Source organism: Hippichthys cyanospilos, chromosome 13 (assembly GCF_059441005.1).
Source record: "Hippichthys cyanospilos isolate Australia breed blue-spotted pipefish chromosome 13, RoL_Hcya_1.0, whole genome shotgun sequence".
Classification (NCBI taxonomy): domain Eukaryota; kingdom Metazoa; phylum Chordata; class Actinopteri; order Syngnathiformes; family Syngnathidae; genus Hippichthys; species Hippichthys cyanospilos.
The window spans coordinates 5,172,906-5,394,591 of record NC_142381.1 but is presented as its reverse complement, the minus strand read 5'-3'; the positions used below and the strand labels follow the sequence as shown (position 1 = coordinate 5,394,591).

The 221,686-nt window shown below is 41.1% G+C and overlaps 10 protein-coding genes across 19 annotated transcripts; 7 read left to right on the top strand and 3 right to left on the bottom strand.

The window, feature by feature from the left end:
- Positions 1 to 7,114: 7,114 nt before the first annotated feature.
- On the top strand, positions 7,115 to 17,498 carry snx25 (sorting nexin 25). The gene is made up of 23 exons (XM_088432233.1): positions 7,115 to 7,235; positions 7,557 to 8,260; positions 9,140 to 9,224; positions 10,745 to 10,961; positions 11,343 to 11,515; positions 11,700 to 11,886; positions 12,261 to 12,331; positions 12,795 to 12,985; positions 13,119 to 13,250; positions 13,349 to 13,498; positions 13,595 to 13,720; positions 13,852 to 14,016; positions 14,207 to 14,338; positions 14,518 to 14,658; positions 14,779 to 14,892; positions 15,035 to 15,112; positions 15,268 to 15,351; positions 15,426 to 15,543; positions 15,661 to 15,727; positions 15,832 to 16,013; positions 16,085 to 16,185; positions 16,262 to 16,331; positions 16,414 to 17,498. The coding sequence occupies exons 2-22, from the start codon at positions 7,916 to 7,918 to the stop codon at positions 16,325 to 16,327; spliced, it is 2,925 nt and encodes a 974-aa protein (XP_088288359.1). The 5' UTR covers positions 7,115 to 7,235; positions 7,557 to 7,915; the 3' UTR covers positions 16,328 to 16,331; positions 16,414 to 17,498.
- A 1,111-nt stretch (positions 17,499 to 18,609) lies between these two features.
- Positions 18,610 to 33,977, top strand: LOC148413574 (centrosome and spindle pole-associated protein 1-like). 5 transcript variants are annotated; one of them, XM_088432292.1, is made up of 30 exons: positions 18,610 to 18,667; positions 19,346 to 19,471; positions 19,651 to 19,723; positions 19,916 to 20,019; positions 21,144 to 21,397; positions 21,480 to 21,580; positions 22,200 to 22,296; positions 22,599 to 22,656; positions 23,648 to 23,904; positions 24,022 to 24,140; positions 24,200 to 24,332; positions 25,382 to 25,493; positions 26,820 to 26,876; positions 27,685 to 27,832; positions 27,934 to 28,059; positions 28,831 to 28,908; positions 29,421 to 29,527; positions 29,607 to 29,756; positions 29,839 to 29,967; positions 30,132 to 30,221; positions 30,379 to 30,445; positions 31,057 to 31,183; positions 31,482 to 31,618; positions 31,703 to 31,828; positions 32,284 to 32,394; positions 32,878 to 32,915; positions 33,001 to 33,061; positions 33,214 to 33,323; positions 33,423 to 33,534; positions 33,613 to 33,977. In XM_088432292.1, exons 2-30 carry the CDS (start codon positions 19,373 to 19,375, stop codon positions 33,780 to 33,782), a joined length of 3,351 nt encoding a protein of 1,116 aa, XP_088288418.1. In that variant the 5' UTR covers positions 18,610 to 18,667; positions 19,346 to 19,372; the 3' UTR covers positions 33,783 to 33,977. The 5 variants fall into 5 exon arrangements, with proteins under 5 accessions (XP_088288418.1, XP_088288417.1, XP_088288419.1 ...); XM_088432291.1 differs by having other exon boundaries at positions 33,610 to 33,977; XM_088432293.1 differs by lacking the exon at positions 26,820 to 26,876 and having other exon boundaries at positions 33,610 to 33,977.
- A 698-nt stretch (positions 33,978 to 34,675) lies between these two features.
- On the top strand, positions 34,676 to 45,254 carry acsl4a (acyl-CoA synthetase long chain family member 4a). 2 transcript variants are annotated; one of them, XM_088431218.1, is made up of 16 exons: positions 34,676 to 34,803; positions 37,526 to 37,690; positions 37,813 to 38,046; positions 38,141 to 38,318; positions 38,408 to 38,517; positions 39,200 to 39,338; positions 40,002 to 40,152; positions 40,764 to 40,887; positions 40,991 to 41,062; positions 41,149 to 41,288; positions 41,427 to 41,599; positions 41,969 to 42,043; positions 42,153 to 42,341; positions 42,422 to 42,536; positions 44,040 to 44,197; positions 44,289 to 45,254. In XM_088431218.1, exons 1-16 carry the CDS (start codon positions 34,693 to 34,695, stop codon positions 44,444 to 44,446), a joined length of 2,292 nt encoding a protein of 763 aa, XP_088287344.1. In that variant the 5' UTR covers positions 34,676 to 34,692; the 3' UTR covers positions 44,447 to 45,254. The 2 variants fall into 2 exon arrangements, with proteins under 2 accessions (XP_088287344.1, XP_088287343.1); XM_088431217.1 differs by having other exon boundaries at positions 37,810 to 38,046.
- nxt2 (nuclear transport factor 2-like export factor 2) lies at positions 43,747 to 46,914 on the bottom strand. The gene is made up of 4 exons (XM_088431222.1): positions 46,748 to 46,914; positions 46,534 to 46,620; positions 46,180 to 46,324; positions 43,747 to 45,504 (listed from the first exon to the last, which is right to left on the bottom strand). The coding sequence occupies exons 1-4, from the start codon at positions 46,760 to 46,762 to the stop codon at positions 45,320 to 45,322; spliced, it is 432 nt and encodes a 143-aa protein (XP_088287348.1). The 5' UTR covers positions 46,763 to 46,914; the 3' UTR covers positions 43,747 to 45,319.
- Positions 46,195 to 49,270, top strand: psmd10 (proteasome 26S subunit, non-ATPase 10). 2 transcript variants are annotated; one of them, XM_088431220.1, is made up of 5 exons: positions 46,195 to 46,499; positions 47,439 to 47,537; positions 48,084 to 48,230; positions 48,592 to 48,758; positions 48,869 to 49,270. In XM_088431220.1, the coding sequence occupies exons 1-5, from the start codon at positions 46,464 to 46,466 to the stop codon at positions 49,020 to 49,022; spliced, it is 603 nt and encodes a 200-aa protein (XP_088287346.1). In that variant the 5' UTR covers positions 46,195 to 46,463; the 3' UTR covers positions 49,023 to 49,270. The 2 variants fall into 2 exon arrangements, with proteins under 2 accessions (XP_088287346.1, XP_088287345.1); XM_088431219.1 differs by lacking the exon at positions 46,195 to 46,499 and adding an exon at positions 47,115 to 47,338.
- Positions 49,271 to 50,752: 1,482 nt separating this feature from the next.
- Positions 50,753 to 55,558, top strand: xiap (X-linked inhibitor of apoptosis). 3 transcript variants are annotated; one of them, XM_088430583.1, is made up of 8 exons: positions 50,797 to 50,866; positions 51,991 to 52,117; positions 52,189 to 52,249; positions 52,322 to 52,847; positions 54,039 to 54,138; positions 54,227 to 54,305; positions 54,605 to 54,644; positions 55,015 to 55,558. In XM_088430583.1, exons 3-8 carry the CDS (start codon positions 52,196 to 52,198, stop codon positions 55,206 to 55,208), a joined length of 993 nt encoding a protein of 330 aa, XP_088286709.1. In that variant the 5' UTR covers positions 50,797 to 50,866; positions 51,991 to 52,117; positions 52,189 to 52,195; the 3' UTR covers positions 55,209 to 55,558. The 3 variants fall into 3 exon arrangements, with proteins under 3 accessions (XP_088286707.1, XP_088286708.1, XP_088286709.1); XM_088430581.1 differs by having other exon boundaries at positions 50,753 to 50,866; positions 51,991 to 52,249; positions 55,015 to 55,557; XM_088430582.1 differs by having other exon boundaries at positions 50,765 to 50,866; positions 52,069 to 52,249.
- A 378-nt stretch (positions 55,559 to 55,936) lies between these two features.
- LOC148413569 (cohesin subunit SA-2-like) lies at positions 55,937 to 75,198 on the top strand. Its single transcript, XM_088431497.1, has 34 exons — positions 55,937 to 56,107; positions 57,823 to 57,951; positions 58,044 to 58,125; positions 58,813 to 58,956; positions 59,048 to 59,144; positions 59,473 to 59,549; positions 59,713 to 59,917; positions 60,013 to 60,164; positions 60,848 to 60,921; positions 61,018 to 61,141; positions 61,404 to 61,502; positions 61,668 to 61,747; positions 61,950 to 62,057; positions 63,037 to 63,148; positions 63,229 to 63,346; positions 63,438 to 63,541; positions 64,037 to 64,129; positions 64,206 to 64,295; positions 64,912 to 65,115; positions 65,477 to 65,547; positions 65,656 to 65,743; positions 65,856 to 65,936; positions 66,010 to 66,102; positions 66,237 to 66,411; positions 68,111 to 68,250; positions 68,435 to 68,536; positions 68,643 to 68,791; positions 69,013 to 69,141; positions 69,312 to 69,538; positions 70,067 to 70,289; positions 70,601 to 70,708; positions 70,803 to 70,929; positions 72,678 to 72,755; positions 73,430 to 75,198. The coding sequence occupies exons 2-34, from the start codon at positions 57,908 to 57,910 to the stop codon at positions 73,451 to 73,453; spliced, it is 3,822 nt and encodes a 1,273-aa protein (XP_088287623.1). The 5' UTR covers positions 55,937 to 56,107; positions 57,823 to 57,907; the 3' UTR covers positions 73,454 to 75,198.
- Positions 75,199 to 91,061: 15,863 nt separating this feature from the next.
- Positions 91,062 to 156,292, top strand: efnb1 (ephrin-B1). The gene is made up of 5 exons (XM_088431714.1): positions 91,062 to 92,000; positions 118,418 to 118,695; positions 144,551 to 144,643; positions 149,940 to 150,056; positions 152,891 to 156,292. Exons 1-5 carry the CDS (start codon positions 91,885 to 91,887, stop codon positions 153,283 to 153,285), a joined length of 999 nt encoding a protein of 332 aa, XP_088287840.1. The 5' UTR covers positions 91,062 to 91,884; the 3' UTR covers positions 153,286 to 156,292.
- Positions 156,293 to 193,563: 37,271 nt separating this feature from the next.
- LOC148413567 (progesterone receptor-like) lies at positions 193,564 to 201,480 on the bottom strand. The gene is made up of 9 exons (XM_088431071.1): positions 200,346 to 201,480; positions 199,571 to 199,707; positions 199,270 to 199,386; positions 198,803 to 198,922; positions 198,492 to 198,698; positions 197,664 to 197,808; positions 196,707 to 196,837; positions 196,428 to 196,579; positions 193,564 to 194,494 (listed from the first exon to the last, which is right to left on the bottom strand). Exons 1-9 carry the CDS (start codon positions 201,161 to 201,163, stop codon positions 194,330 to 194,332), a joined length of 1,992 nt encoding a protein of 663 aa, XP_088287197.1. The 5' UTR covers positions 201,164 to 201,480; the 3' UTR covers positions 193,564 to 194,329.
- A 7,371-nt stretch (positions 201,481 to 208,851) lies between these two features.
- Positions 208,852 to 220,662, bottom strand: LOC148413566 (moesin a-like). 2 transcript variants are annotated; one of them, XM_088431904.1, is made up of 16 exons: positions 220,494 to 220,662; positions 220,052 to 220,357; positions 219,451 to 219,498; positions 219,160 to 219,243; positions 218,994 to 219,089; positions 218,702 to 218,824; positions 218,093 to 218,244; positions 217,923 to 218,006; positions 217,711 to 217,857; positions 215,385 to 215,481; positions 214,641 to 214,804; positions 214,387 to 214,517; positions 214,081 to 214,241; positions 212,329 to 212,421; positions 211,161 to 211,394; positions 208,852 to 210,287 (listed from the first exon to the last, which is right to left on the bottom strand). In XM_088431904.1, the coding sequence occupies exons 2-16, from the start codon at positions 220,058 to 220,060 to the stop codon at positions 210,123 to 210,125; spliced, it is 1,788 nt and encodes a 595-aa protein (XP_088288030.1). In that variant the 5' UTR covers positions 220,061 to 220,357; positions 220,494 to 220,662; the 3' UTR covers positions 208,852 to 210,122. The 2 variants fall into 2 exon arrangements, with proteins under 2 accessions (XP_088288030.1, XP_088288031.1); XM_088431905.1 differs by lacking the exon at positions 219,451 to 219,498.
- Positions 220,663 to 221,686: the final 1,024 nt, after the last annotated feature.

Below are 221,686 nucleotides of genomic sequence, written 5' to 3'. Positions count from 1 at the left end.
CACACCTACCGTTATAGAGCGCTATGCTTGTATGTTGCTCCAACATCAATAATGTATGAGCAAATATATGAATTAATGAACAAATGAATACAGCGTGAACAATCTAAATCACTGCTTGCACCTTCTAAAGTATGACATTGTCTTTACAGGGTAAAACCTGCCTGAGGATTTCATCTCTTGGGCCACATGCAGGTGGAAGTAAACATGCATAGATGCACAGTATAGAGATAAGCGCTTCTCTTTGAGGTTTTATCACTCACACATGGCTTGGGGTAGCTTGGCTGGGCCAAACCTCAGCACCTCGCGAAGATCTTATATTAATCTCAGGCCCGCACAACCATCAAAAAGATCATTAAAATGGGCCCTCTAGATTTGAAAATATTATGCTTTGCAGATAAACAAACACAATTTCATGCATTTATAAAAAATGCATTTGAAAAAAATTACTGCAGATACTCTTAACAGCAGACCTTCAAGAGAATTGAAGAATTATTTAATTAATCTATAATTGATTAACAATATAATAAATAAATGAATGACCGTCCGGGTTTTCTCTTGTATTCCAAAAATATGCATAGCTATGTGTGCTAATGAGCTTGAACGGTTTGTGTTTGCGTGTTCAGCAATTGGCTCAGGGAGTACACCGCCTACTGCCCAAAGACAACTGAGTTAGGCGCCAACATGATAATCAATGGGTAAATGCAGAAACAAATTCATTGTGATCTAATTTTAAATGTATGAATGCATGCGATTGTACATTCTATGGTACAATTAAATCACAAAGAGGACTCTGAAACAGAGTGAACAATAAGTATTCAATTTGAACAAAGTTTCATAACATAAAGTGCACAAAATTGAAAGTGCGAAAATTGAAAAGTGCTGGTACGTCCGTACCACTCCGAACCATCCAGCTTAAAGCACTGGTTGAAACCCTAATTGTATAAACCAGTTGTCTATGACTAAAAAAAAATCAATTGAAAGCTTTTTCTAACTGTCTTCCACTTCTAAAATACTAAATGAATAATGTATGGAATTTCTCTTAATGCTCAATTTCTTTCATGCACCATTGCTTTTTTCTTTTACAGCCTGCACCTCAAGCCAACACAGATCATTGCCACGCAGTATATGAATTGTTGGTTTTTGTGGACCTACATATATATATATATATATATATATATATATATATATATATATATATATATATATATATATATATATATATATATATATATATTTATCAGGGGCCGATATATCTCTTGTTTTCAGACTAGATTACCTCACTGAAATTCTCATGGTTGCTCAGTGCAATTATCTTAGCTATTGCTGTCGTTTTTGTGCATGCATGTAAGCGTGTGTGGTACTGCCGTGCACATGATTTATGTACTTGTCGCGTTTGGCCGAGAGGCTGCACTTCAAAAACCTCTTAACTGAAGATTGACACTGTTTCTGTCCAGACCCCAATGTTTTATTTTTACAGTTCCTTGCGAAGTGGTATTTGGGCTTGGGTTACCTTTTGTTATGGGTTTGACCATGACGATACCAGTCAGAAAAGGAAAAGTGTCACTCTGGAGGGCACTCCCTCTTTCTCTATCACACACACGCACAAGCATGCACACACCTGATAGACAGATCCATCCTTTAAGAATGCGACTTGAACCTTAGGCGTGTCTTTTTTGTTTTGATTCCCTCTGCATTACTGTTGGTATCGTTCCAGCTAAAGTTCAAAAGTGAAATGTTGCAAAACACATAACAGACATGTCTTCAGGCCTGCGGTTGGGCTTTCCCCCCTGTGTTCTAATTACAAGCGCATGAGGATCTTTTCATAGGATGAGATGGCAACAGCGAGGCGGATTCAAGAGTTGTTCCGTAATTAGCTGTAGGATTATGTTGTAAATCTCCTTCTCTGGTGTAAAGCAACAAGGCACAGAGGTGTTTTTTTATCAGCTCTCTCACATCCTCCCGCAATTCAGAAACATGTAAAAACTGAAAATTACATACTGATAAACATTTTGAGTTATAAAATACATTTTAGTTCTACATTATACTTAAGATGATTTGCTGAGGTTGCTATTGGAAAGATTTTATCAGGTGATGTTCCTGTGATCATTTATTGCACATTTAAAAGAAATAGACTGTTGTATGTCAGCAATGTGTAGTGATAGAACTTCATCACCCACCGAGAAAGCACCAGCACCCGTGTGAAGTGTGCCAATAATAACCATTTTGGAATCCCGGTGCAGGACTATGTCATTATTTATGACCACCATCAAAGTATCTACACCCAGCTGCGTTAAAACTTTGGAGGCCAAAAGCAGATGGGCGGGACTTGATAGCCAGTGTTCAGCTAATGAACTAGAACTGATACCAAAACAATCAGATCTGGGCTTTAGTTACAGAGCCAACCTTGTATGAATTGCCTGTCGGGTCTTCACCCTGCATGCTGCACCCTGTGCATGTGATTCATTGGTTCAATGTCCTCTCAAGAGACCACATGCATGGGTGCAGCCAGTTTCATGTCAGACATGATGGGCCTCTCAGATAGAGCACAGTACATCATGCCTGCCATATTCCTTCTCGGCTTGTCTGAACATATCGTGGAAATTTAAATTCAAACGCAGTCAGTCCCGGGAAAAACATTTTTTTTTTTTTTTTTACATTTTCTTCATTAGCGAGCAGCTTCCTCGTTCATGTAGGTTGGTGAATTGATGTGATGTTCATTATGATTCTTGGTGGTGAATGATTCCACAAATGTGCCTCGAATAGTTACCAAATGTGGAGAATATTTTGGCTTCTCAGAGCCAACATTCATTGCCTTGCAGGTCTTCAAAAAGAGAGAACCAGCATGCGGAAGCCCGGATCATGTGGGATGGCGTCAGTTATGGCCTGCGTTTGATCTCACCAAGGTAGCTACGCCTTGTTTATTTATTTGCCTGTATGGAAATTCAATACACTGTTTAACCTTCTGTTTGGTTCCCCTGCTTCCGGTTTTTATGTAGTGAAAAGAAAACATACTTTTATTAATTAAACATACATTTGCCATGCCTCCTATGACTAGAACAACATTGCAAACACACCAGTAGCATGCGGAAGGGTTGTGTTGCGCAGCTTCTATTTGTACTGTGCAGGATTCAACACCCCCTGTTCAGTTGCTGGCACAGTGAGACATTAAACATTAACTTTGGGTAATTATTCAATAGCTGGATCTTTGTACAGCTATTAACTAACATCGTTACAGCTTTGGGCTTTGTTAAGTAAATGCTAGTGTTAATATTTACCTGGCAGGCAGACGCAATACAATCCAGATGATATTTTTATGTTTTCATTCATCAGTTGTGTTTTAAGAAAGGTGTATGATGTTTTTCCTGGGGTAAATATGGTTTCATATATTAATATCCCTTCAATGAGCTCCATGCAATGAATCTTTTGTGGTTTGCTAGTGACGTGGGTAAGTGTTGCTTTGTACATGCAACAGTGGTGGTGGCATTTCCTGTCAACAGCCTGCCTTTCTCACCCAAGTTCATGGATGAATTGCAGACAGAACTACTTCTCCTTGACTCCAAACACATGCCTACTACCAGTGAAGCAACATTGTTCTTGTCACTGGTGGCTATACACCAATGTATGTGATGTCAGCTTTTTTTTATATGTGATGTCAAAAAAAATTTCTGTAGAGTGGCCACAGTGACACACCACCTCTTAACAAGGAGAGGCCATGTGTGGGCAAGTGCATCTTTTTTTTTCATGCCATGGTCATGAAATAACTAATAAATTGCTTTATAAAAAAAAATATATATATATGCACAGCTCAGAATAAAATCCATGTAAGTGTTTTTGTAAATGTAAATGTTTTTTTTATGCCGTTAACATAAACATTGTCAGTTATAATCAAGAAATGAGTGCTCAGTGTGATTAACACATCCGCCTGACAGCCCCGCTTCGGCCTTTCTGTGTGGGGTTTGCATGTTCTCCCCAAGCCTACATGGGTTCCCTCCGGCCACTCCAGATTCCTCCCACATTCCAAAACCATGCATGGAAGGTGTGTTGGACACTCTAAATGGTCACACTCTAAATCAGGGATGTCAAACTCGTTTTAGCTTGCAGGCCGCATAGAGGAAAATCTTGGTAGAAGATAAAACCAATGAAAATGTAGACTTTTGTCCAAAAACGTAAGCTATTGACATTTTCAAGCCATTATCTTTATCACCCTAGCTATCTAACGTTAGCTACATTGCGAACGTATTCAAGCTGGCAAGGCCTTATAAAGGTGGTGGCGTTGTCTTAGCTAACTTACCTCGACGTGCTTTCTGAGATTCGATGGCGAGTTCTTGCCACGACTTGTGCTTTTCCCAAACGAACATGAAGAAATCGTTCAAGTATGGCCATGGGTGAGGGTGAGGGACTGAAGGCTTAGCCTGTTGAGACTGTCTGCGTCTAGCTTCCAGCGTAGGCTACCTAGTGCTATCTTCTCTGCCCTCCAAGTTATGTGGTGCTGACATTTGCGTGACGTCCCTGTGTTTTTTTTTTTTAAATTTTGTCCCTTAAGTATAGTAACAAAGTATTTGTACATCCGTTACTTCCCATCACTGGTCAGAATGGAAGAGATTGGATGGCATCTTCATCGCAACTTTACCAAAAAAAAGACACCAATAGGCCCTCAGCGGCCTCGAATAGCATGTTGCTTGATCTCCATTAATAATCAAGTGGGCCTCATCATTAGGCTAAGAGATATTTTATGGCCCACACCTTGTTAAAACAGCAAACCATCACAGTGAAGTCATTATTCCGTTTGTTAAGCTGTGTGTGTTACCTATTTGGAGGGGCCCTGAGTGAGAGAAGGAACTAGTCCCATGGGATGCTTGAGTGGAGATCAATAGGCCCAATGTTTGAGTCATCAGCCAAGCCTGAGATGTTTGGGGATTCATCACTTTTGTTTTTGTTTATTTAAGTATCAGGTTAATCTGCTTTAGAAAAGTCTGCAAGAGGCCTGACCTCTCCCCAAAAGCTACATCTGACCCCCTTCTCCACTGTTGACAGCTCAGCGTGTCCATACCGCACGGGGAAAATCCAGCGATGTATGCTTTATCTCTTTGGATGTGTTATCTACCTGATGGCTTCAAGGTCCCATTCACACTAAAGGAATCGCCTTGGGGATGAAAAGGAGATTATGTTTTGTGTGAACTGGAGAGCTGGCCTTTGTTGACACTTGCAGCTGTCTGCTTTATGTGGCTCTTATAATTTGACGATTTTAATTTCACAATGCTAAAGTTTATCTCTTTGAAGACTTCAGTTCTTAACAATTTCAAGACAAGTGGGTGGACTGTGCCACCGCCAATTGTTACATCTGGGTCAAAAACTGCCTGAGATCTTATCTTCTTAAACGGCAGATACAATACATGTATAATCTTGTTTTGCGAGGCTGCGGGAATAATATTCAAATTGGTCTTGGATTAGCTGTAATTAGAATCACTACATCTGCAAAGCAATTAGACCTTGCATGTGACACTCATTTGCCCAAACGACCTTCAATAAGGACAGAGGAACACCTCCTTGCCTACCTGTCTGGTGGGGGCTTAGAGATGTTCACAGATGCTGATGGGAAAGATACAGCATTGTCATAGATGAGGCATCTCATCGGTCAGGGCTTGTACATGCAGAGTTGTTAAAAGGAGTGAAACTGTGACTCGTACACAGCACAAGGACACAGGACTACGATTAGAAAATTCTATTACATAAATAGAGTTCTGATTTTTTTCCTGCAAACAAAAAAAAACGCACATTACAGGAAAGAAACAAAATAAAATTATCTTCAAACAATAAAACAAAACGCATTACGAAAGACAGACAACTGAAAATCAGGAGTCGCAAACAAAAAAGTAAACACACAAAAATGAATGACAAAGAAAAGCACATTACAAAACACAACACAATCCCCCAAAACACAAACGAAAATGATCTGCAAAACAACAACAACAACTCATTACAAGAGACGAAACAACTGGAAATCAGGAATCGCAGGCAAAAACACACACACTCGGACTCACGAAACCACCACCATGATTTAGTGCGCAGATTCCCTGTCGATGAGCCTTAACTGTGGCTGTTTACACCAATACAATAGCGCCTCCTCCTGTCCAATCAACCTACGCCCCAGAGCAAAATATTTACGTGCTTCTCTTTTGTAACGTGTGTAATTTTTCGTTAGAATTGTTATGTTTCGTCTTTAGTAATGCGTTTTTCTTCTTTGATGCGAATAATTTTATTTTTTCACTTTTTTAATGTTAATTTGAAGTTGTGTTTTTCTATTCTACGCTTGTGTTTGTTTTTTGTTTGCAACTTATTTCTTTCGGCTGACTGTGATTTTTGATTTTGTCTTTTGTAATGCGTGTGAGGTTTATAAATTGCCTTTACCTTTTTTACTTGCCTACTTATTTGTTTTTGTGATTTGCAGTCAAGGGCCACCTTACTTTGCAAGTACGTTATTGATTAATCGATAGAATATGATGGTGAAGGGGATCATTCGAAATTACAAATTGTTTTGTTTACCCCTTGAATATAATTTTAAAATGCATCAGACTAAACTGACCTAAATCTCCACAATCCCCAACAAACAAAGTTTTATTTGTAACTCACTTTGTTGCATATCTATTAGTGCAGTGGTTATCAAATCGGGGTACGTGAAGCCACTTCGTGGAGTATTGGAGATTTTAAGAGGGTTTCTGCAGTTATCAACAATTAAATTTGAATTTCATGATTTAGAATGCCGTGAAACGAACAATGCATTTTTCTTTAGTTACATTTTACGTACATTGTCATTCGTGACACAACTTCACAGCGGGTGAACCAGAAAAAAAGCAATTTTGCACAATCTAGATTCTAGAGTTGCTGAATAAAAAACGCTAAGAGATGCCGCTTCGTGTGTAGTTTTAAATTTAATGTAGATTTGTTTTCGATCCAGAAACGCTTTGCGCTTATATAGACATTTAATTACTATGGTACACTCCTGGGTGCGCTCGATTATAATATTACTGCAAGCTGCCCCGTCTGCTTGGAGTGAGTCGATAGTTAAACCAAACACACCATCAGGCGCTAACACCAATGTTGATTGGCTGACACTCTCCAGTTCAGACAGATTGTCGTTCAGCTTCTGAGGCTGGATGAAAAATAACAGATTGTTTTTACCAATTGTCGCGGGCGTGTTTTCCTCTGGATCAAAGCTCATTTTTAACAGTTAAAATGTAATTACTTTCGCTCTATTATTTCTTATTTGATGACGAACATGGAGATGCAATGTTGTCGACCACTCATTTGAAAGGATATCGAAGTCGCTAATGTTAGCTGGTGTTGAATTGCTTTTTAGAAGCGGATGCTAGTTGGCTAGTCTTGTAGTATGTTGCCGCTAGCTTCATGATCACCTCTTAAATTTCCAATAATTCCATGGATATTTGTGACACGTCGATCATAGTTAGAACAACTTCAACTAACATCGTGTCTTAGTTAGCCTCTCGCTGTCCAGGTTAGCACAACCACTAAGCTACCTCTATTCATTTGTCTCCAAGGTGACGGTGCTTGTGGTTCCAGTCATCTCATTCCGCCTGCTATCTTTCTGCAAGACGTGTGCCGCTGTCGATCTTTCAAGGTCACCCGTGGTGCCGTCTGCTGGAGCATACTGTGGATGACTGAAGTGTGGGGTGATGCGTGGCAGTGGCCGCCGGGCGAGCCGATGGTAGGAGCGGGGCACACGGCGGAGTAGGTCGGTCAGGATATGCCGCAGCGGGGATGCCGCTACCTCAACACGATGTTGTAGTTGAGGGTATACCGGAGTGTATACCTACCTCGCTGACTCCACACTTGGACAAGGCAATCAACTTTTCTGCCCAAACAGCAGTGGCATATATATGGATGGTGGGGTCGCAGTATGCCCACCCCCTCATCTACCACAACAACACAGACTGGTGGGAGCAGCAGTGCAGAAGAGGGGCCCATGTTTTCCAGCTCTTCCTCTTCTCTTAGCTCCTCTTTCCGGCTTGTCCCAGCTTTTTTTCTCGGTGTGGTGGCAGCAGTGGTGTTCCAGCTGTCATGGGGAGGCCTGTCCCTTACCTCTTTGTTCCTGAAGCTCTTCATTTATGTGTCGTTCGCTTTACTGTGTTTCCTGGCTGGGAGCTTTGTTCTGCTTGTCAGGAAGAGTCCTCTGAAAGTAAGCTGCTTTGACAGACACAGGAAACATTCGGTCCAACAGCTGGAATTCTTCAACAAGCTCATGGTAAGATGCTACTGACTTTTGAGACACACATTCAGTCCTGTCCGCAGCCACACCATCCCTTGCACTTGATTAATCAAATGCAGTTATTCCCAACCAGGCTGCATAGTGACACTAGTGTGTTGAGAGTGATCAAATTTACTGTGGGAAATATATCCAAAACAATTATTCATGAATAACAAATAAATCTGTCTTCATCGATCTCTGTCAGCAACATATATTGGTGGACATAACAAATGTCCTTCTGTTGGCTGGCAAAATCATTCGCGACTTCTTTGCCATAATTTCAATATTTGTACTTTTGGGACAATTTTTTCGTGATAGATTTCTGTTAGAAATTTATGAACATGAAATTAAGGACAAGGTTGGGAAAACGATATGAGTTCGCATAAGCTTATGCTATAATGCAGTCTATCCCTGTTGCAGTTCAGCTTAAAACTGACCAGTATTATTGCAAAGCTGCCCCTTCCATTTTTATACAAGTATTATAAAATTGTACCTAATCTATATGGCTTTTGATGTTAGACATCGTCATAAGGCGCTGAACAAAACTAATGCATTGGTTTCAGTGAGATGAGTGTACATTCGTTGCAGCTTTCAATTAAATTGATTTGTGAAGAGGGACCATGTGCATTCATCAACAACAACAGGCTTGTTGAATAAGGCTGATTCATTCAAATGAAAGTGATAATGTCTTTGCTGTCTGGCTTTTATAGAAAAAGCAATGGCTATGTTTGTTCACCCTGGTGCTTAATGACTTATTCATGTTGCTACTGTAGGGGAAAAATAAATGGACGCTACAAATTCTATCCTCCATTTTCCCCAACTTAAAATTTGGTCTTTTGGACTGAGGGACATAAACTGATGTTGACTGTTTTCCAGACTCGTTTTTTTGCTCCTGTACAAGAATCGAGCCAGAGTCGGAGGGTGGTGGTATCACACAATTTGGACAAAGCCCTAAAGGAAGGTAAACTAAAACCACTATTTTACTTTAGTTTTTAGAGACAGTGTGCAAGATAAAATTGAAGTTTGGCGATCCTGAGCTTCCAAACACTATTCGACGCCAGTATTTAATTAAAGAAACCATGCTAATGTAACGAAATAGCAAAATGAAAAATAACCCCTCACTATGCCTTTTTCTTGTGTCTGTAAGTTACTAGTGTATTATAAATGTGTAGTAAATCAATTCTGCCAATGCATTTTTCTGTGTTTCTGTAATTTAAGGAGTGTCATAACTACTGTGTATTTGCACTTCATCAAAGTAATTGCTGGCAGTCTTTTTTTTTTTGGGCTATAAACTATCTTATATCCACAGTTATCAATCTGTTGTCAAGACCAGTTTTCATGTGATGGTATTTTTTCCCCACACACTTTTTGATGGCTGGATTACTATGAACAATACTGAATAATCAATTCCATCTGGGGTAGAGGCTGGCATATTGTCATGAATCCTGCAGGATGTGAGTCAACTTTACCTTTAATCGCAGGATTGGGACAGTACAGGATTCAAAGTTTATTGGAGCAGATCAGGGTGGATTTCAGCTATAGGAAAAAAAAACTACTAGTGTTTTTTTTTTTTTTTTTTAAATTTAAATATAGCTGACCTTCAAAATGGGAGCAGTGCAGAATGGGCCATCATTATGAATGGGAGCAGGACCAAAGTGGCACAGGACAGGAGTTTTTTTCCCCCTGTAATTGTCCAGGATAGGCCTGAAGCTTTTCCATGGGAAGGGAAAGGTCATCTCTCGTGTCACCCTCTAGTTCAGGGGTATCCAAACTCAATCCTCAAGGGCCCTTATCCTGCATGTTTTCAAGGTTTCTTTCCCCAACACACCTGATTCCAGTGATCGGCTCATCAGCAAGTTCAGAAGAAGCCTGCTAATGATCCTAACCATTTGAGTCGGGTGTTTTCGGAAAGAAAACGAGAAAACATTTAGGATAACAGCCCTCGAGGACCGAAGTTGGACAAGTCTAGTGTTCCTACTTTTTGCTGAGCAAATGCCAAATGTGTTACACTGACTCTGCTAAATGTCAACAACCTCAACTTTTACGAAACTGCTGACTGATGGATCTTTGTTCCTCTATGTCATCACAGCAAGACACTGATATTTTTGGGGGGTCTGTGAAACATGCCTGCACAATGAGTTGCAAAACTCAAAAACAATTTGATTCCTTATTCACACAGCGGTTGTTTATTTGAATCTTCTGCTTGCATTAAAAAAAATGCTTTTCGGAATACAGTATATGTCATTAATTATTTGTTGAACAATATGGGGTTATTTTTGTTACTGTCTACAATGTATACTGTAGTTGGGAGCTAGGAGATACCGTTGATAGTATATCAGGACGGAGACATAATTTATTACCATTTGTTTTTGTTTGCCTCCTGAATAAAAAGTCTGGACACTCATACATAGTAATGTATGTTCTATTCACAGCTGTGCTTACGTTAAACATAACTGATTAAGACATCTGTTCTCTCCACAGTGTTGGATTATGCCTACAGAGATTACATCCTGTCCTGGTACATTCCTTTGAGCCATGATGAGGGCCAATTGTACGCCATGCTGTCCGAGGACTGGTGGCAGATGATTGGGCAGTTGAGATGTCGACTCGCCGATATAGATCTTGTTAATGTGGTGTGTTATGACACCATCCGAATTTTACATACACACTTCACAGGCCTCAAGGCTGCTTCTGCAAGGTACACATTTCTAAGTATTTATTTTACTGAAAACAAACAAAAAGTAAGAAATATACCAATTGTGAAAGGTGGTTTAGCTACTTGGAGATTTTAAGGAACTATTGTTAAATGATGGCATGTGGGGTTGTAATGATGCATTGTCAACTAAAATACAACATGGTCATGAATTTGTGCTTTTGCACACATGGCCAGCTAGACAAAAATTCACTCCTCAACTCGTTTCATTACGGAAAACATTCATTTTTGACTTCCCTTTTGTGTAACCGTATTCTTCTGAACACAGTGCAGGGCTTGAAAAGAATACAAGTAGCAATAGGAGTTTCAGAAATTCATGAGAAGCTGTTCCTTAATAAGTGTGTGTTATTTGTCATGTGTGGACAGACCGGATGAAGGAGCTCGGCCATTTCCTCTTCATCCATGTTTGGTTAGTCCGGAGTCAGAGCTGGCCTTCCTCCGCTGTGTAGCCAGAATACTGCTGCTATGTTTGCTGCCACAAAAAGATGCAAAGTCACACACACTACGCTGCTGCCTCACAGAAGTTATCACTACTAAAGGTATTTGAACTTGTACATCAGTCGTTGTGTCAACGAGATAAGATGTTTTTTTTTTCCTTAAATGAAAAAATAAACCACTTTCTGAAAAAAAAGGAACTTCAAACCTAAAAATCAAATAATTTAGCTTCAAATTAGATTTTTACAAGTATTTAGCTTATCTATTATGTGCTTGTGTGTACTGCAGTGTTGAAGCCTTTGGTGGAAGTTCTTAGCGACCCCGACTCCATAAACAGGATGTTACTGTCTCAAATGGAGCAGCGGGAGCAGCAGGCTGAGCAGCAGAAGAAAGCTTACACCTACGCTGCCTCTTATGAAGACTTCATTAAATTGATATCAACTTCCACGGATGTCATTTTCCTCAAACAACTCAGGCATGACACAGAAATAATACCCCATACAAAGTGGATCCAACACGTTGGCTGACTGAGTGTCGCGCACACAATCATGTTTAGCAAACAATGTTAACTGCTCATCTTTTTATTGCTGTGAGCTGATGTTACCATGGGAGCAGATCATGCTTCTGAGGTGTTATGAGACATCTCAACACAGGAAAAATGTCATATTGCTATTAGATCTGTGCAAACTTAAGCCGTATTAGCCATACTCCAATTGCTTTCTAACTATGTTATGTTCCATAGCTACAGAATAATCATGCTTGTAATACTCATTTATATGCAATGCTATATTAATCCCGACATCCAAAGACAGCACTTAATTTACTGAACAACATCTCTCCTCTCTGCAGGTATCAGATAGTCGTAGAAATTATTCATGCCACCACCATCGGCAGCCTGCCTCAGCTCAAGAAACAGAAGGGTACCTTGAGATTCTTTTTCACTTTCCAATTTAAGTTGCGTTTTTACCAACTTCTCATTTTCTGTTGTTACATTGCAGTGCCAGCTTTACTAAATTTGATACTGACTAGTTAAGTCATTAGCCTCGTCTGCTTTTATTGGTATGTTTACATGAAGCGTCCCTTAAAATATAAGGCATCTGTCAAGTAGAAAAAAACACCAGTGCGTTTTTTCCCAAAGGTCTCGATGCTAACCCTAATGTTTCTTTATTTTAAGTTGAATCCATTCATTTTATTAAATAATCTAGTCTAAAGTCTAATAATCCTCATTTTAGATTTATATCTACAGTAATCAGTGCCTCATTGAAGTTCTTGTAGCAATTGAGTTTTGACCTTGGTGTGATCTTTTGCGTTCACTCTTTTGAGTACTGAGTGACGGCGATGCCACACTAATTTTGGTGTTTCTCTATTTCTTTTCTTTCCCAGATCGTAAAGGCAAAGAATCAGCAGCCATGAAAGCAGACCTGCTAAGGGCCAGAGATATGAAACGTTACATCAATCAGCTGACTGTTGCTAAGAAACAATGTGAGAAACGAATTCGTCTACTTGGTGGACCAAATTATGAAAACAATGAAGATGGAGGAAATGATGACAGTGATGAGCCTCTAAGCCAGAGAGTATGTTTTTTTTTAATCATTATTATTTGGACTAATTATTGTAGGGTGAAGCCTGAATTCTTCTTCTTATTGTTTCAGTGAATAATGTGATTACATCAAACCCCATGTGTCTCATCTCTTTGCTCATATTCAGATTCTCCTGTTCGATGACATCATGTGCAATCCAGGTTACAGGGAACATTTCAGAGATTACATGGAGAGAGTTGATAAGAGATCTCTGATAAACTTCTGGGAATTAGTAGAAACACTGAAAACTGCCAACAAGGTGACACACTTGCCAAAATATTCACCACACAAACTCAATGAAAGTTTGAATACAGTACGTTATTTGAGGGTGTGTCATCATTTATTCATGTTTAACAGAACGAAGTGCCCCAAATTGTTGGGGAAATCTACCAGAAGTTCTTTGTAGAAAGCAGAGAGATTCCTGTGGAGAAGTTTTTGTTGAAAGAGATCCAACAAAGTTTAGTGGGAAACAGAGGAACTCAAGTCTTTGTGAGACTTCAGGAGCAGGTCAAATTCCCATTCATGAAACTAGCGGCCAAAATGCCAAGCAATTCAATGTTTGTTGTACTGTACGGTGTGAGTTCAGTCCTTGTCATTTTCTAGGTGGCTGAGACGATGAGGGAGCGATACTACCCTTCCTTCCTGGTTTCAGATCTCTATGAAAGGCTCATCAAACGAGACGAGCAGCACAGCCAATCGCAGTGTAGCACTGGGGAGAAGGATGAAGGGGTCAGACATGCACTGATTTCTAACATGAATTCATAGTATCTCCTCATTCCTCTGTTCACTTTCCTCTTGGGTGTCATTGTGTACATCTCAAGTTGTATGTCTTATAGAAATTGTTCTGTCTTGTGGTGTAGTGTCGGGGTTTAGATGCTGAAGAGGAAGTGTGTGATGAGGGCAGCAAAGGAATCAATGAACAGGCCAGCTATGCTGCCACCAAACTCCGCCAGCTGTATGACAAATTGGAGTACAAGAGGCAAGCCCTGGGCTCTATTCAGAATGCACCCAAACCGGACAAAAGGGTATGAAAATATTAATTGATGATTTCAGTTATAACTAATGATCAGCTTCTTGCACTTTGTGTGTGTGCGGATCAAGTGTGTGCACTATATACACTCCTAATTTAAATCTAGGCCTCTTCAAAATATGACCGCTTGCACTTGACAATTCTTATTGCTTAGCGTGCTGGCTAATCTGTTTCTGTGCTTCTAGATTGTGAGCAAACTAAAAGAAGAAATAGGAGCGATGGAGAGAGAGCACAGTGAACTTCAGCAGCATATCATCAGGACTGACTGGTGGTGTGAAAACCTGAGTCACTGGAGGGCTACAATTACTACTGCTGAAGTAATGTCATTTTGATACAATTTATGGTGAATCATATTATGCCGATTTCCCACATCATTCTTTTGATAGGAAGAAGCATAAAAAATAAATGTGATGATTAGGTTATGGATGTGTTCTGTGGTCATTTAGATTCAACTATAAAAAATATTTTTGACCTAATGGGGGTATATGTGTTTCAGGCTGCAGAAGAAGGCGGGGAAACGGTAGCTTGTTACAGTGTGTGTGTCGACCTGTTGGAAGGCGAGGAGACTGTAAACAGCTGCTGGAGCGTCCAAAGAAAACTTATTGAATTTCATATGTTGCACCGGAAGTTGACTGAGGTAATACAACATTAAATATGCTGATTCCAGTAACTGCATGGAGATGTAATGCAAATGACTTGTGGCTGTAATGTGATGTGCAATATCAGCGCACTAGTAATTTCAGTCTTACTCCCGCAGTGTTTTCCATCTTTGAAGAAACTCCAGTTACCATCCCTCAGCAAACTTCCCTTCAAATCCATTGACCAAAAATTCTTGGACAAGAGCAAAACTCAGCTCAATACATTTTTACAGGTAAAAACGAAAACCCTACTTTATCAACACTTAGACAAAATTTGAGTGGTATGCTGAATCTCTTTCTTGAAATAGTTGCTAAGTGACCACACTGTAATTGACCATATCAGCAATTTACATAATTTGGCGTGTGTGTTTGCAGCGTCTGCTGACAGATGAGCGAATGTGTCAATCAGAGGCACTTTATGCCTTCCTCAGTCCCTCTCCGGAACACCTAAAGGTAATCTTTTTTTTGTTTTGTTTTTTACTCTTTCACTACAATGAAATTGTTACTTTGCTGTTCACGCAAAAGTCGTTGTAAAAAAGAATGAGTATCATAGAATTGATTGTCATTGGGATACGCTTTAATGTTTTGCGATTTTCTGATGTTTGAAGGTGATGTCCATACAGAAGAAGTCTTCTTTCTCTCTTGCCTCCTTCTTGGAGAAACTACCTGGAGATTTTTTTTCTCATACAGAGGTAGCAATTCATACCGGGCGTCTCACTATAATTTGGACTCTGAGTGACGCATGTGCTGTCATTCCTGCTTACAGGAGGACGCAGACGACGACAGCGACTTGTCTGATTACGGAGATGAGACCGACGGGAGGAGAGACGCCCTGGCTGAACCTTGCTTTATGCTCATTGGCGAAATATTTGAACTCAGAGGAAGTGAGTGAATCACTTCCTGCATTGCTCTGTGACAATATCAAATGAAAAATTAATTCTCTTTTTCTGATGATCTTTTTTCTTTTATTTAAATACATGTATTTTTCTTTATCTGCTCAGTGTTTAAATGGGTGAGGAAAACTCTTATTGCACTAGTCCAGGTAACATTTGGGCGAACCATCAACAAGTGAGTAAAAATAAAGAACGATATGATTAGCAATGCATAGTTCTTTACCTTGAAAATAGGATTGCGCATATGCATCTCCAACTTTTTGTTCTGCCCAACTCCAGACAGATTAGGGATACAGTAAACTGGATCTTCTCTGAACAAATGTTGGTTTGCTACATCAACATCTTCAAGGACACTTTCTGGCCCAATGGGATTCTGGCACCACATGTCAATGTCCGAAGTGATGCTGAACGCACTGAAACCAAGGAACGAGCTCAACAAAAACTACTTGATAATATTCCAGGTAGCGAATATATATTCCCTTCCCATATACTCCCTTCCCATCCTTATCCCATGTTACTCTTTGTATGTCAGATGCATTAGCAAATCTAGTGGGCCAACAGAATGCCCGTTATGGAGTCATCAAGGTCTTCAATGCTCTACAGGAAGCTAGTGCCAACAAACATCTTCTCTATGTAAGAATGCTAGCTTTCTTAGTAATGGTAGGCATTTGTTTTGTATGTGCAAGTGTAACAGTTTTGCCTTTTTTAGGTCTTGATGGAAATGTTACTAAAGGAACTGTGTTCTGAACTCAGAGCTGAAGTTGACAACATGTGAACAAGTACATGTTTACACTCAATCGTTTTCTACTGGTTTATCATTTGTTTGGCTTTTTTTCACATCAAATGTGTCTTTTCTTGCAGAACTGCTGCCAGGATTGGTTTGAAGGGTCACAAAGTTGGAAAATGCAAGGCTTGGATTTTGTTTCTGACAACCATCACGCCATCGCCACTTTATTTGACAGTTTATTTTCTCCTAGATCATAAATGGCAACTTCAAGATGCCCCTTGTTATCTGGGATGAAGATGTTGCAATTCTTTGTCAACATCAACAAGGACAATGTCGGAGTCCAATTCTTGTACTTTTACAGGTCTTTGCACTTGTGGTAGCATCTCCAGAGCACATAACAAGCCTCGATTAGCCGAATGTGTGATGGAGACATGATCAAAATTGTTATGTTTGTTGCTAATGTCAGTCAACAAAAACATTTTAATGAAGTTTTGAGTCATTTTCTATATCATTTTTGATTAATTGCATTAAAAATGGTCAAATGTGTGGACAAAAATGTGCTATTGTGGCACAGATTTTGCCTTTCTGAAGTTAACGGATCATCTCCTCCCTAGATAGACTGACGCAAAGCAGTTGTGTTTGCCCTTGTGCTGATTCCACTTGTAAAACTTGACTGTGAAATGACAACATGTCGGACTGGCAAGCACTTGAAAGGTACTCGTCCGTTTTAGTACCGATTGAAACTACACGGATGTGGATTATTTTCACACAAACGAGACTACACAGTTCACATTTTTTCTAGAATAATTAACATTTTGAATCTGTGAGACCCTCTTCTCTTTTATCATTAGCACTGAACATAAGATCTGTATTACCATCAGCTAAGATCGTTCCTTTATCTCAAACTCAGAAGGTTGAAACAAGTTGTGAAAAGTAAACAACTTCATGATGTCATGATGTTCAAATTGATATGTAGAACTTGATTAAATACAGCAAAACAAATGAGGTTCAGGTCCAGATGTGTGAATGCAACCTCTCAACATTCCTGCTACACAAAATCTGAGCAACACGTGTTCTGTGATTGTTGTTAAGGCTTATAATTGTGCAATATAATGCCATGTAAAAGTCATTGTGATTATTTTATTTATGATAATTATTGATAGATTTTATTTTTACCAAAAATTGTTTAGAGAGCGTTTATATAAGCAATAAATAAATAAAAAAAACTCCCCTGTGGTATTTTGTTTCTCAAAAACATCCTTTATTAAAGTATATCTACGACTTCATTCACTTTACCACTGTATATACATACACATAATTAATTGTTCTATTTTAAATGATCACACCATTGTACAAAGATGAATAGTAGTAACATGGAGCTTTAATCCTTATGTACTTTAAATTATTTTTCTATCACTTGCTGGTGCCTACCCCACCTTCTTCGGGCATTAGGCAAGGGACACCCTGGACTGGTTGCCAGCCAATCGCAGCACACGGATACAATCAACCATTCCCACAGCCACAAATAAGGGCAATTTGGAGTGTCGAGTATACCTACCGTGAATGTTTTTTTGGAATGTTGGAGTAGACGGCAGTGCCTGGAGAAGACCCATGCGAGCATGGGGAGAGCATGCAAACTCCACACAAGAAGCCCGATTTGAACCTGCAAATTATTTTTGTAGTGTTTGAATACTTCCTACAGAATGTACCGTGTACTGATAGCAGTTGGTGCACCTCTTTGATGAAAATGTTAGCCCAGATTATAGATAAAATCTAATGTATTTTATTGCAAATAGCGTTTACAAGTAGAGAAACATTTTTTTTTTAACTAGGGTGCTATTGTGCAGTATAATCACTTAATTTTAAAATGGTTATCCTGGCGTCCATCGTCATGCTGAGCGACATTGTTTTTAGAGTGTATTATTTCTTAAACACATTTTAATCGTTATTAAAAATGCTCAAAGTCATACATTGTGGATGAAAGGAGCGGAAGAAGAAATAGTTGCTCCTCCCAGGGGACATTAGCGGTATCCCAGCGACTGCCGTTTCCACCGCCACCCTGTGATGTTTGATTTAAGTCAAGATGAGAATGTCAAACTACAAGAACAGCAGCAATGTGATTTCAACGTAAAAGTGATTAACACTGACGCGGTGGTGTCCGCTCAGGCGGAGTGGGTTTTAAACCTGCATATTCCTAAATAGTTTCCGTTTTAATCGCGAAATAGAGCATTTTATTTTAAACGCAAAAATCAATTTCACACGTGTTTAAAACAGCTCAAATCGCGCAATTAATCTTTTATTTTGACATGTAACGCCGGAACTGCAATAACATTCTCGTCTACTCAGTCAAGAGAGGCGCCAGTAAATACGAACCATTCTACCTGAAAGGTAACGTCGCATATTACGAACTTTTGCGCAAGTTTTGTAGCTAGTGTGACACGTCAACATCCCGGCATTTGATTCAATGTGAAGTATTGGTAACTTTATTAGTTTAAATACTAGCCTGGACTATTTTCTTCAAAGAGGCTAGCTATATTGGGTGTATTAGCTTACACAACAAGCGCTTAACCACAGCCTTCATTCATCATTAGCAACGCTAAAACCTAATTTGCTCCCTACTATTTCTATAGCAATTAATCGCAATTAGAAGCTCGCCATTGCTTACAGCTTGTGGCTGCTGTGTGGTTGCCGGACAACGGAAATTAAAGACGCAGTAACCGTATTTATTTGGCTGGGATCGTTTGGACACAACCAAAACAGGTTTTCCAAGACCGCTATATTTCTACTGCACGTTTCTGTGTTTGAACGTATGGCTGTTTTTCGGAATAACTTAGGTGTCTCTATTAAAGTTTTTCCAAAATCACATCTTTGGATTTGGTTACCAAGTTTAAAGTCTTTTTTGTAATTGTTTTTAAGATTGTGTGCCACCACATTGGGAACTGCATATTTACTCCACATTTTGTAATAATTTCAACAATTGTGTCTATTCATTTACTTTGGTAATATATTGTTAATTTGAAGAGATACTTTCTAGACCATTATGCCGTGGTGTTTTTGCAATTTCAGGTGTCATGATAATACCTTTTGACAGAGATGGAAGATGAGCTGGAGCACTTCATTAGGGAACGTAAGGAAAGAGTGGCGCAGGATAGAGCTAGTTTGGAGCAAGATCCGCCTTACATGGAAATCCAGGTGAGATGGCATAGGCTTTAGAACTGGCTGACACTCTTCAAACTTTGACGATGATACAATAACACACTGTGATCAAAAGATTCAAGGATTCAAATGTTTAGGCTCAACCCAATATTGTACTATCATGATATGAACCAATTTTGTATGTCAATGAATACATTTATATTATCTTCTGACAGGCAAAACCTCATAGAAGCTATGGGTCCCTGCTCAAGGAGAACATCCCTCCCAAGTTAACTGTACTGGAGAAAGGTACATGACTACCCATTACTGTCATCCAAAATGTTGGTTTCAGCTTTCTGTGAGAAAAAAAAAGCCTCTGCCACACTTATACACAGCGACTATTGGAGCAAAGATAGTCACCTCTAAGATGGTTAAATTGTATTAGTCATGCTTTGAAATCCCCTTATGCAAAACAAATATTGATTGGTGTCTTTCTGTTAGAGGAGATCAGCAGTGTGGGTCTTCCCCTTGGTGTGGAGTATGAAAAAAAGAAAAAGAGGCTTCAGCATGAGCTTCGTACGGACTACAGACGTTACATTGCACAGGTGATAAATTTGTAGTGGTTTCAAAGTCATGATTCCTTTAGGTGACAATTTCCAAGTGCAAATAATGACATGCAATTTTTGTCATGTTCAACTTCCTGTGGAGAGTATATGTCCTTTGGGGTATGCCACGAGATCTACTTGAATGTAAAAAAATAAAAATAAAAAAACTCTCAGAAACTTAGTAAGGAGCTATTATTTATATCCCAATTACCAGTGATGCAAATACATTAAAATAATGACCCTCTTTGGCAGTTATATCACCAAACAATGTATCATGATATTACAGTTTCGTTAAACACCACGAATGAAAATACACATTTGTGCTATGTCACTCATATGTTCAGATGTGTCCAACTGCAGCGAGAGAGTCAGAGTCAAACTAATTCAGCTTATCTAGGCTTGCAGTACTCATCGCTATTTTTTTCAGGTGGCGAAGAGAAAATGACCCAGGCAGTTTAGATACATTTACCGGGTAGTAACTATGGGATGAGATATTTATGTATTTATTTTAAAGCTTGTTGGCCCACAAGTGCAATGAGACTTGCAGAGAAGCCAATGCCTGTAAAACTACTTGTATTTTCGTCAAACAGCCAAACGTTGTGAGAAAGCCAGACAATGCTTTAAAATACAGTGTGGGATACCAAGTAATGTGTAAAACAAATGTCCTTCAAATGCTTTTATTTTGAAGTGCCTCCAGGAAGCAAGGTTGTGACAACGATCTGCTACTTGATCATCTTTACCTCCTAGTGTGAGCAGCTTTAGACATAAACAAGGCTGTTTTAATTTTTTTTTCTCGATTTAAGTTCTTTTTGTTGGCTGAGGTTTTTTTTTTTTTTTCTCCATGCAGTGTGATGTCATGCGGGCAACTAACAATAGGCTAGGCGGGCCACAGGTCAACCGCAATCGACACAATGGTCTCTCATGTGTTAAAGCATTTATCTTCAAGTAGAAGGTAGTTTAAACATAAGTCTGGATTTGATTTTTTTTTTTTTTTTAAACATAAGTCCTTGCAAACAAAGACGGCACTTAAGGATTAAAAAAGCATGGGCAAGAATTTCCATCGTTAATGTTGTGTCATTATTAAAAAAAAATATTGTAACTTAAAATCCTATCCTTCTCTCTAGCAAAATGGTGTCCTCAGACAGCGCCCCCCTTCACGAAGGGAAGTGGGGACTCTGACAGAATCTTTTAAGGGTTCTCACAGAGCACTTTCCCCTCCTGAGAGTCCCAGGCACCGGGTCAGGCGAAACACACCTCTGTACCAGGAGTTGGAGCAGGAACCATACACAGATGAGACGTTAACAGAAGTCAGAAATAGCAGACGAACAGGGTTGGCATGCAGTTACGAGATGACACAACCCAAAATAAATGATGACAGGTAGACCGAAAGTGTAGCTTTTCTGCTTTTTCTGATTTAAATTCTGTGTGGATCTTTTAATTAAGTTTTGGATTTTTCCCAGGGATGAGAGAGATACGTCCTCAGGTTTTGTCTGCCAAGGCAGACGCTCAAGAGCACTGAACACAGCTGATGAAGCTGAATTTTCTACTGGACTTTTAATCGGTAAAAAAGACTTGCAGAATCCAGTTAACTTAAGCCTGTTCCACCAAGCTGCCTTGTGTCCTCCACTAGACCAATCTAAATAAACATAGACCCATATAAGATTGACGGTATGATAACTTTGAGGGAAAATATCATGGGCTTTTTCCATTGAACACACTCTATTTATTTTTTAAACAAAATATTAAATATTTGGTACATAAAGAAATATGTTCCATGTTTAGTACAAATAAATGAATTGACATTCTTCTTGTTTTAATTGTTCTTAGCAAGTCAGTGCCCCTTCACTGATAAGCTATTATAAGAAAAAAACTTCCTCCTTCTCATCTCTGTATGCCAAGGTGGAGAGAAAAACAAAACAAAAAAACAGCAATTGCCATCTAATTATTTTTAGAGGCGGCTTGTTCGGTCAACGGCAAGCAGCCAATCATATTCTGCTCTGTTTAAACGCCGCCTTTGGTAGATTAAACAAAAAAGAAAAGCCCTCATGACGAGTAAGAGGTAGTATTAGCGGTTATTGAACGCTTGACTTTTTATCACCACGGTAAACCGTCAATCCAGTTAGCGGCCTATGCCTGATTGTGAATAAAGTTTTCAGAACAAACTTTTTTTTTTTCTTTAGGAGAAATTGACACTGCTGAAACCTTACAGAGGAGAAAAGAGCGATACAGGGAGGAACTGCAAGAACAGATAGCCGAGCATCACAGAAACAAAAAGAGGCAAGTCTTCTTCTTATGTAAACCTGCGATGGTCACGTGGGGTCTTCAAACATGGTTGGTCATCCGGGATGTTTGCACACCCCAAATACCAAACGGTTTGTCATGCAACTGGTTCAATGAGTGAGGAAAAGTCAGGAAAGTAAGGAGGGAGAAACTAAATTTGTAATATGAAAATTAAAAAAAATTAAAATAAATTGGGGTCTCCAAACACGCCACAGAACCAACTAGGGTTAGATAGCCACTTGTTGAATATGAAGCAATGTATCATGTTTTAATCATCGTATTCTGTGTCATTTGTATAGGGAGAAAGATTTGGAGCTAAAAGTTGCTGCAACGGGGGCAAATGATCCAGAGAAACAGGTCAGCTTATAGCTGATAAGGCCCTGCGGGGCTGTGACGTGTATTATTTAAGCATTATCATTGGGGTTTACACGTGTGCAATAGCAAAATTACAGATCCTATGTGGTAAGGGGCAAATTGTAACGCATTAACTAAATTCCAGGGCTGCCTGTAAAAGTCATTTTTTGTTCTGTAGATGACAACACAAAAACTCTTGGATTTCTCAGAAATTATGACTTTGGCATCTTATACTCCCGCGATGTGCGTTGATAGGCATCATAAGTGACATTTATTCTTAAGTCATCATCTTAATGTCACAAAGCTTTTTATGGCATTTACTTTCAGTTAATCATCTGCATGTCACAAAGCCTTGTTAGCAAACTTCTGTCAAGTTGATTCACGGAGAACTAAAGTGTGATGTGTCAGGGAGACTAAGACTTTGAAAAGAGGGGCTTCGTGACATAAAGCAGGGAAAGACAACATACATGACAGACCAAAGCTACAAGGAAAAAACAGCTGATCTGTCTCCAATCTTAAATAAGCAACCTTGGCAAGCAGAATGAGGTAATTTCTCTTGGTGCCTATAAATAGTGTTGGCTTCGACTAATCAATTTCTTATTAATTTGTACTTTATTTCCAAAGTGTTTGAGTGCACACAATTTCCTACGATACCAAGATGCAAAACTAAAGTGAAGCTCCCCTTAAAAAAATCTTACCAGTTAATTAAGCCGAAGGACAACTCAAATTTCGCAAACACACCTAGACTGTATCAATTTGATATTCACAACAGAGTTTTGGTTTGTTCAAACATGTTAACTTAACCCAATCTAAACCTGGAATGTTTGTTCTTGACAATTTATCAAATTTGATTGACTACATCCTTTACATATCAAAACTGTTAACCAATAGTGAGCAGTCCTCATTATCTTATGCCTTAAGGGAGCCATCTAAGCCAATCTGGCGATATTGTCATTCATAGCAAAATTGTTCATTTGTCTCCACACATTAATAGCCCAACCGAATCAGGCAATTTGGACTGAGCAAGAGAAAAGAATCTCGGCAATTTGGGCATTCCATGTTTGGACAAAGCGACCCATCAACCAGCTTACCCAATCATGGCAAGACTAACGTTGGAAGCAGTCTGATGCCACCACCGGATCAACCTCATGTCGCTTTCCAGTCCCCGCAGTTTGACTGCAATGGAGATGGGTTGTCTCCCGATGGACAGCCTGTTGGACTCTCTTTCCCCAGACCTCTGGACACTTCCAGGTAAAAATGGTCAATAACTTTTACTTTTTCTATGTCTGGTTGTTGATGACTGATATCTGCGGACTGAAAGCCTTAGAACATGACAAAAATATGAGTCTTCTTTGTGTTATTCTTCAGAATTCCTTTGCTTCCCCCTCATCCTGCTCACATGGTCACAGACACCTGCAGTGGTCCCTATCAGGACCCCCATTACTACTACGGCACCAGAAACCTACCTGACCCAAAACTTACATACTGTGAGTGCGCAACTCCTCTATTGAATAGGCCACCGTTTTAATATTTTTCTCTTTTTTAGATGGTCATTTGCCTTACCCTTCTGTGGGACTTCCTCTGTCTTACTATAACATACCACCGGGAGGCACTGTACCAAGTCAGCTTGGTGACACCAGTCCACAAAGTGGAAGCAGTTTCCCTGAGTCTTCACCACAGTAAATATTCTCGCTTCTCTGTTTGTCAGTTGTTGGATTTCACTTCTCTCATAAGCTTGTTCGTTGCCTCTTTTATAATGCTCAGAATCTTAAAAGTGTACCTCCGGAGATCCCAAATTAGCCCCTTTCACACCAAACAGTCTAAGACCTTTTGAGTTCCTGGTCGCAGGCTGGTCCGGGTCCACAGTTTCTTGTCTGCAGCCCACAAGTTTGCATTCATACCAAAGGACAACGGACGGGTTATCTTATTCAAATTGGACTGATGACGTGAGGCAGGGAGGAGAAACTCCACTCTCCCTGCCGCTGAAGCATATCAGATTTTCTGTTGGCTGATTTTCTGAACCATGTATATCTTTCCCTCCGAGCTCCGGAGGTACACTTTAACATTTTCTCCCTTTTCAAGTATGGTAGGAAACATACAAAAACTAAGATCTTTTAATAGTGAATGTAGAATGAAACCATTTACTCAAGTTGTCATAAACACTGCTAAAATTGTTCAAAAACTACACCTATTTCTTAAATACGTACAGTCATTCTTCTCCTTTCGGCTTTTCCCTTCAGGGGTTCACCACACTGAATCAACTACCTCCATCTAAGCCTGACTTAATACAGTCGTACAGTCCTGCACACCATTATTGGCGCCTCTTCATTTTTTTCATAAGCGCTAAAAAAAACTTTGAATACAGTACATAAAAATGTACCACATTTATATCATCAGGTTCTTTTATTGGGTGTTCAAGGTAGTTTAACAAAGAAATTTGTTCTTAACTATCATTTTGTCCATTGTCAAAACACAGCATGTGCAGCAATAATGGCACACCTCTTTAATATTTGATTGTACATCCTTTGGTAGCGATGACGACTTGCAAACATTTCTTAATAGTTAATAGTTGTGTATCACCAAGACTGCATTTTAATTAAGCCTACATCCAAGTACTTTATTAACTCACTTGGAATTCCTCAATTCTGTAGGCAAATAGGTTAAATGTTAGAGTAGCAAAATAATGAAATGATTTTCGCAGTGACATTTTTTTTCTTCTTTCTGGTAGGCCCAATCCTGAGATTTTTACCACAGGCCCCCACAATGGGCTTTTTCTTCCAGAAAGGCAGAGATCAACCAGGGAACGGACTTTGAACTATGGAGAAGCACTCAAAAAACAGGTAAGTTGGACTTGTCAAATAGACAATTCTACTCTCAGATTCTTTTCATTTTACAGTATACTGTCGCTATTTCTTAATGTAATCGTGACTACTGCTGCTGTGACAGTTGGGATGACCAAAGTTGTCACCGTATACTAAATTGGTTTGGCTCATAGAATTCCCCCGAAAGAAACTGGCAATTATTGTCAAATGTGCCCACTCTTTCATATATATGTAATGCATGCCAGCTAGGACTGGGTGAGAGTATGTTGTTGAACCTCACTCACCTTAGAAGCAACTGGTGTATTTGGGGCCTGGCCGGGCTGAACTCCAGTTTGTTTTTCTTCTTTGAAAGGATGAATTCCTAAAAACACAGGCTGGGATTAGATTATAATAACTTGTGATGTGCTAACAAGAACTCGTATTACACTAACTTGTGATGTGCTAACAAGAACTCGTGCTGCTGTTGAAGTGAATGATTCAATTCAAAAGGTATGATCACTCTAGGCTCTCTGGAGCAAACGTGTCAGATGTGTGTCTTCTGGACCGAAACTCCGTGAGATATATATATATTTTTAGATGCCATACATTTCTGTCGGCACAGAAAGACCCCTATCATTAGAGTGTCTGATTGTATGCACGCCTGCAAGTCGTGAAATGTTCTCTGTGTGCATCTTGTGATGACATACATGGTCTGGAATGTATTCAGACCCCTTACATTTTTTTCACTCTGTGTCATTGTATCTATTTGCCAAAATAAAAATAAAAAGTCATTTTTATTTCTCATTAATAAAAAAAGTTCTACAAAGTCAACAATCACTGCATCCCTCCATGTCGGGGCTTTTATAGCAGAGTGGTTCGACAGAAGCCTGTCCTCAGTGCAAAGCCTATATAGAGTTTGGCAAAAATAAATAAATAAATAAATAAATAAATAAATAAAGGACTCTCAGACTATGAGAAATAAGATTGTCTAGTCTGATGAGATCAAGATTGAACTTTTTGACGTAACACGTACAGCAATATCCTGGAAGAAATGCAGGCTGCATTTCAAATTTTTGTTTGTAAATGTTTTTTTTTTTCTTTTCGTTTATTTATCACTGTGTTTCTCAATGTTTTATTGAGCCAAAGCACTTTGTAATTTACAAAAATCTCATTTTATGCCACAAGACCAAAATACTAAAATAATCTTTTTTCCATTTACTCTCAAATTGACATAGTGTTCCGTTTGAATGAAAACCCATTTAATCGAACACAAAGATGATACACTTACAGGAAGCTATGACTTACTCTGCTATATGAATTGCAACTACATATTTTTACTACATCTATTCATTCATTGCATCTTAGTTTGCGATATGTTGGCCGAATGATGCCAGGGAAAGGAGCTGCGAGCTAATGAACAAGGTAAAAAAGATTTAATATCGGCCCCATGTTATCCTTGGATCCCCACTTATAAAGACATGTCTTTATTAGATGTGTTTGTTACACTTTCAGATGTTTAAATGCTCCTGCCCCAAACAAATACTGTTACAATCCTCCTTTGTCTTTACTGTAGTCCGTCTCACTTGTGTTGTAGGACCCTCTTTTCCCCTGAGAGTGTGTTTTATATTTTAAATACAATACCCCACATACATATAGTATCTCATAAAAGTGAGTAAACCCCTGACATTTCTGCAAATATTTCATTCTACCTTTTCATGGGACAGCACTGAATAAATGACTTTGACACAATGAAAAGTAGTCAGTGTGCAGCTTATATAACAGTGTTAATATTGTTCCTCAAAAGAACTCAAAATACAGCCATTAATCTCTAAACCACTGGCAGCAAAAAGGAGAACACCTCTCGGGTGAAAAATACCCAAATTGACCTCTGTTAGCCAACTGAGATGATTAAATAATTCAATATCTGCTGAAATGTCACGGCTGCACTCACTTTTATGAGATACTGTACAATAAACTTGAGGATCATTTCAAAACGGTAGCTTTCTGTTCTTTGAGAAGAGAACAGTATCTTAATATTATATTGGTTCATTCATTATACAGTATAGTTCAGTTCCGAATAAGTTAGTACATTTGATGTGTTGTTTGGCCTGCTGGACTATGAAAAAAAAAAAAAATAATAATCTTGCCGCAAATCAATGAAGTATCACGGGTTTGAGGATAACTAGCATTGCAGGACCTTCATTTGACTAAAACACTGTTTCTTTATAAGATTCAGGAGCAACAAGAACGAAAACGTTTGGAGAGGGAGGAGCAGGAGCGTTACGAGGCCAAGCTGGAGGCCGACATGAAGAGGCATCAACCTTGGGGTCGAGGTGGAGGTGGCGCTCCACTCAAAGACAGTACAGGAAATCTAATTGGTGTGTCCAACTCATACTCTCCTAGCTTTGCCTAATAATATGTGATTTTAGAACTACACTTTGTGTGCATAGGAGTCAACCTTTTGTTTTCTTGTGGCCAGCTGACCTCAAACAGATGCACAAGTTGAATGAAGAAACGCACCGTAACCTCGAGCGGCAACAGAGATCCTCAGCTGTGATGGGCACCTGCCCATCTGAGCACCCTGACCCCAAAGACAGGATCTCTGGTACTGTAGCAATGAAGTATCCATGACTTGTAGTGCTGGGGCAAGTAGAGTTAACGTTAAAGGCTGTTCGATACCACTAATCAGTAAAGATATCACTAACACTTGTGCCCCGCCCCCCAAAAAACATTTTGAACAAAGACCTATATGGTCCAATACTAACATTTTTTGTTCACAAATACAGATAACTTGAAATATAGTCAGGTATCAGGACTCACCTATCCTTGTTAATAATTCTGAAGTGTAAGCATCTCTAATCTAGATTATTTTTTCTGTACAAATCTGCTCCTGTCTACATGATACTGATTTTTTTGGGGGTGGTGGCATCTTGACCTCTACTTTTTGACATCAGAAATCCAGACTGCCACTAAATCATCGAATTTTCCCAGTTTAGACAGTGCAAGTTATCTCAACTAGGATTCACAGTCTGTAAATTTCCTGATATTTATTTTAATCCTTATTCATACAAAACATTGATTGCTCGATAAAAACACTTAACACCTCAGCCCATTAACCGTATGGAAGTGTGTGTATTTTCTTCAAGTCAGTTTACGACATACACTTTTAAAAAGTTATTCTGGAACTGCTGTTTAACGCTGAACTGCTTAAGTGACTTGTAAAGAAGGCTACTGTTGTTTTAGATACAATATAGAAACGCAGCAGTAGAAATGATCTTGTCCTTTGTTTTAACTGCACACCGTGAATTCGAATTGATTTTTGAAATAGAAACAAATGAACACATTACCAATTTTTTAAGGTAACTTCATTTTTCAGGCCACTCAGAGCAACAGCAGAGCACATCAGCTGTGAATCCATCCTGCCAAGCTGAGGATCCCAATGAAAGAATTTCTGGTATGGTAGCAGAGAGAATTATCTACGAAAAATTGACAAACCCATGTTGGTAATACTTTTATGACACCTTTGCCGACTTCTCCCAAGTGAGGAGAAAATGACAGTATGGTCATGCTTGAAATATGAGGGCTATAGAACAGTAGTTTGCAACCCTTTTTTTTTGGACTGGAACCCATTCATAGTAGAACAAAGAGTACTGTGCTGACTTATGTACCCGATACATACGACGTACTTTCAATCTTTTAAGTGTTCCTGAAAATGACTTCCACCAAATTCTACCGAGCAAGTTTAGCATAAAGCAATAAGTCATCAGTTTACGACAACATTGTAAACAAATCTGTGGGTTTATCACTACTAACTTCATGTATTCCAACGTTGACATGGAGTGCACCTCTGAAGCCCCCCCAAATTGCATTCTTTGATTTGAAAATTGCATTCCACTACATTGTGATGTTGATGAAATGTTCAACTATGTAAATGAAATTTCAGCTTGATGTTTTTATTAATTTTAGGATTCACCCAAGTTCAAACACCCCAGTTTGCCAGGGGAAACGCGTTTACCAACCAACCGAGACCACAGCAACCTGATGAGCAATACAAAGCTGACCTGAAAAAGCAGGTATCTCATGAAAGCGACTTCACATGCGTTCTCTTGACAAGCTTCTTTTTTTTAATGTTAAAAATGCCTTTGCCTTCAGATTGAGGAGAAGCTTGCTAAACAGGCAGAGGAGAGGGAACGGAACAGACTGGAGGAGGAGAATCTGGAGAGGAAGGTGGCAGAGGACATGGCACGCATGAAAAGGGAATATGAAGAAGAACAGGAGAAGAAAAAACAGAAGGAGATAGAAGTGAGGTTTTTTGTTTGTTTTTTTTGTATAAAGGCACAAAACCCCACCAAAAAATTTCGAATCATTTTGAAATCTCCATCAGCAAAAGGCCAAGGAACGGGAACGGCTTAACCTGGCAGAGCAGAAGAAGCTGGAAGCAGAAAGGAGGTGGGCTGAAGAGAGAGAGAAAGCAGCACAAAAGAAGCAACTTGAGCAAGAGAAACAAACTCAGGTATGTTGAATCCAGTTTCTGCTTGTCACAGCTTGCCTGCAAATAATTTGTAGTAAATGAGAAAATCTTTTTTTTTGAATGGCGTTACAATGGAATTCACAAAAAAGATTTGACTAATAGTATTTTCTCTTGTGTGTCACATATCTTTCATCCCGTGACTTCAGGTCCACCGGGAGTCGTCAGCTCCTGTTCCCTCTCTGCAGAGGACCCCCAGGTCCCCCATTGAGAGCCGTCACTCTACTGCTCCGCATTCTGTGAGTCGCACATACTAACTTTGGTGCCCAGTGTCTGGATAGAAGCAAGAATATGTTTCCGATCTTGTTAGCTTAGAAAACTGAAATCCCTTTCTCAATTTTTTGTTCTTTCCGGTTGGAAATGTGACCCTGCCACTTTTTCTATTTATATCTTCAGGAGCAATCTTTGTCTGGTCAACAGTCTCCCCCTGTTCCTGCCTGTAGGAATCAACAACGAGCTGCAGGTGCTTATATACAGAGAGCATTTGTATTATTCGTAACAAATCTAAACTGCTTTGTATCCGTCAAGTGGTTAAGTTCAACTTCCTTTAGGGTACAATTTGGAATGGTATTAAAGGCCCTCCTGTTTAAAAATTGGAATTTCCTGTGATGCTTTCATTCACATAAATGCACATTTACACAAAGAGACCTACAGTATGTGATGTGCATTAATGGCCATTACAAAGTGATTTGGCCATGTACGTTGTGATATCTGGCCTCAAGTAGTTAGTGGTTTGGTGCGTTGGTTAAGAGCACGTCTGCATTGCTCCATGAAAATAAGTTCGGTCTCTATTAGCAAGACATTTTTACTTACTTTGTGGTATGCGGAATAGTTATCTACTTAGAATCAATCTTAAGTTATCTTAGTTGATTTTTGAGGTTTACAAAATCTGTGTAGAGTGTGACATGCTAGTGAGGCACCAGATTTTCAACTAATTTAACAAAGAATGATACCACATAACTATCCTATATCATCACACATTAAAAGCATAGCAAGATTAGGAAAATATGCATATTGTATTCCCATTCTACTGTGGTTTTTCCAAAATTAAGTCAGTGTATCCTCTCTTTTCAGTGAGTAAACTGGACGTGTACAATGAACTGTCAGCATTGCGACGGCAGCTTCGCGCTGAACAAAAGCGACTTGAAAGTGATCTGCAGCGGGGAAGTGGTGATGAAACGGACTCCCTAATGACTGGAAGGTCAGGACCCATTTCCACTGAAAAGGAGTTAAAATGATTTGAACTAGCAATGTTCTTTTTAGATAGACCGCAATATCAAAATATTGTACTCAAAAACACTACTTGGCACTGTGCTCACAGCTATCTTTAAAATAAATGTTGAGGTCATTAGTTGAAATGTATAAGGAATCACGACAAAATAATATAAAGCAATGCTAATGCAATGCTTTTCAGTGTAATATGTGCAGTGGTGAAAGATGTGTGTAGCTGTGTAAATTTCGTTCTAAACTGATAATGTAAAATGTTTTTTCCTTAACAGACAAGCACGTCCACAGGTGGATGTTTTTAATATGGCGATGCTGCGACTTCAAGCTCCAGTTCGAAAGCCCCGCTCCAGAAACATAGACCAAAGTACTCTGCTACAAATTCATGACTCACTTCAACTGAATTGCACAGGTTGGTAGAAATAGCTATGAATTGCATGCTTTCCAGAATTGTTCAATGGCAGCAAATTTATCATTGAATGTATGTGCATGGCAGATCGTGAATCCAGGCTCAGCTCCAGCGAGGTTGAGAGGTTGGAGAGAATGGGTATTGCCAGCAGAAGGCGGGTCTACAATGATCCACTTCAGAAACTCAGTAGTCAGAGATCCGCATACATGAATGGTTAGAGAACAGTTCTTCTTTTTATTCTTTCATTGATGTTTTGGTTTTTTTTTTCTCCCCCTGAACGACTTATTCTCACTAGGGTTCATGGTTGTGCTGGAGCCTATCCTAGCTGTCATGGGCTAGGTTCACACTGCTGGGCTTAACATTCAATCCCAATTTTTGGGGGGAGGGATCTGATTTGTTTTTATTTTTTTTTTATTTAATAAGGTCATTCATATTTCCAAATACAATGCTACTTGTATTTGACCTGTGAACACTAAACAGCTACAAACTGTAACCGCATTAAGACGTCACAGGCGGCAGGAGTGCTTCATGTGTTTACAGAAGTGCCCTGCGATGTTGAAAAGGCTGCTATAGCAAAGCCAGAACATTTTCAATTTGTTAAATTTAAGGAGTAAATTAAGAAGGGGACTGGGGAATGGGTGACTTTTTTGCCATGGCATTTTTTGCAGTGCCAGCAACGTCTCTCTTGCTTACTCCAAGTGAGCGGCTCACTCGCTGTGAGCTAGCGGGCAAGAAAGAGAGAGAAAGAGACAGACAAAATACACCTCGCTCTCCCTTTGGTGAGATGTCTTTGCTTCATCCACTATTGTTGTTTTGGTTTTTCCAACCTTCTGCCTTTTTGAGTGCAGAATTGTGATGTTTGTCACTTGTTTTTTACGTGCTAGTTGGATGAAAGGGCTGGCTGTTCAGACTGATGTCGCATGTCAAAAGATTGCTTACATATCCGATTTAGTACTACATACCCAAGTGGCCTGGGTTACATTTAAAAATATGTAATTGTCAGGTTCAAGCAACTTTGAACATTTAATAAACAACAAACCAGAAGGAAGACAAATAGATCTTACTCGTGAGGATACCGGACAAAGACCTGCACCTTCTTGAATCTCCTTTTGGTCTAAATGCACAATTCGACTGCCCCTGTGCTTAAAATTGCTCACCGGTGAAACGACATTGTGATTTTCGTGGAATGCCAATTTTTCTACCATTAGTTGTAAATGTTTGTTCTTGCCATTTGAAAGTCCTAAAATTAATTTGTTTTTCAGATTATTTTGACTCATACCCTACTTATCAAAACGATCCGGTGAGTAACGAATAATGGTGGCTTTGTCATTCAGTATTTCTCGTGAAGTGACGTGATGTTGTGAATGAGGTTTTCTGTGTTTTAGAAGAGCTTGACGGGGCGACATGCGAGAGGATCTCTCCTTGAATCAGATAGCGCTTTTCTTGGTAAGACCGCTCCGCTTGCACTGATCATCTCAAAGGAACTTAACACATCCTGCTTTTATGAGCTAAAGTCATACATTCAAATGCAATATTCTCCACGGAGCGGCATGTCCTGTGGTTAGGATAAACTAATTTTTAGTTTTGGCTGTATTCAGCTCCTTTGGGTGATGCTTTACCTGTGCCGAGCTCCCCAGAGGCTGAGGAGACACCCCAGCTCTCAGCCCGGGAAAGGAGGAGGCTGACCAAACAGTCCCAGCATTCACTGGTGCTCAACTTTTAGAGCCTTCATCTATTTCTATAATGCTTCACTGAGGAGCTTTACTCATTGCTAATCCATTGTTTGATGTCCTTTGATGATGGTTAGGAACTAGACAACCCCACACGCTCAGGTTGCAGGAAGCAGAGAGAAGCGGCGTCCAGGACTGGGGAAAAAAGCCAGGAAAAGATGTTCGCCAGTCATTGTGGCACCACAGCGGGTATAAATTCTGTCACATTGAAAAAAATCTAAACAATTTGTGAAATTACACTGACTACTCCTCCCTGATCTCCAGAAGCAGTGGACCTGTCTGATGATGACTTGCTACCGCCCCAAATTTCTCACCTCACGCACAACCGTCAAAGTTCAATTGAATCCTTCTCAACTGATCCCTGGATGCGACCAGGTACTTCAGACACTCTCAAATGTTTAGAAGAGCCAGTGAAGAGGGGCCGCTTGACAACGTAGGAGCCTTTCCTCGGTCATGTGACTTACCAAGTTATAGCCACATACAATCTGATTTAAGTATAGGTCAGTGGGAACGAACGTTTGTTCTGATTAATAGTTTGTCAATGTTCAGTGATTTTACAGGGTGACATTATTTAATAATTTATTTTACATTGTATTGATGCAATAGTTTTGAATAAAAATTTCTTACCTATATTTTTTTGGCTGATTTTTTTTTTTCCCCACACACAAATCACCTTTCTTGGGGCCCATCATGCATTTGTTGTAAAAAATTGTAAATTACTTTCGATCTGAATAAGTGTCATAGCAAGTCCCAGAGGAAAGCGGAAGCAAAATGTTTTAATCCAAATGATATATTTTATATGACTGTATATCTTTGTCATACATCTCATGAGAAACTGACTCCTTTATGCCTTGCTCAAAAGTAGCTCAACAATTACCACCGTACGCAAACACGCCATTGTGACAGTGATTTGAAAGCTCATTTTTTGGAGCCATTAATTTGAATTCAAAGACGAGTTGACAAAATATTTGAAGTTTTCTATTTTAAGTAAACCAAGTTCCGTTTTATAGAAGTGCCCTGTTGCCATTTGATCGCAAAGCTAGCTGCTCATTTGAAAATCGCGTGCATTTATCACGGCGTAATAATGTCACATCAGAAGTCTGGCAAAATAAAAAATCACCGCCAATGTATACTGATTTAATGTAGAAATACATGAGACTTTAAGCTCGGATGTGATTTTATTCATTAATTCATTTTACGTCATCTACTTCAGATCGGTTGCGGACAAGCTACGTAACACTTTGCACATGCTCACATTATTCAAGGGGTGTGGAAACCGGGAGGACTTGCGTGTGGTTTTTTTGAGGGGGGGTCAAGGTGATTTCTTCTCCTCATTGGTCGAGAGAAATGGAATCAGATGACGTAGGAGTTCCGGGTTCTGAGTCCTTAGAGGAGGTAACTGTCGGTCATTCGAAAAGGAGGCACGAGTCACGACTAGCCGGCTTCACGCTGTCCAAGGTAAGCACGGCACCAGCCTGTCAATTAGGCTGGGTATCACTCGCTCGCCGGCCGCTGTAATCTTATTACTCACTTTATCCTTTTGTAGACTGAAATGGCGGTTAATTCGAGTTGGAAGCGCACAATGGGTTTTAGATCAAACTGTTCCAGATCTCCGTTGTTTGGCGGGCATCGACGGTTGCTCAAAGCCGAGCTGACACACTGGCACGAGCGCCGGCTTTTGTCCTCTTTTCTTCCTAATTCTTTTTTTGACACTAAATACAGAACCGATTGAGCCGGTTTGTTGATGATATTATGCAACGAATGTGCTTGGTGGATGTGTTTAATGTTGCAAGGGAACGGGAAATGTGGAAAGCGTCTGCGTGATCATGAAGTCACACAAAGATAGCCTCGCATCATTGGCGAAAAAACTATATTGTGTGATTCATCTCACAGTCATGAGTCAGCCAATGTTCCATATCCTGCGTCATTTGACGCAGATAGTTTTTTTAAAGATCTTTCATCTCTGTCTTTAATGGTCTCGTCCATCCGAGACAGTGGATTTTTTCTTTTAAGTTGAGGCCACGCGCCACGTGAATGAATTGTAACAATTCTGACACATTTTAATTCGCAAGTTGTTGCACGAAAACGTTTTTAAGTAGGGTAACAAAGTCATTAGCAAGTTCACCTGTAAGGTCAGGATGGAACGGATGAGAGCTTGACCTAAACAGGGTGGCGTGAGTTCTGCGCCCTGTGATTGGTTGAAAGACGCTCATCCTCGAGTCCTTGGCTGTGCATCCCCCTGATCATATACAGCAGTTACTTTAATTGGGCTTTTAAGGCTGATTTGAACGCTTGATTATTTAAGCACGTATTATTTTGTGTGCAATATTTTGAAATCATAAATACTATTGTCATCTAGCTATCATTTTTTCGTGTCGCAAACTAATCGACTTCAGTATACATATTGAATCCAAAAGTAGAGTATCTGTAATTCTAGATTATATGAGAGGTTTCCTGGACCCTTTAGAACTATGCCCGAAAGATTTACTAAACATTGAAAACGATGAACATTTTTAAAATATCAAGAATGGAGAATAAATATATTTTCATTTGTATTTCTAACAGTATTTGCATTTTGTTTTGCCTTCTCTGTCATGAGTTATCTGTGAATCTAAAATCAAGGCCATAATTGAAATTAAAATGGCAAATCAACCTTTTAGAAGTTAATAGAAGTTTAAAAAAATCTGAATGTCATTTCAAATTACACACACACACACATACGTGTACACACCAATGTATTATATAATGTTTCTATGACACAAACACACGAACGATTAGCTTAGGTGTGGTTCCTGCTGTAAAAGTTTGGATGTGGCAATATTCAGAATTTAGCTTTTCAAATATGAAATAATCACAGTTTAAAACATGTTTGGATTTATTCAAATCCATGGTTCAGGTTTGGTTTATTCAAAATACGTTCATTCTCAGTTTTTGTCATTTGCATAATGGAAGAGTAGGGATACCTGTATTGTTTTACAGCAGAATGTGCAAGATGGAACACAACTTTTTCTTTGGGAGGGGGATTCCTGGAGCACTTCAAGTTGTTTAATTGTTGCATTTAGGAAAGAATGTATCCAAAATAATCCACCACAGGGTCAAATGAATACCCTCTCTAAACAATGTAACATCTTAACATTTCACATTTAGTATCGTGTTAACTGTCATTCAAGCATAATTCACTGTTACAATATATTAAGGGTGCTTGATACTAGCTTTTTTTTTCAAACTAATTATAATACGAGTATTCACTCTTTGAGTATGCACAAAACTTGTAGTACTTTTGATTCACAAAAGCATTCAATTTAACACATTGACAAAAATTCTGAACACAAACCTTTGTTTCTGTCACAGATAATTTGCCGATGTCCCAAACTGCCTCAATGTAGCATCAACTTAATCTGTAATCCGAGAATTTAATACTGTATTAGGAGAATTTAATGTCACATTGCTTATTCATTTTCAATGTTTAGTAAAATATGCATATATTTCCGAGGTCATTAAACTGACATATACGTACTATATAATCAATTTTTAATGCAAATTATTTTTTGTAATGCAGTTTTAGTGGTCTCATGATGTCAAACTTTGCACCCTGACCTTTTAACTCGTTTCTTACCGGCCATTTTTAGACCTTCCTTAAGCTTGACACTTAAATTGCTGGGATTGAATTTCTGAACACTTCAAATATGTATTTGGGATTGAAGGAGTTAAGTATTGGTGGCTGGTATCAGCGGCATCTATGATTATCAATACTCAGCCGTCACTACCATGCACAAATCAAACAAACAGCAGCAAGACACATGCCTTACACTCTACCTGCTTAATATTTTTGGCATGGTTTATGCTTACTTTACTGTAACTGTTTTGGCACCTCTCCAGAATTCCTCATAAAGAAAAAATATTCCTTAGTTCCTGGTGCAAAAAAAAAAAAAATAATAAATCCAGTGTCATAATTGGTTTGAATCCAGACAGCAGCCAAACTTTTCAGAAGTCACGCAAATCAGGTCGGTAGTTGTAAATGCTCGTGAAGAATAGATAAAAGGAAACTTCCCAACTTAAAAAAAAAATAAAATAAATCTACCGTAAGTTCCCGCGTCACGAAAGGGTTTTGAGATTTTCATTCTTGATCAAATGTACATATTGTCAACATGCTTTGTGACAGTATTCGTGTTTGTTTCAGTTCAATACACCGGAATCTGCAGGACTGTGGACGTCGAGTCATTTCTGTGCGTCAAAAGTCGCATTGTTCTTCCCTGCTCTTTCCAAGAGCAGCTCCCCATCTGAAGCAGGGCTCACCACTGCCACTCCGCCCTCGTCCCCCCCTCTCCCCACACATACTCTTACGGTATGAGTTTTCAGTCAGATCCTGTCCAATCTGTCCTCCTTTTTCCAGTCCACCTTGTGGTGTGGCTCTACTCTGTCCTCTCCTTCCTACCATGGTATTACATCACCGGTGCTGGCCAGAAGAACACTATGTCCAAACGAGTCAAGGCCCGCTCCACCTCCGGCTGTCCGGAGGGACCTTATCGTTCTGTGGACCACTTCGACTCGCTGGCCAAGGAAGACCTGCCCGGCAAAGACACTCTAGATAAGTTGTTCGCATTCGGAGTGGAGCGCTTTGGAGATCTGCCGTGTCTCGGCACCAGAGAGGTGCTGAGTGAGGAAAACGAGAAACAGCCCAATGGGAAAGTTTTCAAAAAGGTTGATCCGAACGTTTATTCACTTGAAGCTGAATTTCAAATTTTCCGGTGTATTTTTATGACTAATGACCCCGGTTTTGCATTTGTCCCCCCAGCTAATCCTCGGTGATTATAAATGGCTCTCGTACAAGCAAGTCGACACGCTCGTCAGTCAGTTCGGAAGCGGATTGGCGGCTCTCGGCCAGCAACCCAAAAGCACCATTGCGATCTTCTGCGAGACCAGAGCAGAGTGGATGATAACTGCTCAGACGTGCTTCAGACACAATTTCCCATGTGCGTATTATTTACGGCGTCTCGTTGCTGAAAAGTGTCAAAAACACATCAAACAAGTTGTGACTCAATGTTTTGTGTTTTCTCAACAGTGGTGACGTTCTATGCGACATTGGGAGAGGATGCGATTGCATTTGGACTAAATGAAACTGGAGTTTCACACCTTGTTACCAGTGCCGAATTGCTTCAGACTAAACTAAAAGTGAGTTTATTCCTTGTAACACATCTTTGCCGTTACCTTTGCTATTTATCAACTTGCTCTTAAAAACTCAAATAATGGTTTCTTCCGAATTTGTCCAAAATTAATCGCAACTAAAAGAATTTCAGTTCGGAAGAAATTAATAGCCCACCATTCAATTATAGACTCCAATTGTGGTACAACAATGCCAAACAAATAATCCTATCTTCAATAAAGCAATCAAATCAACCAGTTGAATATATTTTAAAAAATGTAGTAATATTGTTATTTGTCCAGTAGACCTACATAACGCACTTCATTGGATTAAATGACAGTTTGTTATGAGGGGGCGTGCAATTTGCAATTTTTATTTTTAAATAAGAAACAAAACATTGTACTACTTTTTACATTTTATGTGGGAATTTATATTCATTAAGTTGTCATGACATTTTATCTGCATTTTTTAAGTTGATAACCACATTTCTTACCGTTTGTGTGTGCGTGCGGGCGTGTCGTGTCTTTTGAAATTTTCTGTTACAAAAGCCTGTTGATATATTTCATGTATATTTTTACTGTACCCAAGCCATAAAGTCAAGATCATGGAATGCTGCCATCCCTAACACAGAGAGAGCTATTGGCGTTACAAGGAAAAAAAAGCCTTCTGTGACAACATTTTGACATCCCATTTGTTTTCTCGTTTGTCTAGAATGTGCTTCCAAATATCCCCAAACTGAAACATATAATCTACGTTGACCAGAAGAAAGTGACCACAGAGGGCTACCCAGCAGGCCTCTCCATCCACAGCATGCAAGAAGTGCAAGATCTGGGCACGCTGCCTGAAAATAGTGCGTGTTCTCTCGCACCTTCAGCATGTTGAACGTGTACAGTCCCTAGTGAGATTAGCAGACCCAATTTGACATATTTTATTTCTTACTCAGCCATATCAAATTCTACTGTTACAGTGTCTTTAAATGTACCTTGCAACAGAGGCTTTTTATTTATTATTTATTTTAGGTGGCACATAGATAAAAAAGCTGTTTTTTATATTCGCAGAACACAAATGATTGTCCACTCAAGCGTCTTTATTTTCCTAATGGTGAAACATTTGTTTTGTCTCTTTATATGCTCGTCTGGAGTCGGTGTTACTTAATTTAGGTTGTCTGGCCAGAATTTGAATTCTTGGCTGAAGACATTTTCCGATGAGTTGCCCTCATGAGGATCAGTGCACTCCTAACCTAATGTTGGCAGCGCCAATGCTTCTCGACGGCTCTAGTTTGTTTTGTGTTGTGCGCGATGTTTAGAATTTCAACAATAGTACTCGAGGTTCATTCCGAGGGTCAGATTTGGACCCACCTGACCGTTGCGTTTTTCAGTGGTCTTCATTCATTTCTTTGCGTTTTTATCATATTTTTTTTGTCATTAAGTGTAGGTACTTTGCAGAAAGAAACAGTGAGAAAGATTGTATTATAATTGCAACTGTTTAAAAAGGATCTGTGTGTGTTTTGCAGTGGGGAAGGAACTTGTGAAGCCGCAGCCGTCCGACTTGGCTGTGGTCATGTACACCAGCGGCTCCACTGGGCGTCCCAAAGGAGTCATGATTATCCACAGTAATTTGATTGCAGGAATGACAGGTCAATGTGAACGCATCCCAGGACTCGGGTACGTTTCAATATTTTGGAAACACATAAGACGTCAAGTCGAGCTGACCAAAAGTATACTGTAAACTGTCAACAAGAATTCCATACTGGTTTCACCTCCAATATGTTGTGCTGTTTTCGGTTGCTTTATCATATTTCATCTATATTATGGGTTTCACTTTCTAAATTGGATCACAAAAGTAAATCGTGATTTTATTTTCTTTATTGATGCAACTTGTGTGCTCAAGGGACTGAATTTCATGCCAGCTGAATTGAAATTGCAGATGAAGTGGTTTGCGCAAATATGACAACCGTCAATTGCGACGATATAACAGAAGAAAGAAACAAACAAACAAATAAAAAACACTGTGGCAAAACTTAGTCTTTCATCACCTGTTTCACAAATTGGTTTTCTGTCAACAACCGAATTGCTCGGTCGCAGGATTTCCCAACTCGTGGACCTGCGGCTGTCAAAAAACATGCCTGACTAAAATGAGTAGTGTTATTTACAGTAGTTGTTTATTTACAGAAACTGTAATCAACCGTGCTTTGAAAGTATCCAAAGATGACACAAGATGTGGCTACACATGGTGCAGGCTCTCACCTTCTCGTTTCACCTTTGTGCTTCTACAGCACTAAGGATATTTACATTGGCTACCTGCCACTTGCTCATGTGCTGGAGATGACTGCAGAGATCAGTTGTGTCACATATGGATGTCCGATAGGATACTCCTCTCCACACACACTCTCTGATCAGGTAAATGTTCTGCAGGGTCTTGCAGTGACATTTTGTGTCCTATACATTTTAGATTCTAATCAATAGAGGCTTCAATGAGTGTGATGTGTTCCTTTTTTTCTAGTCCTCAAAAATAAAGAAAGGAAGCAAGGGAGATACTAGTGTGCTCAAACCCACTCTGATGGCAGCTGTGCCGGTAAGAATGTTTTTTTTTTTTTTTTGCTAAATTCCTGATTTCAGTAAATACCTGATTTTTTTTTGTTTTTTTTCTTGACCAAATAGGAAATTTTAGATCGCATAAACAAGAATGTGATGAGCAAAGTGCAGGAGATGAGCTATGCTCAGAAGATGCTGTTCAACCTGGGCTACCAATACAAACTAAAGCAGATCAAGCGAGGCTACGACGCACCGCTCTGCAATGCGTGAGAACTTACTCTCTCTTTTTTTTTTGGCTTGCATCAGAACAAATTTTCTCATGTTGCTACTCGTAACGTAAAAGCAGTGTAGCAGGTTGAACGTCTCTATAAATGATAAGGTGTGGCATGTATGTCTTTGTGTAGCCTGTTGTTTGCCAAAGTGAAGAAGCTGCTGGGTGGGCGGGTGCGGCTGATGCTGTCGGGAGGAGCGCCGTTGTCCCCGGCGACGCAGAGGTTCATGAATGTGTGCTTCTGCTGCCCTGTGGGCCAAGGATATGGCCTCACTGAAACCTGTGGAGCAGGCACCATCACTGAGGGTAAGCCCTTGTCTACACAAGCACTCATCGCAAATAATGTGTTTCAGCTTTAGCACTGCACAGTTACTGCTAGAGATGAAACCTTACAGTTTATTAGCATTTGCATTTAGAAAGCATGCATTTGTCTCTTGCCAGGCAGCACAGACAAATTGGTGTTAACAGAACGCCTACGACGAACATGCATTCAAGATAATGACTGTAAAAGATTGGAGGTCTTTTATATTTGCATATGCATATGCTAATCTATTACTGTATAGCACAGTTCAAATCATGCTTCATGGGCAAAAAAAAAAAGTTTCCATGTGGACAGATTTTGCGAAATCATTATCGGAGTAATTTTTTATTATTTTATTTTGACCTGTCACACAGTTGCTGACAATACCACCGGCCGTGTCGGAGCGCCACTTATTTGCTGTGAGTTCAGACTGCGGGATTGGGCAGAAGGTATGTCTGTTTAACAGACTTGTCGACTCTTGTTACGCATTCCAGCAAAACAAACCATCCGGTGCGGAGTTCTGTTTGATTGTACGTGTTCATTGGCTTCTTTAATCAGGTGGCTACACCAGCAAGGATAAACCTAACCCCAGAGGCGAAATACTGATTGGCGGTCCGAATGTGACCATGGGTTACTTCAAGTACGAGAGTAAAGACGAGGACTTTTTTGTGGACGAAAAGGGTCAAAGATGGTTTTGCACTGGGGATGTTGGGCAGGTTCACCCAGACGGCTGTCTTCAAATAGTAGGTGAGTGTCGTCACAAAAATGACAGGCGTCCCGTTTGAGATCGGTTCACCTGTGACAGCCGTCTGTTCACTATGGTTCAGACCGAAAGAAAGACCTGGTCAAGCTGCAGGCGGGGGAGTACGTGTCTCTCGGTAAAGTGGAGTCTGCCCTGAAGAACAGCGGCCTCATAGACAACATTTGTGTTTATGCAAACAGGTGAGTCACATGAACCCGGTGCTAAGCAGAAATGTCCGGAAAGTAGAAACGCTGCCACAGTTTGGCTTGAGTCCCAGGCGCTTCCATGTAACTGGTAGATTAACATGCTCATTTGACTGCAGGTTGAGTAAAACCACCTGTGGATACCGCCAAACTCTGGCAGGATTCTTACTTTGTGGAGCTGGAATTCCCATCTGACGCTAACTCTTGCAAACGTGTCCGCAAAAAGCCTCGGGGTTGAGTGGTGTTTTTTAAAAGGTCAAAATGTTAGATTTGTCAGAAAAGCTAAAACGAGGCGGTTGTCGTAACACAAATTTTATGTTCAGTAGGTGATTCAATGTCTTTTTTTTTTTTTTTTTTTTAAACAGATTCTCTCCCATACTAGAATGGTTTGACCCAACTTGTGCCACCTCTCGTTAGCTGTCAAATGAATGACTTATTTTTGTGAACAGATCTCGACTGTTATCCCAAAGAGGACTCTATTTCATATTTTTCTGTGGACAATATTTATTTATAATTTGTTTTTGAGAGCAGGGTGTTCATTATTTTTTATAGACAAATATTTATTAATAATTTAATTATTTTTGTGAACAGATCTCTCCTTTAATCCCAAAATAGAACACTTTGTTTAACTTTTTTCAGTGGACAAATATTTATAATTACTGTACTTCTTTTTGAGAACAGGTCTGACACTCACTGTTTCATATTTTTTCTGGACAAATGTTTAATAATTAAGTTAATTACATTTTATGAACAGGTCCCTCCTATGATCCCAAAACAGGGTGCTTTATGTTTCATACATTTCCGTAGACAAATATTTATTTATAATTATTTATTTTTGAGAACTTGTCAGACACTGATGACATGTTTTAAGTCTTTTTTTTTTTTTACCCCCCAAAAAAAGATGCTTTCCACTACTTAAGGGGTACTTGGCCAAAGATATATTTCACAGGGGGTACATCACTGAAAAAAGGTTGAGACCCACTGGCATAGGAAATAAAATCAATGTTCTTTCAGTAAGAGCAAGTAACCAGAAGGTGGCAGTAGTCTGACATCAGGTCTTTAGTTTAACCCTTTCGCTACCATGTTTTTTTTTTTTCTTAGAAAAAAATAACATTTATGGAATACGTTACTTGTTTATAAGTGTAGTATCCTTGGAAAATGTGTTAAAAAATTCCACCTTGCATAAATTAGGATACAGGCCCTGAGATCGTTTGTCCCATCGATATTTTATGATAATAATATAAACGTGCCAGAGTAGTGAAAATGATCACCCAACGCCTACAATACATAGTAATCAGTGTAATCTATAGTACAACACATAATACCAATACATTTCCGCAGTACTAGATGGTTAATACACCAGAAATTGTACAATGCAAACTACCTTGTTGACAGTTTTAACAACAGTGGTAAAAGTTGGTAAAAGCCACTTAAAATGTAGTATTTAAAATCCACTGTGCTCGCAACTCATTTTCCTGACTTCATGATGTCCCCCTTCAGCGACCAGAACTACGTGATCAGCTTTGTGGTTCCCAACCAGAAGCGTCTGATACAACTTGCCAAGCAGAGGGGACTGGTCGCACCTTGGGAGGAAATCTGCAGCCATTCAGAAATGGAGCAGGATGTTCTGAAGGAGATCAAGGAGGTCGCTGCTAAAAGTAGGTTCTCATTGTCATGAGACAAGTTCGTATTTAGCTTTTTGTTTACACCCCACCAACATGTAATTTGACTATTTTCTCATCCTCTTAGTAAAACTCCAGCGCTTTGAGATTCCCGCGAAGGTCCATCTGAGCCCGGAGCCGTGGACACCTGAGACGGGCCTTGTCACAGATGCGTTCAAGCTGAAGCGGAAAGAGCTTAAGAACCACTACCGGCATCACATAGAGAGAATGTATGGGGGCAAATAATGGCATTCTTTCCCAAGAAGCTTTATTCAGCTTGACCACTTTTTTGCCTGTAGTTTTCCTGTGAATTGTTTGGGTTTATTAGCTGTCGGTTCCAGAGGCACGCAAATGAAAATGGGCAAAACAGGGAACATTTGCAGCCTCCTGTGCCACTGGCATGTAAAAGTGAAATGTTTTAAGATGGCCAGCGGTAGTTGCTGCTTTTGAAGGAATTTCGTCAAAACTATCACTCCTACACATGTTGCTAATACTGTGCTATGTTACGTTCATGGTAATTAATGATATTGCCATGCTCCTTTTCTTTGTAGTCAGAGTACTGATGTTACCGTGCCTTCAGTCCGCAGCACGTCTCTAGTGGAATTGTGTGTCATTTTGATAACAAGTAGTCCATGCAAAAAAAAAAAAAAAAAAACGTTTACATGAAGCAGTAGGTCACTAACACCTCTATCCAGAGATATGCTTGACAACCATGACTTAATTTATTCTGGCTAACTTTATTCATGCTATTTATGTCATGCGATGCTGAAAAAGACCAAATGTCCAACCATAAATGACTCAGGAACACCAGGAGCAGCGTTGTTTTTGGGGACACTGCCAAAAATGGGTTGCTTGCACTTGCTGACTAAAGAACATGCTAGGTGGCAGCAGCGCACACTGCCTTTGTAAAGGGGAAACTGATCATGTCAGTATCATGTGATTTTTGTATGTATTTTCATGAACTTGTTTGAATACTGTACACAAGCCACTCTGTTCTGATCACAGGCCTTATTGTTCAAGCTTTTCCTGAAAATAAAAACGTTTTCATATTAAACCCTTAATCTCCTAATGTTTTTCCTAATGATTAAAGAATATCTCAAAAGGTTTAGCTGAGGAAACTCAGCCATTCCAGTCTTGAAAACGAAAACAGTCACTAGCGATCTTCCACACTGGCTGGTCGTTGTTAGGTGACGCCTGAGCCGTCAAAAGAAAGTTCTGGTTGTAAAAACGCTGCTTGTTCCCCTCAAACTTGACTGTTCCGCCGGTCACCACGAGTAGAGTCATCTGACCTTGGGTTGCTTGATCTGTAAGCCAATGAGACATAGGTTATGTTAGGACTTGGAATTGCTAATAGGGTTTACCAAGTCTTGCCTGTGGGATGTAGCTAAGGACATCATCTGCAACTTGTGTTCATTTTAAATGCAGTCACGTTTTACAATTTTTACCACATTAATTTGATTTAAGAATTTTATGCCACAAAATTTGCCATTTGACTACCCAAACACATGAGGCATCATAGGAAAGACCAGGCTGTCCTCTACAGAGTTGACTAACGATGCGGTACACCTAACTAGGAAGGAAAACATCGTTTACTCAAGTCATACCTCTCATTGCTACAGTATAATGTTGTAACTGATAAATGAAATGTTTCTGTTTACTTGGCCAAATCGGTGCAAAATCTCTCCTCTGCAATTCCAGAACCAAAATAAAACTATAAGATGTGGATAAGGTTGGTGTGTATTTACTCTGGCACAGGTGCAAGCCTCTCAAATCTCTTGCAATACATTTTTCTCAAGTTACGTTTATCTGTTCTTGTGTCCATTTATGTGAAACTTTATTCACCAACAAACGGCTCGACCCGTTCACGTAAGGCTTCGTATCCTCCAGTTTTACTGAATGCTGCCCTCTGAAGTAATGTTTTGGACAGGCTTCCCTGTTCCACACTATATTCGCGTTTGACCTTTGGGGGCGCTACTAACCGTGAACCGGTTGACAATCCAGTGTCTGGACTTGGAACTCGCTAGAAGGAAGCGCCTCAAAGAACTCTCCCAGGGCATCTAATCCGGACACGGAGTTTCCATTCCACACCAGGGTTGCCTTATCCAAGTAGAGTCTTGTGAGGTTCTGAAACACAAGTCGTGAGACATCAGACAGTCTCGTGATGTTCTGCACATTATGAATTGAAATCTCAAAGATCTTGCTCGATCGAGAGCCACCACTTCAAGTTGAAAAGGAGGTCAAGTTCGTTGAGTGGTTCCGCTAGATGTGCTTTGAACTCTTGCACAGTAATGGCTTGCTCGTAAGTACAATCAAGAAGTTCAACAGTCACCCACCCTTCTTTTCTTATCCATGCAGTCGTAGTAAATGTTGACGAACTCCTCCGAATATCTACAGGACTGGTCCACATGGGTCCTGAAATCCTACAGGATGGCAAAAGTTTGTACATACACCGGTGTTATTGTGCCTATTCCTAGCACGTGCACGTCAAATACTACTACCATAAAGCTAACTATATTGCGCATAAGGAAAGTGTTAATTGTGGCTTACCAACGTTGCCGCCATGCTGTAATGTTTCAGGATGACGCTGAGAAGCCGGTAAGCAAAATATAATACAGTATAATATTTCTGATCGTATTAATTCAAATTGCTTGATTTCGACCAACGCTCGCTTCGTGGCGGCACCTACTTGTTTTACTTCCTGCAATAGTAGCCTGAACTACCACAATAAAAGTAATTATGGCTTACGTGAAATGTGGTTGTTAATTCTAGACCATGTATTATATTCTCGCGTTGAAATAAATGTAACTATTAAAATTTTGATCTAAAAGTACAGCATTTCCGTGCCACACCTTGGAGTGTTTTCGCAATATATTTTATTTTGACGACTTCATTAATTCTACGCGGAAGTTGAAGTCATAATATCCTGAGTCATTCCCCCGTGTTTCAAACGCGCCAGTGCTTGCATATGCACACATGTTTTCTCATTCAGAATACATCTCGGTACATGTTTAGGTATATTTCGGAATGGAGGGGTCTGTATCAAACGTTGACGTGTGTAATTTGGCATATTTGGGTCAGTTTGAGAAATTAAAAGCGTGCATTTTATCAGATAAAAGCCTTGCTTGCAAAACGGACCAGGTAAGAATGCACGACCCAGCAATTTGTTTTGTTTACGTGATAATCGCACGTTTAAACCAAATTTTCCACGCTGCCGTTTTGCGCTGCTCTCTTATTTCAGGATCACAGAACGGCCCTGCACTGGGCTTGTTCGGCTGGCCATACCAACATTGTTTCTTTTCTACTTGACCTGGGAGTTGAAGTGAACCTGCAAGATGATGTAAGGATTAAAACACTGTACTGTACATTCAGATACAAATACCACGCTTCCTATCGTTTGCCAGCTCGGAGCATCGTAACAATATTAAGAGAAACAATATACAGTTGTAGATGTTTGTTGGAGGGCCAATTATTTAGGTTGAGTGCATATAACGAAAAAAATTCAGTAAACAGTTCCTATTTTCTGACAAAGTGCTGTATATAGAAGTATTTTGACTATTGGCTTGTCAAATGAGATCACAATCAAATAAAAATAATCCCAAAGCATCACTACAGTCATGATACAATTGTGCTGCACAAAATGTAATATATTAAAAAAATATATCCCAAAGCATCACTACGTTTATGATACACTTGTGGTTTGTTTCACTTTGAAAAATTGTTGTGTTTGAAAATAAATATTAGAAAGCTGCAAGACAAAGGTATTTGAGTGCTGGCCCCATCTGTAGTCACTAATGTGGTGTACACATATAAACTGTTTTTAATTTAAGTAATGGTTCTGATTTAAAATGAGATCCATTTTTTAAATGCAACATGTTATTTTCAGGCCGCATGGACCCCTCTTCACATTGCATCGTCTGCCGGTAGAGAAGACATTGTCAGAGAACTAATTTCCAAAGGTGCTCAGCTAAACTCTGTAAATCAAAATGGATGCACTCCTCTTCATTATGCTGCATCCAAGGACAGATATGAGGTAAGCATCTAATGTTCTAAATGCAGTGACTGTTCTCATTGCAATAACCATTAATGTGCATGCTACAAAATTGTTAATAGGTTGATTTTATTGTTGGTCTATTTCGGTGACTTTTCGTTGCTGGGTGACAGAGTGACACGTCATCTTCTGCAGTGCGTACTGATCCTCTGAAGGGGAAGTGATGAAAGTCATCTACATCTGGGAAATCTACAGCTCTTTGTTTATTAACAGTAACACAATGACAATTGATATAACTCAAAACTAGTTAGTCAGTCTTTAAAGGGCCACACACAAAGTGAACGAACCTGAAAAACAAAGAGGCATACTACTGTCAGTTACTGTATGCTTCTCTTTCCTTTAGATTGCTTTGCTGTTGCTTGAAAATGGAGCAGACCCTAATGCCACGGACAAACTTGATTCCACTCCACTTCATAGAGCGTCCGCCAAAGGCAACTATCGCCTGATCGAGCTCCTTCTCAAGCAGAGTGCCTCGACAAACATCCAGGACTCGCAGGGCAACACGGCACTGTAAGAACATCATCTAAACTATTCGATATTTAAAACGGACAATGCTGTAATGTTCAGTGACAAAAGACGTGTTTGTAATTGCGCCTATTTTTTTCATTTTGTTGAACCAGCCACCTGGCGTGTGACGAGGAGCGTGTTGAAGCAGCAAAGTTGTTGGTTGAACACGGAGCCAGCATTTACATCGAAAACAAGGAGGAAAAAACCCCTCTCCAGATGGCTAAGGGTAGTCTGGGCAACATACTTCGTCAAATTGTGGAAGGATGATGCTTTTCCAAACTGAAGATGCAGCTGTAAACTACACGCACCATTTTCACCCCCCTCCATACTCATTGAGCAGCTTTTTGTGAAGGGTCACCTAACTGGGGAGAGTGTTTGGCTTCCCCATCAGCAGCATAAATGTTAACATGTTTGACCATACCAAATACATTCAAATGCACTGGCCAAAACCGTAGCCCACCTTTTGTGAAATTTCAACTCGTGCAAATTGCTTAATAAAATCAGTGTTAAGCTTCTTTTTCATGTTTCTATTCATTTATTTATTTTAGCACATCCATGACCATCATGATGTATGGACCAATAGTTGAGCTACAAATAGTGATGTGACGTTATGCTTCACTGACTCGCTTAACTTGCGGACTAGTGTCAGCAATTAAGTCACCACCTCGTGTGTCTTCACACTTCTTGGAATAATGGTGGGTGTTTATTGAAGCCAACACATTATTCAGCCTGTGATTGACACATTTGTCATTTGAGTGCATACCAAAGTGAGGTAATGTGTTGGATAAGTAAGATGTGAGTGGCCCTGTTTTCCTCACATGAATTGGACAAACCCACATCGTCCGACAGCTGAAATGTCACTAATTTTCATAATTTGGGGATTTCATTTAAGTTCCAGTACTTTTTTTATTCATTGCAATTTAGCAAGTTTGTTAACAAAATTCAAATTTATAAAACATTTTCTTGTCACTAGACAAGGACTTTAAAACTGAACAAGGTGCTAAACTTGTCTCTTGAGCACAAATGTTGCCAATTCCATATCAGATCTCAATCCTTCTAGTTCCTTGTGTAGCCCCATGACTAAAATCTGGTCATATCCTTGAGTAAAATATTACTATTTTTTGGTGTGTCATGCATTACATTACCGCACACAGGAAAAAGTAATGCATTACAGTAATTGCATTATTTTTGTAATGCTTTACTATCAACACTGATTATTATACATACAAAAATTATAAAACTATACCTAACACTGTATCATTGTTAACATTAACAAAAAAATAACAACTTTCAACCCTCACACCTGCCCCACTATTCAAGAAGTACTGTAAGCAGCAAGAAAAAATGGATGTAGTAAGTCAATATTAAATTAAAATACACAATCCTCTTCCAGGCAAAGGCATGGTCACTACCAAAAGTTTTTATTATTATTACTACTATAAAAAATAATTTATATTTTGTACCATAGCGCTAAATTTAAATCAATAATAAACAGATTACATAAATGACTTCCAAAATACGTATTCCAATTGTTTCTTTTAAGATGAAACTGTTCGTCGGACTAGAAAAAAGATTTCAAAGAGTACAAAAGAGTTCAAGTGATAATCAAGATTTTGGCCACTTTGGTGCTTACGTGCAAACGCAGCCTCATGAGCAGAACATTTTTGTGAAGCAATTGGATGCAATGCTTGAAGTTTTCAGAAGGCTTCATCTGCCCATCACGATTTTGTAGTATGAGAGAAAGAGACTGAATATTTGTTGCAATTTGCAAACCTTTATTTCGGCTCCCTACTGTTTTTTCAAAACATATGCCATCTACTGGGCATTTGACGAAGAAAAAAAACGAAAATAGGATTACCATAAACGAATTAAAAAAATATATATTTGTTTTTTAAACCGTCTTGATTGAGCGTTTACTTGCTCAAACGTTTCTCTTACGTAATTCGTAATGTATTCCATCAGGGTCACGTGGGATGCGCAAAAAATGTTGCGCACTAGTCCACCTTTGATCTAGTACTTCCTCAAAAGGTCGCGTCATACGTTACACCTCTTTAACGACACTCCTGTGAAGTTGTGGAAGGATTTAAGCGTGAGGACCCGGACAAGTAAAGGTAAAACTTACATTTTACACTCAAACAAACAAAATTGAAACTCGAACACATGTAAATTTAAATGTTATCGAAGCTAGCTACATGTTAACAGCTTGTACGAGGACATTTCGATGTTCATGATATTCCCTGGTACATTACTACTGCGATTAATCCTTTTTTTAGTTTTAAGTGGAACCACCGAGCGATTGTTGTGTTTGTATCGTTGGTTGAAGCAGAAGTTACCTTTTCACCACGCCACAGAAAGCCTGACTGCTAGCTCGCTAAAACCCGCGTGAGTCCTTTCAGAGGTTGCGGTTGGAATGTTTTTTGTTTTTTTTTCCAAGTTGTGTTTGGATGAGTCGGTCGCCACTGCACGGACAGCAAACACTTATCTATGGAAGCAAATATCGACCATGCTCTTTTTTTCGCACAGCTGCATTTATTGATGAGTTTAGTTAGGAATATGGAGATCAACGGGGGCACTAGCTGTCTTTGATCCTGTCAGTTACAGTTCGAATGACGGTTGCAATAATCAATCCAAACATGATGCTCTACAAGCACTTAGTGTTCCGTTAAATTGGTTTTCACACATGCAAACACCAATGTTTACTGCCTTTATAAAATATTCAATCGTGCAGTGCAGTTGTACATCACAATGCTTTTCCAGTACAACGTTAGTATGCACGTAAAACTGATTATAACAGATATTTTCCCAGTAGAACGTTCATAGATATGCATAAAAAATTAATAATAACTTAATACTTTTGGTTTGTGTTGACAAGATTTGTGTTGCTAGGTAGCGATGGTACACCCAGTTTTGTTATGTGTACCGAGCCTGAAGACATACCGAGATCCCGGTCGTGCCCATCCCACACACACACACGCACACACACACACACACGTTTATATGTCACGTTACAACACTTTTGCGCAAACGTGGCTGCATGTCCACTCATTTCTTGAACTGCCCTCGACATAGGCCAATATTAGATTATGGCAGTATGATGAACCTGAGCAGATTTAAAATGTATTCTTTTGAAATGTTAGGATTTTTTTTTTTTAACAAGAACAGAGGGTTTCGTTAGTACAGTTGACTTTGAGTCATACAGCAGATCTAACTGGCTACTTTTTTCCCCCTTTGATAGCAATTGCCATTCCACTGCCATCATGTCAGACCTCAGAGAAGACGGTGACCTAGACAATTGTTTGGTTGACTTCTCCAGAATGAACAACCGTCTCCACTCATTCAACGGCTCCAGTCTGGCTGAACAGGTGCCTGCCGAACGACTTGCCCGGGCCGGATTCTACTACACAGGTCATGCCGATTGCGTCCGCTGTTTCAGCTGCGAGATGATGGTGGAAAACTGGTGCAGAGGAGACATACCCATAGAGAGGCATAAGGAGGTGAGTTGGTATGGAAATGGGACACACGGCTTTCTTCTTACCTGCTTCCAACATATTTTATCTGAATTTTAGGTTTCCCCATCTTGCAAGTTCCTCAGCTGCACACATCGCACCAATTTTCAGCAGAGATACAATGAAGAAGCTGAAGACATGGAATATCGATTGAGAACAGGGGAGGTGGTTGATGAGTCCACCTACCCAATGGTACCCCATATGAGGAGAGAGGATGCCAGACGTCAGACCTTCACTTCTTGGCCATCCACTGTTCCTGTGATTCCCAGAGATCTGGCACAAGCTGGCCTCTACTACCTGGGACGGAGTGACCAGGTTCAGTGTTTTTGCTGCGGCGGCATGCTAGGCGGCTGGGAAGAAGGAGACACGGCCTGGGGCGAACACGGCAAACATTTTCCCCACTGCTTCTTCATTCTTGGCCATGATGTGGGCAATGTCCCATCTGAGGAAAGTTCTGTAGAGGAGAATTGGAACAGTCCACCTCAAGTACCCATGGGGAGTTTTGAAGAGAGGCTGCGCAGCTTTGCGGGGATCCAGCATCCTGTAGATCATGCTCTACTTGCAAGGGCTGGCTTCTACAGCATAGGTATGCACAATGTTCCGTTTATGATAATGGGTGGCCAAATATGACTAAAAAGCCAATTTCAATATGGGCGAAATATGTGCATATACTCAAAATGCATGCTTTTAATATGCTTCTTTTTCTCTGTGTATTTCTCATCGCATGTTTATAAAAATCCACTACCCTAGCCACAAAAAAGGATTTGAAACACATAATAACCACATTCAGTGATACTTTTTCCTCCCACTGCAAAGGTCTCTCTTGCAAAAAAAAAAATCCATTCAAGTGTGACACAAAATTGGTGAACAAGAGACCAAAATTAAGTGCAAAAATTCAATGAGTGCATTAAAAAAACGGTCAATATTTGATAATAACTGAGATACTGTGACTCGCAAATTCCATTCCAAATCTGCTACAAATTCGGCTCATCTGTTGAGGCGTAGCAAGTAAGCTTTGTCTGCCATCTAGTGGTAAATGGTGATACTTAACAGTTGATGCATATTAGTACTGTACTCTACTGTACTGTATTGCAGTAAAGCACCTGTGCCGCTCAACCGCACTTTGTGCATGTGGGGGTGAAATCAAAGGAGGAGCGATGGACTAGTTAAGTTTTGTGTTAACCAAAAATGCATTTTTTTTTTAAATGTTCAAGGAAAGTGAAGTGACGTGAGATGCTAGCTACTCCCTCACTGTGCTATCCTCCAATTTCCCTACAAAGTCCCCATTTCAATTACTACAGTGAATCGAATTGCCTCCAGCATTCCTGTGAGGAAAGTTTGCAGAGTAGTTCATAACTGTCAAAGTAAATAATAAAGCAAAATTTAGATCCTTTAATTTAGATCCTTTAATTTAGATCCTTTGAAGTCACTTGAGTGCACTATATTTATCCTAGCAGCTTATATAATTGATTTTTTAAAATGGGTTTTCTAGTTATTACGCTGTTTTTACACACACTGGTGCCCTTCTGCAGTAGTATCAGAAATAAGGTGTAAAAAAAGGTGGTCTTAATCCTTGCTGGAGAGCTAAAGACTGATGGTTTGAAGTTCTAGTTAGATTTCATAGGGTTTTTTGGACACAATTTTGATTAAACTCCCAAATTTCTCCTCTTGGGGATCTTTTTATTTGGGGGGAGGTTCCAATTCATTAACAATTATTGTCATGATATGAATTTACTCTTGTCTGAAATCATATATGTGCGTGTGTTTGTGTGTGCAGGGAATGGAGACAGAGTGTCGTGTTTTCGTTGCGGTGGAGGCCTGAAAGGCTGGCGGCCAGATGAAGACCCTTGGGAAGAGCATGCCAAAAGTTATCCTGGGTAACAACAACATTCATTTCAACGTGCATGCATTTCACTTAGTGTTGGTTTTTAAACGTGGCTTATGTCATCCCAAATTCTCAACTAGATGCAGCTTCTTGTTGGCAGAAAAAGGACAGGAATTTGTCAACTCCATCCAGTTACAAGATCCACAACGAAACAGTGCTGTAAGGCTACCATATATTTTTGGCACATATTTTGTAAAGCTCATGCTGTAAATATAATGTCTCCTAAGTGACAATAGAAAAACCTAACTTCTTTTTAAACCTGGGTGACATTTAAGATTTTTATGTTTTTATTTTTTTTAAAGAGCTAAAGTATTGTAAGAATATATCCTGGTCAGTAAATGTTTTTTTGTTTGACTATGAAATTAGTATTTTATTTGATTTTTTTAAAATTGTGAATCAGTGTCTCTGGATAAGGATTACAATATTGTTTGACTAACTATGCACATGTTTGTTTTCAGACCTCAAGTCATCAAAATGGATTTACAGCAGACAGACATGGTAAATACATTTACAGCGCCCTACACTGAAATTCCCACTGGTAGCACTATTGCGACCAAGCACAAAATTTGGTCATGCAGTATTTGTAGATATACCATGGCCATATTTGTTGATGTGTTGTTGTCTTAAAAGACATACCATTGTTTAAGTAAAGCTTGAGTGTAACTCAAAATACAAATCTTTGATCATTGGGGTATTTTGACCCAAGTGTATTGCAGACAACTGAAAATGTTTTTATAGAAAAACAATATCGCCATAAAAATTTCAAGACACCGGTTAAGACATAATGGAACATTGTTTTGCCTGTCTCCCTGTTATGTGTACCAATATTCTGATGGGGACTAACTTTTTTTTGTCTTTATTCTTTCAGACGAGGACCCACTGGAAACCCTACGGAAACTGCAGAGAGAAAAGCAGTGCAAAGTGTGTATGGACAGAGATACTTGCGTCGTCTTCATTCCGTGTGGTCACCTGGCCACCTGTGAGGAATGCTCACAGACGCTTATCAAGTGTCCAATTTGTTGCGGGGCCATTATGCAGAAGGTCAAGACCTACATCGCTTAAGAAAGATTGATTTACCAATCAAACTTTGTGTGCTGCTGTTCCGCACTCCCTGACTTGCATTTTAATGTTAAGTGTACATAGCCTGCAATATTGCAAATGACTGTTTATATGACAACAAATGGGCGGCTATTGAAAAGTTAATCAGTATATTATACCTTTTTAATGGGATAATAGGTAGTGCAAAAACACTAAATTATTTTATCATATTTTTTCATTCCAGAAGTGCCTTTGACTTAAGTTTGCTGTTTATTAGAACATCACAATGATGTGTGGGATATACTGTATTTGATTTAATGTTTGCTTTTACTTTAGTTAATAAATACTTTGACGTTTTCAAGATTAAACTTCTACTCCGTGGCTTTTTGTGTTTAAATAGATGATGTTGATGATGATGAAAATGACTGATCCACAAAAATTATACCATGTGTTTCTATCACTTAACTGTCTCTTAAAAAAACACTAATTGGTCATAAAACATTGGAATGCTCATGAATACACAAGCCTAGCAAAAATTTACCAAGTAAAAACATGCATATATTTAAGGTTTTGCATTTTATTTCTCTTTAACTTGGGTCGATAATGTGAGTTAAAAAAATATATATAGTTATAGAATGAACATGCTCTCCTGGCGTGCAGTACTGAAAACGGCCACTGGGTGTCGGATCGTCGAGCAGCGGTCTTGCGGCCACTAGGTGGTAGCTGTGTACTAGGATTTCCTCCTCCCAGGTCGTCGAAACAACAAATTGAACTACGGAGCAAGCGGGTGAGAGAACGTCCGAAACCGCCTCTGACCGCGACTTTTAAACTCTTTATTTACAGAATTAAAAGCGCGATCCGGCCTGGGGCTGGTCGAAGTAGTTCAAGTTGGGAATCTGCTGCCACTATTATTCCCCAGCAAGGTAAGTTAGCTGTAAAATGGCGGAAAGCTATGTGGAACTTAGTTGATTTGTATTTTGCTAGCCGCTTGCTAGCCAGGCTAGTTGAGCCTAGAGCGCGGATGTCTGCCTCCTCAGCCAAGTCGCCTCGCTAGCTTCGCCGTGAGAAGCTAGCGTTACTCTTGGATTTAGCGAGCTAACGCTGTAGATTCTTAGCACAACGAGGCAAAATACATCGATCGAAACGTAACAAAATGTTTTGCTGTTTCGATTGGACTAAGTTTTACTTCACGATCATTGTAAACAGTGTTGCTTATGCAATACGGTACTGAAACTCCCGAGGCAAGATGGAGGACGCAAGGACGTGATGTTTTTTTTTTTAAGGGAACGTTAGCACTTATTAGCATGGTTGAACAATTTGGCGTTTATCGTGTTCGCGAAACTATTCTATCACTATTGATGGTAACTGAAATGAAGCTGAACCGGGATAAGAGCCGTTTGCAGAAAATACGGTCATTGGATGCGTTTGGTTCTAACGCCAGCCTCTCGCTAATATTAGCTTGTGATTGCACCGTCGAGCTTGCGTTGTTGTTTTATTATGGTCGTCCTACAATAGCGGCAGCAATCGCTGACCCCTTGTCGAAATAGCTTGGGTGAAAATCCAAATCGGACTTTTACTTTTAAGCACCGTTCTCTCGCTTGTGTATTTTTACTTTTGAGCCCTGAGATATTCGCCGCTGCTAGCTCCGCTAGCACCACCCGCGCACCGGTGTCAATTTTGACAGGAACCGACGAAGAGCGTTTTCACGTCGGCTTGGTTGGATGGGACGCGGGCGTTTGTGTGTTGCTGCGTTTGCTTGTAAAATCGGCAATATTGTGCTTTACGCTTCGTTTCTATAAAAGATAATTGCCCCCTGTTCCATGGTGGCAAGTTTACGAGATTCACTGGACGATTTGGCGCCACTTTTTTTTAGTCAACACCCATTGAATCCCGTCATCTTGTCAACATATAATATTTAAGCCTTAACTCGCGAAACAGACCCATTGATGATGTCTTCGCATGCCAATCAGAATCGTCTTAAATAAGCACCGCCGTTGTACATTGCAAACAAAACACCTGTATTCAGGCGTGATTTGCATCGTTGTCGTTTCTGGTAGATGTTTTAATTGTTTTTTCTTGCAACACGCCCACGTCGTGGCAAATACTGTCAATTGCAGGCAGTAACAGACCTCTTGTATTATGCCTCCAATTACTATTATTTTTGCAATTCCCTTATACTCCAGTGACGAATCGTTGTTGTACAGTATGTTGTAGGAGGATGCACGATGTGGTACAATCAGTCTGATCGCTGTTTAATGCTCGTTTAAGGAGCAAGTAGATTATTGCACTTCAAAAGTTTTTTTCCCCTTCTATACCCTTGCGTGTATGTATGGACACTTTTCCCTACTGTACAGCAGTAGTTGTGGCCTGCAGTGTCTTGTTGATGTTGGTAACGTGTTTTGATTGGTCGAAGTGTGTGTGGGGCGGACAGAGCACGTCCATATATGGCGAGTGAGGAAGACACTACAATGATTGTAAGGCAAGGGGACTAGAAAGAGAGAACCAATCTCAGAGAGTTTAGCGCTTCAAGAGAATATGTACCGCCCACTGTTACCATGTGAATCAAGAAAAATCTGTTTTCTGGTTTTTATTTTATTTTTTTTCACCGTTACTTCTCCAATTTGATATCTCAATTTAGGTTTCAGGCAAGCTTCAGTGTCTTGTATTTTCTGAATATTACAAGCCAGTCATACATTGGAAGTTATCCAGAAGATGTTAGAGAAATGATAGCAGCACCAGAAATACCAGCGGACTTCCCCTATGCTCAGTAAGTTCTGCTTGGAATTTTGGATCTGTTAGTTTGCTTCGGTTTAATCTAAACATTCATTTTAACATGGTTTTTTTTCCCTCATTCACCAGGGATACAGACACACAATTTTCTTCAGACACAGACTTTTCTGAAGATCCTGATGGAAGGAGTTCAAATTCAGCTAAAGGAAAGGTATGTAGTCACGTATTGACTTTCATCTTTATTCAGGGTTCGTACGTAGTTATGGAAAGTCTGGAAATGGATTTGATCAATTTGCAGGTGTTAGAATGTATGGATAATGATTCAACTATGGAAAACTATTTTTTGGTATTCGGTTCATATTCAGTTTGCAAAACTGATTTAATTAATCTATATCAAATTTCACTGTCTCAAGCACTGAACTCTTGACTAACGTTTTTCATGTGGTTAAAGTTGCTTGTTTTTAATACGCTTATCAAGAAAGATATTAAGAATAATTAAAGCAAATGTTTTATTTATGATACACAAATATATTTACTCAGAAGATGTAGCATGCCGTGTATCCGATATCATGTATTTTTTGAGGGACAATTAAAATCAGAGACGTGGAAATCAGGGTATGGAAAAATGTGAAGTTTTGAAATTCCAAACGTGTAGACACCCCGTTTGTTGGAATAAATGCTTAATTGTTAAATTAGATGTCAAAATAATAGACAATGTATAGGCAAGGTAATAGGTAATAGGCAAGAAATAGATATAGCTGCAAAAACAGTATAACCAAATACCCTTATTTTAGTTAAATATTGTACTGTCTCAGGACCTGACATGCTTTAAGGGTCGTAGAGCGATAAATGAAGGAAAATGGTTTCAGTTTCCCTGATGGCTTTGATTTTCATTCAGGGTGGAAAGAAGGGGAAGAAAGCAGCGGGAGACAAAACCAAGATGGCGAAGGTGGCAGGTCGGATAAATGGCCACCATCAAGAGAACGGCATGGAAAACATGATGCTTTTTGAGGTGGTTAAGCTCGGGCGGAGTGCAATGCAGGTGGGATATGTTGCAAGACAAACACTGATGTTGCATATTAAAAAAAGTCTTCATGTTTCTTTAATCATGTTTTTTTTTTTGTCCTCGTCAGTCAGTTGTTGATGAGTGGATTGAGTCTTACAAACATGACAGAGATGTTGCGCTGCTTGATCTCATCAACTTCTTCATCCAGTGCTCAGGGTGTAAAGGTATGTCCATTATTACATGTTATTTTAGTCGATTAAGAATCTTAAATAAGAAAATACCCATGACTGGTTCTATTTTATTATTAATCACTAGTAGTGTTACATATTGTATCCTACTTAGATTTATTCAGTGCAGTGGCAGACTTTTTGTGAATGCAGGCCACAGTTTTATTTGGACAATGTTACCATTTGCGTGCCTTTTAAAAGCAGCTGCGGTTTCAACAAAATAAGGGAAAGCGATGTACATTGCGTTCATCCACTGCTCACATGTATATCATTTGAATGTTGCTGTGGATTTGATATATTTGTTTGTTTGTTTTTACTTGATTAGGTGTTGTTAGTGGAGAGATGTTCCGCAACATGCAGAACTCAGAAATTATCAGACGAATGACAGAGGAATTTGATGAGGTAATTTATTTTGTGTCTTTATGGTGTAATGTTGATTTTATTAATGTTTGATAATTTTCAAGAATCACTGCTATTTACACATGATGAATAATGGGATTAGACTCTGACAGAGGAGCACTTTTTGCTAATAACTCTTCTCTTTTTCCACCTTCGCCTTCTGCAGGACAGTGGAGACTACCCTCTTACTATAGCGGGGCCCCTCTGGAAGAAGTTCAAGTCAAGTTTTTGTGAATTCATTTCAGTCCTCGTGCGGCAGTGTCAATACAGTATCATCTATGATGAATATATGATGGACACAGTTATCTCCCTTCTCACCGGACTATCAGACTCTCAAGTCAGAGCCTTCAGACACACATCTACACTGGCAGGTAAGGTCATTATGGTTTGAAATTGAGTCAAAGAGCTCATGATAACATTTACTTGTGAAAATCACCCTTTTATCGGTGCTGTTTCTTTTTCACAGCAATGAAGCTGATGACAGCCCTGGTGAATGTAGCTCTTAACTTGAGCATCAACATGGACAACACCCAGCGACAATACGAGGCAGAGAGGAATAAGATGGTGGCCAAAAGAGCCAACGACAGACTGGAGCTCCTCTTGCAGAAGCGTAAAGAGGTATAATCTCTATCGTTAATTTAAATAATACAATTTGCAGCAGATTTTCATTTTTTTTCAATTATCTTCAATTTGGGTGAATGGGGTATAACCAGCCAAATGCCACAATATCTTCACAATAGACAGCGAAATGTCATTCAATATGTGCCAAGAATTGTACAAATTATTATTCAACGTTCCGTTAATGGATCATGAATTAAAGTGTTAAGTGTCTGCAGTGCCCTCATGTGTTTCATATTGAAACTGCAGTCTTGTGTTTATTTAGTGTTAAGAGAATTCTGCAGCTGTTTTACTTTTTTATTTTTTTCCTGTCCCATTGTACTATTGTAGCAACCTTTCACTTTTCCTCGTTATGACCTTACCACAGCGTCTTGTCATATCTGGCTAGCACTTACAAACATTGTCAATACTGATAAATAGTTACATTTATCATTTAAAGGAAGAAAAACCCCTCATTGGTCTCTCATAACTAGTGAGATTAAAAGGTTATTTTTTTTTTAAAGGTTATGGGAAATGTCCTTTAGACAGTTGAGACTAACCCTAACCCTAGCATCAGCTTAGCGCATACGCAAAGAAATTCATTATACGTCTGTTAACTTTATGCCGTAGAACTCTTGCGTACTGATTTAATATTTTTTTTTCTCCCCCAAACAATATTTTGTAACTTACTTTTTCCATTTCAGCTCCAAGAAAACCAGGATGAGATCGAGAACATGATGAATGCAATTTTTAAAGGAGTCTTTGTACATCGTTATCGGTATGGCACCACCGACGGAACATTTATTTATTTTGTGCACAAGACACTTGTTGTGTGGTCCTTTTAACCTAACCAATAATTCATTTGTCTCAACAGTGATTCAATAGCAGAAATCAGAGCCATCTGTATAGAAGAGATTGGAGTTTGGATGAAGCTCTATAGTGATGCCTTCCTCAACGACAGTTATCTAAAATATGTAGGATGGACAATGCATGATAAGGTGGGTTCACTAAGAAATTTAGTTTCTGATTTTTCTATAGCATATCTTTTCTTAGTACACTATTCAGACCAAATGCAGCATTACTAGATTTTCGGGAAATACTTGTGTAAAATTCTTTTGTAGCCATCTGAACCAAAGTATCTTTAGCTGTCAATTGTTTAGCCAAATACATAAAAGCTATACCATATTTTACTTGTTAGACAGTTACCAAGTACTTGTGTTTTAATACCACATTCTGCTTTTGTGAAATTCTTGTTTTTAGCAAGGTGAGGTACGACTGAAGTGTTTGACAGCTCTGCAGGGTCTCTACTACAACAGAGAGCTCAATGCAAGACTGGAACTCTTCACCAGTCGCTTCAAGGTCAACACCACCTGCTGGACATTTTAAACACAACACTTACACTACTAATTACTTATTTCCCAAAAGCTCAGTGGTCCGTGAACTGGCTGACAAAAAGTTTTTCCTCTCATGCTTCTTCTGTGCTGAAAAACCTTTATAAGTTTTTCTATCTTCCTTTTTTCACAGGATCGTATTGTGTCCATGACCCTTGATAAGGAATATGATGTTGCAGTACAAGCAATTAAGTTGCTCACTTTAGTTTTGAAGTAAGTTCTCAATGGTTGTCTCAGACATGAGACACTGTTTACCATTTATCACTGGGAAATAATTTTCTCATTCAAATCCCCTTGTACAAGCACATACGGACACACACACACGCGCACAAATATTACATCCAGCACAAAAGAGTAACTTGTAACGATTGTGTTTGTATCTTTTATTTGAATAGCTCTTTTTGTTTTTCTGCAGTAGTACAGATGAGGTATTGACCCCTGAGGATTGTGAGAGCGTCTATCATCTGGTCTACTCAGCGCACAGGCCTGTTGCTGTTGCAGCAGGAGAATTCCTCTACAAAAAGTATGTCGGACATGACTTCAACAAAAGCTTTTCACTGCCAAATTGATGCTCCACAATTTGGCGTGTGTCCTTACCATTGGCTGAAGTTTTATTGCATCCTACCTGGCTGGATACATAATTTACACTTGCGTTACCTTTAGGAATTTAATTTGACATCATGACATCACTAAAGAATTTATATATGTATATATATATATATATATATATATATATATATATATCACTGGCTTGGTTCACATTGCAGGGCTTACAGCTCATATCCATTTTTTTATATCCAAAACTGTCCCGCATGTGCATTGAGGACACCATGATGTCACATGCAGTGGGCGTGCTTGATGTGAAGTGTGTGTGGAAGTACGTGGCAATGTTGAAATGGCTGTCATACAAGAGCTTGAATATTTTCAATCTGTTAATTGTAAGGAGTAAATTGCAATGAGGAGGTTAGCGGTGAGCTTCTTTACTATGGCATTTTGTGCAGTGCCAGCAATGCTCGTGTTTTGTGCCAAGTGAACAACGCTCGCTCGCTTGAGCGAGAAAGAGATATTGAGAAACAAAATACCGCTTGCTCTCCCTTCAATGAGTTGTCTGCGCCTTGTCAGTTATTGTTCTTTTGTTTTTTCCAACTTGCTCCCGCCTTTTTGAGCGCAGAATTGTGACGCTTGTTGCTTGTTTGTTACGGGCCAGTCGGATGAATTCAACCTAGCTGTTCAGACTGAAGTCGCATGACAAAAGATAGAATCTGTATCAGATTTAGTACCACAACGTGTTGTCCAGGCTGCCATCAAAAGGACTGTACAGGAATACAGATAGGGGTAGGGGCAAAAAAAAAAAAAAAAAGGAATTGGGTCACTTCAGGCTGCAGTGTGAACCTAGCCGCAGATTTACTGGCATTTTGTGTCCAATGGAAGAATTCCTCAAAGAGAGGATTTTTTCTTCTGAGGTTTGTTACTTAAATTACCAAACTATTTTGTCTTCAAAGATTGTTTAGCCAGAGGGAACCAGAGGAGGAAGGTGCCCCTAAAAGAAGAGGCAGACAAAGTCCCAATGCCAACCTCATCAAGACCACTGTCTTCTTCTTCCTGGAGAGTGAGGTACACACATTTTATTTGAGTACATAGATTGCATGCTAGCTATCACGTTCATCAAGTTTACTATGTGAAAATCTTTATAGCTCCATGAACACGCAGCCTATCTGGTGGACTCTCTTTGGGATTGTGGTCCTGAGTTACTAAAGGACTGGGACTGTATGATCAGTTTACTATTAGATGACCCATTGCCAGGAGAAGAAGGTATCTTTGGCCAAAAAGAACCCACGTCACTGACAAGTGGCTTGAAGTAAATGTGTTTATTAACTAGGATGTCTGTCTTTGTGACTTGTAGCTCTCACAGACAGACAAGAGACAGCTTTGATTGAAATCATGCTGTGCACTGTACGCCAGGCTGCTGAATGTCACCCACCTGTGGGTAGAGGCACAGGGAAGCGGGTAAGTTGCATTGTGTAATGAACTTTTTGCAACTGAAGGCATGGTATTCTTTCGTCCTTATGTTTTTGTATGCAACAAATCACCTTAGAGCCCAGGCTAAGGTTCAGCTTTTCCATGAGTTGAATGAATGTTTAAAAAAAAAAATACCCATGTAGAGTTTATCAGAATCAGGGTTTCACATCATGATGAAAAAAAAAATGTAAATTATGATTCGCAAATTCAGATCCTCAGTGAAATATAATAATTTCTTTCTTGACTCTTGTGAGGTAACTATAATAGTGTTGATAACAATTTTCAATACGGTACCATATATTGTTCCTACACCAAGGAAACAGTTGACTTGCTGGAACTGGGTTGCTCATCAAATGTCTATAAAAAAAAACTACAATGGACCTTGAAATATTGTGATTTTTTTTTTTTTTTTTTTCAGACCATGTATTTCTAGTTGCTCGTGTATGTTTAATCAAAAGGTATTGGATCATTATCTACTTTCAGGTGATGACAGCTAAAGAAAAGAAGACGCAGCTTGATGACAGAACCAGAATGACAGAGCTCTTTGCTGTGGCTTTGCCCCCTCTACTGGCCAAGGTATGTCATTACTCAGATACTCTTGTCCTGTTTATTATTCAGGAAAACAACATTTAGTTGAATGTTTTTCCAACAGTATGCTGTGGATGCAGAGAAGGTGACCAACTTGTTGCAGCTTCCTCAATTCTTTGACCTGGAAATTTATACCACGGGACGTCTGGAAAAGGTCAGACAAATGTTCTTGGTTTCATAGTGTAGTACGATTAATACACCACCCTGAATACATTGTATGTCTAGCTCGTCAGAACTCATGAATGGGGGGATGTCTAAATGTTGCCAAAATGATCTTTACATAATATTAAATTACATTACATTACATTTTATTGAGCTTTCCTCCGCTCCCTTCAATCACGCAATTATTTTTATGGGATTCCTACTTGCAATTTTATTATAGTGATCCTGAAAGATAGAAAAGGTGCCCCTAAATAAAAATCCATTGTTTTATAAGTGCACTCCATTTGATAATTTGCACTGAATAAATATTTCCATCCATTCATCCATCCATTTTCTATTTCTATCACTGTATTCTGGGGTTGGGTAATGAGGGCAGCTGCTTGAGCTGGGAAGACCAGACTTTTCTCTCCCTGGCAACTGGCAAAGTTCGACTGGTTTGCCTTCTTGACCCACACTTTAGCTCAATAGACTGCTCGTGTCTTACTTTGAACGATATCAGATAAAATGCTCCATGAAAGTAGCATAAACATAGCTGCAGTAACTTACAGTGGTGAACGTGATTGGCTGCAACTTTGTTGAATATGATATCTGCTTATTGTTGACTGCAGCACCTTGAAGCCCTGCTCCGCCAAATCAAGGAAATTGTGGAGAAGCACACAGACACTGAAGTTTTGGAGACATGCTCCAAGACTTACCACGCCCTCTGCAATGAAGAGTTCACAATATTTAACAGGGTCGATATTGCCCGATCGCAGCTGCTGGATGAGCTGGTGGACAAGTTCAACAGATTACTGGAGGATTTTCTACAAGAGGTAGGAGTCAAGGTTGCGTTATTGCAGTGCTTCTCACTTATATTTTTCCAAGCCCCCTTTGGAAAGGGAAAACTCCTCCCCCCTATATATAAAAGTGATGATTTTGGAGATGCAAGCATTCCGCCCAAGGCTCGCAACATATTTGTAGTATGGATATATTTCATAACTTTGTCTAAACGTTTTATATGTAAACCTTTTGTTTTAATTGCCTGATCTAATGATCAAAGTTTGAGATTCAAAAATAATAATTTAAACAAAGACTTACTTTGAAATTGATTTTTATAGCTCAAGTGGGAACTGAGTGTCAGTGTTTCCGGACCCATCACTACTATTGTTCATTGAGCTAAATTTCTCTTTCCAGGGTGAAGATACTGATGAAGATGACGCTTATCAGGTTTTGTCAACTCTAAAGAGGATCACAGCGTTTCACAAGTATGAACATCTTTTTCTACTCATAATCAGCCCTTTGTCATATCTGTCCACGGTGATTCATGTGACTGAGAAGTGTCTTCTTTTGACTTTGGCTTGTATGTCCTACAGTGCCCATGATCTCTCTGGATGGGACCTGTTCACCAGCAACTTTAAGTTGCTCAACACTGGCATAGAGAATGGAGATATGCCTGAGCAGGTTATTTATAAGCTTCTAAGATAAATAAATTGGGCATATCATTAGTAATGAATCCATTCTATGAATATTTACAATTGTATTAAATTGTTTTTTTGTTTTTTTTTTGGAGCAGATAGTCATCCATTCATTGCAGTGCACGCACTATGTGATCTTGTGGCAGCTGGCCAAGTTATCAGAGGGCAGCTCCCGAAAGGTGAGGCCCGTCTTACCCGACATCAGTGTACTTCCGTAAAGCCTGGCCGCTAAACACCTGTCTGGCCTTTCAGGATGACATGGTTACCCTAAGAAAACAGATGAGGGCCTTCTGTATGATGTGTCAACGGTACCTCACAAATGTCAACACAGCTGTAAAAGAGCAGGTGACATTTTTACCTCATATTAGTACATTGTATTTAAGCAATGACAAATCCTACACAATTTTTTGTTGTTGTATTATATTTAACAAGGACTCTTGTCTTATGCGTTAAAGTGACTACTTTTCTTTCCACTGCAGGCATTCACCATCCTTTGTGACCTCCTCCTCATCTTCAGCCACCAGATGGTGGCTGGAGGCAGGGAACACCTTGAACCTTTGGTTTATTCCCCAGAGGACTCGCTTCAGTCTGAACTGCTCTCCTTCATCCTTAATCATGTCTTCATAGACCAGGATGACGACACCAATAGCACAGGTACAAGCAAATGCACTCATTGCTCTGGGTGTGTTTGGATAAATTATAGTTTGGATGGCTACTAGCGATGTCCATCCATAGGCATTACATGATCAGGATTTTAGGATTTTGGGGTCTTTCACCATTACTGAAAATAACCGATCACAACATGTGGACTCACCAAGTGGGACAAAGTCTCATTTTGTGTTTATTTCTTTTATCATGACACCAGTCCGACATCACAGCAATTGCAGCATGCTCGCAATGCTTTTCATGGCTTCGGCTTCACGTGCTCTTGTGCTCGCGTTGTCATAAAAGGAAAAAAAATGCATTGTCTTGCGCATAAATGAAATGTTGTACGACAGTGATGTAATACTTCTGACAATGCACCTTCACACAACACAGAATTTTTATGAACTAAAACTTGGGCACAAATTAATCTTATAACTTCTGAAAACAAACAGTGCAATGTGAACACACAACTCAACATGAACCATAAAAAGGTGCTGCAATAAGCAATAGAGTCATCTGCACAACTTGTGTCATTTTGCAAGATCCACTGCTGTCTGAGCAATAATTTTCCTAATTTATTCACGCTGCCCCTCACTTACCTTTCTGCATCATACATGCCTTGTGAGAAGATTTTTTTGTTTGGTAAAGTTCTAATACCCTCACTGCAGCTACTTTAGTAATTCTTGCTACAATATTTATTTACAGGCACTTATACAAAATAACACAAGCACATTCCTATTTCTTAGTTTTCACTGTGATCTAAGTAGTACATTTTAGTGAACTCTTCAGGGCACCAAAGAGTGAATCCTAATGAAATGTTGGTTCATGTGCCATCATAGTTGGCTGAATGTTTTAATAGTTCATGAGGCTTCATCTCACAATCACTGGTTTGACTTTATATTGTCAACAGGTGTCGTAACCACCAAACAATGTAGAAAATATCTAAGTTAACATGTTTGTGTGTGTGTTTTTTTTTTCCATGTTCGTTGAGGTAAATCTAGACTGTTGTGCTTCTTCTACAAGTGCATCAAAATCAGGTTGAATGTTTGAGGTGAAGATGCAATTTTGGTTTGAACACTGTCATATACAATCCGCACCTGCTTTTAATATGCTTGCAAAACCTATGGGCTGTTTAAGGCCAATCTTGTCAAAACTTCAAATGGGCCTGAGGCCCTGAGCAAAGGTCTAAGCCTAAAGTGGCCTGTGTATTTTGTGCCCTTTTCACTAGATCGTACCAGACCTGGCCAGAGGCATTTGGTTTTAACTTCTTTTTACGTCCTATTCTTAGGAAAGTGATACGCATGACTGCCTTCAAGGAATTCCTGCAAAGAATCTGGGAAGACCTGATTAAATTTGAAAAAGTCCAGGGTCCCTGTGACCTGTTAGTTTCATCTCTTTGCCATTATTTTCTGGAACGCCTGAAGGAAAAGAAAGGTCATGACATCTGAAACAAGTGTAAACTCAAAGGCAAAATAATTTGGCTACAACAGAACAAACTGTCCTAATAAATCTACTCATAAATTCTAAGAAATGTGTTAATGACAATTGACATTGTTATCAAACGGTTTCATAATTTACTTCATCCTTTGGCCAACACACAATAAATCACTGACAAAAAAAGGGGGTGTTATTATGCAGGGTGTTGATTGTTCATTGAGATTTGTTTCGTAACTATTACTTGTATATATTTATGTGTTTTTTTTCATAGATGGCCAACAGGACGACGAGGCAGTGAAAATCGAAGCTTTACACAAGCGGAGAAACCTTTTGGCTGGCTATTGTAAACTGATCATCTACTGTGTGGTCGAAATGAAAACCGGGGCCGACATTTTCAAACAGTACATGAGGGTTAGTTTTATTTGATTTCATTTATTTATTTTTAAATTATTATTTATTCTCCCATAATTTCATTTGCAATCCACATTCTTTGTAGCAGGGCACCACACCCATAGAACTACAGTACCTCCGTAATTACATATTTGTTTTTTAGGGTCACATGTAAAGCTTTTCCCCCTCATGTTTATTTCTACAGTATTACAATGATTATGGTGACATCATCAAGGAAACAATGAGTAAGACCCGGCAAATCGACAAGATTCAGTGTGCCAAAACCCTCATCCTCAGCCTTCAGCAGGTCAGTGTTCACTTTTGCTCAGTTTCTTCTAGGCATTCAAGAGCTTCCTATTTGTAGAAGTCACACAGAAATTGTTGATGCAAACTTTTCCTTTGTGTCCTGTTAGCTTTTCAATGAAATGCTGTCAGAGCTGGGCCATGGCTTTGATCGCTCCTCCTCTGCTTTCTGTGGAATCAAAGAGTTGGCTCGTCGATTTTCTCTAACTTTTGGTCTTGACCAAGTGAAAACCAGAGACGCCATTGCCATGCTGCACAAGTATGACATTGTTCACAGTTGCTCACCTTAGAGTTTTTAACGTACTAGTACTCTATAAATGTAATATTTAGTGCAATAATACTGTCACTTGGTTGATTGTTATAGTTTAATTTACACAAGCAATTTTTCCATTTCGTAGCAAGAATCTTCTAAAATGGTGAAACATTCCATCTTCTCACCTCAATCTCCCTTTTTTCCTTGTTCATCTTTGCTTGTTTTAGGGATGGAATAGAGTTTTCATTTAAGGAACCAAGTCCCCAGGGAGAGGGAGGCCCTCCCCTCAACCTGGCCTTCTTAGACATCCTCAGCGAATTCTCCTCAAAGCTGATGAGACAAGACAAGAGGACTGTGTAAGTTTGATTCCTGCTGGGCTGCGGGAGCGGGAAGGTCAGGGCAACAGGTGTTTGAGACAACCTAAAAAAAAAAAAAATCTCTGTTTAAAATTTTGCTGTGTTTTGGAGTTTTGGTCCTCCTCTTTTAGTTCTTTGTCTCATCCGTCTCTCATTTCCTTTCTTCACAGCCACATGTACTTAGAGCGTTTCATGACGTTCCAGATGGCACTGCAAAGAGAAGACTGCTGGCTCCCCCTCATTTCATACAGGAATTCCCTACAGGCCGGTGGTGATGATGACACTATGTCGGTGATGAGCGGCTACTCTAGCAGAGGCTCCTCCGTTCGCTCGAAAAAGACCAAGGCTCCTGCTGCTACAACTGCAACTTCTGTAGCAAAACGGAAGCTGCCAGAAGGTAGCGAGCATTGGGGAATCAATTTGGTCATTAATATTTAAGAGCCGATTTCTCTGCATCGTTCAACACTCAGAACAAGTGTGACCTTTTTCTGTTACGTTCCCATAAACAATCCAGTTAGTCATGAGAGTGGCATGGTTTAATACATGGCTGCAATAGTGCAGCTGAAGCCCAGGAAAGCAAAAACGTCTTCCAACTGTTCCAATGTGTTCCAAGCATCTTGGCTCTAACAGGCGAGTTGATGGGCAAAGAGATAAAACAGCAGATGGTAGAAGCCTTCTAATTATCACAATTTCCACATCATTTCATCAACAAGAAAATGAAATGTAATGCTGGACCAACCAAGGTGATGATGATGGTAGCGGAGTTTGGAACAAGTTGCTGTCATCACAGGAATTTTGATTGAATTGTTCACAAAAGCCTAAAGCCATCTGTGCAATGCGAAGCTCGCGTAACTTGGATAGAACTGGTGTTCAAATTTCCTGTGTGTACTTTGGCTAACGTTTTTTTTTTGTTCTTCCTTTCCAGAGGAAAGCAGTAGCAGTGAGGTCTGGCAGCAGGGCATTCAAACTCCAGTCATGTTGCCAACCCCCCATCTCACCTCCACTGCCATGCGAGACCCTAAGAGGGCTCGCGACGACAGCTACATGGGTGTCTACGCCCTCCCCCATGACCAGCCACAGCCCCACCAACACCCACAACAACACCACCAACAGACACCTCAGCACCACCAGACTCCCATGGATTACAAGTATGGATATCAATAGACTTCACAAGCGTAACACAAAATGGCGTTGCATGAGTTGAAGTTGTTGAGATTCAGAAAAGAATTATGCTAAATTATTGTTATTAACTCGTTTAATACCAGCCATTATCGAGCCCTTTTTTACACTAATGCTTGAAGAACTTTGATAAAAGTACAGGTAATCTCAGTACCTGGAATCGAATGTCTGGATTCTGTTAATGCCTGTAAATATGTCTTAGGGTTTGAATGAGTTCATCCTGAAATTTGGTTCTTTTTATACATTCCTTTTTGTTTACTAATGAATGTCACTCGTCTAGTTCCCAGGTGACGTGGATGCTGGCCCAAAGACAGCAAGAAGAGGCTCGTCAGCAACAGGAAAGAGCCATGAACTACGCCAAGCTCAGGACCAATCTGCAGCATGCTATGTAAGATCTTCACCCAGTAGCTTGGTGCTGCCAAGGTGCTGTAATGTCTCTAAAAAACATTTTCAATAACTGCGTGTTGGGTTCACTCATTCAGACGTCGCGGCACCGGGCTCATGGAGGAGGATGAAGAGCCGATTGTGGAAGATGTGATGATGTCATCTGAGGGCCGTATGGATGACCTCAATGAAGGCATGGACTTTGATACAATGGACATTGACCTGGTAAGAACCATTTATCATTAATACTTTCAATCAGAGATTGTAAAAGCACATTGATTGACAGCTTGGTATCCGATGAGATTGCTTGTTGTTTTCACGCGGAACGAGAGTGCGTCACATCGACTTGGGCGGGAGGAGGTGGGCTTATATTATTAAAGTACAAAAACTAACAAGGTAGTTCTGTCAAATGATACGATACAGTAATGATAATATTATCAAAAGTATTTTTCCCGCCCAAGTCCGTGTTGACGCACTCTCGTTTGCCCTTTCCGGGTGAGCACAGGGCAAACGAGAGTGGGTCAACGGATTGACGTACAAGCAATCTCATTGGTTACCAAGCTGTCAATCAATGTGCTTTTACGAGCTCTGATTGGCTGGTTTTATGGCACGAACGTAACGTGTGAGCAGAACTGAGCGCACGTAGAGGACAAATTGAGCGAGCGAGAGCTCGATGTTGAGCAAACGCGATGTTGAGCGAGGGAGGGAGGAGTATCGTGAGCGAGCAACTTCTTTTTCTCTGTTCAAAATCCATCAGCGCTCGCTCAAACTCGTATCATTACGCGCTCAATAGATTTTTTCCTGCGCTCAAAATCCGTTTTTGCGCGCTCATTTTTATTTTCCGTGCTCAAAATGGCTTTTTTTGCACGCTCGCAATTGTGGCACGCCATACAGCAGAAGGTTAAAAGAGCCATACGCGGCTCTGAAGCCCCGAGTTGCAGACCTCTGCTCTATACAGATTTTATTTAACCAAAGTAGAAAATAGATCAGGTAACATCATCTGTTTTTGTTTCTGACTGGTATGCAGAAAAATTATTTTACTAAAAATAATGCACATCTGTTTAAAACATAAAAAAAGAGGCATACAACATTTTGCAGAGGAATCACTTAGAACACAATTAAGAATTTCCTTCATATTCCAATCAGTGTGCCTGTAACTCTTTCTCTGCAATGGACCTCACGTAAAATACTTAAGCCAGTGTCGAGAGTTCTCGTCAGCGGCGCCATCAAAAAACTGGCCTTTGAGGTCACTGCAGCCTTGGTGATTTACTTATTTATTTTTTCCCACTTGATTTGTTTGTCATCCCGTCCGAAATTTGAACGTCTCCATTTGTAACACTCATCGATTTGAGCATCCCAAACAACATCCCGCAGTTGCCCATTTTCCTTTGGCAGCGTTTTCCCCATCCATAAGCATTTATTTCATCGCCGCTCTTTCCAACAGACATCTTTCTTTGACCCAGACGACACGAGAGATTTACTGAAATCCTCCGAGCGCTTGTTGACTTTGAGGATCCAGTCAGTCAGAGAAAACTGATTTGTTAGGCCTGCAACAATTTTAACAGGGCATCATGTGCTGATTTTTCAATGTTGTTTCCAAATGTGAAATGAAAAGCACTGTAATCATCAAAAGTTTTATTTTGGCCGACTGTAAAAGGGCCTCTGTGTTTTGTTTAATGAAACATTGTGTTGACAGTGCGTTGCAACATCATGACCAATTTATTTGACAATTTACACCCGCTCCACAAAACCATGCATGATGAGTGTAAGGCCAGAACTAAATGTAATGTGAAACATATGTCTTGACGGCATACCAAACGTCAAGTTGATTTCGCAAGAAAAGTACCAACAGAACGTTTTTTTTTTATACCATTCCGCCCATTTCCCATTTTAAGATGCACCAACCCAACCTTTGTCTATGAAATGTTGTATTTTTGTTCACTTTTCACCAAAACTGTTCTCCTCTCGTCCAGCCCCCATCGAAAAATCGTCGCGAGAGGTCTGAGCTCAAGCCGGACTACTTTGACCCTGCCTCTATTATGGATGAGTCGGTAAGACCGATTCGCCGCTTACTCGTGTGACATTTTGCACGTTGAAAAAGACTCCACCCGTTTTAAACGCGGTCAGTGTCAACCACGGTTCATTGGAGTCGCTGACACGAAGCTTATGAAACGTCTTTGTACGACTTCGGCTATCTGAGCTGTGTGCACTTTTGCCAAATTCCTTTACCTTGGCTTTGAAATCCAGGTCAGATGCTGATGGTTCATGTGCTTTGTGTCAACTCCAAATGATTCATTGCTCACATTTCTTCAAAACATGTTTCATTTGATATTTGTTGATGGAAGAAACACTGTCAGATTTCTTTGACTTTTTCCACTATAGGAATATTCTAGGAAGAATTAAGTAACATTTTGTACAAAAAGTAGTGTAAGATAGTTAGCTACTACTAAATCATCTAATCAGGCTCCTAAAAATGGATGATTCATATTTTGGCTTGTTACTAAAAAGAAAATGCAAAGTTTTGAAATCGATTGATCATCTTTTTTTCAGGATTAATTTTTCGCCGTAGTAACTCAGCCCTAATACGTTCCCAGTTGAATTCCACCGTACGGTTTAGTTTATTTTTGTCTTGAATTCTGTCTTTCAGCAGTTTACAACGTGCCAGCCGGCATTTCTTCCATTTTAGATGTCATCTAAGCTAAGCGTTTTTTTTTTTTTTTTCTAGGTCCTGGGAGTGTCTATGTTTTAAATTAATATCCAAATGATTTTGAAGCTGGGATACGAGAAGAGGAGCTTTGTATTTAAAGAGAATTTTAGATGCGAAAACAAGTGTGTTTTCTGTAAGAAAAAGCAAAAAAAAAATTCCAAAAAAAAAAAAAAGTTTTGGCTTGTACTCCACGTGGACCAATGATGACCCACACTCAGTGTTGCTTGCTCAGAGAGGACTTCAAATATATACTTTTATAATCTTGGTTAAGATCTTCCTGTTCCAAAATAGTGAAACAGGCCACTTCCAAACCTATTAAAGACGATACGTGTCCGAAGAAAAATCCATAATAGCTTTTTTCCCCTCTTTTCTTTTCTTTTGGTTTCTTTTCTTCCCCAGCAGGGATGGATTGGTGTGTTTTAACTTAAGAACCATTGTTTTTTTTTTTTGTTTTTTTTTTGTCTAACCCTTTTTACAATTGTAGTAAGATACCAGGTGTGATGTAGTAATTTATAAACAGACTGTAGTAGCTTGCCTGTACCGTGTTAGCCAAGTGGATGGAGGTCTTTCTGTTCTTGTTCTTTCTTTGCCCCTCCTCGCAAGTTCTTCTTCCCGCTTTGAGGTCCCGATAACCACTGGTGGTTAAGATTGTGAGATGTCATGTAGAATCAGTCTCGATCCTTGTTTATGCTGTGAAGAGTCCCACAGTCCAGTCCAACGTAAGTCTTGGAGCTTACCCCGAGCTTTGGAACACTCCTTAACCGCCATCTGCTAAGAGAATTGTTCCCTTGAACAAGTAGCCCGGTCCAATTCAATCTTTTTTTTTTTTTTTTTTCTCGATCTAGCAGCATCATGTCAAAATGGGTATCTACATTTTAAATAAAACAAAAAACTATATGAATTGGTGCTGATTTTTATATATGTGCTTTGGTTTTCTTTTTTCAACCTTCAGTCACAAACGAAAGAAATCGATGTGTGAGAAACTGAAAAAAAAAAAAAAAGAAAGCATGTAAATCCATGCAGCGAGAAAGATTTCTAGATTTGTATTTTTACGTTTGGATTTTTTTCTTCCTTTTGTCTTGATGATGTCTTTGGGTTTTTACCTTCTTTCCTATTGTGTAAATTAGTTTGGATAAACCGAATGAAATTCAGCTTTAAGAGTTTCTCAACTCGAGTCCTGTCACGAAAATACTTAGAGACTTCAGATGTTAATAAGTGGGAGGTCGTCTTTCAGAAATTACTGAACACGAGTTATTCAGCAGCGATGTGGCAGCTAGACAAAGCTTAGATTTTGACATATATTTGTCACACGTGACTTTTAATGAACTGTTTTGTCTACTGAGTTTCTTTTTGTAGTCATTCCATGCTAAAGCCTTAAACATGCTTCTTCTTCTCACGCTAATCTTCCATGTCAGCAGATTGATCATGTTTAAAGGATGAATAATTGGCTTCTTAGAACATGAAAACATGAGGTGTTCAAATGTAATGTGATCAAGTAGATGAGCAGTCCATGTGTGTTTTGCCTAATTATTTTATGTAAGTAAAAAGAAAATTCTTTTAAGGAAAAAAAAGTACTGTTTTATTGTTTGTCGCTTACCACTACATTGGTATAAATCCCTATTAGATATTGTGTATATATTCAAATTTTAATTTCTTTTGGCTATTTTGTGTTCTGCACTCTTGCCTACACCCTGAGTTGTTTATTCTCCCACCCTCTTTCAGTCACTCTGTTTTCTGATTTGTACTTGTCTGGAGACAGTAACTTTTGAATAAAAATCAACACACAATTTCAGCTGTGATAAATATTTACTCCGTTTATTACTCGCTATCCTAATGTGCAAAGCATGAATAATAGGCCGTCTCAATTTGGACTCCAATTGGATTTGTTTCAGTGGGTATCTTCTGGCTGTGAATCAAAGAAAACAAGGCATTTATTTAGTCATTCCAATCCGCGACTGTCATAGTCTAGACTTGTACTTTCTAATCATCAATGAGTTAGAAATTTGAATCTCGCAGCATAAATTGGAAATATGCTGTCACATGCCTTTTGCATTTTCCTTTTTTTTTCTTTAAAAGACACCCATTCACCAAATTTAAAATGAAAAAAAAAATGAAATAAAATATATTTTTGACTGCTGTGCGGGTATAAAAAAGTTCAACGGGGCCCCAGCCCTCACCCCGACGCCACTTGAGGTTCACCTTTCAAACGCTAGGGGGCAGTGGAGACCAAGTTGTACTCAGCCAATTTTACCTTACCGAACTGGTGGTGGTGTGCTACTTCTTGCAAATGATGTGACTTGGTATCTTGGAATTGTTTTCGCTGTTGCTTCCCACAAACAATGTTCCTCTGTTTATGATAGATTGTGCGGTATTTATTTGACTCATATTGCGGTTGTCTTTTGTTGTGTTGTCTGAGAAGGGTTATATTTTGGTCATTTTAGCAGAAAGTGGGAAACAAACACATTATGATGCCTTGCTGTTCTAAATCGGGACAAGCTGCAACCACATTAAAAAAAAAACTATTTACAAAGTTTGAATGCTATACCTTTTGTATGTATTGATAGATTCTATAGAGAATAGATACAGACTTTCTGTCTTACGTCATTCAAAGTGTGCCTTGTCCCTATCACCTTAAGAATCATATACAAAAAAAATCCTTATCTCCCCTTTGTGAGTGGCATATTTGTAAAAGTGAAACCAGTTCTGCGTGTCGCCGAAGATGTCAAGCCAGTTTTTTGATATTGCCCAAAGACGATGTTCTAATTGGTGGCAAGAATGACAAGTTTCACTTTCTCTTGGGCACAGTCTACACGTAGCCGGGGTTCTTGCAAGCGGGCGCTAAATTGCTTGGCCCTATCTGCTGTTCGTGCCTGGGCTTCTTTTTTTCCCATCACAACTGAAGGTCTCAAAAACTCCGGCCAAAGTGGAGATTTGCCAAATCCTCTGGATCCGTGTTTGTGTGTAACAAGCATAAACCGAAAACGTACGTAATCGCTCTACTGTATTTTCTGCCAAAGACTCCCAACGGTTAAGAGATAGAATTTCTTTCTGATTGCACAGAATTTGGCGACACTGTTGCTGCCTTGGCATGCTTGTAAATGAATGAAACCACACTATGCGTAATTGTGTAACAGCAATCTCCCCTCCCCAATAAACAAAGCCATGTGGATAGATTTTTCTTTTACACGGGTGAGGGGCATACAGATTTAAATATCCCATGTTAAGTGGAGACAAAGCCTTATTTGATCGACACCAGCTAATGTGCACATGTTGGCTTGAGTTGGGCTTTTTGAGTTGTAAAGTGGCCGCAGACCTGAATCTGAGCCTCTTGAGTGGCTTCTATTTACTCCTGATAACCTCCAGCCCTCCACGGGCCTATCAGCACAGCCCACGCTAAGGCCTCAAGAGGGGGTCAAGGTGTACTGGGAACCATGCTTCACACTTATGAGCACAAGAAAAAAGGCATCTTTTTGTAGCATTCTTTTATGAAAATTTAAAATGCATATGGGGGGGGATGTCAAACACAACTTCTCTTTTCATGTTCTGGATGGCAAATCTCGGGGGCTTCTTCTGAAAACACAGGCTGAGAATTACAAGACTCTGCACGAAGAATAAACTCTGAAAATGTCGAATTCAGCGAATAAATCATTAATGAGCGTGCTGGCTGTAATCTGCTTGTAAAGGCAGAGCAGCTGATCCTGGAAAATCATTCACAAGAGCCTGATCCAGATTAAAACACATACACACACACAAACTCAGCTGATTGCACCTCAAAAGTGTGTCACAGTGCACTAAAATGCTTCCGTCTTTTCTGAAAATGTGTTTATTTTATTTTGTTTGTAATATAGCATGTATATTCGCACCGGTAGTTCACTCGTACTCGCAAACGGCATCCAATTTCTGCCGCTGTCTAACCCCAAAATTCACAAAAATGGTTGGCTTGCATCAGGTGAAAAATTGTGGCCAGCAAATTAAAAGTGTATGCGACTGCAATTTTCTGAAAGTCTCTTTGTTTACTACATCTGTTTTTGTAGATGTAGCAGTAATTTAGTCTGAAAATAAAAATCTGTTTTGCATTAACACAATATGGAAACTGGAAACAAACTCATAGGTGTTCCCCCACTATATGCAGCTGGCATACATGCTAATCACTACTCAACCATACTACCTAGTTAAAAACTGTGTGTAATCATTTGCCCTATGTCCTCTTTTTATAGCGGTCCGGCAGTTTCAATATGCAGTTTCGAGGTTATGAACAGTGTGCAATAAACTAATTGGCACTGCAACATAAGGAGTGCATTGTCACATGCAACAGAAAGGCACACTCGCTCACTTGCCTTGTTGTTTTTCCATCTGAGTATTAGTCAGTCCGTGACACACACATTGTTTTGTGTGTCTGTGAAATCTGGTCCATGAATGTAAGATGTGCTTTCTTTGTAAGAATGTTATTTATGATAATATGCCCCAAAATAATTTATTTGTTGATCCAACAACTTGTGATTGTGGATAACATGCTAGCTAATGTTAGCATGTTATATAGTGCTGCCTTGTATGCGTTTAGCTAGTTAGCATTTTCGTTTGTGCCAGGTATTTCCCTTTGGCATATGTTAGCACATGTAAATGTTTTGCATTGATAAGAACTCATTTGCATCTATTTAACGCCCCCTTACTGCATTTTTTATTTTCAGTGAAAGGTTTAGTGACTAACCTACCTGCTTTTTCTCCCGTCACCTCCCTTAAAGGAGAGTACATTTATCAAGCCAAAATTTTCAGCATTTTTGTGTGCTTTTTTTCCCCCTGATCTACTCGGGAAAACATTTGGGAAAATCATAAATGTGAAACCCGTTCTATCAATTCCGATCCTCAAATCTTTGCGTGTGTTCATAGAATTTGGCCACTCAACACAGAGCAATCGGTTGAATAGTTTGTACATTGGGTTTCACAAGTCATTCATCACCACAATAAAAATGACAAGAAGAATTTACAATCACAATCAAGCTATCAAATATTCTGCCAGTTAGCCTCGACTCTCCGCTTCCTTCTCCTGTGTTGGCTGCTGCTATTTTCTTCCTTTTGTGTTCCAGCAGTCTGGATGCCCTGTGTTAGTCTTGGTATTACAACAGATTGGTTCGGAGGGGGGACTCCCAATTTTCTGTGGCGAGATCTTTGTGTGTGGTGCGCTGTCTTGGTTATCTCGAGCACACCGCAGCCTGTAAGAGCAGTAGGAACACACTTGGCGATAGTGTCCTCATCATGTGTGTGGTCTCTCACATTGAAAAAAACCAACCGTTCAAACGAGTATGTGTCACCCTGCATGTAAGGGCACATCAACCGCAAGCGGTTTCCATTTCTACAGCTTCTTTCACAGCTATCTCGGCTGCAACAAAGCAGTCAAATATGCGTTGAGCAAATAAAGTGAGGGAATGTGTTTTAGATCAGGGGAAGGAAGCACTGTTAATGTGACAGTAAAATGAGTAAAGGATCAATGGCCTACCGTGACGAGGAGCAGCTTTCATAAGACAGGCCAGGACAGGTTGAAGATAATAAATTAGAGCGCCGTGGGAACTTCCGAACGGTGCGCCGTTGCTTTGCTGTGCTCTGACTCACAGGCGTCAACGCGGCTAAAGGTGCGCACGAGTGATAGGACTATTGACCTTAGATGACACGAGCAGCAGGATTAGCGCCAAGGCCCGAGATGGTCCAAGTGTGTGGAGGGAATCTGTCATCAGCAGAGCTGCAGGTGGTCCAAAGGTCCAAACAGGCCATTCAGACCCGCCGGGCGAGAAAACAAGAGCGCCGTTAAGCGGGGACTAGATGGATATTTACCCTGGAATCGGATTCTCTACAGCTTCTCACCCCGCGCCATATTATTGTTGTTGAGCCACTTTGTCTCGTCCCACTGGGCCTGAGCGTGAGCGTGAGGATTATAATGGCTTCTCATGCAGAAAGAAGAACCGCTATTGTCATTTTACAATCCAAATCATGCATACGATGTGGGTGTACGAATGTGTGCGCGCGCGCCGCGTGAGACCTTACTTCCCTCTTCCTTAATCCCTCAAAGCTTATTCAAAGGTGACCCGCGGATGACTGAATGCGTTGCTGGGCCAAGCCGCTCGGCTAAATCATGAGTCTCACTAAAGTTTGGATGAGTGTCTTATAAGGAGTGATGAGACAGGACCCATAAAGATGATGAAGAGCTCAGAGTGTCACTAAGCCCCTGCCAGGAAACCCCAGTGATTAACGAGTGCCGGGACACCTCCACTAATAAGACTCCTCTCTTTAATTGGCTCTATAGGTGTGTGTGTAATGGCCCAGGGTGCAGATGTGTGCTAATGCAAAGTCTTTGTGTGTGTGTGTACGGGGGCAGCATGCACGTGCAGTGATTAGGTTTTCACTTGTGTGTGACTACGCGCCGGCGATGAGGTGGGCTTGCCTCATTAGAACGAGAGCACTTCAATGGCTGGGCCAATATGGGCGCGTTCAATCTATTCCTAACTATTGCATGCGCTAGTAGACGGGGGGTAGATGATGCAAGAGAGCTGCCGCACCTCATTTGACGCTGATATGATGATGATTATAAATCCAAGGGAGAGGACAGATGTTGAGGTACTTTAAAGGTTCAGGCAAGCAGGTAGAAGTGCGCCGCAGCGAAAGAGGAAGGGGCGGGGTCAATTTCGCCAAAGACAAGACGAGAGAGTGCAGGCACAGTAAAGGGAGAGCTGGTCCTTGTTAGCACACAATTCATCAGTCTTGTGGGGTCAGAGTGCACGCAGCCCTAAGGGGGCACTGCGTGACCCCTCACCTTTCACCCGTGACCCTGATCCCAGCACCTGGAGCTGAGGTATTTCCTCATAACATTTACTCGCAACATTTTGTTTCAAAAAACACATTCGTGACCTGAGGGCATTTTTGGGGCTCGTGTTCGCTTTGAACTGGCGAGTAACATTCTACAGTCTCGTACGAGGACTTCGCAGTGGGTACTGGTTTCCGCTTGGAAACTGGGTGGGCATGGACAGGAGGGAGGTAAAGGTAAAGCGGCAGGAGGACTGGGGGTGTGATAAAGAGGTCACAATGAAAGATGGAGCTAGTGAGCTTGTGTGGAGCGTGAGCATAATAAACATCCTCCTAAAATAGTTTGCAGACTCGTTCATCGCTCACCTGTGTCGTTTCTGTCACGTGTGAGAAATGTGGCGTTTGATCACAGAGCGGGACACCGCTAACCTCGCAAAATGGGTCGACAATTTGACACAACATCAAGTAAAACAAGTCTTTTACTTTGAGTTCATTTGTGTAAAGCACAGGTGTCAAACTCAAGGCTTGTGGGCCAGATCCGGCCCGCCTCATCGTTTTACGTGGCCCGCGAAATGCTGATTTGACATCAGGTTTCTGGCTAAAATACTAAACTTTCAAGTGTCTTCAGCTTTTAAAAATTGGGGGGGGGGGGGTTCGATTTTGAACAGTTTTTACCAGCCTCTGATTTCAAAATTAGCTGTATGTGACAAAAACACTTAAAATCTGACAGAAACTTTAACTACAATGTAGCAATGGAAAAAATGAGTTTGACACCCCTGGAAAGCAATACTTACTTTTCAGGAGTCAGATGTTAATATCTTGCCTGTAATGAATTTCATAACCAAAATATTTTTCATGCCCATTTATTACATTTAAAAACACATTTTTAACATTGACTAAAAACGCCATCCCAAGGATCGAGAACGATAGAATTTAGCATATATTTCAGCACGCTTAAATTAGCCTCTTTTATGGGATGATCTGTCACATGCAGCGAGGCAGCCATCATTCCGCCCCGCATAACGCTGAGCCAGTTCTGGCTTCTGCTTTCATTAGGATGACAATCGCTGGGCTGCATCTCGCTGGTGCTTCCCTTCTGGCGAATGGCCGTCTCCTCTTCCACCTCACTTGGCGGCAAGTGTTACATTGGCCGGCTGCTTTCTTCTACTCTATTTGCCGAGCCAGAGCAAAAAAAAAAAAAAGTGAGTTTTTACAAATCTTCTGTGCACACCCTACTTGTCTAAACATGTTTTTTTTTTTTTCTCATAACAGTCATTTCGTCACTGGCTGTTGCCTGAAAATGACATCACGAGTTGCTCAGGTAATAAACAATCATGGCTCATCTGTTTTGTGAGTTAGGTTAAGTAACTTTAGTATGATTGCTTGGAACATGAGGTCATTAACCTTGATGTCATTTTCAGCCGACAGCATGTTTAGACTCATGGGTGTGCGTAGAACATATTTATTGAATATAAAACCTTTGGGTTGACTTCCTCTTTTACCGTTTCACTACAGATTCTTTTTATGATGGGGGTACTTATGGCATGTTTATGACTCTAGGATACTTGCAAAATTAGTTAAAAATTCATAAGAATCATAATATAAACGTGCCAGAGAAGTGAAAATGATCACCACATGCCTACAATACATAGTAATCAGTGTAATCTATAAAACGACACATATACAGCACATATTATCAATACATTTCCGCACTACTAGATGGTTAATTGAGGAGAAACTACCTTGTTGACAGTGGGCCCAGCACTGGCTTGTTGTGTATAAAAAAGTTGGAAAATGCCACTAGAATCTGTAAATATGTGTGTCATGAACCGCTGGGATGCCATTTCATGTTATTGCTGCTATTCCTTTACCCACTGCCAGTTTTTCAAAAGCCGTGGGATGCATTGTCCCAACGGGAGTGAAAGGGTTAAAAACAATCAACACAGGCACAATTGTTCACCAAACAATCAAATAGATGTAATAGCTCACACCCATTTGATCAGTCCTGGAAATGGCATTGTTGCGGCATCTGTTCTGCTGCGTGTCCTCAGTTACTACCTCAGAAGAGTACCTGAGGGAATTGCATGAACATTGGAGGGTGTCCCAGTCCCTCTGTCATCACACATCTGATTTTGCTGTTTTTTTTTTTTTTTTTTTAGTAACTGCAGAAGGATCTCAGATAAAAATAGATGGATGCAGGATCCTAAACATTTTGACTCCGATATTAGTCTTTCCAACAGCTGACAAGCACCAGTCCAAACACGTTATTCTGATTGTTTTGATGCCAACCATTTTTTGAAAACAAAAAAAACCTGCCTGGCAATTTTGCACATTCTGATTGATTGTAAAAAAACAAGCAAACAGAAAAACACATTTTTATTCATCTTACCTGCTTTCTGAGTTTGTTAGTGGAACGTTAACAAGCTGAGCTTTGATTGGTCATTAGGCTGCCATGAGATGCTGCAATCAAGTCATTTTCAGTCGACAGCAAGCTGCGATAGTGGCCGCCGCTTGGGATGGATAACAGGCGCGTTTTAAAATCTTTCTTCCCTTGTTATTTTTCAACATAGACGTATTTGTCATTCGTTTTGACAAATTAACACATTTGATGTTTTCATTGAAACAAGAACTTGTTTTCCTCTAATCTTAGCCTCCTGTATAAACATTTCCGATGCTCCAAAACTCCATTGTTTTTCAGCAAATAGACAAAACAGACGTTTTTTTTTTCCATTTTCAGATTTATGCATGATAAAAGTAGTCCCAGAGAGAAACCTTTTGGTAGAGTTCACAGATTCTCTTCCAGAAAAACCGTCAACCAAGGCTGTTAATCTTTTCTTTCATTCTCATCCTCATTTCCTTCTTTCACCTTTTGCTGCTTTAGTCAGTTGAGAAAAAACAGATTTGAATGTGTTCTTTACTGCTGATTGACAGATGTCAATATAAATGAGCCAAAGTGCTCCAAGCTAATAAGACAAGCAGGGACACACCCTTGCACATCCCTCTGCCTATTTTTTTTTTTTTTTTTGCTGCCTCCTCTTGTTTCCGGTGCCCCTCCCTCCTTTATTTATGCCTGCAGAGCCACTTTGTTGTGCTTTTAGAGTCTGGGTTTGTAGTTGGAGCAGATGCAGAAGCTGATATTCCCAGATCCTGCAGCAAGCAGAGATAAGAGCAGATTTATGCCAGAGTGAAGGAGCATGGGAGTAATTGCTAATGCTTTGATGGTGAGACCGAGTGTGCTTGTGTACCCTCAGCTGCTTACAAACAAGGACACCTTTAGATTTACAAGTTTAAACTACCTTTATTTTTGTCTCCAGCGCTAGGAGGCAATTGTGAGTTCATAGCTCCAAACTACTACTTCTGAAATAATAGGTCTTCTGTCTCTATTTAAAGTACATTAAGTATAGTTAGGAAAAAAATATTCCGTGTAATCAGTCAGCTAGTTGCTTAATTAATTGATCAAGGGATGGGTATGATCCAAAATCTTGTGAGAAGCCTACAGAGAAAAGTGGCTGTTGGAACTGGAGGGAAACTTTACACTCTTAAATGTTGTCTTTTATCCTTTTTCTTATATGTGTCCAGTGTAAAAATAAGTTAAGTCTCGCGTAATACTTAAAATTAGAGTATAATTTCAACCGGCAGGTGTTTTCGTTAAAACGTTATTTGCTTCCGAGGCCATAGCGTTCGCTCACATGCACGATGACCTTCTCGTGGAGCGAGGGCTGACCAAGCCGAAGAGAGAGTCCATCTGTTAAACCGAGCCAGGAGAGCTGGCCACAAAGGAAGGAAAAACAAAAACTTAGGCTTCTTCCTTAGGCTTAATAACACATCAGCGACCGCAAATGCGCACATAGACAGGAACACAAAACCTTAAATACAGGCATACAATGCCACGTTGTTTACAAAACACCAAGGTGTTGTTTGGATTTTTTTTTTACTTCGTGTCATGTGACTTCCTGTAGCGATGGCCTGGCATGGTCACATGACTGGTGTAAATGTGAAAAACATACACTCAGATACATTTTCAAAAATAGGTAACTATGTAAAGAAATATTTACTGGTGTTTAAATGAACGCTCAGACTCAAGACAACAGTTTTTTATACAAACAATACAAAATCTATTCTTCATGATATGTTGCCCTGAAGAATACAATTACAACGCTTGAATTTAATTTATCTTCTGCACTTCCCCTTTCTTCCGTCCTGCAACGTTGCATTGTTACACCAATGTTTGACATTAGACAATAATTGAATAACTTTATCTTTTCTCTTTCTGGTACTCCTCAAGCAAATATGTACATTGGCAGTGTTTTTCTTCACGTCTCGCCATTTACAGCGCGCGGGCACTGCATTGAGGAATGTTTATGGCCATTGTATTTATAGCCGCACTGAAAACTCATGACATCATCGGAGTGGCGATAACATATCTTATGATAAGGTTATCTTGGTGGGGATTTTCTGTGGCTCAAGTACAAGTGTATTTTCCCAGAAGCAGATGATGGCTGCTGGAAAGATTTTAAAAAGGCACAATGATAAGATTTGAACAAATATATGTTTTTACACAGCCCCCGTATTACAGCTCGGCGTACAATTAATATGATCAAAGCTGCTGCGGGCCCCTACGCTGCACCTGTCAGCGTAAAATAGAACTCCGATAAGGCTACTTTATTCGGTCCTCAGATTAGAGGTGGAGTACAATGGCACTTGAATTCGGTTAAGCAGCGAAGTGAGATGAATCATGTGCTCCTGAGTGATGATGTCACCGAGGACGTGTCGGTGACACCGGGCAGCAACAATGACATGTTAATCCCATGAGCTTTGGAGCTCGACCTGACTCTTGACTGGTGCAAGTGGACCCATACTGGACACACACACACACACACTTGCAGAGTCTCACATTTGCACGCGCGCACACACGTACGCAGATCACACAAATCTTATCTTCCCTCTTTTGGCTTGGCCCTCACCCTTGAGTCTTCCTGTTTATTCCTGCAGCCACTGGTGGAGTCGAGCTGAAAGAGGAAACATTTTGAAGTGGAGAAGGTGAAGATAAGTGGAGGTTCATCAGAAGCCCACGCTAGATGGAATAATTAGATGACTCACACCGCAAGATCTTAAAATATGAGCCAAAATCAGTAAAGAGACTCGGATCTCGATGTGAAATCCCTCTATGTCATTTAGCGGCAATCATGCCTTCAGCACGTTAGCTCTGTGGGCTCTTTTTTTCTCCTGGTCCTGCCTAAGAGAGCCAGCGCTCAGTTCAGAGGGTGGGATGTGAAGAGGAGGGGAAAAGGGAGGGGTGGGGGTGGGGGGGCGAATGAGTCAGATCCTCCGTTCCAATTATTTCTGCATCCTGCAATGCGCCCTTAAAAGCATAACCGCCTCATGACTAAGAAAAGTACACATCCTCAAAATAAGGCACACTTTGAAATGTTTTTTTTTTCCCTCCAGAAAAATGCAGCCGCTTGAACATAACATGAGAATCACACACACAAACACAAGACACTTAAACGGGAGCTTGTTGACCATCACGCAGCCGAGGGACCGGGATGAGGGTGGGGGGAGGGGGGCGGCGGCCTCGGAGAGGTCGCTTTGAAGTTTCTATTCAGGTCTTTGTCCCATTCAGGCTGCTGGCAGTAGACATCTCCACTAGAAGCCGGCCCCTCCCATCGTCACACCGTCCCTCCGCACACACACACCCTCTCACACTCTCGAAAAGAATGGCGGACATGTCTGCAGGTCCTGTCCATCACGCAGAGCGTAATTAGCGTGGATTCAAATGCACCCCTTTTGTAGCCTTCTCACTCCCCCCTCTTTCTCTCACCCCCAACCTCCACTCACTTCACTCTCCTTCACCAGCTCCCAACCTCTTGCTTTCGCCCCTACCAAGCTCACCCCCTTTTCTCACTTTTGTTGCCTTCTTTTCTTGGCAGGGAGCGAGGCACCTCTTCAGACGTTTTCTTCTCACTGCCCTCGGCCCCCTTCAATCCCCCTCTCCTGTGGGCGCTCTCCCACCCGTTTTGGCGCTGAGTGTGACCTAATGTTTGACAGACAAGTAGCCCTGGAGAAAAGATGCATCTATCAGAAGCTTGTAATTCTATTAGAATGGACAGAACATCCCGCAGGCAAGCGTTCGGCATATACTCTCCATCAATTTAGCTCTTCCCTAAGCCCTCCAAGCCACAGACCTACAAAATGCACTTTACGCTAACAAATAATCAGCCAGTTAATAAAAAGTGTGTCCGTGCGAACGCGTGCCTTATAACTGCCACTTTTCCTCCATTGGATTTGTGATGTTCGGCTTCAAAGGACTATTTCTCTTCTTGAAGTCTCGTCTGGGCTCTTTAACGAAGCCGTAACGGCGGGAGCCGTGGTGAGTTAAGATTAAAGGATCAGAGCCATCCCCTAATTAGGATCGCTATCAAGAGCTGTTGTATGTTTATATGTAGACAAAAACGGTTACACCGAAAACATCTATTGTCTGAGCTTGCTATCGCATCTGATTAGTGATATGACGGAGTAGGGAGCGAGAGAGGAAAGGGGAGCGATGCTTCCATCTCCTGCCGGGACGTTCCAGAGAACATATGTTTATCACAGATGATTATTTGTCTGTAATCAGCACTTCACCGTCAGCCGCGAGATGATGGATGGAAAAGATGGAGAAGGAAGTGAGCGACGGAGCGAGAAGGAAGATGTCTGGACGGCAATCAAGCGCTGCACAAACAGGAAATGTACGTCTGCGGATGGGCCGGCTGTTTTGTTTGGCCTCGCCGCCGTCGCAGTCGAATCAAAGCGGAATGAAACAACTGGTACGACGGCGCCCGAAATAGCCCGTTTACATTAGCGGAGTTTTCCCACTGTTTCGATGGCTGCTTGTTTGGAGAAAATCCGCGTTGTTTATGGTCGCGTGTATCCGCCACTTTAACAGAGAACACTTAACTGCGTGAGACAGATGGCAAATGTGTGTGTAAGTGAGCGCTTTTAAGGATGTGTTGTCTCAGTGGTTAATGGCTGTTCGATATTGATTATGGCTGGAACGTCGCAGTCACATGTTCCCCGTCCTCCCCCCGGATAACGAGGGTTAACCACTTGACCCCGTGCGCGCCGAGGGGCTCGGCTCATACCTGCAGCCGCGCCGCCCGATAAAAGGCCCGGCTCGCGTCGAGGCTACGGCTCGGCGCGCCTCGAGCTCGGCCCGTAGATCACGACGGTGTCACCGAGCCACACCGGGGGGAAATGTGCCAGACTTCATTAAGGGCAGATTAAAAGCAAGCGAAGGCTACTTAAAGCGTGATTTATTTTCACTTTGAGGTTGCCGGCCTGACTGCCGGCTGCCTTATCCAGGAATGATGTCATGGTTTCTGTGTTTGTTTAGCGCAAAGATCAGATTGGACAGGGACTATGTCCTTGGTAGCAGGGTTCATCTTGGGGGGAAACAAAAGGAAGCTGCATTTCATTTCATTTGATTTGTGTTGTTTAATTGTTCTTAGAATAACGGAAACACATTTTCAACACATTAACACACTATTAAAAATTGCGTCCCGTTGTTGTGGCAGCTTCTAAGTTAATTCTGGCTATTAATAGACGCACTAATCACCGCCAAGTGTACACATTAACATGATGACCTCATTACAGGGAAATGCCACCATTTCTTAGACGACTGTCTCTTCTCTGTGTGTGTGTGTGTGTGTGTGTGTGGGCCATGATGAGGGACCTGAAAGTATCATTCAACACTTCTTTTTCCTTATAAGCACATCATTCTCCGTTAAGCCGTTGTGTTTTTCTGTAGATCTTTCACATTCTTTCCTTAATCCCCAAGAAATAGATACAACGACGTGTTGTTCTTGTTTCAGTGCCACTCGTCATGGTAAACGCCGCTGGTTCAACATTCATTTTGATTGCTTCCCACAGCAAATCTTGGTGTAATATTGTCCTTGGCAATTGGAGTGCTTCTGATCCCAGGCTACGGCTTGATCATAGTAGTGCAAGATGTTGACTATTAACGCCTTGGAGTCCCATTCCTATTGGACTGTTAGCACTGGCTGTGGTAGACCTCAAGCTCTTCTACGCAGCCTGCCTTCTGCAAGATCAGGTGTCAATCTGAGGCTCTGTGCGTGCAGAGGTATCAGGTTAAGCCCAAATGTCTAAGTCTTCCAGAGCCTGTTTTAGTTCCCAAGGTATTCGGATAATGTCACTTTTTATTTTTACTTCATTAAAAAACAAACAGGATCTGTTTTTTTCTGCATTTTTGAAGTACAGTGGGAGTATGTTAAGGGCGGGAATGGACAACTGGAAGCCCATGGTGCGCATGTAGCCCCCACCCACAATCTAAGTGGCCCTCAATTTTTTTTCTGAAAATAATTTTTTAAAAAAATCTCAGCTTGCAGTTATTTTGTGTACTTGGGCAAATGATCTTTTCTGTGTGCATTCCAAAAGTAAATGTATGAAGATTAGACCTGTGTGATACTTACGGTTTTGGTATTGAGCGATACAGAGTAAATACTGGTGCCAGTATAGCCGATACTGATACCAATTACTTTTAGGTTCATAAAATATTATGGTACTTTAAATGACCTGTACGATGAATAACTTTTTTTCAAATTGAACTTACTTGTTGGGTTCATGATCATGCCTTATTAACTCTTTGGTATCAACGTGATGCAGATATTGACTGTATATTTGTCAATAAGAACAGACAAATGCTCATATTTAATTTGTATGTTCGTATAATTTGAGCTACAAGTGTGCAGAAAAGTCATTCACTAACTTTGAGGCAGTAGGAAAATAAACTTCACTGATATATATATAGTTGTTCTGAATTGCTTTCGTCTAGGGGTCAGCAAGTCCCATCCTCACACCTATCCTGCGTTTTTTGAATGTTTCCAATCTCCAACACACCCTATTTATATGATCAACTCTGGCTTTGATCCTGATAATTTGAAACAGGTGCGTCAGCGAAGGGTTACACCAAAAACATGCTGGAAAGTCACTCTCTAATTGGCTGTCATTCCATTTCATATTGCAGTCATGGAATGCGCGGCCCATGTGGAACCTCATGTACATGAAGGGTTTGGCCATCACTAAAATTAGGCATGTTTTCATTTACTGGCCTGACTTTTTTTTTTTTTTTTTTTTACAAATCGGGAAGGAATAACTGTGATTATAAATCAAAAATATGCTTTTAACTACATCAAGTAATGAGGCATTTGTTGACTTTAATTAAACCCCCCCTCCTCCCAAAAAAATACCTTTTATCTGTATGTCCAACTGTGCATATGCTCTTTAGAGAGGAAAGTAAAACTTTAGTAAAATTAGGTTAAGTAAAACCATTTATTTTAAACATTATGTTCTACGCACTGTGGAACATAAATGAGCAACAAAATCCAATCGCTTTCATTCATCTTATGGTCCATTTTGCCACTTGCTGACGATGAGCTTGCCAAAGTATCAAGAGATGAGCTGTGATTGCTGATTTTGCATCTTAATTTGTATTTCACAAACGCAATGTTGTTTAAACTGTTTAGTGTTGGCGCATAGAACGTATTTAGTAACACATTTTGACTAGACTTCCACTTTAAAACTTTAATTTATAAATATATAAAAAATAATTACCAAAGTTTTTATCTTGTTGCGTTTACAAAAATGTCATTTGTATATGCATGGAAAAAAAGTAATTGGTTGTTCCTTAACAACCAATTTAACACTTCGTGCGGTGGAATACTCCCGTTGTCACAAATAAATGCAAAAACACAATGTTCTTGACCTTGAAGGGGGTATAAAATATTTTGAAAGCACACTGTTGCGCAATATGTTTTTGCAAATTTTACCGTGGGAGCACACCGGGTGTGCCACAAAAAGTTGTTATCTCTAATTGTTTTGTGAACGATTATTCACAACAAACGGTTTATGGTTGTACTATGCCAGCGATGTGCAATGACAAGCAGAGCAATTAAATCCTCTTCCATTAAATGGTAAATATATTTGACTATGTTCACTTTTATTACTTTTTTTGTTGTCTTTGATGTGAGATCTCAAATGTACGGTAATTCATGCCAAGTTTGGGGAACGCTGCTCAACAGCTGCATACTCGCCTCACATTCCTCTTTACGCTGACAGCCGTTAGGGGGCAGCATTGGTTGCCCAAACCTGGTCAAAAACGAGTAGAAATTCTCTCCCAGCGCCTTCCAAACTAAACACACACACAGCGCACTCACAAAGGGGGCACAGACATGGACATGATCAATTATGTGTCAAGCATTTCTTCCTCAGTGAATGAATGGCCTGCAACGACTATAGGCTACCGGCCCGCCATTGTCTCTAAACACTGGAGGATAAGTTCTCATGCAGTTCATTATCCAGAAAGGGGACAACTCGAAAGAGATCCAAAGAGGCCATTAATCACCATTCCCTTCAAAGAGGAGAAGGGCCGGACGAGAATAACTGCCACTGTAATCCTAGACAGTCGCTTCGAAACATTTGAAACACTCCAAGTGATACAGATTTAGACGTTTTGTTTACATTGAAATGATAGTCTTTCAGTTAGATTTATTCCAGCGTCAACACTGGAGATATGTTTATGTGCGAGTGTTAAAGGGCTATTCCGGCAACTTTGAATTTACAGCCCCGGGTTTAAAGTCCATCAGGCCGCCGTGCAGTTCGCTGCGGTTTGGCGATGACGACAAGTCAAAGCAAAGTCCGTTTGAATTTGGGTCGACGTGGTGGCGTGGGTATTGGGGGTGTGGAGCCGAACCCAATAAAAACTGGTTCGCCGCGCCCCCTCAACACACGAATGCCATCGATTCCTGCTTGCGAGTTGGGACGAAGCGATGCGATTGGCTGATATGCGCGCGATGGGCGGTCCCCAAAGCCCAGATCGCTTCAGCTCGGGTTACAGTCAGGCAGGAGCCGCCGGAGTGAATGCGATTTGGACGCGGCCGAAGAAATCCACCGGCATGCAAGGAAGCGGCCGGATTGCGGTTCAATGAGCGATCTGACTCCACCTTGCTAGTTTCTTTTGTCCACCCGCAAAGGCGCATACACGCGTGATTTTTCCTTTCTTTTCTTTCTTCATTTTCTCTTTGCGCCAAGGAGCGTGTCCGAGTGAGGGCAGATACCCGGCGGGACCGCACGCCGAGCAGCCCCCGGAGATCGGAGGGGTCTTCTCAATTGAAACTCACTTCATTTCCATTAAGAATAGCCGAGAGTGAAAGAGCGCCCTGGAATGTCTCGGAGCTTTTGGACCCCCAACCGGACTTGTGACTGATGGATGGATGTGGAGGCAGCGACAGGTACCAGTAGACAGACGGAGAGCGAGATTTGACAAAGCTGTCTGACTGTGCGCCTCCATCATTTAAAAGCTGCCGTTTCCTCAAGTTTGCTTCTATTGAACGGAAGGTCGCCGCGCGCGCGTCAGCCCACGGGCCATCTAGGACACTTGTCATCCACCAAAAGCGTGGGTTCAGTCAAGGACGCTGGGCCCGGACTAGAACTCACCAAATTGGCTACAAGGACATGAATGTGATCGCGAGCTCACATGCTCCCGACTGACCGACGCTCACCTTCCCACCGGCCCACACTCTCATAAAGGCTGTCCGACTCCGCGCTGCCGCGCTGCCGCGCTGGGCTTTCTGCCCCAAACCTTCTCGGCTCCCACTGCGAGTGTGTGTGTGTGAACATTTATCAGCATGGCAGTACCGGCTGGTTGGAACTATTATCTCTGGATCTTTATCTTGACGTGTAGAACGGTGCTACTTTCCGCCAAATCGCTGGAGACCATCATTTGGAGCTCGCAAAATCCCAAGTAAGTCTCATTTCATTTCTTTTTTCACTCGTTGGCTGCGTGCGAAATGGAGGACTCGTTAGAAAACTTGCCAGGGTGCAGTCTTGGTTTAAATGTTCTGTAAAATTAATGTGGCAATTATTCACAGACAAATCAAAATGTCGTTATTTCGCGTTGATTAATTTCAACCACCGGCTACACTCTTACACACTATAAACAATACCTCAATACAGGCGCCATGATAAATGGTTCATTATAACAAATTGCAACAAGGACCTTTATACGCCACATTAAGGACTTTTCTGCTCTAATCAGGACTATGCGGGAGTTTGAACTATTTTCCATTCATTTCCTCTCATTTTTCCTAATTATTTTAATCGACAGGATCTAGATTATAAGTAATGCCCCAAACACACAACTTGATCCAGGTGTTCTGAACGTTGTCTCCCCGGAGGTCAGCTTTGGACCCTTCCGACCCTGACCCACGGAAATGTGTAGATAGCAAGGGAGTAAGTGTTTGAAACGCTTGGGAGCTGAATTGCACTTGGATCCGGCTCCATGTTCTGTTCACCAAATCGGGGAAATCACATCTCACATGCAAGCTGCTGGGAGAAAGATCCTATTATTTTCATCAAAACACAGCAGTGTGAGCCCAGACTGCTTATAATAAAATACATTCTGGTAGCAATTATCACCCACTCAGACTCAACTCCTGTGTTTGCGTGGTGTTGAATCTCACACGCCTTATGGGAATTTTTTTGACAAAAGAAACAAAAAAACAAAAATAGCCTCGGTGTGCTTGAAGCTGGAGAGCTGACCTTCAGCTGCAAGAGAGGCCAGAATTGATTTATCCCCTAAATGTCACATGTCATAGGAGCTTGTTGTGCAGCCGGTGGGCAGGAATATAGTTGTGTTCATTGGTGTATTTATATTTGTACAGAATGTATACAGAATGCGCGTGAGGTCAGAAGCGGACCCTAAAGGCCATCCGATGACCCGTTTGCTTTGATTTGCCCATGGCTTCAGAAGCAATACTCGTCAAAGAGTAAAGTCGAACTCATTTAAACAACCTCACCAAGCTCTAGACAAATAAAAAACAGTGTGACATTTATTACATTTATTGATTTATTGTTGATGTCACCTGAAGGGAATTTCTTTAAATGTTGCCACGCCGCTTCAGGGAGTCGAAGATTATTCCTCCATCTGGTTCTCCCCTCTGCTTCGCGTCAATTCCCCATGCTGACCGAATATTTCATAAAGTTCACAGTGGAACAATAAGGCGCTCTGCAAAGTGTCCCCCCCCCCAACACACAATCTAATTATCCTGCTGCTGTGTGCTTTGAAAACAATAGACAATTATCTTGCCGTTTGCAGGCTCGGCAATAACAACAGACAAACCTGTTTTTCTTCTGAAACATATCCGTCAGCAGCACAGTCTGACTTCCAATAAAAAAGGAATACTTGTACGGCAATCAGCATTGTTTGTTTTTTTAAATAAATCCATCTGTGTCAGGGCCTATAACACTCCGCTGTGATAACACAGCCATGTACAATAGAGTACACTATCAGGTGACTTATCTCGATTTATGATGTCTTACTTTCTGTTCCCAGTTTGGGGAGACCTGCTGTCTTGGCTAATAAATTAATGCAGCCCTTAACTTACACTGTACCACATAGACACCAAATATAACAATACCAGCACCTCCCCACAGGCCATGAGTTATGAGCCTAAGTATAGGAAAGCAGGAGGGCTGGCCCTGTTATTTTTATTTAGGTGTGCGTCTGCGTTTATGTTCATGTCGCCGCTGGTGCCCCATTAGTTATGGATTTTAATGTGTTAGAACTCTGGCGCCTGTCTTATCAATAACTGAAGTCTACTTAATTGATTTTACTCCAAAGTGTTTGAACAGCAAAGATACATCATGATAAAAGTGCAGTGGGAAAGAGTCAAACAAACTTTTACTTCAGGGTACGGATGGTAATCCATTAACTGATCATTAAAGATTCTGTCGATTCAATACAAGTGTCTGTTATTTAACCTTAAAGCAATTAAGGCAAAAATAAAGTGCGCTGGTTGGTCCGAACCAGCAGGGGCGCTGTTGTTACAATGTCAACTATGGCGGTAGAAAAAAGAGCTGCTGGATGTCAGCTATGAAAAGTTGAGACAGATGCACGCAGTTCACAACGTTCGGAGATCTCTTACGATCTCTTACGATCCCACTGAAAACAACAATCAATTGTGAAAAACATTTTGCGGCGAATGAATCATTTTTCTCTTTCGTTGCTAATGTAGGACATTTCGTAACATGGCCATCCATTGTTCAAGAAAGATGTTTGATATTTAATGGGATACTGAACTTATTCAACCATTTTCAACATAATCAATTTAATATTTTGTTTATAATAAATGTGACAGTTGAATTACTTTTCACATGCAAATAATAGACTTCATTTTCTTTCTCCACTTGCTGTCCATTGAAATTGACCTCAGGTGCTCAAGATTAAGGTAACGACCAATCATGGCTCAGGCTTGTAAATGTCACATGAGCAAACCCAGAAAGCAGGTGAGCGGTGGTTTCCTGACCCTTGAGCACTTGTGATTTCATTTTTCAGTTGACAACAAATGGAAAATTTTAATGATAAAAGTACCCATTTTAAATGAAAAAATAATTTCGTTTTCAAATCATTTATTGACAAAATATTAACTTTTTACTGGTTGGATAAGATTACTATCTCTTTAACGTAGGACATTTTGTAAAATGGCTGTCCTTACTTCAGGAGAGACAGTTGACATTTAAACCGGGTCAAAGTGGAGGAGAAGCCGTGCAAAAAGACGGCTGGATGCTTCGTCTTAAAAAAAAAAAAAAAAAAAAGACTGTAACATTTGATCAGAGCAAATCGGATTAGCTCTCATTTAGCTGAGTGGGATTACTCCAGAAAATGTCACTTTGTTATGACTGAGCACGTCCTGTTGGTATTGCTCAAAAAACCCGTTCGACAAAACACACATACACACACACACGAATGGTGCGGGGATGCCAATTTAATGATAATTTGACAAGGTTGCTCTGAAAGGCTCCTGCGCGTCCTCTACTCCAAGCCTCCCTAGCTAATATTTACCTCATGACCCGCAGTCATGGCGGCCTGTTTGCCGCAACTCGGGAGGCAAACAGCACGCCGGGAGAGGCTGGGAAACATTCTTGTACACCTCTGAAATAATAAAGCAACACGACGACTGCGGGCTGGCCAACCGTCTGCTGCACTGATGTTGAACTCGCATTTTGCTGAGGCTTGGAAACACATTTGTTTCTGGCCTCTGACTTGTATTTGAAGGCCACAAAATAAATAAAAAAAAAAAAGTAGCATAAGAGAGGTTTTTGTGCTGAGAAAGGTCAACACCAGCCTCTCTTGCTGTGACTCTTCCCCGGCAAAGTTGCAGTCTATTGACCCGAGCTGGCCGGCTCACTTTAACAGTTGACTGCTTTGGTTTAGAGCACGCTTTAATGCTTCGCTAAATTTCGGGACAAATGTGCAATTGATTAGCACTAGTCTTTAACATCTTATTAAGGGAGGAAATAGTTTTTTGATAGCAGCTGTTGCAAGTTCCAATTAAAACAGGATGATAAATTTGCTATTTCAAGTTCTGGGTTTTGTTTCCTAATTAGCATGACAAGGTAAAAGGGAAAATGTTTTTACGATGTGCAATTACTTCTTAAAGAACCTACTGCCTTTTTTTCTTTTTTTTTCAATCAATCTCACTCATTGAAGCGCAACGTTTAAAGCCGCGCTTGGGAATTTTTGACTCGGGCTCTTCAATATTCAAATGTTACTGTGTGCCGGTATTCCAAAAGGAGGTTTTAAACAACTCTTGCTCGCTTAAGCCGAAACCGCCGCAACCTGTTGAGCGAGAAGCAGAAACGGCAACAGGATTTGGTTGGTTGCGTGAAGCGCTCGCTCCCCTCTGCTGCTCGCCGCTGCGCGGGTCATCGCTGAGAGGGTCAGAGGCCCGCTTGCCCCCTTTATCCCTGCGATATGCACCTTAGTGCCCCCTTCGCTCTTTAGACTCTGATTGTGTTTCCCTCTGATAGAGATCTTATTACATGCAGAGAGGACTTAGAGCCTGAGTCCAATTCCGAGAGCCGGAGAGCGCCTCCAACCAATAAGAAGTACTTTTTGCAAAGCAACTGGAGCACGCTGCTGTAAAGGCACCCCGTGTCTCAGAAGGACGACAGCTGCATTGGCTTTTATGTACGCGCGCTTCTGTGTCGACATGTCTGTTGTTTCAGGGCCGTCGAGCGACACACACACACCTGGGCTTAGAAAAGGAGTAGCGGCTCCTTGGGATATTTCGGGAAAAAAATGTTTTCTTTTCCCTCATGGTTTCAATCCAGATGGAGTCACTTTATCCGCTGGCGGTTTGGCTGCCGCATCACTGAAAACCGATCATACTGATTTTCTGTGCTATTGATGAATCGTTTTTGTTTATTCAAGCAGTCGCACGTTCCCAAACTCGACCCGGCTCTGTTCTGTGGAATGAGTTGCATTTGCAACTCCTTTGAGATTGTTTTCCCCCGCTTATCCGTTGCGCATACTCCATGTGTTCCCGCCCGGTCAACGTGACATGAGCTACAGTTGGTTTTCTTTGAAGACATATTATAGGACTGATTCACAAATGGAGCAACTGCTGAATGCAATAAATGACTCAGAAAGAGAGGTCTCTGCCGGCATGATTCATTGCATATAAATTACTCCATGGACAGAACATTAATTGAAATGATCAGGAGCCAATATTCAAGCTTTCAGTACTTTATTCTCCCCCTCAAACACACAAAAATGGTTATGCAGTAGTCTAGGTTACACTGTTTGTCTTGATCATGTGGCGCGTGCAGTACGCTGCGATCCGGCTCATATGGAGTGTGCATTTAGAAATATACGACAGTCCCTACAGTGTGTTTAAAAACATTTGGGTGTGAGACAAATGTATGACGAATACAGTCGGAATATTAGCACAATTCTAGGGAAATGTTCACCAATTAAATTATAAAGAATTAAAACATAAGATTATCAATATCATCAAATAAATACTTCTGTTTATTTTTAGTGAGTTTGTAGAATAACACCTGTAGTTGTCTATTGTAAAATAGCATCCTCATTCTCGTTATCAGTTTGGTGCAAATTTTTGGTGGTGTTGAATTTAAAGTGAGACGTTTTAAACTTTACCTTAATACCACCAAAAAACATGACAATTTAGAGTTCCCCGGTGACCATTCTAGAAACGCCAAGTGCTTATACTGGAGCACTTCTGGGTTAACTGTTGAATTTTGCACATAAAACTACACCTCAACTCTTTACAATCCAGCACATTATTGAGAAGGTATAATTACCATAAAAAACTGCCAATTTGATTTAACTGCTCTGTGAGGACCACTTGGAACGACCCGAGTCAGTACAATTTCTGCTACTGTGCGAGTTCCTTCGCTCGCTAAAAAACATAAAGGCTGCATGTGAAAGGGGCAAGTGTAAGCTTATGGCGGGCAGCAAACGAGTGCTTGAGAATGTCGCCGCGCCATTGTTCTTTGTTCAGCCACAGTGGAACATTAAGGAAGTGTGAGGAGTGTGCCCGTGCGGCCCTGCGAAAGTGTCGAGGAAGAGTGCGGAGCGGCTCAACAGTGGCCGCCTCACGGGCTGTTAGCGAGCGGCCTTCGTTAGACAGAAGCAACGAGTGGGAGGAAGTTCCCATCGGCCCCGGGAAAATCTTCCCCGACTACCATTCCTTCTCGTCCGCCGGTGCGCTCGGGCCCAATTAATTGAAAAGATGGTGCTGCGCAGAGTTACAGGAAGTTGGGAGAAAGTTGAATGCGCAAAGTGGGCCTTTGTTTGCCATTTTAGTTCTTTTACAGCAGAGCAGATGAAAATGAAAGGGATTAAGCGGCAGAGGAAAGGAAGCTAATATGGAGCGTTGAAACACAGCCCTGGGCTCAACCACACATCCTTTCAGACCGGCGTACAGCTCCCAGATTACTTCCATGTGTCAGCGCGAGGTGGAAGGCGAGGGAATAAAGAAGCAGGGGGACACGGGGAGAGAAGTTGAGCGATTGAAAAGCCAGCAGCTTTGGATTGCTGGAGATCAGCGCCGCTGTTGGACAGTGGAACGGATCTGTGTGACAGCCATCTCTAAAACCATTACCCTCGCGGCTCCCGCCGGAGAACTCGTAACCTCCTCATTCGGGCTGACTTCATCCACTCTCGGGGCGCCCCCGCTGCGCGGCCCAGACAGACCTCATCACAAGCCGGCCCCAACGGCGGGGCCGGGCGAGCGGGAACCTTTACGGCCAGCTGGACCGCACGCCCTATAGGACGTCATGTGACTTGGCGTTGGCATGCAGGCGGGGACGGATGAGTTTTTCCCTCGGTTTGTGTACCGCAAAAACCTTTGTGGGACCGCTGGTATTCGCTGTGCTTGGACTTGGGGGAAGGGGAACTACAGCGTCCAGCAAGGAAGCGTTGGAAGAACAATTTGTTTTCTGAAACCTTAACTTACATGGCCCTTCTCAGAAAAAAAAAGTATCGCTGTCATGGGAAAGTGATTTTCCAACGTTTGGAAACATTGCAGTTAATTTTCGAGTCGAGGAAGTCTATGTTGAATCTGTTGCTATATGCCTGATTTGAAGGTTTTGAAGAAAGAGTTGTCCCAGGCGCACATGAAGGAAAAGAGAAAATAATGACAAATTTAAAAACCAAAAGTACAGTGTTATACTGGCAAGTCAGTGGAAAAAGTTACTCATTTTTCTTGAACTCGAATCTAACACTTGAGAATATGATGCTATCTACAACAGGTTTCAGTATTATTAGGATATATCCGTAATTTAAAAAAAAAAAATCACATTTACATGTACCAAAAGCACTGCAACACAATTGGTTTAAATACATGTACATGAAACTGACATTTGGTTTTTCCTGTTTATGGAATTATTTATGTAATATTTTAGATTGATTCAATTTGAAACTGTTATCGTCACCAACCAAAATGAATTTCAGTGAAATGCAAAAAAAAAAAAAAGCACACTGATATAGTGTGTTAAACTAAAGCAATGTACCATAAAGTATTTTTCAGTTTTTTTTGGCCCAACTCTCTTTTTACCCAAGGTCAACAAAGGCACAATTATTGGGTGGCACTCAAGATAATCCAGACAATTATCTCGTGGTGTGGGTGTGTTTATTTTTTTTTCCTTTCCCACGCCTCACCGATATGTTATGAAAACAGGTGGGGTGCTCAATAGCAAATCTTCAACGTTTGTCATTAAAAATATGCTGTGTGTGTGTGGGCAAATGCAATAAAGTCCAAAGCACAGACTGATTGATTGCGATGCAAAATGGAATGCGGCAAGTGACGTGAAGCTTGCACTGTTGCTGCACTCTTAAAAACAACTGTGTCAAAAATAACTCAAATGAATCAAGAATAGACTGACCAAACTTTTTTGCTTGAAATTAATCACTTAAAAAGTTGGGTTGACACAATTTATGTTATTGTTTTATCCAACTTCCCAGTCTAAAAAAAGTTTATTAAAAATACACTCTGCGTCAAATATGACTGACACAAGTCCTTGGGTAAAGTAAATAATAAGTTATGTCGGTTCCCTTTTGACCCAATTTAGGTTATTTTTTCTCCAAACTTTTTAAGCTACAGAAAAGGATATTCATTTTACGTGCATTTTTTTTTGTCTTGTAAAATATACCAGTTTTATTAGGCGTCTGAGTGTAGTGTATTTGGTGAATGCAGACTTACCCTCCATGACACACAAAAAAAATTAAATAAAAAAAACCCCATCACTATTATATATTTGTGACAGTCAGTACAATATATACACAATATAAACTCAACATTACACCTGCATTATTCTCTGAGGTGTCATTTGGATAAGTGAGGCAAATGCAAGGAAACTGTACGTACTGCACGTTGCAGTCTGGTTCCAAACAGCTGCCAACGAAAACCACACTAATGAATTTATGGTTAAGTGAATGGCACCAAATTAGCATCTTTGTAAAGACGGAGTATTCGATGCAGCTGTTGAGTTGGATGCCAACGATACAGTACGATGTAATGTACGGAACCCTTCTCAATACTTGTGCTCTGTTGAATAGAAAGAAAAGTAATTAGCGCCAAAGTACTTCGACTTCAGATATGACAGTAAGTGCGGGAAGACCGAATGAATCATGGCCGCGCCAAACAAGCTCGGAACATCTCATCAATGATCATCATGGAGCTCTTTGTTCACTGTTATGAGTACACTAATGGAGTGACAGTGTAATTGAATGGAGTGGTAAGATAATAGAATGATAGAATGATAAAGTAATGGAATCGCATGGTATAGGAGCCCGCTTTTCCCACGAGATCCCCCGGTAAAGTGTGTCAGCGCGGCAGATGGGTGGTCTGTGATAGCCCCCGTGTCTCCCCAGCACACAAGCCCATGTTAATTATAAAGCATCGTAATCCATCTACGCCATACAGAGGCAGAACGTGGAGACCATTAGTAGGTGCATGGAAATGACACAGTGTATAATCCGGAGAACTTTGCCACCATTAGGCTCCCTGGGACCCCAGCAAAAAAATAAATAAAAAAATAAAAAAGGCGTTCGTCCGGTAATTGAATTCGTACCCTTTCCCTTCCTCTAAGCTCACACTCTTGTGCGTGTGACTAGAAATGTTTCCCGATTTTATAGTTGATTTGATATTTGTCCTTCTCCTCCGCCATGCCCATTGGCAGCAGCCCCAACAGCCTTTGAGTTAGTGTGTGTGCGCGTCCGTTAACTCCCGCTGCCAAGTCTTGGCTCAGTCTTTTCTAAGCAAACTCCCAGCGTGAAGCCGCTCCCCGTTGTGTTAGTGAGGAGCTGGAAGAAAAGGCCCATGGGACTCCCGCCGCTCCCAGGCCCGGGCCCGGCCCCTTTACCCGCGTGGGCCGGTCCTGGGATTTGCTGCGCGGCGGGGCCTTGTGTGGCAGCTGTGACTGACGCTTCAATCGGTGCTCCCCGGGACACCGCGGCGCAGGGCCGCATTCCCTTTCACACCTCGGAAACGGCAGAGAAAGACAATTACACACATATTCGCCGACCTCCTCCTCACGGTCTCCCCGCGAGCAAGCGTCTGTGAAGTGCGTCCGTTTAACCAGATCTATGAGAACCATCTCTCAAGTTCCTCACGTTTTGCAAATACGAGCTCGCAAATCTTGTTTAGCTGTTCGGGCCGCCTGTCTGCAATGTCATTAAAGTCATTCTTGTTTACTTTAGCCCTTGAATTGTGCCCTCCTTAAGTAAACGCTAAAACTCGGCTATTTCCTTTGAATGTCCCGGGATATTTAGAAAATGTAAGTAATGGAAAAACATTTGAGCTTTAAAGTGGAGTTAATGCTATCATGTATGGATTGTCAGTAAATCGAGTTTGTCTCTGGCCTGTTGGAGCAGGGACTCGCGAGCCAGCAGGATTTAAGTCTCCTAATTGAATTATTTTGATTGCGGACTTGATTGATGGAGTCAGATGTGGAGGGTTTTCTGTGAGTTTTCTCCCACTAATTCGTCTTCCAATACAAGCCATACCAGACAGATACAATAGGAACCTGCTATCAATCACCACGACAACCCGGAGCATTTTGTTTATAGAGAGCGGGGCCAGCCACGAGGTCTGAGTTCTCCAAGCCTTCCAGACAACGAAAAACCAACAATGACATCAGATTGCTGAGCACTCTAAAATCTAATCTTCACATAATGCCATGCTAAACCCCACAGAGACCTACGGCGGGAAAATGTTTTTTTTTTTTTTTTTTCCCCTTCCCCAAATGCCCCTGTGCTGTGTTTCCTTTCATGGCCTTTAGCGCTCTGTGCGTGTGTGAGAGAGTGTGTGTGTCCTTGCATGTCGGGAGGCGCGATGAAGAATTCAAGAGTGAATGGAGATGTCACTGTCAGACACCAGCTTCCTCGTGAATCCCCTCCAGAATGACCATATTGGCAGCTGTGTGTGTTGAGTGAGAGAGCATGTCAGGGGTCTGATGCCCCCCACCCCCCCTCCACGCCAAGTTCTTACGGCGGTGATTGCTACGCAGTGGGGCACACGTCTATATTTCATCCTATTCATATGAGGGGAGGCTGCTTCATCTCTTGCACATGTGCTTCCCATTAGATGCGTGTTTATTCTCCCCCATGATGTGCACGGCCATGGAAGCCTCTCGTCGCTCCTATATAGGAAATGGTAGAGAAGGCCTGCTGAAGCAAACGCAATATCCACAATCTCTGCACCCGCCGAGGATTTACGTTCAAAGTTTTTACTCGGACTTGACTGATTCAGCTGTGATAGTAATGCACGCTTTGATATCAAATCGTTGTCCTATTATGTGCTGCTCTCCCTGAAGTCTGGTCTTTTCCTACACTGAAAACTTTTGACTACTTTTAAGTGTTGTGCTCATCTGTCTCCCACTGTGAAACATGACAGGCCGTACCGCCACATCACTCCCCTGCTCTCCTTCTCTGTCTCCGAGATGAAAGCGTTTCTCTGCAGATGGTCCCTTCATGCACGCTGGGCCTGGCCCGTCTTGCTGCTTTTTCAAACTCCCTTTGCTGCACTTTCTCATTTATTTATATACGCCCGATTGTTGCACCTCCTGCATGTCAAGAATTTTTGCGTGTGTTAAGAACTTTTTGGAAATCTTTATAACTGTGCATGTATCGGTTGTCGGGGCTATGAAAATTAGACCAATCTGGGCACCCAGGCGCCCTACATTTTCAGTGGTGCACACGAAAAAAAATTAAAAGAGAGGTTTCACTCATGCAACCAGTCTTAGCCTCTTTTCCTAAAATGTAAGCATTTTTTAAGTCCAGTTTTAGTATACTTACATGTTTAATTTGTCTCCCATATTTCATTTTATTGTGTAACATTTCATCGCTCTATATTCATGAATATAAAAATAATATGCTCTTAAAAGTGTATTTATTCAATTTGAGATGCTCTCTTGTGATATCGGCAGTATTAAAAACATAAATGATATCATTGATCATAATAGTTTTTGAGAAATCAGTTCTAAAAATGTGTTATTGGGATAGCCTTAGGTGACAACCAGTAGATAAACAATGAAAATAGCTGTGGATGATAAGATCATAAGCGTTAGCTGTCTTGTGCAATTGTGAATCAATGAAAAAGCTCACTGTGGTATTTTACAGTAGTAAGTAGTAAAATTTGCACTTATCCATCCATCCATCCATTTTCTATAGCCGCTTATCCTCACAAGGGTCCCAGGCTCGCTGGCACCTATCCCAGCTGGCTTTGGGCAGTAGGTTTGATCAAATTCCAAAACACAAAGAAAAGGTCAGCGAAATATCTTATAATGCTTGGTGAAAAATTAACTACATTATTTAGTTTGAATTTAATCTCTCTTTCGATTCTCTGATAATTGGCTCAACCAGACTATCCCTAGTCTCGAGCCCTGATTTTAAAGGAGCCCCGGCGCTTCCTGGAGATTCTCATATCCTGCCATTTCCCTGCTCTGGATTCTCAGAGACGGCCCACATGTGGCCATCAAATAACTTACTCGCGCGCCCTTTGCACAATGAAATGGCAACAGGAAGGCGAATGATTTCGCTTCTATTGGAGGGACCGCAGCAGTCGCTTCAAAGCTGCATATCTGTCTGAGGCTTTAAGCGGCCTTCCTTCTGCATTAGACGTGCGTCCAGTGATGAGCCTTTGAAGAGAGAGAGCTTTCCTGGCGGCAGTATTGTGCCGCACGGGTGTCGGGGTTCGACCTCTTTGACCTCTCTTGGCTCCACCAAGAGTCAACTTGTTGACCTGCAAGCCACTATGTGTCAACGGAACAGCTGCCAAGTCACATTTGGATGTTCTGGCGTACCAGCACCGTAGCTGAAGGTGGCGCGGATGCGAGCGCTCGCTCAGGAGTCAGCTGCGGTTGGCTTGCGGAGATTAACATTGGAGCGCAAGCTACAGATGGCGGTAATAACGATCAGATAGCCCTTGTAATGGAGACGGCCCAGTTTGTAATGGCTTCCTAAAACAACACATGGAGCGTCTTTACGAGGCCACAATCCGCCCGACTATGGTAGCGCAAAGCGAATGGTGCGAACGCGAATAGCGTCATGTCAAACAAGCTATTTATTAACACATACCCGCGTTTCATTTTAATACCGACAGCCTGCATCTTGCCTGCTGAGTGTTATCAGACTAGAGCAGTCAGGCCATCAACCCCCTTTCGCATTCACTGTTAATGAGCCTAATGATGTGTGTCTGTGTGATTGCATCAGTCAATATGGTGTTCAATAAGGCCTCCAGAAGCCTACTGACAACTTATGTATGTCTGCTGGGATAAGATCTCTCATCTGAGGGAGGCAAGAAAGATCAACTATAATTTGTCTGGCATTGGGTAGGACATGTGTAACTGTCTTTTACTATCACGAGTAGAGAGTAAACAGAAAATAGACCTGTCAGTCAAGTTGGCTGATAAGAAGCTTCTTTTAAGACACACAAGGCGACTGTGTATTAAAACAGCGTCCTAGTTAGAACACAGCTTGACTATCTCTCATATGCAGATTTAGCTTCTTGTTTCATGTAGTTTGAGGAATGAATCCTTTTTTAATGTATTATTGGGCTTTTGTTTTTAATCGTGTTGTGAAGGTTACTTGAAAGTATGGCGTTTGGTTTTTTCCTTGGGCTTTATTAGCCACGCACTTAAAGATCTTACCACACGCTTCCTTTGTTTGTATAGTTTGCTCTCGTGTCCAAAATAGGTCCATCGCACGATAAAATATAGCGAGCAAATACCCCTGCGAGTGTGATAAAAGCCGCTTCTATTATAAAGCGCGCAGCATTTGATTGATCTGTCCCACGGTCTTGATCCCTGGGCTCGGCTGATTAAACCTATCCATCAGCTTCTCTTATCAGCGTACTCACAGATCGACCGCAGGACACTGAACTAAACCCCTCGTATTGTTGTTACACAGAAAAAGTCAAAGGCTAAGGACGGGGAAGGGAGAGGTTTTCCAGAACTCTTCTCTTCAAGGCCAGAACGAAGCAAAAAAAAAAAAAAAAGTCATTACATTGTTTTCAAGAAATGGCCTCTGTTAAAAGGCGTTTAGATAAGTATCTGTCATGGGTGGCACATTCACGTGCACACTTAGCTGCCGCACATATTGGAATAACCTTTCAGAAGAGGCTGAACAGCAACACTGCGCATTGTGACAAGAGTGTTTCCCCTCTAGAGGGATTTCAGAAAGTAATGTTTCCTGTCCACAGTGTCAGCTCGCCACGAGTGATGTGACCCTGCACCTGCTCACCACTCACACACACATCACACAGATAATAACGTCCCTTTCGCTGACGGGCTGTCACTCACAGGCGCGCGCACGCACGCACGCACGCAGGTATTTGCTCGAAAATGAGGGCAGACAGTCGGTGTTATGAATCATGGGAATGATTTGCAAGTCAAATAGCTCGTTTCGTAAGACGCGCCGGTTATTTTCTGAAATAAATTTGAATTTCCCATCTTCCGAGTGACTGTTAAAGCAAATACATCCAGGCTACTAAAACCGGGATGATTGCATGTCACTTTGCTCTCATTTACGTTTGAGCATCTATTCCCATCATGTTGTCGAGTAAATGAAAACATTGCCGTAAAAGCCCGCAGATGGGCTTTTATGACTCTCGACGACCCCTTTTTCAAAAGATAAAACCTCTCGCCTTGATTCGGAATCTGGAACACAAACAATTTCGCGTGGATCTAGTCAGACTTCTACGGCAGATAACGGCCGTATCGCGGCCCGCATCGTCACATTCAAATCAGATAGCAGTGCGCGAGTTGACAGCTTGCTTCCTCACAATCTAAACACTTAGTTGGAATCTGATGTTGACAGGAAATGGTTTATTGAAATCAAGTAGCGGCGCGCCTCGCGGAGGCAGGTGGGGACCTGCCAGTGAATTTGTGGGAAGGGGGGCACTGTGTGAACTTGTGTGAACGCTAGCCGGGAGAACTTGCCCGCATGGCACATTCATTAACCTGGGAGCCTCGCTAATCTCTTAGCCGATTCATTTAGTCCTCAGAGAACTCCCGTGTATTAATATCCTCTCTGTGTGGCTGCTCGTGGGATGCAAAAGGAGCGTAGCCATGGCGATGATTGTGTCATTATTTTGCAGTCAGATGAGTGATATCCCAGAGGGCCGAAGCTGGGTTGTCCAGGCCGGTTGAGAGGGACTGATTAGAATTGCAAATGTCCGCCAAGTGTTGTGTTTATTGTGTGTCTCAATATTGGAGACAATCAGGCGAATCAAAGCCCTCAGCTGGAGAGATGGGACCGAGGCACGGTGGGCCTCTCTGGTTGGCACCGTGCGCTCACTGCTTCCTCCCCTTCGCTTCGCTTCCCTCCCCTCCCCACCGCTCCATCAACTGGTCTATGTGTGACGGGTCTGAAGTACGCGGACACAGCTGGAGAAAGACAAGGAGACGCCGAAAGAGCCACTAAATCTTGCGTGCTCAATCACTCGTGCCGTGGCCGCCCTCTCACGCGGCTTGGAAATATTAAACACGTTTTATGATAATGAAAGCGCCAGCAATAGACATAAATTTCCCAAGCAAAGTGCTAAAAGAATTTAATGTCTTGTACGTTTGCTCAGAACACAAATTTGTCATTGATTTCATCGCTTTTTGAATCATTACAGGCATAATTATCAGCTTTTCATCAGTGAAATTTCTCCTCCGCCCTCATAGGACCGCTTGCGTAAAGGAAAATAGAGTGAGTACGCATGGAGTATGAAGGACTCGGGACACCTGCGTGCGGTCCTGAAAATGGATCCTATTGGCAGGGTGCCCTTGTTATGCCGGGTGACGGGCGCTGGTGCAAATTGCCCCGAGCAAATCACTTGTGAATGGTTCTTCCTCAACGATCGGCCATTACCTCATTATTGACTCAGTGTTTGTACGAGATTCGACCAAATCCATCTGAAAGCCATCCAGTGGTGTCGTGTGAGTCAGGGAGCCACTGTTTCCACTCCGGCTGTAATTGCCTCTGTCAGTTGCACTTTTGTCTTGCTACGAGAGATGCGCCGAATTTCTGACCGTTCGAAAAGTCTTGTTTTCTGTTTTCGGCCGAAAGGAAATTCGAACCAAAATGATACATCTGTTTTGGAGACACAAAAACCAACAATCGCCTGTTTGAATTTTACACGAAGAAGATGAGCGTCGTTGCTTTGCAGGCAATTACGATTCAACTCCGCAATATTTCTGGGACACATCGCAGCCCCCCAAATAAAACACTCGAACGACTTTGCATCACACCTGAACGGCGTAATATGAAGGCCAACACCCCAAATATAACGTGGTTGTCAATGCAATACCTGTCGTCTTTTGTTATTGCGTGAACAAAGTAGCTAGCATGAGTCCTCGTGACATTGCCATCACATCACTGAGTGCCCAAAACCCCCCCAATTAAAAAAATAAGGAAAAAAATAATTTTTCTTTTCCTCTGGAATTTTAGTTTGGATTTTGGTTTTCGCCCAAGCATTTCTCATTTTCAGTTTTACTTTCAGCCAAACAATTTCACTTTGGTGCCTCTCTAGTTGCTACTGTTGGTTTTGAAAAGAATATGCAGATACAAACTGTAAGTTACTCTTCATGTGAGAACATGTGTGGGGATATACGCGCATATCCTTAACCCTGGCTATGCACAGTTATAGGTCTTCAGGTCATACACGCTCGTCTTGGTAGCGCTGCATGACCAGTCCCGACAGGCACGGAGAAGATCAGGTACGGGCACGCACAGCGAGCAAGTGACAGCTCAAAATGTTTCATTTCACTTGTTCGGTTTAAGGCAAAGTGAAAGTTAAGGGAAATGTGTTTGCATGGAGAAAAAAATGTCTCACTTTTCCACTGACTTGTGAGGCCATTGTGCGACGTTTGTTTGACGTGATGTGATCAAGAGTCAGCAGCCATGAAACACAACAGCAACTCTAGCTTTTGTAGATTGTGGCCTGTTTTTTTTTGCCTTTGAGCTTGACAAGCAGTCAGAGAGCAAGTCTTAGAGTTTTCTCAGTGTTTGTGTGTGTGTGTGTGCTCGCGTGTGTGTATTTCTGGGTGTATGCGAGGGAAAAAAAAGTGAATGAGAGGGAGAATTGTGTCGGATCGCAGACGTGGCGGGTTTGCAAGTGTGTGAAACCAAGGAGAAAGTTCATGAGGTGACATCTCGTCAGCTGTTTGACTTTTCCCAGTTTCCCATGGAGGCACTTTTAAGAACAATGCTGACGGGAAAAAAACCCCACCAACAAGCGACAATTCAAATGCCACAAAACGTCACTGTTTGTCATTCGCCTGAATTATTGGCGGCGCTAGATTCCAGGCAGGGGAAATGTGTGAGTGACTAGCCGGTGTGTAGCCGGTTACATATCACCAAGCAGCCTCATCCAGCTATCCATCTCCTAGTGCTCTTCACAATAGCCGGAATACATTAAAATAGGGTTTGTCTGAAGAGAAGGGCATGCAAGATAAATATTGTATGCTCCTCCCTCTTACTGCTGTCCCTCACCGTGACAGAAGAACAATGAAAGTATTTTCAACTTTGCTCCTTGCTATTTTATATTATTCTTCAGTACAATGAAACTATTTCAGTCTGTGCACCTCATTTTCCCTTTGTCATTTCAAGTAAACTTGGTTTCGCTTTAGTATGCACTTTTACTTTTAACACAATTAGTTAGCAAAATAACATGCCCTGTAGTTCAGTTGGACATTTTGTAAACGTTTGCTAGATTTTGTCATGATACGATGAGCCACAGGTTGAACCTTTGGAGATAATTCCAAAAGACTTACTCACAATCACCCCGCTGCTTACCCTAAAAAAAAAACCCAAAAAAACATACCGAGAGGCAGCATCATGCTTTGGGGCTATTTTTTTTTGCTGAAGACATGATGAAGGGAATTATGGTAAGTTTAAAATAGAAGTTCATGTAAGCACAAGTCTTCAGGCTTCTGCTGGAGAAAAAAGAAAAATGCCAGGAAAAGAATTGTAGACCAACTGAATTTTGGGATTAATAGGCACTGTAACTCATCCACAGCCAATGACGGCTAGAAGACGTCAAAAATCCATTTTTACTGGGATGGTAGTGAACGAGTTCATTTTTCTATTTGTCGCTGGCATATATAAAAGAATAAAAAGGCATTTCTTGCAGTAAATATCTGACTTAATCTACCATTTGGCAGAAAAAAATGTTTAATTCATACACTGCCAGTGAATGCTATTGACGTTAAAGGTCCATTTTTACCGGGCTGGCAGTGAATGAGTTAAACACCTTTTTAAATGAATGCGCAGATTTATTTCCATCTACATTATAAGTTATTGAAGATAATTGATGAAAATGTGTGCAAAGACAATTATATGGTACATTTATGAAACTGAAACTGTTTTTCAATATTTTAGTTTTCCAGATTTTTTTGGGATGCGGCTACAACGGCGCCCAGTGTCGCACTTAGACATGGCATGAGTCATCTCTCCTCCACTATCCAAAAAGTTAGCTCACAATGAGCGCAATTGCAAGTCACTTTGGCTTACCTCACACTGAGCTACTTGGCCAAAACACTCTTCTGCCATTTTGGAGCCACGAGTACCTTTGCCAGCCATCTACTGGGATACTGCAAACAGAAATTCTGTGACCTTTCATCTGGTTTTGAGGCGCCTCAAACAATATACTCGACCGCACAATTGAATCTCACTTTTACGGAAAAATGGGGGTTAACCGATTAGCTGTACCATATCATTCACATGCAAATCAACGGCGGAGACCTGACAGATTCCAAGCAAATGAGGAAACTTTAACTTTAAAACGCAGCTTCTCTCTCAGTCACCCTGAACTTTGCTTCATTATTCCGTTTAAAACTGTGATCCCATGTGTTTAAATGAGCCATGCTGAGATAGCAGGGCAATTGTCAAAAATTGAATTTAACCATGACTGGCTCTATTGAAGCCCAAAACAATTAAAACGGCTCGCAAAGCTGTGTGTGCGGCCGCGTTCGCCTGTACATGAGCGTGTGCGCTTTTATTAGTACAGTGATGTGCTGATTAGGTTGCATCATTAAATGGCCGGTTGCTGAGAGATGCCTTGCTTATAATAGCGATACGGAGAAGAAAATGGCTGCTGTTTAACAGCCTATGCTGTCTGCTTGGCTTTGATAATGGTTATGATTCTTTCCCTCCCAGTTTCGTCCCTCAAGTGCGAGTGAAATTCAATCTTTTTGGAGAGTCAGACGCTATTGTTCGTCCGGGAGGTCTTCTTGCTCGCTTCCCCCCGTGCTCTGCTCGGTGCTGATTACAACCTCGCATGCACGTCCAGCTCTTGACTGGGGCTCTGCAGTTCTTGGTCCTCGGGGGTTCGTCTCTGCGTGACTGTCAAGCAAACCTTCTCCAAAGGATCTCTCTTTCTCTTTCCCACATCCCACATGGGTGTTGGTGGGCAGACTAGCACAGAGCTGCTCAGACATGTTCGGGCACACATATATCTACAAACGCAGTCACACATTCAGTGGGTTCTAGCCAGGCGGCTTTTGGCAGGGACTGTAGACTGGGCCTGTGGAGAGATCTTTACGGAGCAAGCAGAGCCCATCTGTGGCTGCTCCTCAGGGATGGAAGGCAGCTGGCTCTATGTGTGTGTGTGACAGAAAATGTGTGATGACCAAGCTTATGTGTGTGTGTGGGTCACAGAAGAAGCCCAGAATGAGGCTAAACTTGAGGAGAGGCTTTTGCAGAGAAAAAAAAAATAGCTTGTCTATTAAAAAAAAGATGTGGCCTTCTCACACATTATACCACAGTTAAACCTAAACAAGAAAACTCTTGCATAGTTCTCCGAATAACCTGAGGCTACTTTCCAATGTAACTTTCTTTCGAGGGTTACTGTAAAACTGACACATAAAACATAAGAGATTCAAACATTGTATAGAGAAACCAACCATTTTAGTGCATGCATTTGTCAAAACTAGGCAAAACATTTCCTTCCGATTGAGGTGGAGTGGAGTCCTATGACAGGAAACCGTGTCATAAAAAAACATGTAATGTGTCTATTCGCTAACATCAGCAGTACAATCTATATTTATAATATATCATGAGATAGTAAAAGTAGTAAATAGTGTGCAACTGGGTGCTTCTGATGTATGGCTGTTGAATTGAAGTTAAATAATGTTTGCTGTGCCAGTTTTTTTTTTCCTTAATGCGCAATAATTTGCCTCATACCTCGTGCGATTTATAACCCAAACGCCCCCATGTCTGTATGTGACGCGTTTCCGCAAAAGTAGGCTATTGTCGCAGAAATTAGTTTGGAGTTATTAACGAAAATGTGATTTTTGGACGGAGATGTCCGTTTTGGGATTTTAACACAAACAGATTTGAAAAGCAGGGATTAGTAGATGATGCGCACCATTTAAAGATGAATGTGCCCAAAATTTAAAGTTTGTGTGTGGTAGTATTTTTCTCCATGTTTTATATATGATTTTCATGAGATTTTATAATAGAATTAGAGTATATCAATATCTCAGTTTTCATTTTTGCCGACAAAAGCCTGATTTTGTGAAAAGGCATCACACATGAAAATTTCCCCAAATAGACCCGTTTTTCGCCGAACGTTATATATGAGCCAAAAATGACGTCATCTCATTACAGTTATTTTTTAAAGAAATTTTGCCGTTGGCCTGTATTTATAGTTACGATGAGTCTGTTTTTCATTTTGGTCATGTGACGTTCTGCTGATTTACTGACCAAAATGTTCAATCAAACAAAAAATGTTCTTTAATAAAATTCTGCTGGCCTGCTGCTTACAAATAATGCAAACACTACACGCATAAAATATCTTGAAAATGAAAATATGATTCACACCTGAGGCCAATTCTTCAATATTCATGTTATCCTGAGAAACTGAGTGGCAGATATTCAAACCAGTTCTCCCACAATGCCGCTACACTGTAATGTATTCCCTTTTGAACGTCATACATTGGTCATCCTCAAAAACAAGTAGTCTAAATAAAACCTCTCCATCTTATTTGAGAAACGGAGCATGGTCTTTTAGTATTGTTAATTTGTCCTAAAATGTAATAATGTCATAATGCAGACATAGTTAATCATAGCTTGATGAGACAAGCCAAAATAAACATCTGGATTACAAGGAAAAAAAAGATGGGCCATCTATTTATGCCTAGAAATTGGTAACAGCATATTTCAACACGTGTGGTTTCATAACACCACGCCAAACATTCAAGCTTTTCCGTTCCAATGGACTGAGGAAGTTTGCCATTTTTTTTAACACCGGGATCCGTCTTTGTTATTTTAATTAAGACAAGTTGAAAAGCAGCTACATGCTGCATTCGCGTGACTTTGCGATTGTTTCTTCACAAATGGAGGTAGTCGAGGTCAAAGGTCTCCTCTGCTCATGGGGCTGATGGATGCTAAGTGGAGACACAGCGAGCGAGCGTCTGGGCCTCTTCTTGCTGTCACCGATACTGACGATGACGTTCAATCATGACCGCACGGGGCCCGTGTTTAACTGGCCTGCCCTTTAGAGAGGGCCGGGCCGGGCTGGGCTGCGAGAAAAACCACAGAGGCCATGAGAAGAAACAGATTATGCTCCTTGGACTCCGTAATGACTCCTGACACCGGTCTCGCTCAGCAGTCCTCTTCAGCCTGTTCGCGTACAACCCGGTCCTCTTGTTTCCTCCTCATGGCAAGGCCATCTGGGTGTCATCTTGTTAGCTCATTACGGCGCCATGTTAGCCCCCCGTGTGACAGTGATCGAGAGCGAGCCTGCACTGAGCTTGTTTGGTTGAACATCGGAGGAGCGTGTGTGTCCTGTGTGTGCGTGCACGTTAAAGCTTGTCTGTGTGCAACTGTTATGAGTCACACCGAATGTGATTTGCTCTGCGTGCCAGCCTGTTGACTAACTCGTGTGTGTGTGTGTGTGTCTGTGTGAGAGAAAGAGGGAGGGTGTCTGCGTTCGCACGTACAAAAGCATCTCTCATCGCTCTCAGGGTGGAAAGTGATTGGACTTCTTTTTCAATTCATTTATGCTTTTCAATCTCTGGTCACTTCTTACCCATAATGCAGTTTCAGATAGCTTATAGGTGATTCAATTCCACTGCTGAGTCGAGTGTACAGAAGGGATCCAATGGTTCCTGGTTTGGTAAACAATGCCGGGGTTTTGTTTTCTTTAATTTGAGGACGCTTGTGTACGCGGCCTCCTTGTGCACTCCCGTGGAGGTGACTTGTTTACATGTGTTTAAAGTGCGGAAATCTGTGTGTGTACGCTGCAGGCTGCATGTTTGTATATGCGTATGTGTGTGTGTGTTTGTAGTCCATGGGAACATCTGCCCCTGCGTCAGTCTGACACAATCCAGTTATGTACACAAGCTCTTTGGTTGAATTTCTCTTCACAAGCTTGATGAGCGACATGCTTCCTTAAGACATTAAACGTCAGACGAAGACATCTTAGAGAGTGGCAGCTCTCAAGACTCCCGAGCATCCAGTCAAACATCCTGCCGGTGACAGCTTTACCGTGCATGTCTTTCTCCATGATATGGAATGAATCACACAAGTCAACAACTCTCAATGGATCTTAACCACATTTGAGCGGAGTCAGTTCACACACCACTGCTTGAATGTTACTATTGTGTGAGTATCTGGAGTGGATCTCATAACATTTTGAGGTAGGAGCGGCCCCGACTTGCAGATAATTATTTCGCATTGATTGTGAAGGAAGACGGGCTGAACCCGATGATGAGGAAAGCCCCTGGCTGTTATAGCATCGTTTAATCTGGGTTTCTGCTTATATAACGTTCACTGTACTCACTGCAATACACAACAGGGTTTAATGTGCGCCATGTAACATTTCATGATCTGCCATAAAGGAAATCTGTACTCTGAACCAATGGGGTATTGATTGAAATGACAGTAAGGCGGTCGCCCTATGCGAAGTGTTTTCAGCGCTAATGTGCGGGGCAGGAGTCAGAAGTCACACCGGTCGTGTGTATAATGCGAAAGAGAAATGGTAATTGGATAGGGAAGACTTTTGCTGGTGTGATAATTACCACACTGATAGGGAGGGCAACGGAGTACCCGGTGTGGCGTTGATTGCGTGTAGGTTTGTTTTCACACTCTCCTGTTCATTTGAAAGGTCATGCAGCAATCCCGAAGCCGGTTTGGAGAAAGCGTGAGGCTTATTTTCGCTGCTCTACCTGCATTTCAGTTGTTGGCCGATAAGCCTCTGAATGTGTTGTTGTGGATAATTGATTTGTATTGATATGTGTGACATATTCATGCTGCTGCTCAGGAGGAACAAATCAATGAGATGCCATTTTGTTGACATGGGGTGTCTCTGGCTCTTCCTCTCTCAGTTCCTGTGTTTTTGTGTTGTGGTCCATCCATTCAAGCTGCGAATGCTGGCTGCCGTCGTGGCACTCGGGGCACTGGCCCGAGTTGACTGGACCGGGGCGGGTGGGGGATGAGGGCCGCTTTGAGGCTCCGCGAGGGGTTCTGAGTGGGCTTTCGTGTAGGCGGTGTTTTATAGAAAGTCGGCGAGGGCAAGCCGAATAAATAGGGGTGATGGGGAAGGTCCAGGATGCACCCCACAGTGCTTTTGTACGCTTTCACATCCATGTGTGTGTATGGGAAAGTGGGAGGGTGAAGCATATGTGAGATCATGTGCTCATATTCACCAGTGGAATGTAAAAAAAAAAAAGAAATGTGTTTTTTGTGGGTTTTTGGAGGCGGGGGTCTGCTTTTTTCCTCCGCTTGGTTGTTTTCTGTTCTCTGTTCTACACTGTTTGTGTAAGCTCTTGACAGGATTGAGCGCACATCGGAGCTATCCCTATGAAACGAAACCAACCTCATTGGGTTGTTATGAAAATAATTCCTTCTATTTTGTTTGGGCCAGGAAGATCCACCTAATGTGACATTAGGGAATGAGGCCTGTCTCACATGGAGGGATTTGCACCCCCATGAACTTTAGTTTGTATCGGCACTGCTGTTCCTCTCCGCTCTCAAAATCCTTTCATCAACATCTCACACAGTCTCTGGACATCATGAATGAAAGATGCAATTCAACCTCCCCTTTCAAACCGCTCTCCCTTTTGACCTTCTCAAAAGTACAATAATCTTCAGTCTCACATCCCCTCCTCTCCGTTGCGTGGCTGTTTGCAGCAATGGATTGCTGCTGATTAAGCCAGCTGAGAGACAAACGAGAGACAAAGTCGCAGCCCCACCAGTTTAGTTTCACATCCTGGACGCGAGTTGGCATGCAGCTTGCCAAGTGGAGGGCTTTTAAACTGGGCTAAACACTAATTGCTGCCCTATTTCTTTTATGTTGCTTCTTTCCCATATGCGATGGTGCTTCCAGACCTCCGCAGCAGCCAGAGCCTCATTATAGCAGACAGTTGACAAAGGCTGGGAAACAGAAGCAGGATAGCAATCTAACCACCGACTCGAAGACATGCTCGGAAAATTGAATCAATGACAGGGGCGGCTTGTGATTAAATCCTTGAGGGATATTAAGACTTCCAGATTTTGGAAATCTTAATTATTCATCTAAATGGTTGTGGCTGTCTTTGATACTCGAACAAATGGTATGTAAAACCGAGAGTTGGGCTGCGATCGAGAGCTGGCATTGGTGGCCTTTTCAACGAGAACACTTACAAAAGCAATATCTCCACAAAGGATTAAAAAGGACCTACTTGTTGAATGAGACAATTCAAGGTCTAATTGTGATAGTCTTTCTTTTCTCCCCTCCGGTTTCACACTTGGTTGTCTGGTGGGTTTTTTCGTGTGTCTGGACAGAAAAGGGCATGTGGAGGGGGTACACCGAGAGAAATGTGGAGAAGGTGAATAGGTGAGAGGATAAAGCGAGAGGGGATAGAATTGTGGAAAGAAATAGAGAAGGGAGAGCGTGAGGGATAGAGGGAAGGCAGGAAATAGATGGGACGGTCGGCAACAAAGCCCAGTGTTGCCATGGAAACATGTTTATGCCTCACTGATGCATCTTGTAGATCCAATTAAGGACTGATTGTGTCCATGTCTTCATAGACCTACGCACGAGAACCTGGGTAGGGTGTGCACAACACACAATACTCAACCAGCCATACACACGCAACACACACACTTGAAGGTCAGGTATTGTTGCTGAAATGCAGAAAATTGTTAAAGGACATCGAACAAAGCATTCCCTGCATTCTCACTCTTATAAGCTCTTGAATTAGCCCTTCTCCTCACCCTCACGCGCGTCGGACAAAAGCGCCTCACCCTCTTACAAGTTTCTGCAAAACATCTGCAAAAGGAACAAAAATATGAGGTGGGCTGCACCTGCGTTGGACCATTTTGTCAATTCCATTTTGCACTCATCCGTTTATGCTATTGAAGGCATTTATTTGGTAATGTCTCCAAGAAAGTTGCTCATGAATCATAAAAACCCTCAAAAAGGCCTCACGCAATCATGTACATTTTCATGGGGACATATTCTGCAAAAAACGTGACTTTTTAAATGATTGTTTTCAACCTTGGCCAACCTTCTGCCGGTATTAAACTCAAATGTAGCGCTCGAAAACAGTTAGGCCAAAAATAACTTGAATTGGTTCAAAAGGGAATGACTCAACAACAAGTGCAATGACTCATTGACATTTAATTGATCATCAAATTAATCATTTGACAATCAATTTTGATGATAGATTGTTTACAAATCTAAAATTGAGCAAATGCTCTGAACCTCTCAGCCTCTCAACAGGAAAAATGGTCAGATTTCTTTAATCCTCTGACATGAAAGCCAAATGATAAAACATTATTTTCAATCAAAACAAGACATTAGCAAACATCTGCTCTTACTTTAGAAAACAATTTTTGATGACCTTATAATGTTGTGGACCAGACCAGCAACCAAATCATTAAAAAAGTAAATGAATTGCATTGTTTACGCAATGTCAGTTTGAAAAAATGTCCTGTTTTTAACCATCCATCCATCCATCTTCTATAGCTGCTTATACTGGGGCTGTTTTTTTGCAAAATAACTCTCCAAATTAAGCCTGTTTGTACAAAACAACCCTGAAAGTTGGGCCAAATTGACCCAAGCAGTGGATCAATCCATTTTTGAGCCAAATTGGGCGATCTTTGACCGAAGCATATCTCCATCATATACTCACAGCTTCCTCTGTCATACAGTCGGCTACTCTCCCCAGCCCATCTAAAATGTCAATTATTTAGTGGACCATGATGAAATAGGGGATGCAGATAAGGTGAGATTATGCTCTCAGCGAGAGACATTGCCCCGGCCCCTGATGTCTTGTTAAAATGTGAGGGATCAGAAATAACAACAAATGCATTGCACACAGCTAAATCCTGCTTAAATCCGCAGGCATGGGCAGATCTTTCAGATAGGCTCGCTGCTGTGCTCACTGTCTGCGACCATAACACACACACACACACACACGCACACATGAATATACACGCACACACGCACGAACACACACACCCATGGTCAGTCCGGCTGTCTGGGTTAATGCTTGGCTAACTGGGACAGCAGAGCTGAACCATGTTGACATTTTAAGCCTTAAACAAGTCCAGAACAATGATTCAGCCCAGTCTGACCCCCCCTGACCCTCTTCCTTTCAGACCGCAACCTCAGCTCATTTCGCTGAAAAAATATCACGAACACGCGCACACACACACACACTTGCACGCACATGCTGACCTGTATAAACACACACACGACTGCCCAAACACACTGCAATTCCTCGTTGTATCCCTGCCCCCCCTCATCACACACATACTCATCTCCTATGTGCTACCTTTTGTGAATAAAAGAGAATAGAAGCTGATCTGATTGAGTTGGCAGAAGCGAGCGAGTTGGAGTGGTACAGTAAGGCCAAATGGATTATCTTAATCCCCGAGCAGATGATCAGCCAGTGGGAAGATGAACCAGGAAGCCTGACCCCGCACGTTGTTTGCCTTCTCACACTCGGACCTCTGCCGTCAAATAGATATCATGTTGAACCCGACCTTATATGTAAAGATATATGTGTGTTTACAGTATATTCTATGCCACTCTTCCTCTAATCCCCTTTATGGCTGCCATTTTGTGTGTGGCCAGGCTGTTTTCCTTCTTTTGGTGTGATTTATTTCCAACCTTTGTATGAGAAGGAACCTCTGAGGATTTGAGTGCCTGCACATGGTCAAGCCGTAACTTGTCATGTGTTTGCGGGCCCAAATTAATGGCTCTGCCTAAAAGCCATTACTAAACGAGAGAAAAAAGAAAACACACACACACATTAAAGCCCAAAGAATTTGGACTATATAAACCATTTAAAAATGATGTGGCTGCTCTTCCAGACTGACTTTATGATGTGTTACTTACAGTCTGCCTTTTTTTTTTTTTTTTTGTTGCCTCGCAGATTTCTTGCTGGAAAAGGTCTGATTATCTACCCAGACATCGGTGACAAGCTGGATATCATCTGTCCCAGAGCGGACCAAGGTCGAGATTATGAGTTCTACAAGCTGTACTTGGTGAAGAGGGAGCAGGCGGAGAGTTGCAGCACAGTCCTTGATCCGAATGTGCTGGTCAATTGCAACAAGCCGGAGAAGGACATCAAGTTTACCATCAAATTCCAGGAGTTCAGCCCTAACTACATGGGCCTGGAATTCAAGAGGAACGTCAACTACTACATCACATGTAAGTATCCTCTGAAAGATGATGTATTGTTGTTGTGGTTTCACATTCATTTAACCAGAAGAGCTTGATGGAACGAGTAATGCACTCCGCTTCACACTCTGGCGAACATGTGTGGCCGGGGGCATCTTAGTTAAACTGTCCTTTAATGGTGACTGCGACATCACCGTGGCGCCGGCTCAAAGTGATGTACTAAGGGCAAAGTGGAATTGGACTGGCAAAATCCCTTTCGTAATGCTTATGCTTAAATATGCTGAGGTACTTGTGCTGTTTAGGGCTTTGGAGGAGGTAATATCGCAGCGTTTTTACAGCGCATAAAGAAAACATGCATTCTTGCACAGCTAGCGCCAGCGTTTTATTACTGTTTACATTATTATCCACCCGCCCATAAGAAAAGCAATGAAATCTTACACAATGTTTTGCTGAAATGTCATGAAATCCTTGGTTTATCAGCATTTAGGGGGCAATGACTCTTCAATGACTTTTCTTAAATAAGGCGAAATGCTATACCTTACCCTTGTCAAGGTGCTTTTGAGCAATATACTCGCTCTCTGTTGAGGGAAAGACAAATATACAGTGGGAAGTTGAATTTCCCCATGAGGATTTACTATCAGTATAATTTAATTAAAATAATCTATTCCATTAGAATTAATCACAGACCTAAAAGATTGCTAAAATACAATTGGTGATTGGTGAAACATCGTATAAATGTATCACGCTGAGGGAAACCCGCTTCAAGTCTCATCTGCAGATATTGCCAAATTAATACCAAAATTGTCATACATCTTATTTTTCCAATCATGCTGGAAAAAATCCAGAGGAGTAATAAATTTGGCTTCACGGATTATGTTGTCAAAAAAGCTTGCAAAAAGAGGACAGCAAAATTAATGATTTGTTTCTCAGAGATTAAACACTACATCAAACGTATTTGTTACTGCAAAAATCTCAAAGACAGGTAAGCAAACACTCAATTTTAAAAGCTAGCATTAAAATCATGCAATTGTGAATATGTGCTGTAATCACAGCTAAGTGATGCAATTAGTGGTGGTTAATGAAATCTGTCCGAGAGCTTCATTTCCTCACAAATCTTCATCTATGACCTTGCATTTTTTAAATTAGTACTATTTAATTACGTCTCAGATTGTAAAAATAAACACAAACATTTTTGTCGATGCTCTCTGAAATGCAGTTATCAGATGAAAACTACTGTTTTGTTTTAAATACCATCTCAATGTCAAAACCCTCTGAAGTAAAAAAATCACATCCATTTTAATTTAAATAGAATGTGCTTTTTTATTGTTCTGAATCACTTCTAGTGATATTTGTGGACTCTTCCTCAAAACCAGAGTTTAAATGAAGCATGACGATGTTTTTAAAGGACTACAGTAGTTAGGTATTATGTGAATTCAAGGGGGGAAAAAAAAGCTTTTTGTTTCATTTTTATAATGCCCAAATGTCTTTAGGTAACCCTTTAGGTAATAATGTGTCTGCTCATATCGTTTGTTGCTGTATTATGCTACATTTACTTTATGACCCTGGTCATGGTGCGGAGGAGAAAGCGAGTAGTCGTAGTAAAATGGGTGAACGCAACAAAACATGAAAAAACGTAATAGGACGTAACAAAACTTGGAAGCAGTCTGTTGGATGTGTTAGGTGAATTTGATTGTTTTTACTTGCAATAGCACAAAAACGACAAAGTGGTGTTTTTGATTTTTGATTTTTACAATGCCAAAAATTCAATTTATTCTCAGTAATGAGTAATAAATACATACAATAATAGTCAATTTACAAAAAAAAAGTATACTTTGGAGTCCAGTTTTCTAACGTTTGTGACTTTACCCATCCTTTGCTGAAAGTAACATTGCAATAATGAATGTTGTACTCCGCAGGGGAGTAATAAAGCTTTCTGACAGGTTAAAGATTTGAAGAAACAATTTGTATTTGGAGACACGACTTGACATAACAACTTTATTGGAGAGTGTTAACGTCCCTCTCCGTGTAAGAGTGTATTGATGGCAGCAACTAGGAATACTTGCCTGCAGTTTTTCAGCAGACAAGCAGGCTCCTTCCAAGTGATGGTGCATCATTATTAGCCTCATATACAGCAAGTCTCCCGTGTCAGCAATCATCAGATGTTGAATTTGTCTTTGTTTTATGTTAATGCCGTTGTCCTTTGCAACAGGACCAGCTCGCTTTATTTATTACACTGCAGTCTGTGCGTACACCGTGGCTTACTTCATCTATCATGCATTCCTTACAGTATAATGGCCATGTCCGCCACATGTATAGTATGCATTGAAAGCCCATGAGACAGCCACTGAGAGTTGAGCACATGCTTGCGGCTTTTTCTGTACAGTAGTATGTTTGTGTACGAGGGCTTTGTATGTCGAGGTTTGCCTCTTGCCTTAAGTGATTATGCGGTCCACCCGCTCAGCGACGGACGGTACCGGTAAATCCAAATCTAAAGAGCGAGCTTATCTGGCCTGATTTATTGTCAAACATGGCAGAAAGAAGCAATGTGAGGTCTCATTCCAAAAGTCCACTTGATGCTCTCATGATGGAGGCTGAACAAGCAACAAAAGGTGTGGGGTAAAGTAAGCAACAAATGGTGCCTGTTTATGTGGCTCTCCGCTGGCCTTGTGTCACTGCAGGGGATGTCCACCACTTGGTTCCGTGGATCCAGGCGAGCTCTGACAGGCGTGCGTGTGTGTGTGTGTGTTCATGGAGGGGTTAGGGGATGGTGATGGGGCCAAACGTCAGAACCCACGGACAAAGGGTCACAGAGACACAGCAGGGGTCAGTAATGATAACCTTGCTCTGATCTAAACTCCAGACCAGCTCCTCCAGCCTGTGGCATCCATCAGCACGCACACTCGTACACGCACACGCGCATAACTAAACAAACCGGCTGCATTTCATTGTGTTGTCTAAACACGGAGTTTGGAATGAGATGTTTGTGTGGAAAATAGCTGTGCTCAGTTTAGAGGCTATGGAGCTCAGAGGGGAGTGACTTCAGACGGAAAGCCTTTCAACTAAATGAATTAGGGTGTGCATGACAGTGAAAAGTTAGGAAATACCTTCAAATTTAAAGGTCTCAAACACGTTTAGAGGTTGAAAAATTAACCCTTAACTTGTCTTCGTAATGTTGATGTTGTAAGTATTACGTCGACAATTCAACATTTTTTTAAATTCCAAACCATTTCCAAACTTTTCAACTGATATTTTACACATGTCGGAGAAGCATGGAAAGAATCAAAATTTACTTTGCAGACTTCAGAAGAACCAACCGAGTGTAAGCTATATAGAAAATGGATGGACTACAAAAAAGAACTGCTACTGTATATCATGAACCATCTTTGTCTTTCAAATAATATCGACATTTCAGCCTACAAGAATTTCACTTGCTCGCCACCTTGGTCTGTTTGCAAAATGATACTCTGTGGAATAATACCAGCAGGTCGACTTGAGCATGTGAATGCAAATTACAATTCCTCCGGCCCAGTCGGACCTGTTGGAGTTCTCTGTTGCTCGCACTAGAAAGGCTTGTGTGAAATTGAAAGGTGCTTTGAAAAGGAAAAAAAAAGCAATTCACATTGTATGCACAGCACTGAAAACAAAAATGTAAAGTGGCAGTACTAATGTTGTTTGTGACTAATGAGACAAATGTCAGTGTTGCACGTAAATGTATGTGAAGTGACCTGGTGAAGTTCACTGTTATTTTTTTTAACTACTAAAGGTGCATCGGATTATCAGACACCCTCAACAATTTTGGAAATTTCTTTATGTTTATAGAGTACACTGTGTGTCTTATAGTTGAAAGATATGGTCTAAACTCATATATAGTTATTAGTGCTGTCAAGAGCTTAAATCAAGATCTGTAATTAAGTTATTTAAATTTAATCTCACTCAAAAAATTCTGACAAATCCTTATGCAGAGTATTTTTTTATCTTTGATTTAGAAATGTTGTGTTATTGCGGCAGATTCAACAATTGATATATATCAACCAAAAAAAAAGTCTTCTGTCATTTATATTCTTTAACAGATGCATTTGTAACAATTTACCTTCTGCCTGCTACTTTCGGTTTCAACTACCAGGAGGTGCTGTTGTTAATTGAAAATTAGAAATACACCAATAAAATAAAACATGCTTCATCCTGTGACTTGCTTAATTGGGTGCTAATCTTGAGTTGTTTGGTAAAAAGATGGGCTATGACTTGCTATGTTAGCTTCTTTGTTGCTAACGTGAGCTGTGGAACTGAGTGAATTCTTACTTTGCGGAATTTAGCTATCCCCGGGGTTTTCTGGTTCCTATTAAAAAATGAGGGAAAGCTGTGTTTTGATTTTGTTAGTGATAGTCTGAATTTGCACTTTTGTGTTTGATACGTTTTCGATGTTTATTTGACATGCATGCGCTGAAAAAAAAGGCTAAATACACAAGAGGGGTGGGGGCGGTAGTTTTGACATTCACTTGTAAAATCTCGACTTAATTCCCATGTATTACATTTTGTTGGAAAAATAAAACTTGATGGGAATTTTCTTGTGACATTCTTACTTTTTTTCAAAAGGGCCAGACTACAGTAAACCTTGATGGAATAAATACTCATATGTAGGTTTGTGACTGACTAAAAAACTGTATCTTTGAATGTGACTGCTTTGGCTGAAAAAGCTATGTCAGTCTTGCGTTCAAGAATACATTAACTTGTCTTGAAGAAATACAGGCGTATGAGAGCTGACTGTGACTGTGCTTTATATTCAAGGCCGAGGCCATGAGGTAGTAAACAGAAGCTGCGAGTCCTCATCCACCCTTCTAGTCCTCTTGCTTGATTCCTTGTGTAGCCGGCAGGTTAAGCCTGATCCTTCTTGACAGCTGTCATTCTCCATCTCAGTGTGCCGTCGTGGACTGAGACGTCTACTGACTTCCACACCGGAAAACTGCCACAGCGGGGCACATGCTCCCTCACCTTTAGAAGACTCCCGCCCTCGTAATGACTCGCGGCAGAGATGTTTGTGCTCTTGTCACTCAGTGGGTTTGACGCTAAATCTTGGGAAACTAGCTCAACTACGGCAACTTCTACAGCAAGGGGCAGATAATGCGCGTATGAGGATTGAGCAGTTTTGCGAATATTTAGACATTCCTTTTGTTCTTTCTATAACCACGCGTACCATTGCTCAACATTTGACAGGTGTTAGTGGCACTGTGGGATGATCTCAGCAGTGCTCGCACCTGCTAGGATTAGGATTAGAAGTCATGTTGCACATCAGTTATTTTCTTCAGCTTGTTTTTGTCTGGTCATGCTTTACAACACACACACACACTTTTGCCATCCATTCCCTTCCCCTGCCATTGGCTTACAATATAAACAGTCTTATTACAGTTGTATTACTGTCATACAGACTTATTTACTTTACAGACAGGCTTGCCTTTGGGGTGATGTTGGTCAAGATTGAAATCCCAGGCCAGGGTGATATCAGATCACCAAATCCCGCCTTTTCCTACATTTGCTAGGACGTAAACACACCAAGACGCGGACTGCGAAAACGTATATATTTGAGGTTGGCCGAAAAATTGATTCACATAAAAACCAGGTTCGCATATAGTACGATTTTATATGAATTGTCCAAAAAATGATTTTATAAATGAAAATAAATGAATAATACAAATCTGCTTCTTGTCAGCTTCCTTGTAACTACTCTGGATGCCCACAAAGGAAGAGCATCACGTCAATTGGCAACGGTGTTGCTGTGAATTTAAAAATAAACTCAGAAATGAATGCATGACCATCAATGCATTAGTTGTAATACGTTTTTATTTTGAAGTTTGTCTTTGCAGTGGCGTTTGCTACCTGCTAGCTTGATTCTTCTTCGCAACTCCATTTTTTTATGCCATCACGTCATGTAAGCCCCATTAAAAAATCATAATAAAGCAAACTAAGAACCTGCTAGTCAATTAGCCCGTCATTGTGCAAATGAGCACAAGTCTCCAGTGTTATCATTAGCTGCTACCTACATGTTACATTCCATAAAAGTAATCTATTTGGAAAAAAAAAAAAAAACAGTAAGATGTCATCTTTTAGAGTTACATGAAATTACCATAATCAAATCACAGCCCTCTATTCAAATGACATGCATTTGTCAGCTGTGCTCTTGAAAAGACAAAGGCATTTTGAATGTCAGATTATAGAGATGCAAATGACTCACACATTTTCCAACTTGCAATTAAATGGGTTTTTAACATCTGGTAACCTCCCTCAGTAAAATCAGGCAAAGATTTGAATTACAGCAAAGAGACTCTGCTGCAGATTTTCTTTTTGTCCAAATGGTTGTGCCTCATGCATGCTTTTTATCAACGTAGTACAAAAGGACAGACTCAATTATTGCGCATTTATCAAACTCTAGACGTTTAAAATCACTTACAGAACCAACGGCACGATCAGATGTTCTTGCTTTTGACATAAAAGCATAGTAAATGGATGAGATTGTCATACTATACCTCCTATAACAGTGTTTTAAAGTCCAGTAACCAGTTTGTATTTGGGTTGGAAATGTTTAATCGGCTCTCAATGCAAACATCACCTGAAGACAATCCAAGTCGCTCATTGACTTGGACTAACTGTCATTGATGTTACCGATTAGCGTTTTAAGTCGCTAATCAGTAATACTTAAGGGATTTCCTTTTCAAAGTAAACCCCGCTAACAGCTCAGGTTAGCCCCGGTGGAGCAGTACGGCCCGGGATAAGGAGATTTACCCCCCACTCCCCCGTCTGAGTGTTTATGAAGCAGCAGTGTAATATGTGACTTTCTGCTTGCTTTGCAAATCTATCCAGGCTGCCTCTGCTACTTCTCTTTTGGATATTTCATTCTGAGGGGGTTAGCAGGCGCAGCGTTATTGCCTTTCGTTTATTACAGGGGAGTTTGTTTAGAGTGGGGTACGGTGTGGGCCGGGAGGGGGGCGGTGGGCGTCCACGAGGACTTTGTTGCAAAGGCGGGCAGGCCCGCTTACGTGGCCAGACAAGTGAATGGTTGTCATTGGTTACGACTGAAGCCTGCTCTCCTCGATGATATATTCATGTATTCATCTCAATTAGTTGGCGTCGTACATCTCCTAACACAGACACTCAGCCGAGCTCCACGCTTACCTTATTAGAATACTTTACCCCCCGCCTCGCTGTCTCCCCCTCCTCTAATCATCCCAACCGTCATTATTCAGCCTTTAAGATGTGTTTGTGCGCCTTGCTAAGATTGTGTTCGAGTCACTCTTTTTAACTGATGGCTTGGATCTCTTCTCGGCACAAAAGCACACAGACAACACTCCTATTCATTTTTTTTTTCTTCTGTATTTCTTCTCAACCTCATTTGCCAACCTCTCACACAATGCTCCTACTCTCCATGAGCACTTTTCAAAAGTTGAAAGTAAGCTTCCTTGTTTCATTTATTTCCATCTGCAATGTCAAATCCATCTTGGTGCCTTTAAAACCTCAAAATAGCTCCAGGCAAAAGGAAGAGGAGACGTTTTAAGACTGCTGGAAAGATTAATGTTTGGGGAAGTGATTGCGAAGAGTAAATGTTAGAGATGAGCTACGCTGGCCTTATGGTGAAACGTTGCGGTGTGTTTTTGGATAAGAACATATAGGCGTGATGAAACAATGGCAGCATATACTCTTTTTAACACATGCAAATGGATGTTTCCTCTTCCAGTTCAGATGTCTGAGGTTGTTTGCGCTGTGCTTTGCCAGAAAGGCATATTCTTTCTTCGCGGGCCAATGGCTAAGCTGAAATCATAGCTCTCTGTCAGATGGGCCTTGCTTTCCCCCTTCCAACAGCGGTTTCTGTTTTCCAAGGGGCGCTCTGAAATGACTTTGTTTTCCAACAGGCGCTCTGTTGCACCCTCAGACGGCTCCTGCCAAAAAAGTCCTCCTTCCTCGAGCTGGAACCTGAGCTTGTTTGCTCAATCTCATCGGAGAAATATGGATTCATAATTATGGAGGTTATTAGTTTTAATGTCTTATCCTTTCTGAGGAAAACCGCTGCGTGCTTGGTGTGGCCGCAAATGAGCGGTGGTGTGAACATTACTGCAGAAAGCCAATTTCGTGGAGGGGGGGTCAGAGAAAAGAGTCTCAGTGATGAAATTGAATCTGCTCTGAGCAAAGCAAACAAACATGAATCACAAGGCGGTGATAGAGATTGCTGTGGTTCTCCAACGGATAAATAGGGAATATAAATACTGTTCTGCAGGCCAGGACCCAGCCTGTTTCTCTGAATTCAGCTCAGTGGCAAAATGTCCATGTTCCATTCCAGCCTGACCGCAGGCGCTCAAACGCAGCAACAGGAGCAGACAAACGTGTGTGCGCAAACACAGGAATAAATATCCTCAAAGCCACATAAGCAAATTCAAATCTATATAAATTCATAACCTCACACTTGCATGCAAATAGATATCCGGAAAAGACAACAGTAAACAGCATGGTGCCTGCCATATTGAGGGACGGCTGTGCGCATGCGCACATACAAACCAAGTGCGGCTAAGATGAGATATTTTCAGTCTGATTCAGGGTGTGAATGCCGGTCACCGCAGTTTGTTCGTGTTGATGGATGGATGGTGAAAATAAAGTGTCATTAAATGCCGTATAATTCACCCTCTCCTCTCGCATGATGATTTGTTTCAAATCCAAAGTCAGAAGTCACCTTTCGTTGCCTCATCCGCTTCCTTTTTTTCCCCTTCTGCAACATCTCTCAACTCTCTCTAGCCGCTCTACTCTTTAGATCCTTCCCATCTACCCTCTTCAGCTGTACCCTGACAGATCCTGCAGGAAATTGTTTCGAATCTGCCAGACATTTTTGTGATGTAGCTGTTTATTTGTATTGGGCGGCTCAGGGGATCGTGGGGGCCCGGGGCCGCCTTCGCTCCCTCCTGTATTGGAAGCGAGGTTAAGCTCCCAAACTCTTTAACCGCTCCACGCCAAAAACGCTGATCCCCGATCGGCATGGTTTTACCGCGTAACGGATACCGGGGATGAGGAGAGACGAGCACCGGGGAGGACGTAATCAGTGTGTGTTTGTGCACCAACTACTGGCTTTGTGTGTACGTATTAGGATGTAATCAGCAGCGTTTTCTCTCTGGTCTACTGCACTCTCTGATTGAGCTTTTGTCAAATACCAAACGAAGGAAAGAAAAATCTTTTTCTTTTCGTCCCCGTGTCACTGAATGGCCTCAGAGCTGCACCGAAGTTTGTCAGCCGTGGTTCCACTCCATCACAATCTACAAAATACATTGTTGCGTTCGGATATGTATTTGTGAGCCTCTGATTTTTCTTCAGTTTATGTATATTAGGGGGTACCTGTACACAGGCATCTCCTTGAGTTTAGGTATTATGCCTGCATGCACATGTTCAATGAAAGGAACAATTGCACTCCCCAGACACCTGTGTTATACTCTGTCTTTGTTTGACCTCCCGGGCTTTTACTTTCTTTTTCTATTAATACACAGACGCTTTCCAGCGCTGTCATTTCTAGTTCACTTCATTGGATTTTATTCTTAAAGTCACGTTAGCAATTATCTTTTGTCATATTGAACGGGATTAGGTGGACCTTATACAATTAAAGAGAGCCCTCGAGTGAGCGTTTGACGACCGCATTGAAGGAGAAGTTCCTCTGTAAAATAAAGAAACCTTACAGAATAAGATTCAGAGTGGAGTTGATCAAGCAAATATTTACTTATAATTTCAGCCTCCCATATGTTAGCTTTTTTTCTTTCTTTCTCTTTTTTGCAAATGATGTGCCCCGCATTTTAAAATACATTAAAGATGGCAAAAATCCAAGCGCTGATAATTGATTTTCAAATCCTTCCTTATCTGTGCATTCACAGGTAGTTTATCGGCGCTGCATTAGCTTTGAATATACTCTGTGGGACACACCTCATGCATAATAAGGAATTAATCAGTCAAGAGTTTGACTTTTGTCCTAAACTTGGTTTCTCATGGAATCTGAATACTTTCGTACAATAGTACTTGTATGTAAATATACACAAAACATAGTTGGGGGGGTTATGCTTTTTTTTTTAATATACATATGTATAGATAGGTCTGATGTCACTGAATATTTTGAGCAGTTAATAGTAAAAAAAAAATATTCATAAGCGCCCTTGTTATGACCTCAAAAGCAGAGCCATTTTTTGCCCAAACATGGTGATGTGTCGTGCTGTAGGGATAAACTGCCCTTGTCAAATCTGGCTATGCATAAACAAATTCCGTTTCTATGACTTATTGACATAGTCAATGCTCTAACTATATCAGATGAAATGAACCACTATATATATATATATATATATATATATATATATATATATATATATATATATATATATATATATATATATATATATGTATATGTGTGTGTGTGTATGTGTATGTATGTGTGTGTGTTAGTGTGTATGAGACCTGTGTGCCTTCTTTGATTTCTTTTCTTTCCTTTTCTGTAGTTCGCCAAATAGTTGGTACCTGGGCCTGTTTTTCATTCGTTACTTGTGATGGCCTGCAGTGTGCGATGCTGTTTGCTTGTTTGTTTGTGTCCCATCCTTGACGTGTGTTATTGCGGGAAGGATGGCTCGACTCGGTTGTCATAATTCAGCCTGAAAAGGTCAGTGACGATGAAGCACCCTTCTCCTCGCTGGATGAACAGACACAGTCTTGGAGCAGTGCACACAGATGAGTCATACACACACACACACACGCACACGGACGTCCAAGCACATTTGCATAAATGCACACACAACTGCATTTTTCTTTTACACGCATAAGCACTTGTGGCGAGTGTGGGTATTTTGTCTTTGTCTCTCCGTTAATGTGTTCCAGCTCCTCGGCTCGTTTTTTCATCGAGGGGGTGGGGGATATGGGGGGTCTTACTGCTGGGGTATTGCTCACAGATGAGCTCCTTAGCGCGATAGATTTTTGGAGCCTTGTGGCCTTTGACATGCCACTACTATCTCCCATCACATTCCGATCCATTCCACTGCTTCTTTTATCTGCACAATTGGCTGATTTGTGGCTCGTGGACCTTTGGATAGGAGGAGGTGACTTCTTTTGGAGTCCAGACTCCTAAACCACCTTTTATTTTGATGACAACAAAGACCGGACAAAAGATGAAGAGGATCAGTATTATCATCTTGTGGGATTTACTGAGTGAACCGGCGTTCACCTCGTGTGATTATCAGTGCAAATGAGGCCCAAAGAGCAAAACTTCAGTTAGCCTCCTGCTGGGAACAAGCTCACCAGGAGACCCTTTGTCTGCATGTATCTGGTGATTACATAACCGGACAATAGAGCACAGCTCACAAGTTTGTGGTTTTGTTGTTGCAGGGAACAACAGTTAAGGCTTTTATGAAGAGCTTGATAAAATGATCTGGGCTAAACGAATAGCCTAAAAATATTGTTGATGGATGGATGCATGGATGGATGGATGGATGGATTGATGGATGAGGCTTGTTGCCACATTTGACAGTACACACCTATATTTCTTGGAATCAAAAAATCAAAACCAGAGAAAAAAATCAACCAAGAAATGAAAGACCAAATTCTCTAGTATGCATATTGTACTCAATGCATTTTATAATATTTTATAATATTTATAAGCAATCAAATAGACCGTGAAATTGGTCAAAATTCTTGCCGTTCTTCTTTTTAACTCGAAAGTGAACATTGAAGTCAGCCAAACAAAATGTTCACCATTAGGCCAAATAATTGAAATAGGCTTTGACCAAACTTAAATGTAAATAATTATGAAACATGCACTGAATTAAAGCCCTAAGCAACTGCTGGCACATTGTTTAGCCTCTAATTCCTGTTTTACCTTCCTTAAAATGGAATTTCAATAGGAAATTTAATCACAAAAAGTAAAACATGACGACAGAGATGTGACATAGCCACGTTGACAGCTGTCTTTCCTTCCATTCATCTCTCATTCAATGTCATTTTCATTTTCATAGATTATGAATAAGATAAACCTAAATATAGCTAATCTCACAAATGTGTCTTTTTTTTTTCTTTCATTTGTCCACACATACCAGGTCAGAAAAAAACTATAAGCCAGTTTTCATCGGTAGTCCCTGGGCGGGAGCACTGATAACATGTTTTTACATTGAAAGATGAAGTCCATACACAAAAAAATAAAAACAGTAAAAGCTCCTGGAAGCACCAGCGAAAAATGTCAAAAACAACTAACCAAATACATCACAAAGACACACTTAATTATATACATATTTACACATATAAAAACATTTGCACAATCAATACTGCCGAAAGGTCCTTCAGTCCATCAGTATTGACTCTGGAGATTGGGTTAAGGATTTTTTTGTTGTTTACTTTGGGTCATGCGAAATAGTTAATTGTCGCTATCTTAGCAATGCAGTACATGACCCCTCACTACGCAACAGAAGAAAACTAATATTCTACTTTTTAATTATCTTATTTTGACAGAAGATAATTGCAACGTGACAATTCGCCCATGTGACAACAAGATCCACTCTTCCTTTATTCATGCCGACGCACAATTCCTTCTCTTTTTTCGTTTCTTTTAATTTACTGGCCAGAAAATCCGAGAATGTGGAAATACTTGGCCAAGACGCAAGCATGAGCTTTGAGACAATGAAAACATTAAAGGAAAATAAAAATATTACAATCAAGGTCAATAAAAAAACACATGTACAACACATTTCAGGGAAATCATAGAAAAACAAGCTAATGGGGCGTTTAAAAACAGGAAGCGGGCAAGTTCTTTAATTTAATCTACATCTCCTTACCGTTTTTCATGCCTCACATGCCACGACTGGGCACAGTAGAGATGTCAGCCTCCTGCCATAAGCGTCTGTAATGGAAGGTTGTCATAAGGAAAATAAGGGTTTTCCATTCGACAGGAAGGCATCGTAAAAGTTGAAGGCCTAGATTTATTCATGCTGCAATAAGAACCTGTCGCCTGCAGCTTGTCATCTCATCCTCCTCTCACTGATCTAGGCGCTAAAAAAGACGATAAACATCTGTATCGCCATATAAATCAGCGATTCCCCTCCGAATACTTAGTCTGAAGCATCTCCGCCGACTGAAAGGGAATGTATAAAATCCCCGACACCTTTCTCCTCCCCCTTTTATTCTTTGTCGAACCTGAGCTTGCGTACTTTTGTCCCCTTAAAGTCAAATAATCTAAGGAGGAAAAATCACTCGTCAGTGAAACTGCAAACTCATAATACGTGGCAAAGGGTCACTTTGGATTTATTTTACGAGGTGTGCTAATATCTCCATGTAAAATGGAGCACTTGACTTGACTGTAGCCGCTTCATAATAAAAGGAGCGCATATGCTCACTTGAAAAGCTGCACTTGACGACCAAAATGTTTCTTTTGCATAAAAAAAAGTGCTCCAGCTAAAAAGTGTGACATGAAAGTGTCAAGAGACTGCATTGTCTTTCCGCTGAATAACCCAGCTTGCTGAATTTTCTGCATCAAAGCTTTCTCTCTTGATTGTTTTGGAAATATTTATTGAGTTGTTTCATTTCATTACAAGACTCTCTTAGGTTTCCCCTCACTGATACTTTCCTTTGGCCATCAATTTTCTCCCCACAAGTGTGTTTTTATGCTTAATAGAGAATGAAAATATAATTACATGCTCAATTTAACCCTGTTTGCCATTTTGTTTGAAGCAGGAGAGAGAAGACTTTAGGAATTTACCAGAATGTCAAGTAACGGTGTCAAAGGTAAAGCTGGTGATTCCAGATATCAGATGGACTGTTGGAAAACAAACTTTCCCTCTTGCCGCTTTTTGTTGTAAATGATACACCGGGCTCACAGCTCGATTATTGCAAACACCACATTCTTATGCAAAGATGAAACATTATTTACTACACGTGTTCATAAACAAGCCGTGTGCACACACTTAGTTGAGCCTGAGATAAACAGTAACCAGCTAAAGCCATATGAACAATATTAACCTTTTGCTCTTGCTCTTGTGTGTGTGTCGCGAGGGAGTCGGTGTAGGTGCGTGTGCCTCAACATGGCTCCAACCAATTGGAAGGTAAAATGACATTTTTCTTCTCTCAGTGACCTAGTTTTTCTGCCTATTTCACTGAGCACGCAACATTTTTACAGCTATTAGTTAAACCATGTCACTGTCTGAGAGGCGAGTTCGCAGGCAAGTGCGCGCTGGCTGTTTTTGTCATTTAGCACATGTGTGTATTGTGTGCTACACTCATGTTGCGTTTGTTCACCTGTTCGTTTTGTGTATTCAAGGGTACTAATGTTGCGTGTTCCCACCAGGCTGCGCCAGTAAAAGAAAACCAAAGTGATGGCCATGTTGATAGTAGGCATAAAAAACAAACAAACAAAAATACAATCATTACTATGTAATGTTATTGAGGCCTTTTATTTTGAGGGGGTCTCGATCTTGCGGGCGATTTCGAGGGCAGCGTGATTCCGATTTGATTTGAACAACTATGCCAAAGACATTAACTTTTGATGGCACTCCTCATTCCTGACATCACTCGCTAATGTATCATTCAACAACCTTTGCGGCTGGCAGTGTAGATTATTGTCAGACATTTGCGTAACATGAACATGTGCCAGCTGGCATAAGCTTTGCACAACTATCCTAAATGGTTCTTTTTCCCTGAGAAGACACTCTCTAGCTCCAAATATATAATGAAACAGTCTCATCTTAGCTTTTCATTTACGTCACAATATCTGTAAAACATTGTAGTGAGTTATCAACCTTCTTCAGTAAAATCTACTTATAGAAAGCTGCTAGAAAGCTGTCACCTTGGTCTGTCTTTCAGGTATGCTTGCAGAGTGTGTGACCAAACACCCCATAGTATCGATACCATGACAAATTAGTATTGACCCCAATATAGACAAGCAGTTTGCATTACATTTTGTCAACTGCTGTATTGGCCAAGCATACAGTCATTTTTGCATGTCCTGACGAATTGAGATGTTTTTGACATGACACCTGGCAAATACATAGAAACCCCTCTTTACCATGTCAACATCATAAATGTACCCTTTAACTGCACAACACATTAGCCCATATGAATCAAAATATGACAGCAAGTACCAGACCCATGTTTTATGCTGCACATGATGTGGATAAAATGTTGAGATTTTCTGCAACTGAAGCTCAATAGGGCTGAAGAGTGCCATTAGAGACAATTAGCTATTGAGTCATTAGGGAAGGCTTGCGTAGGCTACTGCCACTAGATTATATTTTTGCTGAAATAGCTAGTAAAGGTGAACTGTGAAATGTTCCATGCAACACCGCCATGATGGGTTTACGTTTCACATTCCGGGCGATTATCATATTATTAGTGAATATTTCAGCAGCTGTCGATCTCTTACATTAATATTATGCACAAGCATGAAAGAATCGACAAAGCCGCCTCCAGGGTTTTATATTTTATTGTGCCAATCGACCATAATCAAAATTCTACTATCTTCACTCCCTTTGCTGCATTCCTGTCAGATTATGTGGGTATCCGCTCAGAGGCATGCACGCACATTTTGAGCAGGTCTCCTCCGCGTGTTCTTATGCGTATGCGTAAGGGGGGCAGACGCACAGGAGAAAGCTTGAGGATGCGGTGTGCTCTGAGATGAGTGTGTCCACATCTGTCATATTGGAGTGGGCTCAGTCTGCTCCTGTTTGAGACAGATGACTTATTCTGCTCCCTATGGCCCTCTTGTTATTCCGCATCCTTTATCTCCTACTGATCTGAGAGGCGACCTGCGCCATTTGCACATATTTTTTTTTTTACCTCATCGTCGCACATGCGGAAACTTCAAATGCCAAATATCTTTTTCACCGAACTGGCGCATGCAGGACAATGCTGTCTTGGGGTGTTTGTGTCACGGGTGCTTTGTGCGCTGAATGAGAGCGAGGGGGCTTTGCGGCATGCTGAGTTGGGAAATGGAGAGTGGAGAGTGCAATGGTGTTAAAGCTCTTCCCTGCTGGATTCAGCACAAGGTGACACAAAGACACCCGCAGCTAAATGATGCAGAGTCTCTCTGTCTGCTGGCTGATTCCTGTGTTCACACAGACACTCACGAACACACACGCACACACGCTCAGAGATAGCTACACTCTCTGGCACGTTGGGAGGTGCTGACAGGTCCTCTGCAGAGGTTAAAAAGCTTTTATAGGCAGTCAACCTGATAGGACTGGTCCTGGAAGTCCTTACCTGCAAGACCAAACCATTACAACAAAAATATTTATAGAATATGTGCTTATACACAAATGTGTCGACACGTCTTGTTCGCTCACAGCACACTGATGCATAACGCAATCACGACTGAATATAGCATATACCCACACTGTTGCACGCAACCCAGAGTGGAGGGTAAGAAAATTGGTTAGTGTGAAGGAATCAAGTTGGCAGGCGCTTGTTTTGCACGCACACACACACGCGCGCGCGTATGCTCCCTCCGTCGTACAGACAGAGATCACCTCCCACTTGGTTCTCGTTCCAAACTAAGCTCGCCTCCTCTCAACTCCTCACTTCATCACCTCCTTTCAAATTTCCCTCACCGCCATATGCATGCACGCACACAGACGGCCCTCCTCCACCTTGTGCGCGCGCGTACACACCTTCACGCAAACACACTTCAGACAGATCAAGTCTCACTCCTCTCTGACTTGCTCGCTCTCACGTGCAAAAAAAAAAAAAAAGGAATCACCAGCTTCCTCTCCTCTGCTGGCGGTTCTTGCCCAGCTCTCTTCTTTCAATCCATCTCCTCTTCTAACACCCCTATCACCACACACTCACCCCCCTCCCTCACCCTTCCACAGCACCTCCTCCCATCCTGTGCTTGCCCATAGTGCTCTCTACTGGGAGGATTTAGCGGTACCCTGTAATTTCGGTGCCGAAGGAGATTCTAAGTCTTTACTGATCTTCTGGCTACACAAGCATCCAGCCTGTGGTGTTTGTCCGGGTGTGTGGATTTGTGTGTGTTCATGCATGCATGGATACAGTATATTATACCCACTTTTAGTGTCTGCTGTACAATGGTTCTTCACCTGGGTTCAATCGAAGGGTTTCGTCAATACCCGTAAGAAAATTGAGGGGTTAGATACCGATACCGATATCGAGTAACTAGATATTTAAAAGTAGAGATGAACCAAAATGAAAAGTTTGACCTAAAAAACAAAAATGAGTAACACTTGGCCCAAAACTTGAAACACCAACAAATAAATTAATAAACACACTTTTTTTTCTTTCGCACATTGCGTTGAGGCAGCCAATCGACTTCTGCAGCGGACTTTAACATCACAAGCAGAGTCCTGCACACGTCTGGAATGCATACTATGGCTCTGGATATATTTCTTGTTTGGTGTTTCAGCCCCTGTTCAAAGGGGACTAATTTTAATGTGCTTTCATATGTTTGTGGTTAATGTGTTTGAATGCACCACATGCCTTGCAATTATAGTTAGCTGCTAGGCTTAACGCTTACTTGTGCCATATCATTTAATGACTTAGCGCCCTTAATCATCAATTGAATATGGTTGTGTCATGAGGGTGTGTTGGTGTTGGTTGCTGTGATGGGATGGCAATAAAAACGGTGTCACGAGGGCTCAAGCTATCCACTCTGTTAACACAGTTATGAAGGGCTACGGCTATTGCATTGACATGAATTGACATACTTCTGTTTTTTTGCCATATCATAACATTGGTTTTCAGATGTGTTATTTTGGTTTTAATTGTCTTTTGGACAAAAACTGAAAAGACATTTTCTTTTGCCGTTTTTGTCTGAAAATTCTCAGTGAAATTCTGGCAAAGCCATAATTTTAAAATAAGGTGTGGGAATGTGTGACATTTTATTATAATCATATATCGTTTTTAAACAGAAAATTCTGCATTTTATTTCTGAGGACTTTAGTCCCCATTGAAAGCAGATTATCATTGTGTTGAATCAAAATAAGTCATCCACCAATATCTGTTTTTAAATCAGAAAGCAATGATCTATATTTTAGCTTATTTCTTGACATTGACCAAACCAATTGAAGAATCATGAAAACTTTGGAGCATTTTTTTGCATTCATTTAAAAATGCATCCTGTTTTTGAATGCATTTGAAGGGCTGGAACTTGACCCTTTAAAAAAAAATCAACAAAACAATTGATAAAGTGTCATTGATAATGAAATAATTGTAAGGTGCAGCCCTAAATGAGATAATCGGTGGACCCCAGGAAAAGTGCCCCCTCTGGCTCTATATTGAAGCTCTTTGCAAGCAACAGTCACATGTTGACAAAGTGGACCTGGTATTGCATATGTGGATTTTTTTTGTTCTTTTTTTTCCCGAGGTACTGCCAGAATTCATTACGGAAAAGAAACACAGTAATGAAGTACAGGTCCGGCTGCGCATTCCTAATTCATCTGAGCTGATATGAAAAGTCGAATATATTTTCCGTTCCGCTGCAGCAGAACCCGTCTAGAAAGCTTTGGTTGAAGAGATGGCAGAGAAGAGGCAGTAGGTTGATTGCATGTCTCCCTTTCTATTTCCAGGACAACGAAATGAAGGCCTGATAGGCTGGGACATCTATTTAGATCCATTTCATTCAGGCATAATCAGGCTTTGGCCCTGCCCTAATACTCGGGATTAGAAAAGGTTCAAAGTGCAAACATCCACATCCTTCATATTATTCCAGTCTGCCTATTCCACTCTGAGCATGTCATGTCACGTGTGTATATGTGTGTGCGTGTGCGTACGCAAGCATGTGTATGCGTGTGTGCGTACATGCTCGTATGCATGTCAGGGCTGCAGAGGGGAGGGTTATCTCTGGAATCATGCCCATAAACCTAATCTAACCCTCTCTGTGCTCATTCATGAGTGAAATATTTGTGCAAATAGCTTCTATTTCCCTCCTCCCCCACTCCTCTTTCGCTTTGTGAGCGTAAATAAAAATGAGATGGAAATATTGCAGGTATGAGAAGTGGCCATTTTTGTTGTGATGCCGTGTTTAATGCACCATGTAGCACACTCTTGAGTGCCGCCTGCTTTGGACCGAAATGGCCAATGTTTTGCTTTTATGCTAAGTGCGGGTGATCGCAAATATCGACATTACAACGGGCGCTTGCTGGGACTATGGGATGCCTGCTTAGCTTGTCTAAGTGCAAGTTTGAATGCTGTGCAGAGCGGTAATGCGGGTGATGGGAGGGAGAAGGGGCGCACTGTGTGAAAGGTAGCCAATGAATGTCACCTCTCATCCACTTTCTCATTAAACAACCTGTTCTACGTCTGTCACATGCGCTGTCTCTATCCTCCCATTCTGTGCTTTGGACAGATGCTGCACACATAGGTTTGCAAAAGTAGATGTACACGCCGCACACAAGTACCCACACAGCCTACTGCGCTGTATGGAAGCGAGCCCCTTGGGCTGGACAGGAATAATAAGCAGCAGATGATTCATGATGGAGATAGGGAATGTATTCAGCAGGACCACCTGAGTGACCTCATTTAGCAGACCTGAGAATAAATATAGAGCGGTGCATCACACTCTGGCCTTAGCTTGTGTCCTTTGGGTCGGTTGGCGCAGCATCTCTCGCACGTCTCTCACTCTTCTGCTTGGCGTGCCCCATGGAGCAGTCACCCCACCCTAAATATTTATGTGGATTCCTATACATTGGTGTAATTTTGATTTATATACACCATGTTGTCATAAGCTATCATCCGATTTGTAATATAGTGTAATGTTATAGAAAACCTTCCATTAACCAAAATTAAGTTGCCATTTTTGCTTTTCCTGCTTTTCACTATATTATCAATCACGTTGCTGTGTAAAAGGTCATAAACAAGAGCTGACTTTTGCACAAGAGAGAGAGGAAACTTTAAAGCTCGATTGTGGCTTTCATACAGCGAGCAAGAATTGAATGTAGCCTCATTCTGCTCCCTGCCCATGTCTCTGCCCTAAAAAACACCCTTAGCTCACTATAATGCATGCCATATTCATGTATTCATGATGGAGTGTTGCCAAACATGTAATGGTTTGCTGTTCTATTTATTAGAATATACTGTATTATATAAGATGTGATCAAATTACCTGACAAACATGTGAGAACAGTGACATAATAATCCACAAACATTTTTTTTTTTTTTTAATCCCGCCAAGAATCTCTCCTTGGCAAGAATCAGCATGTTTCCCAGTGAGGCTCTGTGAGAGGCGTTTTCGCTTGAGTTTCAAGTGATTGACAGCGATCCTGGCTCACGCCTTCTGTCTCTGAAGTCTTTTGACTTGCTGGTTTTGTCACGCTGTGACAAGTCTTCAAATAATAATTACAATTAAATTAGAGGCATCAAATCGGGACAGGAAAGGATTTATCAGAAGAACGTTTCAATCATATTCTAGTCGGGTCATACAGTTTTAACATATATGACAAAAAGTGTTTTTACGCTTTTTCACACCTTCTAAGATCGAATACTATACACTTTGATTCTCTGGCCATCTGATTTGTTCAAATTTTGATTTTTTTTTTCTATTTAAAATGAAGGAAATTAGCCTCAGGTTTTAGTGTAAATTTGGCAGTACAGTGGACTCTATAATTTTTGATACCCCTGGTCAAAGTGTTAAAAGCCCGAAAATAGATTCCGTTTTTACAGTGGGAAGATAGTGTCAAACTAAGAAAAAAAAACATATATAAATGCATAACCAGACACAGAGTCAATCTCCGAGCACAGCCATTTCAGTCCCTTGACCTCAACGCCATTGAAAACCTGTGGAGGGAGTTTAAGAGGGCAGTGCGGAGGAGAAGCCCGAAGCCTCTTGCTGTGTTCTACCATCTTGTGAAAGATTACAGTATAGAAGAGAATTACGTACTTCTTTGTAGGCATATAAATGAATTGTGAATAGTGAAAATCCACATATAATTGACACTTGTTGAAAAGCACTGAGAGGGAAAACAAACTACTTTATTCATTACAACTTTTAAAATGAATCCATTGTTTAATCGGCGATCAACCTGCATTGACCTAAAGAGAATCCGTATCCCTGATGAAAAAGCCCAAGAAATGAATAAAAAGGGAAATAGGCACTAAGGTGATTATTGTTGATTGGAGGACTCTCTCAATATACTGACACATTCCAAGTGTACGACATCAGGGGCGTTTAGCTTTAGAATTTCCGCTGCGTTTTATATGCATGTCAACACAAAAGTAAAGTGCGTATGTGTGCTGCGTAGCATTGGAACAGAAAGCTTTGTTCAAAGCCAGCTTTTCCTCTGCTGGCTTCAGCGTTCGACTTTAGATATTTCCCATCATCCACATTTGGCACCTGGTTTCTCTTATGACTTCAGCAGCTGTAGATCTTTTGTTCCCCACCAGTCACTGCGGCCAAGCATCCACACCCACAAAGAAAGCCTTAAATCATACTTGCATAAACAGCTTTGGAGCTGACTCTTCTATTTTAATAAGCAACATTTCTTCATGCGATGACCACTTCTTTCACTATTCCGAGCCGTTGATGTTAATCCGGGTTTCGCTGCCATTAAATCATTAGCAGAAGTCTGGAACTTTTTTCCTTCTTCTTTTTATCCCAGTGTGAGTGTGTGTGTGTGTTTTATCTCAGAAAGACCCACTTCCCCACTTTCCTCTCTTCAAAACACGACATGACCGACGAACTGTTAATATCTGAAAATCCCGATTTGGATTAACATCAGTGTGCAGTGATGAAATGAAAGTGCGGGAGAGGGTTAGATGAGGAGGGAAAAAATGGAGTGAGGGAAGAGGCGATGGAGTGACTGAGAGGCTTTCAGATTAAATGAAAAGCTGACAGCGTGACTGTGTAGTCGGGTTGGGGTGCTTGAGAGCCGCTGCTGGCAATCATCTTTTCCTGCATGAACTCCTGACACGATCGATGTAAATACGCGAATATCTGACAAGTTATAATGACAAACACAGTTTTTAAAAGTCAGCGGGTTGTTTTCTTGTGTTCGAGTATAGTGTGCGCATACACCTCATATGCTCAACAGTTGTTTCTCTTGCCTGCTGCGAGTTTGAGTTATACTCAAAAGGGGGCTTCACATGGAACAACACACAAGGAAAAGTAGTTAAATTTGGACACGGTTAATCAGATTATTATTTCCGCCGGCGCAACTTAAGCCCGGAATTATTTGACGTTCGAAATGGCCCGAACACAAACAACATATAAAGTGATCATCTCTTCATAAATCCGGTCGGCCTCCAGCCGTTGCCCCAAACCGACGCCTCAAAGGGCAATGCTATCATCGTGCCGCATCAGTAATGCTGGAACCTGTTCAGGCAGCCTGAAGGAATAGTTCATTTAGATGACAGATGCAAGTTAACACTGGGAAGATTTGCTCTCCCTGGGCGGATATAAAATTCAGAGCATGACGCTCAACTCTGAGCGCGATTATTCAATTGCCTTTGAGCTCATTCTTCAAAGAACTAATTTTTTGGTTAACTTGGCTCCGGAAATGTAAAAACTCTTACGATGGAAAATTGGTCGGAAAATGTATGACTAAGGTTAATGGCCGCCGAATGTCTGAGACTGTGTACAGATTCCACTGTCTTTAACAGTTGTCCTGACATGCTCTTGGTATGGCCTTGAAACTAATTATAGAAATTCCGCTCGCAAAATAAAACTTCAAGGGAACGATGACTGTGGTAGTTTTGTACACACGCACACGCATATATATAAAAATGTTTCAATTATTTCTTTAAAAAAGTGTTTTGACACTATGCAGGTTGAATTAGTAAAATCAATTTTGGCCACTTTGTGTTGTTAAGGCAGCTGGCAACAAAAGGTGAAAGGTCAAGATTTTTTTTTTTTTTTTCAATTTTAACCTCAAAGATTGTCAATACTTGATTTGCCTCCACTAGGATGCAGATAATAGAAGAATAACAGGACAATAGCAAAACAAACCACAATATGAGAGTTTATTTGAATGGAACCAAACTTAACAAGTGTGAATAAAGACCAATAAAATCAGACTGTGGAAATTCCTCTTGCCAATGTAATTTTCTGTATTTTTTTTTCATGCCACTTATTTTCTTCACATCTCATTTTACAATGCGTTTAATCTTAGCGCCCGCTGCCTCGCTGCTGTCTACAAGAGAGAATTTTCTCATGACGTGGCCTTATTGCATTCATTTACGCAATTTGCTACATCGGGCCACGTCTGGCCACACTAATAACAAAATGTTGTGGCTCTCTATAATTTAGAGCCTGAGTGAAGATCTTATATTGTAACACAATATTACTGCAATCTATTATTTTGATGTCCTCTATTTTGCCAAAGTCCAAAGCTGAAATGCAACGGGGCAAGAAAAAGTCAATATTAATTATACTTTGGAACGATGAGGCACGAATCAACTAGATTAGTTTCAATACAATGAAGCATGTTGCAGCTCAATGTAAGGACACGGCCTACAGCACTTTTTTTAAAATGAGTAACCCATTTTGGGGTTTGGCCATTTTTCTCGCAATTCAAGTCCCATACATTCTGGGCCCGTTACACTATTTGCGGGTACTGAGACCGTTGTTCAGCGGGTAGTCTAGCGCAGATACCGCAACGTCACTTTCTGATGGGGTCTTTCACGTTTCTCACAGTCTGTCAAAGCTTTCCACAAATGAATCATGGAAGCCGAGCGGCTTTTGTGCACGTTTGCGGCCAAGCCGGAGTCATATAAATCTCAAATGCCAGGCCCGGCTCCAGAGTTGGTCTTCGTGCGGGAGGACACATACTGCCGTTCAATTAACGTTTGATAGCGCCTCCGCCTCCTCTTAAACCCTGTTACATGCTATCAGGTTTACTTGTATGTACCCCATTATGTTACTTTTTTGAGTTTAAACATCTTGCTTGGTTCCCACTAAGATCACTGCTTGTTACTTTTGTCCATCCCGTCCTCCAACGTTGTCTTACAACCATCTCGTTTTGCGCAACCGTCCTGTTTTGTCCACAGTGGCTTGAAGCCTCTCCTCCCAGCCACATTTCCACAACGGTTCAGTCTTCTGAGGAAGATTTGAAAAGGCGTAAATGGAGGAATTGAGATTTTGCAAAGTAGCATCGTGCTGGATGGGTGATTTATTACAGTGGTTCTCAGCCTTTTTTCAGTGATGTACCCCCTGTAAAATATCTTTTAAAACATGACGTCAGTGTCTGTTTTTTAAACTTTAGACCCTTTTAAACGTCATTTGTATTAAGATACTTATTTTTCCACAAACAAAAGAAAATTACGAATTAAAAGTATTTTAAAAAGAAAATATGATGGAGGAAATCTGGCAGTTTAGGTACGGGACAGTTTTGTGAGTTGATGTCATTTAAATCAGTTTCCTTTGTATTTTATATTTAATACAGACGAGTGATTTAAGCATGAAAGGAATTCGTCTTGTATCAATAAACTTGTTTAATAATCTTTTTAGGGTTGTTCTCGGTATAATCCCCTTAGTGTTTGTCTGTGTAATTTCCTGTTCCTGTCTGTCTTCTGTCCAGAAGCAGGGCACAATCATCCCCTAGTTTTCGAGTCCCGACCTCGGTCAAGCAACTGTTGGCCAGACAAGCATGTGACACAACCAGAAAATAGGATCTAATTCGGATCTTCTAGATTGGAAAGATTTTATTTGAGTTGTGGTTTTTATGATGAATGACACTTTTTGTCGTATGATTTTTAAAATGCAGTTGAGTGAGTTATTATTTTAAAACCACCTCAGCCATTAGGAGAGTGTACTCAATATTTGCGTGGTGTGTAGGCTTCTTAATTGGATTGTACCGTTTTTTCCATAGTAGCTGCATATTATATGGCATCCTTTAGTTACTCTGCCTTTTAAAACTCACAGATGCAATTTTTTCCTGCGTAAGTTTGGAAAAAATGTATACTGAGCTGAAACTGCACGGCTAAATTGCAACATGCTTCATGCCGCCATTACCTAAACACCCTCTACTCATGATGATTCAACCGTCTGATGTTTGAAATACCTCAGGGAGATGTCAGTGAGGAAAGGAAATGAAAAAAAAAAAGAAATGGACTGGCAAGCTGGAAGACGAAAAAGTCCTGAGAGGTTAAGGCCGAAAAGAAAGAAAAAACATCTCAGGGGAAGGGAGGATGTCTAAACAGCAGACAAAACGGAGATGGAGATAATTTGGGGAATTCCAGATGGAGCACTTCCATGTTATATCACACACACACGCACACATTCGCTCGCACACTATGCCTTGGCCATATCTGCCCAGTGTTAAGGTCAGCGCTACACTCCGTCTCCCCAGGTCATTATCATGGGCCCTAAAATAGACAGCCAATTGTGTCACGGTGTGTGAAGCGAGCGTGACATTGAATAAACAGCCCTCGACCCTGAGCCCCTCGCTCATGTCAGACCAGAACACGAACTTGGAAAACAAACGGAGAAGCTGACACTCACAATCTGCCCAACTGGACACACATGTCGGCAGACAAATATTATTGTTGCATTTAGTTTTCTGCGCTACCAGCCGCCCTCGGCTCATGCGGCCCCAAACGGGGAAGCTGGAGGTGCAAACCTCTGACTGGTGTCTTGCGCGGCTACAAATAGACAACTCTCCCCACCGCCGATACGCACACACAAGAATCTGACCATGGCCTCATCTTCCGTTTCCCAATCCGCTGTTTAATTTAGTTTCATTCACTTTACGCTGTTAATGAGGGATACGGTATAGAGCAGCTGGCACTTGTTTAAGAGTGAGAAGGGCTAATCGCTGGAACAGCTAATCAGTGATTGTCGTAAATATTGATCAATGCTGTGCGTTACGGTCATGCCCATTAACCAGTGTGTCATCTCCTCTCCCCTTTCTCCATTTTCTCCAACCGCCTCCGCCTTCCCCCCTGTCCTTGGCCTTCTCCTCATCAGCAACCTCCAACGGCACAGTGGAGGGCCTGGAGAACCGTGAGGGAGGCGTCTGCAAGAGCCGAGCCATGAAAGTCATCATGAAAGTCGGACAAGGTAAACGTGTGCGCACCTTCCTTCTAGAACACAATGCAGCGCTGACGCCTTACAGTCATGTTTCACTTTGCTGTGACATTTTCATTTATCGCCATGTGTGTGTCGAGCGTGACTCTCCTGCCGCTGGCCTCCAACAAGGCTTCTTCTATTTTATTATTTTATTTCAGTGTGCACACACTTGTCCTGTTGTGACATACATTCACTAACTGATCCATCATGCACAACCAGGTAAAGCTAATCAATTATAACAGCCCTGTAATCAATCTAATTCTACACCTATACATGTTTAAAACATACTGTATATACACTAGAATTTATCATCATCCTTACGGAATCTTTTTACTATATATATATATATATATATATATATATATATATATATATATATATATATATATATATATATATATATATGTATATATATATATATACACATATATATATATATATATATATATATATATATATATATATATATATATATATATATATATATATATATATATATATATATATATATATATATATATATATATATATATATATATATATATATATATGTGTGTGTGTGTGTGTGTGTGCATGTTTTTTTTTTATTTCCTTTAATGCAACTGAACTTGGTTTTTAAAAACTGTTCTCAAAACTAAGATGCGTAAGTGGTCAGTAAGAGACAAGTAAAAATGCTGGCTGTAAATCATTGAGTTTTGTTTGGATATGTTTGGACACAACATTTGCTTCTCACCGCAGTTTACTTACTAAGCAGATTCTCATATCCTGCATTTAAAAGGGTGCTGCGCACAGATGTGTAAACACGTGTCGTCTTTATACCACGTATGCACGTGTCTATCTATGGGAAAGACCTTAATGTTCATGATGAGTTTCCTCAATAAAGTACAAATAATAATAATAATAATAATAATAAAGGGACTTTCACACGCAAAAAAATTGTAGAAACTTGCGTTTGTCAGTGGGTGTTAACAAACTGATATTTGAACACCGGATAGCAGGATGAGAGAAGCGTATCCTGGCAGTCGATTGGAAAATAGAATCTAATGAGTTGCTGATGTTAGCAAGGTTGTAGTTGGAGCAAATTCAGCCGATACAGTGAAAAAAATGCCCACAATCATTTCACAAACAAGCAGGCGTTGCATTATTCTTCCATGTAGGTCACATTAAGTGTCCTGCAGGCTGAAATTTCACCACCAAAAGACAACACAGCTGCATGAGTGCAGGCAAGCTTCAACTTTAAGGCTTTAGCAAGGAGAAAACACATTTAGGAACTTAATGGAAGTCGAAAGCAAACATCTGACTCAAGGAAAGTTCGAGGAAACTTCTTCTAAGTTCATTTGTGTTCACGTTGCTCCCGGCTCTTCCTCATCTTCAGTAGAATGTGTGCTTATTTCTCAAAATGATTTGAAGCGGCCTGTCACTCGCAATCAGTGTGCCCTGAAAACCTGGTTAAAAAAGATTCTGTCAGATTTACTCTTTTTTTTCATCAGATTTGGAGCCTATTCAAATCAGAAACAATTCGTCAATGGCCTGTGAGTAATTTTAGCCATTTCAACATTTATTGTAACTCTCAGTAAATGAAAATATGAAGAATGGGCAAAGAAACGCATGTAAAATGCTGATTTTCTGATTTTATGTACGTTTTTTTTACATGAAAGCTCTAACTTGTAATTCCTGCAATTTTGGTGTGTTACTTAATACAATGAGGAAAAAAGTCAAAACAAAACTGTGTTGGACCATAAAAATGTCATCAAAATTTGATTTTATATATGCGGTCAAGTATATTTGGGATATAATATCCATAATAAAATAATTCTTGTCACAGCTAGGCCACACCAAACTGCAAATCATCTTTTAATTGACACAAAAATCCTAAATCAAATTTCCCAGTGCAATACTTTGACATAAAAACACTGACACACAAAAGCAGCAACAGTAAAAACTTTGGGAGATGATGCCGCATGAATGATTTGTGAGCTTAATTGGAAAGTTGTTTTTGGGGTCGAGGCCAAAGAAACATTTTTATCCGATTTCATCTGTCGGGATGTCAAACCTTCCCAGATTTCAAACCGTTCAAATCTCAGAGATGTCCTCTACATGAAATTGGAATTTACTCTCCAATGGTCATTTAAAACTTCCTGAAATTAATGGGTCACTGTCTTCTTCCTACGGTATTGGTTGCTCGAAACTCGACTGTGCCGAAATGTGAAATGTTTTTTTTTTTCTCAAAATGAGGATTTTCAACATTCAAACTGCTTTAGGTTCCTCATTTCTAGAGCCGTCTCCACCAATTTTAAAGGGAATTAAATATAGAAGTGGAAGATATCAGAACGTCAATTTTCATTTTCAGACATAAGCCTGATTTGACATCTATACACGTATAAATGCATGAGTTAGTCCTTAAATTGACTGGGAACTCAGTGTAATATTACACTTCTAATATTGTTTTGAAAATCCCACTTGTATTCATTTAATGTATCGAAAAAAACAAAACAAAACAAAACAAAAGTGCATGCTACATGAAGGTTCGGAATTTGCCTGAGTTAATTTTGCGTTGCGCGCTTTTCCATCTGTAAAAACAAAAAAAAAGACATATTGCCCAATGAATCATTCCATCGGTTCTGTAATGTTTAATTGTCAAACGTACAAAGCGAGTTAGATAGGCAGCCCCTCCCCACTGCTTCAGTAAACTTGGTTGCCCTGCAGCCAATTCCTGCTGTGTGGTCTGACGTGCTCATTAAACACCGAGATAATGTAGTTTCAGTCTGGGTCGTCTTCACTAGCGATGTCAGACTGTAAAGTCTAACCCACTTCCGCGGTTGTGTCTTTAGCCGGCGTGACATTGAACATTTAAGATTACAGATCTTTGGCAGATAAAAGCAATTTTGCATCTTGGGATGTGCCATGAGTTATTTCACGTATTTTAAAATAATGTATTATACCTATTTTTGCTTAACGTCCAAATCTTATTTTGTCAGAGGCAGAACGCGATTCTTTACATGCTACAAGTAATGAAGGTGATTGCTAATAAATAATGAAAGAAGGTATCAGATGGAAAATATATATATATATATATATATATATATATATATATATGAATGGAAAAAAGTCAACTTTACACATGGGCATGGTTTTTTGACAGATTTTTTTTAAGTGTTTAAGGGATCAGCCTAAAGACATATTATTTTCTTAACATCCCTTAATAAAGAAAAAAAGGCACTCATATTAAAGGCATTTTCATCTAATTACAAAGCATTACGTCAAGCAGAAAATCCTCCTTAATTCTCCTAAGATCGGGCTCCACCAAATCATAACAACAGCTATCTCAAAGCACGTTTGATTTAGGTCAGGGTTTGAACCACACTTCTATTTTTAAAAAAAGCCAACTGAAAGTTCAAAAAACGCTTTTTTAACTGGAAAGAAGAAGCAGATGGACTCTGGGTGGAGCAGTCTTTTGCCTCCCCCAGTTTGTGGATAGTTTATAAGCTCGGTGTCGTCTGTATTTTTCATTTTGTTATATAATTGAATATAAGTCGAACTCCAAAATGGTGGGCCGCACTTGGCTCTGACCCCAGATGTCATTGTGTTTAATCCACATTCCCTCTGTCCCTGCAGCCGAATGCCAACACGTCCTGTAGCCAAATCTCCCATATGTCCACTCCTCTCCTTTTGCACTTTGCTCTACGGGTTGCAATTTGTTGACCCATCACAGTGTGCAATATGCTCATCGTTTCATTGTACGCCATGTGATGGCGACTCATCCTCGATGAAATGATTCATCCTCTCAAGTCATTTTACCTTCAAATGCTTTGTATTCTGTCCGTTGTTTCGTTTGGAGTGGGATCTGTCCGAATTCGGCGCTTCCATTGTTGCGGGCTACTCTTTTGTGCCGCCACTTTCGTTGAAAATATGTTGACTCACCTCCTCGCATGCAACTCGCTTCCTCGCTCCTTGCGAGCCTCGGCAGCTTTATCATTGTCTCCCTCAACCCTCCCCGCTGCCTCCCTCCTTCTGGCGGCTTGGCACTTCTGAGGTAGTTGCTGTCTTTATAGCTAAGGGAAATGTCAGCGGTGCACGTCGAAAAATGGGTCAGAACATGCATCGAAACAGGCTGCGCGTGCAAACAGTTTTGGGGCAAGTAAATCAGATCAGTGTGTCCTCTTGTATCAACCGTGATGTGCCAATGTTTCCACCACATACTGCTGTCCTTTCTCATCAATTATTGACACTCCTCCGCGGCTCACGGCGCTGCTCACTAGTGCTGCGCTCGTGGTGAAGTGGTGGCCTGAGCATTAGGAAGACAAACGTGTTAATAGTGCGGATGCTGTTTGGATGCCGAAGATAAAACAAAACGTATGCGGCTGCAAGTTCCTATTCTCCCTACTCGTTGCAGGTTATGCTGTGCCGGGTACAAAAAAAAAAACATCATTGCAGCACGCATGCAAAACCTGCCTTGAGGGAGTCGCCTGCTGACAAACACTAGTCCTCGCACGGATCCCCTTGAGCAGGCCCGGGGCACACGCAGATAAAAGGCCAGATAAACGACAAGCATCAGATATTGTAGCGTGGAACCCGCGCGACCGGCCTCGCTAATAGTTCGCGAGCGTCTGCCGCCCGCGCCCTCGTAAAAGCCACGCGGCCGACCCACCGGCGCTCACCCCACAAAGACTTCAAAGTGCCCGTGTTGAAATCGCTACAGACAGACCGATAAACTATCTGTTTCCCTCACGTTCCCCTCGGAGCGACCCCTCCTCTTCCCCGTCTCCCTCTTCTCTTCCTGCCCTCCTCCTCAAAAGTGTGCCTCTTTTCAGGCAGGGGTAAAGCCAGTGCAATAAATAAGACATATTATGGCCTTTTAGCATGATGAATAATGTAAAGCAATAAAAAGTTAATATATAACTACTTCACCCTCATTCTGCCATGCCTAAGTGTATTGTAAGTAGAGGCTAGCTTTGTGCTTTTGTGTGTTTACCCCGTGCGCGTGTGTGTGTGTCTCGTGAATGTCTCGGTGTTAGAAATGTCTGCTGATGTAGATGTGAGCTCATTTTTTACGACAAGACAGGGATTCTGCTGTTTCACAGGCGTTCGCTAACTTGTCCTTCCTCTTTTTATTCTTTCATCCTGACTTTGAAGATGCTCTCAGCACGTGCAAAGATAACCTTGTCTCCGCATGAAAGATAGCAAAAGATAACACAAATCATCCCTTTTTGTCGCGCAGGAACATGTCGTTGTACTGCCGCATATGTGCACTGCCAAAAGCTGACTTTTTTTTCCTCATGTCCCACAGTCCCAAATGCAGTCAACCCTGCAGTGCCAGAGGATCCGCAAGATAACGCCATACCAGAGTCCAGTCCAAATCCACCAGGCCAGGATCCATTGGGACCTGAGATCCCCAGAAGCCCTGGTAAACACTTTGTCGTTCTTTAAATAATCCTCCAAGGCATATATTTCATTCAAATGAATGCCTTTAAAAATAGACACTAAAAAAAAAAAAATCTTCCTAGTCTAAAGAGTACCTTGAACAATTAACCACTTTATTTCAATCACACTTCAAAAGAATAAATGTTTATAGTTAGAGTCCTGATGTCCAAATTTGGTGGTGCACAAACACCAGTCCGTGACCCAGGACCAGTTAGTGAGGCCGTTTGTATCAGTCTACACAGCCAGATGAGATAATTGTGATGATGTTTCTTTACTTTTTTTTGTTCAAATACCTTTTTATTAACTGTTTTTAAAGAAAATTAAAATGTCTGCATTTTATTCTTAGGTATTGTTTAATACGTTACTGTTATCAGCAGTTCTACTGTACAGTACATTTGTTGCACTTATTATTTTCTCTGATCACTTTATCATTTTTTTTCAAAATGAACTTAGGCATAATAAAATAGTGAAGTTCTCTGTAGTTACGTTATTCATCAGTACAAATGATTTAAAACTGGCAACTTAAAAACAATGCAAATCCATTATAAGTATACAATCTTTGAGCCCCAAAGTATATTTAATTTATTTTGTAAAATATTTGTGGCCCCTTAGGATTTGTCATTTTGCTGAATAGATGCTGTTTCACTATAATTTTGTTGCCATTTCAAAAATGTTTACACAAGTGGAAAAGTTTGCCTCTGATTTTCCCCTATGCTATGCTGGCGCAGCTTTGCTGCTGCCTTTTAAATGCGCTATATAAAGACATAAAATCTGCCAGCACAATTCGTCTGTGGATGAATGATGAATGATGAATCACATTTCATGAATTAGATGAATCAATTTGGATATACTCCTACCACAACAAACAAAATGAATTGAGTGGCAATTCAGCAGATGTAATCCTTGTTGTGACCAGTTAGTAGATCAGATTCTACATCTTTTTGCACCCATTTTTGCACACACAAATCTGAAGTACATCAGGCCCTAAGAGTTGGTCCTAAGCTTTGATTACCCTAAGTATTCTACATGAGTAGGGCAAAAAATAAAAAATAAAAACCTAATTACCTACTACATTATATTGGAGCTCATTAGCTTGTGCAGGTGTATCCATGTGTTGAATGAGTGTTATTCAATTAAAGAGACCCGCAATTAAGAAACTGATAGAAAATTAATGGATGGATGGATATTTTCAACATTACACCATCAGAATACCGCCGAGCCAAGATCGATACATCGATAGCGTCGGCTTCAGTCCCCTTTTGTGTAATTGATTGATTCATTTTGTGAACATAGAAACACATTGCACTTATTTCATATTTACAGTCATACAAACTGTATATACAATCGTATACATCAACTTTACATATCACAAACTTTTACACAAGACCTTCTTCAATTCATACAATATATATATATATATATATATATATATATATATATATATATATATATATATTCAGAACCAAAAGTGTGATAAGACACCCCCATTTAATAATTGCTTATTTGACGTTAGGTGCTCCCCTATAAAAAGCTTTCCTAATACCCTTTTTCCGTACACTGAAGCTTTTACCTGTCTCCCTCTGTTAGATCAGTTATTATGTCAAGTGAGCAGGTGAAAGGTGGAATGAAGGAAGTGTCACCGCAGCTTGAAGACTGATATTTCTGGAATGAAATTTCTGACAGCCTCGTTTCCAACATTGCCGTGTGCAGAATGTATGAAATTCCTCGCGCCTCTGATTGCACAGATAAGGCGAGGGATCGGTAGCTTTCAGTCGTGTCATTTACTTGTCATTAGCTTGAAGGCGCATCGTTCAGCCTCTCCGCCAATGGTTAAGTGCGCGGCGGTCAGTCGAGTGTGCAGACATAGTCATTATGTAGGACGGCAATCTGCACGGTTATCTCGGAAGAGGCTCCTCGACGTGCTGCTGGAACGGAGGCTCGCGGACAGTCGAGAGGTGGTGCTGCTCGTAATGGGCCGGGGGCCTTTGACAGCAGCTGCATGCATGCATGGAAAAGAGATTTGCTTCTCAGATTTCAGTCACTGGAGCGGCCAATCATTCTTTTTCATGTCCAGTAACAATCCCTCCAACCACCCGCTTCCCCTCTTATTTGAGCTTTCGCCACAAACGTCTCTTTAAAAATAAATACAGGATGCAAATCGGATGTTTGGTTATCATCTTGTCAATTCGGCAAAATAGGTGCTGCGCCTCTCCAAATTTTGTGGGTTTTATCATAAATACTTTTTAGCTCAGGCAAGAATCATTTTTTTGATTGGCCTGTTAGCATGGTTCACTCATTTTTGGGGAACATCTCTAATAATAATATTCTCTGTTCGAATTTGCAAACAAATGTTTATTCCTATTAATCAGTTGCTCTCCACAGCACTGCTCTATTGGATGAAAAAGGAAAACATTTTAGGTCATTAAAAAACTATTTTAGGTCATTTAGAAATATTGCCCTGAACTGGTAATGACCACTTAGATACAGACAGTATATCCATTAAATTGTATAAAATTGATCTAATTTATGCAATGACATTAGTGCATGACAGTACTGTAATCTAATCAATCTTTTCACGTAATCGTAATCAGCAGCTTGTTTATATAAACAATATCACCTGATCAGCAAAAGCACGATAACGGTCCTGATCGTTTGAAGCAGGTGTGTTGGAGGACAAAAATAAAAAATTATGCCCCGACCAATTTCCAATGTGACTTACTTAACTTTTGAATCTGGTGAACATCTCGCAAAGCTACGGCCACCTTTGTGTTTTGTGAATGCGTTTATATTTGCGACACGTCTATCTTCTGTCCTCAGACACCATGAACCAGGACGAGTCCGGTTCCTCGGCTAACTCGGACGGCATCCTGAGCTCCAAAGCGGCCGTGTTCTCGGCCATCGGGGCGGGATGCATCATCTTCCTGCTGCTCATCCTGCTCCTGGTCATTCTGCTCATCAAGATGCGCAAGCGGGCTAGAAAAAACACGCACTCCCAGCCCCGCCCCTCCGCACTGTCCCTCAGCACGCTGTCCAATCCCAAGATGCCCGGGGGCACTGCCGGCACGGAGCCCAGTGACATCATCATTCCGCTGCGGACAGAGAACAACTACTGCCCTCACTATGAGAAGGTGAGCGGCGACTATGGGCACCCGGTCTACATCGTTCAGGAGATGCCCCCTCAGAGCCCCGCCAACATCTACTACAAAGTCTGACACTCAGCAGCAGAAGTAGGCCAGAGGAGATTGGGATTTCTGTTCTGGGAAGAACACCGCTTTGTGTTTCGGGGACTTGATCGCTACTTCAAGCCCGTGTTTTTCCTACCACCTGCTGCACAAATCTGGAGAGATGCGCGCGGACCAGTATCCGGTGATCAGACTGATGAGAGAGGTTTATTCCGTGGGTTGTTATTCTTTTGGCTTGTTTGGAAATCCCCACCCTTCCTTCCTCCTCCGTTGGCCCCCCACCTCGCGCGTCTCCTTGCTGTGCTACGATGAGGGGCGTCGGGGGCGAGGGTGGCCGGAGCGAATCAAAAGATGGAACTTTCTGGTTTGCTGTCCCCTTTAATGGACCGGATGTAACCCTAACTGGCTCCCTGACGCTACAACACACAAAGCTTGCACGCTAGCCAGGAACAGGCCGTTTGTGTGCGTGTCTGCGCGCGCACCTGTGTGTCGGTGGGGGTTCCGTGCCGGGCCCAGGAACTCTCCAGATAGCTCAGGTATCAGACACAGTGTGTGACATATTGTGTTTGTCTCCCTTCGCACCTCGGATATTTGCCTTACTATTTTTGATGGAGGACTTCCCTGATTAAGTTCACAAAGCAGTTGTATTTTGTAAGACCTTTCCTACAAGTGCACAATGTATAGAGTTTGAATAGAAGATCATTATTATTACTCATCACGTCACTCATGTCATCCATTACGATAGAAAGTTGCACTGTTGGTTATCAAGGTTTGTGTCCCCCCCATGATACTCCCTCTAATACGATCTTTGCCATTACTCTGGTATTTATGACCTACTTGTGTGTATTTTAGGGTGTGTCCTACATGTGTATGTGTGTGTGTGTGTGTGTTTGGGCATGTCCGGACCTTGCACCAAGAACAACCTACTTGCTTGGGGAGTTCGAACTGTGTGTTGTTGGAAGCTACACCAAAATCCTCCAGCATTCCACGTGGACCTATTTGAAGATGTCATTATTTCTGATGAGCTTTTTAAGGGCGCGTTTAAGGACACGTTGCAATATGTTTGCTCTAGTTCGGGTTCCATCAGTGCAAGTAAGCCGTTTGGGCTCGGGGGAGGTTGTCTTACATCGTCGGGCTATCCTATATAAGTTGAATGGCTAACCGCAGATGGATACACTATCGTCCCATGCCAATTGGCAGCGATCTGTGGATGAGTCAGTGGAGTTGACGCTAATATGTGCCATCTACGTGCCCGCGTTCGCCAGCCGGGAAAGAGAGTTGACTTGATTGTGCTAAGCTCGAGGTAGTTACTTTTTCCAGGCTCGCACCGCTTCTGGTGCGAATTAAGTGGGGGGAAAAAGTTGTGCATAAAATTCCACGCTTAAGGTGTTGAGCCTGCGAGGATACCGCAACTCACTTATCGGCAGCACCGGGAGCTTGCAGCTGTAGCGCATATGTGGCGAAGGAGCTAATTGCTCGTATTTGCAGTTTGCGGCTGTGAGTTTGTATGCTTTCGCGGTCTAGCAGACCTGTTTCGGGGACAGGAAATAGGTGGCCGCCGATGTGAGGAGCGCTCTCACGTAATGACGTAAAGAGGAGTGGACAGCCGTTCCTCAGCATGCAAGCTGACACACACGTGCGCACACAGACACATTAAGACTGACGGGTCCAGGTTGATCTCCGGGTCAGACTGCCGCTTGGTGTTTACTCACCGTCAGAAGCACCTATCATCTCCAGCCGCATCCATGGATGTTAGCCGCTGAGTTAAAAGGCAGCCCCCGCTCGAGGAGCTCGGGAAAGACTCTTGCGTGTCGTTAACCTCGGAGTTAACAACCTAAACAGCTGCCCGGGCTTTTGTGGTCCTGTGTTTTAACTCAGCATGCAGCCCTCAGAGTTCCTCTGCGAAAAACATCAACATCAAATATTTTGCTTTCGGATCTGCGTGCCCCCACCTTCACCGGCCAAGGGAGTCATTACCACATCACCGCAAACCGTATTTCATTTTCATCCATCCTTGTGACCACTTAATGTTATTCAAATTGGGGGAGAAGTGTTAAAAGAGGAATGTAAATATATGCATAGAGCCCAATTTAAGATGTAATTTCACCTGAACACTGCTTATGAGAAAACAAGAAAGAAATAAAATTAGAATTTTGTAATGGAGGATATTTGTAAATAGCTGTCTTTCTAAAGTGTGTTTTGTATGACTCCTCCTTGTCTCAGTTTGCGAATGTCTATTTTCATTTCTAAAGTCAAACATATACTCGCAACGGAGCTGTCTTCTTTTGCAGTTTCCAGTATTGTCTTTGTTGCATCGGGCGTTGCAAAAACCGGGGGCCCGCATTTTGGACGTGGCCGTCCAAGGCGCTTCCTGTTTGTGACACTGAGCGTCTTTGAAAAGGAGAGTTGATTCCATCCGCGAATGACGACATCCTCCCTATGTTGGAAACAGCACTTAACCCGGCAAATGAATACTTTCATCAGATCCGCTGTTTACGAGTTACCTACGTTTCCGCCTTTGATATAACGTAAGTATGACGGAACAATGAAAGACGACGGTTCTAAATAGTGCACACTCACACACACACAGGTGCGGAGAGGGAAAAGAAAAGGGGCCACGTATGACAGTGTGAGCGTGCTCCAATAAATCATCCGCTTTCCACCACTCATTATCTCCCAGGCTGTCCTTTGTTTTACTTTTTCTTTGCCGCCACCTCCCACAGCCCCTGTCATCCTTCTCATTTAGCATGTGGATGTTGCTGGCTATGGGCCTCACTGTAGGGTGATTTCCGCCATTGTTCAAAGCCACAGTATTATTTCAGTGTGCATGTATAAGCAAAATGCTGTTAAAATTGTTTCCCTATGTTTGAATCATTACTGTCACGTTTTATTATTTGATTTCAGTTTTTAATTTTCCTCTTTTTTTGTTGCCGCTTCTGAGCGTAACCTACCGCCACCAGCTACTATGGAATGACAACGTTCCACCAGTTTGGAAAATACTGCATATTGATCAATAAATTTTTCCCATGGAACTTGGCTTTTCTTTGTTCTGTCTTTGTTTTTCCAGCCAGCTTTAAAAACATCAGATTCTTTTCTCATCTTGCTGACCACTTCATAGTGGAGGCAGGAACTAGCCCGCCCACTCTCGCAGTGCTTCCCGCTCAACCAACCCCCCCCAGCTCACCTCAGGGGTCAGCAAGACACAGATGGGTTTGTTCTGATACATTAGTCAGATTGAAATCACAAACCGGCTTCATAAATTCATATTGGGCGGGCGTGGTCACGCTTTTTAGCAGAGTAACTAATATCCGTATCAAGCCGCTCTGCCGTGTTGTCCTCCAAAATTACATTTCTTCATACATGATTACATCTGATTGGCTGCACTTTGCTTTTCCATTGAGTTTGTCTGGAATTACAGTCTGTGTTTATCTGAGTGAAGAGCAAATTCTCCGTCCTTGGCGAAAGCAGAGATGGCGTGAAACATTATTAAAGCAACTGGGCATTTTCTCTTACAAACGCATTAGTGTTGGTGGGCGCACTGCTTTTGTGTGTGTGTGTGTGTGTGTGTGTGTGTGTGTGTGTGTGTGTAGGGGGGTGAAGTTGATGTGGGTGTAGATGAAGAAATTGATGGCCGGAGAGCAAAAGAGTCCAGGGAGAAGAGATATGACATGCCTGTGGCTCCAGTGCTCCTTGACACACACACACAAACACACGCACACATATGCACACACACGCTGTTGCTTTCATGGTGCCCCAGGCCAACTACGTTCATCTGCTTTCCCGGCTCAGACCTAAGACACCCCAATAGATCCATGTTACTGTGTGTTTATTAAAACCTTCCCCCCACTGAGCTACTGTGTGTTGCGCTGTGTGTGTGTGTTCGCTTGCATTTGCCACAGGCTTCCTCTGTTGTTCCACTCAACGTCACATAAAGTAGGAATTTTTATAGCAAATTAATACACTGGAGTCTTTTTTTTTTTCTCCATTTTTAGGAAGCGGAATGCATTAGATCATTTTTGAATTAACTTACTCGACATTGACTTCCCGGCTATGTTTAAATTGCACATGAATTTGACTCTTTATATTTAAATAGTATTGCATCATTGAATAACTTTAATGATTTACAAATGTAGTTCTCAGTTTTCAGCATTTCAATACACCAAAAACATGTACATATTTAATAACACATATATTTTTTACACCCGAGTGACTTCTCACTTGATGTGAACATGTGCATTTCCCCAAGCAATTTTTTGTCTTTGTCATGTAACGTGTAGGTTCGCACGTCTTTATAGATGGAACAAGTCACCTGGGAGACCAACAGCTGCCAGCAGTTTCAAGTAGCTTGGGAACAATTTGATGTTTTTCCCCCAATCCATGTCTTTGAATACAAATGGTGATAGGCGCTTACTTTCATTTGAAGCTTATTACAAATGCAAACAAAAAAAAAAGTACTGTTACTGTATATCTCAAGCAAACACAGCAAAACAGCTAATATGATTGTAAAAACTATAGTTTAGGTAAGGGAGGAAATACAACCAAACATGTTTGGCAATAAAGATAAATGTTATTTTTTAGTAAGTAATTCCTGCAGTAAGACCAAATATCTTTTCTCTATACTGGCCAAAGTTTGAATTTAAGGGAAATATGTATTACAATTTTACAAATATATCAATGTTCAAATATAGTTATATAGAATAGCAAGCTTTCAAAATTTGTTAGAAAAAAAAATATTTGCTGCCATTACTATCTGGTGTCAGAATCTGCATAGAAAAATATTTAATTGGTTGAGTCATGTTGGTTGTTCTATGTTGTTTTTGGTCATATGTAAAACATAGGATTCTATGTATGATATTGTTTACAGGCTTGCACATATCACTATACTCGGGCACAAACTACATATTATTACTCTCAAATATCAAAAATATAACTGTCCAAAAATTTGAAGAATTATGACTTGGGCTGGCACTAATGAGATATAACAGTTTTCAGATTGATGATTCAAATCTGTCCAGGGTGAGTTTGAATGTTCTCCCCATACTCAAAAATATAATTGTCCAAAAATTTGAAGAATTATGACTTGGGCTTGCACTAATGAGATATCACAGTTTTCAGATTGATGATTCAAATCTGTCCAGGGTGAGTTTGAATGTTCTCCCCATCCTCACATTGGTTTTTTCCGGCTACTCAAGCTTCCTTCCACATTCCAAAAGCATGCACATTAAGGCAAGTGAAGGCTCTAAATTATAGTATGGATTCTGGATTGTTTATACGCTACACTCCTCCTCTCAAAGTAAACTGCGATCCAATTCACCCGTGGGCATAAACGATTGAAAATGTATGATTTTAAAAGGTCTAGTTTAGTCCAACTCTTGATTGATTCATTAGCTGATGAAGAAGAGAGTTTGCATCCTTTCTTGTCGTCTTGAGTGCCCGTTGGCCAAGTTGTTTTCACTTGTGAGGTGCGGCCAGCGGAGCCTGTAGGGAAGCCACAAATGGAAAATAAAGTTGTCGGTTGAGAGTGTAACAAGATAGCAAACCAAAGGAGGGAAAGAATTCAATAACTGGTACAATTCCTTTGACGGCGCTCGTTGGCTCAATCTGTGCATTTCAACTGGGTTTGCCTTGATATTATTCTACGCAGTCGGCTTTCCGCGGAAAATCTGCTTCCCTTGATCTGGCGAGTTCAACTCCTCCGCTGTGGCCGCACACCCGGTGGGAGAGGGCGTCGATAGCTCTTAAGGCGGTCGGTGTGCCATCTCCAAATATTTTTTCATATGGATCGCGCGGGAGGCCCGTAACTTACACCGCAATCAATGTGACACGCCATGGGAATTGTTCTTGTGCCATGTAATGCACATATCAATATTTCATGAGTTAATGCATCACTCACCGTTCGTAAATAATGCACACAGGCTAATGCCTTTCATCAAACGTTGCTCATCGAATATCAAGCAGATTTGAGTTGGGTTCTTCAGCGTCGCAGGAAATAGGAGATGACACAGTGGAGCCCAAGCCGCGAAATGAGAGTTGATTAGTCGAAGGGGAACATGGGGGACAAAAAAAACACGTTGTGTGATTGCAAAAAATTCATCTTATTGATTCTCACCATTCTGATCTGTTCACATTGTCCCAACAATTCAAAATATTCCAACCTCAAAATATGCACTTCATCCATGGCATTGTAAAAACTGTTCCACATTCCCCAAATTCCAACATTTCCCGCAATTCCTCATTTCCTATCAAAACACTTCCTTCTGAAATGAAAAGGGCTACTTTTTTTCACAACTTATGACCCCAATTTAAATGATTCCAACTTCAAACTGCACATTCAAGGAAAAATTGATACTCATGACTAAATTCTTACATACAAATATTTATTTTTAATGTTCCGGATTTTCCATGAAAATGTTACCGAATCAATATAGATATATTGAATGTATTGACCTTCTAGTTTAACATTTCTATTCTGTTTCAAACCATCAAATCCTTCCGCTCGTTTGGACTTCCTGGGCACTAATCAGGTTGCATTGATGTTACTGTCACAAAACAAAACAAAAATATTGCAAAAGCCCAACTTTATAATTGTTTATACATGACAAGTTAAAATGTTGGGAATTTTAGTCATGGAAATTTACATGATTTGCTTTTCCGGGCCGCAGAAAATGACGTTTTGGGCCAGATTTGGCTTCTGGTGCTTGAGTTTGACACACGCGTCTTAAATTAATATAATTAATTATTAATAAAAACGTATTATGAAAGCAATTAGAGCAAATTTGTTTTTTCGGAGGCGTTTGTCAAACTGGCAGCCCTTCGCTTTAATCAGTACCCAAGAATAGCTCTTAGGTTTAAAAAAAGTGTTGCATTGTTAACTCCAGTGACTGGAATTCAATTTGCATATGCCAATCTCGAATGGCCCAGGAAGTGGAAATTTCCTTGGGCTGTATCCCATATTTTTTGTTGAATTTTATGCACTCTCACTCACCCACACACGCGCAAACGTCAGCCCTAAATTGATGTCACTGTTATGACTAAAACGTGACAGATCAGCCTTTTAATGCATGGGCCCTGTTCTCAGATTCATCAATCATACATGAACAGACGGAACTTTTGGACACACACGCATGCGCGCACACACACGCACGCACACACACTTTTAAATTACAGGTGTCGAAACCACGGATGGAAGTGAGAATAATTCCATCACTTTCTTCTGCTCCACCCCTTTGAAAAGGAACAGCTTGCTCTTAGACTTCCTCCATCTTCCACCCCATTTCCATCCATATCCCCCCCCCCCCCCCCCCCCCCCCCCCCGATCCACACATCTTTCACCTCCACCGCCAACATCACTACCTCTCCCCTCTTCCATCTACTGCTCTCAATTAGGCCTTGCCTGGAATCATAGACATTATCTCTGCTGGCCATTTATATAATGCGACTCCAAAACGCATTTGCACAATTTTCCAATTACAGTATTATGCCTTGAAGCTTTGCTTCCTTGTGACTTTCTCATTTCCGCCTTTCACTCAAACTGCTCTTCATGTTTGACACCAGCAAAGAGTCACCTTGCCAATACAGTCATATCAAGAGAAATGGGAGTTTTCCATCCTCAAATTGTTGTTGGTAAACTAAAAAAAGGGTTTGACCTAATAAATGGCAGCTCGGTGAAGGGCAGGGAAAATAGTTGAGGTATCCACATATGAAAATGGTAAGTTGTTTACAGTAGCATTATCTTTCAGTGGAAAACTTTGAAAGACTTACCAAACTATGGAATGGTGTGACTTAAGTTATTTTTTTTACGTTCTCAAGAAAAGTCTTATGACTTACAGAGACAACAAAAAATAGTTTATGGTTCATGATAAAATGTTAAATATTATTCTGTAAACTTGAATGAATAATATTATGCATACTATAACAGTTGCAGGCAACAGCATACTAGATATTAATCATTGATTGCTCACAATTTCTGGAGGGAGGGTGTGTGCGTGTTACATATTTGTCTCTTTTAGCAAAGCAACATGAGTTGGATTATGGCTAGTAGTCTACTATAAATGTACTATCGTCTAAGTGTCCCACAATTCAAATAAAACAAAACAAAAATCTGAGTTTGCTCCAAAAACAGGCTCATGCATGTATAAGACACGTTTGCAATTAACATGCAAATTTCTCAACAAAATCAGATGCTGTCCTGCCTAAAGTACAGCTGTCACTTTTGAAACATGAATTAAAAATATTTGAAAACTGTTCCATTTGAATGGGTTACTTAAAAACCATACACAAACAAACAAACTTTCCAGTATAGAACAATTAGATAACCGGAGAGCTAGTAAAGAAATATTCATGAAGACTATGTCAATAGAGCAACTGGCTGATAAAATTCTAAACATAAATAGGCCACAGCTTTTTCTTTAATTGCGACATTCATCACCCCATTACATTTCCCCTGCAATCTAAAACTAATGAGCTTTACATTAATACTGTAAGGTTGAAGCCGTCTGTTTGGATTAGAGAGAATTGTGCTCCGGGGTGGCCCGAGAGCTGAGTGGGTTATTGTATCAATTCCTGGAAATCCTAGCCAACGCGCAAGCATCGCTGACCACCCATCTGCAAAATAACTGACCTAAATACTGGCTAACATCTGTGGGGGCAGAAGCGGCGGATGCTAAGGGACAAGTGTTTGTTTGACCGTGACGACATCAGGATAATAACATATTGTGCACGCTAACGGAGCTTTTAAAATGTTTGAGGCTTTCTGTCGAGCTGAAAAAAGTCACAACAAAAGAAGTTGAAGCTAAGAAGCGCAGTCAGGAGCCCCAGTAAGGACATTTGTCAGTTTGCATTAGATAACGCCTCACTTGGGTGACTGACCTAAACACAGGACCTCAGGGCTGCCCTAGTTTAAAGGGTGCGACTTAAAATTGGCTGTGTGTGAGCGCTATTTTACGTTATAGCCATTTTTCCCTCGGGAATGATATATTGCACATTTTTGCAACAGTAAAAACAGCTTTAAGGAAGCGCGGTTACCAAGGCAACTACTTTTTTCCGCACGCAAGACGCTGACATCAGTCGAACTTGAGGACGGGGGGTTGGGGTTGGTCGGGCGGGTTAACTGAATATTCATGAAGGGCAGGGACTCATTTCAGTCCAATAATCACACATACTTACACGCACCTGCATGCGCGCGCACACACACGCAAACACACAAACTCAAAAGAAGTACAAGGACTTTTTCCATTCCAGCAGGCACATATTCATCTCACGCCTCACTGCACTCATTCATATCAAAAGTGTGCGCTTGTAACATACAACATCTGAACACACACTCAAAGAGGCGCGCACACCATCTAACTTAAGTTCCCTCGTAAAAAATTACGTCTGATAATCATGCGAACAACATTATGGTGGCAGTTGTTTCCGCACCCATAAGCTCAATTAGTGCCTCTCTTGTTTCGTTATGAAATAAAAATGTCTCTGGGCTAAATCTGCCATATGCAAAAGAAGCGGTGGCAAGACGCGACTCTGCTTTGAGCAGATGGTTCCTAGATGCGCTGACAGCTGGATACGTGTTCGTGCCGACATTGTTACACACTATAATTATTAAGCGGACCCGTTATATGAGTTTTCCTCCTCTGCGTTATACTGGTACTGCGGAGGCTGAAGTGATTGTAAAGTGGGAGGAGTGGAGTGTGTGCGATGAGAAGATGAACTTGAGGGCAGCCAGTCAGTCTGGACGTTTGGCACCAAGACAGCAGATTCCATTTCCATGCCAATCTGCCTTGTCTCTCGCGCAATCGGGTTTGACCTTCACAGCTGATGACTCTAGAGGCCTGGGCTTTTTACCTCAAACCAGATACGGTGCAGCGCATGAGGCTGCGCAATGGGAAAAACATTTGTGCGTTCTGAAAGACAGAATGCACGCGCCCTCAAAAAAAGGCTCTTAGAATTTAGTGTAAAGGAGCGATACAAAGGATTGAGGAGACCAGATTGTCTTTAGAGAGCCAACCCTCGGCGCAGATGGCTCTGTTTTTCATCTTTGCTCTCATGAGATCTCATTTTCGGAGCTCTGTTCAGCAATTTCACTCTTTTTCACCGTTTGAGTTTGTTTCTATAAAACACCAGCGCAATCCACTTTTACAAAACAAATAACAAACAACTCTAATTACTCTCCAAGGCTGGGGTTTTTTTTCCCTCCCCTTATTCTCTTTATTCAGAACAGAAATTCGAGCCAGTCATGAGCCCCCCCCCCGTCCTGTCAAATCCCCCTCAGTCTGTTTCAGGCTAGACTGAAACGGACCTGTACAAGTCTTGTAATGAAAGTGACTGGGCCCTCTGTTTAATTGAGCACCTTTAATGAGTGTCACACTGTGTCGGTCATTAGAGTGAGAGTTGCTAGGGGTCACCGCTGGGGTGAGTCAAAAAGAAAGAAAGCAAAGATGACAAAAAGGAAGGCTGCAGAAATAGCAAAAAGGATGATGGCGAGCAGAGCCAGGCTGTATATTTGTGTTTGTGCGCCTGCAGTGTGACGGATGGTGCGGCGAGATTTGTTCATGCGCGCCGCCTCGGGGCAGCACCTGTCCTGCTAAGTACCCCTGACATAACAGTCGAAGCAGAGGATATTCTTTCATATCTACCACATCCAGATTTGCCCTACTTCATCATTCCGCCGGCTTCATTAGTTTTTCTGCCTCTGCAGCAGCTGGCCGCTTCTAGACAAAATAAATCTAATAAACAAGTCAGGGGAAATAGAAAAGGCTCCAGTAGTTTGCAGGACCCTGCTGGGCCTTCTGTCATTTTCCATCTTCGCCTCAGTCCCACCATTTTAAAACCAGAGGCAGTAAATGACCGGCATCATTGAGTCTGTCATCGCTGATGAGATTTTTACCTTCTGATGATCACGGCTCCCTCCTGAGAGGCGTGCGTTTACAGCCTAATTTCAAAAGCATATTGCGAGCAAACACAATGTCCTTGTCTCTGGATTTGGCGTTCCGTACAAAAGCTCATCAAGGCTACATACGCACGCGCTCATACGTGCGCCGGCCCAAGCACACACCTAAAGCCGCTGTGTTATTGGTTTGAAATGGAGCCCACCGTTCATTTCCTTGGTGTATTGATTTAATCAACAGCGTATCATGTTGGGGCCCGTATCATTTGATGGAACACATACTGAAGGCGGCCAAAAGAAGCGATCCATCACCATTTAGTCGGACAGGCCTATGTAGTCTAAACACGGAACCATTACGCATGGTTTAACATGGACACTTTGACCTCTGGGAGGTGACAAGGTCAATGATATCATTAGACAGGAGTCAGTCTGTGTGCTGGAGTGAGACTAATTGCTATCAGACCTCATTCACAGCTAATAACTTCTTAGATTTGCTTCGATACTCATATCCTATCCAACTTTTAATATTCAGACGGACTTGTTGTCACTTCTGAGGCAACGCGCGGGAAGCTGGCATGAATTTTGGTGCTGTACCCTAGCTTGGCGGATCCCTTTATCCTAAGGCCCTGTTAATCTATTCAAAGGTGGCTAAGCTTACAAAATAGCTCCGGGGTGATTTCCCACACGCAGATAAAGCCCACACTTGAAAATCACTTTCAAAGCAGGCGCTCCTCTCCAGATGCTTTGAAGCCCCAGAAGGAGAGCTTGAATAAAGCCGCACATGGGATCCAGACATCTTTTGGTTTGTACAAAAATATTAAGACTTAGTTATATCTCTTTGGCTCCTGATTTGGAGCGTCCATCTCTTAACCCAGTCTAGTCCAGTGGTTCGCAACCTTTTTTTTTTTTTTTTAATAGCACCCCCTGTGAAATAATTTTTCACCCCAACAAATGCAACATATTTTCTATAGGGATCAACAAATAATAACATCCAAAATGCCCCCCATGACTTGGAGGAAGGAACACGACATTTGTCCATTGAAAACTCATTAAAGCTCATTAAGTCAAAAACTGGGGATGACTGCCAGTTTCAATCCATCCATCCATCCATCCATCCATCCATCCATCCATCGGCTGGCTTCGGGCAGTAGGCGGGGGACACGGTGTATTGGACAGGGTAGGGCAGTGGGCAGGGCGTTTCCCCGCCTACTGCCATAACCTGTCCCATACATCATCTGGGCAGCCACAATGCATCCTCCATCCCTCATCCGGCGACGGGGGGAATTTGCAGATAGCTGCCCGCATTATTGCATCATCAATGACCATGCGTATCCATATAAACTTGCGTTTAGCAATAGTTGCATAATGCTCTAATTAATTAGTTTTTAATTTGAAAAGAAAAAACCTATATACTGTTCCTGTCACAGGATTCAGATGCATCGTATTAGATTTGCTAATACCTGCCGAAACCCTGTTTAAAAGTCATGTATTCCCTTAATTGCCTTCACGTATCCCCATTCGAGAACCTGTCTAGTGACGGCAACCTCGGCTCACCCAGGAGGCGCCACAATCTTGGGTCACACACATGTACACACGCACACACAGCCATTGGCCGGCACAACTTTGTCAGCGACCTCACTGGACCATGAACACAGACAGAGCGTTCCGGAATGTCACCGGGGTCAGTATTGACTCGGTGCTCAAATGGACATAGATGAGCGCATGCAAGCATACACACACACGTACACACACATGAACTGCGGAAACTTGATCCAATGACACAAGAGCTGGCCCAGTGTGCAGCTAACCGCCTTATCTCCCTCTGGCCGCGCTCGTCTTTCCTCTCAACATTCTTTCAGGTATTTGGCCGAGACCTTTTCTTTTTGTGTGCCCTTTTCAAAGACCTGCTTTATGTCTGGAGCCGACGTCCTCAGTGCCCCTCTTGCCTTCTTTTCCTCCATATCGCTTTCTCTCTGCACTGACTTGCTTCCTTGCCTTCATATCCCCCCCTCCCCCGCGCTCTAATTTCCTCCCACTATCCCATCACAGGACTGAAGAGCATTGCCACCTGCGTTGATTCCAAGTGGATTTTTGCGCGTGTGCAAGAAAGGAGCGAAACGGGCCTGTGCTCATCCGCAGCGTGAGATTAGACTAATGAGACCTGTGATTGGTTCTTTGTAATGGAGTGAGAACATCTTAGTTTGAAGAGAGAGGTGGAGTGTTCCTGGATACATATGTGGGTGGATTGCAATCAGCTTGTATCTGTGGAGGGTTGCCCAGCAGCCTCCAAAAGCCCGTAGTAATCTATCATGGGATAACTCCAACTATAGTGATCACACTTCAGAAAGCAATTGCACCCTGCTACCTACACATATGCTCTATCTTGAGATGATCAGTGGATTTTTTTTTTTGTCCATGCTTTCCTACGTGAATACAATCAACACAATACCTGTGCAGCTTTTGGAGAGCTTTTTGGACTAATCAGCTCTGACAGGTGGAACAAAACCATTTAATACAGGGCTGATTTCACATCTGAGCGGCTCGTCATTTACATAAGCCTTGACAGTCTGCTCAGTGAGCTGCGACAGGCATGTGGTGCACCCAGAGAGACCGGATGGCTGTTCTAAATATTCTACCCCTGACCTCATCAAGGAGAAGGCTACGCATGCTCCAGTACATGCAAAGACTCATTAGGGTACACTTGTGCATGTCTCAGCACATGCTCACCCTGCTTACTTCAAACGCGCACTGTAAAGGCAGTCCTGTGTAACGGATTTGAGCCACTGGTTGATTTGTTTTGGCCCTTCATGAGGCAAGGAATCATTGGATATATCTGACCCCAAGGCAATAGAAAGACATAATTAATCCCATAGTCCCACTTGTAATAATGACATTTATAATTCAACAAATATCAGCTTACTTCTGACCGTACTTACTATAATTATAATGCAAACAATCTGTGATACTGTCATAAAAGTCATTTTGGCACATAGGGGGAAAGACATATTGCAAAAGTCTAACCAGGGTTTAAAGTTTTAAAGATCAACTTTTTTTATTGTTGAGATATTTTTTCTGTACAAAAGTTGAAATCGTCATGACTTGACTGCTGTGTTGAAACATTTCACACAGAGAATATAAATCTTCTATTTATTAACCATACACGTATTTTTTTCAGGAATAATTTTAACACTCGTGAAAGTCATGCTTTATAAGCCTTTCTTCTGCATGAACCTTAAAAAACAAACAAACAAACAAAAAACAAATGCAATTTCACATGTGGACGATGCATGATAAAAACATTAATAATATTATCTTTTGTGTTTAAAGTGGACAATTTTCATGTCACAATATTGCCATTATCATTACAGTCCTACTACCAGGTGAAACTTGCAGACTACATGGTGACTGAGAAAGAAAACTGAAAAATGAAAGCAACTGGAAGCTGAGTGCTTGGCCCGCACACATTTTCACCTAGCCTGGTCTGGCCCACTTTGCAAATGTTTGGGCAAAGAAATTACATCACCCTCTTATATTTTTGGTGATGAGTCTGAAAGATGTCACATAAAGAGAGGTACTTCCTGCCAACGTTTTTATTTTAATTGGATTGTAATAAAGACATTGAAAAATAATTATGAATGCTCATAGCATTGTTAAAGCAGCAAATCTAATGATGGTCTTTTAGTACAGTATTGCATGCACACACGCAAACATGCACACACACATGCACATTCACGCACACACTCATTCTAGTGGCCTGTGGTTAGCAGTGAGAGGAAGCAGCGGTGCGTCTCTCTGCTGACTTAATGTCTTTTAACAGTTTGGCTCCAGGACCAGGGCTTGGCCAGAGCTGAACTGAAGCCAAAACTGGGCCTGATCATCTGTGACGGCTTAAAAAAAAAAAAAGAAAGAAAAAAAAAAGCCTGGGGCTGAATTTGCAAGTGTGTGTGTGTGTGAGATGTCCTTTCTCCCACTCCACTTTCCTCATTTTCTCTATTTCAGTCTCTCTGTGCATGTGTGTGCACGAAGTGTGTGCAGATGTGTGTGGGAGAGCCTACTAGCGGGTGGAAGCCGGAGGGGACAGAAACACCAGCGGACTGAATTTCACCAGCCAAAGCCATTGATGAAGGCATTAAAGTGACAATAGAATATTTACGGCACACACTGCTGATTCACTCTAATCTGTAGCGCATCAATATCACACAATAGCACACTGCTAGCACACTCCAGTGCGTGGTTGGGTAAATTATCCAGCCGTACAGCCACGCTGCTGACACACATTTGCACGCACATGTACTGGAAAGTCCTAACTGGTAGTGACTTGAAGGCAAACATGGAAGGATTGGGAGCATAGCGGAGGACAAGCATGAGTGGCAAAATAACTGCTGCTATGCTCGAGTAAGTTCCTCTCGGTAGTGAGAAGAATAGATTGCTGCGTCCCCTTGTGGACCGCCAACACTCAGGTGGGCCAATACTAAGCCAAGTCACCTTGTCTTTTAATTTCACTAGAGGTGAATGCAGAGGATTAGAGGTATGATATTTTTCTTTTGTGTGTATCTGTGTGTGTGTGTGTCCAAGTATATTTGGAAATCATTTAAAGTTCAGAGCCCCAGGCTCAAGGTTATTCCCCACATCAAAGGGTCTCAGAAAAAAAATCTGTATCCCATCACACAAACGCGCCTTTGGGTTTGCCAACTTTCCATTCCTTGTCACCTTTTCTACATGAAAATAAGACGTCCTCCATGCATCTTAGGTCAATGGCTCCCCACAGGCGAGGCACCTGCCTAACAATGTTACATTTGTATCTATCTCAATGTTTTTATCATCACAAAATGGCGTCTTTTAATCCTTTGATCCAATGTGACAAAAAGTTATAAACCCTAAAGACAATATTTTCCACAGCTACAGAAGATTGGTGAAGAATCTGCATCACTCACTGTGCTGTGCTGTATTAGAGGAGATCTGTTTTTTGTTGAAGATGGTGAAGAATTCCCCAAATATGACACACTTTTCCTCCCCAAAATTAGGCCCAAAAGTATGGGTGTGTCCTATAAACTTAACTTATACAGCAGCTCGCGTTAGCTGAGGTTGTTATGGAATTAAAGAAGTGGGCAGACTGAACCAACATTCGAGTCCATCCTTGTTCACATAAATGAATATTACTAAAACCGTAAAGAAATAGTTATGATGTCTCCAGCTGATTCAATTAATAGTGCATGGAAAGGTAATCAATTTGAGTCGTTTATTAATTGCGGTCTTTAGGCATATACACAAAATCATAAACTTGGTGAAACTTGGTGAAAATTTAGGGTATTTACAGCAACATAAACTCAAACTGTGTTTCTCGGAAAAGGTAATCAACAGCTTGGAGCGCATTCAACATTTCACTGGCGATGCATTCACTGACCACTCACAATGTAGGAAATCTGATATACGGTTAACTTAATGCGCAACATATATAATTTATGGATATGAAGAAAAGAAAATATAAAGAGTTTAAAAATTATGATTTTTCTTCTGTTTTGGTATAGTTCTGACATTCTTGCCAAAGTGTTGGTGTGAGAAAATACCCAAATTTGACCCCAAAATTAAGGGTTCGTTTTATTCACAGATGCATTTTATATATGGGAAATTACAGTAGTTGTGAATTATTATATTTGTTATGATCCCAGAAGCTGATCTATCCAAACACCTTACTATGGGAAAAAAAAGCGCCTTACTATAAGAAGGGTGCATGAAAAGTTTCAAGCATTGTGTATAACAAAGAGTTGATGCATGTCCCTAACAAGGAAGTTCTTCTACACTGGGATAAAAGCTCTTCAGCGCCATTGTAGCAAGAGTTCAGCCCTTGCCAGGGATTACATTGAAAAATAAGTGTTAAAAAATCCCTTTATCCCCTTAAATTTTTCTGATGCTTCAAACTTTTCATACTTCCCTCATAAATGGTCATTTAAAAAAGAAGTCATTGTACACATGGTCTTTTTTTCAATGCCTAACTATTTATGATGGTGTAAAAAATACACCTTACCATGGCTGTTTTTTTTTCCTCTCTCAATCTATTAATCTGGCGTGTGACGGACATTTCTGATAATTACTTTAATAAAGTAACATTCCACTGAATAGAGGACGTGACAACTAATGGCCAAATAAGGAACAATTCCATATTTTATGTGAGGCTGAGCAACTTTAAAAACTCCATCACCGGCTTTCACAGTCAGTTAGCTCACCGCGCATATGCAAAACAGACTTCTTTCGTCCTGTCTCACTTTCACAGCGCAGAGCTGCCAAAATGGCCAACATATGTTTGGAAAATGAATGCGCTACAAAAAGGTCAAGCAGCTATGCAGTACACAGCTTTGGGTTCATTTGGTTAAGTACAGACCACCTCATATTCACCCTGATTATGGGCTTCTTGCTGTAGCTCTGCGCTGCTTTTTAAATATTTCATATCATTCATAATTCACCAGCTCTGGAAAGTTAAGAGCACTTACAAAGGTTGTAATTTGAGAGAAGAAACAAGTGGAAGCGGGGGCCTGTGCGGCGACAGTGATAGATTTAAGCAGTGCTGATTAGAAATGTACAAATGAAAGTTACATGCATTAGAGACGAAATGGAGACAGACATATTACGTGTTGCTCTACAGCCCAATTCACCTGAGAGTTGGAATACATTGATGTGTCATTAATTAAGCAGTGTGGCCTTTATCATGTGAGTCAGATTCTTTATATTTGGCACACTTTGTTAGAATTTCAGCAAAAAAAAAAGCGCGCCGTCTGTCCGCAGCTGTGAGTTGAAATACGTGCTACAGACAGAGAGCTCGACGGACAGATGTTATTGATTCCGTGTGGGAAATTGTCGGGATTAGAAAGGATGAATGAACGCTATATGCGCAACCCATATTCATTCTTTTAACACAAACAGAAAATAAGACGACAACGACTTGTGACAGTAACGCAATTTATGAGCAAAAGGAAATGTAGAAGAGGCAGATTCCTTTCAGAATTTGGATCCCCATTTATGGAGAAAAATGTAAAAATTATAATTACAAATTCCACTGCGCAGCATGATTCCGTGTTTAACGTAACATTGCAGTCCATAAGTTTCTCGTGTTGTATAATCTGAAGTCACATCTCACCACTCTTGTTCGCAGTGTTAGCTTTAGCCTAGCCCTCAGCCTTCCTCATTTCCTCCACATGTGTTTGCACTTCCGGTCTTCAAAGGTGAACTGCGAAGTGTCGGGAGTTCTCCGTAGCTCAGGGATTTGGTGAAGATCGCTGAGAAAAAGGTTGTAATTTCGCTATCCATTGTCCAAAACGGGTGTATGATATATAGTAAAAGCCAAGACCCGAAATGAGCAGGAATATTCTTGCTAGCATGCAAACTCTGGACACTGAGCCCATCATTATGCACACGATGCCAGAACCCTTTGACTTCCCAAGCCGAGTGCATCTAATTCTTCTCCTGAGGAGGAGTAAAACTAAAGATTAGATAGAAAAATACAATGAAATGAATTGATGAAATGATGCGTGAAATAAATACAAATTAAAGCTAAAACTAGCAGACGACGGGAAAACAGCCTCCACATAATCAACACTGTCGCAAATGTCGAATATTGGTGGCGGTCCTAAAATAGATGGGGCCCATATGTGATGTTTTATTTTGACTTCACAAGGGCTGCGACGCCGCTCAGACATCCGATTGGCTGGATGTGGCCTTGTGGCCTTACTTGAAAATATTTAAGTTCATCCATGAGGTTGTTGGGTCGAGACAAATATAGGAGCACTAAACAACAACCGCTGGTGCTCTTGAGTCATACTAATATTGTTAAGCGCACCTCTGTTTGTTACGGTGCTCAACATCTATATTGATCTTGAATAAGAAAAAAATAGAGTCTCTTCAAGTGGAACAGATGGAAAGGGTAGAACTGATGAGGGTGGACGGATTATGCCTTAAGGCGCAGGACCGTAAATAAACGAAGAACAATGAAACGTTGGATACATAACGAGACCGGGCACTGTGGCACAGCGGAGGCGTGGATATTGACCAACGGCGCATGACACTTGAAAGAGTCCAGCCTGCTGCCTGCTGTCCTTCATTAGAACTTGTCCGGGATGCAGATGGCTATACTTACCTTTAATAGAGCTGATAATTAACTCCGCTATTCGACAGTCTCCTGATGTAAACACACTGCCAGTCACACGCACACCAGCGGCACGCACACACGTATCCAGCCACCCACACACACACACACACACACACACACACACACACACACAACTACACACACGCACCACATTTTTCTTTTTGTACATGGAAGGGAATCATTATCAGGGATAATTTGGACACAATTTTGAGGCTCACCTATTACCTCTGTTTTGGTTCCTCCTGCTCATTAGCAGAGCTGTCAGGAAGATTGAATATTACACATTTAGAGGGGGGTCCCTGACTCCAGGTGTCAGGAAAGGTTAGGTAGAGCAAACGCAATGACAGACGATCACACAGTGCAGTCACTGCCTGTCCCCTCAAGTGCAACCACATTTACCTTCCCGGTTGAGAAATGAGTTTGGTTAGTAATTTTGCAAGTTTGTCTATTTATCAACAGGGTTTTACGGTTCTGGTTGAGATAATTCGCGGTTCAGTGAGGTAAAGGAGGCAGTTCGGCACGTCTCGCCGGCTCTTATTTTCCAGCGGCGGAAGATTAATCACTGTTTCAGGAGCTGCGCTGAGAATATCAATAACGGGACCAATTATGAGTTTGAGAGTCAACCATTGTCAGTGCAAGACTTCCCCTTTACAGGATTAATTATGCAGCTGCCTTTTACCTGCTGATTTTATTAAAGCTTTCATGTCCCGACTTCTATCTGTTCTTTAGGTATTAATATGCAGATCAAAAAAGAAAGTGATTTTCTACGGCAAACAGCGAGGTCATGCTTCAAATTAGCATATTACTAATCTACATAAAATAGCTCCGGAGACACAGCGCAGTCTCGTTAAAGTCCACTTGGCAGTGACAAGGTTGAGTGGGCTTGTTGTTATAAATGTAACACTATTAATTTTACACCGGTACATTTCATCTTTATGACTCCCTGTATTTTGCCTAAAAGGTGTTCACGGCTTAGGATTTACAGCTCTCGTTGGATATAACTCTTGTTTTTTTCAAAACTTGTGTCACTCAAGTTGGCTATTAAGGTGAAATTGAAAGGCGCTGGAGGGACATCTCCGACAACGTCTGAGGGCTCGTAGCCACGTAGTGATGGAAAAGACAAGGCCAGACCAATGCATAATCATCTTGACTGCGGTTGATATTTACAAGCCGAATGCGAGCGGCATTGTCTCGATAGATCATCTTTGGTCCCGCTGTGCCCGCCGCTTGCGTCTGTTTTGTATTCTCCGAGCACATTAAGGTTACGGCGGAGAAAATTAAATCATGAAATCATTACAGAGAAAGGTCAGAACATAAATATTTCATAATCTGATATTTTCTCGATAAGAATGAGTTTATGCTCGGTGATGTTAACGCTGCGTGAATAAGGAAATATCAGACCGCTGTGTTTTTATCACCGTCGGGAGCGGTAACGCTGCCGGTGTTGTACTTCAACTTATACGAATGTTTGACCCCCGATGGCTGTGCTGCACTTCACCCCAGCTGTCTTGAATTTATTAATACTTTTTAACACTTCAAGCAGATCAATGGGACCTTGTATAACTTTGCGTAAAACGGTCTGGTAACCCAAGCGTCCGCAGCGTGTCCTGCGCCGGCTTGCGCGCCCTGCTTCTCCACACCCTTTGCTCTCTTAATGATTGGGATTAGAGAGGATGGGGCCTCTACTGTAGGAGGAAGCAGCTGCTTCCATGCTCATTATAACCTCACAACTCCATAGAGTAGGAACAGCTGGAGCACACGTTTTGGAGTGAATTCGACCAAGTTCTCATGTGGGAATAAACATTCCGCTGTGAGCTGCAGCAGATGACAAGCGGAATTTGGGTAAACTGATTTATGCGTTGGTAGAATCATTTGTTTGATTTTTCTTTAAAGCCCGGCAAGCACAAAAGCATGTGGGAATGAGATACAGTTTTGAAGCCTTACGTCATTCTCCGTGAGCCAGAAAAAAGATCCAGAATAGAATAAACGCCTTCATACATATATATATATATATATATATATATATATATATATATATATATATATATATATATATATATATATATATATATATATATAGTAGTACTGCATATGCCTTTGTCAGAGAACTGCTTCTCAGCAGTACCAGAGCTAAAAATGGTATAGTTCATGGGCAAGTCACATGTTTGAGCTTCGCAACCCATGCAAATGTACCTCCTCGATCAGTGCTGCACTGACCTATTTTTAACCGTCAGAAATACTGTACCAGACATAACTTGGACTTGACTCAACTCAAATGGCTAATTTTTTACTAATTAGCTAAGATTTATGAAAGACAGAACATTTGTTATAAAAATTATTTCTGAAATTGGCTTGACATCAATTTTTTATGGTGAGTACACTAAGCAGTGGGAAGAAAAAATGTCCCAAGCATTTTTTGAGCAGAGGTATTTGAATTACATCAGGTCTCTTTTCAGCCCTAGTCTAGTTTTTTTTTGTATTTTTTTTTTTTACAATACAAAAAACTTGACATTCAACCAGGAGTATCTTGATGTTATATCCACTTTATGGCTTCACAAAAATATACATTTTTTTTCTTAGTGACATTTGCTACAGAAGTGTAAACAAAAAAAAACAAGCAGTTCCACCTTGGTGGAGGTCTGCGCTCCATTGGGTGCTTTTCTAGTTATTGCCGTTCCACCCGATTGCCTGCTATAAATTCCGCGGAACTTTTGATTACTCGCACGCCGACCCATAATCAAGCGAATTCTCCGAAGAAGGCAAGGTTGATTCATAGCCACACAACATCATCGTGCCACCTAATAGGACACTTTAATCAAGGCTTTGTGGCGTAGCTGCATGACAGTTACTTCCATCGTGCCTCTATCGGCTGCTGATGATCCTAACAAGATGAAGTGGTGGGAAAATGACGCCGGAGGAGGCCGATGCACTGATAAAGCTGCCGAGCTGGAGCCCCTCATTCCAGAATTTCTCTAATGACTTTGCTCGTCCTTCGAATTCTAAATGTATTCGCCGGCTTTATGAAAGGTTGAATGTCTGTCAGTGGCTGGGCAATTTCTAGCAGACTTCTCACCTGCACTATGAGCTGCTGTGGCGGCGGTGTCACAGACAGACATTAGGTTTGAACCTAATAATGTTTTCAAATGTAATAGCCGGAGCTGTCTCGGCGGACATTCTTGAAATAAATGTAGAAATTGAGTTTGCACCCATTTAAGTGCTTTGAAAGCTGTCTGCCTGCAGGCGGCATCGGAGGCCCGCTCCCCTGCTGTGAGAATGTGAAATGTCCCTGCTGCCAAGCGAGGCCAAGGCTGTGGCGAGACGGACTCCGTAAAATACCCAACACCTCGCCTTCCATAATTCTCTACTAATTGTCTGGAAGGCTCTGCATTCAGGTGCGGAATAATACTGACCGGGTGGCGTATTGAAATTCCATTGCTCTGCTCCCCCGGGGTCACATTTACAATATCCAGCTCCGCAGGGCTGTGAATCTTGACTTCAGCCTTCTGCATGAGGTAATGAAGGGCTGTATGCATTCAGCAGAGCTCCTCCTCCACTCTGATGAGCTAGCGGCACCTTTGGGCCCATTATCGGGCCATTGCTATGACGGTGCTCCACGCCAAGGCTCCCTAAACTTTCATTGCAGAGAACCTTTGAGGAGGCGCCGGAATCGTAACAAGTACTTTCATGCTCCTACATCCTTCTCATCGGGCATGGGATACAGCTCCAGTGATGACTGAGAGCGGTCAAAGAAACGACTTAAGTGTGGATGAGGGAAAATCAGCAAAACAATGAGTGAGAACTGAAAAGAAGAGGAGATTTTGCATGATAAAATAGCACTTAACAAAAGCTCCACAGCAGGCCAAAAGCAACTTCATTGGAGTCCCCTCTCCTTTGTAACCCCCCTATTGAATGGATGGGCACCATGTGGACATGCATATTTCCTGTTCCACAACCCGCCCTTTAGTGACTAATGAAGTTGACACAGAGCTTTCAACTATTCATGACTTGAGGCCTGAATTATTTGTTGGCTTGATGGGACCAGGCAAATAGTATTTTAAGCTATCGAGCCCTGAAAAAGAAGAAGTCGTTTTCCTCAGTGGGGATCCTCTGACTATGCGGGACTTTGATTCCAGAAATGTCTGTTTCTTGCATCAAGCCCAAGATAGCTCCTGGGGAAGAACATTTCTTGCAGCTGTGGGCATGAGGGAGCGCGATGGTAAGACAGAAGAAGAAGCAAAACTAAAGCTCATTATGCCACTTGCTTACAGGCGTTGTGTGGATATTCTATTAGCCATATCTGAAGAGTAATTGTACCATTGGGGGGGTGGCATTGTCGAGGTGCCAAGCTTTCTTTCAGCGACTAGCGAAGTGTGGTAATCTCACACACCATCTCATTACAGTTTAAACCCCCAGCAGCTGCTCGCATTAGACTTTTATTACACGCTGCTGCTCACAGCTGTGCCTGGTGAGGACCTGGACAGGATGGCGAGCGATGGCAACAAGGACAGACAGACCGACAGGCGAGACAGCCAAACAGACAGAGAAACAGACTCTGGGATTCCAGCATAGCTTTTGGCTCCTTCTAAACAAAATGGAAATATTGAAGCAGAGGGTTCTAATGACCATAACAGTCTCTCAGTGTGATAACACCGCAGTCCCCTACAGCTCCAAACTGCAAGCGAGGCCAAGGACAGTCGCGCAGATGGACTAAGTCAGCCCTGCTCAGGCTGGGGTTCAATCAAAGCTGCTTGCCCCGTGGTCATGCTATGCTTCATGCAGGGACACCTTCCAGAAGGATTTGCTTCATTCTCAGCACTGCGTGGGGCAAATGTTGGCTATCACATCTGTGATATGCGACTATGTGTGACTATGCATTCATAGAGACAATGAACCAATTCATGTTGAAATAACCACTCTCACTACTTCATTAGGTACAAAGTTAAAATGCAAGACAGTACATTTCTAGGGCGCTGTAATGAGTTCTGCATGCCTATACATATCTGTCTGTCTGTCTGTCTGTCAGACGTTTGACCTCTCAGCAGATGAACTCAGTCTCAGCTTTGTAGATCACATTCATCTTAAAAATAATCTCTGAGGCATGATGAGTCAAAAGTCGGTTGTTTTGCCATTTGTGGTATTTTTGTGAAGTCACATTACCACATTACCACAGTGGAAAATTTGATTTAAAGGTACAGTGTGTAGAATTTAGTGAGTTTTTCATTTTAAAACCCTGTATAAAATTTCAATAACATGCAAATAAATGTGTTCTATCAGATCAACAATTTATTCTTATATAATCGTAGGTCGAGTAATCGCTAAATACATAAATGGGGAGCGCCATATTCTCTTTCTTGATCTCATGCTCGTTTGGTGTGGGCTTGCAAAGAATGGTCTCTGACACGCTGTAGTGTGTGTGCTCTAAATTCCACACACATAGTGTGCGTGATCTAAATTCCACACATTGTGGATTTTAGGTCAATTAAAATTTTATTCGTCGTGTGGTGTGGCCTGTCACAAGTTTCTTGATAATTTATCATCATTTGGCCACATGAAGAAAAGAAATTGGTCAAAAACCTTCTTTTCATTTATCATATTACATGAACGTCCCATTAAGACTTCGTACAGACTGTACCGTCTGTTAAAAGTCACTGCGCTGCGAGCATGCTGTGCAATGATGTTTGGGCAAATGGCTTTGATGCAAAACTACTGATAATCCCTTAATCTTAAAGTTAAATACTGTTCATATTTCGTTTTGGGTTTCATCCCACTTCAAGGCACGTTGTGTAGCATTAACAATTGCTGTTTACTGCTGTTACATGAATGCAGCACCAGCACTACGGTCTCACAGAGACCATACTTTGGAAGCACACTACAAATACAAATTTGCCATTGGTTTCAGTGCAGACATACAAGGAAGCCACAGCCAGAGGTGGGAAGTCCATCGGCACCGGCACGACGGCTGCACAGTTCGGACTCCATGACGAAAATTCAACACTTCCACATTGTTTTTCTAAATAAAAACACAACTCTTCTCAGTCCAGTAAAATGCACGACAGTGATCCACGCAGAGGAGGATTAACACCGGGCAGCAACACAGTGTATTCTGCGAGGTCGTTGGCGATACAAGGAAGCTACAGCTTTCCAAGGTAAATTCTTGTTGTATTGCAATGTCTTTGCTGGCATTTTCTTTTGTGTTTGGTGGGTGAACACAAATGCATAGAATAACCAGTCATCCTAACTCCCAAATCGATCGCTGTGCGCCATCGTGAAACTTGTGCTGTGTGGCTCAGACCCCCCTCTCTCACTTCTCCTCCTTTTATTTATGATTGGCAGACAAATTTTATATTTCTTCTAATTCCATGTGTGTGGGGGGGGTGGGGGGGTGGCTTCACAAAGATGTTTGTAATATTTTGGCCTTCTCATTTAAGTAGACTGCATAACCACGAAATAAGAAAGAGCTCTCAGCATGATGATGCAGTCGAGTTCCATACCTCTGCGAACTGCATTGATATTATATGTTGTTAAATTACTACCCCTGCAGCCGTATTGATCACAACCGAGTGTTATAATCTTTATAAAGGCACAATGTTTATTACAGTCCTGGTATTGCTGCATATTATTTGATTGTGTAGGCATACCTCATGCTGGGCCTAGTGAATACATACTGTGCGGTTTCATGTGAAGTAGTAAATAATACCAATGTGAATAAAAACTGCAGTGAAAAGTTTTTGAATCAGAATCAGAATAACTTTATTGCCATTATACCACAGGGTGCAACAAAATGGAACAGACAGTACAGACTCAAACAGTATCAGCGGGACACACAGTACCATGAAGTACAAACCTCTACCAAGATCACACTTTGACTTGGTTCCATGAAGATAATTAACATGTGATTCTGGTAAAAGGGCAAAATTAATTGCTGCATTTTGTGGATTGGTCCTGGATCATATTGTATCTGCATAGTTCCTCGAAAAACCCTTTTCGGTCGACACACAAGAAGATTGGAACCCACAAGCTCAGAACGCGACAACAAAACACATCAAGACCAAGAAAGCCACAGATGCCCTCATACGTACTGTGAATCGAATTAAGGGCTCTTTGAGTCTCACAAGAGTGCGTTACAAGTACAATAATGTTAACGGGTGGTGAAGGATGATTGAATTAAGCTTTTGTACATCTGGTCATGTTACTGTGTCTGCCCGTATTAATTTGCTCATTCATATACTGTGTGGGTTGTGTTTGTGTGTCTCACCTTGACTTGAGTGCGACTGCGGCATGCTGGCAGAGGACACTGGGACACCGAGCCCAGCTGGGGAGGGATGAAGCACAGCTGGGGATAATTAAAGCCAGCACTGTCTCTGTGAAGGAACTGGACAGAAAGAACAGGCTGAACCTGTCCAATGTGGCCCAGACGGAGCAGCTTGGAAGTATCCCCCCACCCCTTCGCTCCTCCACACCGCGTTCCCAGATCACAGGGAAGCCATGAGTCCGACAGCAAGTCGGCAGTCGGAATGTTTCTGGAGAGCAACCCAAAGAAAGAGGCAGACTTTGTTGTCGCATCCTGAAAAGAGCAACTCTTTCCGGTGCCCTTCAGGGCCTCGCATGTGCGCGTTCCAATGACACACAATGCCCTCGTGGAGGTATCTGAGAAGCAATTTAGCCAAGGGAGGTTAACCTGTAACAGACCTGGCCAATTTCAGCCAGAATTTTCCTTGGCTCCATATGAGACGTGGACGGCGGCCATATCACAGCCAGGGCTCGCCTGCATCACGCTGGGGCTGGGGTTTGTACAATTTGAGGAGTGCTGTTTCCTGTTTCTCTTCCAAAAGGCTGATTAATTTACAATGGCACCGCTCTCACTCCCTCCCACCGTCTCTCTCCCGCTCTCTCTCTGCCTCACTGGTTCTGCATCATTTGAAATGAAAAGGTTTACTTTGGATGCTGCTAACAGTCACGGTAAAATGAGCCTTTCTCCCCATCGCCCAAATATCTTTTTAAAAAGCTCAACGGCCTGCCAACTCAAACAACTTTTGACTGGATGAATTGACCTGTCCTATAAAGACTGCACTTGCTGGGATTATAAAACGCCACTTTCCGAGAATCATCAAACTCTTGCTGTTGCCAGATCTGCTGGGGTGAATGACCTAGAACGAAAGAAATTGCAGTGTGATTACCCAGAAAAAGGCTGGAGGGAAGAGCATGCTGCTGGATGTCTACCTGTGCAGTAAACACCATTTTTACTCCCCGCCGTTAGTTAGGACACAGATGAACACCTAAATTTGATTAAAGGAAATGCGTCGGCTCATCTATAATGCATTTAATGGCATCTTTCATCACCGCGCAATCAAGATGTTGCTACATCAATACGGACAGTACAGCGGCCATTTCACCGCCGTTATTATGTTACACTTTAGTGGCCTGTAAAATTTGACTGAAGGCATTTTATTTGTCGTTTCTTGACAGCTGTTTTTGAAATACGGCCTGCTTGGATCATCCAGGGATGTCCGTCTTGCTCTTCGCTGAAAGCTTATCTTCCCCTCTGGCTGGTAAATAATGCAGGTGTCCCAGCTCTTTATCTGATGTGTAGAAACCTCAAATACCCCTGGAGTCATACAACTTGGAGCTTGGCAAAAATCTGAAAAGCAAAGGCAGCCACATAAAACTGCCATCATGCACAATGTCTCCATGGCTTGTGACACTTCAGGTCAGTGAGCATCCATGTTAAATCAATTTTTAAAACAAATTTTCAAGCGCGTAACATGCTAAGTGTGAGTACATCTCTTATTGATTTTAGCATTCAGGAATAATGATGCATCAATTGCTATCCGCGCTTGTATAATGGTTAAATCAAGTAAAATGTTACCGACGATGAGCACTGTACAAGTCATTAAAGACGCTGTAAAGCAAACTTATCTTGTAAAGTTAACACACTATGAAGAAGGGTTGATAACAACTCTGCCTAATTTGAATGGGTAAAATAATTTCCAAGTATATAAAACGAGGCTTATAAATAATAAAACATCAATCCGTTGTCTGTAGGCTACGCTGCAAGCGTTGAAACCACGACCCACTCAGCCATTAACTGTCAATCAAATTCAACTCTGTCGATAAGCAAGTGTAAACATGTCTTATGAAACACAAAGTCATAACTAGTGTATAGGTGAAGCTATAGCTAGCTGACCAACAGCAAGCTGTTGTCAAACTGTGCAGTCAGTGTGGGTGGAAATTCGTGCCGGATGCAAATGCATCTCTTGGGGCCAGTTTAACTGCACAAAAAAGGAGCAAAAATAAATAACTGAAAAATAGTTTAACATAGTAGTCTCAACGTAACAGATTAATTGTGATCAAATAATTACAGTCATAGTTAAAGTAACATTTTTTTAATCACATTAATCAGATTTTTAATGGTTAACTTTATGCTTTATGTATGCTGGTTAGTTCAGTATTTATGTTTCTTGTGCTTGAGTTTTGGGGGTTTGGAAAAATGTCAATCGCTCCCTGTACTGTACATTGTTTGGATGTCATTGTGGTTGACAACATCATAACCTCCTGTTTTGGGTGGAAGGGCACTTTAAATGGAAAGTGAGAGTTGTCGGTAAAATGAATGGTAAACATTTGGAAAAAAAATGCATTCTTTGTAAAAAAGTGTTTGCTTAACACAGAAGTATCTCAAGTTTAGCTTAGCACATAAATGCAAAGCACCTAATTATGGCTACAGCTAACAGTAGCAACAAAGACATTGATGTAGTGAGCCATAGTAAAGCTCTTTGCCAAAATAAACTTGAGAACACTCCGTGTTTGGGCAAGAATGCTATGCACATGATGGATGCTATTTTACCCTAATGTTAATTATTTAGTGATTGACAAAAGAAAACAGCACCATTCCTCATGATATTGAATCTAAAGGCTACAGTAAGCACAAGTTAAAGTTTCTGGGTGGCAACAGTTTTATTCCGGAACAGATCCATTTTATTTACATGATTTACCATGGGAAACATAACAAATCAGTAGCGGTCTAGTGTCTTGTTCCACCGATCCACATAATTTGGCTAAATCACTCCAAACTTTGCCTGTGAGCAGCTTCAGTCATGTTTCTTTAGCCATAAAACAAGCAAACAAGGCCTGTGGGGGGCTATTATCTATGGTTAGCTCAGTCATTTTTCTTATCTGCTACATCAGCTGCTCATTGTAGTCTATGACTGTGCAATACATCTTCATTACCAAAATCATTACAATGTATCCCTAAGTAGTAGAGAGGATATTTGAATAAATCCCAAGGTGCAATCTTAAATGAAAAGAGGATCATTAGTGGGGATCTTACTATTTACTGCCTGTGCTTTCACGTGAAACCATATTTTATCAGTTCAAAAAGTCTTTCCACCTCAAAGTAGGCTACATTTCCATTACGGGCGGGGATCTCGCATTAAGCTGTCAGCTGTGGCGATGCTGTTAGAAACACACGCACTAAGACATGTGCGCAGGCCGTAATCATTCAGGCACGCATTTGCAAAATAGACTGCGGGTGCATTACTGAGCGGATTAGGAGCAAAACTGATAAAGCGTGTTAGTGGAGCAGCACACTGTTTGTTCATTTGGCCTTTCCTGATTGCGCAAGTCAATGTAAGCAACACAAATAGCAGAAATGACACTCATTTCATATCTGGTAACTATAGATTATAGCTCTGCCAATCCACCACTCATAAAAATGCCTCACACACACACACACACGCACACACACAGACACCAAGCAGACATTTTAATTTTAGTCCCTCCTCAGGTCTGCAAATGGATGTTTAATAGCCAAGCATGATGTTGAATGAGCTCATATTCCTCTCTTGAACTTGGTTGCTCCTACCATGCCTAATGCATTGGGACCTATCCTCTGTTATTAAGGGGTAGGGGGAGGGGCACCCCACCTACACTGAAATCCATCAGGCATTTGGAGGATGGCTCAGAACAGCTTGTTAGAGGAACACGTATGACCATGTAAGAGCACTAATGAGTGGTACTAGCTGGAAGAACCGTGCCTGGACAGCAGAGAACATAAATCTCCTGTCTTGCTCTGCACCCTGGGGACTGCACCAAGACAAAAACTGTGCTATAGGTGGCCTGAATGTGCAAAGCACGTGTGTGTGTGTGTGTGTGTGTGTGTGTGTGTGTGTGTGTGTGTGTGTGTGTGTGTGTGTGTGTGTGTGTGTGTGCGTATCCTTCCGAGGGTCTCATCCACTTCAGTTGAAAGCAGCCGGTTCTATGAATCATGATCCAAAAATCGTGCTCTTCTCATGCTCTACATAGATAATTTCCAATACTGGCTTATATATCATTACCACAGGACTTGCTCTCGGGTGCCTGTTTTTATTTGGACCCCGTTTGCAAATCAATCCAGTCACACTCTGCTTTGCACAAACTATCCTGCAGGTTATGATAATTTCTTTTCAAATTCTCAGTACATAAACTGTAATTGAGTGTGTGGCATTGATCTGATTTAGTGCGTATCGTTGCCTTCCTTCCTTCCTCATTCCAGAGAGAACTCTTATCATCTCTGCCTGATTAAATAAAGGATGCTCATCTGTTTTCCATGCAGTGACATGCCGTTGGATAAATGGCAGCAGTATGCAGTAAGGGGTCGAATGAGGGTTTGAGACTATCGTTGTAAAGGTCACTTCTTTCTGTGTCACTGATTATGCTGAGTAGATTTTCATGAAAACAAGCTACTGTATTTTTCTGATTGTGAGGCACACTCAAGATCATTCCATTTTCTTAATAATCAACGGTGCGCCGAATAATCTGGTGCGTATTATGTATGGATGATTTGTTTCCCTCGGTGTGCAGTAATGTCCCTTAATATGGAGGTGGAGAGGTGCAAATATGAGGTAAACATTTTTGACTGGAAAACCCATTTGACTTACATTCTCATGCATTTTCCAATACTTTCAAACATCTGCAAATATGTTCAAATGTACAGTATACGTCAAAGGTTTGGTAACACCTCAATAAATGTGTTTTCTTCATTTTCCTGACTATTTATATTGTAGGTTCTCACTGAATACATCATAACCAAATGAACACATGGATTTATGTACTAAGGTAAAATACCCGAAAATCATATTCTAGTTTTAAAATAGCCACCCTTTGCTTCAATAACTGCTCCTTTCAAGATTTAATCACCTGAAATGTTTTTCGCTTCATCATTGTGCCCCATCAGGGTTAATTAGTGAAATTTCTTGCTTTGTCAATGCAGGTGTAACCATAAGTTGGATTGTGCAGGTCAAGGTAATACACAGCTGATTATTGGACAACTGTTAAAATTCATATTATGGCAAGAACCAATCAGCTAACTGAAGAAAGATAAGTGTTCATTAAAGAAATCGGCATAGAACGTGTTTCCAAATATTTGGTCTGTACTGTATTCGCCTGTTAAATGCTAAAAATGACATTTTTTTTCCCTGTAACATCTCGTGCAATTATGGGACAAATGTCTGTTTTTAGCATTTTGCCTGGAAGTATGTTTGGATGTATTTGTAAGTATATTCAAAGGTATTAGAAAATATGTCCATAGACCTGTTCACTGAACCTTGTAATCAGGTTTGCCTTAAAGTCAGAAAAATACACGATGAAGGACAACAGTTTTTGTATTGTTGAAATGTTCAACATAACGATATTATTGTCAAAATGATGCCAGTTTGCCTTGAGCCACAAAAAGCCCTGAAAACGCTGCTGTGCATATTTGGGCTAAGAATTGGTCACTGGTCACAGTAAAGGTAGACTTTACTGTGTACATTGCATTCAGCACAACAAAACCCTTCCCATTTGCTCTTGACAAAACCCTTTTCTATCCTAAAGTTGCACCTAAACGTCACTGCTTTTAATTGTATTTTGAAAATATCTGATGACCTCGTAACTGCATTGAAGTCACAGTGTATGCATTAAAGGGTCCGAGAGTGGACAATCTGCTCGCATATGTGCCACAGGAATGCGAAACAGACTGTGTGTGACAGTGTGTGTGAGAGTTATATAGCCCCTGGGAGCTGCTATGGTCATATTTTAATAACTCGCGCTGTGTTGGATTATGTACTGTGGGCTTGTAATATCACACCACCAGAGCAAAGCCCGAGAAGAGTCTGTTCGTTGCTCCATGGCAGTGAAAACATATCGAGGGACTCACCAAAACATTGTTTCCAGTTCTGCAGCACTTGTGAAAAAGCGAGCTCCCACATGAATCCAGTTCAAAGGTTTGCTCGCCTCTTTTTGTCTGCTTCAGCATTCACTCTCCGCTGGCTACAATGAACAGAGCCGGAGGTTTGATGGGACTTAAAGTACGTAGCACACCCTCTCTGCTGCCTTTTGAAGAGCAAACACTCGCACCCGACTGCACTGAATATTAAAATCAGACATGCTAGGCTTTGTGCGCCGTAAACAAAACGTGCCTCGTTCACGCACATCAAAAGGGAGGTGAGGGGAGTAATACGTGAAATGATGAGTGTGTGTACAGACCAAGGCTGGGATGCCATTCATGGCAGTTTAGCTGCGATTTTAACTGCCGGGAGATTGAAGGCTGCGGCAGGCAAATGCTTTTCTGCTTTAGGTGCAATACGCGGTGTTTGTGTAGTCGGAGCAGAGTAATTGACTTTTTTTTATGAATTTTAAACAAAGTGCACAGAAATGAAGTGTATGAATGATGTCATGTACTCGGGAGGATGGCGGCACTATCACTCATAAACGCGCCATCCATAAAAGCAATAAAGAGCAACATCTTTTTTAAGAAGGAGTGAAAGAGAACAGTGTGCACACAGCATGAGTGCATCAGCGTGCATGGAAGGACTCATGCATGTTCATTTCTCAGACTGCCAGCTATCAAATAACCCAGTCGCTGCAGTAGAAGGGGAACATTGCAATTAGCCCGCTGCCGAAAGCGTGGCCCCGTTCGCACGAGACATGTTTACTCTTCAGTCACGCTATAATTACATATGTCGTCTTTTGTTTTCTGTTTCCCCATAAAGTTGGGAACATGATGAGGGGAGGAAAAAACTTGCAACGAAATACTCCTTTTCAAGCCCATTTAGGCCTCAGAGGACGTCGAAGGGCTTTGAGGGGAAGATTGTAAACATTACGAAATAATGCAAGCACGCTTGACAAATGCTCCTGTTTAGAATATCAGCCCGGAAAATATTACAGTAAATGGCGTTCCTGCTATATTTTCTCTCTATAATATCTATTTCAAAGTGAATCTGGAAGTGAGGTGCATTTCCGAAATGTTGTTTGGGTTCCATTTTTTTGTCTGTTAAAGAGAAGAACAGGCGAGAGCAAATGAAAATAAAAGGTAGACTCAGAGGGACGGCTGTAAATGGGACAGTTTTCAGCAGCTGCATTAACAAATCTGTTTGGGTTCCGTCTCCCAAGTAAAGTTGTCAAGTTCCGTGTCCAGCCTGCTATGTTTGGGAGAGCAAAATGAGTTGTGTTTTCTGGCAGTGGCACATAATAAATGCTAAAGCGGTGACCTTACGTCTCTCTCCCCGATGTTGCTCTACCTCCATTCTCAAAACAGACTGAGAAATCCTCCTGAGCCGGGGTCAAGAATCCATCACCGGGTTTCGCAATAACACACATTTCCATACAGGCTCTGTGAGAAAGGGCCTGCGGGAACAGATGAGAGCCAGTGAACTTCTTTTCAAAACATCAAAATGCAACTTATACATATTACTTTCAGTCTAATCTCCAGTGTGTTAACGAAGGTTAAAATGCTTGCACCTCTTGAAGTGAAGTTCTTCCTTACAAATGCTAATGTGGCAATGCTGTATTGTCTGCCCACATTTCCATAATGTGAGTCATGAATGTGAATTAGAATGGCTTGGTTGATTTCCAACTATGCTCTGAAGCAAAATCCATATTTGGCACTGGAAAAAAGAACCAAGATTGGAGTTTTGTGACTGATGCCAGACTCTACACAATAACGCGCACGTACAAAGATACACACACACACACGCAAATAACATCATCCCTGGTCCGGCGCGTTGCAAAGAGTCCTATGATTATGAATTGCTCGACTATACAAGCTCCTCTGATGAAAATGTATTGCTTTGTCCTTGGAAACGATGCACAGCAGTCGATATAATTCTGCAGACTCAATAATCCTCTCCACTGAGAGGCAAACTGACTGAAGTTGCTTCTACTGGTGAAACAATAGAAGAGGGTGCGTATGTGTGCTGTGGGGGATAATTTTGCACACTCGGCATTATTGGATTTGGATTGTAACATGGTAGAATCCAGTTGGGCTGAGAGAATATCATGTTCGAATCACAATAGACAAGGCTGATTGTTATTGCAGAGCTCTTCCATTAATAATTCAATCATTTGACCCGTGACATGGTTTCCCGCAAAAAAAATCCGATCCTCTGAGGCTTGGGAGAAATATGTGAAATCTTTAAGTGTGTGCATTTCTTTTGACCTTCCTTGCATGACACATATCCCATGCCTCAGGCAACAGCTACAATTACAAGATTTAGGAGATGGCAGGAGAGCAAAAGAGAGAAAAGAAATATAGCCAAGACAATGTAAAGTTGAACCTACCCATACGTGTCTGTCACTCCTCATCGAATTTAAAGTTAAGAGCATCTTTCACAGCTGTATCATATATATATATATATATATATATATATATATATATATATATATATATATATATATATATATATATATATATATATATATATATGGGTATACTTATTGCACACTTTGAAATGGTGTTCTTCATCGATTATCTTCATCGATTATCTGGGCCTCTCTGCTAAATGCTATCTTTAATGACAGTTCATCAGTGCTAAATTGGTCAATGCAGTCACAACTTTTTTGCTTGGCCACCAAATTTGCATTTACTGACCCTACAACTTGAGCTGAATGTGAAAGTGGAGACTTGAAATTCCTCCTTAATTGGTTTATTGTATAATTTGTTATGATAACTGTGTGAATGACACGTGGCCCAAATAATTGGCTTGCTGAACTTTTAAAACAAACTAAGGGGGAGGGGGCCTTCGTACGTGGCCTACATAAATCGGACAAAACAACAGGCCTAGCAAAATCTGTCGGGACTTGGCACACGAGGCATGACTGTCCCAGTTAAAACTGGACGTCTGGTCAGTTTAGCATCCTTTTATATCCTGACATAATTAGTCAGTTTGAATGAAATGCATATTGTATGACCAGAGGCTATGGTTTTGAAGGAACCCTTTGAGTTAAATAATCATAGTTTTATTGGGCTAACCCTTTGCAATGCAGCTACCGACTGTGGGGGTTCAGGTTGGGCTTAACGTTAGGGTTTAGGCTTAGGGTTAGGGTTAGCAACCCTAACCCTAACCCTTTGCTGACAAAGAGTGATATTTCCTTGCTAGACACCAGCGGTAGTACTCAGTGTTGTTATAGCAGCAATGCCATTGGATATTTCAGCAGATGGTTTGATTCATATTTGTTGCAAACATTTAATGCTGCTGCCAGTGCAATCTGTAGCTTGTTAAACTGTAATAAGAGTGAATGTTCATGTCGCTGACACATTAGGAATCAAGGTTGCGGATAGTTTTAGACTTGTGGCCAGTTTCTGACATTATTGGAATTAGTACGCATTTCAGTTTTGTTGTGTAAATGTGGATGCGTTAATATGACATGCAACCTGTGTGTGTTAGTCTTTGGTGGTCGCTTTAACAATGCCAGAACTTTTACTGGAAACATTAAAAGTCCTCATTTGAATGTCCTGGAGTGTGAGAGTCAAGACTATTAAAATTTTTTTCAAAAAGTGCCTGTACCAATGTTTTATGATGGTGACAGTTTGAAAGCGGACCAGATTAATTCTACCTTCATGATATCTGAGAAAGTGTGTCACAGTAAAGATGTATAGCTGCATCATGTGTACCACAGGAATGGAAGGCCTCAAACACACGCCATCCAATCTGAGCAGCTGTGACAAAGAAAAGCCAAAAGATGTGTGAAACGCGCATTAAATGTAAAAACAGAACAAGGGAATGGAAGCAATGCCGGGTAATATTATAATTCATTGTTATTGGGAACGTTACTGACAGAGGAAACATTACACTTCAAGCGCACTCACACATGCGGACAAACATAGATGAATAGAGAGTGGGAAAAAGACCTGGGCAGCTGCAAGCAGACAGAAAACAACAGTGAAAAAAATCATGGGTGCCATCTATCAAGCGACACGCTGGAGCCTTGCAAGGGGAAATCTGTCCTGTGATGGCTGTAAATGAGTGCTGTGGCGCTGCTGTCACATTGTGTTTGGCCGGGACGTGGGAGCGACGAAGGGTGGCGCACAGACACTGTGTACAGAAATAATGAAGTCGAAGACGCTTGTAGCACCACGAAGGCTCGCCGAAAAACGGGAGGAAGAGAAGAGATAGACGGGGGAAATTGAGTGCGGTAGCATGACAGGAAAAGGCGAGGGTCAGCTGAAAGCTGAAAATGGATACAAAATCTGTGGAAAAACATATGGCTAATGCCTGCCGGGGTGGTGAGGAAATACTGGGGAGAAATATTTACACTAATTAGAGCCTGCTAATGCGTCTCCAGGTATGAACGCTGTTTCTTGACAGAGAGATAAAGCACAGACCATGCAGAGCTCCCTTTGTACATTATTAACATTTCGCTGACAACAAAAACAGTTAATAGAATGTAATGTGGTCTCATCGCACATCCTGTTGTTCAAATGGTCATTAGGGCAAAAACAGAACGTTCATTCCTTCTGCGCTTTCACCCAAAACTCAACAAGGCCTGCAATTTCCCATGCACTGACCTGCAGTTGTTGGAGCCAGAGGTCCCGCCTCCACGGTCTTCTTATTCCCCTTGACAAAAACTGTTGCTCATCAACATGATGAATGGAGTTTCACACAACTGTACAATCATCACTTGGTAAAACACACACAACGCTCTAAAAAAGACGCATGGCTTCTCAGACGGAGCCAAATGTATAGATTTACAATGGCACTCTCGACTTCCCAAGCATGTTTTAATGCATCATAAACACTTTGGTGTTTTTGGTCTCCGGTCCAATAAAAACAGGGAACGCGGGGGTGTAATATCTGGAGCTGGGGGAAATTAAAGCTGAAGTTCCTCTCCTCCTCACTGCACTCCCTGCGCGCACGCACACGCACACACTCAAACGCACACACACTTAATCAGCCAGAGAAAAATCTAAGACTACATCTACACCCAGTGGAAGGAACTCGATACAACCACATCTCCCCCCTTCCCACAGTCCCCCTTTCCCCTTAATCATCCGCACGCAGATGCTGATAAATTACAAGCAAGGTTCAGGCAACATATGATTAACTGGAGTTAATGAAGACTAAGAGAGATCTCGAACAAGGAAACCATAGAACTCTCTGACATAAAGCTGGCATTTGAAAACCAGTAGACATTCTTTTCTCGCCATTTCTGCTTCTGCTGCTATTTCCAAAAGTCCTTTCGGTGTGCGGTGACAAACATAACCCTTCTGACTGGTGGAAAAATAAATCATACTTTCAAGCGAAGACAAATGCCTTATCCGCTGGGAGTAGCCCCGGGCTGTAGGCACATAATGGCCTCTCGCTTTCACTTTTTCTCGCAAGGCTGGGAGTTTCCCTGAACTAGCCCGGAACGTCCAGCCGCACGAGCCCAAAGCACGCAGTTGGTTCGCGGCACCAGAAAAGAGGAGATTATACTTTGGAGGGTTATTTTGGAGAGGGCGGCAGAAAGCCCGACGGTCAAAACTGCCCTGCTTTGAGCGAACAAGTCGAAAGCCACCAGTCACATCTTTAAATATCAGAATATATTTACGCTCAACGCACATGACATGAGGTCATTATTCATGCCCGATCCTGTGACCGAGCCATAAAAGTCAAGGATTTCCTAACGCCGCTTTGGCCCCGCTCTGCAGGCTTGGCTCGGAGCGGGCCGGGCCAGCTGCGGGAGCCTGTCCCTTCGCCTCTCAGTGCTATCAGGTTGCCACTCCTCCTCCTCCAGCCCATTACACAGGCCTCTTTATGCTGCGCTAAAAGCTGCTCATGTTCAAGCACTCCTGGGAAAAAGCTCCTTAAAACACATCAGGATGAGAGGCCCTGTCTGGTAAAATATTAATAGGAACTTAATTGGTTGTTAATGGACTGCTACTTGAGGAGGAATCACCTTCCATTAGACGGACCACCGAAACGAGCCATTCGACAGTGTCGTCTTACCACCTTCGCGTTCTAATTGGTGTCCGCTCACTGTAAATTACAGGTGCCTGCTGTGAAAAACATCATCAGTTTCATCTGGGTTCCTGCGGGTCTTCAACTATACCAGTTCCAAATTCACCCTTCTGTTACTTCCTCTGATAGCTGAATCCAAACCGTGCTCTATTTTCATACTTTTCAGTCATTTTCTCAGCAAACCCCTTCCTTCTGTTAATTTTCCAACATAAGGAAGTAGTTTTGACTTTTGTTTGCGGCCATTGTGTTTGCGCTCTCTGCGGTTGACGTTAGCCAACAGAAAAAAAAAAAAAAATCCCTCTTCTGCAAGAGTAGGCATGTAATATTGATGCAGAGCAGACTCGGAAAAACACCCGAATGAAATGGAACCTAAACGGAGTTCAAATGTGGACATCAACACATACATTTTTGATTATTGCGAACCGACAAGACGCCATTCCTTTTAGAGAAAGCCACAGGGGCAAGAGGAGGAAAGGAATATATTCACCGGCAAGCGATGTCCTTTTACATCAGAATTTCCAACGAATGCAACAAACAGGGGAGAGATATTGTTCAAGAAAATCACGTTGACGTTGGCGGCTACTTGGGGGGGCAGTGTTGGGAGTAATGCATTTAAAAGGGGAATGTAATTATTGTAATGCATTACTCAGGATATTTTACTCGTTAAAAATGACAGTTATAGCCCCCCAAAAAGCTCCTAATAAACCCTTTAAATTTATAAGATTAATTGAATGAATGCATTACATGCAGTTCAGTTGGTTGCCTTGAGATGGCGCTGGTGTATCGTTGGTATGCAGAGAACTGTGTTGTTTTTTGTCATATGTTTTTATATTATTAAATTTCCAGCAATCCAGGCATTTACAAGTCCAAGGGAGCAATATTTATTTGAACAAAATTTTGAGCATGCAAATTTAATTAAGTTTAGTTTAAGGTCATTCTACTGGTTGTGTTATGAGCATTATAAGCTACATTTAGAATGCCAAATCAATATTTCCAGGTCTGTTGGTGAGTGTGATGTAAAAATAATGCAATAGTAGTGTAATGCCTTACATTCCAAATACAGCAATATTATAATGCAACTAATTACTTTTGAATGATGGTCATAACAGTTTTCAAGTAACTTGCTCAACACTAGATGGGGGTTACTTACCTTTGGTCATTTACAACACTCTTGGTAGATTTCCACCACCTACATTCCATATTTGCTGTCACTCACCAATGTGATTGACACTTGTCACGTGATGCGGCAGCTTCCTCCAGACGGTGAGTTGAGTACGTGTCTAGTTACATTTCAAAGCAAATGTCGATGAATCCAACAGATGGCCACCAGTTAAATCGCATTCGACTCGCGCAGTTCCTGTAGCTGCCACTAGATGTCAGTAAAACTGCAGACATTCAGTAGATCAATCATCCTCTTTCATGACCTACATGATCATCAAAAAGAATATACGAATTTATGTTTTGTAAGGACTTTTCGCAATGCCTGTGAAAATATGTTTCCCTTCAAACGTGTGTTTAGGTAATTCATATCCAGTAGGGGACAATAGGACCTGGCAGTCTGTTGGAAAAAATGAGACTGTAATCTCTGATGAAATAATTCAGTAAGGCCTTAAAATATATTTACATTCTCATCTTTTTGTCTCGATATAAAATAGCACAAATTTGACCCCAAAGGCCACAACTAGTTTTGATGTCGAAGCACTGCGTAAGTCATAATGTTAGACCATTATTTCTTTTTCCATTAAAACACAAGCTGCAAATGCATGAAACCAGAAGAAACTAATAAAAGACTAGGGTGGAGGCTAGTGACTTCCCGACACAACACTCAGTCTGTAAAATGTATCTCCGAACCAGTTACTGAAAATAAATAGCTCAAGAAAGAAAATGTTAAAACTAAAAAGTTAAAACTACGTTCTTCTAAAGTGTCAACTGGAATAAATTTCACTAGGTCACAAAAAACAAAACAAGAAGGCTTATAGTAGCCTGAATGTAATGGATGGTGTCTGTGCCACCAAATTTGCTTTTTTCCAGCCCCCATTTCTTTTAACAAACACATCTGCGATTTTGTGTTGTTTTTATTACGTTTTCACAGGAGAACAGATTCTTAGCTGGACTTTAAAGTCTCAGCACCGACCTCACAATCAGAAGCTGCAATGAATACAAGGTGATTTACAACAAAGCCCTTGCAAAGAACACTTTAAGAAAGCACCCTTGTAGAAAAATCTCAACAGTGGAAAAGTCAAATTACATACAAACAAAATAAAATTAGCAAATTGTAAAGTATACATAACCGACTACTCGTCAGTGTTGGCTTTTTTTTTTTTATATATCAAGTTACCATCAAAATGGTACAAATACATACATGAAGAGAACATTGCATTCGGAAATGTTTTAAAAAGCTTTTAGCCTCCCCACATGTACGCCTAGCAATAATTGTCAGTCATAAACCTTAGTTATGTAAGGTGCATACAATAAAAAAAAGCTAGCTAATGCATAAAGCAGTGCACACAGTTGAGCTAACTCTGCAAACAGTACTTCCAATTTACCTCTCAAATGAATGATTAAGTTGCCAGCTCGGCCACAGAAACATTTGATGCACTTGACACAGAACAGGCACAGAGAAGAACAAATGATTACATTACATTAGACAGGAAAAAAAATGAGCTGGATTCCCAGTTTTTATCCAGATGTGGTACCTCTGTGCCAATCCATCATCCACTGGGCGATGGCAGGCACATCATTCTAGATATTTTTACCACAACTGTTCAAAGGAGGGTGTGGCAGAGCTCAAGTGACATACGGCACAATCAAAGAGGCTTCTCTCTAGGCAGGATTATGGAATAAAATGGGTTTGACCATGCCTGAGAGGATCCTGGGCACATGGACGCTTACAATCTCTGAGATCATCTCCGGGAAGTTGACGCGCGTCTGCAGGGACTGAGCTTCAATGAAAAGCTCATAAGTGAATTGATGTAACTTCCTCACAATCTGCACAGGGAAAGGTCAAGAATGAAGATCATTAATCAAGCGGTTTCAATCAAAACTTAAGAGTGACGTTTTGTAGTGTTTTAAAAGCTAATTTAGAGAGAACTGTAAACGTTTTAATCATTCAGCCTCCTTTGCCTTACACTGCCCGCCAATGCAGGAAGTATAATGCAGTGTTATTAAACTGACTAAGGAAGATGTGTAGACAATGACATGATTGAGCCTTTAGGCGTGAACTAAAAATGAAAAATGGAAGGAATTCATCTTACAATGTCAGGGGAAAAACAAAAACAAAACAAAGAGTGCAGTTGATGTCAATTTCTGTACTTCAAGGTAAGGATGACACAAATGTACACTATATTTTCCTGTGTATTTTTCGCACCTTTTCCTGGTTTTGTTGTTGTAAATGTTTTTTTTTGTCTTTGGAATAGTAGTATAACTCAAGTCACATACAAGACTGCACTTTTCACTTACTTTACCACTTATTTTACTATAACTACTTTATTATTGTATTATTAATAACAGTACATGTTCTTCAATACAACTCAAATTATTATCTTCTACATTTATGTCTTTGGTAGCATTAAAGTAAAATATTAACATTTTTATCTCATTATAACAACACCATAATTCTTTAAAAAATAAATGTTCTCGCTAAGGGTTATTAAGGGTATTCTCTTATGTAGGTGTAAATAAAGAGAGAACCAGGATTTTAACTTCTAAATCTCCTATGGAGAGCCACAAATCGGATATTTCTCTACCTTTTTTCTTCACTACTACTCTCGAGTTAGATGACTTCTTAGTGAACTATTGTTTATATACGCCCTCTAGTGGTGGCATCTCGCCCAAGCTTGAACACATTCAATGATCAATGATTAATGAATCATGTAAATCTTCACAATAACACAATATATAAAAATACATATTTATATGTACATACATTATGTGGTATCTGCATATTTTATACATTATTTATTCTTATTTTAAGATGCGCGACTATATTTTTCTATTTCGATTTTCAATTTAGTGCTTAACATCCGTGGGTAATATGTGGCTTATCCCAGATGATGCATAAAACTTCTATCTGTATTTCCTGGAAAAGAGCCAATCAGAGTGAGAATCTCACTTTGTGATGCGCTCATTGGTTCCTAGAGTGCAAATCTTATATTTGGGCTCAGAGTGCTCGTTCATAACGTGAACAGTGCGAAAGTGGCTCATTTTTAGGAATAAAATAGCCGCCTTTTTTTGAACACATAAGCCTACTATGTTATTGAACTTAAGCTTTACTCATTCTGATGGTATTTGGAGTGCCGCAGTAAGTATTTTTTGAGGCAGTACTTGATGTCGACCAAGGGTTCTCAAATGAAGGCCCTCAAGGGGGTACGTGAGAAAATGAAAAATATGCAAACAGTACATCCCTGCGTTTGGAGTCTATTTTTCCCCTGTCAAAAATTGTTCCTATACAGCTTGATTAAATACAATCTTATTTCACAGGAGTTGGATCACTGAAAAAAGGCAATAACCTCTTCAAAAGTGCATTTATAGACCACTTGGTTTTATGTTGCTGTAAGTAATGAAGAGGTCAGTCTAGTTTTTCTTGCTCACGCTACATAAGCAAAAGAGAAAAGTCAAAGTTGGAGTCACATGAAATGTTGGTGGTTGCTGGCAGGGTATTTTCTGCAGCACGTGGAGCGGTGTTCCAACATATGCAGAGGAAAATTACAAGCTTCCAGGTTTTATTAAAGCCTTATGTGATTGAACGATGGGAAATGTAAGGAAATTAAGCCTGGTTATTAGGGATAAGTTGCTACCGGTAGTCGCACTTCGATCTACACAATTTTCCACTGAAGCGATTCTGTGACAATGACATTTAAACACCAGTTCAATGTCACAGTATGTTGTGTTTTGCTGTGTAAAGTGGCGTTGTGTGTATTACCGACTGGAGGTAGTCCAGCAGCTGCGTGAGCTCAAACAGCCTCTGTGTCCGGGTGGTCTCTCCACGGTGGCTGGCCAAGCGGTCCAGTTCCTTGATGTAGGAGGTCCGCAGATCGTCAAAGCAATGCTGGTTCTTCAGGCCCTCCACTGGCACTGACAACACAACAACTCAATAACTCTCAAGAGTCCATTCAATCAATTCTGGAACCCTTTAGATGCAGGACTTGACATTATCTTTTTATTTCTTTATTATTTTAATGTTAGATGTTGCAAAACTCACTGATGCTGAAGAGGACCAGTGCCTTCATGCACAAGAACTCCTCTTGGGTGACCTTCAGCATGCAGAACCGTTGGGACAGAATCTTCATTCGCACACAGTGCTCATACATACTGGATACCTGCATCCGCTGGCTGCGTAAAAGAATAAAAAAAAAATAATGCAGGAAGATCAGAACCGTGAGCTTGAGATGCGAGAAAAGAAGATGAACAGTGAGTCAGGTAGGGAGAACTAGAAAAAAAAATGGCGAGTTAAGAGGGGGGCAGAAAGAGGAGGTGAAAAAGATGAGCGAGATAGATAATGGAAAAAGAGAACGACAGACATTGAGAGAAAAATAGAGGTCAGGAATGGGGCCAGGCGTATCCATTACCATGCAGGACAGAGGAAGCGCGAGAGTGGCACCAGCAAACTCACTGTGTCGCTGCTAAGGCTGCCAAGTGCGGGATGCTTGCGGCAGGCTTATTGGCCCCTGAGCGAAATGCACCTTCACCACTAAACTATTACTGAATTACAACTTACACAGGTTGTTTATTGCATGTGGATTGTGTTCACAAAGTAAATCGCACAACAGAAGCAAACCTGGCAGAAACTTTTGAGAGAAATTCAAATTGGCACCGTGCAAGAAAAGAAACAACGTTCTCGGTGCACTTACGCTGCGTTTAAAAAGATAAAACAGAATTAATCATTGCAAGTGATCCCGCTACAGCTCGTAAGTCGTATTTACAATACTCGTAGGTATGTAGCAAGAGCGGAACAAAATCGTTTAATGGCCGTCCTTCCACCCATTATCTGCTCAATAAACAATTTGATCCCCCACCCCCACTACCAAAGGAAGCTTTGTGATCTCCAAAACAAATGTGGCGCCACATGGGTGTTTACATCTGTTTTGCAGCAGGCAAAATTAAGCAAAACTTGCATCCATTCTGCAGCGAAACTGTGCAATGTGAAAGAGTGACTTACTCATTGAAAACGAGGTCCGGAGCAAAGTAGAGCATGGAGCTGTTAGTTTGAGTGTAGGACCTCCAACCCAGAGCAAACACCATCACCCCCATCCAGGACAACTGAATGACCGTCATCTGGTCATCCACGTGTAAATTGCGGAAGCCTGTTGACAAAACTTAGATTTCTTATAGTCCTTGTCCAGTTGGAAATCAAATCTTCCTCTCAGTCGTTAGTTCTAACCCCAATGGAGCGGTCTCTGCACATTGCTAGATTCATCTTTCCTTCAATCCAGACTTGGTTTGCGGCCTTGAGACAATCTCAGAGGCCTACAGACGTTTCCTTTTACTTCATGATTGCTCTGATCTGCACTGTAACAAGTGGGACCTTATATAGAGATGTGTCCCTTTCCAAATCATGTCCAATAAAGTGAATTTACTGCAGGTGGACTCTGTTGAAACCTCTAATGGATCATCAGTAGAAACATGATGCACCTGAGTTTTATTTCGAGTAAAGGCTGTGGAAACTTAAGTACATTCGATTTCTTAGTTTCTTCATTTTTAATGAAGAAGCACCCCCCCCAAAAAAAAACAAAAAAAAAACAAACAAAACAATACTGTCATAGTGGGTGTTGTGTGCAGAGTTTAGAGGGGAAAAAAGTATAATCCTCGCTCTAGCAACCTTGTCTTAGATATGAAGACATTGCCCTCTAGTGGTTATTATTTGAAGCGCCGGATGGACTTTTGGAATGACCTACACCAACTTCACGTTTTTTCTGCCAATGGCTAAAATATATCTGTACTGTATCCCTGATAATTATAACAGTTGTTTTGAATGGAAGTGAATTACCTGGCATCGCCTTGGCCCAACGGACAACCGTGACAAGTTGTCTCTCCCCGAGCTCATTGAGGCTGGTTAGCAGAGAGGCGGCACTGTCGGGAAGGGCCGGGTCGTGCCCGGCATTGACGACGGCAGGCTCGATAGCCTGAAGCACGTTGAGCAGGGACAGGCGGGAGCGTAAGGTTGGAGGGATGCTTAGGACCACACCCTGGGAGGCTGGAAAAAGGAAAACACGCAGCAATAGCGGACAGTCACGCGGACGCAACAAAAATGAGAGAATCACATGGACAAAAATCGAGTGTGGCAAAACTGGTAAGCACCTCTTGCCCCAGGGACGGCATCTCTCATCCCGGGCTTCTCGCCTCCTTCTCCGTGCCCCCAGGCAGCCGCTTGCTCCTCTTCCCCGCTCCTTGTCTGGACGACTCCCTTCAGCCGACGACCTACAACCCAGCACACACAATTGAGACAAGCAGAAGAAGAAACACGACAATAAAAGGAGGTATTGAGTTTTTTGATCTGGCTGCACAATAAATAACTGGTCTATGGCAGACTTTCAGACCCGTTCGTTATTATAACCATGTGGGAAGGTTTTCTGTCATTGGCTGCTGGGAAATAAAAACGCACCCACACACACACACATACTTTTGGACTACGCTAAATCAGATTCATATTCCAGCTCGAACATTTTCTTAGAAATTTCTGATCAAATGCATGTAAAGTTCTGAATCCAGCCTGATCCCTCTGCAGCCTTCCTTTCCATTTTCTCTGTCCTGTTCCGGTTCCTCACCTTTGAGGCTCATCCCGGACATGTAGCAGCGCTTCAAGCGACACGAGGCGCAGTTTTTCCGCCTCAGTTTGTCGATTGTGCAGTCATTCCGGCTGGCGCACAGGTGGTTCTGTTTACCTGAAAAAGGAAGTGGGGGTGCTCATGTTCCAATGGGGATAAGCAGCAATATAAGAATGGCGGCTTTTAAGAAATAGCTGGCACTCATAACGTCATAGGTCACTGTGCCCTGGCTGGCTCTGAGAGTGAGTGGGTGTAAGACATGGAGTCGGTGGATGAGTAAGTGTGTGTGTGTCACACCCACCAGCGGCGGCCCTCTTGAAGAATACTTTGCAGCTGCCACATGTGACTGCTCCATAGTGACAACCCGAAGCATCGTCCCCACACACCTGACACACCCGCCGATCTGACAGGAACACAGCTGGAAACAGGTCATCAGGCCTGAACGCACATAGGAAGGCACCCTTCAGATTTTGGTCATTGTGCTTCAACTTTACCGAGATTTAGTCTGCCCTTCTGAGTAATCGGAGTAGTAAGATAGCCCTCTCTTATTATTGTATATGGCAAAGCGTTTTGTTACAGAGCAAAACTAGATTGGGAATATGTTTTTGATGCACCCGGGCCACAGGATCAGCAGCAGGTGCTGTATCTCATGTTTACACTGACACTGATACATTAACCTGTTTTGCAAATGTTAAGGAAGGGGTGAGCTTTGAGCAGGCACACAACAGGGCCAAGGCTGAGAGCCGCACATGGTGTTGTGACATCAATTGTGTAATACTGATAGGCAGCTGAACTGAGCCAAAGCGATTTCCTAGATATTTGTGCGCCATGTGGCAATGCTGTGCAGCCGTCATATTGTTGTCCTGCACGAGAAAGAAACATTAGAGCGACGCCTCATGAGAACACTGCCGAAAAGTTCAAAAGGACAAGCACTAAACAAAGGAACTCTCATTATGTCCAACTGTGAAGCTCGACAGGCTTTCACGCTAAATTTTCCCTTTTGTTTCTGCTCAGAAGAAACTCGGGGGAATGAATGAACGGGAGGAGAGAATGCCCCCCTCCCTCCCGCGTTTTACCTGAAGCCCCTCTCCGTGCACTCCATCCACGCTGGCGGTTCGGTCTTGATTGATGGATAAGCGGTCTGCCCGTGAAAAGGGTCACTTTGGTAACTTTCCACTTGGCCGTAGTCTTGTGCCGCGGTCGCTGTGGCTCGCATCCCTCCTTTACTCCGCTCACCCTTGTTGTCCCAGACACAGCGGCATTCCGGCGTGGACCCAACACGAGCTTGTCCACAGTTGCAATATTTACACTCCAAATGATGTCCACCTGAGCCGGCCCGACTCGGCTCGAGCCGGCCGATGTATGCACGCTCATTTGCGCGCAACGCTCCCGAGGTGTCTCGGTATAAGTTGGGGTTCGCGGCGTAAGCGGGATAGAGTTTGGACGCGAAGAGATGGTCCATTTGGGAGGGCGGTTCCGTCGAGGAGTTTGCAAACAAGTTGGACTCCCTGCTCACGAAGGTGGATATCACCGAACCGCGGGTCACAGTCTGCCCGCCGTCCGCTTCGCCGGACCTCAGCAGATCCATGCAGCTCACCTGCAGGATTCCGTGGCACGCGTCTCCGAACGCCTCTTCTCTCGCGTCCATATTCCGAGCCGCGCCGAAGTCCGTCACTGCCCGGGAACTCTGACCCGCAGTCGCCTCGGACTCAGCGAACGTGCCGCCGGCGTTACCGTTCGTCGGTGAAGACAGGGCGTCCAAGCCCAGGGACACGGACACGGCCCTGCTGAGCTCGGCCGTGGTCGGACATGCACAGGTGTCGAAACGATCTCGCTCGTTTCTCCTCGAATTGCTCGGCTCCTCCAAGTCGGTCAAAGTGGAACGAAAATCCATCCCGTGCACAAAGCGTCGCTCGTACTCGATGAAGCGGTGCTCGAGCTGTTGTCAACGAATTACGCGAGAAAACGCCTCCCAATGAATCTGTGGTCGTGTCAGGGGGGAAGGAAGTCCAGATGAGCCGCCGACGTAGCTCAGCTCTCGACAGGAAAGAAGGGACGTCCTGAAGATCGAATGCTCGTTTTGGAAAAACTTTTTGCTCTCTTTTCTCCTCCTCGTTTTTCTATACAGCAAATCCTGGTGCACGCCATAGCAAACGCAAACAACTTTCAAAACACGCCCAGGCACAACTTTGCATGCGTTCACGTGGAACCCTAAAATATTCAATAATCTGTTATTTGGCAGTCAATGGCGTTACCACATCTCGCGAGAGAAAGGGGGAAAATCACAGCGACTGCCACATAACACCGAGTAAAGGCGTCCTTTCAGAGTTCTTTTAATTTTTATCTTTATTTGTTTTTTCGGACAAAAAAAACGCGTTCCCTGACAGCAACACACTTATTAAACATACTCTGGTCTTGAGTAAAGAAAAAAAATCCATCAATTGCAGCTTTAAAATATTTACAGTACATATCTATACATACGCTTGCCATTTAGTAAATATGTGAGCAGATCATTGACAAATATTTGTACAATATTTACACATGCTGATTGCCATGAACTGATAATCTACCTAATAACAGAAAAAAAAACGGTGGAATGTTTCAATAAAAAATGAACAAAAGCTTTGCGACAGTGTTATTCAGGTTCATGTATTTAACTATTTATTAAAATTACTGTAAAAATAAATGAAAAAAATAAAGCTTTTCCATTCATTTTTTTGTCCTGACTACTTTAAAGCACTGATAGTTCCGCTATCCTTTAGGATATTAACATTATACTTCTCCTCCTGACTGATAATTCCTTCAAGTTCAGCGGGACAAATTAAAAAGTTTAGGGGCCGCATATGGCTCTCGGGCCATAGTTCGGCAAAGCCTGGTTTTATCACAACACCAGTTTGAGTCTCATAAAATAAATAAGAAAATAAGAATTTCATTGTGTGGTATCATAATACCATACATATGACAATAAAAGTTGAATCTTGAAGACACATCTTGTATGTTTTAAACCACACTGTACCACAGCCCACATCATTTTAAATCCTTTAAAATATTAAATGGCAGAAGCACCCAAAGTTTCAACTATTTGGCAGTTAGCACTTAGTGAACAGTGCAGTCCCTTTATGGAAAATGATGTCGACATTCTTATATCCTAGTTTGTGAAAGATTGTACTCATAAAGATATAGAATAAAGACAGATGTGCACGAAAGTTTATGTCAAGAATTAATTAAATGTCGTGAAAGCAGTACATGTACATTGACAAGTGACACTTTAAACATGCAATAAACCGCAGCGCTCTTAAATATGAAGAGCCCAGACCATGAAAGCAACTAAAAGATATATCTTATCACCAATAAAATAAGGCACATGCAGAAATTTAGCTGCAACAAAGGGCCTGTTTGTCTTGATGGAAAGGCAAGATTTAGTTCTATAATAAAAAAAACCCAGTTACAATTTCAGCTTTGGACAACACAGGAATGCTTTAAGCATCCATCATTTTTATTCATATGTTGGAAGCTTCACCTTGACTCCGAATAAAAGCTTCAACCGATAACATATGAGAAAATATTGCGCACATCTCTCTAAAACAGACAACACTTAAAGATTATGGTCCTCTCAGCATGGAACCTACTACAGGAAGTCAAGGCTACTCCAATATCCCTTTTTTTATTTCAGTCAAGTTTTTGCAATTTAAAGTCAGCTTTTAGACCAAAGTAACCACATAATTAAGTGTTTTTGCCAACTTGGTGTTCATATTTATCATGAGTGTGAGAGGGAAATTCCGAATGTAATGGGGGTACAAATCAGGTTAGAAAACACACACACACGCATGCATGCTTACACGCACGCACATGCTCACATGGAGATAGCATTGATATTGGGGCCGCAGGCCTTCCATTTGGACTTGACACTTAGTTGATTTGTTTCAAGCTGTCTGCTTGAGTACTGACCTTTTGGAAACCTGATTGACTGGAAAAGTATCTTTGCGAATACAAATTATGGGTAAAAGAATTGAAAAAAAAAGTTGCGAAACGTTTGATTTACATGGAATCCCTGTGGAGAACATTCAATGTCATGATTGGAGTTTTGCTTCAGTGACTGTGCTGGTAGGACTATCTCTCACTCCTTATTTAAGGTATTCCATATCGTGAAAGTTGAAATGAGGACAGATATCAAGTGTAGCGGCATCACTGAAAAGACAAGACCAGTATTGTGTGTTGAGAGTGTCATGATCACATGGTTTTTGGTGTCACACAAGATTGAACTTTAATAAATTTGTATAAATGTTTTTCCAATCAATCGCAACAACTGCACCGTTTTGGTTATCCCTGACATTTTTCCCTCCTGTCTGAAGCTAGTGATGGGCTTACTTGCCATGAGCATCAACTGAATAGGATGGCTTCAGTGAGAGGCAAAACATCTTCCGAGACAACCGGAACTGTCCCGTTGCGATCAATTTAATGCCCTCTGAATTAAATGACCTAGTGAAATGTGAATATCCAGAGGCATTTGTAAAAGCTAATCGTTCCACTTTGGGTAAAAGCCCCATTATACAGTCTTTCAAACACAAATGTAACCATTCTTCTGTTTGCCGGCATTGAAAAGCAGCAGCAACGGACATGCAACCATAAAAGTGGGAATCACACTCTCCAAGTGTAAATCTTTTCCAACTTTTTTGCACGCAATGTTCCAGTGATGGAAAAAACATACTTTGATTTGAAAGCATTCGTTGTCCAAATTTCCATCAAATTTTACACATTCAAATGGAAAAATAAAAGTTTCTTAAGCGCATAGAGAGAGCTTAACCTATTTTGAGATACCCCATGACAAGGAAATAAAAAAATGGTCAAATCTGTGCTAACCGCCCTCTTATGGTTGTATTCTCTTGTGCACACTTTTTTATTTGACTGGCATGTGCACTTTTCATTTATGTACACTCTCTCATCTGGATTTCTGACAAACCCGTTATGCTTCACCTGGGAATTTTCCGAGAAAGGGTCAACCCCCAAAATTGTATCTTGCAATAATAAGTTCTATGCAACGCCGTTAGTTTAACCCTCGTGCATACATGGTACCAACGTGGGACCTTTTCGATGATTTCTTTGTGAAATCAAAAGAAAAAGCATTGATAAAAAAAAAAAACACTAGGGAGTTGAAATTTCATGCTAATTATATATTATATGTGAGCCGTGATTGGTCCTTACCCAAGTCCTGAGCAACATGATGTTATTTTCATTTTCAGTGGCTTTTGCTGCGTAATTCATATCACACGAACACAATATTAATCTGAATGTCATGTCAAGACTAGAGGTGGTCTTGGGGTTAACTTCCTGTTTTACTAGATCTGGAAAGAAAGAAAAAACAAGCATAACACAAATGTACACACATGCACATGAAGATGACAAAATAATTGTTCTGGATAATCTTCTCGAAACATTTGACCTAGCTGGCTTTGATTGAGAGAGAGGAAAAATGCTTTTATCATTATGTGTACCCTGCTTTTGCTTTCAATCCTGGGCCTTCAGTGACGTCACAGTTATGAATCATAATACCCAAAATGTGACACCAGGGCCTGAGAATCCACACGTACAATACATTACAGTACGTCACTCTTACCATAAGCTAATTAGGCAACACTTCATTTCCAGAGCATTTGAAATCAATATATGTTTTGTATTTTTGACATTTATTTTGTTGCCGTTGATTTAATAACTAATAAACATGACAAAACTATCATAAAAACAACAATAAAACGTTTACACTCACCAATGTGGATCCGCACAGTGCCTCGTAATTTGAAGATAAAATCCATCCTTTCTTTCTTGAAGAAGACTTCAATAGCTCTGTTGAGCAATTTATCTTCGTGTTTAAGGTTCATCGGCAAGTCTTTTTCTATGGAGATGCAGTCTAATGTCTGAAAATAGTGTCGGCCCATTCGTGCTTTTGACACTGATTTTAAGACGCTGCAGTGACGGTAATGAGCATTCAACACGTGTCCCCAAACGTTTTGAAAGTACCGAGGCTGTTAAATGCCCTGCTGATATCTGGTGTCAAATTCAAGTTGACAAACACGATTTGGCTCCAAGCACCAAATGCAAATCAGATGCGAACAACAGACCTTCACAGCAATTAAATTTGCAACGTTTCGGGTACCGTTCATTGTTGCATGTATGAAAAAAACAAACAAACAAACAAACAAAACCTTTTCCCTGCTGGGGCAGACTAGCTAGCATGCTCTGCGGGGGCTGATCTCTGCTCACAATATCCAGGTTTTCTTGGAAGGGCCGTCATGAAAATGGTGAGCCAAGTAAATCGGCAACCAGATCCAGCTCATCTCCTCCGTCTGCCATCATAGATTAAAAAAAAAACAACAAACAAACAAACAAAAAAGAAGAAAGAAACAATGTGTCGGTAGTAAACATCTCCTGGTTCAAAGTCACGGCATTTGGAAGCAAAAAGATACTGCCCCCCCCCCCCCCCCCCCCCCCCCCAAGATTCAACTCAGAAATCAATACATATATTAATAAAGCTCTTGAAATCTGCATATTTTTTTCATTATATATGAAGCAAGTGTGTCCAAGATGTCACTTTAAAATATATTTTCCGCAGATCTATTCGAGGCTTGGGGTAGCACTCTGGTCGATGATCAAAAAAGATTTGATGGCTCAAAATCTTCCATAGTGAAGTGTTGCTATGCATATTCAATATGAGCACAAAAGTTGTCAAATTCTTCAGAACATAAAAAGAACTATTAAGTCATACGCATTTTCCACACATCAAGGTGGATTTCAAACGGCCAAGAGGGAGGAAAAATGAAAAATACTAAATACTAAGAATTATAATAAAAGAGTTCATACGATATATGAAAGTTTTCGCTTGCATTATATAGACGACCAAAGGTAAGGGGAAATATATTCTTTCTTGCGCTCACCATGATGGCAATGTGGACTTTTGAACTATTGGATGAATAACAGTACATATTGTAAAACGGATCTTCTGTTCCTCCTTTGAGCCCAAGTTTGTGCTCTGTGCAGGAAGCTAATTTAACCCCAAACCGGTTAATTTTGTGTACCTCAGTGGCACCTTTGAGTGGTAAAGTTTCATCATAACCTAACTTTACCAAACTTTTTAGAGTCCAGTTGCTATGGTTACATATTATTTGCTTGTACTGCCCGTACTTGTAAAATTGCCAGTCAAGTGCAAAGGTATCCATCCATTCATTTTACCTACAGCTTGTCCTCATTATGGCCGTAGTTGAGCTGGAGCCTTTCCTTACTTTGCTTTCGGCGGCAGGGTGTTCCCTGGACTGGTCGCCAGTCAATCTCAGAGCACGAACTGCATAGACAAAACAACTATTCTATCAAAACGTCAAATGCCTCAAAATCTGGACCCGGAACAGTCACAAATAAAAGGATGCATTAAACGAAGGGCGCATGTTTAGTGTCAGAAACTAGTACTGAATGCTAGTTGAAAAACAATAAAGGCAAGGATCACACTATTAAATGAGAAATCACGCCCATACATCCAAATGCTCATAGGACGTAAATGCAAGGAATTGCAAGGATGCAATAAAAGACATGTCTTGTAGGCTGCCCCTTACACGAAAACCTACGAGCAACATATTACAGCCGTTTTACACACACTAGTGAGTGACTCTGTGAGAAGATTATGGCCTTCACATTCTTTAAGCCTTGCATGGTGGAAAAAGCCAATATCTCTTCCAAGAGCTACCTATCTATCCATTCCAGCGAATGTTCCCTCTGAATGAATGTTTCGTAGAGCTGGTGATGTCGTTAAAGCACAATGCTGTTCATTTCATGCTGATCATGAGGATCCGTTCAAATTACTGAAGAAAAACCTTTAAGTAGAATATATATATACAGTAAACTGCTCAGATGTTGAAAGTTGCAATAACAGCAACCTCTTCAAGTCATTATCATATGCTGTAGCGTATATACACTTATTATTAGATAACAACCAATTATTTTTAACATCTTATCTATAAAAAGCAGAATATTTTGTTTTTCACTGTGTGAGGTACAAACCCAAACAATGAATAAAATAGGTGTTAAAGTCCAGTCCTCGAGGGCGGGTATCTTCCATGGTTTCGATGCTTCTCTCTCAAACACATCTGATTCAAATGATTAGGATTCACGCTTTGCCATGTTGTACAGCTCCACGAACTGCGCGTTATTCTCCTTTACTGCAGGTTTATCTGGACCATCAGCATGAATTGCAACCACGTGTTTTCAGCAACATTGTGTGGTGGCACAGTACATACTGGATGCCAAACGCAATGCCACCAAACGTTCAATTTAGCCATCTCGGGGAAAAGAGAATTATAGACGCTGCTAAACATACGGAGGAGTTAGAATCCGGCCGCCTGATTTTATTTTCGTAAATAAAAATGATCCAAAAAACAGAACGTCAATCTGAAAGAAAAAAGTGTTGTTGAATACATCAAGAGCTGCCCTTGGAGGGAAAAATCAAATTGATGCTTGGCACTTTACCATGCCTTCGACCTGTTACAGACATGTAAAGGAAGTTGCTGTTTTCAGGCACCAAATTGCCAGGTGCGCATAATCATGTTATAATAATAACATAATCTCAATTTTATGCATTATATTGTCCAGTCCTCATTTAGATGTGTGATAATTACAAATTATTGCCACGTCACTGTAAACGGCCTGCTCTCTGTGAAGATGCAATGTTACAGTAATGGCTAAACAAACATACCATTTTTTGAGGTGATGTGAGGATTCCATCCAATGTTAGCGATCTGTGCTCAATCATTCAGTCCTACACCAGGTTGTTAGTTCCGCTTAACCCAGTTAACCATGTAAACCTTTTAACAAACGGAAACCATGAAAACATAGTATCCTTAGTGAAGGTAATTAGCTAGTGTCTTATTCCCTGATGAAGTGCTTGAGTATGACTGGAGCACACGCTCATGGTGTGCAGCATGCTGACTTCTTTACTCGCATGCCATGCTCGAGGCACGCTCCAAGATGTGCGGTTAAAACCATTGATGGTTAAAGATAAAAATCTTTATCCTCTGTTCTTTGATTCATGACAGCCTTCTCGGAATTCAAAGGATATTAGCGAAAAAAAATGTACGCAACTTTTTTTTTAACTACTGTTAGTTTGCCAAAAATGTAATTAGACTGAAGAACATAAAGTGCTGCTGTGTTGTTCGTTTCTCTTAAGGCAGTCTTGGGTTGTATGACATTTGTTTTTGACTAAAAAAACATGGACAATTCACTAAGTGTTAGTTGTGGATCTGGAATGCCCCTCATTAAAGTCATTGGTGCTATGTTTTGGTAAATGTTCTAGTTTGATGTTTGAAAAAAAAAGAGAGGGGGACAAACTAATATTAATCTTCAACATTGAAAAAAAATCTTTAGGATGTCATTTGTTTAATGTTACCACATTTTTCGATGGATTCCTCATTGCTTGTAGCAGTGCTAATCAATTCCCTAACCAATCAGTGATTTGTATAGCAACTTATTTAAAAAGAAATGTTTAGAGCTCAAATCAAACTCGTTCCAGAGAGTTTCTGATGCCACCATTCCATAAGCCACATACCATTTGTAAATGCAGTTCCAGTTTATGATGAATAAAATGTATGAAAATGATAGAGCACAGAGTTGAACGGCTGTATCCTGTTCACAAAAGGTTGATGTAGGCATAATGAATTTCATGTAAAGCTACAACCAGATAAAGTAAAACATTACTTTTTTTTTTTAATTGAACCACAGCAAATCATGAAAGCGACTGACATGAAGGCAGATGATGACAGAGTGAAGAAATGTGTAGATACAAAGACAATTAAATAAGATAAGATAAATTTAGCTTTTTGCAATGATTAGAGCACAATCCATCGACTGACAGACTCACTCTATCGTTTGATCTCGACCGATCTTGATCGTTTGATCTATCTATCCATCCATCAATCCATCGGGGACCGAATATTTTCTTTTCTATATAATTGCAACCATTGTAAAGTGTCAGAACCACAAAGCAGCACAACAGTCAAACAGAAGATGTCTCTGTTTATTTTAATTCAATGAAGAAAATGATTGATTTCTGATGATGGAGTGTTGCTGTTAGTCGAGATGGGTTGTGATGGCAATAAAAACGGGAGTCACCTGGATTCGTAAAGCTAGCTGGTAGTATCGTCGGCAAGGGCCAACTTCAAAATAAAAGCATACTACGGTCACTGTATTTCCATTGTATGTCCATTTGTTTTGTATCGTTTTATTGCCTACCTTATTATTTGCTCGATTATGGAATGTAGCCTGCTCGGGGAAGTGAACAGAATAAGAATTTCATGGTGTGCTATTACTACGCATATGACAATAAAACACTTGAATCTTGAAGTCCGTGCATTATTTGGTACATTCATTTTGAAGTTAGCCTTTGTAGCACGCTTTCGTTGTGTGACATAATGTTGTTATCTCTTCTTTGGCCGGGTGCATCCAGCGGAGTTACATGAAGCAGATATGTATTATTTTGTTAAATTTACAAATCGATTTTAGGACATTTCATATCAAATCTGAACTGCTGTAAATGATCATTTTAATTCTTTTGTGAAACGACGTTTTGGGACACCACGAATAAATGATAAATATTTTGTATGAACTCAAGATTGTGCAGGTGTACCCAACATTGTGGTTAGTGTTTGGTTGCAGTACGTAATATAATTTTTGAAAGGCTAGTCTCAGATGCAAAATTGAAAATCAAGGATAATAATAGAATTTTTCTCCTTATTATTAAAATCTATTCATTCATTCTCAAACGCTCTACTTCTCTGTTTCTCATTTTGATTTTGATCATGTCCCTCGTCGGACATTTCTTACATGGACTCAAACTCATCGATGCGCTGTTTGGTGTTGCCTTGACGAATCTGACGCAGGGTCTTGTATTTGTCACGTCCAGCCTTTACATTCTCAGCATGGATCAGGTCATTTGGGGTCTTTTTGCTCTCGTCAATAGCTCGTGCAAGCTCAGTACTCAGGAACTGGAAGAGAACACAAACACGCAGAATGAAATCCTCATCACTGGGACTATTCAAAAGCCTCGACACTCTCCACACCCCTGTGTTCTCCCTTCTATCCCGATCCGAAAACATTCTTTTGTCCGCGGTTATTAAGTCCATTTCCGCGTTGGAGATTCTATGCAACATCATACTGTATCTTGTTTTGCTTGGGAAATAGAGTCCATATTTTATTCCAGGAGTAATAGAATTTGCGGATGACATCTGCGGCATGAATAAAACCTCTTGAATGGCAAGCTACCTGCAACATGTTTAATTATGTAGAGTGCACTTAGTTCCTCAAAAACATGCTTTTGGGAGGCAATTAGGCTGTCAACTTAACAACACAATCAAAACCATATATGGCGTGTATTAAAAGAAAACCCAACAAATAGAGCAAATTTAATGGACGCCACGGACTGCGTAAGTGGTGGCATCAGCGCGGGCAAACTACTTGACATTATTGCATCAGCAGAGACTGAGTCCATTTAGTCATAAACCGCACCAAGTCGCGCAAATTATCATTTGATTGCACTCGTATTACTTTTTTAGACTGCATCGACTTTGTAAAAACTCTATAAATAAATCATTGTCGTCAAAAAGGTTAATCAAGTTTTATGGGTGCACAGATCACTTGGGAAACATAAATAATTCATCTCCAAATCAGTCTGCTTGTCCGATAATTACTTTGAAGGGGCGATATTTTGTGTGCATGGGGTTCTTAGAGAAACATTTCTTGTGACAAATTTCAACGTTGATTAGAATCTATATTCTATATTATATATAGAGAGGATAATCAATACATAAATAATACTGTGCCAAACAACTGCAACTGGTTTGATATTCTTTTATCCATACCTTCAAGTTTTTCTGCAGTCGTTGGTTCTTCTGGGCCTCTGTTACTCTTTCCTCCTCACTGCGGTCGCGTACCGTGCCGGGAGACATTAGCTCAGCGCTCGCCTCCGCACTGCTCTCATCTGTCTCGTCGTGATCATGCATGTGAGTGTGGACAGAATCCTGGATGTGGATTCCCATTATTTTAGACTTCAGCTCCTCTTTGGTCCTCTCTAAATCAGCTTCCACCATCATCGCCTGTCAACAAATACATTTACATACTTAAGGGAGGGGAGAGCTGATGGAGATCCATCCATCCATCCATCCATCCATCCATCCATCCATCCATCCATCCATCCATCCATCCATCCATCCATCCATCCATCCATCCATCCATCCATCCATCCATCCATCCACATTTTTTATTTGTAATTCTAAAAGATACCTAACTCATTTTCATTGGTGATGACAGTGATATTCGATTCTATTCCATTGTTCATGTTAATACAGAAAATACATTTATTTATTTATTCTAAGTACCGTATGTTTATATTTAAACATTACATGTTTACAGGACAGATGATTGTTTTCTTTACTATCCATGCAAAGTTCTTCTCGTTTTAGTCGCATAGTTTGTTAAAAATATGACATACTTCCTAAATCTCATAATTTGGTGTTACCCATCAAAACCCACAGAGGAATAAGCAAGGAAGCTGTGGTATTTGAAGAAAGCCAACAAAGTCAAAACATGCCAATACCACAGCAGAATTTGACCTCTGAACCTCAGAAATGTAAAGCAGGTGTCCTAACCACAAATGCACTGTGCAGCCCTATAATGAAAGATTATAAGAAAATGTGATTGTCATGGAAGTGATTATGCACAATTTGAAATGCAGAAAGTGTACAGTAGATACAGATCGAAGTAGCATTAAATGAATATTTTGATGTATTCATTGATACACTTCAAAGTAAGCATCCAAACCCCGAGTTTCATATTACATGTAAAAATAGGTATACTAAACTGTGGATTACCCATATATTAAAAGCCAATAACTTCATTCTTATGACATTCTCACCACTTTTGGATTCCTTTTATCTAGCTTAGCTGTTCACTTAGTGGTGTCAGACATCCCTCTTAGCTCATTTTTGATTCATCCTTTATCTGACTCTTACTTGCTCTATTAATTCTCACCCTTTTCTGCCATCTCATTGCCTCCTCGTCCTTTTTCTTCTTGGCATCTTCCAGCTGGGAGATTTTCAATGTAAGCTCTGCCAGCTCAGTGGCCTATCCACATGTGCACACAAAAGGGGAAAGAGTTAAGAGTGCTCCCAATCTAAGGTCACTGTGCTCTCTCTGTCCTGACGATAGGTTCGTGTGTGTGTGTGTGTGTCAGTGAGTATTGATGCAATCTTTTGGGTCCTATAAGGCAAACCTGGATTCATTTCATTTCATTTCGTTTCAATCAAACCTACTTTTCACCATTTCACACAATAGTGTGGTATTTTATATGAAAAAAAAACTCACAATAATGAAACAGTGCAAGGTGGAGATAGTTAGACAATAAAGGCTTAGAGAGGCAGGGAGAGACTCTGAAAAGAGATCGATTTTTAAGACATTCTTCAAAATACAGAGGGATGTCTTTTCTCTGACAGATGCTAGTAGTTTTTTTTACCTTCAGGAGCAAGAAATGAAATCTAGTGGGCATATAGTGTAGTGTTTCCTCTCCATGCATATAGGAGCGGCGCTGCCACTCCCAAATCCTTGCCTGTATCTAGGGACCAAAATCGCCATCTCTGACATTGAGATTTTGAGATTTTTTTTAAAGCATCTTATCATTAGAGCTCGCCAATCAGCAGCATGCTACATGTCACACATGTAGCACCGCATCTTCATCACTCTCTTGCCGGAACTCCTACAAGCAATTTTGTTCGTGCGTGTGGCACTGTGCTCTGCAGCAGTACAGATATTACATATGTTACGGTATATGTACTGTACGTCCGTGAGCAGTAGCAGTTAAAAACTGCAAACATGCCATTTGTCATTTTATTTGTCAGGTGACAAATATGCTACACTACTTAAAAAGCATCACTTTTCACCAAAAGATCAACAAGGAATCGCTATGCATGCTTATTGTTAATCGCTAATGTGAAATGCAGAGTCGGTTAATAACCATAAAGAGAGCATTGCTGTCACAGAGGTCTGGCTAAAACGACATTAATACTGATAAAACATTTATCAATACAATTAATACATATTTTTTCAAATAGTAAGGCAATACTTCAGTATTTTGCACCACAGAATACTATTTCAAATAATTGCATTCTTATTTGAGATGGGATGAGATTTCATACGACGAGATCTCATACGATTAGAATGCTATGAGATCTTTTATCCCTGTACAGCACATCATCTATTTTCTTTTGGCTGTTGTCTTTGAATGGCGCATCAGGAGAATATGCTGCCTGTTACTATAATTCTCTACGGTGCTCATTACTGCTCTGCATGACAGCAAAACACAGCACCAAACAGTTTGAGAACTTCAAAATAAGACCTATCATGGCAAATAATATAATAACACAAACACCTTGGTAGAGTTTTATTTTGAAGTTGTTCCCAGAAGCGTGTTGAGGGGGTTTATCTGAAATCACGTTTAGTTGCCCCAATTCAGGGCCCTAAAAATGGCTTAATTAAGCGAATGTATTTTACGAAATATCATAGATTTCACTATTACTAATAGCAGTATTAGCAATTACTAACAGTGAAGTCTGTGGACATACGTTGTAAAATACATTGTTAGCTTACCATGCTTGATTACCATTGGCGATAGTGAAAGAGTTGTATAAAATCTCAGTTTATATTTAGGTAAAAAAAAAAAAAAGTTGATTGACAAAAATTATGCAAGTTGGTCATTCATAATCGACATTGTGAACTGTGTTTGTTTACCAGCTCTTCCTGACTCTTCATCTCTGACTGCGGATGTTGGAGCAGTGCTTCCTTAGCCTGCATGGCGGCCCTGTGGTCGATGTCCAGGCTCTCAGCTTCCTTCTGTGCAAGTGTCCTCTCTTTCTCTAACTCAAGCGCCCTGCGAGTCTGCTCCTCGAGCTCTAAAACAAAAAATTCAGCACATATACTGTAATGCACAGCTTATACACCACTTTTACTACACACTGGATGGGAGGGAATTCTCAACCCATGAATATTTTAATCTGGTAAGCTTTTTTAAATATTGTATTCAAAAAGTTGTCAGACCATCTTGAGCTCTCTTTGTCTGTTCTTCAATCTGTCGCAACCTCTCCATCAGCTCCATGGTCTCGCGAGCAATCTTCTCTGTTTCCTTCTCAGCATTTTCCCGCTTTTTTTTCTCACTCTCAAGCAGAGCTCTGACAGGAGAATTGTGCATAAATACATGTCTGAAACAACTCCATCCCCTGACAGTTCTTCCTTAAGTACAGAGAACACACTGTAAACTGTAAAAAAGAGAAGTCCTCATGATTGCCTTTTACCTCTCCATCTGTCTCTTGTTCTTCTCCTCCCTCGCTTGGGCTTTCATTTGCTGCACCTCGATGGTGTCTGGTTTGCGTCTGCGCATGTACAAGTCGTGGTTTCCCATACACAGTGCCAATATGCGTTTGTTGATGCGAAGACGGGGTACGTAGAAAACAAAGTCCTTGAGAACAAAACATATCAGTTATTTATGCTTTGATTTATGACAGGATATCTTATTGAATTAATATTGTGGATTTCCTCGACATGTGCAGGGACAGCAAAATCATGCAGTGATCATCAGTGAAATCCATCTAATTTAGGTAGACTAGGCTTCATCAATGTGGGAAAATAATAATATCTATTGTGGCCCTGAAGTGCAAATCGCCCATCAAAAAATTAAGCAAACACAAAAGGTAATCACAAAAAAACAAAAAAAAAACATCTTGAAAGATAATCACACATGAAAAAAGAAAGGCACAAGGAAAAAGGGCATGCAAAAAAAAGAAGCAAACAATAAAAAAAGGACATGAAGGAAAAATAAGCAAGTGAAAAAGAGCATGCAAGAAAAAAGAAGCATTACAAGAAAAAGGACGCAAACGAGGAAAAAGATGCACGAAAGTCATTTAACACAACATTAAACAAACAGACATCTATGAACATCAGGGTATATAATTCGTCTGCATGAGAACAAATCTAAAAAAGCAATCATAACAAACTGCCCTGTCAATGAGTACATAATGCTCTTTTTACATATCACATACCGGAGATTTCTTGTCAATAGGTTTGATGACAAACTTTTTGTCATTGAAAGAAATATTTTTTATTTCACTCCAGGGGAAGCCAATCTTTGGGGTCAACCTGTAAAAAAAAGAATATATATACATACTTGTAAGTATTTTTACTTATTACTTGTAAGTACTTTACTTATTACTTGTAAGTACTTTTACTTATTCATTTAACTTTTATTTCTGCAGTTTGAGAACAGTGCCTTTTTGCAATATAAACCTTGCAGCAGACAGCAGTGTAAAACAAAGCAAAAACTACAGTAAAATTAAAGGGTATAGATGATAAGAAGTATATTTCAGACAGACACTTGCTATTTTATTACAGTTTCTAGTTGTTATACGGTCTCACGATAAAAGTCTTGAGCTTAAGCACCCATAAAATAGACAGTATTTCTAATCCATTTTTAAACAGGAAATGGTTCATTTCCTCCCCAACAGCTTTTGAAATTATGTTTCGACACCAAACAAAACTGCTGGAGACCATGCTCATTTTCAGCATGTGAAGCCCACTGAGTCCCGTTTTGCAAAGACAGGTCGCCTTGGGATCAATAAATGTCACTCAAATGGTGTGTGTGTGCGTGTGTGTGAAACAGGAACCCCAGCACGCCAGACCTTCACATCACTTTTGACAGCATGCGTCAGATTCGCTCTGAGATCAAAGTATTTATCATCAAGATGCTGATAATCAGATCCACTTCACAGGTGGTTAACCCCTTGAATATGTCACAGCAGCATCAAGCACAACGAAAAAAGATTTGAAGATACCGGAGATGTTTTTGACAAGCCTAGGTCCGGCCGACCCCGCGAGATAACGATTGCTTCCTTTTTGATACTTAGCAGTAATGGTTGGAATTGGCGGGTTAAATCATCAAATGACTCGTGAGAGCAGCACTCTTGCTGCTCACCGCTCCCTCAGGGGATATGTCAAATGAGAAGAATAAACTTCACCACACATAGGAGTATCTTACAATCAGGGATATTTTAACATTTATCCACACATCATTAACAATAACTCAGATAGAGTAACAGAAACACCTAGTAGTGATGTGTGATACTGCATATTGTGTTATACATCTAATACCAAGGAAATACAAGGTCAGTAACCTCACGATTCATGAGTGAAAAAAAGGAGACACGTAATTTGTAAAGTTTGTCAAATATTAAATTCTTACATGGGTTTTGCTATCAATCAATCAGTCATCAAACCATTAATTTTCATTTTAGTTGGTATTTTATAGCATCACTAAAACAAAGATTTTAGCATAAAAGTCACTGTTGCCATGACATACGTACATAATTTCACAAAAAGCTAGTTTTCTTTGTTAGCCTAAAACAGACAGATTTGGCTGAAATGAAGCCATGTTGCCCAGCTAATTGCTTTTTAAAAAATGGAACATGAGTTAAACTTTTTATGTGTGAAAGAAGTGGAATTTTCCTTTAGCAGTTACTATTTTTATTCTGAAACGTAATGCTGTACTATACATAATAACCCCCCCCCCCCCCCACACACACACACACACACACACCGCCTGTCACTGCTTGGCACAGTAAGCCTTTTACTTCGATTAGAATGTTTTAACAACTGGAAGAAGTGAAAATGAAGAATATTCAAAAAGGCATTTTCCCAGCCAGAACTGAAGTACGAGATGTCGCTGTTTGTGTTTACGTTGGGCCCCAACTGAGTAGCCATGCTGAAAGTCAAGCGGTTTGAGCGTTGATGAAGAAAACAGCAGCAAAAGCTAATGCAAATTTTACAACACGCTGACCATCGACACATCATACGTACATGATTGAATTCGCTTCACATTGGCGTAAAGACACGAGCGGGGCATTCTGCTGAATCGGCTATGAGGGAACCTTCGAGGGCGTAGCGGAAAAAAATAAATCTCTCAAGAGTGGCTTGCGCTCTGATGATTTTTAAAAATATTCTGACCAATCAGGATGTTTTGCGGACAAAATGAGTTAGCATTGAGTTTTCCATAAAGCATTCAGTTCCACAACATTTGAGGGGTCTGTGTTTTGCCGCATAAACGCTCATTCTTAGTCTTACGTTTCAATGTTTGAATTTTGACATGGAAACTGTGATGCAGATCTGCTTATTCCTCGCTTTGCTCGTCCAATAAAAAAAAAAAACGATTTGGTTTGGCAGATGTGCTCAATTAGTTCCAATCACATTTGTTTATGAATCACTTGGTGACAGAATAGTAGACATGTGCATTTTGCATTACAAAGACATTGGGAGTAGTTTGAGCATTAAAGGATTCAAATGAACAATATTTCCAGCTATTAGTCGAAGACCTACTTGTCCTTTTTGTCATAGATGTTGAGGCCCAGGGCATCCACTCCCAACCAAAGCTCCGTTCCTTTCTTGTTCTTGATGCTGAAGTAGTTGACACCATACATTTCTAAATCCTGGGCTATCTTCAAATACTCCACCATGGCGTCCTCCCTGTGACAAGGAATCATGTCATGATTGTCTATCTGCACCAGGGGGTGCATTGAATTTTGGGTTACCTTAGCATTCCCTTGTGCTCTTGATGCCAGACTTGAATTCTTTCCTCCCACTGATTTTTATTCAGCTTGTGCTGCTCTAAAACCCTGGGTTTATCATTGAAGATGACACAGTTAGAATTCGGATGACGGAATAAAGGTAAGAGTTGGTATCCGGGGGATGGACTGACTACCTTTGGGGAAGCAGCTTCTCTCTTGTTAGGTAGCCTGGTACGTGATAATCTTTCCTATAGTCTCCATGTTTGACCTGAACCGTGTATGAGGCCAAAAGTACGGCAGTTTCAGGTGGACAGTAAATGTCATCGTTTAGGATGCTCTCTTTTACCTGAGGCAAAAACAATTGCTCATTTGTAGTATTCGTGTTATTTTAATTCACACAGGAAAAACATGCAGATTCCTTTTCGTGCACGTGAACTCCCTTGTGAAAAACCAGAGGGAATAACCTCATGCTGGAGTTTTTGGGGAAACCCCCGGAGATTTTGGCATCTGTTTTAGTTGAGATTTGTGGACCAGATTTACAAGTTCTAACTATATAACAAAAGCTGGTTGAAAGTTTTATAAGCGGTGAACTTGGAGCTTTAACATGCGTTAACAAGTATTTTAACCATACTGGCCGTTTGGAATGTCTTACAAGGTATGATCACTTTGTGGCAAGAGAAGAAGAGAGGGTCTGATCACCGCCAAAAAAAATCGACTTTTATGAATGAACAAATAGCAAAATTAAAAACCCTGTTTATTCAGTTCGCTTCAAGATCACTGCCATCGCTTGAGTATTCACTAACTTGCAGAAAGAAGAGACGTTGTGTTGCCTCCTGGATGAGTTCTTCTGCAACATCTTCAGGGTAAAACTTTGCCCTGAACTTTATCAACAGAGGGTTGTCCCTCTTCACGTCTTGAGCAGTCACCTGGGATTGGCACCACCCAACAAAGGGATGAACACAACAAGCAGCTAATTAACCTCGATGGATCAACAAAGTCACGTCCGATTGTGAGCATCTGTCAAGGGTGAGGGGTAATTGGGCAGATCATGAGAGTGATAATGCCAACAAGCTGAGATGTACGTTTTCTTCTCACCCTTTTGTTGAGCTTTAGCCAGGTGGAGAAGCCTTTGCTGTCCTGATACTGGAGACCAAAGAACCAGGTTTCCCTCAGCCCGATTGTTTTCACTATCTAGACAGAAAAACGAAGGCTTAACTCTGTTGTTCAAAAAGAGCCCGTTAGCCGATGTTGAACAGTGTACCTGATCAAACAGTTGTTTGCCAGTGGTGCTGGGCAGAATGGCAAATTCCAGCTCAGCATCCATGCTCGTAACCCGAACATTGATCTGCCGGGAAACAGGATACGGGAGGAAAATATCGTATTTGTGTAATCATCTGTGCTGTGCCACTGCAGAGGTTTTGAGGAGCACAACAAGCAACAACTAAGTGTAAATAAACACTACTTATTCTTTGTCGGTTTTGTTGGCTTTCTGAAACTAAGGTCAACGTGTTGGTTCTTGGACAGGAAAAGGACCAAAAAGAGTGTTCCTTACATTCTTCTGTTCAACCAGGAGCATCCACTCACAAGAGGTTGGTGGAGGCTACAATCAAGAAATGAAGCCCACAGTAGATTTTTAGATGGGGTTCATTCTCTTAATAAATATTCTATAATACATGTCAAATCTACGGGTGAGACAAAATATATGTGTCGTGAGATCTTTTGACCATATCTTATAATACAATATCAATGCACCATTTCATAACATATTTTGACATTGAAAATAAACACAATCTAAGTCGATTCAGATGTGCACTTCAATGACCATTTTGACCTTTAACTATCATGTGATTGTACTGAACTGGTTTGCAACTGGAAATCTTTACTAAATGACCACAGCAAGACACTTCTGTAAACAACAACAGCGCCCAGCAAAAGACAAACAAACAAACAAACAAACAAACAAACAGCTACTATGCAATTCCTGGCTCGTATGACCATACTTGATAATGTACAGTATTTTACCTTGCTCCATATTTTGAACACAACATTCAAGGGTGCTCATTTAAAACCACCAATGCTATTACTACAAAAAAAACTTCCTTAAATGAATACATTTATAATGTTGACACAAACAATAAAAAGTTGCTACTCACAGTTGACATTTCTCTTTTTTATCGCCAGTAGTCTGTAGTGAAGCAAATCTAAGTAGGGACGCTTGTCGCCTTTTCTCTGTGGAGTCATATGAAACTGCTTGCAATACCAACAAGGATTAGATGGAGTGAGAAAAAAGACCATTGTGTTGTTCCCAAGTACTTCTCTCATTTAATCCAAAGGCAGCCTGGGGCCTGAGCATTGCTCAAAGGCAGACTTCATCTGAGAACACTTCTCCTCATCACAGTTTGATCATGCATCACTTGCCTTGAACTGAGACGCGATCTTTGTATTCCACAACTGTTTTCCTGTGAATAGATGGATCACAATAGATTGGTTGGTAAATGGACAGATTTTTTTTTAATTTAATCTAATATGGTAAATTGTCACAGCAGAAATATTCCCACAAACACACTTGTATGAATAACATCGAAACAATTGCACCTGTAGTCATAGGTGGGCTAGATCCAGTCTCTTCAAGGCCTTCATGACATGTGAAGTTGGCGGTATGATGTTGAGACAAGTTGAGACCTGGAGGTTTTCCACAGCTCAGGTACCTTTTCTTGCATCAGATTTAAATTTAAATCCTGATCCTGGATGCTAGCTGGTCAGCAACAACCTTCAAAACATAAACACTGGTGGTATGAGGTGATGTAGTGTTATTTTGGTGGCGTTTCTTGTCTTCTTTTCTGGTCAACCTTCACTGTCTTGTGAGGTTATGCTAATTCAGAAAAGGTGCTGGGACATGTGGTGGAAGAAGAGTGGAACTCACATTGAGAAACAGAAAATCTTCAAGGATTTGTTGCATGACAGCCGGTAGGCGGTCAATTTATTCCATCCAGGACTTGATATTGATGTCACAAGTTCGTACCCAGGTCAAATTTGAAACACATGGTCTCCAGGTGTAAATTCAACAAAAAGGGACCATACGTCTCGGGATCCCCACATAAAGTGTCGGGGTTCTTACTGCAGGGTTGAGGCATGGTCCTAGGAGGAAAGGGTGTGGAGGGAAAAGTTAGGACAACTGCTTAAAGTGGCCTTTAACTGCTGCATACAGTTGTTAATGCGATTAACACATTCTACTGTACTTTAATATGAGCTGACTGTCATGGTTTAGCTATCAGGAGATTTGATAGAAATTTGGAGAAAAAAAATGAGGGCAAAACCACAATATCTGTATAAACAAGAAACCAAAGTAAATCATTGCCATATAAATCAAGATACAAATCTAATATCTTTTATAGCAGTCATTAAACGTTCAATTATGCCCCTGTAAAAGAACAAACATTTAGTTATCCTTGCAATGAACTGAATGCAATTTTACTGTTTCCTCTGCAATAGCATGACTGAACCAATGCGTTGTCTGTTTCTTTTAACATACATTGAACTCCGTGCCTTAACAGGCAGACAGCTTAGGAGTTTAAAACAGGGGTGTCAAACTCATCGTTATTGTGGACCACATTGGTTTTATCCTTTCTGTCAGAGGGTCGGTATGACTGTAAAGGTAATAAATAATAATAATAATAATAATAATAATAATAATAATAATAATATTAATAATAATAATAATAATAATAATAATATTAATAATAAGGGCGTGTCTCATGTTTACTTTGTGCGGAACTATACACCAATAA

Bases quoted from the DNA above. Each gene is read 5' to 3' on its own strand.
- LOC148413574 (XM_088432291.1), top strand. From the start codon at position 19,373: ATGGAAGATGAGCTGGAGCACTTCATTAGGGAACGTAAGGAAAGAGTG. The intron at 28,909-29,420 runs GTATGGTAGCAG...TATTAATTTTAG, and splicing joins TCCCAATGAAAGAATTTCTG to GATTCACCCAAGTTCAAACA. The intron at 31,829-32,283 runs GTTAGAGAACAG...CATTTTTTGCAG, and splicing joins GAGATCCGCATACATGAATG to TGCCAGCAACGTCTCTCTTG.
- acsl4a (XM_088431217.1), top strand. From the start codon at position 34,693: ATGGAATCAGATGACGTAGGAGTTCCGGGTTCTGAGTCCTTAGAGGAG. The intron at 42,537-44,039 runs GTGAGTCACATG...GTCCCCCTTCAG, and splicing joins ATTTGTGTTTATGCAAACAG to CGACCAGAACTACGTGATCA. The intron at 44,198-44,288 runs GTAGGTTCTCAT...TCATCCTCTTAG, and splicing joins CAAGGAGGTCGCTGCTAAAA to TAAAACTCCAGCGCTTTGAG.
- LOC148413567 (XM_088431071.1), bottom strand. From the start codon at position 201,163: ATGGATTTTCGTTCCACTTTGACCGACTTGGAGGAGCCGAGCAATTCG. The intron at 198,699-198,802 runs GTGCTTACCAGT...TCCTTTTTCCAG, and splicing joins TGCCGTCCCTGGGGCAAGAG to CCTCCCAGGGTGTGGTCCTA. The intron at 197,809-198,491 runs GTAATTCACTTC...TTTTGTCAACAG, and splicing joins TTGGGCCAAGGCGATGCCAG to GCTTCCGCAATTTACACGTG.
- xiap (XM_088430581.1), top strand. From the start codon at position 52,013: ATGTCAGACCTCAGAGAAGACGGTGACCTAGACAATTGTTTGGTTGAC. The intron at 54,139-54,226 runs GTAACAACAACA...ATTCTCAACTAG, and splicing joins CATGCCAAAAGTTATCCTGG to ATGCAGCTTCTTGTTGGCAG. The intron at 54,645-55,014 runs GTAAATACATTT...TTATTCTTTCAG, and splicing joins ATTTACAGCAGACAGACATG to ACGAGGACCCACTGGAAACC.
- LOC148413569 (XM_088431497.1), top strand. From the start codon at position 57,908: ATGATAGCAGCACCAGAAATACCAGCGGACTTCCCCTATGCTCA. The intron at 65,548-65,655 runs GTATGAACATCT...TATGTCCTACAG, and splicing joins AGGATCACAGCGTTTCACAA to TGCCCATGATCTCTCTGGAT. The intron at 68,537-68,642 runs GTCAGTGTTCAC...GTGTCCTGTTAG, and splicing joins TCATCCTCAGCCTTCAGCAG to CTTTTCAATGAAATGCTGTC.
- LOC148413566 (XM_088431904.1), bottom strand. The intron at 218,245-218,701 runs GTTAGTGAATAC...TTTTTGCCTCAG, and splicing joins AACGTCTCTTCTTTCTGCAA to GTAAAAGAGAGCATCCTAAA. The intron at 215,482-217,710 runs GTAGGTCTTCGA...TTTTTTTTACAG, and splicing joins ATCTATGACAAAAAGGACAA to GTTGACCCCAAAGATTGGCT.
- efnb1 (XM_088431714.1), top strand. From the start codon at position 91,885: ATGGCAGTACCGGCTGGTTGGAACTATTATCTCTGGATCTTTATCTTG. The intron at 92,001-118,417 runs GTAAGTCTCATT...GTTGCCTCGCAG, and splicing joins TGGAGCTCGCAAAATCCCAA to ATTTCTTGCTGGAAAAGGTC. The intron at 150,057-152,890 runs GTAAACACTTTG...TTCTGTCCTCAG, and splicing joins TGAGATCCCCAGAAGCCCTG to ACACCATGAACCAGGACGAG.
- nxt2 (XM_088431222.1), bottom strand. The intron at 46,325-46,533 runs GTGGGTGACTGT...CTTGTGTTTCAG, and splicing joins GCATGGATAAGAAAAGAAGG to AACCTCACAAGACTCTACTT. The intron at 45,505-46,179 runs GTTAGTAGCGCC...ATTGGCTTACAG, and splicing joins GGATTGTCAACCGGTTCACG to ATCAAGCAACCCAAGGTCAG.
- psmd10 (XM_088431219.1), top strand. From the start codon at position 47,225: ATGGAGGGGTCTGTATCAAACGTTGACGTGTGTAATTTGGCATATTTG. The intron at 47,538-48,083 runs GTAAGGATTAAA...TGTTATTTTCAG, and splicing joins AAGTGAACCTGCAAGATGAT to GCCGCATGGACCCCTCTTCA. The intron at 48,231-48,591 runs GTAAGCATCTAA...TCTTTCCTTTAG, and splicing joins CATCCAAGGACAGATATGAG to ATTGCTTTGCTGTTGCTTGA.
- snx25 (XM_088432233.1), top strand. From the start codon at position 7,916: ATGCCCACCCCCTCATCTACCACAACAACACAGACTGGTGGGAGCAGC. The intron at 14,893-15,034 runs GTAAAAACGAAA...GTGTGTTTGCAG, and splicing joins AGCTCAATACATTTTTACAG to CGTCTGCTGACAGATGAGCG. The intron at 15,113-15,267 runs GTAATCTTTTTT...TGATGTTTGAAG, and splicing joins CCTCTCCGGAACACCTAAAG to GTGATGTCCATACAGAAGAA.